We start from the raw sequence: 288358 nt of genomic DNA on the forward strand, positions 1-288358 counted from the left end.
GTCAATGTACAGAACGCAACTGAAGTCTGAGGACATTGGACGTCTGAAGCGTCTGAAAAAAACCATAAAACTTAGTGTAAGATTTTAAATTAAGAACACGAGCCACTTAATTGTTTGTGTGTCTCCATCTAAGGATATAGTAAATACCTTAATATCTAGAATTTAAAATACATATAACAGTGATCGCTGGGCACTGGGCAGAAGGACCTAGGGCTAACACTAAATCACTATTTTTTTTAAATAATATGTTTATTAGTCTCTCTGGTCGTTTGAATAAAAAAGCCCCAGGGAAATAAAATTGTTGTATATAAAAAAATGTCATACAAATTTAATCTAATAAAACACAATAATTGTATATATTATAAACAATATAATAATAGAAAATGTCGGTAATCCTTTAAACAAATTAATATAACTACAATATCGTAATATATCTATCTAGGTCCTCACACATATTATCAGACATCAGTGCTGTAATAGATGCTTTTAACAATAATTATTATTTGCAGAATAAATAGGAAATTATTATTTATTGATTATTCAATTTATTTAACTAATTATTTTAATATAACTCAGTAATTGCTTACGTACTAAATTATGGTTGGTTTTATTTAATACATTTGCTAGATTTTTGCCTACATAAATAGTTTTTATAAATAATCTGTTAGTTATGAAATAAACTACATTTGTATATTATGGATATCAAATAAAAAAAAGCATTTATTCAGTATTGGCCCTGTTTTCCGACTTCCCATAATAATATATTATTATTATTTTATTTTTCCTATTATATTGAATAATATTCTCAAATACTACGCGTGTTGCTGTGCGTGTTTTAATAAATGTTTAACGCAGTGAATTTAAATGTCCCATTGTCTGTATACTAAGCTTTTAATTTTTGTTCAAAGCACAGCTATATTCTTAGCACTTTGGCATATACAATCAAACAAAATATTATATATTTTACTGCCTATAACGGCTATAACCGGATAACCGATAAACTAGGTAGTTATATATTTATAGTTTATACATTTATATTTTATAGTAATAGTTAGTTTCATATTCGTTTATATTATATTTTTGAAAGCTGTAGTACACCTTTTGTTTCGTCTATTGTATACATTGTTCAGCGTGTTAAAAACGATAAACGATATTTTATGTGCTAAACTGCTATATATTGAACCGATTTAATTTTTAAAACATGGAAATACAGCATGAAAACTTTCGCATGTTAAGCTATATTTATATACATGGTACATATTATTACCATTTACCATTGTTTACTTATATATAGTTATATCTTATAAATTATATGCATGCCAGAGATCACAAATTAATATAATTTTGGTAACACCACTTCAGAAATGTAGGAAGTTTTTGCGGGGATATCAAAATGTAATGTACATAAAAGTACATTCAAAATTAAAATTAATGAAAACCTCATTTAATTCACCATAAAAAAAAAGGTGGATGAGTGGATGTCGCTCTGCTGTACAGTAAGTTACAAATGGGTCACTGTAATAGATGGTGTTAAATTTGAATTCAATGATATCATATCATTATTGTATAAGAAAAACGATTTTGAGCGAAAACGGTCAGTCAGCCTATGATATTACTAGGTATATTTGATAATTTTACTGTGAATAAAGTAATTTATATATTTACCTATTTACATGGAACCTTGTTTTAAATTTTCAATCCTTAGCTATAAAAGTTGAACATTTTATACATTTTTAACTACAAAATAATTATTAAATTTTGTCAAAATTCGAACTTTAAATGCTTATGAATAAATTTTTGCCTATGTATTTTTAATATTTTTTAACTGCTATTGTAACAATATATTAGGAGCCTTGCATTCAATTTTCACGCTTTTTTACCCCACAAATAAAATTTTATTGATATTTATAGAAAAAAAAACTAAAAAAATTGAGAACAGACAATGTCCGTAAACAGCTTAAAAAGGGTCAAATTATTTTAAAAATTGTATGGTTTATAGAAAATGTTAGTATAAACATTTAGTGAAATTTTGAAGTATCTACAGTCATTCGTTTTTTTAATTACAACAGAATAAGAAAATCGTTATATGAGAAATCGAACGAATATCAAATGTCAATTATCAATATCAAATATCAAATATCAATTTCAAACGCTAGTTAAAATTTAATTTGACTTTCTTCTAGAAATTTTTTTTTTGATAAAGGTAGACAAACTTATGAGAAATTTTGTGTTACATTTTAAAATCTTACATTTATAAAGAAAGTTTTTTATGAATTTCTAACTCAAAATAATTTGCAAATTTTCGTAATTTTTACGTTATTTGTCAATATTTGAACTTTAAATGCTTGTAAATAAAATTGTGACTATGGATTTTTAATTTTTTTTATCCGCCTTTGAAACAATATACTAGGAGCCTTCTATTAAATTTTCAAGCTTTTTTAACCAACAAATAAAATTTTATTGATATTTATAGAAAAAAACTAAAAAAAATAGAAACTGAAAATATCCGTATACAGCTCAAAATAAGTCAAAATATTTGGAAAATGTTATAGCGTATAGAAAATGCTAATATAAACATTCAGTTAAAATGTCATGTATCTACGGTCATCTGTTTTAGAGTTGCACCAAAAAACAAAATCGATTTTCTCAAAAACAGATTTTGCGTAAAAATTCCGGTTTCTCCTTAATTTTTCTTTTGACCCCCCGAAGTACCAACTAGATTCACTTTCCTATCAGAAAAGATACTGTTGAAGAAAATCCAAGCACTTTTACTGTCCTAAAAGGTGATGACAGACACAAAAAAAATAAAAAAAAAAACACAACATTGTAAAATCAATACATTCATCGTTCCATTCAAAATCTAAAAATGTTCTGTCTGAGAGGTAGGTGTCGAACGTTTAATATATATATCATGGTTATAAGTTCAAAGTTATTAGGTTGTTGTAATCGAATTGCGACACTGATAAATATTGTGCTATCATATATTATAATAAAGGTAGGTTAGGTACGTGTCTATGTATATATTATTGTATATAGACATATATATAGGTATTCGCAAATGAAACATAAAAACGGATAAAAGTTTAAAACATTACATTAAACTATCTCCTCGTTATACAATTTCGGATGTGTAAATTACAAATTACTTTTAAAGTCACTCAATTTTCAAACAATAGTTATAAAATATTATATTATATAATATGTATTATTATTTAGATTTTTGTATAATAATTACACCATTATAACTTGCCTGAGGGCTGAGAATAAATTTAACAAGTTGTTATTAAAGCCAATGAAAATACATTTCATTGTATTGTAATATATATAGCTAACAAATAATAACTACAAAAAATAATTTTAAAAAAAAAGAACACTTACATTTTTTGTAATTTATCATCCAACCATCCAGCGCTATAAGCACTGACAAAAGAAGTATTTATTTTGAATTACAATAGTAATAAAACCTATATTTTTGGTATCATTTAACGTTGCATGACTTGACGTGACATATTATGCGTATAGAATAAAGAATTTAGATTATAGGCCCAAGTAGTGAAACTAAGGTAAACAATTGGGACGGGGCTACACTGACTACACATTTTTTTAACTGAATATAACTAATAATGTATTTTAACTTTGTAACCTTTATTGTCCTTGAATATTGACAATGATTTCACAAAAATTTAGTATCAACAATGAAGGATTTAAAAGGACGCTACCTATGCATTTGTTGTCTCCGTCTTACACACGTATGACATCGCGAATTTTCATTCACCAGTTTCAATAGTGTGCTGTTAGTTTTGATGTTAGAGTGACCTATTATCAAACCTTTAGGTGAATATGTATCTGTGCTTAAACATTGGCGATTTTTCAATATTTTAGTTTTCAAGCGAGTTATGAGCATTTTTTATTTGTAATATTTCACATATTATTATCACATTTTTGCTTGAAAATTAAAATATTGAAAAATCACCGACTCTTAAGGCTTAAGGCTTAAGGCACATATAATATTCTTACCTAAAAGTTTGATTCAATCTAATATCAAAACTAACAGCACATAATTGAAACTAGTGAATGAAAATTTGATATGCTGTACAACAAAGACTAGGGCTAGACCAATGCATGGGTAGCGTCATCTTAAGGAAAATGGCCAGTCCAAAAATATTACTTAGGTCGAAATAAAATAATTACTCTTTGACCAGGGTTAGGGTCACATTTTCGTTTTTTAGTTTTTCGAGTTAAACTATAAAAATAAGGGGGAAAATAGATATCGCTGTACAGTAGGTATTTAGCAGATTACAAGTGGCAAGTGGGTCCACTATAATGGATGGTATTAAATTTGAATTCAGTGATATATAATATTATTGTATACGAAAAACGATTCTGAGCGGAGACGGTTTGTCAGTGTGGATATTATATATTATATTTATATTGTTATTACTTATTATTAATACGGTAGCCAGTAAGTTGAATTAATGTTATAAAATTACAAATAAATAACTAAAATCGTTATTCTTGGGTATTTAATATGTAATTTAGTCCAAATTTTATAATAATATAATAAAAATAAAAAAACTGTTTTTATATTTTTGAGATTTTTTGGTTACAGAATAACCTACATAGCTACATACTACAAAATAATTTTTAAATTATAACTTTTAACTGTCTGTATACTACTATTTTAATAATGCATTTTGTAAACTTTTCTAATTTTAAACTATTTATTGTAATATTTATTGTTCTGTTATTGTTCATATACTTTTTGTAATTGCCATTTGGCGTAAATAAAATAAAATAAAAATAAAATAAATTTTAAACTTAATAAATGTTGTCAAAAATTGAACTTTAAATGTTTATAAAAAAAAATTATGCAAATCTATTTTTAATATTTTTCAATTAGGTACTTATGTAACAATATATCAGGAGCCTTGTATTACAGTTTCACACCATGTAAAAAATAATTATACTGTAGTAATTTACTGCCTTATTAATATTTGAAAGAAGTATATTAAAATTTAAAATATTCCTTTTTTAGACATAGGTGGTACGCTAAAAAAAAGTTTGATAACCGCTGATTTAATAGTTATTATTTATTATAGTTATATAGTCCATATAATACATATAGTCGATGCACCATGCACATATCATTCTTGGAATTATTAGATTAGAATATTTTCCATTCCGTTGTTGAGATAGTTAAAAAAATAATTGTGAAGGGCCGATTCTAGGGGACCATACGGGCAAGGATCCAGTCAGCGAATGTCTATATATATTTCGCTCTGTTAAATGCATAGTTTAAGGTCTATTATGATTTATAACTATTAAAAATTAGTTTTCACCAATTTTCTGTTTTATACTTTTACTACAACTGTGCAGTAATCACTAAGCCGTAAACATTGATTATATTTATAATATGTATAATGTAAATATTACATTATATATACGCCAAATAGTTTTTTTGGGCGTTCACGGCCTCGCGAGTCGCGAGTACAGGCGTGTTCGTGTTATTGTATTTTGGTAGATAAAGTTGGACCAACTCGAAGTGGCTATAAAAAGTTCTCAAATAAAATATTTATGTATACAGTATACATATATACATATATACATAATATATATCGTCATATCGTCCAAGTGTGAATGCGCGATATACGCCGTTTATAGGACAGTATATACCTACATAATATAATCCATAAAGTAAAAAGTTTGTGTTGGGAAACTATTTATCCTTTCGAATAATATTATATAACACTATCGTTTAGTATTGGTAATAATAATAATACTACTAATAATACTAAAATACTTTGTTTAGTATTTTTATTTTATATTGACTGGTATTTTTAATAATATACAAAATATATTCTGTTCGGTTTAACATCATGATTTAAAATGTTTAAACCTTAATACAATGAAACTTCTATGTTACGAAGTCTCATGGGCAACGAAAAAAATTCGTATCATAGATAAATTCGTTAAATAGAATTAAATTATGTGGTTCATATTTGGATTGGTTCTCAAAAATATTTCGTTAAATGTAAGTTTTGCTGTATACATTTTTTTTCAGATCAGAATATATATATTTTATATATATTATATAAGTGTACTATAATATGTACATACCTATAATTGAAATAAAAGACCTACGGCGAGGTATAAGTTACAGTTGATATACGGTATCTTCGGTATGTGTAAATCATACATTTTCATGATAATAATCGTACCAAACCTATATGAAAACTACATTTGCACATCAAAAGCAATATTTTAATTCGATTAAGTAAAAATAATTGAGCGTATATTATATATGAACACATATAGATTGTTTCACTTAAGTATTAGAATGCTGAATAATCCGTATAAAGGGAAAGCAAATTTTTTTTACTATTAGTGTATTAAATAATTGTATACCTATATTTACAAAAAAATTATTATTTTTGTTAAGATTGTACTATGTTTTTGATAATATTCCAGTAAATTACCTTAATTTCACATTTACATTTTCGTTTTGTTAATAATTTATTGATAATCCACTTAGTTAATCATTATTATTCTCTAAACACTTTTATTCACCTCCATGAAAAATAAAAAAGTTTTTATGAATAAATATAGTTTAATATTCAATATGGTAAAAAAGAGTGATCATTTTGTCCCTCGTGTAACAAATTATTATTATTATTTGGTATTAGTTAATATATACATACATTACACCAAACAATTGTATCTAAATAGTAAATATACCTATACTATTTAGAACTAATCAATTAAAAATACATAGCTCACATATAGTCATATAGGCATAGTAGCTCCACAAGTGCACTATTGTATATTATTATGGGCTCTCTATATACGATATACCTAACCTAACCTATGGTCTATGCATTAGATTAGATGCATGATCGATATTATTTTTACAATAATATATTTTATTATATTTCATTCATGCATGAGTCATCGATCAGTCATGTGAAAATATTAGTCAGTCCAGAATGCATATAAATATAGGTATATTACTTATACAGTGTGCCATGTACATACGCAGACTATAATCACCTAGACATAAACAATCAATACTAATGGCATATTTAATTTTTACTTAAAATTGTATTAGATTTTAAGAGGAATGTATCGATTAATCAATTATGTGCCTTTTTTTATTGTATTTACTTACTATCACGTTTCGGAACAGAATATTATCAATCTTCATTTTTGTGGCTGGTTTCTGGTAGAAAGTTTGATCTGGTTGGTAGTTCAGAGGGTAACAAATACAAACAAAAATAGAAAATAATAACTTTTTTACTTTAGACGTTTAAAAATATACCAAGTGCTAACACACATGCGGATTACTCATCTCGGTCGAATTAGTTCAGAAATCGAGGCATACCGACGCCGATTTGTCCATAGTCCATGAACTGAGATATACTAAAACATAAATACGCCGATGTAACACGGTATTTTATATTTATTCAGTTATAATAAATTATAAATGTATAATATATCCTTAAAATTAGAGGCTAACCGCAGCTGCTGCTGACTCAGAATCGTTTTTCATATAATATGCAATGATGTACCTACCCGGGCGCCGGCTACTATATTGATTTCAAATTTAACACATCCATTACAACAGTAATATCCATAATTACATCCATTACAAGCAGGACGACTTCTCTGGTTTTTTAAAAATATTTATACGGTTGACGAAGGCTTAATCGCATGTATCTATGCTGTACCTATGTTATGATCATTAAATATATTATTATTATTACGTAATGCGTATATTATGTTATCCTTATGACATTAATTAGTCTATGTATATTTTGTATTAAAAATGTCTAAGAAAATAATTTACAGTGCACTTTTAATATTTCAGCATTTAGTTAAAGGATAATGATGCTTACGAGTTATGAACAGTTAAAGGGACTAAACGTGTGACTCATTGGTTGAACTTTTAGTTTTCATCCACGCTAGATCAATTTTCGTGAAGTCATGACTCATAATATTATAATATATATAATATATAGGTACCTATATCGTATATTATATTTCATATAATTACATGCATATATTGTGTATATTTATTTATTTATTTATTCAACTCAACAAATGTAATAAGATATTAACAAATAGAAACATGCAATATGATAAAAGAGTTGATTACCCCATCCCTTTAAGCAAGCTTGTGGTGAGAAGGCGTCTCCCTGAATAATATAATATAATCGCATATTCTAGTAGCCATCTGCCCTACCTAAGTGTAGATTTTCATTTTTATTTTATTAGAAGATGTGCAGAAACAATAGTTTTAAATTGGTTTTCCTGTTTGTTTTTTCAATACCTATCTCTATATTTTTATTATAACAATTCAAAGAAATGTCGGTAGTTCTGGTAGTTATTAGTTGAGTGTAAGCCGTACATATAGTTCTGTATTATTATGCGTATTTTATACACTCATATTAAAATGTAAATACAATTCAAAAACCCACTTAAAAACGTTTATAATATTATGTTTTTCTTTGTCCCGAGTTATACATGGCGTATACGACACGTCAACACACGTGCATCGCCTGTAATCTGTACATTATTTAACAAGCAACAACACAATGCCATTAGCCATTTATTACGTAAAAGTGCAAAATCATATATTTTTCGATCGCAATATAAGCGCAACCTACATTTAAGTATATTATTGTGTATTTGTGTCATTTCAGATTCTAAAATATTATTTATATTAAGTAAAATGCATTTGAGCTTATGTAAACATAACACAGTATCAGAATATTGTTCAATATAGGCAGTATACCCTATAATCTATATATTATGTATAGCTGTACAAATAACCCGCGGGTTCATTAATGCGTTATGAGATGTATCAATTATGGCGTGACTGTGTGAACTATATAGTATATACTCAATTTTACAATTATGTTTTTATCATAATGGATTTGATATTAAACGGTCGATACCATCAGTTATCAATCTTTTCTCCATTATACGAACTCACGTAATATATAATATATATGTTCATTGTACGTGTTATGTACATAGTATAATGGTACCATTTAATTTGTCTTTGCTTAATATCGAATACTGTTCTGTACAGTGTTCACTATAATATGGCACTCTATATATACTCGCAGTGTACCCAAAAAGTATTACCTATTCGACTAAACATATTATTATTAATATTTTAAGAGAACAATGTATTGGCATAGAATTATATAAAGAAACCAAACTGCAGTGACAAAATGTTGACCCAGTAGAATTGATTGTAGGTACCTTATACCTTATACCTATTATTAAAGTTTTCAAAAAAAAAATTGTTCAGGTTGTTATCGTAGACTGATAAAAAACAAAAACATTGAACCTATTTCACCTTGGTGTCCTTTATCGATGTTTTTGTTTATTTCGAGTCACGGTATAGGTAGGTAATTTTATAATTAATATATTCGCATTTAGCTATGCATTACGTCAAACTGGGTTAGTGCTTTCCAGTGGCGCACCCAGGATTTGTCTATAATGAGGGTTCAAACATGACCCATTTTTTCGTAGCACAACTTAATAATATGATAACATTTCAAAATAAATAACATAATGAATATTTCTTAATACAATATTGAAACGACATAACATAACTATTCCAAATAAAAAAAAAAAAAACCACTGTTAATGATTAAATTATAAAAAAGTAATATTTAATACTTAGGTGCATTGAATGCAAATTCTTTATTTTAAATACATTTTACATTTGCCTCATTAGTTATAATATATTTAAAGTGCAAAAATGCAATATTCGACCATCGTTTTTCCATTGATGGTTTTTTTAACGTCTGTAACTGGTACATTTCTATGTGGGACGTAGGTTAGTTTAGGTTAGGTATATTAGGTAATAGGTATAATAAGGAATTATAACTCATTTAATCGGTTTTATTTACTCATTTTATTTTTGCAAACAGATAATACATTCGATTATACATTAAAAGATAATAATATTGTCTGCACATCTTCATTAAGCTAATTCTTGTATTGAAATTTATACTCCGTGTGATATGTTTTAATTTGCTTCAGTGATGAAAATGATCTTTCCTTTTCATAAAATATAACTGGAAGGACTTACCTACAACTACAATGCAATTGGTCCAGACATTTGTCATGTATCTAATGCGTCCAATGCGTTACAGGATTTAATATTATTTTCATTTAAATATTGAAGCCATAAATCAACCTCTGTTATACATTTTTTCATAGATTTCAACATCATTTTTGTAATAATCAACAATATTATGAAAGTCCATTTAAGCAGAAGAATCGATCAATACGTGAAAATCAACTTTTATTTGTTTGTGATTATTGAAAAGATCATTTAGTTGTTGGACTAAATTAAATAAATTGAACAAAAAAACTTATTCTGTAATAGTCTTCTTGGTTTTCCTTAAGAATAATATTTACATTTTATGCATAGGTGTTTTTGTCATACAGAAATTCTATAAATTTTGATTTTAATATCTAACTGATTGCATCTTATAGACCAGTAACTTCATATTACAATTTATAAATGATAAAATATTCATATTAATGTTTTTTTACATTTATTTAATCCCCAATAGAGACAAAACGACCGGACTACCGGAGTCCACCGGTCGTGCCATTTGTGTTTCGAAAAAGATTCTTAATACAAAATGTACAAAATGTTATCTATATCATGTTATATGTATAATATATACATTATACATATAACATGATATAAAGATAGGTATATAATATAATAATATAGTAATTAATTACACTATTATATACATACCAAATTATTATTATAATATAAATATATTATAAGTAGGTAGGTAGTTAAAAAAACTATATATAAACTAAATTTTTAATTTCAACATCTAAGGTCTGACAATTTAATACAGGATTCCTAAATGATTTATTTTAACGGGAAATTAAACAAAAAAGTTTAATGTTAAGCAGAAAACATTTTATGAGCGATTGAAGTTCAAATTTTGACGATATTGTAAACGTTTAATATAACGAATTATCCTCTAACAATTGTTGTTATTATTTAAAAATATTAATCGCAGAATCTTGAAATATTCCACAATAAGTCAACCTATAATTTTCTAAATGCAATGAAATTTTCAAATATTTAGACCAAGTTTAAAGCATTTCAAGTTTAGAATTTTAGTTTTTTTTTAAGTGTTGATTGTTTAGGCTTGCTCAAAAAGCTTGAAAATTTAATAGGTACATCAAATTTGATGAAACCTTGTAAAATCAAATGTTTACAAAATTATGCAGCATTTAGCGATTTCCCGGTATTTCCGTTTATAATTCGAGCGAAGCAGGTATTATTGGTTTTACAATTTACAATGATTATGATATTTTATTTTCATATTTTGTTGTTTTATTATTTTATTATTGGTTGCGTGGTTTTCGTCAGCCTAAAATCTCGTAACTGTTACATTGATCAGTCGGCCATGTAGAGCAGTTGACCTCTCGGAATATGAACGAATAATACTATATAAATATATTTATCTTTTGGCTATTACCATTGATTATAATCACTAAATAATAGTATTTATAATCAATACTATATTCTATCTAAACAATATCAAATTTTCATTTAAAAACTAAAATTAATAATACCTAATAGCCATAATAGGTGATTGGGAAAAAATATATGCATACAAATGTTAATAAAGTTGCAGCAGGCATCTAATATAATTCATATATTATACTAACTGTCCCACCCTGAGTTTACAGTCGCTAGTGATAGAGTTAGTTTAGCTAGCTAAGTTTTTTTTTGAAATTAATTTGTAATAAATGTATATGTCGTATTTCTACTAATTATTATAGTAATATAATATATAACTTATGGCAACCCAATAAATAATCAAAAAAAAATTATTTTATCGTGAGCTAAAAAAAAAATCATTTATGATCGAACCCACACGGGGTTGAAAAAATACACTGTAAACACCCTATAAGTCCCAAGAAATCTATTGATATAATGTATTATTGAAAACGGTCCAGAAGTCTTTGAGTTTCTCTATAGCTAACAAAACAGACAGACTAACATCCTTTTATATAAAAATAGATTATAATATTGTGTATAATGTAATATTACTAAATACTAGGTACATATATAGGCATCTATATAATACTATTGATTATTCTTTAATAACAGAATTTTAGTAATTTTACAATAATAGTTGATTATTCATTAATCTGTAATAAATGTATGTGATTGTTAGAATAAACTACTATATTTCGGTAATCAGGTATTGAATATTTGTTTGTGTTGATCAAACATATAATTGTGCGAATATTTTTTGATATTTGGTTGACATTAATTAATTTATTCTTGTTGAATAATACGCATTATTTACGAGGGGAGGAACACGACCCCACCCAATAAATTATTTTTTCAAAATTATCTACTGAATAATTATAACTCATAAGTTATAACACAGGGACATATTTACTAAGTAAACATGGCTAAATGGCTACATAATACATATATATAGGTATATCTAATTTAATTATTCTTGGTATTATATTTTAATTTTTAACACAATATTATTTTAAATCTATATATATATTATATTCAATACGTCTATATTTTTTTATGAGTAATACGTTTCACGTAATAAAATTTTAATATCGAGAGTTTATATTATTGTTACAAATTACAATGTTATGAGGATTTGTTAAATAACTATAAATGGATGATCAGCATCAGATTCTGCTCCTAAGTTTCATCGAAGGTACGACATAAATAGCACATAGTATATTTAATGACTTATTAATGTTATTTCATATTATTGAAAGCTCGTAAAACAATTCTAACGTAGCGGAGATTATTTTTAGGTGATGCGCAGTGTTTACATTAAAAGTTATATTTTTTGAGAGATAACAAAATAACATAAATCGTTTAAGGATAAAATAGGTTATTTAAATATCGTCAAAAATTAAACTTCAATCGCTCAAAAAATAAAAAATGTAAGTACCTACTATGCTTTACACTTAACTTTGATTTTTAAGTATCGGCAGTGCAGTATGTGATCTTAAATTCTTAACCATATAGTCTATTACCAATTTTTTCAACTATTACCACAGTCATTAAAAAAAAAATCAAAGCTTATCAAATATTATTTGTAAATAAAAATTTCTCAAATGGTGATTTTCTAATTAATTAAAATAATGTAAATACTATCACTAATCGGTCGTTACACACTTTATCATTTTGTACTAGGTGCCTACGCATAACGAACTTCGTATTACGCACACTATTAGGCTAGTCGCTGGTATGCTTAGAATGATAAGTACCTTCCTACTAAATCCTACCTACTACCATTGATTATAAATACTAGTATTTATAATCAATGGTACTACACTACTGCATTTATAATTATTATAAACGTTGGCCGATATATCATAAAGGTAGGTATTTAAAAACAATCAACGACGCATGTATGACCGTTATACAATATATTAAATACAGTTCTTATATAGATTATAATATCCAATCATAATAACTATTTTATCGTCTGTAACCTGCAATAGCAGCCCCCAAAAAATATGCAATAGCATAATATAAGCAAACAAATAGGTATTCGTTTTTTTTGTGAGACAACCAATCTATGTGTGAGCACATTATTAAAATGCGAATTTTGGAAAATCCTTTCTCAGTTCGCCTTATTTTGTCTTATTCTTGTCGTATCGGTCGTCATATTCCCTTCTCTTCCAGCCTCAATTTGTATTGCCTTGTTTGAAATTTCACGAGTCAAAAAATATTTATTATTGCCTGATTTTGTGGTACCTACCTAGTGTGGTACGAATGTACAGTGAATATTTCAAGTCTCTATAGCTATCATAGTTTTACTTTTGGCTGCACCTACTTTGATTATGAACCAGTCAGTCAGGACTTTTTTTTTATATTATACTAGCTGAACCCATGCACTCCGTTGCCCGTAAAAAAAATTGTAACTCTTAAAAAAATGTATGATTGCTCAACTCCTTTTGGGTGTAACTCGCTGCAGTAAGTGCAACTCAGCCACCCTGGGAGGCATTGTTCAATAATTTGATTTGGTGCTAGCTTGTACCTGATCTGCCCAAATAACTAATGGAAACCAATAATAAATAAATACTAATTTCTACTGTAGACTGTAACCAATGGCAACTATTTATTAAATAAATACAAAATACAATTTCCAATTTCCATCGTGAACCTCAAGATCCCTGTTTGAGCACCTCTTTAAAATGCAAATTTCGGCAAATCCTTTCTTATTGCACGGTTAAAGTATTAGAGGAACCACTATTACAAATTTCAAGTTCGTACGTTGAGTAGTTTTTGAGATACAGTGATCAGTGCGTTAGTACTCAGTGGTATTTGGATTTTATATATATATAGATATACAATTTACACCTTTATTTTAATTAGTAGATAACTCAAATATTAGTTAACTTAGACAAATGCTATTGCATAGCAACCTTCTCCGTGATATCATCTTTCATTAAAAAAAAATAAGACAATCAGTCGAGTAGTTTACGATAACATTAGCATCAAAGGTTTCAATTTTTGGTTTTATATATATATATATATATATATTATAGTATTATACAGTCGTATGGATATTAATTTTAGTTAATAATTAATTATAGCTGTACAATTATATACCTCATAATAATATGTTCTATGTTATATAATTTCATGTGAATTTTATATTATTCGTACCTAATTCTATTGTATCTGTATCTCTACACAATTTTATATATATTGTTTTGTAAATGGGGTTTTTTCCGTCAATAAAGATAATAATAATAATATGATAATATAAATAAATAATATTGTAAACACGAAACTATTAATATCACAAAAAAAAACTATAAAATATCGTACAAGTATACTACCACAGTCCACAGATACATACACGCATACCTACCTATACAAACAATTATTGAGATATTAAAAATCTGTCCAATACGCGTACTATACAATGTGGTTTTTCGAATTTATGTCCTATTTATAAGTAGCCAAGTAGCCAGTAGGAAGCACGATTTAAGATAGTATTAAGTATTTAATATATTTTAGACTATTTTAAATCGTGGTAGGTAGGTATAATATATTATTTAATTCAGATTTTACAGGCATAAAATATTTGGAGGAGTGGTGTTTAGTCACGAGAGAAACATCTCTTCACTACCAGTCAAATGTACACCACCATTCAATGTTTATAATATCACAGTGTAATGATTTTTAACTGTCTAAACAATGGGAAAAAACGAAAAACACAAAAAATAACGATAAAAGTTATTGACTAATATTACAATTATCGCATCACACTATTGTAATTTATAATACAACAGGAACTAGTGTTTTTCAACATAACAATTAGATATTCGTAAATTTGTAGCTTATAAGTTACCTATATGGCTATATAGCCTATATATACCTATTACTTACCAATGTACAACAATATTAAATTATTAATTATTTTTAAGATTTATAAATCAATTAGGTATAATATAGAATACACATATAATATTATAGATTTTCATTTGAATTCGAACTACAAACATGATGCTTGTAGGACTTAAATATACTTACAGTTACCTCAATAGGTATTCACTGTCTGAAGTACCTATAAAACATTTATTTTACATTACGATTTAAAATAGTATCTTCAATCGTGTATTATATTAATAACAAAGATCTCAAAGGCCTAACGTAACAAAATATATTATTTTTTAGATTCTGACCGGAGTGAAAAAACCTATTGATTTTACAATGAAATGTGTTTTTTTTCTGTCCATCATCAACATTTGGGGTACTAAAAATGCTTTAGTTTTCAACATCAGTATTTTTTCTGGTAAAAAAGTGAATATGGTTAATACTTTTAAAAGGTCAAAATTGAAAATTCCAAGAAGTTTTATAAATTGTCAAGAAAAACAAAAAAAAAAAGTGGTAACTTTTACACAAAACAAAATTATATTAGTATTTTTCATAAATGATAATATTTTTGAAACATTTTTTTACTCTTTTTGAGTTAATCGTAGACCGTAGCCTTGAGACATTTTTCGAATTTTGTACATTTTTTAAAATTTATTCTGTATATAAACTTTTTTACTAATAAAAAAGCTTGACAATTTAATGCAAGGTTGCTTATAAGTTTCATTGATAGAAGTTCAAAAATATTTAAGTTACATAGGCTCGATTATTTTTTATATGCATTTTAAGTTCAAATATTGACAAAATTCATCAACATTTCAAAAATGTTCAAATTATATTTCAGTTAGAAATTCATAAGTTTTTATTTTCATAGCTACCTACCATTTTAATAGAAGTTTCCCCACATATTTTTCTACCTTGAGACAAAAAAAAAAATATTTACCGGAAAGTATTATTTTTATGATCGTTTGAATTTAAAATTTTTACGGTATTAGATTTTTCACCGGTAAATTAATTTTTTATGATCGTTTGAACTTCTAATTTTTACGGTATTTGATATTCAGTTGTACATTAACGAATTTTCATTAATTGATTTTTGATATTTTGTTGTATTTCCAAAATACTTCTATAAAAAAAAAAAGTTCACTAGAAAGTTATGCTATTTATAGCCATTAGATATTTTTATTTAATTTGATTATTTGTACAAGTATGCTATAGGACGACACAACGTCTCCCCTCAGAATCGTTTTTCGTATGCAATGATTTACCATTGAATTAAAATATAACATAATATATTAATATCCAAACAACATGCTCGACAGTCGAAAAAAAATTGAGCGAGCCATCGGTGACACAATAACAGATCGTAATGGTGAGTTAATATAACACCCATTATATTATGAACAGGGAAGAATAAATCCAGTGGGTAAAAACATATTTTGATAAAATTATCTATTTATAGTTATAACTCATGGGCCATGGCCTATAATATAGGTACACTACTGCACTGTATCTACCGGCTACGAATGTTATAATAAATTAGGATAATTTCAGTTTCTTAAACTGAAGCAAATTTACAGTTGCAACATGTTTTTTTTAAACCAACTGCAATTATTTATTTAAACACATTTAGATGGTATGAACTATGGCAGTGACAATAGTAATTAAATTAGTTAATTTATGTGTTGCCCATTTTTTTATTTATATTATATTTAAGCTAATTCAAATGTCAAAACAAATATTTATTAGTCTGTCTCACTAAAGAAAGGTACCGTTTCACGCATGTAGACTGAGCTATGATCAAGTGCTGGACCATAGAGCACGCTCTACACGCTCTATTTGTACCCCGATGTATCACGACTGACAACGATCAGTTCACGTCATCTCTGTTTATACACCGCTCATATTTACTTGCTACCACGACCGTCGTCGTCGGTGCAGCTAACCAATTGTTATGGTGCAGGTTTGGGGTTACGCAAGAATGACCGTATTTCGTCGAGACGTGACACCTTTCTTTCGTGAGACAGACTATAACTACAATATTAGACATTTTTGGTTAACCAATTAAATTGAGATAAAATATATAACAATAGTGATTAATATTTAAATGTACAACATACTTGTATGTAACATTAATATATTACATGGAAAATGTTTAATTCATCTATTAGTTTACAAAAATATATTCAATAACTTAAGGTGGCTTCCAGAAGCGTAAGAATAAAAAATAAGAAATAGTAAAAAAAAAATAAAACAAAATACTTCATAAGTAAGGTTTGTTACTTATAGAAATAATAATAGTAGAAAAAACAAAACAGTTCTAGCAGTAATGTAAAAACATTTACCTATTATATTAATAATTATTAAAACGTTAGACGTTTTTAAAATTAAACAACAATGTTAGTGACGTACAATTATTTTAATATAACAATATAATTTATTGTAACGAACGTTTTTCATTATTAGATGGTGTAAGAGGTATTGTCATACTAACAGCATCTGGAAACCTTTGATGATAACGCTCCAAACGTAAAAATTTTACAGTTACCAATTTTCCTGAAACAATTAAAACTCATTAGGCCCAAATATTAAACAATTCTAAAATTCTATAATGATAAACTTGTTTAAATATATAACTAAATTGGAAATATATGACATACCATCGTACCAAAACCCATGTAATTGTCTATAAGCTTTTCCTGCTTCAGTAGGAGAGGCACATTTGACATATACACATCCTTCTTGACTGCTACGATCAACTGAAAGATGTAAGACTTCTACAGACTCACACTTTTCGAGAATAGCATCTTTGACACGTAATTCACAATCAACTCCTAACATACTGTGAAATTAAACAAAACATTTGTTACTAATTATTAATTTAACTAGTTATAGAAGTATATATTATTTTTTTAAATTTTTTTACAAACATTCTACTTACGAATCTGGTCCAAACATATGACGTATTTTTAAACAAGAAGTAGGACTTGGCTGAGGAGAGTTCATACTACCATCAGTAGTTTCAAATGCTTGTCCTTGCCAAATTTTTTTTCTAAAATAAAATATTTAATTATTTTTGATAATTTTGTACTTAAAAAATTACATTCACATTATATTATTTCTTTACCATTAATAAAGAAATAACTATTTATAGTTAATTAAAAAAACGAGTGGTTTTTATGGGAGTTAAGGTTTAATGTTATTAAGTATTATTAACTGGGCTATGTAAACCCTGCGTGAGGCTAAGCAAACATTACACGCATTAAAAAAAATTTAAAGTCATCTGTGTAATGAAGTAAATGATGAACATTAATATTCACAGGCGTACTCTTAATGAGTATAAAATCTCCATTTGATAACTATATAAAACAGTTTATTTTTATTTTTGGGGGATATATCTTCACTAAGTCTCCCCTTAGTCGCCTAATTTGCTTTGTAATAATATTAATACAGAATATAACTCACGCTGTGACAGGGGACATAGGTTGAACCCATCTCCATACTTGAAAGTCTTCACCATCAATTTGTTGGATCTCAGATCTTACTCTTGATTCTGATTCAGTGAAATATTGTTCAACTTCAGCCCAAATTTTAGATTTTGCTGGAATAAATAATGCAATGGTATGTTAAAGAAAAAAAAGTAATTTTAGTTACAGTAAAACATGTTTTTATACTTTGTCTCTCATTTGGTGGAATTAATTGATCACGTATATGTATGATAGGTAAGTAACCTTCATTGGGTCGATACTGAGCGTGTTGTTTCAGTAAATCAATTATATTTTCAACTAAGCGATTAACTTCCTGTTTATGTTTTTCACTTTTGGTTGTCATATAGCATATTCCAAAATAAAGGCTTATGAGGGACAATGAAACTAAAAACAATAAAATTAAATATAATAAGAATTAGTTTTTAATTATGTTTAATAATCTAATTTATATGAAGTAAAATATTTTTAATTTATTTACCTATTCCTAGCCACAAAATAAGATAGAACATGTTTGTAAAAATATTTTTAACTGCACACAGAATTGGTAAATTTGGTTGTATATTGATATTAAACGAAGTGTCAAATCCAATTGGCGAATCAGAATAGGTTTTGGCAATACTTTTAAATAATTCAACTAATTCTTCTATTTCCCTGGATGGTAAATTTTCATGGGTTGAAATATATTCAAATATAGTTTGAGCGTCCACACTCGGTTCTATATCTGACGTTTCACATTGATTCTTGATATATTTATCTTGAACTTGGGATACCAAAGAGCTATATAATTTTTGTACTCTTTCTTGTTCTGTCTCACAGTCAAACCCTTGTAGATTTTTTTTGGCACATAAAGAGTTCAAAATACCTGCAATTTAAAAACAACTATGAGTATTGACCCGTAAAAAAATAAATGTACACCATATTTTCTCCAAAAATTTCAAACCTAAAAATAGCTAAAAAAAAAACAGGATTGAAAGAGTATAAAATATAATTTCAGAACTTATTGGTTATAGTGAATAAGTGATTCCTAAGATGTATTTTAATACATAATATGTATCTTAATTTATTATTATTAAATATGAATTACTTTACATTTAGATAGTATTCAAACGATAATAATTTTATGTTAAAATTACAAACTTTTTTTACAAATTACAAAACAAAATTGCACGAAAAGATGATTTTTTTAATTAGCAACACTGAAAATAATTATAACTTTTAAGTTTGTGTTTTTTCCTTTTTTCTTAGCTTTTTTTTAATATAAAAACCATAGTTAACAGTTTTTCTACAAAACCTTAAAATGTGTATAAATGCAGTTTAATTGTGAAATGGAATTACTAGTAAACAATTAAAAGTAATTTATGATAATAATAAAAACAATATTTGTATATTTAATTGTATTTATTATATATTTTTATATATTACCTGGAGGTAACACAACTGTACTCGATTGTATAGAAGTGAAATATAATCCAAAAATTACTACAAAAAAACCAATAAAAAGTAGTATTATATACTGAGTATTTCTTGTATAGCCATTTCCCAGATGCCTTTGCTGTGTTGGTTGAATATATCTCCTATATTATGAAAAATAATAGAATTATTATTATTGTTTTTTAAATATAATTGTTTAACAAACCTTGAATTTTGAGAATAAATTGATGAAACAGGGGATGGAAAATCAAACTGTGAAGTATTTGACACATCAATTTTATCTGCTGATTAAACATAAATAAAACACCATGAATTGATCCATTATTTTTAACATTCACTATTTCTTTATTGTATTCTTAATTTGGTTAAGATGATGTAACACTCATAAAAGTGGTCTCTAAGTTACAAATATTTAAAATAGTAAATTTGTATTCACTATTAAAGGGAAGGACTAGTCTAGTTGGCTTTTTTTTAAATAACCAAGTTAATTTCATATAATAACTAGGCTTCAGGACTTCATGCATTTTATTATAATGGTCCAAAAATTGCTACCCAAGTAAGATACGAATGTCCGTAAGTATGTTTTGAGTTGTTACAATGCTAAAAACACCAAAACCATTTACAATTTAAATTTGTTTTTATTTATAAAATAAGAAATGATATAGGTAACTTACGTGGCCTAATTAATTTATATATATGTAAATTATGAAGGTAAAGTTATTAGTAAATAAGCCATAGGCGTGTCTAGAATTTATTCACAGATGTGGCCAACAAAAATGTCATGGTAGATAATCTATGAAGTCAGTCCCGTAACCAAAACATATCGTATCCACCCAAATCCTTACTCCTTGACACCAGTTTTTTTACGTGAAGTAACCACATTCTCTTGGCAAACAAAGTATAGTCTAGTATTTGAAGTACCTAGTGATGGATAAATTCCATATAATTAAAAGTGAAGGAATATTGCTGGAATTCATAAAAAAAACACAGATAATAAGAATTTTTACTATAAATTAAAAGTAGACTGATGTCCAGCCCTAATTAAGTATGTATTCTGATGCCATGCTTTCATATATTTTTTACGGTATTTCATGGACAAAGGACAAAATATCTTTCCATCGGTATGGAAAATCTGATTCGTCACACCAATTTATAAATCTCTGTTTTACCACATTTGGGTAAACTATTTGAACTAATTGTTTACAACTGCATTAAACGGAGCCTCAATCGTATACTAATCACTGAATAACATGGATTTTGGCCCGGCAAGTCAACCACAACTTGCAGTATTTCTTTTTCTTGATATATTCCCAAGTGTGTAGTATCCGGCTTTAAATCACCATTGTGACAGACTTTTTAAAAGCTTTTGATTCTTTAGACCATAAACTGAGTTTTAAAGAAACTGATGAACTTAAGTACCGGTAACCCACTTCTATCCTGGCTCACTTCTTATTTGATCTAGGCAAATCTCAGTATTTAAAACTTCACAATAACTAACGGGTTTATCAATAGAGGCGCTCGAACTTTGATCGGATATATCGGGAATGTCATTAAAGCCTTATCTGCATAATTGTTGTGGATTGTTCAGTACCGTATGGCAAATCACCATGAACGGTTATAGTGTAGATTAACATGTGCGTATAATTAAATTTTATTACCAAAACCAGTGCTCCGTTAGAGAAACTTTCCGCACATTACGCGATTTTTATCCTCGACACAACCGTCCAGCTGAGTCGACTATTCGACGTTTGGTTGCCAAATTCGAGTCAACTGGTTCAATAAATTATCAGCCAACACCCATACGTCAATGAAATGCAAGATTCATTGAAAACATCGCTGCTGTGCGTGATAGTGTACGGGATAACCCAAGACAGTCAATTCCTCGTCGTTCACAAGAACTTGGTCTTTCTGCGACTTCAACTTGGCGAATTTTGCGTCGAGACTTGGGTCTGCACCCGTATAAAATCCAACTAACACAAGCACTTAAGGTAAACGACCATACGCAACGCCGTGTACTCGCTGATTGGGTTCTAGGGCAGTTAGCAGTTGATCCAAACTTCGCTAAAAAAATCATCTTTAGTGACGAGGCCCATTTTTGGATGAATGGATACGTCAACAAACAAAATTGTCGGATTTGGGATGATACCAATCCACACAAGATACACCAAAACAAAATGCATCCCGAAAAAGTCACTGTTTGGTGCGGGTTTTGGTCTGGCGGAATCATTGGTCCATACTTCTTCCAAAACGAAACAGGCATTACCATAACCGTCAACGGTGAGCGCTACAGATCAATGATCAACAACTTCTTTTTACCAAAACTCGATGATATGGATACTGAGGACATGTGGTTCCAGCAAGATGGTGCTACGTGTCACACAGCGTGTGCAATGATGGACATTCTGCGTGGACGATTTGAGAGCATGGTGATATCACGCAATGGTGACATAAACTGGCCTCCGAGATCGTGCGATTTAACGCCTTTAGACTTTTTTCTCTGGGGCTATCTTAAATCGCAGGTCTATGCAAATAAACCACAAACAATTGATGCCCTCAAAGTCAACATAACCAACGCCATACAGCAAATTCAACCAGATTTATGCGACAAAGTGGTAGAAAATTGGACCTCCCGAATACGTGCCACCAAGCAAAGCCGAGGCGGACATTTGAACGATGTTATATTCCATAAGTAATTGCCATATAACGTTCTTTAAAATAAAATAAAAATTAAGTACATATCTCACACACAACTTGTTTTTTTCACTATGAAACATCGAGCGTCCTTATTGAAAAACCCTTTACTCGAATCTAGTTGAAGTTTTGCCTGGAGTTCTTAAAGGTGGTACTTAAGTCCACTTTATTCTGTCTGTTTATCAATTCAATCTTAAATAAAGTAAAAATTCTATAATATGCTGTTTTTTTTATTACTAAAATCGACTTTCTTCTTGACTGCGCCAAACTAATCAGGCTGAACTTGATATTTTCAATCGATGGGAACTATATAAGCGTTGGCTTAACTTTTAATTTGAATAAATGTCTGATAATGTCTTTCTCGAGGTGTTGATCTCCTCAGATCCGTAATTCACCTCTATACTTTAAATAACAATCTGCTTCAAAGTACTTCCATTGTTCAAGACTTTGGGAAATTTTACATCTCCTCTCTTTCTTTTGAACATCATATCAACTTTACTGTTAATAGAGAGTTGAAAGTGCTTGGATTCATTAAACATAACACCAAAGGTTCAAACACCCTTTGCCTCCATTCATTATATTTTTCAGTCATTAGACCCCTTCTTGAATTAGGTGCGATTGTTTGGCACCCTTTTCTTGCGAAGACCAACTTTGCCTTGAACAAGTACAGAATAAATTTTTAGCACATGCTGCTTTCATACTCAACTTCCGATTGCACAACACGACTACTCCTACATACGTGAAGTTCTCCATGTCCAAACACTATCCTCACTTCGCCTTGAAGCTGACCAAAGAATCATTTTGTCACTTTTAAATGGGTCCCTGGATGTTTCAGTCCTTCTTGAAAAAGTCTGCTTAAGACCCTACCCGCAACCAGCTACCTTTTGTTATCCCCAGTCACACCGTCATACTAGTTAACCTAATGCTCAGAACATTTACCTCCTAACCTTCTAAATTTACTCCATATTCAATATTTTTACATTTGTATATTTTTATTTTATTCATAATTATATTTATAAGATAATTGTTTTGTTTGCACAGTTGTATTAATTAATTAGTTTAGTTTACCCCTTTGTAACTACTGTTAGGTGTATATATTGTAAAATAAATATTTATAACTTTTTTTGCCAAGGTATTTTAAAATAAATTTTTGCTTATTATGATACATATTTTAACAATTTTTAGAGCATAACCAAATAAAGTTTGTTTTTTTTTTAATTTTTTACATTCTCAGGTTTGCGTTTTAAGATTTACTAACAGTTTTTTAAAAATTATTAAATGGTTATAAATTATTTGTTATAATAAAATTGAGGGATTATTATTTATTATTAATAAACTAAAAAATAATATTTTTCAATATTTGTTAAAATGATTTTGGTTTTGTAAACAGTAAATTATATTCTTAGGTTTCGATGTTGAAAAATAAAAAAAAAACTGAAGTCTCCAGCCTTTTTTTCAATGCAATCAGTCTTGAACCATAATATTAATAGTTAAACTATATTCTGTTCAGAATAAAAACGCACCAATCAGCGGACGAAGTCTAGTTCTAGTTTGCACATCCGCCTCACTCGACAGACCATTGCCATTGACACCGCACGCTATGCGGTGCATTCTTGTTCAGAACAGAGTAAGTATAATACTTAAAACTAACAGACTAATAATTGCTTAAACTAGACTGCTCATATTTGGTAACAGTAGAGTTAATGGTAAAGTACATGGGTCAACATTAAAAATAATTATTAAGAGGGTGCTACACCTGTAAGCGTTGTCTGTCTTACAAAAACGCATAACCTAGCAAATTTTAAGTATTATATTTAAAACTGTTATGGTTAATATAGGAGCGAATTGACTTATTATCAAATTTAGAAGTATTAATACTACCTGGTGAACCTCATAGATTTTTTGTAGATTTTAATTTTAAAATGCACAAATAATTTACAATTTTAAAATATTCTTCACTTGCTTTAAAACTAAAAACACTAGGAGGTTCACTAAATAATATTCTTATTTCTAAATTTGATAATTTCCTAAATTAATCATAACAGAGTAAAATAGATTATTCAAAACGAACAATTTGCGGAGACAGCATGCGAGTAAAGCATCCTCCTAAACATATTATTTTAACTCCGCATATTGAAAAGTTTAATGTATCTTAGGAACAAATTTAAATTGATCAGGCTTAATGTATAATTTGATGAATTAGAAACCAATTGGCTTACTTTGGGATTGATTCATCATTTTTTCTTTCCACCTTTGAATAGCTTGATCAGCATAAGGTGTTTCAGTGACAGGATTCGAACGTGGACTTCGAAAGATAGGTTCTCTTGGGGTTAAACTAACATTAGAGTCATAAAGTCTTGGTTTTATTTTTTCAGTCTGTATTTCAGGTAGTTTGTTAGAAAACTTTCTTGTTTCTGCAAAGTATTAAACTATTTTAAAACTATTTTTTATTTAATTAATATTGCTACATTAGCAACAGACCTGTAAACAAATAAGAGTTTTTGTCTTCATCTTCGCTAGCAGAATGATTCCAATTTGATACATTTATCAAGGATATATCGTTTGATTTGGGCGAATCAATTTGGCTTGAATGGCGGCTCTCGAGATCCGCAAGTTTCCTAACCAACAATCTTCTGGTCGAATCGGTGACCGGAGGGACGATGGTGTTGAAGGTCAACAGACGTCGCCGCAATTCTTGATCACTGATGCTCTCACCCATTGCACGACTGTAAATCAAAAACCAATGATTGTTGGTAAATGGACTTTTATATTAGAAAATGTAAGAACCGTTCAGTAAATTTGTGTCATAAATATTGAAGTGGTAAAAATCGGACATAGAGGATGAAGTAGTTAGATTTTCTGCACAATTGTCGTACTCACGGTTTGAGATGAAGAAAGTGAACCACAACAACAACAACAACAACTGTTCTGTCGTCGTCGGCGGTGCCGACGTCGTTTGTTCGGTCAGAGGAGGTTGTTCAAAATCTTCAACGTTATTGGGGCGACCATAACAGCCGGCAGACACGGGCGTTCGATTCCTGCCGTTTGATATTTGGATCGAAATCGGCAGAACGTAGAGCGACAATCAGTTAGGAATTTGGCCGTTTTTATTTTATAACCTACAATGAGATAAATGATAATAGCGTATATTATTATTATGTTTTATTGGACACGAAAATGCCGTTATTTTAATCAGCTTGCTGCGAGTGTAACCTTGATGCGTACGCCGCCGATACCGGAATACCGGATATACAACATAATTACGACCGCATTATGGTGCATACCTGTATATATGTATAATACAATAATTTTATCATTATAGTACAATTATACACATATTGTGTGCCGTCGACGTAGTGCCGCGTGCGTATTATCCACACTGTATACCACTAGATACTATGGTTGCACAACGAGCAATAATATAACGGCGCCAAATGTTCTTATCAAGTTACATATATACATACATAGTATCCATACAAAAAAAGTCGCGTCATACAAGCGCTCCGTAGTGGCTAGGTAACCAGGTTTGGTTAACTTAACCTAGTAGTGGCTGTAGAGGGCGCTAGTAAAACGCGACTTTTTGTCAGAATTGATGAGAACATTCGGCGCCGCCCAGCGCTGTGATCCAATATGGGCCGTCGTGCAGCCATAGTTATATCCGTGCTGTATACGCACGTACAAAGTCGGAGACGCACACTTACGCAGTGTTGCAAGCGTGGATCCCGTGTCGCGCTGTCGGCCGAAGCCAGTGTAGCCATATTATGCGCCACGTCTTTCTCCGACAACACGACTTCCGAATGCGGTAAACAGTTCAGAGTTCTTGTTCAGTTTTAATATCCTAACCCTATATTTTTATTTTTTTGGTTTTTTTCCATATTACACCATACAGCACGGTCTTAGTCTCTTAGAAGATATCTATAAGGCTTATACCGCGGACTAAGATATAATCTTATATAATTATATCTTAGTCCGTGGCTTATACTAAGGTCTATGGTTTTTTCGAAGTTTTTGAAAACTTCTGGATATTTTCTATTTTCACCTCACAAAAGTACCAACTAATTAGATACAATTTGCTATCAAGAACCACTCCTAAAATTAAAAATCGAAGCATTCGACTACTTTTCGTGTATCACAGACAAAAAAAACAATGTAAAATCAAAACATTCATCGCTCGATTGCTCCGTTTAGAATCTAAAATGGGAAGGGGCAGTGGCGCAGGAACTATTTTTCATGAGGGGGGGGGGGGGGGAAACTTAAAACACCTAACTATTATTATATATTTATTTGTGATTTATAACAGAAAACTTTTCTTAATATTTTATTTTTTTAATGTTGGTATAGGTAATATATTATATTATTATAATAAAAGAATTATATAAAAGTATTGATATAATTATAGTATAAACTGGGCTACCTATATAATTTTATTAAAACTTTTTTTGCTTCTTGAAATGCACTTACCCGCAGTCTATTCCTTTCTCAATTTTTTTTTTCATTCATTAGGTAAGCTCTAGCTTCTAGTTAATTGTATTAGGTAAACTGGAAAACATTGAAATGCAGTTATCCCAGGAAGATCTTTTATTAATCATTATAAATTATAATAAACTAATTGTTGTGAGTAGCTGTAAAACTATAAACACTTTAAATTTTCAATCCTTAGCTACAAAAGTTGAACATTTTATAAATTTTTAACTACAAAATAATTATTACATTTTGAATTTGATAAATTTTGTCAAAATTCAAACTTTCAATACTTATAAATAAAAATTGTGCCTATGTATTTTTAATATTTGTCAACTGCTATTGTAACAATATATCAGGAGCCTTGCATTAAATTTTCACGCTTTTCTTCCAACAAATAACATTTTATTGATAATTATAGAAAAAAAAAACTAAGACAATTGAAAACTGACAATGTCCGTAAACAGATCAAAAAGAGTCAAATTATTTTCAAAATTTTATCGTGTATAGAAAATGCTAATAAAAACATTCAGTGAAATTTTCAAGTATCTACAGTCATTCGTTTTTTAATTACAACAAAATAAGAAAATCGTTACACGAGAAATCAAGTGAATATCAAATGTTGTAAAAATACGAATTTCTCACACTCATAAAAATTTAATTTGACTTTCTTGTAGATATTTTTTTTTTTGATAAAGTTAGACAAACTTATGGATAATCTTGTATTACATTTTTAAATTTTAGATTTAAAAAGAAAAATTTTTATGAATTCTCAACTCATAATAATTTGCTAATTTTCGTATTTTGTCAATATTTGAACTTTAAATTGGTTGTCTGTTCCAACTATAACCTAATTTTTAAGTGTTGAACAAAGTTATTTGTTATTACGGTAATATTTTCAAGGTATATAAATATTTTATTGTTTAGACCAGAGGTGACATGACGATGACCTAATATACTAATTTATTCTAAATGTAAAAAATTTAATTTCAGTTTTCTATGCATGATTATTATTAAATTTGTTATCTTGATATAAGTGATGTATTTATAATATAATTATATTATCATAAGTAATAAGACATTAGAACATATTTTTTTTTCGGTTTCTTTACAAATTTGAGACCAACCAAATGTTGTGAACATACGGAGCCGTGGAATGAAAAAGTATGAATACATCTGGTTTACACATTAGACAAAATAACAGTATATCAAATTGTACATATCATATTTTTTTTTATATATAGACACAATTATTAAGATAATTACTATAGATTATAATCTTAACAACAAGTGGAGTAAATTAACATTGTTTTGTTATGTCTGTTTATTTTATTCCAAATAAGTGATATAACAGAAAATATAATATGTTGTTTTATTTTTGTTTTGTACAAAAATATGAAGGCTATTAGTTAATATTAACATTATACATTGTTTGATCAATTAATAATAATACTTAATAATACAAATAATTTTAAGTACTTATAGTTAAAAATTTGTTCATGTAAAAACTATTTTATGTTTGATTGCTTGAACATGTTAAGATTTCTAAACATTAAGTAAAAACAAAATTGTTTATAAAAATTATGAGATATGTTAATTGTCACTTAAATTATGTCATTATTTAGCATAACTCATACTATATACCAGGTGACATAGGTTGAACCCATCTCCATACTTGAAAGTCTTCGCCGTCAATTTCTTGGACTTCAGATCTTACACTAGATTCTGATTCAGTAAAGTATTGAACTACTTCAGCCCAAATTTTAGATTTTGCTAAAAATTAAATATTAACATTGAAAAAATGTTTTTATGTTAAAAAAAAATTGGTTAATGTTACCTTGTCTCTCATTGAATGGAATCAAATGATCACGTATATGAATAATGGGTAGATAACTTTCATTTGGTTTATTTTGTGCTTGTTCTTTTAGTAAATCAATTGTATTTTCAACTAATTGGTTCACTTCTTGCTTATAGTTTTCACTTTTCGTTGAGATGTAGCATATAACAAAATAAAGACCTACAATTGACAGGGCCACTGAAAAGAATAAATATATATTTAATTTGTTCTCATAAAATATATAATATGTATTTTCATGTTTTGAAGAAGTGTTTCTTAAACTAGGGTTTGAGATTCTGGGTGGTTGTAAACACATAATGCACCTATACATAAGAAAAATTGTTTTTTTTTTGGTGTCACAAAAAATTTAATTTCTAATTTATTTGTATCATTATTTTAAAAAGGATGAGAATCAATAAACTCATTGATTAATAAACATATTATATAACTAATTATTTAATTATTATAAAGAAAAATTCAAATTTTCAGTTTCTTTTAAAAAAATAATATATTGCATAATATCTAAATTATTTTACAGTAGGAGAATATTTTCTCAGTTTACAATTTAATGGGCACATATTTTGTGTACTGTAACAATAACATTAAACCAGCTGTCAAATATAGGATATTTTTATGAAAAATAACTAAGTTTATATTTAAGTATGTTACCCATCAATTAAAAATTTCAAATGCTAATAAAATATCAAATTTCAGATTGCAAAATTATTATTAATTTTTTTTTTTTAGAATGCGTTTTAACATTGAACATAATTACATAAATATTATTAACTTTAACAAAAAGTTTTAAAGTTTGTGGTTAAGTTACAGTGGCGTGTATCATACAAAAAATTGATGTTGCTCAAATAATTTTAGGAGACCTATCCCTCATAATACATTTATACCGACCTATTTTTTCATCTATCAATACCCACCCACCCACCCATATTTAAGGTGTTGCCCGAGCAACACTTGGACCCTATGTTACACGCCACTGTTAGGTTATAACTTTAAAATGACATATAATGGCATAAACAGAATACAAAACTTGTAAGACCTTAAATAATACATATTAAGTATATATACCTATTCCTATCCATGTAAATAGATAGAACATGTTGGAACAAATATGTTTTACTGCACAGAGAACTGGTAAATTTGGTTGTACATTGACTTTAAATGAAACATCAAATCCAATTGGTGAATCAGAATAGGTTTTTGCGATGCTTTTAAAAAGTTCAACTAATTCTTCGATTTCCCTGGATGGTAAATTTTCATGAGTTGAAATATATTCAAATACAGTTTGTGGATTTACAATTGGCTCAATATCTGATTTGTCACATTGGTTCTTTATGTATTTATCTTGTACCTGTGATACTAATGAATTATACAAACGTTGTACTTTTTCTTGTTCCGTATCACAATTATCTCCTTGGAGACCTTTTTTTGCACACAATGAGCTTAATATACCTAAAAGTGATAAAATATTCGTCAATATTGATTATCACCAAGATAGGAAAATAATTTTAAAATACAAGTGTCTGTCAATCAACTAATAAACTTGATCATTTTTTACTAGAAATGTTTAGTAAAAAACAAAATGTTAACATATATTATTGAAGTTTAATTTAGGGACAATTTGTCATCTTGAAACAATCAGGATATATATTATCATCATACTATATAATTGACTTTCCAAAGCCTGGAGTATAAGATTATTTTGAGCAGCTTACTTCTGATAAGTTTTACAGTTAAAATAAACATTTTCAAATTTTGATCTATTTATAAGTTAAATGCTGAACATGAAAATATTCGTAACAATAATCATTTCTAAAGCAAATTAAAGTATAAAGTTATAAGCTTAAATATGTTTAATTACTTGGTGGCAATACAGCTGTTGTTGGTTGTACTGAAATGAAGTATAATCCAAAAATTACTACAAAAAATCCAACAAAAAGGAGAATGATATGTTGAGTGTTTTTTGTATAATTTATCAGACTCTTTTGCTGTGTAGATTGATAGTTTTTCCTAGGTAAAAATAATATTTATACGTTTTACATGGATATATTAATATTTTGTTGACATGGAAAGTTGCTTAGCAAACCTTAAGCTTCTTGAAGTTATTTTTGAAATAGGAGATGGTGAATTAAATAGCGAAGGCTTTGATAGAGTTTCTTTATCTAAAAATTAATTAATTAAACATAATATCAATGATAATATTTTGTATCTTCTATTTTATTATAATATGTACACTTTTTAGTAAGGAGATAAGTTTAAGCTAGGAAAAAAAAATAGGTATGTACTTACCCTGTGATTGGTTCATCATTTTTTCTTTCCATCTTTGTATTGCTTGGTCAGCATGTGATAGAGTTTTGGAAACAGAACTCGAGCGTAGTTGTCGACTAACTTCGTCTGGTGATGTTTTAATTACTTTAGAGTCAAAAAGTCTAGATGTTCTTTTCTCTGATGGTATTTCTCGTTTTTTTTCCGGAGAATTTTTTGTTTCTGTTGAGTTATAAACTGAGTTAAGATGTGACGAGTAAGTAGTAACTTAATCATTCAATTATAAAAATATTAAAATGAGCAAACATTTAAAAATAAAGTTAATAATATAGGTACCTGGCGACACATATGAGTTTTGATGGTCAGGTGTATTTTTCCAGTTGGATACATTCATTAAAGACGTTTCATTTGATTTAGGAGAAGAACTAGCTATGTATGGATTGGCAGGTAGTATGGACCGTCCTAGTGAGCCAGTATCGGCTTCAGAATCTGAGTTATCAAATAGATCTGGAGCCTTATACATTCGCTGTTGACGAGCGCTTTTCCTGGGACTATTCATACTGTCAAATGTCTTATGTTGCGAGTGTTTTCCATCAACAGAAGATGATATCATAATCGACTCATTGGTACCATTAGCCAAACTCCTTAACTTAGGTGGTGGCATACTACTAGTAGCAGCTGTTTTGTCTGATTGTCCACCTTCAAGACTTGCAAGCTTTTTCAACAACAAATTCCTGGTAGTACTGGTAACTGGAGGAACCACTGCATTGAATGCCGACAAACGGCGACGTAGCTCTTGGTCTGATATGATTTCACCCATTGTGTTTGTGATTCAAAAAAACTAGAAAACGACAAAAGGTTAGCAATAACAAACAAAAAAAAATGTCTGCACAGACACACGTAGGTAACGTAAAACATGTAATCAGTTGAACATTATGAGATGGACAGTGTAGTATTTGTGTGAACAGTGAACAAACGTACTTACCGGACAAAGGTTTAGACAGAGCAAATAAAATATTTAGTCAGAATGTTTAAACTATTGAATACTAATCACAAGTAAAATGTTAACGTATTCTGTACAATCATTGGAAAATTGATGAAAGTGTAGTGTTAAGTCTGCAATCACGATTCACAACTATAACTTTTAAGTCTATAGTCACTATTGAGTATTGGCAAAACAAATAACAACAACAATAAACATAAACTCGTAAACACTCATGTTAATCAGTCGACCCGGTGGACACTCAAGAATTTAGAATTTAGAATACAAGAACAAGATATATCATATTACTAGATTATTTGGAAGGAGTCATAAAATTCTACCAGTAACCACGACAAACGTGATGCCGTTATTCTTCAAATCAGCATCATTTTTGATCAGTGTAGCCAATCTCATATAATTTTTTAGTGGCAATCGGTCTTTATCATCCTAAGATCTTTGTCCCCGTAGGGGGGTTTTACGATGGTGTTTGTGTGTTTTTTTGTGTCATTACTTTTTGGGATAGTAAAATTAATGCTTTAATTTTCTTCAACACTTCAACAGTATCTTTTCAGGTAAGAAAATGAATCTTGATGTTGCTTTGGGGGGTCAAAAGTAAGAATTTTAGTAAAAGCTTTCAAAAGTGTTATAGATATCCGAACAAAAAACTAAGAAAAAACTAAGATTTTTACGCAAAACCAGTTTTTGGAAAAAAAGATTTTGTTTTTTAGTGTAGGTACCTAATTCTAAAAAAATAAGCAAATATAGATGAAATTTTCACTGAATGTTTATGTTAGCATATAAGCAATTTCCGCGCACCATAACATTTTTGAAATATTCCGACTTTTTGAGCTATTTATAGCCATAAGAAAATTTGAGTATTGTTAGGTTTTTTAACTATTGTCGATAAAAATTTTTTTGTCAGTCAAAACTTTGAAAATATAATATAACGTTCCTCAAAAGTTGATTTGGTGAAAAGTTGAGCGTAAATCCACAATAATTTTTAATGAGCGTCTGAAGTTAAATGTTGACAAAATTCATTAAAATCACGAAAATTGGCAAATTATTTTAAATTAGAAATTCATAAAAATATTCATCTTTTTAAAACAAAGCTTTGAAAATTTGATAAAGATTTCCCTTAAGTATTGCTACATTTAACAAAAAAACAAGTTATCGGGAAAATTTGAAGCTAGACATTGAATATTCACCTGTAAATGAACAAATTCTCATACAACGATTTTCGTATACGTCATGTCGTTATTTAAAAACTAATAATAGTAGATAGGTAATTGACATTTTCAATAAATGTCAATTCTATCATTTTCTATACATGAAAAAATTTTCAAAATATTTCAACTTGTTTTGAGTTATTTATATGCATTTTCAATTTTCAATTTTATAGTTTTTTATTTTATAAATGTCAGTACAATTTTATTCGTTGGGTCAAAAAGCTTAGATATTAATTACAAGGTTCTTCATAATTCATAAATAGTTATAATAGCAGTTCAGAAATATTAAAACAATTTTATAAGTATTTAAAGTTCAGATTTTGACAACATATTTAACAAAACCTCGAAAATGTTCAATTATTTTAGTTAAAAAGTTATAAAATTTTCAATTTTTATAGCTAACGTTCGAAAATTTAAAACAAGGATAAGAATTTATGAGGATAAATTGTTCATACTGTAACCGAACATTCTAAAAATTCAGTAAAAAATATATAAACACAGTTATTTTTTATAGACATTTTAAGTTCAAATTTGGACAAAATGACATTTTAAAACCAAGAATAACGATTTTACTTCGTTTTTTATAATTAAATAATATTATTCGTTGGTGTATGACACTTTTTGAGTATATTATTAAAATTTTTTATCGCCAGCACCGAAAGTTTAGTTTTTGATGATGGTTGAAGTGTGGAAAGCAACCTATTTTCGTGCAGTGGGTGGTAAAATGTAAATTCCAAAAGGTGCCAAATGGCAGGGCCATCCTTGGGGGGTGGGGGGAGGTGCGAGCAGGGTCTGAGTCTGAGTCTCGCGTTTATTGCTAAAATTTGGGGGCCTCGCGTTTGTAAAAAGTGGTAAAATTGGTATAATATTCCCGTTATTTCCGTTTACCTTAATTTTTATGTTCTGTTTCATATGTTTGTTTCTTTGTTATTTTTAAATTAGAAATTGAAAATGTTCTTAAACAGCTCAAAACAAGTCAAAATATTTTGAAAATTGTATGGTGTATAGAAAATGCTAATATTAACATTCAGTGAAAATTGCATGTACGGTCATTTGTTTTAGAGTTAGGTACACCAAAAAACCAAAATCGATTTTGTCAAAAACCGATTTTGCGTAAAAATTCACATTTTCCTTCATTTTTTTTTTGTTTTTTCCGCCGCTTTAGAAAACTACTGGGCATTTTTACCTCCTGAATGTACCTACTAGATTTATGTTCCCATCGAATAAGCTACCTACTAAAATTGAAAACCGAAGTATAATTCCGACAACTTTCGTAAATTTTTTCAAATTTCAAATTTTATAATTATTTTGTAGTGAAAAATGTATAAAATGTTCAACTTTTATAGCTAAGGATTGAAAATTTAAAACAAGGTTCCACGTAAATAGGTTATATATCAATTACTTTTTTCACAATAATATCATCAAATATACTTGGTAATATCATAGGCTGACTAACCGTCTTCGTTCAGAATCGTTTTTCTTATACAATGATATTATATCATTGAATTTAAATTTAACACCATCCATTAAAGTGATCCACTTGTAACCTACTGTACAGCAGAGCGACATCCACTTACTCACTTTTTTAGTACTTACTATATTTACACCTATTTTAGCGTAGCTTATACCCTAGATATAGGTATTAAATATTTTACAATTATATACCTATTTTACCATAGTTAATATTTTTAATTATAATATATAATAATACACTTTAATATAAATTGGTTTGTTATCAAGACTTGCAGACTGACAACGTAGTCTTTTCTGGACATTATCAAAACAGATTATAATTTAAAAAATCGCGATTGTCGTATCAGTTGCTAGACCCAGTGGCGTATCCAGGAATTTTGTATAGGGGGGAGGGGGGGCTAAGTTTTATTTTTTTATTAATCTTGATAAAATTCTATGATCAATACAGTCAATGGAGGAAGGCTTTAGCCCCCTTAGCCCCGCTGGATACGCCACTGGCTAGATAAACCCGTATATTGTGACATAAAATATGAATAAAATATGCCTGACTTCAATAATTATATTTTATAATTGGACAGGTTAAATTTGAACTCATGCATTTGTATATATTTAATTATATTTCTCAATACATATTCTCATGTATCCATATACTATGTAACCTCATACTATTAATTCGATAAAGCAACAATATAAGTATACTATATACCATTTGAACGTACCTATATCTAACCTTCCCGATTCTATAGACTTGTTTTAACTGTGGGTAAATAATATTATCTCCACGATTCTTATCCACGATAAAAAATAAGGATAGTATGTATTAAGCCCGGTAAAAATATACAGTTAAAACATGTCTGTATATAACACTGTTTATAAGACAATAATCTCCATAAACCTTTTGTTCCTTTTGTTCCTTTATACATTTTATTATTTAAAATTAAATCAATATTTTAAAATGTTATTATTTTCATTCCCTGACATATGCTTACTTGTATCTTTATTATTTGACATTTAAAATTTAGCATCGGTTGTTTTTGGTATGGTGTCTTATAACTATAAGTAATTTGCTGTATAGTATTACAATACCTACACCTACATATTTTTGTGTGAGTTCCATTTTTAAAATATAGTTAATATGTGTATTGATTTATAATAGCATGGATTAAATAAGTATATTAATTAATCAAAGATAATAGGTACCTATTATAGGCTCTATTAACTATTAAGTATTATCACCTTCTATTTAACTTCATTCAAAAGTAGCTATACGGGCTGCTATACGGCTATACTTCAGTACCTATATTTACTTACATGTTTGTTAAAGGTCAAGTTCACTTTTGTTCTATACTACCTAATACCATTTACCTATTAATGCATTATTGTATTTTTAGGGGGGGAGGGGGTCAAAAGTAAACATTTTAGCAAAAGTTTTCAAAAGTGTTATAGATAAAGCGACGTGAAAAACAAAAAAAAAAATTAAGGAAAAACGGGAATTTTTACGCAAAATCTATTTTTGAGAAAATCGATTTTGGTTTTTGTGCAACTCTAAAACAAATAACCGTAGGTACATGAAATTTGACTAAATGTTTATATTAGCATTTTCTATACACCATAACATTTTCCAAATATTTTGACTTATTTTGAGCTGTTGACGGACATTGTCAATTTCTATTTTTTTTAGTTTTTTTTTTCTATAAATATCAATTAAATTTCATTTGTTAGGTAAAAACACTTGAAAATTTAATACAAGGCTCCTACTATATAGTTACAATGACATTTGAAAAATATTAAAAATCCTTAGTCACAGTTTTTATTTATAAGCATTAAAAGTTCAAATTTTTATGAGTTGAGAATTCATAAAAATTTTTCTTTTTAAATCTAAAATTTGTAATACAAGATTATTCATAAGTTTGTCTACCTTTATCAACAAAAAAAATATCTACAAGAAAGTCAAATTAAATTTTTATGAGCGTGAGAAATTCATATTTTTACAACATTTGATATTCACTCGATTTCTCGTGTAACGATTTTCTTATTTTGTTGTAATTAAAAAATGAATGACTGTAAATACTTTAGATACTTGAAAATTTCACTGAATGTTTTTTTTAGCATTTTCTATACACGATAAAATTTTGAAAATAATTTGACACTTTTTGAGCTGTTTACGGACATTGCCAGTTCTAAATTTTTTTAGTTTTTTTTTCTATAATTATCAATAAAATTTTATTTGTTGGGTTAGGTTTGTTCTTGTGGTCCTTCTGAATCTAACTGCGTGTCTTGATAACAACCAATTTCTAATTATAAAATATTTATAATATCTCGATCTAGGATATAGATAACGCTAAAAATCCGTGTGAATTCTGATAAAACTGAGGTGTATATAAAATGTAAATATTAATAATATACTCTTGTAATAATATACTTTGCGCAAACATGTGTTGCCCGGCGCATAGTATAGGCAAAATAGTTACACGACTGCAGTGTTCAATATAATCAATATAAAGCAACATTTTGGATAGTGAGTATGCTTCGATTTTTGAGATAAGCATCTTTTCTGATAGAAAAGTTACCTAGTTGGTACTTTTGGGAGTTCAAAATTGAAAATTCCAAGTAGTTTAGAAATTGTTGAGAAAAACAAAACCAAAGCGAAAAAAAAGTGATAATTTTTATGCAAAATCAATTTTTGGGAAAACTTAAAAATTAATAACCGTAGACCATAATATTATAAATTTTATAATTTTCATAATATTTTCATTCTTTTTGGGCTAGTTATAAGCCTTGAGAAATTTTTAGAAATTCGTAATTTTTTTTAAAATTATTTTTGATAAAAACTTTTTTACTTATTAAAAAAACTTGAAAATTTAATACAAGATTCCTTATAAGTTTCATAAATGTGAGTTCAAAAAAATCAGAAATACATTGGCACGAATTTTATAAATGCAGTTTAAGTTAAAATGTTGACAAAATTCAACAATATATATATTAATATATATCGAACATTTTTCAGTTAGAAATTCATTAATGGTTTAATTTTCAAAGCTAACATTATAAATGTTGAAAGAAGACTCCTCCCAAATTTACCTACCTTATTCAAAAAAAAAAGTTTACCGAAAAACAACATTAATTTTTATGAGTGTTTGAATTTAAATTTTTACGATATTGGATTTTCATACCCACCCATCACCTACAAAAGTTATGGGATATTTACCCCAGTAGCAATACGTGTTCGGCGCCACTAAGCTAAGCCTAGGCTAACGCACTGTCTCCGCTCAGAATCGTTTTTCGTATCCAATGATTTATCATTGAATTCAAATATAACGCATCCATTACAATGACATACTCAACAATTACTGTACAGCAGAGCGGTACCCACTTGTCCACCTTTTTATATTTTAAATTAAAAAACATGCTTTAAGAATAATTTGTATGATATTTTTTGTAATGCAAAATCGTTAAAAATAATCTTTTTTAAATGGTTTAGAATTGACAATTTACATACAGACATATTGTTACTCATCTTCAATTATTCATAACTGTACAACTTTAAAACTATCTGTAGATGCTTAAAAATTCATCAAGACAAATTATAGTTTGTTAAGATAAAAATTATAACTACACCCACGTATAGTACATATATAATTACCTTATTACTATTTATTTAAATAGACTACCTATATATTATATTATGTATTCTAAAGTTAAGTATACATATATTGAATTATATTATATTATATTGAATTTTAGTGGGAGGGAGATGTTATACATTGGTTTTGTAATGATGTGTTTTTTTCGAAAAATACTTTTTGGGACTGTAAAAGTGCTCCAAAAGTTTCATATAGCCGCTCTATTGATTGAAAATCGGACACAGATGGTACTTGGGGCATGTTAGGACTGTAAAATGCTATTTCTCTTAGTTTCATGAAAATAGTAAAATTGAGCAAAAAATTATATTTCTGTCTTCTGGTATATTTCAATATACTGTCATAAAACTGTTACCAATATATAATATAATGTTCACGTCAAAAAAAAAAAAAAATTAAGGTTGAGTAAAAATAATTATGTCTTAATATACATAATAAATGTGTGAAATGTTGTGTGATTAAAAATCAATTTTATAGAGAAGTCAAACAAAAATCGTAATTATAAATAATTATAATTATACTGATATTAGATATTTTTTTATCCGTCTGACAATTCCTACATATCATATTATATTATGTGCGATAACAATATGTGATATAATAAAACCAACCTCTTTTAATATAAACGATAATTATTTTGCTTATACTCGAAATAAAGTAGAACCATATAACTAATTCGGTCACTTGCCTAAGCTTTATATACAACAGCTATCACGTGGGTGAAACATCAAGAGCCAGATAGGGGATACGTCACCGACAAAAGTCATGAATCATAGTCACTTTAGACATTTTCATCGATGAATAATTTTCCGAAGTCAAACAAATTATATATATGTATACCTATATAATATACGTTGATGGTTATTAATATCTTATTACGTAACTATTATACATTTATGCATACATATTATTGTCATATTGAATTGTGTTCTCGTATTCGTTTGTAGCTATATATTTTATGGTTTAATAATAACCGACAACCGTATTGGTACTTTTTTTATCGACAGTCAAATTGAAGTGATTACGCCATAACTTGCAAATAACACGTTACGGTTGTGAATACAAAGGATAATTACATCGTTTTAGCTATGGTACCAAACGCTAAACATATTTTGTGACTTTTAAACGAACACATTGGGTCTACCCTTATTTCCGTTGCACGTCCATTGGAACTTGGCCTCTAACATATAATATACCTTCTATATAGACGCATAATATAATGGATACAAGTCTTACGATATAATGTCGATATAGGTAATAAAAATAAAATAAAATATAACATAATTTTATGTATACCTATATGTTGTATACATAAAATTAGGAAAATAATTTCTTCAGTACAACTTAACCGGGTTCTATGTATATAATAAAGGATATAATAGATAAAATAAATGTACATGGTACATATTGCTATAGCTGCATGCATATACGGAATAACAATATAGGATTATACATTTATACCAACAATTTGGTTGCATCCGTGTTTGCCATCAACATTTGGGTTGAATGAGTCTTAAAAAAATACCTACCCATAGTTTGGAGACTAGTAGCTGTGTAGTAAACCGACGGAGTCATTTTTCTATATTTTAAATATCATAAATGTATTCTTATGATATAACAATTAACAACAACAAGACTATAAATCTTATCGATCATACCTGGAATTCCATACAATGTATGAACCATGGGTTTGACAGATTTTAAAAATCGTCCGCCAAAATAGGACGAAAACAAAACCTATAAGTCTTTAATAGTAATTGCCAATAATTCGCTTGCTCGTTTTTAGCAATAACAATATCTAGATCTGCTCCTATTTTAAACTTGATATCCACCTCCTAAACTCTACCGTGTACGTTTTTATTCACATAGATTTTATATAAATATAGAATTATATCTATAACAGAACAGAATTAGAATTAGTACAACCAACACACTTGTAAGACTTAGCTGGTTGTGGAGCTCGCCCTCCACATCGCCGCCAGTTTAGGTCTATTTACAAAATACTCGATGTAATATTATTCAACTATTATATCTTAACAAATTTAAAAAAAATAAATAATAGGTAATTATTTTTATAGACTTTTTTACGTATATGAATATGATCGAAATATGGTAGGTCACGCATTAGGATCAAAACTGTATATATATTACATTTACTTTGTGTTATTTATCTTTTAGCAAAACATATTTTATATCAGTATTGTGTTGATGTTATATAACATATTTACTCGTATCGTGTATTAGGTATGTCTCATTAGTCATTTCAATTAAAAACATACCTACTTTATGGACCAGAGGTTTTCCACAAACCACACGTTCACTTGAATACTTGATTTTCTTATTACGACTGTTATTTAGTAAAAACACATTTTCCGCTATCGTTTTAATAACAATAATGTGATATCGTATAAGCGGCTTACGAATATATTAAATTAATAAACTCGCACACCGCGCCGTAGCCTGTAGGGTCCATACTATATAATTCGGTTGCATCCAAATTATATATTCATACAATAATAACAATAATAATAATAATAATAATAATCATAATTGAGTGTGTAGAAAAAAAAACCGATATTTTCAAAATAAAGATATTTGTAATGATTGTCGACTACAGTCATCGATCATCAAAATTAAATATATCCTATAGTAATGACCATTCACCTTTTATATTTTTCAATACTTGATAACCAGTACTACTATTCAATGGGACGTATTATGGAATGTGAGAAAGCAATCGTTTATCGCATGAATAATAAATAATAATGTAGTTTCAGTTTCTCCCTAGAAAAAATTCCACCGACCAAATTCGGGAGGCTTCAATGAATAAAGAATATGCCACGTTCCGTATTTATTGTGTATTTGTGTATATTCGGTAGTTTAAACGTCAAAAGTCTTATAATGTCAACTCATAATTCTTATCACTCCGGGTAGATACGACGCGTGACGTGTCATGAAGAGTCTAGCCATTATAGCTTTTTTAGTTAGTTTAATTTTTGTCGTAGTATTCCTAAAATAATATTTCACTATAATCAATTTTTTTTATAAATTTTCAAAATAACGTTGAATATACAACAAACGAATAACAAATATAACATAATATCATACCAGATCTGTTATTCTTGTCAAATATTAAAATGTTTATGAAATTAATGATTATTAATATTATGTGTTCGTCAAAACATTTGGTACTAATCTCGCATCGAGAAAATTTAAATTTATTCTTATTACAGGATTTGAGATAATATTGAGAATCTATGAAGTATAGGTATTTAAAAAAAAAATCAGACTGAATGATGGACGAATTACACTACATTTATTTATATTAGTATGCAAAATGTACCCTAGGTAGGTAATCACAATGGTTTTTTTTTAAATTCGAACTACTGCAAAATATTTTATAGTTCAGTTCTCCCTGAAAATACTGTATTTGTGACGTACATTGCAGCTGCTGTTATATTTTAATATTACACCCAAAATCATACAATTCATGCCGCGGACACGATATAATAATAATATTATCATGTCGGGACCAGACGATGATGACGACGACACCGATATTAATTTCCAGTTATCTTTGGTTTTTTTTTATGTCATTTCTTTTTGTCGCGTCTCTCGCCGTGGCGCCTCCGCCGCCGGCTGCAAGAACCGCGGCGGCCGGGTTTTCCGACATTTTCCGCTAGGCAGAGACGGCATGCCACTACGGATACGACTACTACTACTACTACTATCAAGTATATACTATATATTATACATCTATCTATAATCTATATATATATATATATATTATATATGTTATATACATATTATATTTATGTACATATATACTACTACCGTCATACTACAATACGTATATACATATATTAAAACGATGGTTAGGTTAGGTACGAATGGCGGCGGCGGTGTAAGTACACACTATAAGTATATATCTATATACACGCACGGACGGAGCTTTTGGGGCGTCAGTGCGTCGGTGTCTGTCGATCGGCCAACACGCCCGTCGCGCCGTGATCGTCGCCGCCGCCGCCGCCGTTATCGTCGTCGTCGTCGTCGTCGTCGACGGCACACATACAAACACGCACATATTAACACACACAGACACACCTACACACACACACACTCACACTCACACGCGCAAGCGCGCGCGAACGCTCAGACACAAAATTATATAATATATATATCGCCGCCGTCGCGACCGCGCCGTAGCATCTGCCGCCGACAGTCGCGCGCGCCACCACACCGGTGCGTTGTAATAGTAGCGTATTGTACGCTTGCGCACGACGCTCGTTTCGGCGTGTCCCATTCAGAGTGAGAGAACGGCGCCGATACCGCCGCCACCACCGACAGCGATCGATACTCCGGGGGGCCCTATGACGTAAGTGAGCAACACGGTCGTATGTGAATGACAGGGAAAACTCTATCGCCTTCGCCGTGTATCCGAGTGATAGAACAACCGAGCACCATATAACGCGGCATCACTACCACCGACGCCGTCATTGTCGTCGTCACCATAACATAGCTGCAGCGACTGCAAAACAGCTCACCGCCACCGTTGTTATTGCCACGCCAGTTGACGAACTATATTGGGACGGACTGCGTCACCTTAAGAAAACAACCGTCACCGTAGTGCGATCTCTCGTCCGTCCGCCCGGCGGTCCGGCGCGGCCGCGGCACACCGGCACGCCGACCGTGTTATTCCGTATCGGGACGTACGCGCACCGTTGACCCGCAGACGCCCGCGACGCCATCCGCAGCACCGCCGCGGTGGTCGTCATGTCGGCGTCGTCGCGGGCGCCACGCAGTCGTCTCCAGCACGATGACCGCGGTATGGCCGAGCGTGACGCGTCCATGGGCTGACCATGACCGCCTTACCGGCGCACGGGACGACGCACATAGCACCGTCGTTGTGCCGGGTGGTGGCGCTTCTTAGTGCCGTGTGCTGGTATTGGGTACTGAGAATGGCTGCCGAGATGCCGGACCTGTCGCACCTGACGCCCGAGGAACGGGAGATCATCGAGTCCGTAGTGCACAGGCAAAAACAGGAGGAACAGAAGGAACAGGAAATCATGAGGTCGGTATAATAGAAGATTGCTGGTTTTCATGTGGTTGCGGTGGGAGGGTGGAATGGGGGTGGGTGTCGTGTGACGGCGGCTCGTACCACGTAATATATTATAATAATAACACCACGGCGGCACTACCATCGCTGCCGTCACCGCCGCTGCCACGCAACGATAGCGGCGGCGGCGGCAGCGGTGGCGGTGGTAGCGGTGGGGTTGAACTTTTGAACTTTACCGCGCGCGTGAACCGACCGCGCAACATAATATTATACGTGAAATACGCGCGCGTCCGATTATTATTGTCGTCATAGCCTTTTTTTGGTGGGGAGGGGTGGGGTGTGTGTGATGTGGGTTGAGTATAATAATGTTCTATGAGGTCGCGTCGACATCACTGGATTTTCTAGTGTTTTGATAGTGACGACGACGACGCACTTAGGCCGGGACACCCCGCACCAATCTTGCGAGATTACGGCCACGGGGGCGGGGATGGGTCCGGTTCTCGTGAGAAGGTTTCACCCGCAAACTTTATGTATGGCGAAAATATTTGTTGGATATTTTTTTTCTTGTATGGTAAATTATAACGATAATAACAACCACTCGAACGTCTTGCTCCCATCTTTTCACCACATCAACACCTTACATCCCTCGATGAATTTTGATTTTCTTTACCCAGGTCGAGATTTCATTGCCAATCGATAAACTACACGCTGAACCAATAATTTGTTTATTTAAGAAAACTATAGGTATCTATTAACGTTTTAACACCGAAAATCTTTGAATCGTTTTGTTCAGTATTAATAATTTTCTAACAAATACCTGTCCATCGCGAATTTTGTCCTAACATGGATACCACAACGCTTTGTTGATTTTATAATTTTTTCATCTTCGTTTTTGTTTGCATTGTTTGAGTAACAGAAAATTACGCTAGAATAACTAATATCGTTATTACTCGAACTAGTAGTAGGTACCCGTGTGAGTATTTTTTCTTATTATTGTTTTGATCTATTTTGATCAAATCGTACATCTATTTTGCACCCAGTTTGCATCTGACATTTTAATAAAAGTATAACTGATATTTGGTAATATCCATTAATATATTCATGTAATTAAAAAAAAAAACCAACATTTATTCCCAGACTAACATATAAATAGTTTTTTTTAAAAATTATATTCCACGATGGAGTAGGCCACGATCCTAAATTTATGTAACACGTTGGGAGCATAATATTTTTATTTTTACATCCCTGTTACTGCCATCTACGAGGAAGTATTTCATGTCGGTACCTATGTATTTTAATCGTCATCAATAAGTATATAATTATACAAAAATGTTGCTGTACAATATTACAATATCACAATTTAATATTTTAACATAATTAAAATTTAAAATCTTTCAGTGTTTCGCATTGGATATCCTTGTGGAATAAAAGTTTATAAACTTAAAAACAATGAGTTTATGACAATATTTTAAAATATGCTGAAAAAAAAAAAGAAAAAAAAGTTTTGAATCGAATGGTTGTTTTTAAATTTAAAAGCAGTGATGATTAGTCATTGAATTCAGAAGGTTTCTTTGAATATAAAAATCTGTTAAAAACTGCATCAGACGTTTGATTTTTAGTTATTTTTTTACAACTATTTAGGTATTTTTACTAAAGAGATATTTAAAAATAACTCTTTAAAAATACCAATTGTGTCAAATTTCAAATCTATGTGCCTATTGGAAATTAATATAGTATAGTAGGTTACGAATGAAATTGTTAAGTAATTTTACTAGGTACCACAAAAATTGTTAATTTAAGGGTCAAATTTTCTACAATTATATAAAATTTGTAAATTGAATTTTATATTTTAGTTGCCACCTCAATTATAAGACTTTTCCACTAATTTACTACCCGATACCTATTTAGGGGGGGGGGTCAATATGGTGTATTATATCGAAAAAAACGACTTTACGGGAATAACTTTCAAGCTTTGTAGAATTGTCGGATTTTTATGACATTTTTATCTGAAAGAAGAAGACTTCCTACAGCCCGTATCGATTTCTGATTTTGTATTTTATTTTTAAATAATTTTATTAAAAAGTTTGTTAAAAAATGCTTTTTATCTTGTATTTTTTTAGACATATTATAAAGTTTGAGAATAAAATATTGAAAAACAGAGATCGATGCGAGTTGTAGAATATTTCTCTCTAGCAATTAAAAAAAAAATATGAAATTTAGTTGATTCTACAAGGCGGTATTGTTATTCCCGCAGAGTGTATTTTTGAGGACAAAATGACATCGGAACCGGGCGCCTTAATGAAAATTATACATCACTATACTAACTAACAATATATAATCTCTCACAGAAGATACTGAAACGATATCAATAATTATAATTTTTTCAATTTTTATGCAGGCGAAAGCAAGAAGAAGTAATTTTATTGGAAGAGAAAATCCGGCAGCGCAGTGAACAGCAAAAAAAGGCAGGCGTCGAGTTGGACGCAACTTGTCATATATGCCTGAAGACCAAATTTGCCGACGGTGTTGGACACCTGTGCAACTATTGCGGTATCAGATGTTGTGCCAGGTGTGGTGGCAAGGTTACCCTGCGTTCGAGCAAAGTTAGTATTTCATTAGTTCCTATATATAATATGAATAAATAAAATAAAATATTTTAATACCAGTTAGCTTAATTTGTATAATGGATACGGTGATGATATGTATAGGAAAATTATATACGGCCATTAGCGGCACTGATGGAATGAGCGGATACAATGAAAATATTTTCCTACATAGTTAAAATATTATATAAAAAAAAATTCCAAACGTTATAGCTTTGATTTGAAATTATTAATGGATTGAAATCTAATACGCAATCATACTTTTTTACTACAAAAAGCCATTTGAATGTTTTTCTGGATCTTTCTTTAGTGTATAACACATAATTATATGACTAATTGTGTAACTAAAAAATATCATGTCTGGTTATAAGTACCTATACTATTTTATGTACTGAAACTTTCAAACTATATAGGATTAATTATTAAAATTAAAGCATACGAATGTATAATAGACAATAATGCCATATCCAGTGTCTATCTAGTTTTTTTATGCAATACTTCTCAAGTTCGAAATATTTCAATAAAAATAGTTCTAATTTTTTATCAATGTTATATAGATATTTAGTTATTACTTTATTATCATTATATCGTTGTTTGATGGAAAAATCACATATTTCGACAGTACCTACATTAAATAAATCAACTACCGCGTCGTCAATGTTGTGTTGAAAATATTATTTGAATACTATTTAGTTAAACTTTATAGAAACATTTTCGTATGTGGATTCAGAGCAGATATTATAATGGTAATAGGTAATAATAATATGTGTATAAATTTATACCTAATACCTATATAACATTATATTTTAAAACACAAAGTTAAAATATTAAACCAATATTACACTGTTAAAATTACTGATAATATATTATGTATTTTACTATTTTTAAAACATAATGTTACACTGTTTTGTTTTAAGTATAATATGAAATTTGTTTTGATTTCAAGTTTTTATTCACAATTTTTATTCAATATTTACCATATCCGTAATTCGATACAAAACAGTTATTTACCCTGAGAAAACATGGGCACTTGTGTTAACTGATAAATAATCTACATTCTACAGTGAGATACACTGATTTTAAATAGGGCTTTGAATCTAACTTTAAAGGTTGATTATAACTTTTTTGTACACAAAAAACGAGATATTCTTCAAGATGGTGTTACTGTGTTTTGAAATACATACCCTACAAATCTATAAACGAATAAAAGTGCAGTATGTTTGGCAACTTATCACAAAAACTGATTTTTGTGGGACTCGTAAAAAATGGCTTGAAATTCTATAGGATAATTTTTTAGATTTGTTTAAATTCCCAATCATAATCAATAAGATGAAATTGTTGTCACCTATTGAAACGTAACACTAAACATATCTATATACTATTAAGTTATGATAGTCTTATAGATGCCGGATAACCTTGAACTGGTCAGGTTATTCTTATACACAACATTGAAAATATAAATTTAAGTTACTGATTTATTTGGAAAAATAACCTTTAAAATAATTAAGCCATTAATACTACCCAAAAATGTAATAACCCACACACAATTCAGCTCGAGGAGTCAGGACAAATCATTCTACAGTGCATCAAATGCATAGACTTACCAACAAAATACAAACCTCATATTAAAAAATAAGGAATACTATCTCGGAGTTTTTCTAGACGTGGCCCAAGCATTTGATAAAGTTTGGCATGATGGTCTTCTCTAAAAATAAAATGTATTCTTTCCAGCATATTACTATCTAATAATCTGATCTTATCTCTGCAATAGAACATTTCAAGTTCGACAAGGTAACTCAACATCTTCTTACTTCTCAATATCTTCCGGCGTTCCTCAAGGAATTTACTTGTCACCCGATTAATTTAATGTATTATACACATTAAATATTTCTACAGCAGTAACCTATGCTGACAATACAACTATACTGTCATCCACCTTAGGCCTCGTTCAAGCTTCAACCGATCTCCAAAATCACCTCGATTCAATAAACACCTGGGGACACAGGTAGAAAATTCTAATAAACCCCAAAAAATCTTTCCATGTACCTACTATTTAAATTTCAAAATTATAATACCAATAAATCTAAAACTTCTCTTAACTTCAATTTTAAGGTGTTGGGAAACCTACTACGTTTTAGATAAAATATCTGGGAATTATATTATATTTTACTGGATAAACGAGTAACGACTAACACGGGGTCCTCACCAAAAGTCTGAACGAAAAATACTTAACCTAATATGCCTTCACTTATTTATTAAGATCCAAACTATCAACTAACTCTGTACAAATCTTTACTGATGCCCAATTGGACTTATGGTATGCAAATTTGGGGTGCTATCTTCCAATCCATCACTTTCCGTTTAAAAGCCTTGCACCATGGATTAATTACCATTTGAAATGTCTATAAAACTATAATTAAAACATTTTAACGTTTTTATTTTATGGTTGAATAAAATTACTTAATATCAAATAATTATATTCCAATGAATACAAAGACAAATAAATCAACTACCTATTTTATAAACAATGTAAGTACAGCAAAATATCATAACCTAGCTCAAAAAAATAAAAATAAAACCATATTAATAGTAAAATACGTATAATGTTATTTTTGTATAAAAATAATTGATTTATGAATTTAAGAAACTATAATTTAGATTCAAAGCGGAGCGATGTATACTGTATTGGTTTTACAATGATGTATTTTATTTTTGAATGTCTGCGTCACCTTTGGGAACTAAAAACTAAAAATACTTCAATGCTCAACGTTGAAGGTGATTTCTGATAAAAATTGTATCTACGTATATCGTAGTTAGTACTTTTTAGAGATAAAATGAAAAAAATTCTGAGTACTTTTCAAAATAATTGTGGGAGCGGGGGAAAAACAGGCATTTTCACCAAATATTTATACTAGCCTTTTCTAGACATGATATAGTTTCAAAATATTTTGGCTCTTTGTGCTATGTTTGTAGACATTTAAAATGTATTACTTTATACGTTTTTTTTTCAATTTGAGAAAAAGCTTGAAAATGTAATACAAGATCCCGCCTAAGTTGTTTATACAGAAATTTTATTTCAAAATATAAAAATTCATTCGCTTAATTTTTATTTAATTAGCGTTTAAAGTTCAAATTTTAACATATATCGTTAAATTATTAATTAGTTTTGTTTTAAAATTATATAAAATTTTCAATTTTAATAATTAATTTTAAATAATTTTATTGATTATTTTCAAGGTTTAATGCATTCGCTTAATTTTTATTTAATTAGCGTTTAAAGTTCAAATTTTAACATATATCGTTAAATTATTAATTAGTTTTGTTTTAAAAATATATACAATTTTCAATTTTAATTTTTAATAACTAATTTTGATTAATTTTAAGCTAGTTATTCCTGGAACTTTTCACACCGTCCTAAGGTATGTCGGTACTAGGTGTTAACTTATAAATTAATAACAGATATACAATAATATCGCAGATATGAAATAATATTATAAAACTATTACAAAATATATGCGATTTGTTTATACCGAAGATTAACTCACCTACAAGGCTACAATACTTATTGGCTATTACTAATAGAAAAATAAATTACTAATAGCTATGTAAATAAAAATAAGTAATTTAGTCGTCATTCGTTTTATTTTGAATAGGTTTTAGGTACAACATCAGATGTCGTGGGGTGTATTTATTATTTTTAGCTGTGATACGAAATTTTTTCACATGTAAAAATTTGTGATTGCGATTTATTTTTCAACCTAATATTTATGATTTATTCATACTTTTTTGATCTCTAATATTTGTGTGGATGATAAAAGCAATAACCATCTATTGAATCCTAGGCTAAATTAACTTGATTAGCTATACTCGCTATAGTATGTTAAAAAATAACAAAATTATATACCTACATCAGCTCACTTTTAGCTTGCGTCATTTTAAGACGTTTTAGTTTGTAACAAGAAACTACTTCGTACCACTACAACTATGTGTGTGTGTGTATATTAGTGATAAAGTCTGATCAAGGCTTACAAGTTTACAGAATCAGTTATCCTTTGACCTAGTTATTTGCACGTTCTCAATCTGACAATATAATGTATTATACTCACACGAATGTTACATGCAAATGAACACCGAACGGCGGAAAACGTATTTCAGATAAACGTCGGCGTTCCGCTTCCTTAAATTTATCTATTCAAATAATTTACGTGGACATGTCAAAATTCCATTTTAATCGGTTTTTCATCTGTGGGGTGTAGAAAAAACCAAACTGTTTATTTATATTATTTATGTAGTTATCATTTATTATTTATAGTTTTGTGAAGATTTAAATTTTTTTTTTAAACTAAGTTATTTGAACTCGTCGAGGAAATGTGAAAAAAATAGGCTAATAAAAGGTTTCTGATTTTAATTGAACAGACGCGTTCTAAACTTAAGCTCCATTCGGGCTTATGTCACTAACACTGCACGTGAAATCATGTGTGGTAGTATGTGTAAATGTTTGTGAGGGCGCCGTGTTTTGAAGACGAGGGGGTACTTAAATAGAGAACAGCGCTGCGTCCAATTCGTTTATTTTCGCGTGCAAAGTTATATATATTTTTTCAAAAGTTAAGAAAAAAAAACTCGTTGTTTTCTATTAATTTAAAGTTTTTTGATATCATCGCGAGTATTGCTTTTAATGTAAAAACATCGCGCCACCACAGGCACCGCTGCAGACGGCCCCAGCGAAACGCGCGCTCGTAATATAATAATATTATACTATAAAATATATAGACGTGGACAACGGTTTACGGGGTGCATTCAACTCGGTATCATCCGCCCCTTTTCGGGTGGGAGCAATGACGTCACGGATTTGCGGGACATGACGTATGTTATATTGATCGCAGCAGCGGCGGCGTAGTCTAATATATAATATGTGTGTGTGTGTGTATAGGTATATTCACAGGGAGAGAGCCGCTGCCGCCGCGCGTAGTTTACTAACTTTGCACGGATATTTGTTTTTCAATTTTCCAGACATAGGTATTATTTTAACAGTTCAATTTACTCGACAGTGGATAACGCGACTCCGCCGTAGGGATGAAACAAAAAAAAAAATAAACCATTTCTTTGCGCAAGAACATATTTTCGTGTTATTTCGGCCGGTTTACACTGCGCAGCACTGAGGAGCAGCACCTATATCTTAACGATTATAATATTATTATTATTATGTACACATCATAACGATATCGCGAGCGCGCTCGTGTGCCACATATACTATCGAGGTAGAAAATACGAAAAAAACAACAGAATAAAAACACTCACCTCGCGTCTTGTACAAATATCGTATATTTTATGAAATTGTATTCTAACGAGCTTGTAAACGCGCGTATACACATAGACACCGAATTTACTCCGTTCAGCAAATCCGACGCCACCCGAATTACACATATACGACGTGTATGTTTATCTTGTTGTGTATTTCGTATAGTTATTACGATTTATATTTACTCACATTTTTATATTGTTGTATACATACACATAACACTATTATACAGCCGTAAAATGCGTAGGTACCTTCCTTCATATTATATACATACCTACTATACAGACGGTAACAAACGACGTGTTTACTCAACGCCAATATTTTCGGTCACGTGAAAACCTATAGATGTTTGTGTGCACGCGCTCGCTCGCACGATGTCGTCGTGTGTGTACGGAAAATATTTCATTCCGATCCGAACCACTGACAAGGAAAAATATTTATCCCACCGACATGAACGATATTATTGTGTGAACTATTATATTATTATTATGGCGGTGGTTGTGTGCTCGCGGAGACTATTAGTATCGCATTTATTCGAGTGAAAATGAGGCGCATTTAACGATTAGCACTTAGCGGGACGGAAAAAAAGACTCGGTCGTAAAAATTGTTACGACCTAATAACCCCTTTGGTATTATATCAGCTATAAAATATATATTTTACGATTTTAATATTACATACTTATACTGAGTTATACACGTATATTATGTACTCGACGTTATTTTTTCACGCGACACCACGTTTCCGGTCCGAACGGAACAATGTGTCATGTGATAACTATTAGCAGATAAACTATTAGTATTTATATTTTATCAACAAGATTGCAGTGGTATAATAATAAATAATAATATAATATTATGTTACTAAACATTGCGCACATCACGTCGTAATTGCTGTTTGATGGGTACTATATGATTGCATGAACATATTATTATCGTATAATTTTTATTTTATAGGTAAAACAAAAATAATAATATATTATGTACAATATGTGACCATAGGCCATAGTTCGTAAATCGTAAATAATAACGCGATTTTACATCGAATGCGCGTTCATAATATTTTAACATCAACCACGGCTAACATTGTACGAGTAATATTAATAGGTACGATTTAAATTTGTTTCGAATACGTATATATAGTAGGTATTGGTACGCAGTGGCGTTTTCAGGATTTTTCGTTGGGGGGTGATGTACAAATTAATTACAAATTGGCAATGTTGGTACGGCAAACGCTGAAATAGTGAAATATAATATTATAATATAATAGTATGCGCCTTTGGTCTGTTAACAAATATATAATATTATAATATGTGACTTTTCCATGCACCAGGCGCCTTTTGGTGGAAGTTTATTTTTTATTTTTACATAATATGCCGCCTATCTAGGACAGATGTAGAATATAAATATGGTTATGTGCGGACGGCGGCCGGCGGTAAGGGGTTAACTGCACCGGAGCGCAAAAAGCGCCACATACTCAATACTAGCGCTTTTATAAATAAAACAATAACCTTAAATATGACTTTATCTGTAGACTATCTCTAATGTATTCCAATAAAATATATATTTTTATATTTATTCTACATATACATAAATAGGTCTCGAAGTTATATTATTAGAGTTTACACGATTTAAATATTTAATAAATATTTATAACGTGTCGTACCTACTTACTGCGAGTACCTATATAAATATATAATATTATGTACAATGTATTTTCTCATTAATAAATACATTATAAGTACAGTGCTGAACGGTTTTTTTTTTATTTATTGTTAATGGTAAAGTACTAAAATCAACCCTAATGATCAAATAGTTGATTTTACTCGCTTAAATTTCAAATGTATCAATTTATTCATTAGTTATTTTCTCATAGTTTTGATATCAAATATTAACGTAGGTTTTTATTTACCCAGTATCAAATACATCATATTAAACAGTTTAGTTTTCGTTAATGGTTATTAAGGATAGTCTTTGATCTATTTTTTTAATAATGACTTTATAGTTGTATGTTTATCTAATATCATAGGTAATAGAACATTTTGGTCTAGTAATATATTAATATAAGGTAATTAGGTAGTATATAAGGTTATAAGGTTATAAGGTAATTACTAATTAGATATTGTATCATATAATAATTATACAACTATGATAAAATAACACATAATACCTACGTTAATACGTTACACAGTGTTGGTGGGCCGAACATTTGAATGCGATGATGAACTGACTACAATGCATGGTGTGATAATGTAGTTGAAAAACAATAAAATGTTATTCTATAGTTAATGACCACTTGAGGCACCCAGTCAATGTAATTTTGTCCACAAGAATACACTCTACCGGGGAATAATGATCCTGTCCCGTAGAATCAACCAAATGTGATCATTTTTTTTTGTTTTTGTTTTAACTAATATAGGGTAATATTCTACAGGTCACATTGATCTACATTTTTCGATATTTTAACCTAAAATGTAGGCACCAGGCCTTTGAAGTTATTATTAAAAAAAAAAAATATTGTAAACACCTATAAACGTGTTATTACAGGTGATATGGGTGTGCATATTGTGCCGGAAAAAACAAGAGCTTCTCAGCAAGTCTGGGGAATGGATCAACCACGGTATGGCGGCCGCGGGCGGCGACCCGTCCCGACGTTCCGAGGTGTCGTCGCCCTGTATGATGTCGGATAAGAGGCCCAAGCTCGAGAGGGCACACAGCGCAGTGGAGAAAGAGAACGTGCCACTGTTGCAGCGGTCCAATAGCCTCCTGCGGCGCCAATACTCCCAACAGGAGCCGTCCAGCCGGAAGGAGCAGGAACATGGACTGACTGACGAATACTATCGCACAGTGCGTCTTATAATTCATCGTTATTAAATATTATATTAATTATATTACCTGTATGTTATCGTTCCCCATGACTGGCCGAGTGCTTGGTTATTTTTAGAGTGGGCAGGGAAATTGGAAGTCAGGTTAGGTTGGACTGTTGTGGAGGGTTACATTTAGTCGAAGGACTATAAGCAAATACGTGGTTATGGTATAATATATTTGCGTCGTTGTTTAAAAAAATTAAATATATATAGACAACTACATATATTGTACAATATGGTAAGGCCTGGATTTCAATGCATATTTTGCATCTTTTTTTTAAAATGCTTGACATTGTTTTTTCAAACCTATACAGAATCGCGTTTTAAAGTATGTGAAATTCTATCAAATCTTGTTTTTTATATAAATTTATAACATTTTCCGTAGTTTTTGAAAATTAAGGGGCAGCTAACCTCTTCACCAGATGTCCAGATCTATGACCATCTCACACAAAGAAAAGAAATTGTGTTTTAAGGGCAAACTGTTACGTATGACAAGATAACGATTTTCAAAATGTGCCTTAAATAAATTGTAATATTTAAAGGCCATTAGGTATCATATTTTATCGTATTGAAATTAGAGGCAATAAATGTTAATTCGTACATACAATAGATAACTATATTATGTGATACACCTCTTTATTCATTATTGTAAAATAAGTCTAATAGCTAGATAAAAACGTCGTTTGCATTAAAACAATACGTGTAGTGTTCTGAGTAGCGGAACGGTATATACAGCTGCACTGCAGAGTGCTGCAAGTGCTATTCTTGAGACGGATAAAAAATAAATAAAAAAACTGGCATACAACTATATCGACGATTATGCCACGGGCTTAAGTCTGCATCGGAATAGTTAAATGCACGTTAAATGTTAAGTGCACAAGCGACAAACCGCTATCGGTGTCGACCATGTCCTGTGCTGCTGCAGAGTAATCAATATTATATAATATACACTGTATTGGCGTATATATACGGTCAATCTAGGTAGAAAATTAATTGTTGGATTGAGATGCATTTGTATTTGGTTCGAAGAGTCCGTAGGTTTTAGAATTATACGCATTATTAACTGGCACTTATGTTCTATAAATTAGTTAAAATATTAACAGTGTTAATATTTCATAACCATTCGAATAGTTAGTTATAGGTACTATAATAATGTCTGACTTTTAGATCCAACATTCGCTCGACTATGTAATTTATTATATATGATATTATTGTACACGCCGTGCGAAGTAATTAACAGCCTAAATTTATTTTCTAAGCCAATTTTTATAATTGTGAAAATACTGCCATACATAGTTTGACAAGCGCTTTTATATTGTTAGTGTTTTACTATTTTTAAGGTTTATCATATTTTAATGACCTATATTCTTAATTTCGCACAATGGCATATTTGAGAGGGGGGATATTTTTCTAAAATATTTTATGTATAATGTTTATATGCGTGTAAATATGTTTAATCAAGCAATAGTATTTTCTTATTATATGGCAACTATAATGTCTACGCTCTTGGCCAGTTTTCTTCAATTTTAATGTTAATTGATAAAAACAATACAAATTCAATATTTATATTTTTGCATTTAAAACAAAAAGTACTTTGCTTCCTATTATAAATAAATTATTACACGAATTGTCATTAAATAAACTGAAAACGTTGAAGACGTTGATGATAAAAAATATCAAATGTTGTTGTTTAAATCGACCAGTAAAATAAAATTATCGTTGCCAGTTAAATGGATTAGCTTTTATCAGGACAAACACACTTCGGTTCTAGTGACGGCCGTCATAGGCATAACAATTTATTTTTAGGCTCTAAACAGTCTAAACTCATACATCCCTCCTCTCCCCACTTTATCGCACTCATCTATAGAGTGCCGAGCATGACCAGCAATCGCCTGTATAATAACTTAAACGTTGACCGTTTCAGGGCCATGACGATTACTATCGTGGCGGTCAGCTGGAAGGGGTGTCGCACAGGACCGGAACCGGCAACCAGTCGTCCAGGTCTTCGCACCACCAGCCCCCGCTGCACCAATTTGGTCCTGCTGTGGTGGACTGTAAACAGTCGATGATGGGGGGTCGTGGAGGTCCTGGTCCCGTGCCGGTGCGCAAGCACAAAAGGCCCGGGAACACGATGCCCCCCGAACGGCTACACCAGCAGCACCAACAGCACCAGCACCAGCATCAGCACCAACGCATCAGCTTTTCCAGCTCTGAGGAGGAAGAGCTGCGGTCCACGTCTGAGTGCACCAGCTGTGACGAGCATGAAAGCGAAAAAGGTAAGACGTTCGTCGATCGCGCAAACTCATGTGTACCAATAATCATAATGTTATGTTATAGTCACACGCGTGTTATGTATTTATATAATTATATTATATAAAGTATATGTTCTGTTTAACCAGTCACACTATAAAAACCCTTTTGTCAGTAACAAATTGTTGTGATTTTTTTATGAAAAAAATACTATTTTATATATTTTGAACTATTTAAAGTATCTGTAACACAAAAAATCTATTTTTTTATATTTTTTCTAAATGGACAATCAATATATTTTTAATCTAAAGGAGGAAACTTACGGTTCTAAAATTATAGATGTATAAATATCGAAAGAAGTTTTCGCAGAAGTGTTTATAGTTTAGATATTAATTTAGTCTGATCTTTATCGATGCAATATTACCTCCGATTATAAAATTTAAAATGTATAGGTTATTGTTAAAAAACGTATAGACCTAAAAAGTAGCAAAAATTATAATATTATTTCTGAAAAAATGTATCATTGTACAAATTTAAAAAATATTGTATTTCTTTTTTAAATAATGATTATTGACACGAATAATATTAGTGTGTCTAGTTAAATGGAACACTCTTATATAGTATTATTATAATACACACAGTGTATACCATGCATACTGACTGCCGAGTACAAAGTCGTCAGTAACGCATGCGTATAACTGCGGACACTTCTTTGGCGCGTAAATTCGTAAACGTCATAGGTTACACCAATATATTTAATATATTATGGTACGCATAATTAGGTATTTCGATGTGCGGTTTAAGTCTTTTCCAGATTTTGAATTTTTTTTTAGAAATACTCCCGTACCCATTTTTGGAAGATTAACTTTTTGAATTTTTACAATTATCGTTATTCGTTTATTCTTCGATAACCCCCACCCTCCTCCTCATCATCACGTCAATACTCTACATTTCTTCAATGCGAACAAGTTTGGAGTAGGCGGGGATGCGGTGCGAATGTAATTCGTCGCAAACACTATAGTAATGTTATTGATTGAACTGACGTACAGGTGACGCAGAGAGTAATGCGGGAGAAGACCAGACTTATAAACATTCAATGACATTATCATCGGTAGGTTTTGGCATTTGTAAAGACCATTTTTTATTTTTCATTTTTTTTTTGTATTCAATAACGATTTTTCTACATCGTTGTGTTCAATTTTTGTTTTTGTGATTTTATTACCTACTTTTATTTTTTGTTTTGGTGTTGGATGAGATTGTTTTGTTTAATTTTGTGTTTTTTTAAATTTTGATTTTTTTTCTTTATGGCGTTACCCAGCAAACATGCATGCGTCGTGACACTCTTTGACCCTCTTGACATTAAACATATTTGTGTTTTATTTATTGCGCTCTATTATTATGGTTGGGGCTCTTGAGTCTGGGCGGTTTGAGGTTAGGGATGACATTGTGTTGTCATTTAGCAATTTACCGCAAGATGGGTACCATTAATGGACCGAGGCGAAAGAAAACTGTGCGGTTCGACCACCGAAACCATCAAACAACACAACAAACATCCAAAGACTCCGGATTTGACACCGGCAGTTCGATATTCACGTCCAATGACGACCCAATATACCTCGGCGACATTAAGGTACTAAAATGCGTTAAGCATCGAATTAAAACATAAAAACAAAATAACACAATAAAGTAGAATTGTTTTTAAAGGCCAAATTGAAAAGCCTTTATTTCATAGGTACAATGTACATGTATGATATATATTATATATATTATTATAGTATAGTAATGCCGGGCTGCATAAATAATTACTAAACATTTATTTACTTAATAGTGAACTAATTAACATTAATAGCAGGCCACAATTGTTGGTCTATTATTACATTTTAGTGAACATTAAATGTTTAATATAATACATTTTTATGCAATTTGGTATAAGTCCACTTGTCGATTACTAGTTTGCTAACATTCTTAAAATGTTGAAAATCAAACTTTCACCATGTCGAAATAGTTGTATACGATTGATTTGTAACACCAATATGAACACGCTCATGAATCATGACACACAATAAAAGTTCATATCCGCTGTTCGGGAAAATCGTTTGAAATTTTAATATAGTTAAAATTATGTTTTCCGATCATTATACCACTAGGTTCTAAATTAATAGTGTAAAAACTAGTAAAAAATATTAATGTAATTCGTTATTACTGAGTGGAATTCAACTGATTTTTTTGAATATGAAATGATATTGTTTCTGTCTGTTATTACATTTATAACTAATTGAATACGATTTTTCTTCGAAATATTAAGTTGTACTTAAATATAGATTTTTAATGTATAATTAATTGAGTTAGTAAATATTATAGATTAGTATTTAATATATTTTATAAGCAATTTTAGTTATTATTATACAATTTAGTTTTATTGTTATATATTTTGTATATATTATATAATATTATAATATATTTTATAATCGGCATATGACGTGTAAGAAGTAAAAATTACATTTATATTATTTAAAATGTTAAAATAGTCCCCTAGATAGATATTATCTATACTTGTTTAAGTTATTTGTATCAGGAAAATTAAATTCTTATCTCAAAAATGTCACATAATTTCAAACGCAAATTTAAGGTTTTTAAATAATAATACAATTTACTTATCCCTTTATAAAACCAATTGTAATAAGAAGGTAAAACAGAAATGATAAGAGTATAACAGGAATTTCTTTCATAAAATTCAGTATAAAATTGTATCTATTTTTATTACAATATTACCTATATCAACTGATAATTAGTAAGTTTTATTTAAAAACATTATAATATAATATACATCAAGACAAATTATATGAAATATCGATTGAATTTTATTATATACATAGGAGCCACATACAATTTTTACACACTGCTAACTGCTTTTTTGAATGTACATTATTATTTATTATATTTTGCATGTGTATTGTGTATGTATTATTCTTTCTTTAGTTGAGCATGTTCTTTTTAAAAAAAATATTATTGGGTAGAGTAGTTTAATGATTTAAATGATAATTATACATTATAGAACTTGATGAAACATAATATCTAATTGTAACAAAACATTACTGAGGTATACTTTATATCATGGTATTAATGCTAAAGGTTTTATGGACCTATTATAATAATATTATGTATTTATGAAGTTAAAAAACAATTCAATTTTAATATTTTCCTATATTTTTAACGAATGGAACAAATATCTAAAAATAGAAATGAATACCAAATCTATTGATGTATACTTTTTCTGAACCGTGATTATTTTTTCTAGTTATTTTTGCATATAGATTACTAGTTAGTGGTTTGTCTTTCTAATCAGCCCATTAATTTGATAAATTTTCATTTAGTCGTTTTAAGGATTGGGTATTTACCTATTATTAATTTACGATTTCAACAAAATGTTGTTTAATTTCTTTGTTCTTAATATTGATACCCAATGCCATTTTAAAATACATATGTATATAATATACAATGAGCAATATTAGTTAGTAAATTGTTTTTTTAATTTATTATAAAAGACTAACAGATTCTTCCGCTCGCTATCCAGCTACTATCGTGGAAGGGTAATAACACTAACGACTGATTCGTCGCACTCCACTCATGTACGTTGCCAACGATTAACTGTTTATAAAATGATTGAACGAACAAATATTGATGGATTTACCTGTTTCTTTGACCCTCGATCGTGGGTCTTCATTTCGATTAAAATAACAGATTTTTTTTCACCAACTGGAAAAAAATTGAGGCAATTCATACTTGTTAGTTGAAGTTGGGATTTTCTTAACATAATAAACACAAATACAAGCACACACAAACACATCTAATTCACTATACCAATAAATTAAAAAAAATAAAATAATTTTACATATAAAAACAAAAAAATCAGTGCTATGTTAAGTTACGATTAGATAGGATCTTACGCATGCAGCCGACACGTCGGGGCTAATGCTGATTCTGTTTGCAGCAACCGATGTCGTGGCAACGGAGCCCCGATAACAAGTTCTTGATAGGTCACATGGTGCTTAACAAGTCTGTTTGGGAGACCCCGATCAGCCCGTCTTCCAGCGCGGCCGCCATGTTGGGCCTGAAAATCACCGGCGGCAAATTCCTGTCGGCCACCGGAAGGAGATGCGCGATTATCGATCGCGTCCGGAAAGGCAGTACAGCTGACATGGAGGGAAATTTGAAACCGGGTTAGTGGGACACACGGCGTCTGCTGTTTCTCTTCTCCATCCATTGTCGCTCCTTCTCCCGTCCCCCGTCGGTTAAAAAAGCAAACGTATAATAATAAAAATTCCATTCGCAAAAAAAAAATAAAGGCAGTTTTCAGACTTCACACGACTCATGTCAATTTTTGACAACACATTTATTATATTTTTACACCTTCAATTACTGAAGGTTATTTATACATGATATGATCGAAATTATATTCAAATTACATTTCTTTTCTCAATAGATTATACCTACATGGTGATATTAAGTTTAATGAACTTTTCCCTGTTTTAATAATTATAATATATTATAGATACATTGTTATATTATCAGCACAGTTCAACTTAAGATATGAAATAAAATTAATAATCAAGCATTAATTTGAACATTAATAAGAATAATTTTAATAACTATTTTTACATTGATCAAATCAAACATTTTCGTAGCAAATTGTTTTTAAATTATTTTATTAAAATGTTGACTAATAACTTATTGGAAATGCAAATGAGTTTTAGTTTATTCAATTTCATTTGAATACTAATAATTTATTTTCGAAATAGCTAAAAACAGTTAAGTTTAAAAGAAATGATTATTTAGAACATGGATAATATATTGATTATTGATTAATAAACACTGGTCTTAAGTACTGCAGATAATATTAATTGTTATATTTTAGAAAAATACTTATTAAAATAACAATTTATAAAAATATTTAGTGGTATAAAATATTTAAACTTGTATATATAGTTTAATTATATTAGTTAGCAGTATATTTTTAGTTTAGATTGAGTAAAATACGGTTAATTGAATTCATCAAATACATTTAATTTTATACAATGGTTTTAAATCAAGTGTTATGTTGAATATGGGTCTATACTTTAAATGTTATCATCTATTCATCTCTTACAATCAAGTGCTAAAATAACGAAAAATAAAATAAATAGTTTTATTAAATATAGTGTTATTTATTACAGATTTAGTATTGTGTGATTTATTTTAAGAAAATAATATTTTAGTTAATCGTAGTCTACAGTTATTTATATTAGACAAAAATATAAATTAAATAACAATCATAATTTAAACTATTCAATTTTTTTTAAATTTAATAAAATTTTTATATTTTATGTGTCCATAATAACAGGAGACGAGGTGTTGGAATGGAATGGATGTCTATTGCAAGGAAAAACACAAAAAGAAGTCTCAGACATTATTTCAGAATCAAAACATTTGCCACAAATCGAGCTCAAAGTGTCCAGGTCAATACTTCCGAGAAGAGCAAGTTATGGCACTCCAACTAAAGGTATATATTTTAAAAAGGTACTATTATAGTCCCTATTATAATACCTATATTGATTAATGATGCCTGTTTCATTTGCTTTCAGCTAAAACGAGTTCAATGGGTTAGCGCGATTTCAAACCGCCCTACTGATGCCCCTGACCCCCATTAGATTTATAAAAATTGAATTAAAAAGAATTATAAAATTACAATAGCACTAAATATTAATATTTTTTTCAGGCTTATATGATTTGCGTAAAGATAAACCTTATGTAATGGTTACTTCACCGGGTAGTCCTGAACATTTGGCTTCAAATCCAGCCCGGGTCTTAAGGGCTTCCAAAAGTGTTAGCGGACCTAATAGTTTACACGTCGGAGGGAAAATACAGGTAACTATAATAAATCAAATATATTCTTCAAGTACTGACCTTGTTATTATTTTGTATGGGTGCTTTAGGTCAAATTAGGTTTTGACCCGCAATCACTGAAGTTGGTCGTAACTATAATGGCCGCTTCAAATCTGTTACCACGGTCTGATGGTTCACCAAGATCAGCATACGCCAAAGTATGCCTTTTACCGGATACAAGTGAAAAATCTAAACGAAGGACTAAAACGATAATGAATTCCACTGATCCTAAATGGAATCAAAACTTTTCATTTACAACTATGAGAAGGTCGGATTTAAAGTTTAAAGTTCTTCAAATTTCGTTATGGGATTATGATAACAATCCTACAAATCAATTCCTTGGAGAGGTACTGATCGAATTGGGACTTAAAAAATTAGAAAACTTGGCTGAATGGTATCCATTGACTGCACATCAAGAAATAACTGTATGTTTTTATACATTTATTTTATTTGCAATCTATTATTGTTTAATCATTTTGAAATAATATTTACAGGGAGAAGGAGGTATTACAATAGGTGATTATGATATGGAATACTCGGGAGAACACCTGTCTCCACCATCTACATTATCTCGACAATCAGATTCAGATGCTTCGGATGTTGATGATTGCTGTAGCGGACGACGAGTTGGAGCTGATGGTGCATCCATAAGTAGCCTCGGTAGTTCTATAAGGTATAGTTTGACATTTTATAATTAAACTTTATATCATTAAATAAAAAAAAAATGAATTTTTAGCCCACCACCCGATTATGATCATTTGGATCGGAGAAAAAGTCGTAGGGATATGTCACCATTACAAAAGTCATATGTGTATGGCACTACAATTGAAAAAAAATATGGATACGAAGTCAGTTTAAAAGTAAATACCGACAGTAAAATATGGATGTTTATAAATATTAATAATATTAAATATGTAGCAGCAGTCCGTACCAATTCGATCTACAACAAGTGTTAGTCATAGATCGAGATCTGCTGCACCGACTGATTCTCCTAGCCAACATTCCAGATCACGTTCGAAAAGTCCAACCATGCTCTCCGACAGAAGAAGCTTATCTCCTCCAGACTATAGGTATCCTGGAGGTATTCAGAGCTATAGACAAGGTCCATCAAGGTTCTTAGCTAGGTCAGCAACAGCTACTCCTACATCCACTCCCAAAAAACGTCAACTTCCCCAAATTCCAGGAACTATGCCTTCTTCTTTAGATGAACGAATTCCATATGTAAGTTTTTTAAATAGGCACTGTATATATTATTAAAATGTATAAAATGTGTATTTTTCAGTATTTTGATGACCAAACGTCATCGTTTCGAAGAAGAACGAGACAAGTGCAACCTCGAAGAATTCAGAGTAGAACAGGAGGTCTTGGTAGATTACACCATTATGGTGGACTAAGTGATAGTGATATACCAATGCAACAACTTCGATCTCTGACACCTCCACACGTTAGAGGATCAATGATGTCCAGAGGAGAAACTGGAGATACTTGTGATATTGATGATAGCGATAGTGTTATCAGCAGTGCTTTATCTACGCAATCTGAACAGCCTAGATCGACGAGATTTTGGTAAAGAAAACAAGATTGTCTAAATCAGGATGTTAAGTTTACATTCCTTGTAAATAACAAAATTAAGTTAGAATGTATGTATTGTGTTAGAATCATTACTCATCTATTTTTTTATACATTTAGATTTCTGATATTTCAAAGTGGCATATTGTGCGTGTAAACGTTCCTTAAATAGAGTACATTTGTTACATCGGCTCGAAAATTTATTAGTATTTTTCACATACATATTGATGAATGAGATGATATCTGAAAATCTCACACCAATGTGTTTTGTCTTTTGCAGCTGCTGCAACGCCACCGATTACCGCTACCCATCAACGTCACATTCACCCAGCTGTAGTTTTAGTAAAAGTAGTAGCAAGCGTGATAGTATACATTTGTACCGTTATAATTCATTTCCTGCTGATTATTTTTTACTCCATCCGATAGATAATAGACCGGTTTTAACGGAAAATTCGCCGACTGAAAACCCAAAACCATTAAAAAAAACACGATTTAATTTAAATCATCTTGATAACCACGATCCTCTTTATGATTCCGATTCGGGGTTGGATATGCTAGGTTTTCAATCACCGACAGAGAGGCAAAGATCCCGTAGGAAAAGAAACCTCACTCTAGATTTAGGCGAATCAGTGTTAGACGTAGTGGGTAGCTATAGTGGCGCTGCTGTAGCGTTTAGTTATGCTTTAACCGACCCTTTAAATGCTATTGTCCATGGCAGTGATTATGGAGCGTCGCACAGTAGATCTGGATCACAACAATCTCCCGTCATGGCACCAACAACCGATAGCAAGAGGGCTCAATTTTCACGGAGCCTGTCTAATGCTGATGTACAAACAGATAACATAACCGGTACGGTTACATTAAAGTTGTAGTTTTATTTTATTGTAAAATCGGTGATATTTGTTTTTAGATTCTGGTAGTTCAGGAAAACGAAGAGGCGATTCGTCTTCCTTAACAGAAAGTGCCGGTAAAAGCTCAGCTTCTGGGACCAACTCTTCCACTTCCGGTATGGGGAAAAAAAGTGCGTCAGCTTCTCAATTATCAGCAACCGGTGAGTGGTACTCTCAAAAAAGAATCTTATACCACTCCATGACTAAATATGTTTGAGACAATTCTAGTTTTCCTTGATAAAAGTGAACAAACAGGATTCTTAATTCCTCAAATAAACCAATGAAATCATAAAGACTATATTTTGTAAAAATCGTTTTACCGGGCAATTTGCTGATCTCGGGTTATACACTTATACCTTTTGATTAATTATTATTTATTATTTCAAGTTTTCATTACAATTTATTTTGTAAAACGTGACAAAATTTAGAAAACTATTTAGACATTACTTATATTTTAGAACTATTTATCAGGTAGCTTGAATATATATATTTTTTAAACTTACGAGTTAATTTGTACTATAGCCAATCCAACGATTAATTATATTTACAATAATTTGATACTTTTCTCATTAAAATGTTTATTTTTCTTACAGTTTATTAAAATTTCCAGAACAGTAGTATTTTATACAATTTGTATTTTAATAGTTATGATCATTGCCCAATTTCATTTTTTCGTAGTAAAATTACTAATTTTGGGCTGGATTTAAAGGGCGCAAGCGTAGGTTAGGTTTTGGTTCGAAAGGAAAATCTTCGTTTACGGTGCACAGAAGTGAAGAAGTGCTGCCTGGGGCAAGTCGCCCCCTCGTCAAACAGCCGTCCAGCGTTTCTAGTGACGGTGAAGCATCCCAAGACGGCGAAAGGTTAATAATGTATGATATTTGTAATTTTTTATGACAAAAAAAAAACTTAAAAAAATTATTACTATAAAACCACGGAGATATTGATGGTATCCTGGATGAAGACCAAACATGGTAAAAGTCAAAGAAGCCTGTGTATATTGTCGTTTTGGTTTGATGATTTTCAAAAAAAAAAAAGAAGTTTGCCTTTGCATGGGGATTGGATCATCACTCGTGTACATATAATTTTTGTTGTAGAATGTTTGTGCAAACTCTGAACATATTTATGAAAAGATAACATCGTCGCTAGAAATATTCAATACAGTTATTTTCATGGAAAATAATAAACAGACGCTTGTAAATATTGCGAATTACAAACACCCCGGCTACGTCTATTGGTATTGGAACATTTTCAGTCATTGTAGACAACCAATAGTCGTATTCCGGTTAGATGATCTTTCGTATTTTTCACTTAGTCATATATCAATACTTTAGGAGTTCGTGCATAGTTGTAGAATGCTTTATTACGGTACATAATGAAGTATGGTTTTTCCACACGTACAAATTTTATTGTAAACTGTATAAACGGTGTGTATAAAAATATATGGAAAAAATATGCGCTGGTATCACCTGAATCCTATAGCATATCACTGTGATAAATCCTAATTACTAGTAAACTCCAATCTCAATTTAATTGTTTCGGATATTTTTTTATTTGATTGATTGTTGGATAGAAGGAAGGAGCTCGAAAGGGAAACGCGGTTCAGGTGGCGGAGGCGGTGGCGCCCAACCCAATTTTAAGCGGTCCCAAGAGGTGGCCCCGGGCAGACAAGCAAGCCTCACCAGTCTTTCTAGCGATTGTCCAAGCTCGTAAGTAATCCTAATTCTCTCCCAAGTCATCCAAATACATCAATTTATCTCTATTTTGGCCTGTGTGTTTATTTTTAGCTTAAAATTCTTCTCTTAATGCACGTTAATACTTTCTGTACGCAATTAATACTATAAAAACGGGTCGAATATAAAATAATAGTAAAACAAAAAAATGGAATAATAATAAATCCTGTGCTGTATTAGTTAAATTTCAAATAAATTATTTCGGTTTTTCAAATAATATATTATATTATTATACCATTTGGTGTCAAATATTAAATATTATAATGAAGTCCCGTTTTGTTATTTGGATTATAGGACAGTTATTTTGTGTTGAAACCAATATAGTAACATTAAGAAATGTTATTATTTTATATGATATTCAATTTTGTGTCTCAGTATACTTACGAGTACCTATATTTAAATATGCTAGACGTTTATGTTAAAATCTCATTGGGTACTTAGCAGCAAACTATTTTAGTTAAAAAAATATTTATCTCATTAGTGGGCTTATATTTATTTATTTAAGTATAAAAACAATTTAGTAATAATTTATGTTTTTAATATATTTCAAATTGAGTAGATTTTAAATTATTGCACCACTATTTCACTTAAATTCATAATAGTTACCAAGCTTAAGATGCTTTGACATTCTTCATTGTTTATTATCAATTAATGTATGTGTTTTGTGTTACATTAGTACTTGTACAAGTGTACAACACATTAACATATTTTTGTTTAATTTAATATATTAGTTGAAGAAAAATCTTCTATACCTATAATATATTAAATTAGAATACCTACGTAATTTACAAAGTATTGATTAATAATTTGTAGGCTCTTATTAAATAATATAGTTTATACATTACACACATCATTTGATATTTCATTGAGTAGGTTAGACTGGTTAGAGTAAAAATTATATGTTATACGATATTATCACCAAAATATATTACAAACGCGTCTAAATATTCATATTTTTGAACATGTATAACATATATTATGTACTTAAACTATTATTGATAAATAATACCATAATATATAATACCTATCCAATAAGAAAAGTAAGCATATATTTTTATTTTGCATAAGTTTCTTATTAAACACTTAAGCTTACTTTTATTAGTATAAATGATAAACTGATGTATTTCGATGTTTATAAATTTAAAACGGTTCCTATTTATATTTCAAACGCCATAGTTGGAAAACTTAAGTGTTCAATTAAATGCTCATTTTTATCAACAAATTTTATATTCCAATATTAATAATTACATAAAAATTGGTATCCAGGTTACATACTAATTTAATTGTTTGTGTTATAATTTATAATATATCAAGAAAAACTTGTTTGTGTTCTTGTGTAAATAAAATAATGTTACGGTTTGTGTTTATTTTAATATGTTTTCAAAGTACTTGATGTAATACTTTTTGACGAGACATAAAGTGAACTTTTATGTTATACTATTGACTATTGTTATATTGTCTTAACGTGTACACCATTTGATTATTAATTTGTGTTAAAAAGATTTAAATTTGGAAAATGATTTCCAATTTGAACGTTTCTTTTCAACCTTGTAAATAAACAGTTCAATAAAATATGGTGAGTAGTACATTCGTAGGAATCAACGTTTCATCATTAGTAGCACGTTTTACCATTATTTTAAGCTTTGCATTGTTAGTTATTGATTTTCATAGAAAGTTTATATTTGCACGTGCATGAACTGTAAATAAATGTTTTTCTAATTACTTTTAGCGACATAATTTAATATTACATAGAAAAATACATACAATGCTGTTCTGACAAATGAAACAAGTTTCAAGTGATAATATTAATGGGTAACAAAAATATAGCTATAGGTACGTACTTCACAATGTACAGTTTTCCAAATCACTATCACTAAAACTAATGTTTCAACCGCGGCATCTTTAGAGATATTTAACATGTAAATATTGATTGGATTACTTTAATGATACGATAAGAGTACCTACATCTTAAATCCATAACATAATTTCATATTTGGCTACAAAAAAATATAATATATGTTTAATGATGCATAGTACGCGGGAGAATGTATTAGATTTATTGAATTTTATGTACGGTTCATCCCTAAAACAATAACTATTTCATATTATTTAAAGAAAATAAATGTCGAGTCAGCCGCCAATATTGGTTTCTTGAATGCAGATGAATTCTGACTTCAATGGAATTATATTTAAAGTTGTAAATTTAAATTTAATACATTTATACTCCTTGCGTACAATAATGTATCGGTTTTCAAATATTTTTTTAAATAAAATGCAAGAATAATAATAGGCAAGGTAAGGTAAGGTAAGTTATATTCTAGGGTACAAAATGCTTTAACGGTAATTACAATAATTATATATTATTATATACTATTCTCATGTTTGGTCTTCACGTGACTATCAATTTCTTCAAGCACTATGGCAATCTATGCCAATAATCTATTTTTCTTCCAATGGTTATGAATATTGTGTAGTATTATTTTTTCTAAAGTAGTTCGATTAGATCGATATCGTTTATACTAACGGATTCCGTTGTAAAATTTAACATATTTCCATTCGTCATTTTAGCGCCGGTCAGTCCACCGAGGGCGAAGTGACCACGTTCATTGGTAAACTTGGACCAGGGCAAAAAGTTAGTCGACAAATATTGGGGACTCCATATCGAGGTGACGTTAAAATCGGATTCAATTTTTTCGTTAACTTTATGGAAGTCACTGTTTTTGAAGCCAAGGATCTAATTAATGTGAAGGAAACGAAAACAAAGCTTCCAGGTATAAAAATATGAAGTACATAATTATTTATTTTAGATTCAAAATCATTAAAAATGGATTTGAAAGATAGTCGCGTACTGATTTAATTCAAACACAAAATATATTTGAATCTTTTTTAACGTAAACATTATTGTATTATGTGTAACATTAAAAACATTTATATATTTTTACAGATACATACGTCAAAGTATACCTTGTGAAAGGCAAAAAGTGCGTGGAAAAACATCGTACAAAAACAATTAAAGAGAGCTTGCAACCTAAGTACATGGAAATGCTCAAATTTAAAAGTTCCCCAGCGGGTTGTTTAATCCAGGTAAGCATGACATTTTTTTTTTTATAATTAAATTGCTACTATTTTGGGTAATAACTAATAAATATGATTTGCTAATTATTTGAACAATTATCAAACAGTGTATACCTAACTGCTTCGATAGCCACAGAATCGATCGATCTTTCATGGCTAAATTATATAATAAAACTGTACACTATGATGATTGGTCTATTTATAGTATTTATAAACCAATTTAATTCTTAACATTTTTTAGGTAAATGTATTACAGTTATTTTTGTTAAATTGCACTCCTTTAAAAATAACCGAAATTATTTGATAGGTATGTCATAGAATTAATTTTTTTTCCATTATTTATATTATTTTTAATAAATTGGCTATAGCAGTGAATTAATTAAAAATTTTATAATTTATAAATTTTAATATATTATAATATGAAATGAAAATATTAATATTATATGCATACAAAACTTTAAAAAAAAATTGGATATGATTATTTAAATATGTATTAAATAATTGAGAAGGTAATGCGTATAGGCTATAACCTATATAAGTAATAACAATATAGGTACTACAATAAGGGTGTTGTTCCTAAAATAAATATAAATATATACTAGTTATAAGTCAATTTAAAACATTTAAAAAGACGATTGCAATCGTCTTCACCAACTGAAAGCCGGTTAGTCGACATGTTCCTGTTTTTAATCTGAGCAGAATTCGATCATTTCGCGATTTACGTAACAGTGCCAACGATGACTGTCTCCATCAGTAATATACAATATAGTACCACACTAATTGATTATAATATAAATAAAACGTATTTTCCGTATACACTATATGTATATTTCTGTATGTTGTATAAATATAAAAATTATATTTAATTGTTTCACAGGTGTCGGTGTGGGGAGATTACGGACGCGAAAAAGGAAGAAAAGTGTTTATGGGAGTGGCCGTGATTTATATGGACAGCATAACTACGAGTCCCGGATCGTCATTGACGGAGTGGTACAGGCTGTTCGGATCGTCGTCGTTGGTTAGTGTTAATGAAAGATTTCGGAATTCGTTTCCGTCATTGTATCCATGGTAGACCGTATTATCAATTTAATAGTGCCGTTTGTCACCGTAGTCGTGTAATATATTTTAAGTAAAAATTTAAAAAAAAAAAACTGTAGTCTGTATTTTTAGTGTTGTATAAAAACAATTATTGATTACACGCATTATAAACATAGTAGTCCACGAGACAAAAATATTATAATAACCATTCACTAACTTAGTAAATTAAATAATAGATAATATATTATATTTATATATAAGTTCTAGTTTTCGGTAGGAAGTGGTTTTTTTTTTTTTTAACAAATCGATATCTAGGCATCGATTTTATCGTGCCCGTCGATTATATAATATATTGTTATGTTGTAGTAATGTTTTGCATGCGTACGCTACTATATTAATTAATCATCATATTATTACAATAATATTTTATGTATATTAAAGTGGAAGTCCTCGATGGAACTATACACTTCAAGACAAGCTATATGACTATATCAGGCCCTTGTGGGTGTATATGTTTGGCGCGCATGGTATTTAATTTACCATTTTAATGGCACGTATTTTATATTAATTATTTGTTGGCATTAATATTATTGTTGTGAACTATTTAAAATTCAAATGGTACATTTTATAAATTTTTTTCTTATTTTCAAAAAATTTGAATTAAATTGTTTGATTGCTTCAAAATTTAAATCGTATTATCACGTCTAACTAAGACGCTATTAAATTTAAAATTTTTGTTTGATATTCCGCTTCACAGGGTACCTACGTCGGACTGGTTTCTATATACAATATACATACCTATAATTTTGTTCGTTATTTACTGCTCATAATATTATATAATGCTGGTTTTTTTTTAATCGTAAATAATTGCACTATTTATCTCATAATTACATTATATTATAGCTTTTAAACCATAAATATATACCTAATATATAACGCTTGAATTAGTTACGGACATAATTACATTACCTAATGTGTGATGTATGGTGTGAAGTATACATATTTGTATATTATTATAAATTATAAAGTATATAAAACAATTTAACGATTATTACAATTCGTATAGGTATTGATAATTATAGTTAACTATTAAAATTAAATAGCTTTCAAAAATTTCTAATTTTAGATCCACACCGTGAATAATAGAGTTATTAATCATTTACAATGATATTAAAAAAAAAAAACTTATTCGAGCTTTAAAAATGTCAAATTGTTATTCGATAATATAAAAATTTAACTCGTATATCAATTGATGATTTTAAAAAACGGAAAAACTGCCAGAGAAAAATGTTTGTAAAATGTTCCATCAATTTGTGTCATAAGGACTTTTTACAATATTGTTCTAACTAAAATAAACTTATTTATCTTTTTAATCGAAAAAGATTTAAATTATGAAATGATTTAAAATAGTTTTGTTAATAACTTCATATTTTTTTTATTATATAAACATAAAAAAAAAAAACAACAAATCTCAATTTAAAATAATTTTTAAAATGTAATCAATTCCAATTTTAATACGACAAAAACATACTTAAAACAATTATTGGTTGTCTAACTAGTAACTATTAACATTAAATCTTTCACATGTAAAGTGTGTATACTTTTTAACAATCTGTCAGTTTTTTAAAAAAATATTTGCACATTTATTATTTTATAAATAAATAACTATTTGATAACCATGGCTGATTTTGATTGATTATTATTGTTTAATATCTATACAACATAATATAAACCCTCCATCATCAAATAATTTAATATTTTCTTAAATAACACTACAATTCACTAAGTACAACATTTTATGAGTAGGTACGAGGTACTTAAGATTATTGAAGCTCTCAAAATAGTATATGACATTATTAAATCGTTTTATCATTTTACCCGCTGGTTTATTTATAATGACTTGTTGTTCGAATTCTTTAATATTATATTATTATATATATTGTATAAATATTAGGATGAAAATAACTCTGCTATTTGTTTCATGTTTTCCATTTTAAATAATAATCATGATAAAATTAAAATCTTGAGAAACTTAAAGTTATAAATTATTTTTAACTTTCAAATTTATCACCCTCGAAAATCTGTTAACGATGGTTGGTAAAATTATATAAAAAAACCTGATAAATATTACGTTACCTACCTACTTAATCAAATTAATTGACATATGTAGATACAATTTGGGGTTGTTTTTTTTTTTTTAAATTTGTCTGATTGTTATATAAGTAATAGTGTCTTTCAAATATATTTACTTACCTCCTACACTTGACAGTTCACAATATTGTCTTTAATAATAGCACTGGCAGCAAACATTAGGAAAAAACATAATAATAACAAAACTTTAATATTGACAATATCAAGAGGTTGATAATAATAATTAATAGCTATTGGAATATAACAACTGAAAGTAAAAAAACAAGTAGAATACAAAATAATAAAAATGATATTATCCATTTGGGAGAATTAAAATAAACAAAACAATTCAGGTGTGTTAAACAATTTGGAAATGTATTATTGCCTGTTATACATCTAGGGGTGCAAAGCACTTCGAAGCATCCCCTAAATTGCGCCTATGGTGTTATTGAAGAATGTTTTGTGTATACAAATATTTTAATTGCATTTTTGTTTCTTTTATTTTTGTTACCTGTCTTAATGTTTTTTCTTCGTTTGTGTTTAATTTATGTTTCAGTGAGTTTTGTTGCTTCATTCTATTGGGTTTCTTCTTTGGTGGTTGCATGCAGACAACATTTTTTTGTTTTTAATTCCACTTAAAAGTATTCATTGTTTAATGTCAAGTCACAGTTAAGCATTGGAGTATTTTTTAACGCAACTCTAATTTATATTCTCAATATTCTAAAAAAATTATTTGTAAATAAAAGCGAAAACAATATTACTTGTAAATAAATTATTTATTATGGAATTATGTGTTTTGTAACATTAAAACTTTCTTATTATGTCTATACATTCCTATATAGTTATAATGAAAAAACCTGTTTTTAACTGTTTAATTGATAATTAATGGAAAAACCTTAAAATAAACAGTGCATTATTTATTAAAACATTATATTTATTTAATCCTTTGTATCCTCCATGCATGAAACAGACTCAAGTGGAATAAATTTGTCGTGTTCATTCATTAATGAAGATTATGCAGGTACCACAATCTATAAAAAATTATTTATAATATTAATAAACACGAGATGAAAATATGAGTAATGTAATATTGTTATAAATACGTAAGGTACTAAAGTAGTAAACTGTAAAAAAATATACCCTCTTGTAATAATGTGTCGATTTATTATTACCGCAGAATATACCTCCTGCAGGCTTCTAAATATCACAAAAGTTTAAAAAAAATTTTCTTATATTGAACCCCAAGGTTATAAAAATATTTATATTGATAATTAAAAAATCAAAACAATATAAAAATGTTCTATCAAGAGATAATTTTTAAGTGTGGTCTCTAATAACATTCGTAGTTTAATAATGTTATAATATTATTATCATGACGTGTATGTTTACATACTTTGGGTCGGACGTTTTATCAATATGATAACACTAATGACGATTTGGGTCGCATTGCTAGTGGTTTTGTTGTATCAATATAATCACTGAAACAAAAAAAATTATATTGTTTAAATATTTAATAAATAATCACCATAAATTAATATAATATTACTAGCAATTGTGTTGTCCTACAAAGTATACCTACTCTAAGAGTTATTATCATAGTCACTTATCTATTATAATATTACTTTTTAAATGTTAGAAGTAAATAAATATTTTGTTGTTTTTTTACATTTTTATCTCACTAAAATTAATTGAATGTCACAAATCACATTAGATTTTGTGGGGTCAACTAGGTTTATTAGAACAAGGTATTTCTAATATTTGAGCAACCCAGGTCTTAATGGTTTTTCCACTATCCAAACAGCTATAATTTATAATAGACTCTATTATCTTAAAAATATATAATATAAATGTTCAAATATAATTCGTCTTACTGTCTTAGACTTTATGTATTAATTATATAGTACAAATTATAAGAATGAAACCATTTGTAAAGAAATTAGCACCATTTACTTATAGTATAAAATAAAAATAAAAATTGTATTATTTCAATATATAATGTGTAATATTTTTATATTTTTATTTTTTGTCTGTCATCAGTCATCACTCATCACCTAAAGCAAACATTTTTCAATTTTCAACTTTGAAAGAGGTTTCTGGTAGAAAGTTGAATATAGATAGTGATTAAAGTGGTCAAGTCCCAGCATTTTTCAAAATAATCGAAGATACGAATATCTCTAGGTATTCAAATTTGAATATAAAATGTCTGTAGCCGAAAAAACTGTATTTATATATTTTTTATATTATTTGGTTACTAAATTAACTGTCTTATGAGAATCCTTGTTTTAATTTTTTAGCTGTATTTTATTTTTAACTATAAAATTCAAACTTAAGTAGGTACTTAAAAAAAACCTTTTGCATAGATAATATAGATCTTAAATATTTCTCAGCTGCTACTATAAAAATTTAGGAGAACATTTTGTAATACATTTTCGTTGAGAATTCATAAAATTTTTCTTTTTAAATCTAAGATTTAAAAATGTAATTTAAGATTACTCATAAGTTTGTCTACCTTTATCAAAAAAAAAAATGTCTACAAGAAAGTCAAATTAAATTTTTATGAACGTTTGAAATTTTTACAACATTTGATATTCACTCGATTTCTCATGTAACGATTTTCTTATTTTGTTGTAATTAAAAAACGTATGACTGTAGATACTTGAAAATTTCACTGAATGTTTATATTAGCATTTTCTATACACCATAAAATTTTGAAAATATTTTGACTCTTTTTGAGCTGTTTACGGACATAGTCAGTTCTCAATTATTTTAGTTTTTTTTTATATAAATATCAATAAAATTTTATTTGTTGGGTAAAAAAGCGTGAAAATTAAATGAAAGGCTCCTGATATATTGTTACAACAGTAGTTGAAAAATATTAAAAAGACAGTCATAATTTTTTTTTTATAAACATTTAAAATGTTGACAAAATTTATCAAATTAAAAATTTAATAATTATTTTGTAGTTAAAAATTTATAAAATGTTCAAATTTTATAGGTTGCACGTAAATTTAGGTAAATATATAAATTACTTAATTCACAATAATCTTAGTATCTTATTACTTAGTAATATCATAGGCTGACTGAACGTTTTTGCTCAGAACCGTTTTTCTTATACAATGATAATATATATTTATATCATTGAATTCAAATTTCACACATCCATTACAGTGACTCACTTATAATCTACTGTACAACAGAGCGACATCCACTTACCCACTTTTTAATTTTAATATCTAAATTATAACAATTTAATACGAAATTCCTCGTAAATTAAAAATAATAAATTAAGTAAAAAGTAAAAATTATTAAAATGGATATTCCAAAAAACAACGATGTCTCTTCAAATGATATTTGTAATTTCATTGTTATCAAAAAATAAATAAATAGTAGAAAAATACCGTAAAAATGTATATCATATTATAAATATCAATCTTAACTAGGTTTTAGGAAGAGTACAGTTTTTAAAAACGGTTGCACAGAGTACAAACATAAGATTTTTTAAATGTCCATTGATTTTATTCTCTTTTTTTTGTACCTACTCTCCAGTCAGTAGTATAATAATAAACTTACTTTTCAGCATGCCATGAATTTATGCTCGAAGCGCGGACAATCATATGAAGAGGTACGTCCTTAAAGTGTTCATTTAAAGTAATTGCTTCTTGTTCCGTCCCTACGTTTAAAATAATGTAGAAGGTCTCGTGGCCTTCCAATTGTCTGAAAACATAAAAAATTCACGCTTGACTCAACTTTTATTAACAATCCAAAATAATATGTGACGGACCATAATTATCCACAGTGACACATAAGACTCATTGTTGAGCATAATAAATACAAAATATTTAACTAACGAATCGCTAATTAAGACAAACGATGCGTGGTCATGGCCTGAATTCAACGCTATACCGAATTCACTTAATGAAATACACAGAGATTAGAACCTAATCAGACGCACATTACCCAAACAAAAATGTACCCATAATAATTATTATTATTGTCAGCAACGTGATGGTTATATTCATATCGGAAATACTATTGCAATTAATGCGATACATTTTGTTTGAAGTCCAAGCAATAAGTTCCGAGCCTTTAATACAAAAACAACGACAGTAACAAAATATTTAATACTTCAGTGTACCTGGTCAAAATCAAAATCCAATCTGACACGGTGTGCATGGTGAGATTTCCTCGAGCTATTGTCGGAGATGAACGGAGTCGTAACAGCGTTTTGTACGTCTGATAGTGGCTCCTGAAGCACGCCTTTTGAAAGGCCAAGTTCAGATACCAATGGTTGCTGTTCACGGGAAGCCACGTGCGTTGGGACGTCGAAAACCCTTCGAAACGCAATCGATTCGATTTTATTCGATGCGTCCGATAAAAAAGATAAGTGTCGTTCGAGACACCCGACCTGCGCGCGCGTACTTACCGGCGTTCTGATAATCGTTCCAGTGGAATGGGGTCCTGAACGGGTCTCTCGAGTTCGCCTCGTACCTGGCCATACCGCCGTTTTTGCCGAATGGGTCGACCGTCTGATCCCACCTTATCGTGCCGTCGGCCATACCGATTTCCTCTCCGTTGTACGTGACTGCCGTGCCCGGTAACATCGTCGCCAGTGTGTTCATCGGGTCCACCATGTCCTGACCGAATCTCGAAGCCACTCGTTTGTTGTCATGGTTCCCCAGCTGTAAACGTTTTTGTTTTAAAAATTAAAAAAATTAATTCGCTTTCCACGCGCGTCCATCACGGTACAAGGTGCTAGGTACACTGCAGTAGGTATAGTGAAGGGCTGGGTGTACCACTTGAATTTTATTTTTTATTCCTTCGCTTCGTCAATCTCAGTGGTTATTGATAAAAGTCTAATGGTTGTACACCAGACTCTCAAATGTTTTACCTATACAATAATATATTGACGTACGATGACCAATGAAACACATATTATCATTTTACAGCGACAAAAATTAGAGAGGAGTGAGGCATTGGTGGTATATACTACACCGAGACTTTTCAATAACCCTGATAGTTATTAAAAAAACCAATAAGGGCTGGAGGGAGAGGGGTGACGCGTAGAATAATTTCGCAAACACTTAAATAAGTTTAAATTGTATGTACATATCTAACTATCAGCCGTTACTCACCACCCAGTTGGCCCATTGACCCGGAGGCATGTTATCCAACCACAGATTGATCGTATCCTTTATATCAACGGCCGACGACGTTTTGTTCAAGTACGTGATAAAGTTGAAATTGAACGGCATGTGAGCCCTGCGTGTCTGCTGGCTGTAGTACATCATTGTATAATTGATGGACGCGTACGCTTCCACCAACATCAGTCTAAACAATACCGAAAAGTGTATAGCCGTCCGTATACAGAACTATTATAGTATTAATACGTAACCCCAAAGTAGAACAGCTCAAAGTTAAATTCATTCAATATAGTGGTAACGATTAAAATGACGCTTTGTCAAAATAATGTTGTATTATGAGACGCGTTGTTAGGAACAATGTAAATTGTTAATTAATCAGATCCAAATTGGAATAGAATTGGCATACAATGCACTTATATATTTTGGACATCGATTATAGTATTGGAATACTACTATACACATAGTCATAATGATTATTTTGGGAATTTTTTATTTTACTCGTCAAATAAAATTGATACAACGCCACGAACAAATAATTACGAGGTAGGTGTATAGTATAGAGGCTTATTTGAAATTATATCATAGGAGATTTAAACCGAATAAAGTACCTTTGTGTTATGTTCTCAAGTCGTTAAACGTTTAACAAGTGGAGATATTTTTAATCGTATTACTTAATCAATTAAGTTTTATTATTTTTGATTTTCATTCACATGCCTAATTCATTAAATGTACCATGCATAATTAATTGACGTACCTATTAAATTCACTTGTAAGCAAATATTATTATTTTAGATTTTTCCTAGTAGCGAATCTTTATTATTTTTAATATTACTAAATTATACGTTTGTACGGAAATGTCATTTTCCCATGACGTAGATTTTTTCCGAAACTATTGAAAGTACAAGATAAATAATAATTGCATAGTGCATAAGTAGTAATTAAGAGGACGTCACACCCGCATGTGTTGTCTCCGTCTTACAAATGTACAGCATAGCAAAAACTGTTTTGCGCTTGACAACTTTTATCTCTCTGCGTTTGTAGTAGTGGCTCCAAAATTACTGAACATATAGGGTGGAAAATTATCTATGCAACAGCGTGCCCATATTTTAGATAACATAAATAGATCTGTTTAGACTTTCAAAGTGATTATTAATGCTAAAAAAAAAGAAAAACGACATAATATAAATTATATAATTATAACTGTATACTAATGCGAGGGTACTACCTTATACTATTATTAGTTTTATTGTCTGTCATCAGTCATCACCTTTTGCGAAAGTTAAAACGATTCAACCATCAACTTTTAACGTGGTTGCTGGTAGAAATTTGAACCTATTTGGTAGATTTCTTGGTTAAAAGTAAAACCCAAAATAATAGTTAGGATAGGAGTTTATAGTTATAATTTTAACAATATTCGTCAAAATCATGAAAATGTATAAATTATTTTGTAAAAAAAAAGGTAAAACATTTTAAGTTCCAATACATTAAGCTTGATCATTTCATACGAGACTCTTCATATTTTTCACTGGTATTAAAAATAAAAGTTTAGTTTAAACTTTAAAACCACATTCATTTTTATAAGCATCAGTTTAATTTTTAACGATATTGAATACTGAAACGTGTATGGGTAATAGTAATAACGATTTATCCTCGTTATTTTGTTATTATTTGAAGATTATTGATCGTAGAATCTTGAAACATCCCACAATTTATTATTATTCACTATATACTTACTATTTACTTTTAGTTATATCCATACAGAACCATACACTCAATGCAACAGAAATAATAGACAGAAAAACAGGAAAATATATTAAACCGTCATATACTTTATTAACTAGTTCTAGAAATTCTCCTAATTACACGGGGAAAACTATTTTCAACAATTTAAATAACGAAGTAAAGAGTCTAATAAAAAGTCTATGTGATATGATACCAATGATATAATTAATATAAGTAATAAAAATGAAATAAAAAAGGCAATAAATAAAATAGTCAGTGATCTTGATGATAATGTGTGTATCGATAAAATCATAAAAAGTCAATATGTCTAAACATAATATCGTATAATATTTTAATATGTAATGCTGATGTACATTTTTGTTTCTAAAATTTTTTTTATTATGTTATGTTTATTTAATTATATCATATTTTTATTTGTATAAGTATTTTACTTTAAACGAATTGTAATTTTAAACAAGAACTAGAACACAGAAGAATATAAACCAACAACAAACTGTCATCAATACCCATGAGTTAATAATTTCTTTTTCTTAATACCTTGTGTTACCGTCCCGGTTAGTGTATTCGTCCAAAACGGCTCTGAACTCTTCAACAATTTTATACGTGCCCGGTTGGTCCCTAGATAACTTGTGATCGAGCAAAACATATGTGTAATTGTCGTCGACTATATTTGGATGGATCACTGATTCGTCTTCAAACTTGATGTCTTCTATAATGTATGGCAAAGCGTCTATGCGGAATCCGTCGACGCCGATATCCAGCCAAAATCGAAGTACGTTCTACAGAGATCGAAAGTTTAGGAGGCTGAATACAACGCGTACATAATACGATGTTTCTATAAAATTTTTAATAGAGAATACCTTCATCTCTTCTAATAGAGCTGGTGAGTTGTAATTTAAATCTGGTTGTTTAGCCGCAAACTGATGCAAATAGTATTGTCCCCTTTCAGCAGACCACTCCCAAGCACTTCCGTCGAAATTGTTTCGCTTAGAGCAGATATAGTTATAATATAATAATTTTTGTATAAACTATAATTTATGGACAGTATTATAAGCAATTTAACGTTGGCCGATTAAAAAAATAAAATTAGACACGAGCACATGGCTGGATGAGTTTAAAATGTCTTGAATTCAGTACCTAGTGAGATAATACAGAAATTCGATGTCCTCGACCGTCACATTCAAAAATATTCAATGCAGTAATGAGTATACGGTATAACGAAAAAATAATTTGTTGTTAAGTTAATATTATGCTCACCCAGTTATTTGGAGGTATTTTGTTACCGTTTTCGTCTACTTTTCCGTCTAGCCACACGTAGTATTCGGTGTAAGGATCGATTTTTTTCACTGATTTTTGAAACCACTCATGTTCATCACTTGAATGGTTAGGCACAAAATCCAATAGAATACGAACGCCTGAAATCAAGACGTGTTCAAACGCGTTTCACAACTGAATGTGGTTTACGGTTATTTTTTCACAAGCCAATAAAATATACTTACCAAGCGATTTAAGTTTCCTCTGAAGCGATGAAAAGTCTTCCATTGTTCCGTAGGTGCTGTCGATGCTTACAAAATCGGAAATGTCATAACCGAAATCAGCCAGAGGAGATTTGAATATTGGCGATAGCCATATGGCTCCAATACCTGTTTCTTGAAAATGTTCAGCCATTTCTTCTATACCTATACAACAGAATAAAATATAATATTATTTTTTATAAACTGCAAAATTTTAGATTACATCTACTGTATAATTTTGATTTGCGTACCATGGAAAATAAAAATGATTTTACTGATACATCGTGTGGATATATTTAAAAACATATATCATAAGAGGTCCGTGCCTGCACATTATAGGTATTTACTCTTTTTATTTTTTGTGTTTGTCACCTTTGGGGCAATACTTCGATTTTTTACTTCAGCGTCTTTTCTGGTATAAAAATGAATCTAGTTGGGGGTACTCTGGGTGGGTCAAAAGTAAAAAATTCCTAGAAGTTTTTAAAAGCTTTTCCAAAAAAAAAAAAAATGTTTTGATATGTTATAAATCATAATAAACGTCTTTTCGAAAAATCTATATGATTTTTTTAAACATTCAATTTAGTTTATTATTTCAATACCTACGACTATTTTTAAAATATTTACGTTATGATACTGAAAAATAAAATATGTATTGTAAGAACTTAACTTCAAAAGTGTTTTTCTTAGTAAATACTTATATTAGGACTATTAGGTACATAGTACCTCACCTAATATTTGGCGGCATATTCTTCATTAATTTATTTCTAATGCTTCTTAGTGGCAAGATTTTCAAACAAGTCAAAATCGTCCATTTTGTCAATACAATTATAAAGGTACATAATATTATATTGAAACAATTCTGAATATACAATTACAACTTTTTTAAAACTAAATAATTTATGATATATATATATATATTTGATTACTCAGCTATGTATGGACTTGAGATAATATTTATTTTATTGTAGTATGTATACGAAAAACGACATTCACATATCCTACTACCATACGTTGCAATTATTATATAATTCAAGTTTTCATTGGAAATAAGAAATATCAAGTGTTTTAGCTATTTATAATCACGCTTTACAGGCATACATTAGGTATGCTTATAGTAGGTTGTAGGTATGACTCAAAGACCACACTTAATTTATAAATGTTTTCAAAAGTATAATGTATTGTATTTTATACAATTTATCCCTATAGGAAATTATAAAATAAGCCTGATATTGTATATAGTATATACTTATAGCCTTATAGGTATAGAAAAATGTATTGTACTATTTTTGTACACTTATGTACAATTACCTTTGAGGTCTCCAACGCCGTCGCCGTTGCTGTCTTTAAACGATCTTGGGTATACTTGGTAAATGACACCGGTCTGCCACCAATCCAATTTTGCAGGTTCTAGAGATGTCAACGTATTATTTACAGTTTGTTTTATACATAAAATATAAATAGATGGTACTACATTTTAAAATGAAAAAACTACGGCTTACCAGCATTTGTGTTGAACGCGATCGTTATTAAAACGACAATGTAATAAAGGTACGTCATACTGTCGGGACGATCGTCTGACGACTAGTGTGTGCATTTTTGGGTATTTGTACGGTTTAATAATTTCGTCCATGACCTTACAAGTGCGCTAAAAATATTTGGTAGGTAGGTACCTATTTAATTATTCATTGGGCTGTCATAGTGTAATGATGGACTTTGAACGACAAGAGGCGTGAGTGGTGCTTACATGAACCGTGACATCGGTCAAGAATCAAGTGTTTGTGTTCAAATAGAGAATCCAACGCGAAATAATTTCGGGTTGGCCGAACGGCAAACACGTGAAATGTTTGTTTTTCACAACCAAGTTATATAATATAATATTTACGAGCAAAAAGTACTAGTAGCTACTTGTCGTCCATAGCTGAGTTATAAAATTGCATTATTATAATATATTATGGCACGGATCGATATTCAGCCGGTTCTAAGTGAAGGTATGTTAACATTTGGATGACCGTTTACGTGTTACATGACAATAAATTATAATCGATTGAGTGTATATTTTTTATTTGGTTTCAAAAAACTGACAAGGATTCAATAATAAATTTAAATTTTAACTAACATTTTTTTGATAAATTCAAAATTGCAATTTGTGAATCTGATTATAAAATAATTTTGATGGAAAAAACATTTATCTAAGTTCAGTAGTTTTTTTTTAGAATTTTTTAATATGAATATTTTTTTGATTAAATTGATTTGGAACAAATAACTTTTTTCAAAATATTATTTTTGGGAATTTGCTAACACGTGTAGGTATATATCTTAAATTATTTACTAATCATATAATTTTAACACATTTTGTCAATCGTTTAAATAGCATCATTTTTTTTTTTTTGCGAGGTCTTCCTGTTACACCCAGACACCCTGTATATTGGTTATTACTTATTACAATACCTATTACACATACAATATAACATAATATATTCAATATTATATGACTATTATACAATGACATATTACGTCAAGTGTTGATACGTAGCTGTACGTTATTTTTCGTTAGATAGTATATCAGTAATCAGTATCCGAGACCAGCTTTCTCCGAAGCCAGTAATCAGTAATGTATTTGTTTGGACTTAAGATATTATATATTTTGTATTTTTACAGTTTTTATAGTTTTCATTTTAAAGTTCGAAGGATCTTCAGAAAAAAAATTAAAGTGGGTACGTTTAGAAAATACATACATAATACCTACATATAATTTTCATCACGTGCATATATTTTATAACAATTCAATGTAAATTGTATAAATCATTGATCTAGTATATTAGAAAATTAATGCAAGTACCTATTTATAACCGGGCTATAAGTTTCACTTTCGTGTATATAATAATTATTATGTTGAATAGTCTTCAATACAATTGAAAACGAATGTTTCTTTGATCATCCTCTATAGACTCCAAAACTACTGGACCGTTTCCAATAAAAGTTACGTTAATAGATTTCTCGATACTCAGAAAATATTTATAGCTTAATATTTTTTCAGCCTTTGTAGGTTTCTATAGGGTTTTTTTTATCTATTTAAATGGTTGCCCTTAGTTACAGACTATATTACTATTATAATTATTAGTACCTAGAAAGAGGATATATTGTAATACAATTGATATTACATTTTTCGCAAATTAATTTTTAAAAAAATAATCTTAAAATCAACTGTTCATGTACACAATCATTATAATGATTACTTTTATGATTGGCTTTCTTAATTCTGGACATAGATGATAACACACGAATACGAATACCAATCTTATCGATATTGGATATATGCCAGGTTTTAAGTATTTTTTGAATCAGCTTTTGTGTTTACATCAAAAATAAGTCCAGAACCAAGAAGTGGAAAATTCTAAAATTAATCATTGCAATTGTGTTTCTATTATATATTTAAACTGAACCAAAATGGCAAACGATAGAAAGTTAGATTAATTTCAACCAGGGCAAGTTGGGTAAAATACGGCTGGTAATTCATAGCTCCATAGGATACATTATAACGTCATAATGAAATATTTTATGTTGAAAACCAAACTTTAAGACATTATGAATAAAAAGTAACAAATTTAAAAACAATCTCTTAATGATCAACACTGTTAAACGTTTTAGGTTTTCAACATGCACGCGAGTGTGTGTTGTCAGTTGTCACCTGTTGTTAACACTTTACCAATGTCTCTTTTTGTGTTTAGCACATAGTTGTTTTCATACATTCGAAATCGTCAGCGAGACCGTTTATTGTACGGTGCATTAATTATTGTTCGTTAATACATTATTGACGACTGCTGGACAAGACTATACAATAAACAATTTTACATTGTGATTCATTCGTGCTCGGATTCATGCGAAATTATGTTTGTATTCATAAATACCCATCCTTTTTACTATTTAAAAAATAATATTTTTCTCACCAAACATTTTTAATCATAAATTAAAAATTTTATAAGATTATACTTTTATTATTAAAGAAATCACTTAAATACTATACGTTTTACATTAATAAATTATTATAGTCGTCTATTATAGTAAAAATGTATAACCCGTACACCATATTATTATATAATTTTAATTTCATATATTCTATATAGATGGTACGATGGACTGTATAGGTTTACGTATCGCAGTTTGAATTTTATATTTATGATTTAGCTTTTGATTAATAATTATAACAGTAAAAATTATTTCGTTGCATTTTAAAGATTAATTAAAAACAACGGAACTGCTGGGTAAAACAAATATTCTATTGGAAAATATTATCATCGTTATAATAATACTATGTACCTATGATCTACAGGTAATGACAGTATTAAACATAATAATATTAACTATAGAGATATTCAGTAAAACAAATGCAATGTGTTGTTTACACAGATATGTAAATGTAACTATATACAGGGTGTTCCGCGAGGATTCACCCTTTGCGATATCTCCTGAGATAATAAATATATCATAAATCTGTTTTTTTTATTAGACTCACAGAGACAAGGACTACACATAAATAATTTTTTTTGGTAAAAAAGTTATTTTTATATATTTTTATTTTTGAAACAATTGAAGATAGCCATTTTATAGAGTTTATTTTTGTGAAAATTTTGACTTTTCAACATTTTATTTTCATTAATCTCATGATTTTTAATAATATTTTTAGTTCATAGGTAAAACGGCAAAAAAACCGGTTTTTGTCAGGGCGGCGAGTCCCCCTCTGCGGCTAATGGGTATATCCTCACGGGACACTCTGTATAGGTAAACCGTAAACGTAATTTTGTTTTTCGTTTTATCTAAGGTTCAAAGTTCATTGATTAGGTAAGTTGAGACGTTCTCATTTGACGTAAACAGTTCATTTATAAACAATTATATGATACAGATCGTTATTAGTTTTATTCCAGTAAATAGTTTTAAGTTTAGTGGACGTTCGTTAACTTTTGAATTTCTATCCGATTGTAGACGATATTTACTCTGTCGGTTCGAGTGGCATATATCGTTATAGTACTTATAGATTATCGCGGGTCTTAACTATGCGTCGTGAGTGGTAAGCGTGACAGCACTGATACAATATTATCATTTTATTTACTTATTGTTCACCACATTTTATCGTAGTCATAGTAATATTACCTAAATACACGCTAGATGCATTCGAGTGACCAAATCGTCTAAAAATATTTTATTTTACACCTATTTTTTGTTTTTAGCATGATTTTATTATTGCTAAATCTTTCGGAACATTTCACCAACGCAAATAAAACCTGCGTCAAAAATGAAGAGAAAAGTTTAGAGTGGTGGCAAACTGCGGTTTACTACCAAGTCTATCCGAGATCATTTAAGGATAGCAATGGTGACGGTATAGGAGATCTTAAAGGTAACGTTATATTATTATTTCGTAAATTTCAATGTTTTATTGTGTGTTTTTGAAATTTTGTAAAGGGATTGAAGAGAAAGCCGAACACTTCAAAGACATAGGAGTGGACTGCGTTTGGTTATCACCCATTTTTAAATCACCTATGGCAGACTTTGGTTATGATATTTCGGATTACAATATGATTGATCCCGTGTATGGCACAATGAATGATTTTGTTTCGTTGCAGAAAAAATTGCAATCTTTGGGTAAGCAAAGACATTTTCAACTTGAAATAATAATAAAAATAAAAAAATAATAATATTATGTTGTTTTAATGACTTTGAGATGAATGAATTACCACCTATTTAAAATATAATTGATTGAATTATCAAAACCAAAATAGTTATGTTTATATATTACCGAAATAAATTAATAAAAATTAAAAATATAGAGAGTACCTACCTACTTATTTAAATTTAAGGTGAGTTATTTTTATTCATTTTTTCATTTATCCAAAATAGTTTATTTTAATATTTTCAATTCACAAAATTAGTTAGTACATTTTAATAGATATATTCGTAAATATTTAAATTATTGTGAATAAGTTATTATTTGTTTTGAAAAAAATTGCTTTTGCAAATGTCCATAAAAATGTTTTAAAACACCTAAAAATTATTTTATTTTTATTTTTCTTAATATTTTGTAATAATTATCCCATAAAATGAAGAATGAAGTTAAACCATTTAATATTCTTTCTATAATCTATATTGAGTATTGACTATATTAAATAGCTAATAAAAACGTAAGATAGTGTCTCTAAATTATAACACTTGATAAATCTGTAATTTTTCTAAAATATCACCCTAATTTTAAAAATACGTTTATTTATAAATTTCATGAAACCTAACTTTCAGAAAAATGTGTATATTAACAAATAGTATAATGCATTATAATATATACAGGATGATTCACCAAGCATGCTCACCTCAATTCTTTATTTTCATAATATATTTATATAATCTCTGATTTCCAGAAATTTTAAGAACCATACTTCTAAGTATTTATATTATATTATATTATACCATTTAATGAGTGTCCCGTGGCGATACATGGTTCTTTTTTTAAACTTGTAAATAGTTATAAAGATGATTTTTTTGAAAATTTTGAATTTTACCTATTGATTAAAATTTGAACGAGTAATTTCTAAATTATTAAAATATATTATATACAAAGGGTAATAGTCTTTAAAAAAGGTTTACAAAAATATAAATCAAATCTTATATTGGATATAGTATAATCGGAAATGTTTGCAATTATAAAATGTCAATACATTGATATGAATTACTAAAAATATTATATCAACATAGGCCCCATATTATGCCGAATCCATTATGTCATAAACTTATTAATTTACTAAACAATGTTATATAACTCAAAAATTACCCATTCAAATTTCAATTTAGATAGGTACATCAAAATGTTTAAAAAAAGTTAGATAAAAAATCTTAATAATTTAAAATACTGTACTTAAGTATAATAAGTACCAGGTACTTTAATAAATTCATAATTAAATTCAAAAATTTAAAAATTTAAAAAATGAGGGTATGCACATAAATAGTAATATTTAACAATGCATTTTTATTTGTCATAAAAATCTAGAGTAATAATTATTATATTTTAGGCATTAAAATTATTTTGGACTTCGTACCTAATCATTCAAGTGATGAACACGAATGGTTTAAAAAGTCTGTGGACAAAATTATGCCATACAAAGATTATTATGTATGGAGAGATGCTAAATGCAATGACAATAATTCGATAATGCCACCAAATAATTGGGTAAAGTATTTCAAGAATTCAAAATCATAATATAATATTTTGTTTGTTTTTATTTATGACGTTTAAAAAAAAATGTCTGTAACAGCGTATTCTGCGTATTGAATTTTTTTTTTTGCAATTGTTATACTTTTATATTTTATTTTAATTAGCATAATAATAAATTATAGGGGGACTGAGCGGCCACAAGTGGCATTTTTCTTCGGGCAGTCACTGTGTCCGGAGAGAGAGGCCGCCATCCCCCCATCCGGGTATGGCAGATACCTACAGGTTACCACTTGAAAATTTTGTCAAAACAAACACACACGTGTTCAAAACCTACAGTACCCTCTCCCACAATTCCACATGCTAATGACCTCAGTTTTCGAAGCCTCAACCCCCCCCCCCCCCCCAAATTAAATAAAAAAACAAATAAATAAATAATTATTTTTTAAAAATATTGTATAAACGTATAATATTATTATGTATACATTTTTTCAGCAAAGTTTATTCAGTAATTCAGCATGGACATGGAATAAAAAACGTGAACAGTATTATTTACACCAATTTGACCGTAAACAACCAGATTTAAATTACAGAAATAAAGAATTGGTTAAAGAAATGAAAGTAAGAATACATCTTAGAGAAAAAATAATAATAAAACAATACAATATAATATACTTAGATATATATTAAGATTAAAAACTATAAACTGTCAGGGCATAACGAACAATTATGATAATTAATGGTGATTCTTATGTTAGTAACAACCTATTACATAACTTGACTTTTAACGTTGTATTGACCATACATTTTCTTTGATATTTTACGTGTAATTAATAAAACTATATTTTAATTTAGTTTTAATTGTACCTAGATGTTTATTGTTTCTCAAATACTTCTGTATTCAAGGACAAACGTCTATAACATAAAATAAGGAGTCAGTCACACAACAATAAATTAGTGTATTAATTAAAATATTTAAAATTAATTGTAAATTTCTAATTATTACACAAAGTAATTGTAATCGTAAATTTAACCTTATAGAGAGTCCTTGTTTGGACACTATTTTCGGTTCACTCACCGTGCACCTTGGAACAGGATGGTGGAAGTAGTATGTTATAATATTAGATTTCAAAGTAATGATATACCAAATTCAAAAAACATGTTAAAAGTATTATCTAGTTAGAATTTATTTATTTTTAAAAAGCGTTACATAAAAGTTTTGAAGCTCTCCTTACTTTTAAAAAATAAATTACAATAAAAATAATACCAATGTAGAATTTGCATGGAATTTAATACCTGAAATATTAAGTAAAAAAATTTAATTGATTTAAAAAGAAAAATATACTTAGACATGAGTATAAGTGTAGGGTAGAAAATAGACAAGTGATTTTCCCGTACAACTCGCTAACTTTTTCCAGATAATTAAACATTATATAATACGATAATAAATTACAATATAAAATACATACCTACCTATTATTATTGTATGAGAAACTCATAACATGACGTCTTCCAAGTGTTTATACGGAAATGCTACTCTTTTTATATTAGTTATGACTAATAATTCGTTTTATGTTTAATTAATACTACTTACATACACGTAAATTATTATATTTATGGGTACTCTGGTACTCATCTGAATTCATATTAGTTTCTGAGAGGATTGGTTAATATACCTATTGGTTTTACAATGATAATATATGCATGTGTATGCACTATGCATGTGTAAAAAAAAATAATTTCTAACTTTGCTTTAACTTTTTAACTAGCTTATAATTAATACCCACTTATACTTCATAGTTACCTATTATCTTCTTTTTTTTATAGTACTACTAAACAACTAGGCTATACAGTAGAGTTACTTCCACGGTTTTTACATTTGTAATTATCTATAGTTAAATCAAAATCGTTCATATAGGTAGCTTGTAAGTTTTTAAGTTATCAAAATTTTATTTTACTGTTTTATTAGCCTTTGTATAGTATTATTAAATAAGTACTTAATATAGTTTTAAAAATCTTTACTTTTAGCATACATACCCACAATCATATTTCTTCGATTTATGTTTGAATAAACCCTTAAAGACAAATAGGACATACGCCTTATGTTTCATAATTAAATAAAAATATTTTTTTTTGTGTAGAACAACTTGAGATTTTGGTTGGATCTTGGTGTAGATGGGTACAGAGTAGATGCCGTACCGTTTTTGTTCGAGCATCCAGACTTTTTAGACGATATCAGAAAACCCGAAGAGCTTGCTAAAAAAGAGAAAAATACTTATGAACAATATTATCATCCTAATACAATGGATTTAGATGAAACGTATGATATGATTAATCAGTTTAGGGAAGTAATAGATGAATACAAACAGAAAGATGGAAAAAGCAGGTATATACTGGTATCACACTAATTATTTAACTATATAACTATTAACATTTAACATTTCACTATGGATCAATTTTTAATTTAGTATATTTTAGTATCTATCAGATAAGTACCATAAATTATATTTATTCGTAATAATAATAAACAGTATTATACAAAAATTAAACAATTTTAATGATTTCTTTGAAAATTCTCAAATTCTCAAATTTGAAATACCGTAATATTGTTACCGATTATTTTAGATCAAATGATATTATATGATAAAATATGTATATTGTGCATACATTATTCAAACATTTTAAAATTTTACTCTTATTTATTCTGTTTATAAAAACCTTAAATTACGAAACTTTAAGAGGACGTATTACCCGCATGTGTTTGCCTCTAACTTTTAAACATGCAACTTAGAAAATTTGAGTTCAGTCCAACCAATTTTGTGTTGTTACGTGAATATAAGATATATAAACTATAAAGATATAAAACTTAAAAAACTTAAAGGTAAGAATTTATATTATCTTTGAGCATTGGTTTTTATAATGTATTGATTTTTAAGTGAGTTATGAGTATGTGTAAAATGACAATTAAAACAATTAATTTTCATAAATTGCTTAAAAATTTAAATATTGTTAAAAACCAATGGACCTGCTTACAGATAATTTCGTTACTTTTAGATAAGACTGATAATAGGTCGTCACACTAATTTTTAAGCTAATAACACAAAATTGTATCGTTCAAATCTGCTTTGTTGTACTTTTGTATAAGATGAGGATAACAGAAATTCATAATATAATTATACTGGTGCGACACGTCCTCTTAAAACCTACTCCTAGAACAAATATAGTTAGTAAATATAAAATTTCAATGTTTGTCGTTGCCCTGTTAATTAAAAATATCATAATATATCCGAATAATAAATTTTATCACTGTGTTTAGAGTTATGATAACTGAAGCATACACTTCTATGGAAAACACTATGAGATATTATGGTAATGATACCAATTTGGGAGCACATATGCCATTTAATTTTGGATTGATCGATCGACTAAATGAATATTCGAACGCCACTAAATTCAACGAAGCGATAAATAATTGGTTGGAAAATATGCCTGATGGAAAAAGTGCGAACTGGGTGGTAAGTATTGTCGCGAGTTAGTCTTTATTCAGACATCTCTCTCGCTCTCTGTAATATCTATAGGTTAAATCCAAATTGTCATCAATATAGATTTTAAACATTTTGCTTACCATATTTAATATTATATAATATATATATATATTTGATTTCTAATATAATATAAAAAAGCAAAAGTAGACATGTTTGTCAATATTTTTATTCAATAATAAATTACTTATATAATTATTAATAATATGTAGTTTCTACAAATCCCATTATCTACCTTAAATATGTGTTGGATAATAATAATGGTTTTAATAAAAAACAATAAATACAACAATCACACTAAGTTATGTAATATTATATAATAATATAGTCAGTTTACACATACCTAATATATAATTTTATTTTTAAATTGTCAACACTCAACAGGCAAGAGTCCAAGTATAGAATATTAGTTAAACTTTTAAAAACTGTGTTCTGTATACTATCATATTTAGTACATATATATTTTTTAAATAACTTTATATAGGTACTACTTATCTATAAATGATGCATAGTATTAGTTAAGTTAGAAATTTACAGCTTTAAACAACACTGAAAAAGCATATGAAATTATGCCACACATTGTTTTTTTTTATTAAAATTCATTTTATGACGAACTAGTTTTGTTTTTTTTAACAGTAAAATTACGTATGTCTGTAATTATCGTAGGTTAAAGCTGGTTTAAAGTTTAAATTTTAATATTTGTACGGTATAAAAGCGAATACCTATACAAAACACAAACTTAAGTAATAAGTAAACATATGGTGACTACAGACTAATACATTTCATCAACAGCTTCTCCTGTTGGTTATCACCCATAATTTTGGGTATATTTTTTTCTATTACACTTTGACAAAACTAATTTTCACAAAATAAATGATTTTTTATTCGGGCACATCACAAAAATAAAATATACAATTTAATACGCTTTATGTGTGCAGATCGGGAACCACGACAATCCGCGCGTGGCCACCCGGTTTGGTGGCGAAATGGTGGACGCCATGAACATGCTGAACATGTTGTTGCCCGGCGCCGCGTTCACGTACATGGGCGAGGAGATCGGCATGTCGGACACGGTCATCCGCTGGGAACAGACGGTGGACCCGAGGGGTCGGAACGCGGGGCTCAGCGGTTTCCGGACATTGAGCAGGGACCCTGCCAGGTCGCCGTACCAGTGGAACGCCAGTGCCAACGCCGGGTTCACGGTATCCTCGAAACCGTGGTTGCCGGTGAACCCCAACTACTGGAAGCTGAACCTGGACGCGCAGCGCAAGCAGCACTGCAGCCACTACACCGTGTACAAGCGGTTGGCCAGGCTCCGGAAGACCCGGACGGTGCAGCGCGGTTCGTTCGACGGCAGAGAGCTGTCCCAGTGGGTGTACGCGTTTACCAGGTAGGTGGTAAGGTGGTGCACGGTGCACGCGTAATTTGACCTGCAGACCTCGGAGAATGCATTTCCATATCAAACAAATTAATTAGCTTTCCCTCGCCTCAATGGTGGTGATTCTAATAAAATAATAATCAAAAATGAAACACATACGCAATAATATAAGGAAATTAAGAAATATAATGGGTAGTGGTACTAATCATTTATAGGCATACCTGATTAATATAACTCTAGGTAATAATGAAAATATTTTAATTTCTCATTTTTTATTCTTCAATAACAGTGCAGTCACAGGTGTTAGCTAGCTGCCCAATAAAGCCCATTGCCTATATACACATTAAATGTGTCAAAAATATGAAAACAATTATTTTTGACAACCAACTTGTTGATATAGGTACCTATTTGATTTATTAATTTATCCTAACCTTGGGATTCACATGTTAACATACACCTTTTTATTACCTAGGTATTCATTTGTTCAATAATTATAATACAATAATATATCGAACAAACAATCTTTTGTGACGATAATTTATTTTTATAACATTATATTATTATCGATCGCAGTGATCGTGAGGTTAACGTGCAGAAACGCGATATTATTACTATTTGCGTGGTGATTAAGTGATTTAATCGTTTTTGAAGATCCCGCACAAGTGAAAATGGCCTGTCTACTAACTATTAAGTTTGTCCATACACTTGTGTCTGTATAACACAGAAAAATATAATGAAATATCTCCAAATAATATGTTTAAGAAACGTACATACATTTGATATCCGTGCACTCTTATTATTGACCTATGAACGGCCAACGGTACTTTATCTACGATTTTGCGTTTTGTCATTTGACTAGGTCACTGCCGTCAGCAGAAACTTACCTAGTGGTAATGAACGTGGGCTCGGAGGACGAACGTGTCGACTTGAGTAATTGGCCAACTTTGGAAAAAGACGAAACGTGGCTGGTACACACGCCAAGCGTCAATTCACAATACTCAATAGGGTGAGGAGCAATTAATTATGATATTTCATTTTAGTAATACTTGATAAGCACAACGTGGTATAAAATAAAAAAGAACCTACATGAGCAGTAGGCATCGTTAAGACATCCATAATTTATCCGCGAAAATGGTTATACGCGAGACACACATTTGTAGACAGTATTTTCAGTAACTTTACCAAATGTTCACAATGTTTGGAAATGTATACTTTATCCATGGCATAGCTTTTTTTGTATTTTGTATTTTTTTGATAATTTAAAGACAATCTAAATCATTCATTCGTAAGTTTATTTTTTATAGACTATACTAATATGTATAGTAAGTAAATAAGTAATAGTATTGATGTAAAATAAAATAAAACCGCTACGACCCAGATATTTCGTGCCATGTGAAGATTGGTAAAACTGCTGTAAAAATTGTACTCGTAAGGCTGTTTTGCATAAAACCATTTATCTATTTTATTTTAATCTCATAATTACGCGACAACCATGTAGGTGAAGACATTTAAAAATATTTTAGATTAGTTTTAAGAATAGTAATATTTTTCTTGACATTTCATTAATCTTGCCTATATAAAACGCCTTAAATAGCAGTTGTGTGGTGTCCTCAAAACAATTTATAAAATAAAATATCGCTGTATAGTAGGTACTAAGTGTCTAAATGTATTTTACAACTGTAAATTTGTTATTAATTTTGGGCAATAGTTAAATATTATGCGATTTAAAACGCATAAAAATTTAATGGGTGTATAATAATATAATTGATCTATATTGCCAATCATAATATAATTTATATACCGGATAAAATATTAAATGTAAAACAAATTACATTTCAGTTCATTTTTAAATATTATTTTTCAACTAATTAGACCGGTAAAATGCGTTAATCGTCGATTTCTAATTTTTTTAAATAGGCATACATGAGTGTATGCGTGTTTTTCCTGTGAACGGATTTTTAATGGTTTTAGGTGATTGATAAGTTAGATCATTTTACTACAACCTAAATTATGTGGTACCCGTAACCGTATGTATAAGTATACTTATATATACGATTATAATACATTTTATATGTATTATATTATATTATAAATTATAATACATATAAAATAATATATACATTGCTTATATTATCAGTCATATTGTTGTACTGTAAGTCTGTACCTAAAGGTAAATGTTTTAATGGTTTTTTTTTTTTACCATTTAGATATTCACTTAAAGCAAATGGATTCAAATTGAGACCAAAATCTGCCATGGTTTTGTGCAACAAAAGACATTCTTCGTCATCCTCGTCGACAACCCCGTCGATATCTCGATCATCGCTGGTGTTTCCAGTGGCAATGTTCGTGGTCGCCTTGGGTTTCATACTTACCAACCCGTAGTCGTCACTCATCTATGAACATTGATTATTTCTAAGAACGCTAATTTATTCGAAAAAAAACGCCACTTCTAATTTAAAATAATATAAATTAGAATACAGGTACAATACCTACATCGTTATAGTTTTGAAATGTATAATGTTCATTTCTTATAATTAATAGTTATCATTGGACTTCAAAATTGCGTTTACAATATTTTATATTTTATTGTATTGATTATTTCGAAAAAAATAAAAATTGGAGAAAAAAAATTAGGTAATCACGCGGTAAATTAGTGAATGGTGATCGATACCTTGTGGCCTAAATGTCATAATCAATACCTCTAATTTGAAACGATTATAGTTTGTCGTGCCTGTAACATAGCAACGTATTTCGTTGGTTTATATTACATACCTATTACCTAATACATACATTAGTATGCTTGGAAAACGACAACACGCCCTCGTCTTAGTATCATATTTCGCACGTAAGTACATATTGTGTGTAGATATAGTATATTTGAGAGGCTGCTTACGAGCTACGTGAGCAATATTTATTTATTTTTCGATTTTTAAGCCCGAGTTGTGTTAATCATATATTTTTAATCGTAAACATAATGTGCAATGCGCAAATAAGATATATTTTTGTCATGATATTTCATTATTTTTAGACTTTCTATTCTTGGTAATTAATAGCTAGTTATTAATTCACAAATTTTAAATTATTTTTACATTAAATAAATCACCGATATAAAACAAGTTTTATAAAAAAACTTTAAATAAAAACGTGCATTATATGTTTGCATGTGTGTTGAGTTGCCTATTTATCAATTTTCGGGCAAAACTTAATGTTATATTTTAATAAAATGAATTACTATCGCTAATGCATTTTTTTATATACTTTACTTCACCAATGTTTTTGATTTTTTTTTTAAGGACAGTAGTTTTTTAAATTTTGCAGTCGACACTAGTAGTAGTTTGGCACAACAAATACATAATTACATTTTTTTTCTTGCTCAGGCTGAAAACTGTTCACGCGTAGGGGTACTGACGGTTTATTTTAAGACTTTTATTATTTGTATATACTATATACTGATAGTTGTCAAAATTATTATTTATTAATATTTAGAAATTCAAAATAATTAACTCGGTCACAGAGGGGTTGATCTATAATACTATACTGCTTGTCTGTAATCTGCATTATAACTGTGGAACCATTGTAGGTTTATCTATAAACTCAAAATAAAACAAATAAAATATTATTATATTAATTTAGGTTTAAGAAAATTAAAATTGCATTATTTGATACTTGTGTAGTTGTGTATGTTCCTTATTGTGAATATATTAATTTAAATATTACTAATTACTAATTTGGCATATGCTTTGATATACCTAAACAATTTAAATTAATTTGGTTTTATTAATAATTTGGATATAGTTACTAATTATTTATAATATGAATAATCTATTACGATGTAATAGATAAAACTAAATGTACAATAAAAATTCAACTATTACTATTACATCGTGGTGACTATTGATAAAATTGATACACAATGACCAATTTTTACAAGCTAGTTACTTATTAAATTGTAACCTGCGCAGTTACATGTTACTCTAAAATGGTTGATACAAATACACGTTACAAAGTACAAATAAATGCTAAAAATAAAAATATCTTAGTGGCTCGGCGCGGCGCAGTGGCTAAATGTACGCGTGATTGAAAGTAAGCAACAGCCGCTGCAACAAGTTCCCGGATGGGTGCCACACATAGGTTCACGTGTTCCTTACCGACTGTACCAACCCAATATGAAATGCAAGTTACATGTTGCTATATCAGTTAATGTCCAACCCGGATTATAACTATGAACTAAGTCAGTTATTTCGAAACACTTGATACTTACCTAATACATGTGTTAATATTTTATAGTACCTACCATGCAGTAGAATACCACATTATTATAATATGATCAAGTGTCAATATAATTTCGACAGATTATAATTTGTAGATTCATTACGATACATAGTTAATAGCTAGTTCCATTGGTGCAAATAAGGGGAGGGGGGCTTGGGGGGACTTAGTCCCCCCAAATGTTGGTCAAGTCCCCCCAGTTCAAAATCTAGTAATTAGTACTAATTTTTATATTCTGTGGTACTAAGAAATATGGCCTATGGGGAGGGGGGCTTGAGTCCCCCCAAAAAATTTAGTCAATTTGTGCCTATGGGTAGTTCTACGTTATAATACCTCAAACAAATTGTCATGTTGACAAATCGGCAATTTTACGAAATTGGTATTCTGTTTAGTATAAATTTTTAATAAACTTATAAAAAAAATTGTATTTATAATTTTGATATCTGACTTGCGGTTTGCGGTCATAATATAGTATACTAGTATAGTATAACCATAATATAATAATTATATTAAAATCAAAGTTGATTATTTTTTAATACACCTATACAGTTTCCACAGTTGTTTTGGATTTGGTATATTTAAACATTTAGGATTAAGTATTAACTATTGAAAAATTGAAAAATCCGTATCCAAAACCACAGAATTATTACTTTATAACTACCTATGTATATTATATTATTTATTAATTAGTGAGAAAGCTAGACTTTATAATATAAAACATGTACCTAGTTTATTGTATTAAACAATAATAAAATATTATAATTTACGATCGATAATGTAATATTTATGTTTAAACTCAATGATTTCGTACAGTTATTCAATTTTCAGATAATTTCAGTAAACATTTTGATAACATTTAATATGTTTGGACAACTCAATGCAAACCCGGAGAACGTTCAAATGCAACAAGAAAAAGCAAGACGTAGATCAATTAAAAATAAAAATGAATGGATATTTATAATGTATTATTTGCTAATATATTAAGAAATGCCTAAAATATAAAATTTAAATTGTCTGGTTCTGGTTATTAAAAACCCAAGATGTAAATCAAATAGTTAACTTGAATAACTTACAAAGTACAAAGAAAATGTTGCTCACTTGCAAATATTATCAAAATATAATGTTTAATATTATATGTCATTAAAATTATTCATGTGCTAAAAACGGTTTACAAATTTGCTAAATAATTAAATAAAATATTTATGTTTATTTTATTCGTTAATCTAATCTGCAGTAATACAGATTAACATAAGTTTTGATTATATATTAATCTTGTTTTGTATGGTAACTATACACCTACCACATTGCAATATGTATTGCTATATGGAATAATGAATTACTTGAAATTAATGTAAAACTTTTTAATGTATCGTTCATGAAAAAAAAAACAACTAAATAAATTATATTAATAGGATGTCAGCATAGTATTTGTTTTCTCTCTCTGGCCCACGCCCAACATAGACAAAACACATTTACGAAAAATCATTTTTTCTATGTTTTTAAGTTATCTTAGAGTAACATTACTTATTATAAAAAACATGGAGAATAATATTTTTTAGGGAATGACATATCGATTTGTCGAAATATTGTACCAAAACAATTTAAACATTATTTAAATTTACAAAATTTTTTTTATTTTGAAAGTCGAATACAATGTCAAATAACAATAAAATATAAAATCGATATGTCATTTTCTCAAAAATATTATTCTTTATCTTTTTTGTAATAGGTGATTTTACTCTAAGATTACTTAAAAACATAGAAAAAATGATTCTGCTTTAATGCGTTTTGTACATGTTGCGAGTGGGCCAGAAAGAGAAAACAAATAGTGCGCTGACATCCTCTTAAGTACTTCACGTAGTATCATGTGGTACTTTTATGTGTTTATAAATATATTTGGATTTATAATCATAATATGGTATTATGTAGGATTTTTTAATTTGTTATGACGTAGTTGGAAACCTATAGATATTATGAACGTTTCACTGAAGACCATAATCAATCAATTAAATTATATTATTTTGCTTTTCACATTCATGAGTGATACCGGAATAAATTGTTAAAATTATGAATATGAACCTACAAAAGTCATGTATAATAAGTAGTGTTGTTTCGTAATTTTTCTGAAACTCTGCTGTTTGAGAAGAATATATAATTTTTGAACAGTAATACTAACTTCCTTAACAAGTAAAATAAAGCTAATTTGTCATCGTATAATTAGAAAAAACACTGAATTTAATTACAATTGCTTGAAAATAAAATGCAGCGTATATTTAGGACGAATACCAGTATGGTTATGATCTTACGGTTATATACGTACGAAAATAATATATATATTATAACGTGGGTGTATTTATAATTATTTACGTTTGCAATTTATCAACAACAATCAACTATAACAGAATTTCGTGTATATATTGTATGCAAAACAATACACGTCATTAAAACGTTGCAAATGATCGTCTGAAAATTATTACAAAGCATTGGCGGTATACCTATATTAATATTATTTCATCACTGAGTTACCGAAAAACAGCAACCATACAGTTTTCGTTACACTACTTATACGTATATAAGAATTTAGGTACACTATAATTGCGACATGCAATTTAACAATTAACATAATATTTTACTTTTGTTAAATTCATATTGAACACAATCGGTGTGCGTAGGTACGTAATAAATAATAATAATATTATAAGAACTCACAAGGACAGGTTGCTGTTATTTTGGTGACGTTTAATTGACACACGTCATTTTCATTTCGTAAATCATTCCTTATTGTGACACACATTGTATTATGAACTAAATGGTTATTTCACCGAGAAGATAATTGTTCGGATAATCGTGTATTGACACTGTGCTCGTGTTTCAAGATAATATTATTTCATTTGGCTAGAGGTTAAATCCTACAAAAAAAATTGATGGAGGGTGTTGGCGCCCGCAAGCAAATGCATTTTAGAAAACCAAAAAAAAAATTTTGAAAAAAATTAACTGTAGGAATACACATTACAAAGTACAAACTAAAATGCCCAGAATCTTAAACAGAAAAAACTATTTAAAATATTTAGTTCATTAAAGATAAGGATTATTCAAGGGTACTTAATAGTCAATGTTTAAAAAGTTTGGCTAGAGGTTAAATTCTAAAATAAAATTGAAGGAGGGTGTTGGAACCTGCAGGCAAATGCATATTAGAAAACAAAATAAAAATTTTGAAAAAAACTAATATTAACTGAAAAAACTATTTAAAATATTTATTTCATTAAACGAGGATTATTCAAGAGGTACTAAATTGTAGATAACCTAACCTAACCAAAAAAAATTTTTGAATAAATTTAACTGTAGGAATACAAATTACAAAGTACAAACTAAAATGTCCAGAATTTTAAACAGAAAAAACTATTTAAAATATTTAGTTCATTAAAGAATGATTATTCATAGGGCACCAAGTTATCAATTTTCAAGTCAATACAAAATATTCAACTAGAGTTACATTACTAAAAAAAAAAATTGAAGGAGGGTGTTGGCGCCCGCAGGCAAATGCTTTTTAGGAAACCAAAAAAAAATTTGAAATAATTTTACAGAAGAAAAATACATTAAAAGTTCAAACTAAAATGCCCAGAATATTAAACAGACAAAACTATTTAAAATATTTATTTCATTAAACAAGGATTATTCAAGAGGTACCAGATTGTCAATGTTTAAAATATTTGGCTAGAGGTTAAATCCTAAAAAAAAAATTGAAGGGGGGTGTTGGCGCCCGCAGGCAAATGCTTTTTAGGATACCAAAAAAAAATGTTAAATAAATTTAACTGTAGGAATACACATTACAAAGCACAAACTAAAATGCCCAGAATCTTAAACAGAAAAAACTATTCAAAATATTTAGTTCATAAAAGAATGATTATTCATAGGGCACCAAGTTATCAATTTTCAAGTCAATACAAAATATTCAACTAGATGTTTAATTTTAAAAAAAAATTGAAGGAGGGTATTGGTGCCCGCAGGCAAATGCATTTTAGGAAACCAAAAAAAAATTTTGAAAAAATTTAACTGTAGGAATTCACATTACAAAGTACAAACTAAAATGCCCAGAATATTAAACAGAAAAAACCATTTAATTATTTCATGAAATAAGGATTATTTAAATGGGTACGGGATTGTCAATGTTTAAAAAATTTGGCTAGAGGTTAAATTTAAAAAAAAAATTGAAGGAGGGTATTGGCGCCCGCAGGCAAATGCATTTTAGAAAACTTAAAAATAAATTTGAAAAAATTTACTGTAGGAATACATATTACAAATTTCAAACGAAAATGCCCAGAATCTTAAACAGAAAAAACTATTTAAAACATTTAGTTCATTAAAGAATGATTATTTACAGGCACCAAGTTATCAATATTCACGTCAATTCTAAATATTCAAGTAGAGTTACATTACAAAAAAAAAATATGAAGGAGGGTGTTGGCGCCGGCTTGTCAGTGTTTAAAAAATATATATAGAAAGATCTAGATAGGAATTAAATAACTGAAAAAAATTCTCTGAAGACTCACAAATTTGAAAATATTCATATTAAAAATCAATTGAATTAAATTTATGAAAAAAAACTGAAAGGGGAACGTGGGCTACCGCAGGAAAACGTATTTTAAGAAGCGGATAAAAAATTTTAAAAAAATTATATGGCACCAAGTTGTTAATGTTTTAAAAAAAGATATATATAAAAGAATAAAAAAAGTTAAATATATAAAAAAATAAATTGAATAGGGAACATGAGAGAACCTAGCCAGTTTCTTTTCAAATTATATATTATATACACAGGTACTCAGCGTACTCCCAGGTATAGCCGGTTAATCTTGAAAAATTTTTATACAAAAAAATTTACTAGAGTTCAATGAAGTGAAAAAAAAATTGTTTGAGAAATTTGGTTGAAATTACACTAAACAAAAGAATACGCTGGAAGCTAAATACTGCAATACATATTAACTACAATCCAAAAACTAGGTGTTATTTACATTATAATAATGCGAACAGTTATTATGATCAGAGGTGTATCACGGTAATATATGTATTAGAAAATGTATAAAAATGAATGTAAATTATAAAGGATGCAAAGAAATTAAATAAGAAAAGGTCCTGCACGGACTCTACTATGTGATTGTAATTTATGAAGGAATTATAATGTTTAATTTAAAATAATATTGTGTTTGCAGTGGGTCTACAGTCAATATTAAATTACAAACTATAAAGTCTAAATGCAAATAAAAACATAGTCAGATATCTGTTTTATTCTTTGTAAATATGTGCGGAAAAAAATTAGATTTAGTACAATGTAAAAAAATGTGGAAAGAAAACCCTGAGAATTCTTTGACAATAGGATATTAAAACACAAAACCATATATTAAATTAAAACTATTGATTTTATACATTTTCTATTTACAAAAACTCATGAGTATTGAAAACCTTATAAAACCCTAATAAAATAATATTTTGTTATATTGTAAAATACATTTTATAATTTTGTTGTGGGAAAAGAATCATTATTTAATGTTGGCTGTATTTAAGTTTTTAATAACTATACTGGTACAACTCTTGCTGACAGTCTTTAAGACCGTGTTAAAAACTATGATAATTAGTTAACATCTAATTTCCTGCCCTATCCTAACCTAACCTAACCTAACCAAATTAATAATATTTAAATATTTTCTTTCATTGTTTTGTTTACAATATCGAATACCTTGATAGTTAGTAGGAAAGGATCATCGCAAAGTTCACGACCGGTGATGGTAGTCGTCTATCATAACCATAGCTTCAACTAACCGTAGGTTTACCTAACTAACCTTCTTATGACTTATTAGGACACTTTGAATAAAAAGATCTTAATTTGCAGGTTGCTGAACTTAAGTGTTTGATTGCCAAGTGGATCCTTAGATTGTTGACACCTTAATCCATGCTATGGATGAAGCCCATGGATAATAAAGATATGGATAGTCCACGCCTATGTTAAATACACTTGAGGCCGCGTTCCCGCGGAAGGCAATTGAGACTCCTTTATATTGATAGTCGATACTCGATTTGGTCTCGAATTGTTCCCCTCGAAGATCAGACCGCTGATAAGACTATTATGTCCTATCCATTATGTTATATCTTTATTATCTATGATGGAGCCATACCCAGCTCACTCGTGTAAACAATTTGAAGCACATAAAAGCGATCAACGCGTCTCTATTAATGATTTATCAGCATCATTGACGCACATACGGGGGTGACAGGGGGTGCTTAGCACCCCCATCTGCTATTGTGCAAAAAATATTATTTAAACTGTAATTTTGCGTTTATCAGAATGAGTTTCCAGTTTATATTGGTATACACTAACGGGACGTAAATATTTTATACATAAATACAGTAATTGGGTAGTTGGGTTTGTGAATTGTGATGTTGGTATGAGTGTATGACGGTATATTCCCTATTTTTAATGCATGTTATCTTATCGGCTGTTTTAACACAAGTTTATTTTTAGTATTATTTTATTACTGGAAATTGGAGTACTGAATAGGATTTTGTTTTTGTATACCGGTGTTATGGTTTATTGATATGAATATAATATTATTAATTAATATTATATATACTAGCGGCTTTTAAATAATAATAAAAAAAAAAAATTAATATTATTTAGTTTGATAAATGATAATATTATAGACATTTTCAACCGTCTATTCTTAGTAGTAGTGTAGTAGGTACTATGAATCAAAGAAAGTCGATTCTACCTATTAAGTTGTTCAATCGTGTTCTCGAGTCAGTGACAAATGACTACAGTTCTGATATTGACTAATTTTATTTTATTGTTGTTTCCATTTTTCTACATAAATACCAACAATTTATTTGTGCGGTGTAAAGTAGTTTATGTGATTTATATTTAATTTGCGTACGTATATAAAATTACTTACTTAAATATGTTTAGTATATTTGAATGTAATAAAACAAACAATAAAAACGAAAATAATGAAAGTAGTGAAAATTTGGACGATCCTGACCTATTAATTAGTAAAAATTGTAGTTAATTGATTTAATATTTTGCTGGTATGTATTACTGTTTAGGGGGGTGTGGGGGGCAAAGCCCCCCTTTTGTTACTTCGTTCTAAAAAATTTTAGCACTCCCAAGTTTAAGACTGAATGTGCGCCTATGCAATCAGCATCTAAGCCCAGCCCACCTTCATATTATTCTCTATGCAAAAAGTAAATTTAAGACAAATTTGTAAATCAATGCACAGTCTCTCTATTGTACCTACTAATATTTTTGATTTCATTAACTTTCAGTATTTTGTATTATTAGATTGGGAAAACATAAGACAATATAATTTACACAAGACTGTGGCTAACACAATCATACTTTGATAAAAGTATATGATATAAGTACTTTCTATATTTGAATTAATCGTTTTTTTTCGGGTCATTTATTGGTGGACGGCACTTTAACTACGGTCCCTAAACTTACTGAGGCAACCTTGAGGCATTTCCTTTTAGGAAATTAATTAAATCCTCAAACATAACTCTTAATTCAAGAGTTTGTAACTAATACAATCATAATATAATATGAGTATAGTATATTTCGTAATATTTTTTTATAATATTTACTGTTAGTGAAATATTAAGTTTGTATTTCTAATATAATATATGTTATGATATTTATGGATGACACTTGCACCATGGCCCCTCGATATAGTAATGTGGCGACCCGGCACATCTCTTTTAGATAAATGACTAAATACTTAATCAAGTTTTCCAATTTACTAAACATTTATATTCTATAGATAATTTGAAGAAAAAATTAAAATTGTAGAGAGACTGTGTGAATTAATAAAAATTTTGGTATGAAATGTTTATTTGAACACCTGTTATAATGTATTATATTGAACTTAAGTTAATTTTTTATAATGTACTATAGTCAACATTTGAACATTTATTACAATATACGTATATTATACATAGATTTCAAGTATGATTTTTTTTAGTTTTTTTTTTGAAAGTTACCTACCTACAACAATACAAGACACTTTATTTTTAAATTTTGAAGCAATATATGTTTTGGATTATTTAGATCTATATTAACTAAATTTCAGACCCATAGTTTAGTATTTAAAGTTTGTATGATCAAAGTCGTGGAACCAAATTTTATCAGACTCTACTAGAATGTTGTAGTTAAATTAAACTATAATAAGTATGTGGAATAACAGTACCTAACCTTCTATGATAATTTGTTATGAATATAATATTTTAAGTAATAGCTCAAATTTAGCACTTTTACGGTACTTAATACAGTTTCCTAATATTTTAACAGAAATTATGGAGCTAAAAATATAGAAATACCTATATTATGTCACGGTCCATAGTTCATAGTTTTGTTTCATTTCATAATAATAATGCTTTTTAATATACTTTTTCATAAATTAATATTTATTACAGTTGGCCTTTATGATTTGTTTGAACTATTAGTACGTATTTTTTGGGGGGATGTCAGATTTTTAGCGCACCATTTATTTCCCTCTCTGACCCAATCATTTTAGTGTTTTCTTAATCGTACATTTGGTATGCTACGCGTGGGTCAAAGATGGAAAACAAATAGTGCGCTGACATCCCAACCGGCAACAAGTTTACACGAGTGAGCTGGGTATGGCTCCATCATAGATAATAAAGGTATGGATAGGACATAATGGTCTTATCAGCGGTCTTTGAGGGGAACATCTTTATTATCTATGGGCTTCATCCATAGAATGGATTAAGGTGTCAACAATCAAAGGATCAACTTGATAATCAAACACTTAAGTTCGGCAACCTGCAACTCAGGATCTTTTTATTCAAAGTGTCCTAATGAGTCATAAGAAGGTTAGTTAGGTAAACCTATGGTTAGTTGAAGCCAAAGAGTCAGTAGGGCCTTTGCAATTCAAGATCTTTTCCTACGTATTCGGCATTGTTAACATAACTATTCTACCTTTACACTTTTTCTTCCCCCGTCTCTCACAGCTATATACAGGTTCAGCCACTCTCATTCCACACCTCCATATGATCGGTATTCTGTCTATCCATCTCTTCTTCAGTCTTCTCGCCCATCATTTCTCCGTTAAATTAACTTCTATAGCCACTCTCACTATCTCTTATCATACAGTGACCGAACCACCCAACCTTTTTTCTCTTGTTTTCACTACGATATGTACACTACCCTACACTACCCTTAACTAATTAATTTCTTATTCTATCCTCTTTTGTACCTTAACACCTTACTTATTATTCTCATATCTGCTACTCTCACTCCACTTACCTACCCTAACCTTACATTTCTTTTTCATCTTTCCCTTTCATACACCAAACATTCTGAAATCCTGTTGACCCATTTCCTTATCTTCGCCATATCACACACTTCCTAATTTCTATTCACTCAGTCTCTAGTTACCTACAAGTCATCGTACTTGATTATCGGTGAAAATATTTAAATATCATTGAGCCAATTCCCTACTCGAAAGAATTGCTTAAAAAAATATCATACCTCACCAATTTTCTAATTTTGAACACGACTTAATTGATAGTCCGAATAGTTTTATACCAGTATAGTTAAAATACAAATATTGAAAATTTTCGGGCAATACATCCCCTGATCAATTAACTATAATAAAAAAAAACCTACTGAGAAATAAGAAAATACATACCCCGTGACGGAATCAAAATCTGCTACGAAACTTAGTCTTTGAAACACTGAAACGTTCACACATTTCAATCTGCTTATTCCCAGTTTGAAAATGTTCACTGACGAATACCATTTGTGAAATAACACGCATCTTATGCAGTAAAATGTTCTACAATATTCTAATGACCTATGCGTTACAGTCTACAGATATTATATAAACCTACCAATAAATACCTAATATTAATTTTTATTACACAGAGTTTGTATTTTTAAATGTTGTATTCAAGGATTTATTAGTTTTATTTTTATACCTAACAAAAATTACATTTCTTCACAAGTCAGTTATCAACTAGAACTCGACTACGAGTAAGACAGCGTTTGGATTTTCGGACTGGCGTATAATTTATTATTATTATACATTGCGCCTTTGGTAGGCAGTAGTAAACGTATATGCTTCTATGTTACTTAGTTAACAGATTTTCCGCGACAATAAATATTTAATTCAAGTCTAAAAAGTAAATGTAAGACCAAAATAATATAAAAACAAACTTACGCATAAACATCGACTCTTCCAGTGAAACCTAGCTGTACTGCAGCACACGCTGTCGTCGAATAAATAGCTATCTTCATCCGTCTACATCTCGCTCCATCTCCATCTCTCTCTACATCTCGCCAATTGAAACTTATCTACTATACAATAGTACAATACTAGTATCTTTATGATCTGTAATATATTCTGGTGTTCGATGAAAAAGATTGAAATAAGATAAAAATACATATTTTTTTGGTTTTGAATATGAAAGCTGTGAGATGATCGATATGAATTTTGTGACAAATTTAGAGGTACTAGAAAACTGAGACGAGTGTGTTGAATGAAATAAATTAAAAAATTGATTAACACAACAATCGCTTAAAAATTAATTTAATTCAAATAATGAGATGAACCTTATTAGATCATTTAAATTTTCCAGAACAAGCCCCCAGTTGTTGGTCGCATGCCAATTTTAACCATATACTAGACCACAAGTTTATAGACATTCTATAATGTATTCTGCTGCCGGTGGCCCTAGACACTGTTGGGGAAATTATATTTCTTTAGTAATTAAATTACGATACGAATTATAAGTTACGTAGGTACTTGTCCAATACTCGACTACTAGAATTTAAATTAAAGAATGTGATATACCTAGGTAACATATCGATCGATTCTAAAACAGAAACTTAACCTAGGTACAAATAATATCACAATATCAAATAGTGAAATGTGAAAATTTGAAGAAAATTTCCCATAGGTATATCCCGTAAAACCCCCAAAATAAAACGTACGTTTGAGGTGTTCTCTTAAAACCCAAATATTTAATGCCCATATCCCGTATGCATAGAAAATGTATGTTTCACATTTAACGAAAACTAAAACTATCGTGACGGAACTGAATTACGAAGAACGTATAAAACAAACATAATCGTCACCAAGTGATAGGTATAATCTGCTATGTACTTACAAATCATATTAAATAACATTAATCATTATGTATTTTCTTATTTTATTAGGTAGGTATAAAAACCTACTTTCCTACTTATAAAAGCATTACCTAATCATTAATTTAAAATTTTAAAAATTATTCTACTATAACAATAAATTAACAGTTTGTAGGCAAAGTATTATAATTTATGGTATTTTTCATAATATCCTAATTTTTGTACACCTATAACAACTGGATTTTAAAAACTACTCTACGTCTAGCAGGTATATAAGTTTGTCTGACAATAAATATTTACATTAGGTCTACCGCGTCAACAGAGTAGAAGGACCAAACTTACGTAATTATTTATTATTCCGACGAAACGCGTTCCTTTCGAGTATATAATATTGTCTAGTGTCAGAGCTGTGCGTCTCCGTCAAGGAAAATGCAGCGTGCGTCTTCATATCTCCGATCCAAAAGTTCAGTCTGGAAGTATTGAGATTAATGACATTTATAAAAATAGGCACCTAGCTTAATAACCAGAATGGAACGAAATATGTGAGTACGTATTGGAATCGCTGTTCGTCTCAAACGATTGTCATTTGCTATAGATTATTTATAATTATAACCTAACCGTCCTAACCATAGAAAATATATATATGGTTCTAACCGACGGATGATGGATATTTTAGAAATATAAGAAATATGAGAAAAAAATTACCTTTATTTAATTGTATTTAATTTTTTTCTAATAAGTTTTTATAAAATTGACTTTATCCCATATAAATGTTCGAATTTCATTTTTCAATTCGTTGATAATATATGAAACGAATTCTTTGCTTGGAAAGCAATGTTTTAGAAAATTCAGAAAATGCAGCTTATATTTAAATATTATAAATAATAATTTCTGATGTATTGATGCGGAAGAGTGAGGGGGTGGACAATCAGCCGAACCGAAATCTAACATTTTAAACACTTAATATAAACAATTTTTCACACACGCGTCATGGTATGAAAATAAAAAAATATTTATAATTCATATTTATACCGATTTTCTACCGAAAAAATAAATTACTTTAATCTCAATATTATTTATTAGTTAACGATATCTTTGCTCAGAATCGTTTTTCGTTTGTTCGTTTTGTATTTTAATAATTTATACGTGGATATATTATTATTACTAATGATTATAGTAGTTGTGTTTGTTTTATTTCGTTAATTTATTTAGTACTATACCAATAAATTATATATTAATTAATAATTTTTAAAACATTGAATTCAAAAAAATAAAAAAAAATGTGATTTTAATTAGAGTCTTGTAATGTACCTACCTATATTTAAAAAATAAATAAATATAATAATAACTGTTGAACTTTTAGGGACATAATAGGTAACACATTCGTGTATGTAGTATTACACTATTTATATACCTATACGAGTATATGAGTAGGTATATTATTCATAAGTGCGCACACGTCAGGATAGGCAGTTGACCATTCCGTGAATATACTTTTATGTGTACATGGTTATACATCCCTAATCCCTATGATATAGAATATAGATATTAGGTGAACAATAGAAGTTAAGTATGTGACACTAAATTAATAGTTACCTATAACTTATAACGTTGTATACTTGTATTTGGAAAAAAAATTATCAGTTATTAATTAAAATTGTATCTTATGACTATTATCAGTTATAAGTCATAACATATATTTCTATAAATTAAACCAAAATATTTATATATTTATATTAAGTACCCTGTATAGAGGTATGCCCCTATTAATTATAATTATTCTACAAACAGGGACTGGAAAAACGACGACGACGTTTATATCTCGCGTATTTAATACATTTCTAGTCCGGAACTAAAATATGCGCCTACAACACTTGGATAGCACATTTTTCGTGACATTAAATATTTGTTTTAAGTCTTAAAAGTAAATTTAAGCCCCAAAAGAATATAAAAACAAACTTACTTTAATTATCGACTCTTTCGGCGGAATCCGTGACGTGTGTGAACTGCGACGCCCACGAGGAAACGCTCCAGAATACAGCCAGAACTTAGAATATTGTGATTTATGAAAAATAAAATTATACGAAACGCAGTAAGTTTTTTGCTCATATCTTCTTTGCTTATTGAAATTTTAGAATTTTTAATCGACTGTGTCTTCTGCAACGACTTTGAGATTTGCCATAGATTAAATAAATGATAGATATTATACTAGGCACGTCAATATGATGAATCCACGGATATAATATAATGCAACTTTTTATATCAAAGAGTTCTGTGTTAAGGAACAATTTGTTCATTGAAATTTGATATGACAATAAACCAAAATAGTTTATAATTTTGAATTTGAATTATAATAATATGATATAGGTATTATTTAAATTATTATTTTCGTTTATCAATTTAATTATTGATTAAGGTGGTGAATAGATATCAGAAGCACAAGAATATTTTTATAAGAGCATATTGTATTTTATGAATTATTAAATAAAAATGTGATTACTGGATTTTAGAGTTAACATAAAGCCATAAACGTATACAGTAAATTCATCAAATACTATAGTACCAACTATATTTTTACAATGATGTGTGTTTTTTTTTTTTTAATATTTTTAATTATTTTTTCTTGTGGTCTGTGTAAACGATAAGTATTCGTAATAAAGATTCAATTTTCATATATAATATTATATTATAGGCACTCAGTATGTAATCATATGTTTATTTTTAGTTTAATTTAATTATAGGTATTTAGTAAATAATAATAGGTATACGAAATTGTGTTTTCGAATAGCAATTTATTGTTTGTATTAATACCTACACCATAATAGGGAACTAACATTTTGTAAATGATGTAGAAATGTATTTTTGGTGTTTTAAGGCTGCTGTAAGATCAATTTATGAGAATCCTTGCATTAAATTGTTAGGATTATTTGATATGAATAATTATTTTATTACATATATGTTTATTACATATTGGTAAGTCGATCAGAAACTATATTTACACTGAATGTTAATAGTAAAAAGCTATTAAAAAATCTATTATTTGTATTTATTTGTTAATAATTAAGACTTAAATATTAGCAGTAATCTTGTTCCTTTCACAAAATGTTTTTTAATTATTTTTAATTTAATTTACATTTATCCCAAAGTGATCTCTGATTAATCATTCAATGATGAATTTAATAGTTAAATCCTCGGTTACATTAATTGGATTATAAATTAAAATAAACTACAGTTTCCAGCTTCTACTACAACATTATTTTATATTTTATTTTATGTTTTTAATTTTTTAAACGCAGTCCACACCTTGTGTTGGTGATTTTACACGTAATATAATAAAATTGATACTAGTGATGAGTAGGTAAGTACCTTATTGTTTAATCAAATTATTTACACGATTATTAACTAAAAAAATATCTATGAAGTATAAACATCCGCATTTCCATTAACTATAAATTCATTATTGTATGAGCTATACATGTTACATATATTTTTCGAAAAAACTATTTAAAAAAACAAGAATAATTCTTATTTGATGTCACACGGGTTGATCTAGCAAATGACTGCTACGACAACTGTGCAATTTTTTTTAAGCATAATACGTTTTGAAAACGTCCAGAAAAGAGTTTGTTTTAAGACTGCCTGTCTTGATAACAACTAATTTAATTTAGAGTGTATTGTTATATTATATTATAATGAAATTAATAATTATAGTAAAATATATAATTGCAAGACATTTAATACCTATATCTATAGCCATCTAGGGTATAAACTACACTAAAAAAGGTGTAAGTATGCTAATAAAATATATGAGGTGTATAATGTATTTATGTATATAAAAATATAAAATATAAAGATTAATAACATTATATTGTTTTAAATACTTCGCGCAAACCTAAGGTGATACCCGGCGTATAGTATAACATTCAAAAAGGTGCGTATTAAACTTGGCGTGGTGAAACGAAGACGGTCTCGCGTATTTTATACATTGCGCTATTGGGATTAAACTTATAAATGCTTCTACGTCACCTAGTTAACAGATTGTCCGTGGCAATAAATATTTAATTTAAGTCTAAAAAGTAAATGTAAAATAGTAGGTAATAATATGAAAACAAACTCACTCGTAAACATCTACTCTTCCGGTGAAACGTAGCTAGAGTGCCGCCATCGCCGAAGAAACAGCTATCTTCATCCATCTTTATCTAATCATCCCACTCCGATGAGCTGAAACTTGAAAGTATCGAAATATTTTATGAAAATAACCTGATCAAACGAAATTTGCGAGTTTGTGTTACAACTTATCCGGTTTAACGAACTGTCCGTTTATATTTGTGGCCTATTATTTTTTTGTTCACTGAAATCAAAATATACAATATATTATATTTATAATACAATAGTATTCTGTATTGCTGAAATTATTAGAATTGTTAACCGTCGCCGACGAATTTCGACAATTGACGATTGCCATAGATATTATAAAATATATTATGCCATAGATATTATAAAATATATTATTTACTATGATAAATCCAAAGAACTTATATATTATTATATAAGTACTCAGTAAACCTATACGGTATATTTATAAATCGTATGTTCTTTTACAGAAATCTTTGTGATCTGCAATGTACCTATTCTGGTTTTCTATTTCAATTATAGTTCGCATGCCAAATTTAACTATACAAACTGGTTCGTAAGTTTATAGACATTCTAATACATTCTCCCGCCAGTACCAATAGACACAGTGTTTGAGAAGTTATATTTTTTTGGTACCTAATTAATTTACAATATGAATTATTATAAGTTACCTATGTAGGTACTTGTCCATAACTCGACTACCGGGAAATCATTGGTTTTTAGGGGGGTCAAAAGTAAAATTTTCCCAGTAGTTTTCAAAAGCGACGTGAAAAACAAAGGAAAAACGGGAATTTTTCCGCAAAATCTGTTTTTGAGAAAATCGATTTTGGTTTTTGGTGCAACTCTAAAACAAATGACCGTAGGTACATTAAATTTTGACTGAATGCTTATATTAGCATTTTCTATACACCATAACATTTTCCAAATATTTTGACTTATTTTGAGCTGTTTACGGATATTTTCAGTTTTCAATTTATTTAGTTTTTTTTTCTATAAATATCAATAAAATTTTATCTGTTGAGTAAAATATGATATATCGTTCTAATAGCAGTTGAAAAATATTTAAAATACATAGGCTCAATTATTATTTATAAGCATTTAAAGTTCAAATTTTGACAACATTTATCAAATTTATAATTTAATAATTATTTTGTAGTTAAAAATTTATAAAATGTTCAACTTTTATAGCTAAGGATTAAAAATTTAAAACAAGGTTCCACGTAAATAGGTTATATATAAATTACTTTATTCACTATAATATCATCAAATATACTTGGTAATATCATAGGCTGCCGGACCGTTTTCGCTCAGAATTGTTTTTCTTATACAATGATATTATATCATTGAATTCAAATTTAACACCATCCATTACAGTGACCCACTTGTAACCTACTGTACAGCAGAGCGACATCCACTTACGCACCTTTTTTTAATTGACCTCCCTTTTTATTTAATTCCTGATAAACGAGTTTTGGATAAGTACCTACCTAGAAAATAGGCACGCCTGTCCTACCTATATTAATTAAAAACTATTTTTAACACGACGTATTTACTTATTATTTTTGTCTTTTAGTTTATCTGATTTTGTATGATTAAAATAGTAGAAATTTTAATGTGCTGTGCATTAGTAAGATAGATACCGTACGTACAAGGCACTTACGAAGGCTGTTCTTTAAAAGAAAATGAACATTCATAATAATAGTTTTTTTTTAAATTGTATTTTATGTATACATGTAAATATAAAATAATTAAATAACATAGAATTAGATATGGGTATCTATAATAATAAAATAAAGTAAAATACAATTTTAAATAAATTCAATATATTATAAAAACTGCGGGGTACCATTTAAAAAAAAAAAATTATAGAATCCAAATCTGATGCTAAATAAATTTAAATTGCAAAGTCAAAAATGTTATTTTTCTTTATAGTTACAAATCCATACCCATTCAACTATTATAAATATTATAACAATACAAGTATATTGAACTATAGATATGCATTATAAATAAGTTGTAATATACAAAATACCAAATAATATATTATAAATATTTCTGATTTCATTATAATGTATGAATACATAATTCAATTAATTAAATATTTACATATAGTAAATAATGCAAAAAAGTAGCTAGTTACTTACTATAAAATAAAGGAATACAATATAGGTATTGATAAAATAAATATAATATCACTTTTTATTTATTTTTTAACAAATTTACCATAGTGTCCTTATCAATACTTTTATTAAATTAATCCCGCATTGACCTCCATTTCATATACAATGTTATTATGCATTTTACATATTTCAAAAAAATCTAAATTTTACTATTGCATAATAATATGAATTTATCTATACCACCATATGGATAAAATGTAGATACAATTGTCACAGAATAATAATACTAAAAATAAATTTGAAAAAAAATAACTTTACTTGAACTTTCAAAAAATTCTTCAAGTCCCTCGACAATATGAACTCAGTTCCGGTTCACGTTCTATTTGATATTAAACCTAAATGACCAAGTGAGTGACGTTCAAGCAGACTTAACGAGTCTTTCGTAAATCAATATGACGACGGACGCGTTCTTTCCAAACACTGTCAAGTAGTTAGTATATAAGACATATTATTTTACACTGTCTAAAATCGATTGTAATTTTGACATTTTACTAGATCGTTTACATATATTATTAGGTACAATTATGTAGCGGCGGTGGTCTATCGTATAAAACATAATGCATATACATGATACGTCTATACAGAATAACACAAGCCGCGCATCGTGTTTACACTAATGTATTCTCAGATGGTTGTGGCAGATAAGTGTAATGTTTAATTTAAACAATTAGTCTGGACAATGGTTTTGTACAAATTCGAGTGCTACCACCGCGGCAGCTGATGATAAATGATTATACGAATATTATACAATTGACACGCGGTAAAGGGTTCGGATCGATTCCTTTTGAGAACCGGTTGGACAAACGCATATAATTTAATATACACCTCTAACCCGTGTAACGAGATTTTTAAAATTCAAATATATCCACCGGCCCGATTACCGAATTGAACGTTTCAGGAATCCGATAGTCTTATTTATCGTGTACCTACGGGAATACACATTATAATAAATAATTTATAAGACGTATTATAGTAAGTCGTTATGGGTAGAATGGGTAGATATAGTATAGGTATAGGTATACAGCAGTATACGCAGACTCAATAATGCGCTCTACGACAACGCCCGTCTACCTCGCTATTATTTTTTCTCGTTTCGGGTACAATGATTGAATGGATGATCGACGGTAAACGAAACAATATTTCAACGACGACGACGACCCGACTGCGTAATAAACATATTATTATTATAATGTAGACGGGCTGGGGATATGATTTTCAGAGGGACTTTTATTTTTTAGTCGTGGGTATAGAGGGCACTGGGGCTATAGTAGGGGGCAATGATAAGAGTGTACTTATATGAATATCAATTATTTAACTGACTGCCGATTGGTACAGGGTTGATTCATAATTTGGGGGGGGGGGGTTATTCCTCTTGCCCCACCCCTGAGTCCACCCATGGAAATAAATTCCATTTGAAGATATATTTGTTTATATTCGTAGTACCTATTACTGCTGTCTGTTATCATTTATCCAGGGCACAGATATAGTAGTGGTAAAAAGATACTCGATTCGTATCATTATAACTAAATAGAAATATTCCCAGTGGAGTCATTTCAGTATTTAATAGGGGAGGGGACGTTTTGACTGGCTCAAATAACTGAAACACGACTAAACTAAACACGACTGCTATTAAATAAGGTTACTGAAAAAGTGAAAAATATTAAATATTAACGAAGGATGTTTAGAAATCTCAGATAAATTTACCACTGCAAGTTGTTAAGTTTTTAGAATTTTTACTGTGGCAGTTAATACATCATTAGCGCGCTAGAATGAATATAATAATATTTGAAAATTAAAATCATTTAGGATAAAAATATAATTTTTGTTGTACTTGTATACATGCTCACAAACAAATCTTTGTAAAATATGTGTACCTGTTTATAAGTTATAATATTATACATGTTATGATTAATGCGTATATGTCCGCGTCTTTCCGTTGATCGTTCGACAGAAGAAGAATAAACAGTATAACAGCTCACACTGAAAATAATACATAATAATATATTATATGTTTCTCCATACAACAAGCACTCACACACATCAATACACATACACACACACACACACACCATATTCACATACAAATCTTAATATCTCATATACACATGCCCACAAGTCTATTAATTCCAACTAAAAAACTACAAAAATATTAATTATTATTGTCGGTAATACTAATTTACCGGTTGCCAGTAGGTGCCCATGATATTATATATTTTTTCAAAAATTCAAAACTTTAAAAATGGTTTACATTTTTTTACAAATGCTTTTGTAACAACAGTAATTGGGCGGCTTTTAAAATCAGACAGTGGCAAATATCAGAATTACTCTCTCCCAAATTATACTACTAATAGTAGGTAATCATCATCCATATAATATGTTGGTCTTAATGGTAATGCATTGATGAGTCCCTAATATTTTTATTTCTTCGCTGTATCATAGGCAAAATATATTGTATGTAAATATTTCTACATTATCATATCATATTATAATTTAAAATACACTTACAACGTCAACAAAACGGGATAATATCGCGAGTATTCGTTTGAAGGTACCTATACGTGGGAGGCGATAAAACATTATATTTAAATATTTATTTTATAGTGCTATTTTTGCATAACGTCATACGATTTCAAACAAGTATCTAAACAACGGCCCCTTTAAAACAAATTACAAAATGTTTAACACTTATACAAACTTACAGTTCACTCAGGTGTACAATTTAAGGGTTCATCTTGAGATATTAAGTCAAAACGGTTATCATCGTTATTAAAATAAATGTACACATATTATACAAACGCATATTATTTCAGTATAGATTATTATATTCCTACTTGTTACTTACATAAACATAAATGAACTTATCCGTTAAATTACCGCCGACCAATTCAAATATTATTTTATACATATTATAGATATAGGCACCGCATCGTGTTATTTGCATTAATGTAAAAAAAAAATGTATAGGTACATTTACAATTGTTTTAGAATAAGTCGTATAGTTTAAAGCAGATTTTTTTTTGAAACCAGTTTAAGACTGATCGGCTAGGTCGATAGAAAATGTAGTCAATAAATACTAAATAGTGTACCGGGATGGGATTTCAATGAAACTAGTTAAAGAACTAACGTTTTTCAATACGATCATTATGATTAGGTATATAGGTATAATTGTATAATCTGAATAGTTTTTTTTTATCACTTTCGGAAAAGTTTTTACTCGTTGATGGTCAATATCGTAATAGTCACGTCCACCAATGTTCAACAAGACATACAAATCAGCTACTATTATTTATAAGTTGGAAAAAAATCAGATGGGGGGGGGGGAAATTGTAGGTATTTACATTTATATAATTATATAGTATTCTTTATTGAGCCTAATGTTTCTATCAGCATTTACAGTGAAAGAGATGATTATATTACTTACGATCATTCCTGCAGGTTACACGATAATTGTTATTCTATAGTGATTTTTCATTGTGCATATTAAGGTTGAAATAATAAGGCATAAATATTATTCGAACAATACACAGCGGACTACGTCTTAGCTACGATCGCGATTTGCTCATATTATTATAATATAAAAATGTATAGTTTTTCCTTTTAAAATGTGCGAATATAATATTTGAATTCTTATGCCGAACATAATAGTATAATATACAGGTACTAGTGTACTACCCTTTAATAACAGATTAGATTTTGTACAACTCTTTAAATTTTATTCTTTTCGTTTCTCCGATGAAAGCCCAACAACGCCCCTGATGTATAAGCATATTATTCTTTAAACAATATTGTGCCGACGACGTCTTTTGTGCCTCGAGAACACTAAAAAATTATGATTTTGGTTCACATGAGTGAATCATTACCCTCTCGTGCGTTGGCCGGGTACGGACGGCTTCACCGTATTTTGTTCAGTTACCTCCTAAAAATTTATTAGACTAAGGAATTAATATATTATTATTACCTCACGCGGATGTGCGTTTGATTCAAAAGGAACATTATTGTACGTGTTATACCTATTATAGGTATACGGTTGGATGTAGAACAGCTGATGTACAGCATAACATTGTACATATACACTGCACAAATGATTATTAAACAATGAACGATGAATTTTTAAAACACAAATAAAATTTATTTTCATATCACTTAAAATTTTTATTTGTATAATATATACGTATATATAAATATTCTTTTTACAATATAGGCCTTTGATACACTAATATAATACAATTTACTACGTTAAACCGAATGTGTATGTTGGTCTAACATACTCTTTCGGAGTTAAATTCTTTAGTAATACAAGATTGTACAAATACAGTGTGCCTGTAAATGAATGGAAGTTTTTTCTTTTCTTTTTTGATTGGATGGTTACAATATAATATTACAAATACATTATAATATGCAATAACATTTAGGTATACATGTTATAATGTTGATATTTAAAAAAAATCATAATTTTTAAATATTTAATTTAAAGGCACAGTAACAGAGGGGTTCAGTCGTATACGATACTATTTTATGCAATTTAAAAAAAAAAAAAAAAAACATCTGTAGTATCGTTAACGTCGTCAAGTATACACGAGAACCTTTAAATTAAAAGAAAATTAAAATAACCCATCGATAATAATTACACTAAAAAAAAAAATTATATACTAATAATATAAATCACAGGTGGCCCCCACTTCATATCGTAATGGAAAACGATAGAGAGCTGATGTTAAAACTAAAAACAATATGATATAATACATTACATATTATTTCTAATAATATTATAATAAACGATAATACATCCAAACGCGCTGCACAATGATTGAATGGCATTATCAAATTTTTACGATGATCGGTCGTCAGATAAATACAAAACGAAATGCTCATTTATCCGCAAATATAATATAATAATATACCTAATAGTAATAACTGAATATAATTATATTATTATATTATATTTTATAAATTATATTTATAGGTGTGTGTCATGTCGTCGTCTAGGCGAGAATGTACTCGCCACTGCTATGATCACCAATAACCGTTGCAATCGTCATCACCGGTGACGACGACGGTGGCGGTGTGCTACCTCCATTCGGAAGTGGCGGCTGTGGCAGCGGCGGTGTCGTAATACGAAGCGGGGGATTTGTTTCAATAAGCCGCGGTGCCGTGATGGTGATGTGCCATCAGTGACGTGTGGTGGTGCGGGTGATGGTGATGGTGATGGTGGTTTAGGTCGGTCAGATAGTGGTGACCGTGGTCGACGGACGATGGTTGAATGGACGGCGCGCCAGGTCCGGTGTTCATGTACCTGTAGAGGGTCAGAAGATCACTGTTAGACAATCGATTTAATAGAATAATGTTATTATGCACACATTAGAAAAAGCGATTTCATGTCGTCGAGTTGTATAACAGGCGCGTCTCAATCTTATTATTAATATAAAAAATATATTTCAATTATATTATAATATGAGAACGCGGAAAAGATATTATAATAAAATATAATAATAATATGTTGTTATGATAATAATATAGACGATGGTGGAAATAACGAAGTACATTATAACATAATACATCTTCTTATTCTTCACGCCGCGAATTATTTTCAGACCGACGACTTTCGTGCAATCTACTCATAGTATATTATTGTATGGTCGATTAATACGTATATCGTATTGTTGTATACCTTGTACAATGTACATGTCTTATAGTTGAATGTACAAAAATTCGAAATATATGTTTCGTTTCACGTTGTCATTTGTTGTGTATCTATTGGGACATACATAAATATATTATAATATATATTTATTATAATATAACAACAAGGTATAATAAATTGAATTGGTTGATAAGTGATAAGATGCTCTAAACTTATATCTTAAGCTTTCTATAGTTAATTTTTTTAACAAAAATATGCTATGGATACTTTTTTTTGTTTCTGGTCGAATTTTCGTAAGGTTTTAGTTGTCAAAATATATATTTTATGAATCATAGATTTTCCTTGTAGAGGAAAAATAATCAAGTAGTTTGCTATGGTTTTATTTATTGGTTCAGTTAATATTGTATTAAATGTTTTTTCGGAAATTTCCACTAGTTTCTAGATGATGAGTAGAGGATGGTTAATAATAATAATAATAATAATAATAATATTGGAAAATATGGTCAATATTGGATTGAATTATTTTGTCGGTGAAAACATTTTTTTCTCATTGGAACGTCATATTATACACGTCAGCAGTCGGCGCCCGAAAAGATTTTTCTCCATCGTATAAAGCTACTATTATAATATACAGCCCAAGAAAACTCTTATTTAAGACGTGCTTACCAATCGGACGTTGGCGGTGTGGGAAGTGGCAGTGCCGTCGGGTGTAGGACGGACGGCGTCTGTGCTCCGTGATGGTGATCCACGGGCGACACGATGCTGGGCGTCGCAGTCGTGCAACTGTCGGTCACCCTGATCGAACCACCGGACGAGCAGTTGGAGTCTTCCGAGTCGTAGTTGCCGTCGCTGTCCATCTTGCCGTTACCGTGCACCTACGGAGATAAATAAAAATTAATAAGATATTAAAACGACTGAATCGAGCGCCGCCCGGAGAATGTGTCGTAATGAGTATATTATTCGGCGGGTTGGTCTCTGGAGAGATAATAATATTATTATACGTATAATAAACCGAATGCGTACCTTCATGTGCTTCCTGAGGGAACTGGGATGAGTGTACGACTTGTCGCAGCCAGATATCCTACAGTTGTACGGCTTGTCCGAAGTGTGTACGTGCGAGTGTTTTTTCCTGTCCGAACTGTTGGCGAACCTACGGTCGCATCCTTCGTACTCGCATTTGAACGGTTTCTCGCCTATAAAAACACCAAAAATATTATGTTAATATTGTTATTGTTATTATTATCACCGTAGTTATTATTGCAACGATCAGTATTTGTGCATCACGTGGCCCATGAACAAAATCACAAAATAATACAAGCGATTCCAGTGTTACTGCAGGAGGTTAGGAAACTGTCAAATGCACACAATGCGTTCTTATACAATAATTTACAGCAAAAATTCGGTAATGTACATTATTTTTATCGTTTTCGTTTCGATAGTGTAGTAAGCCTATGCCCTATAGTAATGGAATTTTTCGGAACAAAGACATCCAGTAAATTACTTATTCAATACCTACGTATTGACGGTATAGAAGGAAAAAAAGGTCGTTTAAAAACCTTGAAGATTTTAGGTCCGAGACCCTTTTTTTTTGTTGTGCGTGGTGTGGTCAATATCGTTACTTCTGGAGTTAAGGTTCACTTGTGTTACTCGGATAGCCCATAAATCCTCTTCTAAATGGTATGGGAATATACAAAAGACCTTTATACGTAACCCGTATCGAATCGTCGATTTCTCCAAAAAAAAAGAAAGAAAGATTTTTCTGTTTTTATTGTGAGACCAAATTTTGTGTAACATTGACACTAAGATTGACGAATATGTCCTTGGTCATGATATCGTATTATCTTTTAGCGTGTAAATTGAGTTCACATCCATTGCATTGGTATAGAGTTATTTAGGGATAGAATTTTCCATTCAAAATATATTTGGTAGTACCTACATTTTTCTTGTTCAAAATGTATACAAAAAATAACAACAATAATAATATATTATTATTACGCATTTAAAATATATTGACTACAGGAGGTGAACCATGTTTCCCATCCCACCTATTATCGTCACAATATCTATTTTGACGAACATAATTTATTCCGAAGTTTTTATTAACGTGCAATTACACGATTCAGACATGATTGGAGTTTATGCGGTTGGTCACACGGTATGCCTATGACCTCTTTTACTATAACTCGTAGACCGATATTGTTATTCATTGCAAATATTTTTCATTTTCCCTCCCGTCGTCCTATCGACTCGCACTAAGGTCAGACAGTTGAAAAGGAGTTGAAAGCTTGTTATCGACAATCTGATTATGGCAATCGACATGGTAACGTTCTAGACGGATTCACACCTCCATATGGGAACCGGACTACCGGTCGTGATGACGTGTTCAGTGTTTTGTTCTTGTACAATAATGTAATATGAAAGGCCCCATTATACATGTCGTTGTATATAGGTATAGTCGTTAAATACGTATACTATATATAGGAATACGTTTTAGGGGTAGGACTCGGGCGATGATAAAGTAGTGAAGGTACGCGACGGTCGTTTAACAGACTATTAAAAATACACGAAAAAAAACAAATGTGTAATATTTTCGGCCACGACATAATAATAATAATATATCAAACGATAAAACAAAAATAATACAACCAGATTATATTATTATATTAGAGACGACGTATTTCGTTTTTACATAATTTAACCGCCTACGCGCGTCGGCTAATAAAATAATATTATATTACTATCGAACTACGGTCAATATCAATATACGACGTGGTCAGTGGAAGCGAATATTCCCCCGGCGCCTAAGTCGCGGGTCAGTTTCTTATCGGTAATAAACGATTAGCGACACGTAACGGCTATGTTTTCGTTTTTAACGACTCCGGAACGCCTGCATACAGGTACCTTATACAAACGAGCTGGAGATGAGTGTTTTAACGATTTACATATGTTATGGCATACAATGGACTGGAATGCAATAAAAATATACGTACGTGTGCGTATGCGTGTACACATATATGCATACATCGTCAAAAGATAAGTGTAATAAAAAGAATCTTCGTTTTGCTTCGTCCTCCTGCTCCTATACAGGTACCTATGCTATTCTTCTTTCATAAATTGGGTGGCATTTCCAAGGACTCTTAATTTTTAATGAGTTATTTAAAAAAAGTACAACTAAACGGGTTTATGACTTATGGGTTTGAGATACGTATAATGAAAACAACGTGGAAGTATTATATTTCGTCGTAGATGATATATACGCGTCTCCGGAATATTGTGCCCACTCACGGCTGGTACAGCTGCAGATAATATGTTGTCTACCTCTACCGGAGATTTCAATCGCAAATGGTTTGAAATGTATTTATTTTTTTTTTCTACAAATCGGAAAACGGTCTAGCGTAGGATTATAAGGAAATATGTATACTTATTAAGGAAACAAAAACAATAACAAATTCCAGCATCACGTAAGGGTAGCATGTACTGGACGCGTATTGTATTGTCATAATAATAATCTATTATTATAAACCGATGGACAATTAATATCTGACTCCCACAAGTGATGATTCTCAGATATAGCTTTTTTCCCGGTAAGTTTACGAAAGAATCAAATGTGTAATACGTTGTGTAAAGGTCAAATCAATAATATTATATAGGCATACCGGTGAAGTATTACGCAATATCAATCGATGTCGATTGTTCGTCACAAGTATAATATTATATTAAATATTATGTAATGCACCTGACGGAGTAATATATGTATACAAATCGAAACCAATAGTATCCATAGATCTAAAACGATTATTTATTTATTTTTATTGTTGTATATTTATTTTTTTATTTTGTTAAACTCTCTATTGTCATATTTTACACGTACCGTCCGTGACGTATCTAACATGCATCGGACGCGATTTATTTCACTTAGAACGCATTAACTTGTAAGCCCGGTGACGGCTCAAGAACTTATACTTGTCCAGCGCACAAGAAAATTCGAGGGTAACATCGAAAGGGAACAATAGAGTTTAGATGTAGATATCTTAGATTTGTGTTCTGAAATATGAATTCGGCGTGTACACCGACGGTCACCGACCTTACAAATAGTCCTATTGTTTTATCACGTTTGAATCAGCGATGAGTGAGCGCGATGCAATTCGACTCACGGTATAGTACTTATTATATTATTATTATTGAATTTCCAGTTTCCACCACCATTCACCGCTGCCGCCGTCGCCACCAAGAATAAATACGTCTTTAAATAATATTGAAAACGAATAAAATATCATCGGCAAAGTCAATCCATATCTGTCAGGTATATATATTTATCGTAGGTGCATAGAACGTACGCGCGTGCGTGCGTGGGTCCACCACGAGCAGCTGGACAATGGGGGTATACATCTGCCGGACGGAAGCGTCGATGACCAATGACTCCAGAGAAGAGGACCATTACAAAAGATCGCTACTTAATAAAATCTCTATTGAATATCTATACGGTATATATAGGTCCCGAAAGGACTTTAAGGTGCTGAACGAATCGACAGAAAAGAAATACCCACCCGGTGTTAAATTGTAACGGGGGCCAGCACCTTCGCGACGGGACGTCCATTGTGACCCAACGCCCGTGTATGTGCGCCTGATCATAAATATTGCACACGGGACACATTTTTTTCGCCTTCTTTTCTTCTTCAATCTTTGGTTTCCTAGAATAAACTTTTTCTAAAACGCTAGCGCGCACGTATATACACCAGTTGAGCCCTTTTTCTTTTTAGAAAACATGGACATTTAGACCACACGCAACAGATAAGCTACGCACTTAGATTGACAAAATAATATTATATTATATAACATTTCGGCCATTAAACACGATGTTGGATAACTCCTACCGTTACAGTTGCTATTATACCTACATCATCATAAATTATTATTGGTAAACATCCTCTAACCCACCACCATACACAATAATAATAATACCTAGTATGGTATGTCGATGAAAATAAAAACGTTGAATTCAAACTATCTTGACCCATATAAAAGGGTATAATGTGTAAATCCAATACTTATACTGGCATTCGGTTCTCAATACAGCGGCTACTACTGCAAACATAATAAACCTACAATATATAAGTACCTAAATATATAATGCGACCAGGCTGTCAGCCAATCGGAATGCGTGTGCGCAACACCTCTATTGTTTTGGATGCATACAAATAAACGCAAATCATTTCGTTTGTACGAGTACCTATATCGTCTACCGTACGAAGGTATCAATAATGATAATAATAATAATAATAATAATCATAACAACAATATAAAATAAAAACAATAATAACAATAATTACTGATTGATGACTCGATTCTGTTTAAACAATGTTATGCCTTAAATATTATTATTACACCGAGTTTTCTCTATTGTTTACGGTTCGGTGTACACCCGCGGGCAAACCAGCTCGCTCGACTTCGGCAACATTACAAACAACTACAGCACGTGTGTTAATGAACAACGAAATTAAATAATTTTCCAACATCTAGCGGCACGTGTAGCACGTGTATTGTATTGTAATATCATCATAACATTACAATAATAATATACCTTATAATATTATTATAATACATTATATTAATTTATGGTAAGTACGCGATATCTAAAGCACGCGACGACCATTGGGTCGTGTCCGTCACATCGTGCTGTATACGCGTGGACATGGTCATATTATTATAGTCACCTAAACACGCGATGATAAAATAACCGTAAAGTATAATAATATAATATACCTACGAGACGCGACGGTTCGTGGTATGAAGTATACTATACGCGCGTGTAATGTGAATGAAGAAAACAAATGAAATAAAAATATATAATATAAACACCGGATCACTTTTTTTTTCCTCCCGTCAACCACTTTACTATATAATACGTCCGCGTGTATTACAGTGATATTGTATATAATAATAATATATACCTGCCTACATATAGTAAGTCGACGTACACACTGCGGATGACTGTATATACGTATATATAACATAATATTATGCGTATACATAATAATTTATAGCCATCTCGATTCCGGTGGTCCGGCAACAAACGACACTACAAATCAAATTACGAGTCCACTTGCAGTTTTAATTATACGCGGACAATTAAAAGATTGTGTGTACAACCGCCGTAATGAATTTACAATATAAAATGGCTTATTATATATGAATTAAACAACGTCTGCGGTTGTTTTTTACTCGTATGAATATAATGAGTGGGTAACTCCTGAGAACCGTCTTCGGTTTATTATTATTATTTATTTTTTCATATGCATCTTTTATTTTTCAATCATCCAGCAGCAGCAGCACTTATCTCAGGATATCATTACCATATACATATATATTATACGCGTTGGTATATATTTCTGTGATTCGTATGTGCGAGGGGCGGGAGATAGAACGAACGCATGACAGGCGCAAGAACGTAATATAAAGAGACGTAATAATAATAAGGGTTATAAACACAGAATTTGTCAGCTTCACAAAAGGGTTGTACAATATAAAAGAAATCATAACAGCCTTGAGGAACGTTACCGGTTTACATGTATTTTCGTAAGGATTTATGGTTTTGTTCTACTCAGGACATTATTTTATTGTTTCGCGCGTTCGGCCAGCGCATTTTATTATTATACCATCGTTTAATAATTATTCAGAAACGTAATATGCGAATATCGTATTATTCAACCACAACTATATAATATCCAATGTACACGCGATTTTAATGTTGTTTTTTTAATAGTACTTATTGTAAATTTGTTTTCATTAATATTAAATATGAGACGAAATTCATTAACAAGTAGTCTATGACAATTATTTAAGTACGGTTAGTATAGATTCTGTGTTTTTTAAAAACCTGTTTTATAGTTTTTGTACACAACATTTGATTAAGTTTTTATGTACCAGTAGAACTTTTCTTAGTAATTCGGTACCTACCTATACAAAGGTACACAAGTGTTTAAACGCGTTTGTCAGTATATGAATCAAACATCGACCAATTTGATTCAAATTGGTGTAGTAGTTTTGATAATAGATAATTGAAAATATTTAAATAAAAAAATATCACAATATTATACACATTATTATATTCTCGGTAAATCTGCGCGTTGGCTTAGGGGAATATATGTTTTAGGGACCATTTGTCTTGCATTGTGGCGACCAATTCTGCAGCTGCTCTCTTCGTGGAAAAATGGATATCGTCCATACAACACACACATACACATACATACATATGAACCGACGACAATTTATCATACGGGGCGTGATAAAAACTTAGAATGCCTACTCGAAAATCCCCTAAACGGTTAGGGGCTTCAGTAAACAATACTGCAAAAGTGATTCAGATATATATATTTAATGCGGTGTCCAAACATTTGCATAGGAAATAGATTGGACAAATAATTCGTTTCACTTAGGGCCGAGGGGATAATGTTATTTTTACGGATGTCTACATATTATAGTAAGTCGTAAGAACTGTTGTATACGAATCATGTTTTATTACCTTTATAATTACATTAGCACACGCGGACGCGGTATAATATGATATTGCACCTGCAGTCTTATGGTGCGACGAAAGTGACTAGATAAAAAAATATTGGTTTACAGTGAACCAATTAACAATATAGGTATATCGTACACGAGCTATAAACTTTGCGTATTTTATTGTAACCCATCTGTTTTAAAAAATCCTAAATCGATTTATCGTTGAAAAATACCCTGAATCACTTTGCGTTCATCCATTATACACACCTTTTGTCGGTATATAATCCCCCCAAATCTTGATATGTCATTAATATTTTTTTTTCTATCCCACAGTATCGTTATACGAAAATCCCCTTAGCATCGAAAAACCAAAACGATCAGGCATATAATAATACGTATTCGAAACAATATAGGTAATATTTATATCCTATACAGTTATATATATACCACGTGGGCAATGGACGTTTAACATTTTATCATATTAGTTATGCAAATTTGATCACTCATTACATCGACTGTGGCATTAGTTGATATACATGTACATTATATACATATAATAATGTAATATATTATATGTATTTGATATTTAAACCTCCCAAAAGTTAATCGGACAGACCATCCGGACAACATTGATTGATGATGTTGTTATTACTGTCATAACACGATAGGGATATCGATTTAAGCCGATGATAATATGTCATGTTAATTAAACGGTTGACGTCCCGTCTGTCTGTCTGTCGGATTATTTTTAATAACAATATGTTACACGTATGGGAGCGATATCGAGAGCTGTAAAGCGCGTGTGTTTCGAAATTCATTCGGTGACGAACGTGCGCACTGGAAGAGACTTTAACGAACGTGCATAAAGCTATAGGTACTCACCGGCCGTTTTTTAATATACCTTTTATCACAGACCACATTACATTATTATTGCACACAAACGGGCGTGTGCGTGTGTGATTGACTCGTATTCTCGTATTATGTGTGAGCTACATTGAGCGAATTTTAAAATGAAAAAAATAAACGTTTTTTTTCTTCTATACACACACATACAAATATATATAACATAAAGACGTTCGGGCAGAAAAACGACAAATATTGCGGATCGATAAACATCTCGGCGTTCAACAATGGATCCTTGGTATCAATAATCATAATCTGATTGTACCGCGATTCCCCTCGTATATAATATTATATTTTTACACCGAAAATATAAATGATTATCATACACACAAACACAATAATGCTATATATTGCAGTGAAATCTAGCTAACATTCCAGGATTCATTACACCCTTGTCATACTGACAGCGAATCTGATCGAAAAATCCGGTCAATTATCCCCGTGATCGTTTTCAGTACCTTTTGACCACCGAGATCGTCAATCACCTCTTGACAACGGCAAAAGGCAAGATTGCGTTTCTACGTATTGTTACTATTACTCGAATACCATAGTTGACGATCATCGAGTATATAATAATAATATTATATTATATTGTATAGTAGCGGTATAATACCATTATGTACCTACCTATACGTATTCGTAATGCGTAAAAACTTGTACAATACGAATGATATGTCGTTTGGGTTTTTGTCAAATTATGATACAAGAGAAGCGACGATGATGGCGGGTACGATCGGACCGAGTCAATAGTGTGGTCGGAAATAAACGTCGACAAGAAAAAAAATAGTTATTCCATATCTGATTGACAGAACAATGACGGTTTCGGTTTCTTACTATTATACCTATTTCATTTTTTTTCTCGTAATAAATAACTTGTGTTAATAATATTTGTTGATGATATATGTGTAAGGGAAGTGCAGATTCGTGTGTGTAATAGGATCGTAAGACTAAATGTATCCACACAGGGTCGGATTAAAAAATGTTCTGAGGAGAAACTGCCCACGGTAGTAAGTTTTGATGGAGAGTACAATTTTACCACTATTGCACTGTTTTTTATTTATAATATTATATTTTATACTTTGATAAATAACTGGAATGGATTAAAACTATCGTGTTTGCACTATAATTTTAATATATAATTTATTAAAAGTACTTACTATTAATATTATTTTGAGAAATTTCAGACTTCTATATAATATTACCTATGTCCTATATATATTAATGTCTTAGCCGGACGTTCTGCGTAGACGCGATATTACGCAAACATATAATATATAATATTATAATATAATATAATAGACAATTAATACTGTGGGACTTATCCGTGTACACTTTACAACCGAAATCGAAAGATCCGTGGGAAAAATGACGGTATTAGTATAGTATCATACATTCGACCACGACAGGTTTTGATTCATTTAAATTTTTTATCATAACCACGTCGTTTATCCGAAATAAATAATTTTAGTCGCTCCGCAAAACTTGTTTGAACGCGTGTTGTAGTCGCCGTATAATTCAAATTTTACGATGCTCTATAATAACGTTTATATTAGATTATTATTATTATTATTATTATTATTATTAAACGTATAGAATAATAATATGTCGTGGGGGACACGTTCCGTGCGATCGGTGTAGGTAATCCGATACGCGAATTAGAAGTACGTTTCGCACGCCTGTATTTTCCGCGGGCGGTGAGCCGACAATTTCCCTCTCGATCGAATCATAATAATATCTTTGCCGGTTACGGAATCGCGGTTTATGGGTAAAACGCGGTATATTGTGATTATTATATACATAATAAATTATATCGTTCGACATATCGATCGACGTCACGATATCCGCGGGTGCCGGTGGTTCGTGCGTAAAATTGCGTAGGTAACCGCGGTATACCTCTGTTTCATAATATAAATAATACATAATACGTTATTATACACGGCACGCGCGCTTGTGTACACACTGCGATTTTGGAGTGTAAACAACTAAACGATTGAATAACTAGAACGATCGGGTCCTAAACCGTGTAATACACACTAGGCTAATATAATATATATATAAAGCATATAGATATGCATATATTATAAAGCCTAGGCATAAACTAGTTGAAAAGTTAAGTTAATTTTAATCAAATACAATTTACGATAATTTATAAATAATTAAATAATAAATGTAATACAATTATTATTGATGATACATGTTGCGTAAACATTTACTTGTTATTGTTTTAAACCATATTATTGGCTATTTTAAATTAAAAAATAATTAAATAAATAACTTAACTTAAGTTAATAAGGTAACTGTAAGTTTCCATATAACTTTTAAGTTAACTGAGTTAAAAAAAAATTAGAATAACTATCAACTACAAACTTTTGAAAATATTTTCTATCAACTCAATTATAGTAGGTACCGTTGCAACGCTACTTACTGATGATGAATCTGATAATGTTAATAAAAATGTATACCTACGGGTCCTCGCGTCATTCACCGGATTTGATAATAATAATCAAATACAATAATTATGTTCGATGATGGACGGACGGCAATCATCGCCGCGGAAAAACTATAACAAAAACTACCGTCCACCCTCCCATCAGATACCCACCAGAAACTGCACACACTCATATTTATGTATATTATGTGTGTGTGTTTATCCCGAACGATTAGAGTTTGGTTTTTAATTATGTGTGCGTATAATAATATTATATATATATATATACACACGCCCTTTGAAAAGGCCCCGCTCGTTCGCGGTACACAACTACAACAGCTCCACCGTGCGTCGGATGCGAATATTGTTATTATTACATGTGACAAGACCAGATGACGTGCGTCCCGCGAAAATACTTTTTTTTTCTTCGGAATAACGTTCGCGTGGCGATGACGTCACAAAGGTTGTTTGGAAGAGAAAAAAATAACGAAACAATAATAATAATAATAATAAAAACGATATTTGGTAAAAAAAAAATACAAATGCACGTATTATATTATATTATTGTTTAACATTTCCAGAAACTGAATGGATATTGCGCGCGCGCGCCCGCTCGTGTAAATAAATACTATATAATAATATATGTACACTATATGTATACCCATACAACAGACGCGCGTAGGCGTTCACGACGGATGTCGTTAACGACGATAATATTCGCCAACACGACGTGTGCGTGTTAGTGTGCACATTCTGGTCTCGTAAAAATAAATAAAAAACGGTCAGAGAGAACCTGTGCGCGAGGAAGACGCGCACACCGGGAAAAATGTGCTTCAGGTGAAAAAGCGCGCACACACACACACACACACACGCACACACACGCACAGACGAGGGGTTATTTACGACTGGACCATTGTGCGAATCCTCCGGCGGCGGAGTGGGCACGATAAAATTGTCAATGTCTACCGGCAGAGCTACTATACTATATAATATACTATATCGTATGTACCTATACTATTACTATACTACTATATTATATACTACTACTATACTAATATACTTCTGCTACAACACGGCCAGTGTTTATAGGTACTATATATATATATACACACAACAGTTGCAACATAATAATAGTATATTATATACATACGCAGCAAGTGTATTGAAAATTTCGAAACGCCCATAAATTACCGCGCTTGCTGCCCCACAGTGTAAATATCATAATCGTAAAAAAAAAATGAAAAGTCTCGCAGATTCGCATTTCACATATGCGCTATTATAATTTATAGTAAATTTATAGTAAACTGCAATTGAGTGTCGGGTTCTAAGGTCCTAACTCCTAATCAGTAATCCCTCAGAGCATTTCTACTTCCCACACAAATTCATATTTACCCTCCTTCATAATGAATACTCAGAGTAGATTGTTAATCATTTTGAATAGACATATAAAACAAATTGTAAATTCGAGAATCTTGGGTTTTTTGGGCTTATTAAAAAACGTTTGTCCACGATAACCGTTTATACGATGATATATCATCGATTATTTCCATGTTTATTATGGCCTGATGAGGAACTAGATGACACTAATAAAATACACTAATATCGTAGAATAAATTGAATAATGTCTCTGTAATTTATTAGATAATTTAAATAGTAAATATAAGTATACAATTGTTTTTTTTTTTAAATTTTAAAAACTATAATTTGACAGTAGACCTATATCAATGGTTTTTTTTATTCTATTTGGATTTACATTTATTGTGTGTTGATTATGTTATAATATCATTACTTTTAAAATGTAATTTTTCTGCAGATTTAGTACGTAAGATATATTATTAGCTAAGAGAAATATAAAAATGAGTATTTGGAATTTTAATGTTTGTTGATTTTTATAAGTTTATGTATGGGAAGGAGTAACGCGAAGACCCCCCCCCCTCCCTTGAATTCTGATATTGGGTCTTTAATTCCGATATGTACGCTATTGTCTGTACACATCGTAGAATATCTTTCTCGTTTTCTTTCTAAACCCTGCAAATTGAGAGAAGATCTAGACTCTTACTTATATTATAATAAACTCTTACTCTTACAAGGCACGCGATAAGTTCATTATAATATCAAAAGCTCGTTTAAGGCGAAATAATAAGCAATAGTAATGAACATTATTATTTATTAAGTACTCTCAATCGGCGGCTCCTGCGTCATTACGTTTAAGTGTACCATAACGAGCGATAGTGAAAGCTACACATACTTCACATTATTAATAACCGTCAGTAATAATATTTTTGCATTCCATAGTACGTTCATTTTGCGATAAAATCATACTACTTAATATAATATAATAATATTTTAATACGTTTTTAACGCACCAATGACGTTATAGTATAACTGTATATAAAATCGAATAATTATTATTTTACTTTTTTTTGTGTGAAATTTTTTCATTTGTATCTAATATTGTGTATTTACGTTTATACTCATTAACGTGTCTCAACAATTAAATATTATAGAAGATAGAACTATTAATGCTTATAAAACCCGTAAACGAGTTAAGTCATCTTAAATATTATATTAATATACAACGTCAAACCCCGGTCAGCTTTAAGCCGAAGTTATATATATATATATTTAGATTTTCCAAACCTTTCTTTCCGCCGTACCTATCCTTTGGTCCGTGTTCCGGACACGTCCATATACACCTATATTATATTGTCCAGAGTTTTTGTTGTACATTAATAAGGTGCAAAATATTCCTGCGGTCTAGTCATTGTTCGTCACTACCGCTCCCCTTCCAATCGCCAACCACCAACTACCCCACCAATGTAATATGCGGACACGCCTAATTGTTCATAATTATACACAACAACGAGGTATAGAATATAATATTATTATTTATGTTGCAGCGGACAGCCTTTTCGGCCGAATGTTATTTTTCTGTTCAGTCATGGTACTTCCTTTTTGGAATGCTAATTAACTTAAAAAGCAACCCCCGTGCCTTCCCGCTGTACTACTATTGTTTTCGGAATGGCCATGCAGCTACTCCGGAAACTTTTAACCCACTGTGTTCAACACCGTTTCATATAATTGTGCCGCATAATTAACTCTTAAAATACCATAATATTTGGAGCAATTAAATAAATCAGAGAAAACGTAATAATAATATAATTAATTTAATTATATTCAACAGCTTTATACAACAACTTCATATTATTTTAATGGCGTCGCTAACATTTATACATGGTATTAAAGGTATTAAAATCAAAATACTAAAATTTAGGGGGACGTTATTTAAACTTAATTACAATAAACTAATGAATCAATAGTAAACAAAAATAAAAATCCATTCATATTAATTGTTATTGTTGAAATGTTCGGAATTATGTTACAGAGTTTGTTTTTGGAAACTGCAACGCTATGCATGGGGAAAGAATCGATTTTTTGAGTTTATTTAAAGCCTTATAATATACCTATATATTTACTGTATATTGGTACCTAATAACTAATAAGAAATATCTGTAATAAGTTATTACGCGATATATTACGAGGGTGGATACAGAACGGGGGCGGATGAGCACAATTCCCTCTCATCTATACCCGGTTTGTAAAAATAAGTTCATTTCTTTGCATATTATATCTATTAATAAATTGGTTGGATTATGTTTCAGAAATTAATTAAATAGTTTTCAATAAATATTTCTTTAGATAATATTATGTTAAAAATTGGATCGTTCCTTATTCATCTACCAGTTCAATAACACCATTTACTATTTAGTCACTCAGGCTCAAGTTATGAGCAATTCCGTATTGAGTATAGGAGTTTCGGAACGAAGTATTCGAAACGATGACGCGTCTTGAACGAATTTACTATTCAGTATAAACGAATGATAATAATATTATATGTATAATAATCATAAATATACCGTATAGTCTACTTGCACTAGTCGCGCTCATGATATTAATACATTTTATCGTAACCATATAATGTTGTTCCACGATTTTTAAAATCCAAATTTGAACTGATGTGAGAAAAAAACACGATATTATACATGCGTAACTATTATAGACATTTCTTTAAAAATGTATGAGGTGTGCTCTGAGACCTAAAACTACTTAAGTACATGGATGCTTTTTTTCACACGATAATAATTCATCATAGAATTCATTTATATATCACGTATAGTAATTACTTATATAGTTATATACATTATATACATATAAATGTTTCAGTACATCTAGTTAGGTAGTACTTTAGCGTAATGATTATGATAATATTGAATAAATTGAATATTATATTATATAAGTACGACGACAGACGACAGTGATGAAGCTTGATCGATGGATAGAATGTAGATATATTATATTGCATAACATTATATTTATTATTTATACTTACGTTTACCACTCTGGTCGTGTAAAACGTATGTTTTTTTTTGTGTGCGTCGTCCAGTATATAATAATAATAATATAATAACATAATATGTGTGACTGTGTAACGATTTTAATATACAAAGTACATCATAATATAGGTAGGTTTTCGTATACACGAGGGCCGTTTAAACGTATTTAAATTAATGCAGTTTAATCGAAACAAATGTGATACGCTGTCATTCGTTTGATCAAAAACTGGGTGACGGGCGCATTAATACGGTACGTAAAACTATTTCTATTAATTTGGTAATGTTTTTCTGACACAGTTTTACTTTGAAGAGACGAGGGAAAAAAATCATTGCCGTTTAATTTATTTCAAACTAAACCGGTCTCCGACGAATATGCACCGGCTACGATGTATTTTTTTCTTATACAGAAATTATAAATAATTTTTTTCATCGCTCAACATTTATTTAATATTATTACTTTTTTTTTCCTAATGAAATATTCCGGGCAATCGAAACTCGTATCTCGAAAAAAAAAAATGAAAATATCATACATCTATATTATGTATTTATGTGTACGGAGTAGTTGTATTGTAGTTATTATTTTTTTATACAATATATAGATACGAGCTTTTTTCCCAACCTCCTCGCACTCTGTACACTTACGCGGACCCATACAACATAACATATTACGGTCTCGGCCACCGCTTATATACACGATATTATACCGTCGGAGGTGAATTACTGGCAGTGGACGACTTTAATAAATATGGCCGACCGAGGACGGGGAAAAACGTTTCGAGAAGATGATGATAATAATAATAATAATAATAGCAATAAAAACGGAATAAAACGCGACACGCAACGACAATAATGTCCGGCCATTACGTTGTCACCATTGAACCGTAACAACAAGTGCAGCGCCGTGTAAAATTATATAATATGGAAAACTCTTCGTCGTGTACGTATATATATAATATTATATATAATATTTATATATTATATTATACGTACCACGCCAGTGCAGCAGTTGGTATATCATTTTCGAGATCTCGTTTTGGCTCCTGTTACACCGTGAAATATGTTAATGCGCTGCCGGTTGACACGCGCATAATTAATATCCACTTCGTACAAGCTGGACGACGACGGTGACGGGAGAGAGAAGAAAATGATATTATTTTCTAAACGAATACTATTATTGTTAATAATAATATTGTTATTATATTATGTTTTATGGACACCACGTCGCCGAGGTGGTTTGTGAGGAATTTCATGACCGGTAACCAGCCCCGCTGGCCCTTATCGAAGTGACGACGTTCCATCGCTCATTATCTGACATTTTATCGCGCAAATAACAGTTATGTTGACCATCAGCAATATTTATATCACCCAAAACTAAGATAGTACTATTACGTACAAAATTGTCACGTAACTACCTCTAGTTTTAAAAATGTCCAATATTACAAAATTAGACACTTTTTAGGCGAGCTGATTTTCAAGGTTCGGCTGTGAACGAAAAACCGAACGAAATTGAAAATACGTATATTATGCCCCCAAAAATCCTTTATCGAAAGTATGTATTATAATATTATCATTTATAAACTATAATGATGACTGGTTCACAGGTCAGCTCAAGTACGTCGAGTTGACATTTCTCGGACTGCGGTGAATGAAAATAGTTTCACACGTTCCTCTTGTTGTTGCGGTAAGCGTAGGCGCGTGCATTGTAGTATATCATCCAGAGTTAATGCTTTATACTATTCATACACCGTAACTCGGTATCGCTCAGACAGGCCACATTTTCCGTTCAATGTACCAATGTGTCGACCCATCGACGAGATTGTTGTTATCCCGCGATTACAGTTTACTATTTATATTTCATATAAATTGGGAAGTGATAACAGTCGAGATAGTAAAGTGTCAACGACCCTCTGCTGCGATTAAAACGAGACGTTGTTCGGGACGGAGGAGGTGAAGAGGTGTTCCATATTATCTTACAATGTACATAATATAGGTAGATGGTCGAAAATATTGTAACGAACCCAATACCGATATTATAATATTATTATAATATGTCTACGAAAACAAAGGGCAATAAAAACTAGTAACGTTTATATTTTATATTATCATACGAGTCCGCCGAGTCGTCTGCGCTCGCGTGTATCTGTGTGTGTGCATACCGTAAAGTCATGATCGGCCGTATATAATATACAGTTTTATTTTCGTTTTTATTTTTTTCCTCCGATAATTAATTACGTATAGCCATCCCCCCACACCCCACCCGCGTCAAAATTCTATCGCTCGTACTTATATATACGCACACAATATATATATGTAAGTATTATTATTATATGCGCGAGCGGTGTCCGCGTATAAATCATCGTCGTGAACAGTGCCGGGCCCGATATAGTGGTGAACTGCTGCAGCAGCCCGTGTGTATCTGCCCATATATACACGAAACACGCACGCGGTATACACATATAATATTATATTATTTATTGCGTTCGCGGTCATTTCTCACATATATATCTCACACGTGTACCTCCCCCCCCCCTAACTTGTCTTGTACACCGTCGCCTGTACGTATAAGCACGCTATACGGCCGTTTCCGTAATAAGATTTCGAAATTTGGAGGGAAAAAATCGAAAAGAAATAGTATAAACAACGTTCCCATCGTAATGTGCGCGGGCGTTTATACGCTCTTTAGTAAATCGAATAATTTGAACGCAAAAGAAACGTCTCTTGGCTGGGAAATCGCGCGGTGCGTAACATTTTATAATCTGCAAAGTCATTAACGTCCAATCTCTTGTGAGCAAACAATATGGCATTGTTGCATTATACCGCGCATCACCCGGCGGCACGCTATATCGGTCCGCGGCGACGCGAAGCCGTTTGACGACGACAAAAAAGGCGATTAAGCCGCGCCAACTCGAATTTCGCGTTTGTGTTTTGTACACGACACAATATTTTGCTCTGAAAATGAATGGAATGTTTTTCAATGAAATCCTGCGACAGGAATTCGCGACCCAATTCGCGACCCGATCCGCGGGAAAGGATATACGACGAGACGTCTCGGCGGTGTCCCCGTCAAGTGCAGTTTTCAAACACAGTTACAATATAATAATAACACGACAGTATATACCTACAATTGTATATAGACGGTCGTATTTGGAAATACGACCGCTGCCGCATCGTAATATTCGTATAATATAATATTATGAAGACTGCGGTGATATAGAAATACCGTCACCGAAGTTACACCGGACGAACAATATACGACGAACTCGCGCACTCGGGCCGCGTCCCCATCATATAGCTGCTGGTGCCGCTCCTCCGGTCTCTCGGGGCGTTTTTGCGGGTAAATCGTTGGGCGTAGGTAATGTATATATGTATTTAGATGTTTCAATAGCCGCGTGTAACATAAGCTGTATAATCTACATTGTGTGCGCGCGAGTGTATAGGTTTACTGTATATATGTGCGTGTGTATTGATAGAGGGGCATGAAAAAAAAAAAAAAACGTGTAAAGAATGAGAAAAAAAACTAAGAGAGATTCCGAGCGAAAAAAACTCCACAGAGTATTTTTATTTTCGTGAATTACTCCGGTTTGATTTATTTACCTGCAGGCATTGTGTTACCCAGCAGCAGTGCACTGCAGTTTATACGAGTGTGCATATATATATATATATTATATAAACGTATGCGCGTTATTGTACTCTGCGCCGCCGACTTCCGTCGTTCACAACAGAAACGTTTTCTTCTGTTGCTATTTATTATTATTTTTTTTTCCACCGCACGAGGGTGGAATCGCGCAAGCCTCCCCACTAGTCATAATATTTCCGTCTGCTGAGATCCGAATCATACGCTAATTTTGCGGTGGAAGCAGAAAAGTCTTCACGGGTGTACCGACCGCGCATTAATTCGCCGCGACGTACAGAATATTATTACGTAACTTATATAGGTAGTTACATTATATTATTATGTTATAATAATGCTTAGGTCGGGCACACGTGCGCGAAAAATGCTGAACAGTTCAGTTCACCCGCGTACATAGATGATTTTTTTTCTCAGCTCTGCTCGTCGTATACGTATAATAATACGAAATTAAATAGGAAAATCGCTAAAAATTATAGCAAACGTTACATTGTAGGACGTCCAAATACGTTTTTTTTTCGGGCCATTTAAGTAGGTATACGAATACGAGCTAAATATATTAGTATGTAGTACAGGGAGTCGGGACGGAAGATTTACGACTACACCTCCGGTCGTTGTTTATTTAATACCACGTAGTACGTTTTATTGCAGCACCGTAATCAAGACAGTTAGTTATCAGATCTTATCCGTCTGTCAAATTGTAGTAAATTTGAATAAGTACTTTTTTTTATATTTAATCGCGAAATACCTGACTAATAAGTGTATCTATAATAATTTAGAACCACTTGAAGTTTATTATCTATGCGGCGTTTAGCATTATTGGCAAGGTTTACGAAATTAATAATATATAAAAACATTTATTAAGTGGAAACAAATTGAATAAAACATATTATGAAACGCAATGACTATATATACCTACTGTCTAATAAGCATAATCTGGCAATAACAATTATCAACTATACAACATATAGGACATAGGTAAACATATTTTATATTATGAATTAAAATACCTATATTTTAATTTGATCAGACGTTGACAAGCAGGATTTAAAATGTATATTTTTTACAAAATTGTAAATAATATATTATCTGTATTATGTTTAGAAATAATCCTTGCCCACGTAATAAAACTTATGCTATTATTTTAATTGATTAAACTTTAATCGAGGGCGCATAAATTGAAAAATAATTTTGTCTCTTGATTTTTTATTTATAGTTTTATATGGGTTTTCTATGGAATTAGACTAACTTACCTAAAAGTATGTTATATCATCAAAAAGCATATGTTTCTATTACAAGTATTTTATATTATAAAGGTAATAAAATATTTTTCTCCCCTCGGTAATATAATGATAATTGTATTTTTATTTAGAAAATTAAACAATTTAGTTTTAATACACAAATATTACCTACATAAGGGGAACCCCTTTTTATTTACAAACGAAATCAGATGGGGGGGACGAGGTGGCCGAGCGGTCTAACGCGTCGACTGCGGCGCTGGCAGTCGCGGGTTCGACTCCCGGCCACTGGGCGGCATTTTTCTTCGGGCAAGTCACGGTGTCCGGAGAACAAGTGCCGCCATCCCCCCACCCCGGGGCACGGCAGAAACCTACGGGTGCCCCATTAGAAATTCTGCCAAACACAACACACACGTGTACCAACCTACCCAATATAAAACCTACCAAAACCTACCCAATATAAAAAAAAACCTACAGTACCCTCCCCACACCCAATGGCCTATGTTGCCGCGGGTTACTCAATAAAAAAAAAAAAAAAAAAAAAAAAAGAAATCAGATGGTATCGTGAAAATTACCAAGAATAACTAAACTATTATAGCCATAAAAACGATTTTATGATGTAATAAATATAAATTTCCAACATTTACCATTTCACGTACATTTTGTACTTGAAATCGGCAACCCTTATGTAACCCTAGTTGATTAATACATTATTACATATTAAGTTATAATGTAGCGTTTGTGTGTTGTGTAAACATAAAGACATCGGAACAGATTGTTTAGAGATTGATCGATTTTGTTTCCCTCGAAAATCCTATAAACGAGCCAATAATAACCGTGTAGACCGTGTTTTCGAATTACGATTTAAATAATATGGTGTTCTGCCCCATGTATCGACGAGTTGATCGATAACAAGGGGACCGCAATGAACCACCCGCGAACTATCCGGTTCGTGTATAAGCCATACAGCAAACATCTGCTGCGACACGTCCAAAAACAGTCAACGGGTCGGAGACGAGACACGAATGTTTGTTTATCTGTGTGGCTCGTGCCACCTTCAAGAACGGCAGCTAACATAACATGTACGAGCGCATGTTTCGAATTACAAATAGAAAAACAAGAAGGAGTCATTTTCGGTGAGCAAACTCTAAATATTTCGATTCAACCCGTTTTGAGAATAATATACAGTTTGCGGTCGTGCGGGGTTGCTTACAAAAGCGTGTATTGCTCATATAATATCCCGTATTATTTACTTATTTTTACGTGTACACCTATAATATTATATATTACTGATCAACAGATATATTGTAATATTATATTAAAATATTATCAATATCCTGTATTATAATATTGTATCACAAATGCAGTGGAGAATACATACCAATAATGGCATATTTTTTAAACTCAATTTATCATGTGCAAGTGTAATAATAATGAGAACGTAATGCACGTCATGTGCCAAATACGCACGGTGTTCTATCTGTAGTAACAATACTTACAATACTCATAAACAATATTATTAAAATAATGAAAAAAAAAAGAATAATAATAATAAATAGTACTATGACGTATACATAAAACTATTCAACAACATATCCGTTGTGCATACGGGAGAAGGAGAATGAAAAAAAAATGTAATTAACACGTTTACGAATTTATTAGTTAGATCTAACGCGGTTTAAAACAAAACGCCTACCGCCTCGGGCGCATTCGGCAGCAGCACCCAGAGAAACAGAGAAGTGAAAAAAAAATATTAAAAAAATGAAGAAGCCTTATCGGGAGCACGTAATAATAACAAGTGTCGGGTGCTATATATAAATACCCTTAGGCCGTTTTACAACCATTGCATAACCCCTCTGCGGCCTGTGCACACACACATATAATAATATGATACCTATAATAATGTATATACTTATATATTATATACGTATACGCCTTCTTATTCACGTTTCGTTGTTTTCTCACAAATTAGCCTAATTGCCCGGTGATGTATCGTTTGTTCTTTGGCCGCGACTGTATACTTATTGGCCCCTAAGGGTGGACCGGTGGTGCGTTATAGTATATTATGTGTACGTATATATATATAGTAGCGAGTCGTGTCGGCGCGCGTGCACAAATTATTATATTAATAAACATACCTATTACCTATACACTAATGCTGCTGCAGACCTCTAAACGAGAAACGCCTACGGGCGGAGCTGTTGGATGAAGCGGTTTAAAAATCAATTATCGCGCGCTCATAATAATATATAATATTATACTAAATATAACGATAAAGGTACGATTCAATATCCGAACACGGTCGAAAGACGGAAATCTCTTCTCGCGAACGTATATACGAAATCCAAAAACGCGTGCCGCCGAAATCCGCGCGAACAATACGTCTATCACGCCTCCGCTGTCTTCCGACGACCGTTCGTCGTAAAACGCTGTAACGTCCGCTCTGTTAGAAAAATCACGTTCTATACAGATGTCTTCGGACTATACAAAAAAAAAAAAGAAACGACAGAAGAGTATATGCCATCATAGTCTTTCCGACATTGGACGCGTACTTATATATATAATAACGATTATTGCTGGTGATGATTATAATAATAACAATAATAATATAATATAATATTTACTACATATTTTTGATGTCCACAATATTATATTGTTTGATTCTCGGAAAGCGGCCCGCAAAAGGGTTTCGAACGGACTAACCGTCTGAAACGTACACACCGCGGCGCGATTGTCATCAACTCTTTCTCTCGCGGCGACCGAACGTCTGCAGAGACGGATAACCGACCCGGTATACCGCTGACCCGGTTACGGGGCGCGGCGGCTGACGGACGAACCTTTCTTTATATTGTTAGTGTATTATGTATTATTATTTTTTTAAACGCACCCGGCTCCGATCCGCGCTGTCCGCGGGCCCAAATGCCACAAAGAAGCCGCAGCCGCGCACAACAATATATAATGATAATAATAATAATAATAATAGCGGTAGCAGTGGTGCTGCTGTACATATATTCTGTAATACGCGAATAATATAAATATTCACCGGAATGGAAAGAAATACACTGCTGAATCGGTCACTTGGCACTTCATTGTGGCCGTACCTATATAGGTATTACCCGAGTGCGTGCCTGCCTGTGAAGGCTCTCTTGACTGGCCGCGAGTGTGTATTTTTCGTCGACAAAAGACGGATTTACCACTACTACTAACACGCGCGAGTACGTAAACACACACACACACACACACACACACACACACATGTATTCGCATTGGTGTCGGGTGAAACACTCGGGAGCTCTGTAAATATTTACAGGAAACCCCTCGACTCGATTTTTCTCCCTTCGAGGAGGTACGTCACACGGCTAATGACGGTGAATTGGTCCGGAAAGAGGTGTGTGTACGTGTGTATGTGTGTGTGGGTGGGGAGGGGTTGTCGAAGGGGGTGGTTGTTGCATTATATACCTTTGCAGTCGCCGCCTTTCGGTATGCCGTGGAATGTAGATCCGTTTACAACTTTATAATAATATAATATTATTTATTGTACTCGTCGCCAACGTCGGAGTGGGTGCGAATAAGTTCTGCGCGGTGAGACTCGAGTGTTTTCGTTTTCGTTTTTTTATTTTCCTCCCCCTTTTGCTCTTTTCGTTTTATTTATTGTGCTTTTCCGTAATTTCGAGTGCTTTTGAAAAAAAAGACAAATAAACCTATACAACGCGGTGGTTTTATTTTAATGCGCTGCCATTAATAAAATATTAAAATATTATATTACAATGGTATAGCGTAGTGGGCTTAGGTATTAGTGTCAACCTGGACTACTTTACTAATTTTATTGTAATGTAGATAATTTATATTGTACTGTAACTGTCGTCTTTCACGTGGAAATATCGTCATTTGAATTTTAATTTACAACAATTATACATAGTATATTACTTCAAGCACTTTTGTAAAAAAATGTACTATGCTAAGAAAATCTAAAAATCACTTATTTAGTTTTTACATAACTCGAATGTTACCTACTTGACGTGAAATTAAAAACGGTTTTGTTTTTGTGAAACGCACAACGGTTTTAGGCGAGATATTATATATTTTGCTGAACAATATAATACCGTTGACGACACGCGTTATTTCAGACGAAGGATTCGGTAATACATAATATTATTATATATAATATTTTATATTATATTGCAGGTTATAATTAAATTAATACTCGAATTTCAAGTTAAGCGTTTACAGGGGGCTTGTCAATTGAAATACAGTACGGCGGCACTATTAATTTAAACGAACAATAAAACACTCATTATATTCGTTAGACGTTTTCAAACAGTACTTGTCGACGTCAATACGTGAAATATAAAAGAGAGCGGTACATACATGTGCTAAGTAATATAAAGCAAGTGTTAAGCGAGCACGCGCGTTTAATGGCCTTTCAATAATATTGACGAAAAAGGAACTTATATATAAATGTCTATTTTGCGAACGCGACAGAGTCTGGCCCGGAGGCCGGGGATACCTAAAAAATCAAAATTATAAATACTATTATACTTGTATATTATAACAATGCGGATGTATCGTTCTAAAAGTACACTGTGGGTATACCATATTGTATATAATATTAAGTATGTACTATCTATATTAATATCCTATTAATGATCTAAATTATACATTTTATGAAGTAAAGTATCTATTAAGATGAACGAAATTCAAAAAAATATTCGTATTTTCACATTTATTTTCAATGGTGGTTTAATATTATTGTCATAGTTTTATATAGACAACAGTCGATAGGTCTACTATAAGTTATATAACTGTTATCAAGATACAATTACAACAATTTGAACTCGTTTAACTAGGTAATCAATAAATAATAATGTGAAATCTTTAAAATTATATACTGTTATTAAGTTAAACTAGGGCGTGTGGGGAGGATTGTTAACTCGTACACTAATAACGACCCCTAGACGCCTACCCTACGTGCAGTACGTTTTCTCTTTCGAACGTTTATACGATATGTATTATTATGTATAAATATATATATATTATATATACTATAAATTGTTTTCGCAGCGACGTTGCAGTTCAGTTTTTGTGATTCTCACGACCGTAAAATCACGGTCCATTATTATTATTATCATCGTCATCGCCTATACATAATATTATTGTCGTTCCACTGGGAGCTGTCTTGTAGTATATTATAATATATGTGTTCTGCAACAGAACATATTATTATATATAGAATACAGACAGAGAGGCGAGAACAGTGGTGTTATGACGTACGCGCGTGTGTGTGTGTGTGTGTGTATCTACTTCAGGGTATAAGCCCGATTTAATATTGAAAACTGGGATTTAAAGGCTTTTATACGGGATCAGTGAAGCTGACAAAATGCCAAGGGTGAAAAGAAAATCCTTGTTACACGGTGTACCGCGTATACAGTAGTACGCCCCCTAATTATCGCACGCAGACCATGTTGTTACATTATCATCATCTCTCCGCTCCGGCGGATTTACCAACGATCGAAAACATACATTATATTTATACCGTAATTATTATACGCGGTCATCGCGTTTTCGGAGAAATCAGAGTGACCAATCGGTGGAGGATCGAGATACCGAATACAGATCACAATTATTGTAATCATCTCCCGCGGGGGTTATACAAATACATTTTACTTTACATCCTACAAACTTTCGAATATAATATTATCATAGAAATATTAAAAAGTTCGGCCATTGCAGCGTATATGATACCTACACATGGGCTACACTGAACTACGGTAAATTGTATACAACATATTATAATATTATATAAAGAAAAACTATATGATGTATCCATGTGTGTATAGATACACATGAGAATCCTGTATCTGTTTAATATTATATACGACGACGAGAGGACCTGATTAAGTCTTAAACTGTCGTCATTCGCGTATCTGCACGAGTGTGTGTGTATATATATATATATTCGTGTACTCGCTTGGGGATGTTGTGTATGGCTGCAGACTAGTATATACCTATATATTCGGATTATCGGAGGGTCCTTTGTCCTATGCGTGTTTTTTTTCTCTCCATATACAATTTTTTCCCTCATCGCGATTATTATTACACGGTCGTCCGTATATATACGTATAGTGTAAATATATATATATATATGTATCTATATATACGGAAACGGCGACGAGTTTGTCGTCGGGTGCACGCGGTAGGGGAAGACACAAAAACACACGCACACGTATATCATATATATACATACCCATTCGAAGAGGGGAACTCGCGAACAGATCGATAAAGGGGTGGCCGCGGGGAAACAGTTACAGTGTGCAGTACAGCCAATGGATGATCTCTGCGCTAACATGGCTGCTATAATATACCATCTGTCACGGGGAATATATTAGATCAGACAAATTATCGTTGTCTGAATGAAAATACTATTTTTTTAAACACGAGTACCTCCCACTGGTAAACGCCGCCGCCGCTTAAGGGTGGCACCGCGGCCATAATAACAATATATTATAACATTGACCCACATTATATCGTATATTATTGTACTCTTATACACGTAGGAAATATGATAATTATATACACAACTTTATAATATCTGTACGTATATAGCGAGACGTTCGTTTATTACGATATAGGTACATAAAATAATAATATTATATTACGCGATTGTTATATTTCAATCAGAGTATAGACATATGATATCGTTATTATTGTTTTGTAGGTATATTATGCTTGTTTATATTATACGATGATATAATAGTACGAACCGATTACGCAAGCGTATATAATATAATATTGGCTGCAGTGCACGACCGGGCTCGAGGGCGGTTAAATCGATCGGAACTAAAGGTTAGGAAGTATATACATTCTGTCCAAAATGTACTTCGCGGTCTATTGCCTTCACCCGGCCGCGTATATTGGTAAATCTAACGCTAAACCGTGGTTGATGTTATGACCAAGCGCATTTCGTTTACGATCATCACTGAAAATCGATCGGCGATGCAGGTAATTCACATGTTTTTGACATGCGAACTACACAGCATAAATTATTTAGTAGCTAGTTAGGTATCCATAATACTGAGACTACAGCGGTAGCTGTTGAAAAAATAACCCGAAGGCGCTACGAATGTATAATATTATTATTATTGTTTTTATCGTGTACATTATAATATATGGAGACGGAATGTCGTTCATATTCCGATTTGTCAAAAAAAAAAAATACATATATAGGTACACGTACCAAAAAACCTAGTATCGTTTCGAAACACAATACATATGTGTATAATACGCGCACGATGGTGGCTCGTTAAATCTTTTAGATTTCATTTAGATTAGACTTTAAACGTTTCCCGTGACAAATACGCGTGTGTGCGGTCGCACGCGTCCAGCCGGATAATGTACCTACGCGCGTGTATATCGTTTTTTATTTTAACCACCACACACGCAAGTATATACGCTCACGTATATATGTATGATAAAATGATATAGGTATACGTCTACCTAAATGTACAAGATATCGTATACGTGGTATATATAATATATATATCCATCGACCATCGGGTCGTCCGTTCGTCCGGCCCAGCCGTCCAGTTTCAGGAGATCAGAAGTCATCAACTGTGGAATGCGGTTTTCGGGGTGGTGGCGGCGGCGGCCGTGGTATATCTCGTTTTTTAATCTACACAACGCGCTCGCGGGATTGTCTCGTATGCAAATGACGACGGCGACGACCACGAGATACCCGAGCGGTATACGCGGGTATGTATATATATATATATATATTATGAACGGTATATCCACGGTATGATTGTATAACATAATATACACACATATATGATATATATATGTATACCGTGTTATCCCAGGTCGATACCGGGTATACGGTATGATACGTATAATTTACATCGTGTACGCGGGCGCGTGCTATGTAACAGACCCAGCCGCTGTCAGATCGTCGTGCTGCTGCTCCACCGCGCCCGGTCCGCTGACGAGCTGTAATCGACGCGATCGCGACAAATTATGTACAACGATTAAACCGAGGCCGTTAATCGTTATGTATGCGCACATGAGCGCGTATGGAGGCCGACACCAGTTTTTTTAAACCCCTTTCGGGCGCCGCTACCGACGGTTATTAGTTATGTTTTTCTTTGTAATTGAGACGCGTCAAGTTCGGTGATCGTCGAGATGCCGTGTTAATTTTACACGCGTTTTGCGTACGCTTTGTGCGCGTCTAAACTATATACGTTAATATTTGAATACATTATTACGTATAGAGGCACTCATCTTGAAATGGCGTATAGCAGTGATGAACGCGAATCGAAATCCTATGTGCAATAATTAGGTACTGTCTTATAATTATGTACAAATGTACGGAGGTTATTTCTACAGTTTATATTATTATTATTATTATTTAAGAAGTAGTCGGACAAAATAATATATAAATATAGGTAAATATTATTCTATGGATATAAACATGTATATCAATATTATTTATATTATTTATAAATTATGTGTTTCCGGATGTCACGCTGAAGAGATGAGAGATACATATTCGAAATAAATCGCACAGTCTTATCTGTATGCCTTTATTTATATCTATAAATAAAAGTACCTAACCTACCTACACGCCTCAATAATATAATAAATTGCAGTAAACGATGAATAAGATTGTAGATTTTTCCTGTTTTTTGTTTTTTAGCTATTATCGTTGTACACACGGATAAAAATGTACCATTTACTATTGTATCACAATCTTCATTACTATACTATATAATATCAGTTTTAATCTCTTAAGACTTGACTTATTATGGAGACGACTTGATATTAGAATAAAACACTTTTAATTACTTTTAAAATTATAATTTTATTAAATTTGTGTTTTGTGTATCTCGACTTTATTACATTATAATGGGTTGAACACAGTGCATTATAAAATTAACTGTTCCGTGCCGGAGCGATAATTTAAAAAACATAAAATAAAAACCAGTTTCAAATTTGATACGTTTGAGAAAAACATAATTTTACAAGAACGAGAATGCATGCACATATTATATTATTATATACCCGTATATAGTGTAGGCATATTATATATATATATATATATATACACTACAATTTAAAATATGAATACACAGTGCATAACTATTAAAATATTATGTTTTATCTGTTATAAATTTGTGAATAAACGTAACTATTAAAAAAAAAATTAATAAAATCATATTTTTTGCTGTATAAATAATAATAATTTAATACCTATATACTTCGTTAATTATTATAAACATTGCTCGGGTTATAATATACCGCATAACTCGTAAGAATATCACGGTTTAACATTATTTATACATATATATAGGAATACGACACAACACTATTACACATTTACCTTACGTAAATGCCCACGTTTAGGTCCATGCGGAATATATTGTCGGTCGTGTCCCTTTTCTCTCTCGCGATAATATTATATATATAGCTGGTACCTGCGCTGGACGAAACCGTCCGTACATATATATATAAGCCGAGGGACTTATCGTGGGGAGGACGACATCGTATATATGCGTTGTATGCGGTTATCGAAATGTAATAATAATGTTCGACCGTTAATAAACGCTGAGGCGGGAGTGAGTGAGCGTGGGAGAGGTGGTGCGGAAGAGGGGAGAGAGATAGAGACCAAAAGTGAACGCATATATACTATACATAAATGTATACATATACTTTATCAATGCTTGTGTGTGTGTCGAAAGGACACAAACGAAAGCGTCGGTGGGCATTTTGCGCCATGGGGTAGTATAAGTACGATATTCGGTAGTACAGTATATGGTGGGTGCGAGACGTGTATATTATTATTATATTATTATGAATGCGCGTATAGTATAACCTATATATATTTATATGCGTACCGAGGGTCCTGCAGGCTTCAGGGGCGTAATTCGCGGTTGTTACACTCTGGTATACGTCGGTTTATACCGTGCATACCCAATATATATAGTGTATTATATACCTATGTATATAATATTATATAGGACAAACCCTCGGCGTGCAGCCGCCGCCTCGCCGCCGCCGTTTCCGTCTCATTAGTAATTCTTAATGCCCGCGCCGCCGGCCTTTTGCCGTTGCTCGCCCTGGACTTGGCCGTATACATTCACCCCGCCGCTATAAACGATAGTATTATGTATATATAATATACACATTGTCACATGCGCGCGCGCATTAAATATTATAATAATAATAATAATAATATATATTATATTGTCATTGTCTGTTCAACCCGTTAGCGAAACACGTACGTTCGTGGATGGGGCGCTATATATGCACCGCGCTTATAATATAGTACGTACATATATCTGGTCTCCGTCTATATTTTTAATACGTTCAAAAATTATCGGCCATGTTTTTTTCAAGGACTTCCCCGGCGGATTATTAAAAAAAAAAGTTTGCATCCCATATAACATCATCACGATTGGGTTTCAGCTGTGGTGGGGCGGACGGAACGCACGCTTTGGGGGTGAAGATAAAACCGAAAATATAACAATATATATTTTGTGCACACACTTGGCCTCGACTTTTTTTTTTTATACGTTTTTACACCTAATAGCAACCGCAACGGTTAACAATAAAATATGTACTGTGCCGACCACAACACGCTGTATACATATTACATACATTATAATATATAAATAATATGTATATGAGTACACCTATATTATAGTATACCTGCACTCTGCAGAGTATCTAAGGTCGAGTAATGTGTGCTATAGTCTATATAGAGTGGCTTATGTCAAAACCGCAGTACGCAAACCATACATGATATGTAACATGACTACGTACGTATAATAACCGTATAAGTTTTTAACTGCAACGCCGCGAGCCGTCGAAAAAATATCACCTTAAGCGCCGCGTATATGTATTTTATACGCACTTGTACGCATTTATATGGGTCGTCCAAATTTTAAAACGAGGAATTTTAATTAACCCCGCAGTGTACTTTTTAACGCAATAAAGTCTAACGTCGTTTCAACGTTGTTCAAACACTCGCTACGTACGATATAGTATAAGTATAATATCATCCGATACAAGTCGGTACGAGTATTTATAATATTATGTCTGAACTTTGTCGCATCATACCCTTAAAAGGGCCGCTGCAATGAATGCAACGCGATGACGTTTTGTTTTCCGCGTATACACCATCATGATGCCGTTACTTATATACACTATACACTCTATACACGCATTAAACGAACGAGACGGTCGTTTTATATAGGTACTATATATAAAATTGAAATATTTACCAAAGGAGAGAAAATTTAATGTATAACACACTCAAACGTGTACAAGTACGCGGGCGAGTATGTTATTATATAATATAATATCGTATAATATATTAAAAAATAATAACGTTATAAAGTGTTTTTTTTTTTACAACCACAAAAATGTCAAATAAAAATATGTCTAACGCGCCACAAAAATAATCGTATTTACGTATATAGGTACACGCGCGTAAATCTCGCATACACACCATCTACATAATATATTTATATACACCGATGCACATATATCATACGACTGTATCGGACATTTAAAATTTAAAAACATTTTCAACGTTTAACAGGTAAATGCCTACGTGCGTATTATTATATTTTGTAGTATTCGTTCGTGTAGGTATATTATATACGCACCCCGCGATATATAGAACTCGAATATTTCGATAAGATCTCATATTATGGTATATTATTAAAAAATAAAAATCGTTCAGTGCATACATATATAATATAAAATACTGGCTAGTGGCTATACTTGTTTTAAGCACGTGTGTATATTATAACGTTTTGATTTTTTTTTTATCCGATCACCACGACGACGCTCTGACGCGCGATGTGACGTTTTTATTGCACTTTTTTTTGGGGTCCATTCAATTTTTTAGATTCGTTATCGAATACCGGATAATTTTATTAATTAGTAAAGTGTGGATTCTGCACACTACATAATAATATATGAAGACTATTAAAAATCACGTTGGCCCACGTGTGGACGTCTTGATCGGCGGACATCATCATTTAGTATCATTATTATTATCATCGTCATCATCATCATACGTGTGCATGGATATATTATAATATAATATAATGATTGAGTGTATTACTATGTATAAATATATATATAGTGTTGCGGTTGTATGTGTTAAAACGGGCTGGAAACTTTCTGAGGCACATAAAAACACAAAATTTATGGCCACGCAGTACGGGTTATTATAATATCGGGCCATTATAATATTTTTCTACCAATCTCGGAGTAGGAGAACGGTTTTCGAAATTTATGCTTGACGAGAACCAGTTTTTTTCCATCTCTTTTTTTCCGTACCATTCATAATGCGCGAACGTGTAATTTATTTTGTTTATAGAACAACCTAAAAAAAAAAAAAACCCGTTCCAGATGTCCTCGTTCGATAAAATATTAAAATAATGACATCCCTCCCCGACACCCCCTCGCCAGCTGTCTACATTTCCTATCTATGTGCACACGTAATAACAACAATTAAGCACGCCTATGTAAATATATATAAATGTATGAATAATACTCTAAAGATGCGAATCCTGCCGAAATATTTATTGCTGCCCGAAATCAAAATCATAATATTGTAATTTCATCCAGTCATCCAGACCTCTGCATTTAAATTCAATTATATAATTTTAATGCGTTTGAGATGGGATTTACAGGTCAGCTACTAAGCTTCTATTATACTTCATTATAAGTAATATGATACATACAATGTTGCAAATATTAATATATTAATGCCTCTGTGTTTATTTTATACTTTAAAGCGTATTTCATCAAAATAATGTTGTTGTTGCGAGATTATTATTATTATTATTATTTTTGTTTATGACGATTGACAAATTAAGGTGTTTTATTTTCGAATTTAAATATTTAGTGATATTACAATTATCATTATTAATCTAATATTGTAATACTACATTGTGTTATTTTGGAATACGTGCAGATCAAAATGACACAACTCCCTTTTTAACCACCATTAAATTATTTATTTTAGATATTTTCATTAAAACAACATTATGATCAGCAAACCGTAACGTTATTATGATTTAAAATCAAAATATATATTTTAGTATTGATATAATATTATTATTTATTTATGGATACAGAATAATATAAAGAATAACCTTTTTAAAGTTAAAATATCACATACACATTTATTTTTCCTAGAAAACAGAAAACATAAACATAACAAATACGTACGAGATTTAGTAATGTCGATGCTTTTTTAATTATACATGTATTTCCTTTTTCAATAGATTACTAAAATGATTTTTTGGCATAATACCAATAGGCGTTGTAAATAATTAATATTTTTATGCCGAGAAAATATATACAAATACGACTTCTTTAGAACCAAGTCTTATTCAGTGTTTTCTAAAATAACTATTAGCAAAATGCACATTTTTAAATATAACGCATTAAAACGATCCTTAATTATTTTTAAGTGTTTATTTATCACGGTGTAAAGATATTCTTGATAAGGTGGAAAATGTTTGTTTATATATATATTTTTAATGTTATAGAGTCTAAATAGGCGTAACAAAGAATGTTGAGTGTTGGTATAATATAAATGACGTAGCAATAGAATACATTTTTATTTAATAGTGAATGATAGGTACGTAGGTATTATGTACCTATACTTAGGCGATAAAATATAATATTTACGTTTACTATTAAATAGTAGGTACATACATTTTTTGGTTAATAGTTTTTGGTACAGTTCTTATTAATAAGAACCTAATATTTTTTACATCAATGAATTGTATTTCAATATATATCATTTTGAAGCTCATTGGCGAGACAATGCATATTAATGAACGTAAAAATGTACATAAATAGGTACCTAATTTATGCGTATAATTTTTATAATATTAAATTATGATGATATAATAATATACATTCACGAAATATAAAATGATGATCAAATTAATTTTCAAGTTTTGATAATAATATAACAAGGAAGCACGACGACGTTAAGTATAAAAATACGTTTATGGAAATAGATTAACCAAAGTCCCGAGGGGGAAAACTCTGCGCAATAGTGGCGTTTACGTTTTAACGCTTATTCGAGTCAGCCTCGAGCCCGGGAGGCATCACGGTCCAGACTCTACGTGTAAGTACATACGAACGCGCTCTGAACACGACCTATGATCTTACGGTAGCATATTATAACAACACTGGTGTACAGCGACGCGTACAACTTTCATACGCGAATAGACGTGAAACCGCAGCTATACATAAATCGATTAATAATATGCGTTTCCCAACCCGATCCGAAATCATACGTAAACCGTAAGCGCCATTTTGAAACCATGCATATTTATGACTGGCATCTAACTAACCTACCTACCTACCCGAGTGCATTGTAATAATAATATGTGCACCCATAAACGTATAGGTTATAATAAATGTAGGTATGTTTAAAAAAAAAAAAAATAATAATAGTAAACGTAGTTCATTCGAATGAATTTTTTTGTGCATAAACGCGTTTGATAATGTTTAACATAATATGTATATACGGGCGGTTTCCCGAATCTGCAGCAGTGGCAATTAATTTACTCAGAGGAGTATGTCAGTTGACAGACGGTGAGGTAGTTTACGGGACAGGGTGTGATCGACATGAATTATCGATCGGTGGACGGTTGGCACTTGTCGGACCTACAAAAATGTCCATCCAAATAACATAAAATAATAATATATGTGTATAAAATAATAATGAACGCGTACCGCCAGAAATAGATAGAGAAAATGAATAGTCGTAGCCGGATCGTCGCCGACGCCGTCCGAAAAAGAAAAAGGGTGGTTCACAATAGAGGTGCTTGAGATGAAACCACCCTAACCAGTCGGTTATTATATTTTATTTACCCGTATATGCGCATTAGACAATAAAAAATGAACATTGGATTTCGTTTGTATTTTTTTTTATGATTCCAAGAGGCGTTTATGAAATATTGTCGTGTTATTACTTTGTTTCATTATGGTTTCGTAACATATACATGTCTGTTTCGGAAATTTTAGAAAATGGCAATAATTTATACAAAAAGAAACAAACAGAAAACCAATTTTATTATAAGACATAAGTTGTAACGAGCATACCATTAATTCTACTGTTTGCATGTTGTTGTTGTTATGTTTTCAATATTTAAAATAGATTTAATACTTTACTATAGGTGAACTTGCTTTTATTGTTCATTAGTGAGTACGATTTTAAATTAATCTAATATACACAACTTAAATATATACAATTGGTATAGATAATAATCAGTGTTTTTAAATTCATATAATATTGTTTATACATCTTTTATATTTTATAATCTTGCAGCACAGTTAGTCGTTAATCACTATTAAGTAAATTATTAGGTAAAATACTAGACAAAAATTTTTGACGAGAAATCCCCCCTCCTTTGAATTAGGCCTATGTTAGGTTTTTTAATTTTAAATTAGGCATATAATTTATGCTTTATTAATTTTTATATATAATAGATATGAGTAATATGACGATGATGGATTGTCATCGAAAAAATTAAATTGGATGAAATTGGATATGGGTTTAAAGCTATTTTTAGATTGTTTTTCCATTTGACGAGCATTTTTCTCCTTTCACATCAACATCAATAATAATTATTGAATAATATAAATTATAAAATATTTCGAATTTTTATATAATAATCTAGTATAAATTGGTTATTGAATTTATATTTAATACAACTGTCTAAGTTTTTGAATCTTATTCCTCCCTCACACCTTGGTGAATGATGATATCCACCACTGACATAAAACAATATAGTTATAACTTTAAAGATATTTGCCCTCGTTGAAACGATTTTATCATTATTCATTAATCATTACAAATTTATTAATGATGAATATTATTATGTGGTTTCCATAAATTTAAATAAGTAATAAAATGTGCAACCAGTAAAGCCAATAATAATTCATTTTCACTCAAACAATAAGTAAATTTGACAAACCCTCAAAGACTCGGTTAATTTACAATTCATATGATAATATAATATCGCTACAGCGTGTTTTAATTATAAAATACTAAAATTAAATGAAATAATAAATGCAATACATTTCGTAGGTACATAAATCCTACCATATTTTTTTCCAGCGCATGTCATAATTTATTAAATTTAATCATATAGAATGGTATATAATGGTTATCTCAATAACCTATTCCTATTTTTTTTAATCTAGGTAAATGTGATTATTTAAAAATAAAATAACTATGTTTAATGTGGGGTTTAATGGAACTGAATGCAAAATAGAGTATGGTTTTTATCAGTGTTAAATACATTCAAAAATAAAAATTTACAAGAAGTAAAAATATGTTGTAATAAAATAGATCATATTCTCAGATACTTAAAAAATGAAAACGACAATAATAATATGATGGTTTGTGAGTTTGGGGCAGATAATACTCGCCCGTTTAAGGTGAGGGTGAATGTAACATGAGAAAAGGAGAAAATAATGATCCACATAGGTAAAAAGTGACAGTAACACAGAACACTATGTCCTGAGACAGTGATACATTATATGGTTGATAAGCAAACCTAGTTATTGTCATATATATCTACGATTACACGGGTGATACGAGGGTGTCAATTTGCGGTATAAAATACTTAAAAATTATTACGATATATAGAGATTGCGTACCGGTATGAGTGCGTTTGTGGATTTTGAGATTCTCTGACCGGGCGAACACCTTGCCACACCCCTGGAACGGGCACGGAAACGGTTTTTCACCGGTGTGCACCCTGATGTGGTTGACCAGCTTGTACTTGGCCTTGAACGGCCGGCCCTTGCGCTCACACCCGTGCCAAAAACACGCATGCGTCGTGCACTCGGGCCCACCGACATGTTCGACAGTTATGTGCGACACGATGTCCTGCATGGACCCGAACATCTTGCCACACGTGCGCATCGGCGGCCCGGGCTTGTCGATCCACAGGCACGACATGTCTTTGAGCGCGGCGGCCGCCACCGGGCCGTGTCTCGTGTACCGGTAAAACGCGCCGCCCGGGTGACCGCCCCCGCAACCGTACGGGTCTTGGCCGCCGTAATCGTTGTGCCGGTGCACGGACGCGGATGGCTGCAGCGACGGCTGGTGCGGCGGCGGCGGGTACGCCTGTCCGTGGTGCAGCTGCAAGTCGTGGTGCACTGCCCCTGGGTACAGGCCGCTCATGTGATGATCTCCGCCGTGCTGGTGATGGTGGTGATGGTGGTGATGGCCGTGGTGGTGGTAGTCGGCCACGTCACGGCGGATGTGCAAAAAGTCCCTCGGTCCCGGGTAGCCCGGATGGTGCGCCGACGGCGGAGGAGGCGGTGGCGGCGGTGGTGGTGGCGGTGCCTGCTGCTGCCCGTAATGCATCTGATGATAGTGGTCCTGGGACGCGGCCATATAGTCTTCCTCGACCTTGACGCCCATGCCGTTGACCAGAGGCGCGTTTTCCATAAACGGGTTTAACATAACGCGGTCGTCATTTACGCGTCACACCCTCGGATGTTATATATTATGACGATACAATGCTTCCCGTATGATATATAATAGTACAATAATACCGGTATCGGGGTGGTATTTAGGCGAAGGTCGCAATGTACGGATGATGATACGGCGAAAAGACACAATAACGAATGTATAATAATATACCTAACAATATTATATAATAGTGGGTGCACGGGAGGATCGCATATCGACGCGGTGACAAAAGATACAATTATTTACAACGTCGGTCTCAGCGGCACGGCGGGCATCACTCGCGAAAAGTCGGGCACACGTAAATAAACGAGAAAAATAGTAAAAATTATCAATACGAAAAAATTAAAAACAAATAAAAATTAAAAAAAATTATCGCACACAGGTCGTCGTTATTTTATTTCACTCGAGTGCGGGCGCGCACGTCCACGGTCGGTCGGTCGGGGTATTCGCAGCGGGTTGTTGAACGCCGAGTGGCTCCACGGCGTGACTGACGCAGCGGGTAAACAGACCGGGTCGTGCGCGCCTCGCGGCCACCGTGGCTCCGCCCACCGAACGCGGGCCCGGCCAATGGGTGGACGTGCGGGGCCGGCGGTCCGAGGCGCGCGCGCGTCTCGCCGGTAGTCATCGGCGGGCCGCGGTGGCGACCGAGTTTTCACTCTCTCTCGCTCGCTCCCTCGCTCGCTTCCACTCGTTACGCGCCGTGTCCGTGGGTGCTTACTGCTTATACCTACCCGACTACCGCCGCTGGCGCATATACCGCGGTCGCGGTACAATAATAATGATATATAAATGATGATAATGCGCGCGCTCGACCGACGACGGCCTCCTACCGTATAATTAAATATAATATCGTGTAGAAAAACAGCACCACCTCGGTCGCGCGATTATCGTCGTTTTCACGCAAATATAAAATTATAATATACGACTCGCTACGACATAATATTATTATTATATTACATGTACATACCTATATTGTGATCTGTAATACTCCCACTATGCACGCTGTAATACCTATAGGTACCTACAAAATATTTATATCAACTCCGTGGCTATCTTATAATAATGAATGTATAATGTTTTATTAGAGAGCAAGTCCAATGGTATATTATGATATATTTGCAGGAATATACCTAAAAAAGTTAAGATATCGGATTGGACTGTTAACAAGGGTACCTATATATGTTTTTTTTTTAAATAAACTACCTTAGCTGTAGTTTATATTTTTGTGAATGACTCATTTCTGTAATACTCCGTGTTTTAAATACATTTTTGGCCGGCCCTTCCTAATTTTTTTTTAAATTTGGCCTAAAGGTATATTAAAATTTGTATTATTGCGGGTATTAATTATTATTATAATTGAAACACGTTCTATATATTATATATAATAATATGTACTCTGCAAAATAAAACATAATAAGGTTCCTATATATCTTTGATATTGCAGCCAATTTGTTGGCAAGTTATCCCATTAGTTTATAACTGTAGAATGTCAATACTTACAGACATCATAGTTATTATTTACGCAGCTTAAAATTAATAATACCTGCTAATACATAATAATTTTAATACCTCTGCATTTTCATTTTTTGAGATTTTCAACTACATAAAAAAAAATTAATTAAAGAGAAAAATGATAAAAATGATAAAAGTCCGCCTTGAGTATACCTACTTACTAGATATTGTACGTATAATATACCTACCGATATAATTACGATATAATTATATATTTATATAGGTATAATTTGGATGAATTTACTATATGAAATATAAACCTAATCCTTCTATCCAAAATCTATATAGCGACACGTAACGTCACCACATCGGGCAGTACCTATATGCCTATTATACTATATTATACTTACATGCACTCACAGACGTCGAGGCGACGCGAATAAACTGTTACAGGTTGCATAGAACGAGATTTGCGGTCGGATTGGTCGAAATTTTGTCGCACTGCACAACAGTATAGTAATTCAACACTTATCCCGTTTATATGCAGCAGTTAATGCGCATTGAGTTAATCCGGGAGTTGGGTGTATACAAACGCATTAAACTAATGCGCATTTATTATTTAATTCGATTCGTCAAATCGAATTAACTCTTACTCCGGGATGAAGAAATGCATGCAAACGCTTTAATGCGAGTTAATTTTTTCGCGGGAATTTCGAAAAACATTTTTAGAATTGTTTTGGTCATGGAATACAAAGTATAAAACATGGACTAAAAAACATTAGCATTAACTTAAAATTTTATTCGAAATCTAATCTTGAAATTATATGCGTTTATATGCACGCATTAACTGCTGCATATAAACGTGGTAACTGTAGGTTTAAGTCTGTACATAAACACCTATACCTGCAAGTACTCACAGGCATGATAAACGATTATATATTAAACCTATTTTTGACAAGTGACTATACGCAGAACCTATGTATATTTTTATGCTGAAATGGTACGGCACAAGACACGTAACTCAGTATACCCGCCGCAGGAGCATCGAACAAAATATAAGTTTGCATTATAACATTTGACATCGCTCATGCGGCGTGGCCCTCACAAAATTTTCCGGCAATAATATTTCAAACGATGTCTCAGCCGTCATTAAATGTACGCAACACACATTCGGGACGGTTCGATTGGCTGGGTGTTATATCATACAAACTATTGATATTTAATAGACGTGGATTTAAATATTTCAAACGATAACGCGCATATTAGTCACAAAAATATAAGCGTGAACAATAAATTGCGCATGGCTTATAAGGGTCCAGACAGACGATCGGCCGTCCAGTTGATTTTATAATATAATATATACAGGTACAGTTAGATTGTGGTAAACTACAGACAGTGCCGTTTTTCACCGGCCGGTCAGTTCACCGAGTTCCTCGGCTCCGGCATATTTTAGGGTCCAAAAAGACGATCGGATGTTGGCGGCCGGCCGCCGTGTTCCTCCGAGCGAGGAAAAAAAAAACGGCGAACCGGACGAACTGACCGGCCGGCGTATCAAACGTCACTGTCTGTTAAGCGTTTACCACAATCTGACTTTATATATTATGAAAAATACCGGTCGTCTGTCCTGCCTGTAGTAGGCCATCGGACGCTTGTTATGCCCTATAGCGCAGTATAGTGGTAAGTGCAGGTAACGATTTTCGTATTTCACACCTCACCGTGCCGCTTATATTAACCAAATACTTTTTACGTGCCATTTCAGTCCACGAACTATATTATAGTGTGTAAATGCTCCTGTAAATATAAGTATGAAATCTTGTGTAATAGATATATCATATGAGTAAATATTATATATGTAACTATTATGTAACTATAATGTGCAATACATATTATATTTTAAACTTTTACTTTCTTTAATTTTTTTAACTTTAATTTTGTGTAAAAACTAAAAACTGTATACTATTCAATTAATCTAAATTGTAATTGGGCAACCGCCCGTCTATAAATAAATATAAATATTATTTCATTTGACTTCATATGCACTTCGTTTAGTATCGATTTCACAATATCGGGAACGTGTGGGTCGCGAGCCACATCTCGTACAGTGCTTTTAACTATTATTAACTATTATATAGATCAGGGGTGACCAGCGAGAAGAGTCTCGCGAGCCACCAAATATATTAATAAATATTATGGAAGAGCCAAAATGTAAAAAAAAGGTCATAGGTATTATTATTATATAATTTTTAAGATAAGATAAGGTATCGTATTTAATAAAATGTGAAGAATACGATAACAATAATTGTACAATAATCTAAAATTAAATTTTATCTTCATAAACACATGGATAATGGATATTATGTCTTCATAGTGCTTTTTGACGTCGTGCGTGTAACAACACAACATTAATAAAATAATTATTATGTCTAAGAAACGGAAGTATGAAGAAGAACACAGAGAATTCAAATTACAATGGGAAGAAGAGTTCTTTTTCATAGAACGAAACACTATACACTGTAATTTAATAAAATATTATACTTTTTCAAATACATAAATTCATGTTTTCAAATTTTTTTAAAAAATGTTACGATAAGATGCGAGCCGCAAAAGTCTATGACGCATGCCGCGGTTTGGCCACCCCTGATATAGATCATAGGTATTATAACAACTATATAAATTATAAGTGTAAATGGTGATGGGCAATTATGTGCATATTGCTAGTATAAACTATAAGCCATTTAAATATCAAATATACTTACATTATTGATATTATATATACCTATAATTTTATTCTGCAGACATAGGCAAAATTTAGGGGGACTTGGAGAGGCTTATAGGCGCGCCGCTCCAAAAATGTGTATTTTAATTTAAGTGTTGAATACTTTGTTACTTGTCTAATCTATATAATTCACTAAACTTTGTTCGAAGAAATCATTTTCTAAATTTTATCCATTCGTGTGTTTTCCATAGTAGATATCGGATCCACCGTGCACAGAATATATAATCGTGTCCGTTCATTACCGGTAAATAGTTACGATTGTTGCGGTATTAAGATATTATTATATAATATTTATTGTCCGCAGTTACGATTGTTCGTATTAAGTTTTTATAACGGTTATCAAAGTATTCAAGTATTCAAAGTAAATTCATACTAGGTAGGTATAGCCAATATGAAACAAATAGGTATAATCAATATAAATTATGAATGGTACCGGCTAATTAATTCTTATTTAACATATATATATATATGTATATATATGTATTTATATATAATCTATATTATGATCATGTCGACTATCACCGCAGTACGGAATGCATCATCCGAAGTTGAGTTTCCCTCACCGTCCGCCGAATCGATAGCGGTGCGCCGAGTTTTCGCCGAGCTAAGAAATGGCCCGACCGCCCCAAGATCGTGTTAGCAGGTCGCGGCGATTTCGCCAGTACGACGACCAGGCGATACGCAATTCAATGCCGTACATCGGGGTGCAGACGGCTTCTGCGGGTGATGCGCATCCGTTATAGAGTCGCCGTCTGCCGCAACGACGCAGAAGTATCGTTCGATTCACCGTCTGCCGGCGACTCGATCCAAATACGGTTTCGTTCCAGTCGTCAAGTGGCCCGACCGGAATGATCGTGTCAAATTATGCCAGTCCAAAGTTCCGTTATTAAATATCGTCGGTCTACACGGCAATAATAATGACGCCTGTCGCCACCGAAGTCAAGATCGAGACGCCGCGTGTCTGTTCACCGCTGCATGTTCGGCCGGCCGAAGCGGACGTGCAGCACCGGTCAAGCAGCGACCTCGCGACACGTCGCAGTTCTAGTTTGATACCGAACATCTCACTATATCGCAGTGACATTTACTTCGGCCGACATCGAGTACGTCCCGGCGCGAGTTTCGATCGAAACGTCCGAGTTTGAATACAACCAAACTAAACCTCACGCGTGCAGACAACAGCTAAGGCACGCGAGTTTGCTACAGGAGTTTGCGTAATCCTCCGCCGGTGTGATGAGTAGGGACAGGACGTAATCGCCGTGGTCAAAACCCAACTCCCAATTAAGGTTATTCCTGTTTCACACGATCCTGAATTCCTCTTATTATACCCGTTCATATTCTACTTTAATTATTATACGATTCCGCCATCCTATATAGCTAGTCTAGACATAATTTAGTCGGAATGATGTGCTTAGACAATGTGCACCCTCGTCATCTTTGTTATTGGTTTTATGATATATTCCCAGTTCCCACTAATTTTATATATCTGTAAAAAAATTTCCTGTAGTGAGTTGAATATAAGTAACAGTTTTAATTTACAAATACAATCGACTAGGCTGAGTACCTAACTATATACATAAATATTGCAGTTATTCTTGTAGGTATAGTAGGTATACCTATAAAATGATTATAATTATAAACTAACATTTTGTTTTTAGGACATGTACATATTAATACATTAGTACATTACATTTTTAATAAAAAAATAATAGGCATATTAAAAAAAAACTATACCTAGGTATTAAAATGAACGCCACACTAATAATTTCCTATTTCAAACTACATAAATAACAGAAAAACTGTTGATACTTGATATAATATTATGTATTTTATATTATATATTATAGTAGAAATTGGTAATAAATTATCATATGTATTTTTGGAAATATCATTTCCACCTGTTCACCTGTTATAGAAGACTAGAAGAGATTCAAAACAAAACGAAGCCGAAGATACATGGTATAGCCTATATCTATATAAACTTATACTTATGTAACACTGCAGCATACTCGGGATGTGCATCATGTCCAGTGACATTAGTGGCGTCCCCATAAACTATTCCCCAGAGACAGAAGGATGGGTCCAACTCGATATTTTACTTTCATGTGTATTTTAGCATATATATCAATATATACCTCTATACTCAATTAAAAAACATCCAGTGGTAAGTTATAGTTCCAGCAACAGTTCCAGGTTCTATTAAAACATAACATAATATTTATTGTTAGATTCCAACACCTGCATCAACAATATTATATGAATATCATTGTGCAGCAATAATGATAATTTTTATATATAAATATAATACAACCGTGTGTGTACAATTAATTTAATGTTTTTTGTATACCTACATATAATTATCACTTGACATAACTTTACTGTGAAACATTGTATAATATATCTATGTGTGTTGATACAGATTATTGTTGATGAATAAATATACCAAACGGGATAATATGAGAGGATTTTGATATTAAACTTGACTGTACATTTATTTATTCCTAGTACAATATTTAAATAGGTACATAATTACAGAACCTATATTAAAATAAACTGTAAATATTATACAATATTTTACTTTACCGATGGCCTATGAAGTAACATCTAGCAATACTTATTGATGAAACGTGACTTATGTTCGGTGTATGACACACGCATAGGCTGGCGTAGCGGGCCAAAAGGTATAGTTACTAGTTATTATAAATTTAGTAATATAGTCGAAAATAATTAGATGTGGTGGTACTCTATGATAATACAGAACAAATGCGTAAGATGAATTACGCACATCCTGCAGATATATATACATATAAAATATGTAAGTATATAATGGTAAAATATAAATACAGTTATGGTGGTTCACACCCAACATAATATTATACCATATGTATATGCTGCAGCAGCCCTAAGAATTTCCATCTGTTTAAAATTTTAAATATAAAGGAGAAATCCCGCGGGACGCAACGATATTATTATAATATTTATAATATTCAATCCTACAACAGGTGGACGTCTATGGAGACTATTATAATATATTACTTAGGTAGATATAAATTACACGTATATGAGTCTTTTAGCTAGAGAAAAAACTTTGCTGTATTGATAAAATGTGTGATAATTGTATGCACTTTTTTGTTTTTGTCTTTTCTATACATCATAAAAAATAATAAGTAAGATATTATGAAGTTATTTAAATTGTTGAGGTGGGAAGTGCACACATAAATATTTAATACGTTACACAATTACGTAAGTACATCATCCTGAACCAAATATATAATGTACAACAATTATGAGAACACCTATGTACCTATATGCAGTTTTACTTATACAAAATATGTGTAACACATTTTTCATCGAAACCAGCCAATAAACTTATAAAAATAAAATATTTACACTGCTTGAACATCGATTGGTGTATTGTCCATTAAAGAAAAATGACAATATATTATTATATTAATTAATGCTGTTTTAACATATTATTTAACACAATAAAATAAATGTCTATATACCAATTTATATAAAAAAATATAAACGGTTTTTACGATTTACATAATTGCATGTATTACGATGTTTTCCTAAATCTGGTTTCAACAATATTCTGTAGCCTGTATGTCTGATAATTAGGTACCTATATACTCGTCTTATAAGTATGACGTACCTATTATAGCTGAAGATTTAAGGTATTACATTTTTTGTTATAATAAATAATCAAAAATTAACATATTACATAATGCAAGGCATCGTGCGTTAAAAGAAAAAAAAAGTCTATATAAAACTGAGTTTATTTGTGGTGTATTTCACTACTACATATATTTATATACATATATTATAGGTACCTACGAGTGTATAAAAGAAAAACAGTTAAATAAACAAATGTAACTTTTCATAAATAATATATTAATGTTCCGAACGGCCTGTTGTGTATATACATAATATTATGTATAATGTGTATATAGACGTAGACTTAATTCAAAATAATTTTGATAAGACTATCGAAATAGGAAAACGGGGAATAAATCAATGACGTTTATTTATTTTGTAATATTATTATTATAATGCGAGTATACGTTATAAATGTTAATGAGTCTGCGTCGAATATTAATTTTTGAGTTACTTTACGAGGAGATTTATTTATCGTCTAATTTGAAATCGAATAATATATTATAAATATTATAGATACATCGTTTTACATTTATTTATTATATTATGATGACTTATGGGCATATATTATTATAATAAGGTAGGTATAGACTGCAGTAGACACGCGTGGTGTATAAATATATAATCATTATATGTTTAGTTATATTGGCATTTATTATTATTATGTATAGTTTATATGAGACCAGTAAAACGGTTATACATATAGTATCACACGTAGGTGGTATTCATCGAAAAGACGCAGCAGCAACATTTTTAATATGTTCTATTGATGGGTTTAATACTTATACTTGAATGCAATAGCCAATAATAGCATAATAATAATTTATATTACACGTTCTATTTTTTAGCACGAAATGTTTGTGATTTGTAACAGTTAGCACCTACTTAATAGGAATTTAAGGACCTAAAGGCGCTGTAAATTGATATATTATATAGCCATAAGCCATCGCTCGTAGTTCCCACTGTAACCATACAGAAATGTCTCTTACTGATAATTAAAATTCTGCTTAAAACTTACATTTTTGTAAATTGGCTATGCTGCATCTGAGTCAGCACTCAGTGAGTAGAGAAAACAAGTGGGTGTTATTATAGTGCTCTGACATTTTCATAAGACGGAATCAATAATTGTACGTAGTTCTATGCCAATATAATTATGTTCTATGTGGTCTTATGTAATACTGAAACGAGTTAAAAATAAATTTATTTTTATTACATTTTTTGACAGTGAACGAAAAGCAACTAAAACATCCGTTTTAGACTAGAGTATAATATCATGCTGACATTAGGAAATATTGATGTTCTTGAACGATTATTTCGAACAATTTTCAGCGCCAAAAAATGCGGGTTTCGTGACGTATCAATACACAACACATTTTATATTTCGATCGCACACGTAACATAAGTACCTATATACCATTCATACATATACATACCTACAAATACATACACATATATATATTATATATATCATCAAATATCTGTTGCGCTTCTATAGATGGTACAGAACAATAATATAATAACACCCTCGGTGTCGTACGATATATGCGATAATATCATGGCAGAGACTACGACAACATTTTTGTGTACCACAGGTAGTAAAAGGTCGTGTGTGTGTATATATATATATTTATTATGTATATTGTGTAAATGCAGTTTGCGACACGCAGCGATCCCATAAAATCGGACCATATCTGGCTGTTGCGTTAACCGGGTCGTGGCCAAAACGTGTCGATATAATAATAATATATATAATATTATTATGTACACGATCAGCATGTATCCCGTCGGACCGTACGATAGGCCTTTGTGCGTGTCGTCCTTACGAAAATATACCCATACGTATTATATTGATTTCTTTTCTTTTTTTTTTTTTGTAATAAATTCAAGTACATTGTACCAATTGTATATAGGCACATCGTACACGATGGTATAGGTGCGTATTGTAATATACAATAATAAGTAATAGGTTTATCATAATGTTGCGCACTGCAGCGGCAGTCGTCTCCTGCAGGACGTCATACGTTACACGCAGTGTAAACCTTTATACTATTGTATATACGCTCAAATCTCATATTGTATAGATGCCTTTGGGTACCTGCGTTACACGTCCGAAACAAAAATGCGACTTATGTGTAGGTACATAATATTATATCATATTATTATAAATGTCGTACGGATGTGACGCTCCAGGTATTATGATGTAAGGTCAGCATATCCCGTATAATCCGTTTATGTGGGATAAAGGGACAACATAATATATAATGTTTTTCTACAGCTCTAACGATCTTCTTCGTGTGCAAACAATAATAATATATTATATGTATGGAAAAATTGTCTACGACTTTATTGTGCGATTCACGTTCAGCCGCACAAAAACCGATTTGGCAACAGAGACGTTATGAATGGCTGCGTGTTGGTACAATTCGGCGCCAGTACATTATATTATATTATAGAAGTTGGGAAAATTCCGAAGAATTTCCATTGTGCTCGCATCGCAATAATTGTTCACATCTTTACCATACATTACCTATTTTTTTATATATATATTTTTATAATAACATAAGTTATCGATCTACGGTCCTGACGTGTACTGTACTTATACTGACCGGAAGTCATGCATGTACTGGCGCCCTTTATAAAAATACTTATTCACACAAATAGTTTATTTTGTTTAGTTTCGATAAAAAATGGTCAACGAGACATTTATCCTGTTATACACGCTTATAGTTGTTAACCACGGTCACGTATAGTGGTACCTATTGTATAGACAAATACGAGGGATTAAAAAATAATATAGTATAAACATTTTTTTTCCATATAATGTAATCTTATTTGAAGATGTTCCAGATAATATATGATCATTTTTTGGATTTTATATCGAAGAGACGAAACTCGTATAATATATTATATTACAATAATGCTTTTTACATTCGTCTGTTGTTATTGATTTCTGTACCTACCACATAATATCATCATTTTATTGTCACGGTTCAAAAATGTAATTTTTAAAATTATACTACATTTAGGTTAGCTATAGTTCAAAATATTTTCTGCACATCCGGGTTAGGTTGATCATTAGTCACCCTTACACCGGTCAGATGTCTAGCGAAATTCTTTATATAATTTAAATGCTCAAGTTTATTGGCGCCGATATAATAATTTATCACGAATTCAACTGCACAATCGATTTTATTTGTGTAACATTTTCAGATCATACATCCGAAAAATACACAGTCGAAAAAAATTGGATTTTACCATAATGTATCGACCGAGTCTATATAGGTACATTTTCCAAAAATATTTGTTGTAAAATACCAGAAATGTTGATGTATGCATAAATTTATATACCTATACTTGTACAGTTGTACCTACCATTTAATGCAATCCTTATGCTGTATAATATTAAATTCTGTGGTAATTTTTACCGTTTTAGTGTATACCGACAGCGAATATTGACTTACGGCCATGCTATTGAATATTATTATATACAGCGCTGGTTAAGAGATACGACAAACCGCATAGCTATATCGTGTTTAAAATATTAATAGTAAAAAAAAATTCTTTAGAAAAGTATTTTGAATTTACGACGTTATTTTTTTTTTCCGCGAAAATAATCATCGGATGTTTATACGGTTGAGTACTATATATTATACATTTATACGGCAATAAGGTGCATTATACTTTTTACTATATAGGTAAGCCATAAAATGTTGATACTTAACAAGACGTGTTAATTCTTATTCGCATAGTTAAAACGTCTCCGATTAAGTGCGTAATATTTATTATATTCACCAACTAGTTCTTGAGAAAAATGAAAAAAAAAAAATGTATTGAATTTAATAATTATTTATTTTGCTGCGTGTTTCAGGAAAACGTAAAATTTATAAATAATACTATTATGCGTTAAACAAATATATAATTTATATGGAACAAATTATTTCATTTTCGTCCATATTATTTTCATTTTTAGTTTTGAAATTCTTATAATCACGTGATTATGCGTCTCTATATGAACATAATAATTTATTATGCAGTCAATACTCTGCAGTATTATACTGCTTTAATATTGTATTGCAATCTACTCATATCTGATACTTATATTTTTCCCATCTACAAAATAGTGTATACCTACACATGTGCTCCACCGTTACATTTAACGGCATAATATTTGACGTCAACATCATATTATACCAGCTGATGTGTTTTTCTCAATTGCAACAATATTTTTATAATATTTATGTTGCTGAAAAAACACGTGCGGTACCCGCATAACGTACAAGTAATTTAAATAATATATTCAAAGTTAAAATAATTGTTTATAAAACAAAAATTTTAAATCCACCTGTTCACGCGTGTCATTTTGATGGATATTTACATAATTATTTATATAAAACATGACTTTAATAACAATGAAATGCTTTTTTTTATATAATGAATGAGTACCTATTTTGTTTAAAGGCTATAATAATATTAGATCGATGTAGACTTCATGTACAGCGTTAACATTGTATAATAACTACCGTATTGACTATACATAATCTCTCTAAAGCATCTTCTTCTAAGTGGGTACATTTATTATATGGTACGAACCATTTTACATGATATTACCTATTTTGACACAGGTAAAGAAATTAGAATTAGAATTAGAATTAGAAAATCTGAATACTGAACATAATAATATAATATAGTTTTAAAATAGAAATACTGCAAAATGTTTCACGTTATGTCAGCACAAGCCATGGGACTCGCCCCAATTCCGTGAACTTATGTGTCAATAGGCGATATTGACGATAGGTAGGCAGTTCATATACCATATTAAATAATATATTATAATAATTAATAAAAGACAATGCGCGGTAAGATATTAAGTTAATGTAAACTTTTTACTCGATTCCGAACCACGTGTTTTATAATAATGATGTTACTACTATTACATATAATTATACATACTTAATATATAAAGCATACTTACTGTACAGTGCACACACACACTTTCACATTTATATATAGGTATATTATATTATATTTATGTTTCAGATTACGTGTTTGGAAATTTCCAAACGATCGTCGGCGCCTCCCGCCGAGAGCTTTGTGATGGTTTTCGCATGTTCGCAAACATTTATATAGGGTGGAGCGCTTATACTTTCTTTTCCCATTAACGCCCTCATAATATATAATACAATATAATACGAGTGCGATTCGTATAATATAATATTATATTATGGTCCCCGGACAAGACGTCAAGACCCATGTCCACAGCACTTAACGTACACTTAACTTGGTTCGCACATTTTATTTACACCTTTGTCGTGTATATTGTTATTATTATTATTTATGATAATAAGCAATAACATATTAATACGTAACATTATTATTGTTTATTAATATATTATATTGATATTAATTATTTCTATGCATTAGTGCATTATACTAAATTTATACTAAACATACTAGGTACCTATATATTATAATTGTTTATAATACATAACATTAAAATAACAATAATATATTGGACCAATGGCCAGAGCTGCCGCGGTCTTTATGTTAAAAAAAAGTAATATATATATTGACCAATAGCAATTATTAATAACATGCTGATCGATTTATTGTTGTATGGAGAAATTATCGAATTCAATAATAATTGAAATATATATTTGCATGTACAGACATTTACAGACGTCCGAAAAAATATTGTGTTTATTATTTTAGGGTGGCCATACGTACGACATATATCCTGTTTTATACAGAATTGTCCTTTATTTCAGCTTTGTGTCCTGTTGTCCTTACGAACTTCTTAGGACGCTTTTTTTCCTGTTTTTTTATGATGATTTTGTACGATACGGTTTATTTATTTATTATAAATTCTTTGGCGATTAGCCTCCCACCGGTGTATTCATGAAAAATAATAACCACAAAAATCGATATCAGTTAAAATACGTATATAATACACACGGATATACCTATATATTGTATAATTTAAGACTCCTTTAGCTCTATGTAGTACCAATCATGTATGTTTTATTATAACAGTTAAAAATTAACAAAAAAAAAAACTAATAGACATTGATTTAGAAATATAATAGAAATAATTTTATTATTTTGAAATCTGGCCAGAGGTCACCTTAGTTTCAATTAATAATGATTCATTACGCGCGTAACGCAAAACCAATATTTTCGAATTGTATAAAATTGTGTTTCGGTTTGGATGACCGTGCTTATTACTGGGAAATCTTATACCACGGATACTACTTACCACGGTAGTTATAACTTATTCTTTAATATTATAAAGAAATATCAATAGTATGGCTGATGGTGAATGGACAACGGGCGTCGAGCGATGTTTATTTTACCCAGATTATAATCTTAGATTATAGGTACTCTGAGTATAAGGTCTATGATTTTACCAGCCAGTAAATAAAAATGATTTAACTCATCATATCATAACTATTATTGTAAGTAATAAATTCTAAACTAAAAATTGTGTCACTTTAGAAAAACTTAAAAATGGTATTTAAATATTCTTATCGGGTTTTGGTTTTGGTTTTGGTTTTTGGTATGGTTTTCATCTTTTCGATAGGAAATTGTCCAAGTGTTTTTGTAAGAGATTTATTTTAATGTTATATTTTGTTATATTTTATTGATTGAGATATTTCAGTACAGTTTTACACGGACACAAACAGTACATTATAAAATAATATAAACGGTATCACAATGATGAATAGCCGGTACCATGTGTGTGGAGAATTAATAATATTTGAAAAAAAATATTATAATATATTATATTTAATAGTTATGCCCACACAAATGACTCTAAAATAATACATAATACACTTTATTGTTCATACTATAAACTCATATTAGCACGGGTCTTAAATATGTATTTAGGTACTTGTATTTTATATATATTTATAATCGATTGTATATTTTATAGTGGTTGAGTGAATATAATTATGAGCACAGGACGTGCCCCACGTTATTACGTTAAATAATAATACCAACGAATATGTGCATAAATAATAATACGTATCTTATGTATAAAATATAAATGCGAATTAATGTTAATTGTTTGGATTGTTGAAAGAATATTAAATTATAACATAATATTATACTATAATATATACGCAGCCTTGCGTGCATATGTGTATTTTATTATCCGCTCGCCCCATTCTCGGTTTACAACAAACAATATAATAACTCTGTATATTATTATCATTATAATAATAATTGTAAAAATTAGTATCGAATATTACTATGGTTTAAAAACAGATACGTATTATTTCGATATAATATGTAATATCATTACAATTTTTATTACAATATCATGTTATAATAAGTTCATCTATTATGCATGCAGGTGCAATGGTATGTCAAAATTTGGTTTGATTAGTTTGTGAACAACATATTTTATTACCAGCTACTCTCGTAGTACCTTAATGGAACGATTTCAAAATTCTTGTTTTTACGTATTATCTAAAGATATTTATGATGAATAATTATGAATTCAATAACTGTTATATATATCAATGTATTTTAATTTCGTAGAGGTAGCTGCAGCAGTTGACCAAACACGAATAAATCTACCGGTACGTACTAAATAATCAGTTTTCGTTTTTCGTTTTTAATAATTAAAAAATTATACAATATCATAGTATAAAATAAATACTATACCCGTTTTACTATAGTCCCAGTTTCCGGGTATGTTTTATTTTTATCTATTTCGAAATGTATTGGACATTGGTTATAAATTATAATATGTTATATGCTTATAGGTACTTATTATAATATATATACAAGTATATAAGCTATATGCTTATGTTTCACGTATTTGTACAGAATAAAATCTTAATCCTATTAATTACTCAACACCTGTTAGCTTGTAACCCTGCAAAATAATAACGTCATACCAACCTAAGACACATATGTAGTATATTGGTTTTTAATTTTTATGCATATTTATGATTTATTCCACTCGACCTTTTTTTAAGTTATTATTGTTACGCCTATAGTAATAAAATAAATCTAGAAGAGTTTGGTATTCCAATCATTGCATATTATATACCGTGTCTAGTATAAAATAGTGTCATCTGAAATGGATTCGCAAAGCATCAAATCGACGAACGAAGTAAATTATTTTCCAAAGCCATGCCCAAAATCAAAAAGGAAGTTGACGGACGGCAACCGCGAGGCCGTTTCCGATTGTCAAGACAGCCTGTTCGTTGCGGCGGGGGCGGAAGAACCGTCGGCTGACGTAACCTCGAACGGGGCCGCCGAGAACGTAGACATCCCGACGGTGGTGCGCCGATGGTCGCCGTGCGGTGACGGTGGAACGGCGCCGCGGCCGTCGGTTGCTAGTCCGACGCTCAATGCCGAGTCTGCCTTACCGGGTACGGCACGAGGGCAACGACGCTTGGAGAAAGGTGCCGCCGATGCCAAGGTTGACCTTATCCACAGGCTCCGCGGGGACGAAGGAGCTCGAGTTGAACGACGGGATCGGAGTCACGTCCCGTCCCGTCACTTGTACGCGACAGTGAAGGGATATGGGATGTTCGTCTGCGTTGTAAAAGGCGACGACGACAAATGGAAAAAACTGCACTCCGTCCCGTCGCCGAGCCACAAGCCGTCCGTCAAGTATGTGCTTACCCGTCTGCCTGCCGGGCCATGTTATCTCGAGGTGCGGTCGGTCGACGTTCATTCAAGACGCGGACCGTGTGCCACGGTATGCGCGGCGGCGCCCTGAAGACGTTTGACGTCAATATTTTGTCGTTTGTGCTTATATTTTGTGGTGCGAAGAAAACCCAAAACTGTTTCATAATAAATATTGTATACTATGAATACAATAAATATTGTATACTATGAATACAATAAATATTGTATACTATAAATATTGTAAACTATAAATATTATATACTATACCTACACATAAAAAAATTTATATATATTTTTTTTTGACGCAACAGCTGATGGGCATGTTCAATAAAAGTTACCAAAAAGTTAGAAAGTTTTTTCTCAGATAATACTCGATTTACTTTAGGTTTTTTTCTATAAATGTCAGTAAAAAAAAATTCGTGCAGTCAAAAAGCTTAAAAATGTAATAAATACAATAAATTCCTAATAAGTTGTTATTTTAGATAGGTATATCAAAATATTAAAGATAAGCACATTTATGCACGATTTTTTGGGCAATAATTAAAATGCAAAAATTAATTCAACCTACCTATTATAACTAATAGCAATATTTAAATAAAATATCCTACGCTGACACACCAGCTCTACCCAGAACCGTTTTTTCTGTATAATGATAAATCATTGAAATTCAAATTTCACACTGCAGTGACGCACTCGCCTATAACCAGTATTTTGGATAAAATAATATTATTTAAACAGGTGGCTCTGTAGATTTTAGGCTTATTTCTATAATTTATAGTTTTTTCCCTAGAAAAAACATCAAATAATAATATAACGAGGACAAAAAATTATGACTGTTACGCCTAATGAATTTTAGTTGGAATAGTCACATGCACCGCATACAGCAGACGATATATACATGTTTTTAGGAAACGGATGAATGCCTAATAATAGTATTATAACAAAACAACGTTTATATAATAGCAGCAGCTCTGACTTTTATAATTTGTAAATCCTTAAAAGTACAAAACATCTTTTAAGGTCCCTGCAAACGTGTCATTTTTTAGGAATTGTGCTTAGGCAATTCTTTCGTTTGTAGTGGTCACTGCTCGTCTTTGTGGGTGTAGGAAATTATCATTAGTGTGCAAATACTCTTCAACGATCACCTTCACCCACATCATACATATTACGCACCCGCATGCACATGTCAGTTACTTATTTGATAAAAATATTCAAAATCAATCTATGGGCGTGAAATAGCTATATGACTGGCAAAAATGAAAGTACCTACATCCAAAGGTCCGATTTGAATAAATAAATACTTAACCAAGATTACTTTGCATCGGTCGGAGCACTTTATAATTTCAAAAAATTCTTGACGGGAATAAACATTTTAAATGTTATCAATTTTTTATATTAAATATATTAAAAACTATTAATAATATTGAATATATGATCCGAACAATGCAAAGTAAACTTCTTTATTTTTTGGTTTCATCACTACACGGTAGCCGTAACCACCACATGAGAGCCGTAATCAAATCAACCCCTAGAAGTACTTTAATTTTTGTCAGTCGCTATAAGGTCGTTTTAATGACAAATTGATAGTTTTCGCAGGGGCCATATTTATTTAAACATCCAATATATATATATTACAAAATATGGTAACTGCTATGTTTAACTGCCTAACTATTTGTATAATCACAGATTTTTTCGAACGCATGTGGACTATATTAGTTTTGTATCTGTGTATATAAATTAAAACTTATAAATTATAAATCATTGAAATACTTGATATGAATTTTGTTGTTCATAATATCATAGTGATTTCACTAGAAAGTTTAGACGGTGAACATGCAATACAAAAGATATTCGAATGTTTTGATTATTTCATGTTTTACGAGTTACAATGGGCTCTTGGCAATTTGTAGAAATTATTGATGTATAATAATACATTTTGTCTATTAATTTTGTACTCATTAAATGTGTCCTCAATCCATTCATTTGCCACGTATATAATAGGTGTACACGATGTCACAACTAATAAATTATTATTATTTCCTTTGATAAAACATCATTAAATTTTTCCTTTTTTTTTTATATAAATTTTACTTCGGGGAGTTTATGTTTTATTATTAAGTACAACCGATGAAACGTCTCCTCTTACCACCGCCATTTAACACTCCAAACACCGCTGTATTATACAGTCTGATCTAAGTGGCTCATCGTGATTATCGCGGTTGGAGAACGTTACACGGTTTTCAAAATTATAACTTTTTTGTTGCATTATTTTTCATCTCAATAGAATATAATAGATCCCGTAGGTATAAAAAAATAAGTATAATAGAGATGCCTTTAATACCGTACAATAGGTCACAAACATTATATTATATAGGTATGTTCCTAGTAAATTACTTTGGATTTCGCTAAACGTTTCGGAGAGAACCGATACGATACATATTGTATCGATCAATAATGAAATAAATAATAATATGATACATATAATAGGTACGTGAACAACAATTCAATAATATTTATATCGGCTCCCGTCTTGGTAAACATCGCGATGAAGTCATGAAGACGTAGGTATTATCTAGTTAGTATTATATATATAATATGCGATCGGAAGATGGTAGACGAATGTTGTGCATTATTGTGGAAATACCTGTAAATCACGGTGTATATAATGTGTATATAATGTATATATTATAGTATTATTATTATTATTATGCGAAAATATACACGTATTGTCGTGTACGAAATGTCTGCAGGGAACGTTGCGTACACATATTATAATGTATATAATAATATATTTGCCAGAAAAACCACAATAAATAACCGAATCGAAAAGGCACATGCTGGGTTTGTGACCCAAAGTTTGTAAGTAGTTTATATTATGCAGAGTGGTTTGCAAATTATGCCATTTATGCCATTTATGCCAACGAAAACCACGCACACAATTGTTAATTATTATTCCGTACAACGACGTTTTAATTCTTTACGAATGTAATTTTATCATGTACCTTTATTGTATATTATAATATTTAGTAGGTATTAGCATATAAGCATATAACCAAATTTGCGTGACGATTATTTTGCTTGGAGCAAAAATAGATACGTTTACAAGATGTCCGTATAGGACAATACCTATTTCCCGTTTAAATAGTTAAACAATTTTTTACTTCATATGCACCTAAAACAGAAACGCGTGAAGATATCAAAACTATTAGACATTATTATCACACTCGTTCAAATATTTAATTCTAATTCTATAATCATTCTAAAAATTAGTAATGATAAAATTAGTTCCCCTTCCTCCAAAATAACCAACACATTTCTGGCTACAGCACTTTTATAATATACACTATAATAATATAAACTGCATGTTATTCAATTCTATACTTTATTAGCCGAGATAAGTTCCATAATATGCTATGAGCGTCAAGTACTAATTTGTTCATAAATACCTATCGGGGAATTAAATTAGTGAGTTTTATTTATTATTATATAGTACCGATATTAATTAATATTATATTCGATTATACCCGATCAGGTGTATGAATATCAATAGGTTTAAGGTGGGAATCGGATTTGATCAGATAGAAAAATAGGTAATAATAAAGACCAAAAGCTCCACCCTTATACACCAATCCTTCTGCAGTCCCCTTCATCATCGACAATAAGTCTCTGTCTTATATATACTATACTATTAGAATTATCGTTAACACAATAGAAATCACTCATACACGCACACACATATACATATATACATAATATATGTATGGTGAGCCTCTTTGAATAATGAAATTGCACAACCATAAGACACGTCAAAGGACAATGGGCTTTGGAATTCGATTATTAATGCGGCGAAAGGCTGAAAACAGAAACAGCGTGACACCCATAGTTACTTTCTAATAATTTTTTTAATTACTGGCATCAAAGAAATTTTCTTTTATTTCTATATACAATGTGTTCTTGGATTCCTGGTATAGTGATGCGTGTACCGTATTGATTTTTTAAAGGCCCAATCAGCTCTTATGTGTGCTCTTACGTTACATCCAACTGTAGCCTATATAAACAAAATATGTATATTATTGATATGTACTATAATAGTTAAGGTTTTAAATTATACTTTTGAGTATTGTTATAAAAATGTATACAACTCAAAAGTGAAACAAAAAAATTAATAGTAGAACTGATCCTTTTTTAATTTTATGTCTATTGCATATGGACTATATTTGAATTTGTAACGTATAATTGTGTTTTATTTTAATACGTCAACATAATATAATGCGAAGTACCATAGTCACCTATATAGTATTTGGTGAATGAAATGTCAATATTTGTATTATATTATATTTTAAACGTCGATAGTTATTATTTTTCTATATTTTTCTTACCGAATCTTGTGGACAAAACTTAAGAATACATGAGTATACGAACCATAACCGTAGCCAGACAAGGTGGAAATACACGTCTATAACCTTAATTTAATAAATAATCAAATAATTAAACATTCACAAGTTAAAGAAATATATAAACATATAATATTTTGTTCAATAAAACAAATAATATTACTTAAATATATATACAGGTATAATAGTAGTATACACATTACACAGATGAGATGCATCAAACCATACGCAAAAAAAGTATTTAGATGTATTATATTATAATATCGGTATCTATACAAAATCGGTAAAACTATTCATAGAATTGAATTTCATTAAATTTTAAGTCAAACCCGATTTTTGTTATAGGCACATAATATAATATTGTAATGAACCTAAATATCGTTATTGATTGATTGCAATAAGAATTAAAGTGTTCACCATTAATATAATATTAAGCGGATCGTATATCCCATTTCGTGAAGTTCTATCACAATAATAATATGCATATTACAAGTTACAACTTATTTCTATTCATTAAACTACCGTGCCCTATATAGCTGCTTTATTATAAACGGATTATGATGGATTGGGAGGTTTTATCTCGGGTTCCTTATTTTTTTTTTTTCATTCGGACGCGTATAAAATACAAAGTCAAATATAATATGTAGTTTGTACGGTGTTTTGTCGACCACCTTGTAGAAGACTACACACACACACTCGTTGTAATCGACCCCGTCGGACGAATAAAAGCGCGTGGCACATTGAAAACCGATATTTTGATACACCAATTAGATAAAGAATAGGATATAACTAGGGCGACGACCGTTCGATTTACCGGCGAAGACCGTAGAAGGCGAGTATGTTATATATATATATATATTATACGTCACTGCAGAACGACATCAGTTAGTTTAACGAATACAAAAGTGGCCACCGAGTGGAATGAAAAGATCGAAGGAGAAGTGAAAAAAAAAATTATACATTTTGTTTGACGAGTATACACTCGTTTGTTGCTATATATAGATACTATTGATTGCAAACGAAATTTGCGATAAATACAATTAAATCATTATTAATTCGTCACTACTATTCTCATGTCTATATTGTTTGTACTCGATACATGATATTTTAATATTCCAGACCAGTAATTATTTTTTTACATTTCAAGATAGATAATTTCCATTTCATGAAATAATTTAATAATAATTGTATTGTTCATCTTTACCGTGTTCAGGAGTAGTTCCAGAGACAAGGCTAGGCCATAATTTTCAGAAAAAATTTCGTTATTATAATATGTGTTTTTTTTTGTAATTTTCTTTGTAACAATTTACATTTTTTTAGAAACATGGGCTAAGGAGGGGGTCCCCTAGGCCTCACCCGGGGCCAGCCCTGATAGTGTTGGTAGGTACATCAAATTGCTCATTATATAGATACCTATTTTGTACACGTTAATATTTATAATATTTATTTTCTTAAACGCGTAAAACAGGCGAAACCCCGTAATTAAAACGCAAAAGAGACAGATTCTATTTAAAACAGACCAAGTAATTATGTTTAGGTGCCTATATATTTTCATACAATATAGTTTATATAATATATTTATACCTATACATATTACCTATATATATATTATACACACTATCGTAGGTATATACTTTATGTAAAACCACGATATATAGTCTCGTAAATATTTTGAAAGGTTAAGAGACAAAATTTCAAACAACAGCTATATATACACACACCTTGCAACGTCGCTGGCTAAGTGATATTTATCACTTTTATTAAAGGTGCACCATACTGAGATTGAAACGGCGGTAAAGGCGCTGGAAAGTAATTAAAACAGCCGTGTATAAATCAATTAGTGTTGTTCCTTTAATGTAGTTTTCATCAGCTCCGCGATGATATTAAATCGTAGGTACCTACACTAACCTAACCTATAGGTATAAACGTTATTACATTTTTCGCTTTTTTAATTATTATTATTCGGCTACGCGTATATATATGTATATATATATAGGCGTAATATGCGCGCGCGACAACCGCAAAATTCATTTACGGGCAACAACACTCGGAAACTTTATACGCATATATAATATATTATAAGACTTGCGTGGTGGTCGAAAAAAAAATTATAATCACGGTTTACCCCATAATAATACATTATTATAATATTATTATACAACGCGCTAGCTGTTTGCAGGAGTCGCTATGTGCGTTAATCGAATTACACTGAGCGCACATTTATATTATACGAACGTCGTCGTCGACGCGGAGGGTGCATATTATTGCTTTTATCCTCATCACACTGATTATTGAAATCGTAAAACCGAATGCGTATATAATAATATATTATACACACGACGGAGCGTTCAAACATAATAATATTATTATACATGTATACGCGGTGGACATTAAAAGGTTATGCAAACGGATCGCTTATATTGAACCGACTGTTGCGCAGTTGCAGCACTAGAGATTATATATTATACGCGGGGATATTATTATAATATAAAGGGGTGGATTTCATATAGCTATAATATAACTTAGAGTGTGCTGATCATAAACGGTGTCGAGCACAGGCGACAAAAAAAACATATTATCTAAACAAGATAAACATATAGTTATTCGGATTTATCTACACAGGTATCTAATCCTATAATATTATGATAGATATATTTATTAACATTATAACAATAATATTATATTTGGACATAAACCGTTAGAATGAGTTCACCTTTTGGGTATATAAATGATCTTAAAAGTGGAAAAATTACCATTTTTGCTGATATTTTGGAACATAGAGTACATTTTTTAAAATAAATTCAGGATGTCCATCAGAAGCATTAATGGATTATTATATTACTATGCAAAGTTGAACTACATTTCAATCGGTAGTATTGTATTAGAGTACCTACAATGTATCCAGCCAAACCAATGCGTGTATATTTGAGGTGAGCAAATTATTTTAAATATTTAAACTGAATTTCAATAATTCATAATTGTAATCTATTCAAATATATTTGATAAGTATTATTATTTAATAGGCTTATGTTGTATGTGGATAAATACATTTAACATTTGCAAATCAATAAATTAAATGTATACATTATCCCCGCTGAACTCTTCTATATAGTGCTAATAATACTTACCGAAGAATTTATTGTCAAACAAAATAAAACAAATAGGTAACCAATAACATATAATATCTTATTTATAAATTTTAAACAACATTGGCTTACTTAAAAACGGCACACAATCGTTTTTCTAGAATTATTGGTACTCTGATGCAATAAGGATATTTTAATTTTAGTTCTATAAATAATATATTTTATTATAGTGTGCATATATTAATTATTAATTCATTAATACTTCTGATAGACACCACGAAGCTAATCGAATATTGCACATTTTAAAACAGGGGGACAGAGTGGCCGAGCGGATCAAGGTGCCGGTTCGAACCCGGCCGCGGGTGGCATTTTTCTTCGGGCAAGTCACGGTGTCTGTATGAGAGTGCCGCCATCTCCCACCCGGACATGGCAGATACCTACTGGTGCCCACTAAAAAATCTGCCGAACCAAAAAATACACGTGTTTACAAACCTACAATTTCTCCCCTACAAACTAAAAAAACAAACAGCTAATGGCCATAGTTGCCGGGCTTCATGATCAATTAAAAAAAAAATTTAAAGCAATATAAAAATATAAAATTAGTATAATAATAATATGTTGACATCATATTTATAAAACTGTGTGGAAGGAGTCGTTTGCCACTCGACGCCACTTCCATTCACTGAAATCAACATCGATAAAAGCTCTTTCTGCGTACCACTGCGAGTCTGTCCTGTTATCTGTTTCGCATTTCAACACAAAATGTTTAATTCTTTGTCTGCCCATGTGTAAAATACTAGGATAGTTCGAAAATCACGTTAACCCTCTCTCTACCCTAAACAGATAAATGATTGAATGATGAGTTACGAATTTATTTTTTTTTCTTCTCTTGCAGGCATTACGTCGGTTAACATAATAACTAATTGACGACCGTTTAGAGTGATTCACCATAATATAGACATCTTTATATATTATGCACGGTAATATGATATAAACTTATAGAAATACGAAAGTATAATACGAGCACGTATTTTTAAATCATCATTACAATAATAATAATATTAATAATAAATCAAAAAATACGCACAGTGTTCGCAACGGAATCGTGACAACGGACCAAATAGATAACTCGTCTTATCATCGGCGAACGACAACGTTATAACTTATAAATTATAATATATATCATAATAATATGGGTGATCGTCGTCAGTGGACTGCAGCGACGACCGGTTATAAAGTCTTATTCGCGCATACCAGCAGCAGTAGAAAATATCGTTTACGTCATATACAGTATTATTTTTGTGCACATATTATGTAGGCAAGTTTTTACCATACATATTATACGATATATTGCTATTATTATTATGCATAATAAATAATATGACGTATCGTTCTGGAAGTTTCACATCAGTATTTTGTTTCCATCGTGTATATATACACTGCGTTCTCAAAACTCCCGATGGATGGCTATATATCGTAATTTATTTAGTCTATGCTATTTACATGCGAAGGTGTTATAAGTAAATCATAATATTCACAGTATACTATGTTTGCATCATTTATGTTAACTTGGTTTTATATACCTAACTAAAATAAAATATTGGGAAAAAAATGGTATATTTTTTTAAGTTATTTAACACTTTAGGTACCTAAGTATAGTCCGTTCATATAACATATGTCATATGGGAATCGTGGATATTTTCGATTTGTTCTGGTCTAAATTTATAATCATTTCTTCTTTTTGTGGCGCAATAATTTATTTGTTGATACCTTTATGTTTTATGATTAATTTCCTGGCCCAAAAGATGCCTGGTCTAAAATTGTCGACGCAATCGATAGACACCGATGTAATATACTTTAATAATAATAATTACAATAATATCATAAAATCGATAGTCCCTAGAAAACATGTTTTTCTTGACCGACGACTGTATACATACTACATTGTGCGTATATAATATCTATCCACTCTATATCCATTTATAATAAATCAATATATGTACCTCCTATTACACTTGCACTATACAGCACCGTTGCAACATATATAGGAAAATGTGTATACCAAAACAATCGGTCACATCGGTTCATTGCGCTGCTGACGTGTTTATATACCGACATGGCTAGAGCATAATATTATAATAGACGTGCCAAATATTAAATAAAAAAAAAAATTGTTTATCACATTTTTCACGTATGAACGTGTTGCGCACAAGAATTTGCGGATAAATGCACGTGACAAATGCGCAAAGGAAAAAAAAAACGGGATTATAATCGGGCTATGGGCACGCTTTTTGCAGCCGAACACCCTTATTCTCTTCAACCGGAGAGGTCCTGAGCGCCGAAACGAAATACAATTGGTTCGACTTATTAAATTACGTATATAACACCTGTTTTAGAAATTTGAAAATAAAAAATAACCAAACGCACCTCAAATGACACAGATGTACTAAGAAAAAAAAAAAAACAGAACCAGTTTTAAAAACTCATTAATTTCATTTTGTTCCGGTGCGCGCAACATATTTTTCCTCTGCCGTCGATGCAAAAAATATAATATTATTTATCACTGCCCCGAGTTGTTGTAATGATGTGATGTTGTACGGTGTTTCTTTTTCGAGTATCTTTTTTGAGATATTTTTTTGTTAGATATATTATTATTAAGTATAATAATATAACACATAATATACATACGTAGGTACCTACGCTCGACTACGGTGTACATCGATACAAAATGCATCATCGTCGAGATAGAAATCGTGCAGTTTTTTTTACGTGTACTCGTATATATTCAATATATATAATATAAATTAATAGATATGCGCACACTTGAGTGACGTCTAATTAAAATGAAACTTTAACAATTTGCCAGTTAATAATGTACCCATATAAATTAACGTAATATTGTCTTTGTCTCATTCGAATATTATAATATACCTATTGAGTTGTATAATGTTGTGCGTAACGTGGAATAAGATTTAAAACCGGGTCTGTATACGGTTTTGTAAAGAAATTCGCAACACAAAATAATAATATTATACTTCATAATATATTATTTATTACTATTATTATTATTATTATTATTATTATTCACGTCCGCGCCGTATCGATAAATCATGATCGAGCACGTCTCGTTCCTACGTCAAATTAATCCTATCGAGTTAAGTACATTATAATATTGTAAGTGGGAAAACTTGGCCTGTTTGTATTTCGATCTTCCTCTCCTCTCCCGCCATAATACCTATCGTTAGACCTGTCATTGCGGTCGTTTCGTCACGTATTCACACGTCCTTTCCGTCCGGCTAGACTCCGTCACTCATTATAATACACGAGCCCACAGTCGTCTTTATTGCTGTCATCCACACCGGATCCAAACAGCCATAATAGTACCTTTGAATATTAAAATTAAAATAACAATTACGTTTACAGTCTCGTATGACGCGTACATAATATACTAATACACTGTTATTAAATTGCCTTACTACTGGCCCGGCTATTGATTTTTTTCCACGATAATAACACACGCACTAATCGATTTCTCCTGTGATTTGATACGTTGGAATGTCCGCATGAATTAAATACATCTGTACCTACATGTACAGACAATCGAACGCGCGTATATTATTATAGTAATAATAATATGTTGTGAATTGTAATGTAAGAATATTTCAAAGAAAGGCGTAGTCGTGTAGGTATAGGTGATAATATTATTATGAACGAGTGTAAGGAAATTCATGGGAAATTATAACAATACATACAAACTTGACATACTTATTCAAAACTAACGTCAACATTATACATAATAATATATGCTGCTAAAAAGCGATACATATTATTATGATTCGTTGAATTATAGTTTCTAATTGTTTGTATAAACTTGTGTACACTCTTGTTAAATGTGAAAAGATATTGGGTACTCATTAAATTTAAATTTCTTCACAGTATATAATATATAATTTATTAAAATTAACTAGAGTCCGGATTTTTAAGTTCTTATACACATAATATTATTGTAACTTATAAGGTAGGTAGGTATGATTTTGTAATTATATTTATGCAATAAATTATGTATGATACAAATTTCCAATTTGTCAGCCAAGTTAGTGGAAAATAAAATAAATAATTGTAGGTGCCTTACTCCTATGTATAATATTATGTAGGTACACTACAAACTATAAAGCAATATGTAACCGGTTACTGTTGAAGTGAATGTTCCGAAACAAAATGGAATTATATCAGAAGAAACCATTGGTTTGGTTATAAATGTATAATAATCATCATTATTATCAATGGAAAATGGAAAGACGTATAATTATTATTTATAAACAATTTATTAAAAGGTGTAGGAAAAGTGATTCATTTTAGGTATATTTATTTATTTTTATTACATTTTCAAAATTACTAGAAACTAACATTTAAGCCTAAACCAATGTTTTATTTTTTTCTGTATTAGCTATGTATTATAGCTAAGAAGAATCCTTTTTATATTATTATTTTAATAATTGATGTATGGTTACATATTTATGATTTATAAAAAAAATAGGCCGGGGGAGTACATATATAGCTGGACATTTTGCTACGAATAGCTCATATCTTATGATTTTATTAGTACTAACTAATACCGCATATGTTATGTATTTATACCTATATTGTATATTTATAATTAATTAGGCACCAAGATTTTTTACGGTGATTTTATAAAACAAATGATATGGTCTTGACTTATAATACTAAAAGGTATTTATTTTTGTTTTAAATAAATATAAAACAAAATTAATATAGACCTTATTACAAGGTAGATTGTATAAAAATACTTTACCTGTATATAAATAAAATAAGTTCAACTCTCTAAGCTTATTAATACGTTTATATTTTCGTTTTAATTTTATTAATTTACATTTTTGTGTAACTAAATATTGTTTATGTCTACAATATTTTAATAAACGTCGCGCAATAATAATGTTAGTGTTTAAAAGAAAGCTTTCAAAAAGGTCAACATATGGGTATTTAGCTTTGTAATAAATTGTAGAGATGTAAACACCGGTTGTACGGTTTGTTCACCCTGCAAAAGAAAATAAATATATAATAATATTATTATATTTCTCGGAGAAAATAATGTAATATCTACTTATTATTAAGTACAGCGCTGAGAGAACAATTTACTCTGAAATTTATACTATAATAATGTAGGTAGGTATAACACTATAACACATTAGTATATAATAAGTATATAAGTATACATTTAATTTTATATTTATCATTACGTATAAATAACGAGTACCGATTAATCGCGTATTTATATGCAAATTCATACGCGTACGTTTATTCGAGCGTTTTAAATGTAAGTGCTGTATATTATACGAATACTTACCTACCTATGTACGCGTATGACAATAATAATAATAATATAAGTCTTGGGTACAACAACAATACTAATACAGCTGTATAAAATAGTTGCACAACAGTGTTAGGTAATATTATAAAATGTTTGCTAGGTTTGTTAATTTTATCTTAGACATTCCATATTATATCCTCTCCTCGTGATTACGCTCCTGTCACAAATCATTTTTATTTAGTCTTTTCGGCTAACCGTAGACAAAATATTTTAGGCATGAAATTTCACTATCATCTATGGTATGGTCTATCCAGTTTTTTAAAACAAAATTTAACTTAAGTTTTACAATATTGTATCCGGTCATTTATGCTTGTTCATATTCCCCAATTTAAAAGTAGTTACATGAAAAAAAGCATATTATGTACTATGAGGCGCTTATAAAGTCTACCATCAATTTGGACCACAAATTTCAAATTTAATATTTGTCTTTTTGTTAAACCCTTTTGAAATGTAGACCTGTATGATATAATCTCTTTCAAAACATTAATATCAAAGTCTGTTATAATTATCATTATTATTCCTATTATTACTATTGTATTTTCGTTCCAAGGGTTCAGCACATAAATCGTAAATAAATAAACAAATTAAGTGTAATACTATTGTGGAATTGTGGAATTTGTTCGAAATGCGCAAAATCGAATCGTTTGACCAGGCCTCGAATCACCTATACGCCCAGAGCGGTAATAATAATGATTATAATAACACGATCCTTGCTTGTCAACGGTCGTGGCGTTCTCGGATCACCTAAAATAAAGGGCGTGCGTAAAATAAATAATAATATTATATTAATCTATAACACGCATATTATGGACACACTATATTATTGTTTTAACCCCTTGATATAAATCAAAAACGTAGTCGTGACAGACAATAATATTCGGTCTTCGGGTTGTTGTTATTATTATTATATTTTCTACATATATAGGTGGGTATTATAATATACGCGCGGCTGTCTCGCACTCTCGCCGAGATCGCATTCCAAACCGATGATAAGGAGCTGCAGGAGGAGGCGCACATCCTGGATTCATGAATGAACGACGCTGCACGCGCGTCATGTTATATTGTTTTTAGGTCTGCCACGTGTATAATGTATATGTATACGTAATATATATATATATAGACACACACTTATATATCGTAGAAATAACGTACCGCTCGTACGATATTATATACATATTTTTTTGAAATTTATCGGTATACTTTATTTTCGGGGAGGAAGGAGAAGAAGAAGAAAAAAAAAAGTTACTACACATAATCGGACAGCCCGTAGTCCGTATACACAATAATAATAATAATAATAAAAAAACAACAACACGGACTACGGACGTAAGCGCGAACCGCGGTGCCAACCGAAAGCCAATCCGGTCCGATCGGTTTTACGAATGTCATTATGATATACAATTTTCGTATAGTTATATACGTATCCAAATATTTTAATTTTATTCATAATACGCATAGTACCCGCGCGTGGAGTGTCTCGGATTCGACTGCAACAGCACATTATTATTTAATACATATTATTATATTATTGTATAAGAAGTATACCTACGTTGTAATTAATATAATATATTTACATTATATTATTATTATTATTTATTATAGTACTATTCCGGGACTTGGAGATTCGATTATTTAAAGCGCTCGGTAATTTACAAACTATTGGCATTAAATATCCCGCGAGGTCTCGTTGTATTACGACGCATTTAACGAAATGATAATAATACCAACTTGAATGAATTTCTTTTTTTCCCGAAAATTGCTACGGATTAATATACTGCCGTGGCCTTATTAGGTACCAACTCAAAGAGTGTCGAGGTCTCTGGTGACACGGCGATGCACTGCGCAGTGTAAACACATAATTCGATCGTCTCGAAATTCCATAAAATATGACTTACCGTCATAATAATATTATATAACATTGGACAACACCGCCGTACAATCGGAGGACCGTTCTTAGCGCCCTTCGCCGGGACACGATGTGGTGGTCGGTGTCTGCCGGCCAGCGGAGGCGCTACGCGTACGACTCGGCATGGGGTCGCCGTGTGAAATGAGTGTGATTATTCGGACTCGTGCAGTACATAATATACCATATATAGAGGTACAGATAGATATATATATGATATTATATTATTATACACTTGTTATTATATACTGCCGTATATATAGTTGGAAGGATAATATGGAAAACCCTCTCGGGAGAAATAATGGTGGAGACACTATTTTAAAACATAATATTATTACGGTGAACAAATATAATGTGTATGTGTATAAATAAACGATATTAAAAGATAAATATTCATCGGGCCGGCCGCCGTCACCGTTGTCTCGGTCGGGTCTCGGGACTCCGCCGCCGAGTATACACTGCGCAGGATATACAATATTATTATATTATTATACATATGATGCAGGAGAGACGGCGTTCCTGCAGCAGTAGAAATTCCTCGGTATATCTAGTTTAAATATAATAATAATCGTAATCGTAATGATAATGTGGGCATTATAATATATTTGACGTTAACGCAGCGGGGGAAGTTTAGACTGGTCCTTGTTTTATGCCAACAGATGATATATCGCCATAACGATGATTGCTTCTCACCAGTCTTATTTTTCATTTATTTATTTTCTTTTCTCGTTTTTTTTTCTTTCGTTTTTTTTTTTTTTTTTATTTTCATTTTTCCCATTTATAATATATTTTATTTTCGGATGTTGTTATTATTGCAGGGGCTCGAACATAATATAATGTATTGGTGTAGGTGCTTATAATAGACGTTTGATAGGTATCCTACATAAAATAGGTAGGTACTCACTGTAGTTCGTGTCGACTGAAGCAGTTGATATAATATTTTATGCTATAATACTGTACAATACATAGTAATATTATTACTATTTATGCGCGTAAATATATTTGCATATAATAATACTGTCAGTCTGATCCACCACAATGTGCTGAAAAATTAAATAAGATAAAAATAAATACTTACAAATAACGCGTCTTGGAAAACAGAATATTATGGTACTCCTCAATAATAATAATGATAATAATAATAATAATCATAATATAATGACCGCCGCTGCATATGGGTACTGTAGCAGTTTTTGTGTTCGGCCGACCAATCATAAATTTCCTTATGGAAACATTTTTAATTGGATAAACTGATTTAAGTTCACGACTTCAGTAAAGACTAAACACCACTCGGCATTCGTAATCTTTAATGAGTTTTCCGATAATAATCGTATAATACCCGCGAATGATCAAATTGTCTTATGTATAGGTACAATACTTTAAATAGGGAACCTTGGCCACAGTTCCGAGTTTTGTGCTGTGGTTGATCATACCATTAAAACTTTTAACCCCTTAGTTTAGCTATAACGACGGTGTGGTCAGAATTATATCTCGAGTATAAGATTATATTAAATTTATAGTAATAAGGTATCATTATAATATTTTATTGTTGATTATTGATGTCCAAACGCTTCCAATACGTTTCTAATATAATTATGAAAATTATTAAAAATATTTAAAACAAATCAACATAGTTTTAGTTATTATACTTTCAAAATCATATTACTAAGGCACTAAATAAATGTAAATATTATAAAGTTGTCATTACAATTAATGTACTCGCGTCGCTGTGTACCCGTCGTCTGGGAAATGTTTGAATTTTTCTAGTAAACTGATTTTGTATCGAACTTCGAGTTCACTTGTAATTAAACGTCTGACCTGAAAACACCAAAAAGCAAAATGGCCACCACTAGTGACTTCGTAGAAGAGATTGTCATTATACATGTTGTTGAACGCGTCGGTACATGGGTTATACCAATAGAGGACGAAGAATCGCTAAACTAGAAGTCAGAGATTTAAAGCCAATATACTCGAGGACGATGAGGACGAAGAGGCTATATACTACAGGACATTATTTGGTTGTTTGGTGAACATGATACGGTTGCCGAATGCATCGCGATCGAGGAAGGCAGTGGTGACGCTGCAGTGGTTGTACCGGCTCCTTCGGCGGTAGTACCGGCGCCTTCAGCAGTATTACCGTCCCTTGGATCAGCCGACGTACTGCAGCAGTCGACAGCGTGCAGGTGGAACATGAAAAGGAAGACACGATTCCGTCTGTGGAAGTAGAGAGGGACACGACTACACTGAAATGGGAGACAGAACCGGGTACAACCACTGCAGCAGTTCCGAGCAAGACACGTGGTAGGACAAGGCGGTTTTTCGCCGCCACGTGGAAGAGCGCAAAGCACCTGCTGCTGTGTGGTTGTTGCCGGAGAGCTTGACGCCGGCAGTGTAGTCCTCCCCCCCAGACGAAGACACCTAGACAAGACGGCGGCGACGGGGGAGTGGTACGTGAAAGAGCACTTTACGGTGTCCGGTGGTAAGTCACCCTATACGTTTTCCGGCTACCCGCAGAAAGACGAGATCGCAGTTGCCAGCGTCGCACGCTCGCGGTTGCCGACACGCGAGACCATCAAGAGAATATTTGTTTAAACTTTCAATTCTTAGCTATAAAAATTGAACATTTTATAATTGTTTAGTTACAATAATTGATAATTTTCGACATTTTGATAAATTTAGTCAAAATATGAACTTTTGCACGACACGTCTCCTATTGCCCATGTACACTGTATGCACGTGCTGTGACGTGTATCAAGTTATATAATATACCTATATTGCAATTTATTAATTTTGGTTTTTACAGTATTTATGAACGGATTTTCTCAGAAAACGTCTGCTGTAGTGTGCGTATACGCATAATAAATTCAAAATAATTGTATATAGATAATAATATATTGTGTTTACTCGAGATAAAAAATTCCATATACGAGAAAAAATCTGTAGATAAATAGATTAATAATATAATAGGTTATTAGTTAATGAAACAATATATCAATAATACATTAAGTAATGTTAATTTGCAATTAAATATTGGTATGATAGTATTTAATAATAATCTGGTATACGTAGGGGTTGTAGTTGTTTAGGCGTAGTTACACTCCTCACTCTGATCACATTGACTAAAGTTAACCAAATTGTATTTAAGTCACTAGAAGGAATAAATTATGATTTGTGCATTTATATTACGTTTACGTAGTATAGTATTTAAGTCGTGCGTTTATATAAAATTATTATATTATAATACACTTATTATACAGGGAGGTAGAAAACTATGAATCATGTTTTTTTTTTTTAGGGGAGGTTAATTATTGACTTAACTCTTTGTATACGTGATTCCTTTTATAGTATATAATTATATATGCATGTATTATTCACATAGAATATGTAGGTATAAAAAAATTTTTTTTATTAAATTTTTTTTAATGGCTATTGATGAGTGTTTTTCATATAAATAAAAAAGTTATAGGTAACCTAGGTAGTCGGAAAATTTATTTTTTTTTAACTTTTACACTTCACTGCCAAGTTAGTTAATTTCCTAATTTACTAAGTTTAAGTAATCATTGTTATAATTTAGCTATCTTTGTGCTATTGTTTTCATTAAATTGCCCGCTTTTGTACAAAGTTATTGAAAAAAAAAACAGTTAAAGATAAATTTAATCCGATCGTTAGACACGACAATATGCGACATGAAACAGTATGATATATTACACCATATTACTAACCATATATATATATACACCATAATAATTGTGTTTGTATAGTGAAATATTTTTCGCTTCGATATCAACAAACACGTTGGATATAATAACACTTTACCGATTATTATTAGGTGTACCTATACCTATTTTTTATATGACGTTAAACGTCTTAAATTCATAGTATAATATTTGTTGCGTCGTCGTTGGATTTCGGGTGTAATAGCGTTATTATAATCCAGCTTGACCGCAATTTACATAATTAAATGGGGAGTTTTTTTTTATATTCGTTTAATCTGTGTGCTGCGTGTGTAATAATACTAGAGGTAGACAACAATAATCCGTTGTCGTGTATACATGAACGACTTGATAGTCCCCATATTTGTGGGATTATCTATATTATATATACGTCTGTCGTTATAGTATATTATTTTTCGAGTGGCCCATTATCCGTTTGAATTCGTATCGATTCTCCACACGTAAATACTCGGATATTATATAGCCACATCGCTGTGTCACGTTTATACATTATATTATGTATCTATATAAACGAACATTGGCAAGTATTACATTGTTCGAAAACTGACATGTTTGTATAATAACTCATGCAGCGGCCGACGGCCGTCACAGTGTCGAAAATTGTTTTTGGATATATGTATAGGTACATATAATACTTTATGAAATTGATTTTAGATTCAACAAAAAAAATCAAAATATTAATTACTAGATGTATAATAATAGTAATTGTAATATAACAGGGGACTAATACAACCGTATAACTATTGACGCATAAAATCAAAAGCTTAAATACATTAATGTAATATTTATAATATTATTTACAATTTAATGTATAAAATATAAATACTCGATAACCATCCCTCTATTACAGATTTAATACAGGGCCCGTGCTGTAGATACACATTATATTATTTTATTTTATTTCTCTCACCCTCCGATTTACAATCCATCGTTATCCTCTATTCTCTGTCGCTAACTATAACAGTACTCATCATTCGTACCTATTGTAAGCCCTTTTGACGCTTTTGTGTATAATTTTTACGAACATTTTGAAGAGCATTCTTTGGCTGTAAGTATCTATGGAAAAGAAATGATTTCTATTACATAATTCCCAAATATTATCACTTTTTCAGATTAATATAAGCTATACCTATAAAATACAAACTGTAATATATCTATGATATTTTATTTGTTTTTTTTTTAAAAAAAATTTATAAATTAGATGAAAAAACATAATGTATTTGGCTCCAAAATAATATTGTGCTTATTTTTAACGTTTTTCAATGCGTTAAATCCTGGTCAACACGTTTAGATTTAAAATTTTTATCAATACATTATTTTTATTTCCGATGTGCGCACTGTCACCCGAAGAATGCTTTGCTCCCAGATAACATATACCTATATTACAAAAGTGTCCTGCGTTGGCCGGTATAGGGTGTCGGTTACATATAATATGGCGAGATAAGATCTTCACACAACACACGACGTTCTGGACGGTTTTGGACAAGGCGTAGGGGAGGAAAAAAAATAGTCGTTTGCTCGGACTTCTGGTGTTGTTTACAACGTAACGGGGACTTCTGTTGAACAGCGCCCGCTGTTTGTAATGGTGGTGGACGATCGTACATGAACATGGTATCTTACGTGGAATTCGGGTGGAATTCTACAGCAGCAACACGGTCTAAAATTGATCAAATCTCGTATCGCAATAATCGTAAGTGACTAAATAAAGAAAATGAAAAAAATGGTTTTATATTTTGAGCTCCCTGCAGGTCTATAGAACAATTTTTTATTTTTTTTTTGATGTTTCATGAAATATAGGTAGAGATCACTGTGTTGTGTTAACAAAATCGATTGACATAGGTACATGACACTGCGTATAGTATATATTATGTATAAATACATTTTCTTAACACGCGACTTAAGAGCAATAGAAATTACTTTTCCAATAATAAAGCGATATTAAGTACATTATCAAAATTGTAAACATTGTCAACGTTTTAATATTAATAAAAACTTTATACTAATATAATATTGTCGTAAGTACCTACCTATTTATCGGATTTTCATTTTTATGGTAATAAAATGTTTAATATACTGTTAGTATAATAATATTGTGGATATTTAGTCGACGTATTTCAGGAATTATATTATGTTAAGACTCGAGTTTTTTTACTTATGATTATTTTGTACATCCAACTTACTTATCTGCCGTCTAATGGCTGCTGTATAAATGCTTCTATATGCTTTGAAAAAATACTTACCTACACTTCCGGGTGAATCCTGTTAATAATGATACTTTATACAATGAGGAATGAATAAATAGATACAATGGTTAGACAATATTCATTATAATAATATATATAAATAGCATTATTATATTAATTACAACCAAATTGTTTTCGGTATAATATAATATTAATCAAGAAAATAATCACACCCCGTTCCGCCTGTTGCAGAATTCTGACAGACGTCGAAGTCTGACTCTTGTCGTCAACTATATACGTTTCAACATAATATACATATAGGTGTATACATATTATATTTAGCGGTCTCATATAGGATTCGCTGAAATCCAAATCCAAATTCATTAAACCGCGTCCGAGAGCTGTAAACGCGTGTACGACGATTCTATATTGATTATTAGCTCTCGAAGTGTACGCTGAGGTTACAATAATATATATATATATATATAATAATCATGCATGTACGATATAGGTACTTGGGCGAGTGCAGTATAATACAATAATGCCTACTGTTTGTACGTCTGGCTGCCACTCGAACTCGACATAGCGCGCCACTGTTATCCGAATTATTATAGTGTGTAGGCTGTTTATACATATTATAGGTACATGTATACAGATAAATACCGTCGAGTGCATCATGACTTGAAGTCGTAATCGGTATACGAGTACGTATATACATAACACACACATATATATAATATATACCCAGTATAATATATACGACACGGCGATATAAGGCATAACGATTAATAATGTTTTCTCGACCTCATAAATTAGATGTATATAATATAATACGTTATAAGTATGCGCGTATTATGCGTATATAATAATATGTGGCTGCAGTATATATGGGTACGTTTTAAATAAACAATAATACGCGTTACACGGTGAACGGATATCACGTTTGTAGATTTCACAACTATTTATTAAAATGAAAAAAACAATATTTATTTTTTTTTAAATATCATCAATCATAGGTATTATATATTTTACTGTTATAATTATTATGAGATTTAAATGTTTGATGTTGTATTTAGAAAAACTAGTTTCAAAGTTGATCGCCAATATTGTAGAATTTCATAGAGTAGAAAACATTAGACCATCGGAACATAAAACGACTGTTAGAATATTAATACCTATTACGTTCAAGTGGAAATCGGATTGATAGGCCCGTTATCTAAGCAGATTATTGTTATCTATTTGTAATCTATTTGTAATATACATAATACTATACCGACGTATGAATATACGATCAGCAGTCTCGATTATCCCAACCAATAATTATTGGGATCGTACGCTGCAGGTTCGGATATCAGGACTTTTTTTTGTTACCGACCGGGAGTGAATGCAAACGTATGTTACGAAAAAACATACATAATAATATTATGTAAATCATATTATTTTGTTTTTTATGATATTTTAATATGATAATCAATGTACAAAATGTTGAACATCATTGAATAAGTCCCTACCTAGGTACATATAATATATTTAGTTATAATTATTTGCTTCATTTTTGCTTTTTTAAAACAATTTTCTTCTTTTTTTGTTATTTATTATGCTTTAAAATCCGAGCCCTAGTCATAATTAATATTTTGTTTTCTTATAGGCCAGTTTTATTGTTACGCATAACGATGAATATCGGAATATGGAACGCGAACAACAACACGTTTCTCATAAATTTAGAAATCAAAATTAAAATCCTAACAATTTAAGTCCTATTTCCAATAAACTTACTATATACAAATCAATAATTCGACCAGCTTGGACATATGGTATCCAGTTATGGGGCTCTGCAAAGCCCTCTAACACCAACACGTTTCAAGCTTTTCAATCTATCTGCCTACGATTAATAACATCTTCTCCTTGGTATTTCACAAACAAAAATCTTCACAAAGACCTAAAAATGTCTACACTCAATCAATTAGCAAAAGCCCATTGGCCATTACTCTAAATTTCACTCCAACTTAAACTCTCACAGTAATCCATTAATAAAGAAACTTTCTTCCACCTCACTTCCTGGCAATGTAATTAGAAGACTCAAAAGACAGTGGCCTAGAGACCTACTAAAAAAAAAACAAAAAAAAAAAACCACGACATCTAAAATGTACTCGGTCGGGTGGTGCTGCTGAGTGCCTGCCCAAAAATATCAAATTCTGCTACTTATACTATATTAAATATTCTATTTGCTCATTGTACATAACGTTGTATAGATTGTAAATTACTTAAATTAATAAAAAAAAAATAAATAAATAAATACAATTTAAGTGATATTTAATATTTATAAAAAAGAAAAATTAAGTTAAAATCTAATTACAAATCATAAAACAATCAAATCGATATTGCGCAACAATATAAAACCATACAATTATAAAATCCATATATCATTTTTATTTTATTTCATTATTATTATTATTATTATTGACTAAGCCTATGGCATTATTTTATCACCGACACGACACATCGTACTGCGCCACCGAAACGTCAGTTGCTGCGTATCATATAATTTATATTATAATATTATACACAAATTTACATGTACGTGCGCGATGCTCGGCACGTCGTGTTATAATAATATGGTCGTGTCCAGTGTACGTGTTACAATAATATTATATTATGTATCTTACCTATATACTCAGGGTACCCGGTTGGATTGACCTAGTCGCCCAAAACATACACTCGTCCTGCAGTACGTGTGCGTGTGTCCATAGTGCCCACGCGTAGTGCACAAAGCGAGCGAAAATAACGAGTTACGAATATCGGTATGATATAAAATATTATTATGATATTGTTTTGTGCTACGGCCGAGGAACCGATAAAAAAAAATATCCACCTGAAACTAAAAATATGTCGGTAATAAACGAGGACGAATCGTATACTTAATAATAATAATGATAATAATAAATAGTAATAGTAATAGTACCTAATAATAATAATAATAATAATAATAATGATGATACGAACAATCGTCAACTGTTGTTTAAGAACAAGGCGAAATGGCGCGATGAAAAAGACAGACAGAAATAATAATCATAAAAAGAACGTCGTAATGTACCTATTGTTGTTTATTACATTATATTTTTCAGTTTATTATAAATGGTGTGCCGTTAAGAGAAATGAATTGCTCCAACGGGACAACGGGTACCTTTTATTTTTTATTTTGTTTTTGTTTTTTTTTTTTTATTCTTCTTGAAAAGGGCAGATGACAAATGAGCGACTGTGTACGCAACAAATAACATTACAGCAGTAAGGGCCAATTGTACGGCGGACTGTGATTGGTCCGGCCGTGCAGCCCCCGCCGGCGTGTAAACCCTTTACAAAATTATGCACCTATACATTATATATATTGTTATACATTTATACACAATTACACACTATCATTACACCCTTTGCCCTGCAGTGACGACACCACCGCGATAATTATTGCTCAATATACGATCGGCCAGTCACTGTTTGAGCTCGTCGGACGGTGGTAGTATGTTATTTTGTAGATAGGTAATACATTACATTTATCAGCTACAATATTATAATATTATCTTATAATCCGATAATGGCTCGTTTAAAATTTGATACGGTCGTCTAATAATAATACAGGTAGTTTATTCTGAATCCGTTCTAAATCCGTTGCGATTAACTGCAGACGCGTTGGATGTTTTATATATTATTATTATTATTATTATTATGAGTAGTACTGCGGTAGTAGCAGTGGTATTAAAATATAATTATACATAATAATATTATGTTAATAATATAATTATACATAATAATATTATTAACGTAAATAATATTATGATTTCAGTCACATTGGCTAGAAATAAATCGCACATATTTAAAAATTACATTCTACTAAAATTCATTTTTTTCATTTGTAGAAAACAAGTTTTTTTCATAATATTTTACCGACTATTAGTTTGAGGAATAATATTGCAAAGTACAACAATGACTGGCGGAAGAACATAATATATTTGAAAGTATGTTTGCTGTTTATATTATTATTGTCACACATACCTCATCATAACAAAATCTTGTTCCTTAGTGCTTGAATTTGATATATGGTTATATAATATGGTTTTGTTGAGATATTGGAATAAAAAATATGTTCCTAACTCACAATGTCAAAGAAAAATCATAATTCGTTTCAAATCACAACAAAATAATTGATAAATAAATTTATTTTATTGAAAAAAATAATTCTATAATTTAAAAAATAATGAATATTAATTATAATATTTTTATTTATGCATTGGTACTTAGGTACACATAATATAATATATTATATTGTCGTAGGTTCCTGAACCCGACACGGTCACTGTGACATATATATATATATACATCACACAGTACGCATTGCTAAATACAGACGCGCGCACATTTTTAATTTATCAGAATAAACGATAAAATTAATTTGCAATGCACAAAATTATGATAAAACATGTTTAAATTCGTATATTAATAAATTAAAATTATTGTGGTGAAAATATATACCTAGTGTTTAATCCAAGTCGTTTACAAGAAAAATTACAGAAATACTTTTAAATTAATGAAACCATGTTATTATTATGTTAAATTAAATTTAAAAAAAAGAACTGGGTAATCTAAAAGATTAACTATTTTACTAGTGCGCTACGCTGCATAATATGTGTACTTATCAGACATATCATTAATTTACAGTCATGGGGACGCCAATATTGGGACCAAATACAAGGTTCACGCGAACACGTTTTAACAGAGCTATATAATCATTTCAGAGACTTGACATTTGTATACAATATTATACTATACTTGAGAAATTTACCAACACGTATTTTTCTAGTCACATTATTTCTTCATAATAACACGATATTATAATATTAGCAATAATGAATTTATCTATTATAATATACGTTTAAATCGTGTAATATTATATTCTCTTGAGGTAAGTGGGAGGTACAATGTTGTTAACATCTAACCTCTGTGGGGGAGCTGCGCAATTCGGAGAATTACGTTACCGTTTCGTTAGTTTTACAAACGATGTTCAAAAGTTTAAATATTCAACTCTCCGCCGTGGCCTTCGGTCTCCGGCATAGTCTTTCCCTGCACAATTAAACCATAATAATATAAACGTTCGTGTTATTATTTTTTAGAATCTCAAAATCGAATTATGTTCTATTACCTCGTTTACCGTAATTATTATTTTATGATTGCAACTGTATAGGCGCGATCTGTATATTATAATAGGTACAACTGGTACAAGAACTTATTATAATAACCTATACATAATAGTATACCCATATCAGAGTTGGCGAAAACCAAGTTTTTTTGGAAGTAACCCAACCCATATGGTAAAAAGACTAAAAAAACCTCATGTGGACTATTTTGAAATGTGGAGAGCGAGTGCAGATTTTATCGATGAAAAGTCCATTAAAAAAACTTCTAAATCTTGTGCATCTCAGATCAAGTGATAATACATGTTTACAAAATGTTAACAAACCGCGTTATCTACTTATCTATGTTACTTGTTTTTTCATTGTTGTAAACATTATATCTAACAGTTGTTAACTGCTTATAGTTTGTTTTTGTGAATAATAATAAATATTGATAAAATATTTTGTAATAACAGTAGGTACAATAGTTGTTAAATTAAGTTTTCAAAAATCTCAATTTTAAGCAAATAAATGTAATCAATTTCATAATTTATATTTAAAACTAGAAACTGTAACATTAAATTATTTTAAGGGTATATTATGTTTGATTATAAAATATAACTATTAAGATACAATTATATTTATTTTTCGGTTTTTAACCCATGATAAATGTGAGCTTAGTGTTGTCCATTGCGTGAGTAAGTGCAGTTATGCGAGTGCATTCTAAAATGTTTTTCAAATTATTTATGGTTATATCCCTTAAAATCAGTATGAGCTTTATTAAGCGTTTTTAACTAAATATCTAGTGGGGTTAGGGCGTTTAGGCAGTTGGGTTTTATTTTTAAAAAACTACGCGTGTTTAACTATTGCCTATAGAATAGCGACCCCGGTTTTATCGGGCTGTGCTTTTCTGCGCCAACCCCGGTCGATATATATATATTATTATTATTGTATATGCTTCAGGAAAACGTTTGCAACGATCAATTATAAAATATTATTGGTAATAATATGAACGAAAGGGCCAAGCCGAGATCAAACATTTTCGCCGATTTCACCCCGACTTGTCTTCACGTCAAAAACACGCACACACTTATACGCGACCCGTAGAACTCTGCGCAATTAATTACCACAAAACAGTCGTTTGTGTAGGTTACGAGCGTGCAGTATATAATATAATATATTGTATATATACGTTTGACTGTACCTACGTGTATCTTATATATTTATGAAGGTACCTATATATAGGTAGGTACACACCGCGGTACAATATATATTCGGTAGGACGCCGTCGCCAATCTCGCCGGTAAATCTCGGTCGTATAGAAATAATCGTGTGACCTCATCTCGATGTATATTACACGGCGTTCGAGGGATTGCCGTAATAAATAATTGGGCGGATCGGATCGGTAAAAAAAAAAACGGAGAAAAACAAAGGGAAAATGTAAATAATATAATTCTGTTAGCCCCCGTGTACAGGCCGCCGCGTATAGGTATAATATACATATTATACCGCGTATATATACATATAGGTATAGGGGTATACCCGCTGCAGTATATAATATATAATATATATGACGTATGGTGTACTTTATAATATTATGTGGCACCGTCACCACCACCACGCGGGTTTACGTTATTTTATATTAAATTCGAATATACATGTATGCCTAAACGCGTTTCTTACAATATTTGGTTGTCCGCGGTGGCGGCATATTATATTGTATACTACAGATACACGCCGTACCTATATATGACTATATATTATACAAAATGTTATACGTATACATAATGTATATATATGCGCCGTACAACAGCTCTCTCGTAACATTCTTGTCATGTCGAACACACCCTCACCGCGTCGCAAGCATTGTGCAGTGCGTATAATAATAATAATATGTATATGCAATACACGCACTGGGCACACAAACACACTCACGGGGGTTGTCCGTTTCGATTCCATCTAAAACGATTCCGAGGGTTTTCGTGTATTATATACATAGGTATACATTATATTATATACGTGTATAATAAATGTTTGTACGAGTGTGGACCTATATGGGTTTTCGAAGACATTACCAGAAACACATAACTTTGTCATTTCTCACACACGGTCATATAGACGCCGCGCGGGGTTTGACATGTAGTATTCCCTCTGACTCCCGTGACCCTTTTTCTTTTCTATATAATAAACGGTTTTTTTCCATCTTCTCTCGGTTTCTCGAAAAACGCATTATTATCCGATAGAAACCTCTGCGCAGGTAGGACCAACTGCAATACGCGCGCGCACACACACACACACACACATAATATATAATATACTATTTGGGCCGGCACTATACATCACTCGTGATGTTTTTTTCTCGCGCGCATTATCGACGGTATCCAATATTTATTATTATTACTATTATGAACTCTTGGAGAAAACCTGTTGCCCGGTGGATCGTCCAAGACAATTTTAATGGATATTACGCAAAGAGTAGGTATATGTTTCCCCCTTTTGAAATATTATTTCGATGTGCTTCTTAACACAATAAAATACCTCGATAATGGTACAGTGTCACGCGATTAAAATGAATTGTTGAAATATTTCAGATATATTATATCCTAAGTTCGAATAAGCGGCTGTTTACAAGGCAAGGTCTGTTTTAATTAAAACTACGGTAGAGAAAAAACCCTTCAAAAAGTATATTCTTTTATTGGGCTTTTTGATAATTATTAGTTTTGTTGGTGCCTGTATTATAATTAATTTAAATTATGTATAATATGTAAATATAACAGGAACAATATAATAAGAATTCCACTCAACGTTTTATATTCTGAAATTCATAGCAATGTAATTTATAATAAATTATTAGTACCTATATTGTTTACCTAGATGCACGTGTCTATATTTTTATAAAACTAATTATATCAACATTACGTAAACATAAACAAACAGAATTAATATTTTTTATCGTGGGAAATATTAATTTGGACTTACCGCCGAAATTGTGTAATACATTATATTATAATATAATATTTTATATGCTTAATTGGATCGAGTTGTTAAGTTAACATTTTTTTTTTAAATAACTTAAATCCTCCGCAGTTATATTGTGTTAAAATTCTGGACTAAATTTTTTTCAATAAGTATTGTGTTTAAAAGAAATCTTGTAGGTATTACTTATCTTATACACATTTTTTAATTTTATTCTTTTATGACTTGTAATTTATTTTGTAGATTAAATGTATACAATATCAAAATATGTTATGTAGCAAACGTTGTCTGCAATGTGACTGTATATTACAAAAACGAAAATGGTCTTTGAAAAAATATGTTAACGATGTTTATGAGGTAGAGGATAGCTGATACCTTATACATATTTTGTATACATATATTACATATTATCATTTGTTTTTGTATGCATAGTAAGAGGACAGTTTATTCGAGTAATTGAAAATAATAAACATTTTATCCTATATGAAAGCTAAGTTTATTTATTATACACACGCGTATTTATTTATGACGATATGTAGACATGTCTATACATTATTTAACTTATATGTTTTTACTTGAATTAAAATATTTTTATATATGGGATTTGTTTAAAAAGATGTTCAAATATTTGATAATAATATTATTACCAGTTATGTATTGCTCATATATAGTTATATACAGGTTTTTAACTTAATATTTTGATACGCGTCAAACATACCCAAGTTCTTTATTATCTATATCTTTGTTATTCATTTAAGGACATAATAGGTACCTATTATGTTTGAAATTTTGAATGTTATATGATCTTTAAAATTGTGTATAATAGTATATTATAGGTAATAAATTATTTTTGTGCAGACCAACAATTAATTATTATATAGAATACCTACACCATAATCAGTAATACAAGTAAAAATCTAAATACTATGTTTTTCAATTGTATATACTTATTACTTACCTACATTTTAATATTTTATATTCATAGTTAAAACCATAATTCCGTTCAATTGACTGTATATACCGAGCGATCAGCGCCAGTGCAATAATATTATAAACAAATATGATAGAATAGTATATTATATATACACGACTTTATAGGTATATCTACCTATAATAGTTATAGAAATAAAACATTTTATAACCTATGGGGTTATGGTTATATAATTACACCTATGTACTAGAGTGTCTATATATGAGTAACAGGAGCTGTATACATATACTTGTATTTCATGTATTTCATTTGTTTTACATAATTTAAAACACATAATATCATCACACTAACGCAATAGCTTCCGATGGGTTGTATCCACTGCAGATTTACGAGAAACAATTTAAACACACCCATTCCACAGTTAACGCCATCACAATGCATTTGTTATTTTTTTTTCAATAATAAACATCGCCGTAGGTATATGCCAGATACGCCGTCACAAAAAAACGTAAAGAATTTTTGATACCTATACACTCATCGTTGTGTTGCCGCGTATTTTTTTCTTTTAATATTTTAATGTCTGTATATTTGCTATAATATGTAGGTAGTTATATTATAACCACATACGGTATACCTACACTGGCACGTAAGGAATTCGTTTAAACGGTCTGCTGTGGGTTCATTTATTACTGTATTAATATAATATAACAACAACTATAATAGTAGTAACTTATAATAATAATAACGATGATGATAAAAAATTATAGCTTGAGCATCGATTATATCAAAATTAATTTACAACCCGTTTTCCGACACCCTGCTGCAGCGGTCGTGATGGTTGCGCCCAACGGTGGCGGTGACGGCTCATCTACGAAAGCGGTGGCGGTGGCGGTGGCGGTAAGTCACAAAGAGGACAAGGGGGAAGAAAACTTGGCCGAAACATCATTACGCCGGTCACCTTATTCGATCGGCGGCGCATTGTGTTGACGTGAAAAAAAGCCAACTGCGCCAATAGGTCATATAGGTACTTCTATACTCAATAATAATATTATATTGAGTTGAATCATTAACGAAGACTTAATCGTTTTATATTTGTGAAAAATTCTAATATACGATTCTCGTATAAATTCTCAGGTAGGTAGGTATAATAGTGGTATGGAGGTATTATTGCTTTTATATCGACAGCATTGCGACACAGTTATTTTACTGCAGACATACTAATGTATATAGTACCTATATACTAAGGTAGGTGTCTATACAGAATGTATAATTTTTATTTGTGTTTATGTTTGTCATAAGTTATTCTTTTCCTTATAATAGAGAATTATATTTATAAATACATTGAGTACTTACATTTTTAGAAAAAAAATATGGAAGTATAGCAGGAAACTTTTTTCGTACATAGGGTAGTCTAGGATTTTTTCTACGCTAAAACGTTGTGTGTAAGTATAATGTTTACCTAAGCGTCTGTCATATATGCATCACACTTTAAGAAATCTCTACAAATATAAATGGTTGAAAAATATCTTGTGAAAATAAGTGCGTAAACGTTATTAATATATAGATAATATGACTATATCTTATAGATAATTAAAATAATATTTTGTATACTATGAAAACTCGAACCGCAATAGATTTTATTTTGGAATAAATATAAATATAATAAATTTAATAAATAATAAATATTTTCCAAATATTTTAAATATTTCTGAGCTATTTATAGGAATAAGACATTTTTGATTTTTTTTTTTTAATGATTGTTGATAAATTATTTTTTGCTCATTCATAAAGTCTTATAAATTTGATACAAGTTCCTCATAAGTTTTTATTAGTGTACTTTAAAAAAAGGTTGAGCATAAACTCACAATATTTTTGTATGAGCGCCTGAAGATAGAATTTTGAATTAGAAATGTATAAAATGTATTCTTTTTATATCCAAGGTTAAAAACTGAATACAAGAATCATTAAAAGTGTTTCTACTTTGAACAAGAAGTAGTTCACATTAATTTTTAATGAGCGTTTGAAGTTCAAATTCTTGCGAAAAATACTCACAAACATAAAAAATATTTAGCCCACAATTTACGCTTATAAAAAATATACCCGTATCACAATTCACATAAAAAATTAAAAATGGGACACAACATAAGCGATCCTTTAACAGGAACCCTAACCCACTAAATCACTATTATTGCATTCTCGATCTCATTCATATTTTCAACCTTTACATGGCGAAAAACCACCTTTTCCAAGAATTTATTGGTTAGGTTATGGTGAATCATTGTAAACAAATAAACAATAAATAATAATTTATAAAAACTTGTTGGCAATAAAATTAATTCAAGTGGTTTTGCACTATTTCTTAATTGATATTATACTTCAAAACATTTTTAAGAATTTATTACTCTGTATGCAGTGGCAGAGTGAAGTCGACAAAACTAACCCAATTATAGGTACTATAAATAGGTAATATAAATATTATTATATAATAAATACATTTTATGTAATTTAGGGAACTTAGATTTAATCACTTTTAGGAAAAACCACTTTTATAAAAAAATTTTATTAATTATAGGTAAAAAACCAGCTATTTTCTACTTTTCTTATAATAGTGATATTATAGGTTTTTAAATAATTTTAATGACTTATACAATGTATACATAGGTATAGGTATTATATTATAATTTTAATTTTATAAAACAATTTTATTGTTTTAAAATATACGAGTGGTGTTATTATAAGTATATAGTAAGTAGATACTTATAAGTACTTCAATCTATATAAAAATATGTAGTGTAGTAGTAGTGGTAGGTAGCTATTGTTGGGCCTTCAGCACAGCATTGCCTTAAGAGTGGTCGGTGCATACAGAACTCTGTGCACTGCAGTTGCAATATTATTGGTGGTAGCAGGAATGGTCCTCGTACTGTGTATGACACGTGTCCGTTTCGAGCTACATAAACTGTGAGGCCGATGATGCAAAACATATGGTGAAAAGCAGCGTCTGCAGGAGGTGGTGGAAGGAATGGTACGATGAGACGTCAATCGGTGCTTGGACGAAACGCTTCTTCCATGACGTAAATTGATGAATAAATTGACCATAATAATATGGTATAACGACCTACTTCATCTTACTGTTTTAATAACTGGGTATGCTAATTTCCTTCTAGTATTGCTTGCATATAGGTTTGCGCTGGTGTTCATGCTCAGAATGTGTGTCATCTGGAACCTTATGAACGATACAAGACACCTGTTATTCAGATGGTGGTCGATGGACAAGGGATCTGATATCATTTGAGGCAATAGTAGGTGAGGACATGTCGCCGGATACGATTTACACCATCATGTAGCGAAGTCGATGAACACGCGGGATAGACCGGTACATATCATATTATATCCTGAAGGCCGGAGTCCAAGGGTGATGAGGAATAGTAGAGACAGCATCATCGATGTCATAGATAATATGATCTGGCGGGCGGGACAATGGCATGTTGTTCTGAAAAAACATTATAGTATATTGGTAAAGACAATAAGTTTTCAGGTGACATTTTCTGCAGACTTATAAGTGTGTAACGTTATTATTATTGTCGAAGGAAAACTGTAAGGTCAGTTAACTTTACTGTAGTTACACGAAACGTAGAGAGTGGAGAGCAAATTAAAGGCTGTTATCTCCCCGACTCGGAGATTAAAAAAAGGTAGCGGTATAGTAGCATAGTCAGTATGGTACTTATATATATATAGCAGAAGTATAGTATAAAGTAGTAGCAGCAGTATAGTTTCACCCGCGGCTGTCGTGTGTATATATGTGGGTATTCGCGTAAAGTGTGAGCGCGCGTCACCGTCTAGTATATAGAATAATAATAATAATAATATACATTTACCGAGGAGTCTATATAATATTATTATAACGACGTCAGTTGCAGCCGTCCGCGCGCCAAGCAACTATATACTAAATATATATTATATATATACTTTTACTAGACGGCGGCGCGGCGGCTACACACGTATTTGACCACACGCAGGGCGCGACCAATCCGATAATGGACGTACAAAGATGGCATCCTTGAATCAATTATACACCTCTTCCTTCCGCCTCGGGGTCTTACCGCCCCTACACCCCTCCCACCGCAAACAGGAGGACGGCTGAGCGGTCCGCCCGCCCGCACTAATAGTACAACAATGATATAAAATATAACGCGATAATGGTATAACAATATAAACATAATAAAAATAATAATATGTAACGACGAACGAAGTCGAAAAAATAATAATAATAGTAATAGTAATCTACCATCACGAATCGGATGGACGTTTACTCGTCTATATTATAATAAAATTATATACCTACATAATGAGAGCCGCGGAGACGAGTTTTTAAAACGTACAGTTTTTGTAGTGGGAGTGGATATACGTCTCTGCGGCTAATCTCGCTATTTCACAGCATTATTATTGTATACATATTATATTATTAATTATTATACTTTCAGAGTAGAAGTATCGTATAATAATTTTGTCGTATTACAGGTATTAATAGTTGTGTAGAACACAGTCTAACTTTGCAATGTGCACTGGCATATTATTAGGTATATGTATATTTGTACTATATATTTATATCTAAATGACATCGTACATTGCAACGATATATTTTCGTTTTCCAGCTGTTTTCTGTTGCATTTCAGTTCAACACAATGTGTTGAAAAATCGATACAAAAGTTCATCTTTTAAACCGTACAATTTTACAAATCACGATTCAGCACTATATAGGCTATACTAGCTACGGATAATATTACTACTGGGCGCATGTACGGTATTATGCTTACGCGTACCGTCAAGTTAGTAAGTTACGTAATATTATATTATATAAAACAATTATTGTCGGGTGTCGGTACTTATCCATATACCTATACAATATTATGATAGCAATAACTACCTATGATGATGTTATGTGTAATTTCGCGTGCTCACATAATATCGCCGCAGAGGTCTCCTCGGTCACGTTTTGTTTACAGTGCCCCCGTGGCGGGGTGACGCGCCGCGGCGTCGGTGGCGCTTGCACGCGGGTACGCGGGAGCGCGTGCAGCCCGACGCCGGCGGCCACCACGTGCTCCAGGCGGACCCGCGGCGAAGAAACCCCCCCCGTACGTACTCGATACCTATTATATTTACCTGTAAATAGAAATATTCAAATGTTAAATATATAATAATAATAATATATATTAATATTTTGATTATAACAATATGTATATTATATATTAATATATTATTATACATGCGGTCCTGACCAGCTGAGTATAGGTGGTAGGTACTCTCATTCATTCATACATACATGCATTATTATATTATAACTTATACGATTATCGTAGTTTCCTATCCCTATGATATGATGTATATACAATATACTGCTGCAGAGAGATCATCTCGCTTGGACCTTAAATCTCCTCACGCTTTATGTGATTTGAATATTGATTTAATGCTAAAACCGCGGAGGTATTCATGATAAACGGAAAAAAAATAATCATTAAATTGATTTTTTAATTATGTGTAAATGTTTATATAGATAACATATTATTATTATAAATATCTATAAATTTGTAACCAATGTTCATGAGCCACGGCAAATTTTTGAAATTTGAATTGGGTAAAAATATTAACAATATTAAAACCTCCATGATTAAACAACTAGTAGCTTTTTGAAATCAGGAGAAAATAATATTTAAGTGTTATCTATAGGTGCGAATTTTTGATATAGGTATATTCAACATTCCCTATACATATCGCTTGTGTTGTCACTTATAGGTACCATGAACGTAATAGATAATATACCTATAGTATACAGTAAACTCTCAATATTATTAGCGGGTGGATTATCCATATGGTCTTCTATGGGACTATAATATATACAGTACATACTTAAAATACTGTTTATTTACAACATATGTATATTTTGAAAAGAAATTAATGTGAATGTTTAAATGAAAATACGACGCGTAGGTAGGTACTTATCTAATTTTGTTTAAATACTATTTAATCTTACATATTATAATAATAGCAGTATTGTTTCAATTTGTATTCTGTGGGTTAACTGCGGAATTCACTTATTCGCGGCGGTTGCCGTGCCACCCTATTCCGTGGATCATTGTGAGATGAGAGTTGATTGTACATTATAATTTATAATATATTTTATATTCACGGTGGTGTCCCTATAATACCTATATTGTTATATAATCGAATAATAGATATCGATTCCATTCCATTACATTAGACTTGTATACAGTCCAACTTTCCTAATCATTTTATTTGCCATTAAAAATAAATAACAGGTACTTACATATTATTATAGTTCAATAGTACAAATAATTTTTTTTATACTATTCTGTTATATTTTGTAATGAGTTACAGTGGATTATGTATGTACGTATATATATATATTCTATAGTATATTACAGATATAATTTATGCGTGCAAAATTGTCTATATTATTATGTGACTATAATAAATTTATTTATAGTCTATACCTATAAGTGTAGTAATGTAATGTAGTAATGTAACTATATATAATATATATATCTGCAACAATTTGCAAAACCAATTTAAAATATTAAAAATTGTAATCGTTATAGAGACGCTAATATTAAGTACTAATTTATTGGTGCATAAATGTTTGTTTATTCGTATGTGTAAATCTGGCTACTTTATTTCTGGTTTTGATAGCCACCGCCCACCATTTAGTCATTAAAATTCACAGTGTGTTTTTGAAATTAATGGTTCATAATTCAGTTTTACATTTCGTTTTGTTTTAAAAATTATATTTAAGTGTCATATAAATTTTCCAAAATATTAAAAGATGTAGTACATGTGTATTTTGATAATTAAATCAGTTTGATACGTTAACTTATGCAAACATGTAAATCACGTCGCAGCGATTTCAGATATAATAAACACCTAAAATACAACAATAAATTCGTTTTTTTTTATACATTTCGACATACTATAATATATGGTCGTCATATGTCATATTATAAACAAAATACAGCAAACCGCATATTGATGCGTCCCAAGATAGGCAAATTATCGGTTAGATGAAACGTTTGTAATAAATCAACCTGTCTCACCCTTTTGATTTATCAAAACAGACAATCTAAAAACAAATTATGCCTGATACTTTTTGGTAAAATAATTTATAAAAAAAAAACAATTTCATGATTACTTTTGTACGTATACGTATCTGTGTTTTATTTGTGGAATTTTATTGTAGAACGATACCTAAATAAATCTGTTGTGGACGTTTAAAATTAATTCATTGTAATTATGTGTAGTGTGCACATAAGTCATAGTTTATTTCACAAAATAATGACAATACTATATTATATAACTTAAAAATATAAAAATAAAATAAAATATTAACAAAATATTTTATTTTTAAAAATCAAGAATTTTTATTATTATTATTATTACCAGAAGTTTAATCTTATATTTCTTTCATTTTTAATTATCTGCAATCATAATTATATTGCTTATAGCATAATATATTAGTACAAAATATAAACATACCACAATATTATGTTTGGTATACCTATTTATATGAATTATACCAATAGGTGATTCACATAATATTACATTACCCACACTATACCTAAAATATAATACAATAATAAATAACGATATGAACTATTTAAAGGATTCCACCAAGTCCGTGGTAGTTTGATTATTAATTTTGTCTTACATTTGAAAATGTGTTGTAACACCAGTTTTGATATAATATTTTATAAATGGGTTTTACTATATACATATATCTACGATCTATCTTAAATATTACTCGGTGATTATACAAATAAAATCGACCATATACCTACCTAAAGTCTATCAGATATATATATTTTTTCTTGTCCTTGGTCAGTTCATTCTAATTTTTCCACTTGACCGCGCTACCTGAACATTCATATACCTAGGTAGGTACCTACTAACAAATAACAATCCGTCCGTCTGACAACTGTAATAAAAAAACAAAAAAAAAAAATCACTTCCAATTTCTCTCAAACGACTATACGCATATTCTACGTCCATATCATTATTGAAGTATGATTTGTGGGAAAATTTAATTTTAATAGTGGGTTTTATTCGTTGGACGCGTACATGTTTCGAATCTGTTCGTGGTTATTTATGACGAATTATTTTTGAAATATGTCCAACGAATTTAATAAATTCAACAGCATATAATAATATCACAACTATAATAATAATAATAATAATAATATTATATGCGGCTTGTCTAAAAACGGACTCGGACGAAAACACGATTTTAAACATATTTAAAAACAATATCATCCACGAGTGGACCGTGCTTTGATTATACAATCGTTATAATATAGGATTGGTCTGCACTCTGCAGAAGAATATATTGCGCTTTAATTTATTACGCTCGATATCGATTAATTTTAACAACAATAATATACAAACACGGTTTTTTTTTTTAGTTATTTTGACATGGATTGCTGAGCATTATACTCGTTAAAAACCCAAAGAAGAAAAACCAATCGCAGTCCACTGCTCGGAAGAATTATGATCTGAGTTGATATTATGTATCTACCAGCTATAATATAATGTACGCTGTTGTGCGTATTATAGATCACTCTGACGAGTATGGAAATAATAATATAACGTTTAATACGTTTCGTTCGAGCTGTGAAAAATAGCGCAAGTTTTAAATTGGATATCGTTTTTAATGGGAAACGCACTGCTCCGTCGTATTGAAATAATGACATACCTCCATAGCTCCAGCTGCATAATCGTGAGGAATAATAATAATGTATAGTAATCGAACCTCGTGAAAAGTTATCGTTTTCGTTTTCAAAACGATTATCTATATAGCTATTATGCATATTATTTTATACGTTCGTTGCGAAGAAATCCGTTTTGCAGCCGTCTCGTCGACCCTCAAGTAGTATCCGGGCAGTAGTTGTATGACGTGGAATTTTCATCTATCAGTAGCGAAGAACTATATTTTTATTTTTATAATATTATTACAACATTATTATTTCCTGTGTGATTTTTTTTTATTTAAAACGATTTTTGTATTTCCTGAAAACTACACTCATTTCACATAGGAGGTTTGTTCTCTTCAACGACGATAATATAATTTAAAAAATGCCTTTGCTATTTTTAAGTTATTTATATCAACTAACAATGTTTTGTCAACAGCTTTGTAAGTTTCAGTTATTTTTTAATTTATGTCGATATAATAATTGTTGTTGTTTTAAATTCAAAATAGGTACTTGAAAATTTAATAGACAATTTCTCATGTTGTAGCTACTTACTGGAATAGTGAAATTTAATAAACATCAAATATAAATGAATATTATAATAATTTCTATATAATACTAGATATGCAATTTGTTTTCAGCAAAAATAAGTTGAAACTTAAACTTACCACGTATTACTAATAGAAAAATGAATTATTGATAACAATAAATAAACATAATATAATAACGTCTCTTTAGAAATGTATACGAACAACTAGGGTGTATCTGCAGATTAGAATCATTTTTCCTATGCAATGATTTGTCATTGAATTCAAATGTTAAACATTCATTACAGTGACCTACTCGATCACTATAGGTAGGCACTATGCACATTAAAAATGTAAAGCGAACTCCCCTGTTTTGTGTTTTTTATATACTATACGAAGCTTCAATATATTTGGAAGAATGTCAACAGATTATAATAATACTAGAAAAAAATTTAAAAATGTTAAAATTATTGGAATATTACTTATTAGTGGATATAACTTCTATAATGATGTCTAACTGTTTAAAACGTGTGTTAAGAAAGACGTGTCTTACAAAAAGCTAAAAAGAATGTTATTTTCTATTAATGCACAGCCCTACTCTTAAATAAAGATACAACATATTATTATAAAATCACATCTATAATAATAAAATATTATAATCACAGTTGATACTAATTGACAACCAATACGCTTTTATAATGTCCACACAAGGCTTATGGAATTACAATATACCAAAGTATCACGAGTCGTTAATGTACAAAATTGTATATATAAAAATATATAATAATAATATTAAAGGCTTTAAGGGTGATTTATCTCAGTCATCCCTTCCAATAATAATTACGCCTCTGCACCAAGGGTCGGAATGACGTTGGCATACTCCACCTTCGGGGGAAACTATATCATTACATTATAGTTAATACCGTTTATACGGCACAGCATTTTTATATTATATTATATTATTAATTTTTTTTAATTTTCCGACCAGTTTTATCCGATTATAATTGTATTATTCTTACACAGTTTTCGGGAACGTTTAACCGTGTCCGGCCGAACCGGAAATAATAATATAATAAAATGTTATAATAGTATATATATATGTACATAAATATTATTATGTACGTCGTCTCCCGCCGGGGAAACGCGCTCGTCGACCGATCTCGGTACCACGGCAATTAAGTGCGGGCCCGGTGTTCGGCTGCAATCCTACAAAGGTATACATAATATTTTAAGCATTAGGTATAACACAAAATACTGAAGCCATATTATACGAGCCCGGTCGTTTGATTTTCTGACTGTGTATCTTATACAACTGCAGCCGTGCAGTACGACATACTGAACGTATTATCATTATCTGCGTGCCGACAATTTTAGGTTCGTTTTGAAATGGTGACGAGTAGGTAATAGCGCTCTCCACCATACCGCACTGTCGTACCCAGGTTGCACTGATATAGGTCACTGATAATCGTCCTGGGTGCAGGCTGGTTCAAGGGTAGATGAAACACAAAATCGATACTATTATCACCGATGTATGGAGATAATCATATATTTGATGGGTACTGTGGTACTTATCATGATAATGATAAGGCGCACGAACTCCAGGAGCTCGTGCAACTATGACTGCACTAGGTGCAAAAAACTCGCAAAGTGCAGAAACGTGTAACATAAAATTACTAATTAAGTGCGCACTGAAATAACTGGTGAAGCATAAAAAAGTACACTAGTGCAGCTATAATGCAACGTACATATAGTGGAAAACGCTATGAGACAAAAAAAAAATAAAAACAAAACGAAAACAATACACGCGAAGATGTCCCTTATACGCCTATGTTGTTATTTAGTGGTGGAAGTGAAAATGAAACACACACATACACACACACACACACAAGTATTATGTATGTATTCCGAACGATGAATTTATGGGTTTGTGTTCACGGGGGTTCACTGCTGCCACCGACTCCTTCCGAATGTGCGTTATTTGTATCTGTCCGGAGATCCACCATAATATTCCAGTGATCTATAGTGTTCTGGCTACACTTTGGTTTTTCTGCCCGTTTAGATGACGACCATTACTACATCATCATATTGCTATCGTACCCCGCGCTTGCTCGTGAATAAGCGGTCTATCTACTAAATTTTTATGTCCCGATAATAATTATTTATTATTGCTTATCGATTTGTGTAGTAATAATGCGAGTTAAACGCAAGATATTTTTGTAGGTAAGATCGTTTTCAGGGACAGCAATTTAAATATCCTAGAATTTTTCTAAAGAGTTCTATAATACCCTTATGTGTTTCAGTTCGCATTGTATATAAGTAATTATTATTTGTATTTTACCATATTTAATCTCCCAAACTGCAGCATTTCAATTATAACAGTATATTTTCAATAATCTACTTTTTCAATAATATTTATGAAATATATCTTTAATTTATTATAGTTTGTATAATATATTTAATTTGATGCCAGCTTGGTATCAGAATGGATCACTGTGGATATAATATGAACTGAGTTACGGAGACATATTTTATAGTTCGTGATTATTATCAATTTAAATAATTAATGTATAAATGAATTTAAAAAAAGCGATTCAAGTAACGTTGTATCTTGAACATTTTTTTTTCTTAATAATATAAATTGGCAAGTATATTTACCAATTTATTGTTTAATATATTGTTTATGTCAAGTGAGAAAATCCAATACAGTTAATAATTGGGTGCAATAATAGTTCTGAAGATAACAAAGTTATAGATATAAATTAACTTGTGTTTTTGTTCATATTTTTCTTAATATAAAAACAACATATCAGCTATATTTATGAACTGAGTTAATTGTGATTAGTGAGTGTAATAATTGATAAATTTCATTGTGAACGCAAGTTGAATACTCTCATAAATAACTAAAAAAAGTTATTTAAGTTATTTAAATCGTAATACATTTTCTAGTTTTATTAATTTGTATTATTATTTATTAACTTATTCATATAATTGTGGTTATTAATATTTATGATAAGTGGCATAAAGTTTATTTTGCCATTGGTGCTATTTAAAATTTATTGAAAAATGTGAAGTCCGCTTTATTTAACATATTAAAATACGAGTATCCATCGACGTGTGTTCGGTTTGCCAAAAAATCCATATTTATCGCATAGGATAATAAATTGAACTATCAATAAACCGGATCTAATCTATTCTCCGCATTCACGGCTGCATAATTATTATTATAATATATAATATCTTGTGTAATGATAATAAACAACGCCGTAGAATAATATTAGATAAATTTAAACTTTAAACACGCGTTATTCTCGTCCCGCGTGCCTGCTGGATATCACGTATATTATAATAACGTAATCCAATAATATTATAATTATGCGTTTTACGCGTTTTATTGTTTTATTCTCTTCGCGTCGAGCGTTTATCCGCGCGAGTTTACGCCTAACACGCCGTGCAACGTCTTCGGGTGGCATTATTTCGGCGTTCACAGTAGTCCGAATCGGAAAAAAAAGGATAAAAAGCGACGTTAATCGTCGCGGTGATGTCATCCGATACAACGACGTAATAACATATTATAATATTATTAGACGACTACGCTCACGAAACGGGTCGACCCGAGATAGACATCAACTCTAGTATTATAATATGCTGTACCTTACATATTATTATTATTATTATATTCGAGCCATGCAGCACGTGCTTTCGCCTTTCGTACGCGCCGGAAAAACAACCCTCGCCGGGAAGGCATCTAACACACCGCACACCGCACACCGCACACCGCACACCGCACACCGCACACACACACACACACACACACAATAAAAGAGACCTCTTTTCGAATAGGTACGGAAAAAATAAATAAAAATGTCATTACGAGGGGAGACAAGGAAAATTAATATTGTTACGAAATCGCGTTTTTCGCGAATATCCACTCGAATAGTGATAGAAAAATTAGTGATTATTACATTAATAATTTAAATATTCTTCTTCTAACGTTGTACACATTGTATGTATAACTCGCGGCATGACCATTAATGAGAACTCCGTGGTGAACACGTCGATCGAATTTACTGTAATATGTTAATATTCCTATTCAATAAACCGTATTTATACACAACAACAACAACTGCCTCGATAATCCGACACACTCGGTAATATGACATTTTATTTTTTAGTCACCGCCGACCTGTTTGATTTAGCAATCCATATCCGTATGGCGTGCGTATAATCACGATTATTGGTTATTAACCGCCACTGTACTACCTTGAAAGGTACTTATATTATATGCAATGCAATTTAAACTTTCAATAACTGAAGTATACTGTTAGGATTTCCACCGACTTTTATATTTCTAAACGAACAACGATGATAAATATTTATTTTTTAATAAGATAGTATATCAATTCAAATTTAACACCATCCGTTACAGTGACCCACTCGTAATATACTGTACAGCAGAGCGATACTTACTTGTCAAGCTTCTTTTTTTTTGGTCTCTTAAGACTTTGAAATACCAGGTGCCACTGTATATATTATGTATTGCACTTGTGTTTAGTACAAAGTCCCTTTAGTAAATATTTCAAAACAATTTTCAAAACATCTACGTGTGCATACGCATCTAACACAAAAACGTGAACATAATATTATTGCAGCAACCGTTCGGGCGGGGGCAGATCAGCTCATATACAGAGCGTGTATTATATTGTACAAACGTCACACACACTGCTGTTTACATGTATACAAATATGTATATAGTGATAATAATGTATGATGGCTTTCATTCAGACCGATCCGATCACTGCGTTGATCCCGCGTACATACACGTGCTGCAGGGTGAAAACAGGACCCGTGCAAGAACTCCCGACTAATGAACCACCGCCTCCGCGGGATTCTATAGACGGGATCTATTTTCTATTGAAATCAATCGCGAACCGTAATTTGTCGCGAATTCACGTCACACACACACAGACACGAAATAATATCGTGTAAATAGGCACACACTTACGATGGGGTCTCGTATTGATTTTCGTTGCCGTGGGCGTATATAATAATATATAATAGTATAATATATGCTCACGAGATACCGCGATGCCATTGCTTATTATGAAGTTACAAATGAGTGGGGGGCCGTTATTCTAAAATTTTTAATTTTTAATTTTAAACTGTTTTGCAGGTATCTCGGAGTTGGTTGTTTTTTTTTTACCATGTCTCTGCATATGTCATCATTTTTTATAGTAAGCTGTTAAATCAATTCTTGAATTTGATACAAACTGAGACTGATATACGTCAACTGAAAAATATGCCTGCGCAATAACGATATCGCCTAAAATCGAAGTGAAGCCGTTATAGAATAATACAAAATATTTTTAAACATAATATTGAGATTCAAGGAGTTTTACATGCAATAACTAAAAAAAATTAATTCAAATTACATGTTATAGATATAGTTATATTATACAAGTTAGTATCACAAACAGTTCAAGTGTTTTGAGGTGATAAAATTGATTATTGTAATCAGTTTAGACTGAATTATTGTGATGAGAGTTGAGAGCTAAGAATAATATATGTACAGATGAAGGTTGAATTTTTGATTTAAAATTTTCACGAAATCTTAGTTGTCTGTGTTGTGTGCCTCTTTAACATGGACCGGCGGCAGTGCGATGTAATGTTTTGGACAATTTTAAATTATTATACTTCCTGTTATAATATATTCACCCCGTGCTCCTTTCCACCGCGCGGTTTTCAGGCTCGTGGTGCGCTCACGATATATCTAAATGGCTATATAAATACAGCTTTATTGTAGCAATATGGTCGTTGGTAGCCGTAAATCGTAACACAATATAATAATACCTACAACTGACGATGTACGCATTCAACATTATATTACTAAATAACGATATCGTACAATGTACGCATAAGCGTATGCACATTAATACTAAATAGTGAGCCACTGCAGCAGGCGTATAGTGATAATGTGTATACAGCAATGAGCAATGTATTCCGGAATATTCCGCCCACACTCGACGGCGACGATCACGATGACGGTGACGTCGGCGCGGCGGCGGAGAAAAAAAATTGAAAACAGTCCGCAATTAAAATACTTACCCATATATAATATACCGGCGGGACGAACAGAATAAGAGGGGGCGAAAAAAAAGGACGGTGCGTTAAGAAAAAAAAAAAAAAATGGGAATGAAGAAAACATAAAAAACCAAAAATATAAAATATATTATCCGTTCTCGGCGTTCGAGACCTGTTTATGATATTTCATTTCATTCCTGGCTCCACGGACGACAACCATATCGTAATTCAGTTTTATGTTTCAGACTTGCTGCAGCGCGGGCCTCATCGTGCACCGTGAACAAACTCGTATTTTACAAATACGAAAATCCGTTTTGTCTCCTATATAATAATAATAATAATAATGATAATATAATATATAAATATATGGGTACCGGGTATACAGTATATATTATTATTGTGTATAATACGAGTGTATCGGTACCTACGGGTATATGGCGCAAGTCATCGGTCTTTAGTCGGACAATATAATATTATTATAGCCGGTATTATGTACGCTCGTCGGGGGCATACTATAATAATCACGATAATACGTACAATTTGACGAAAATCACCGCACGCATACGTACTGTCGTCGCCGGCGATTACGTTGGAATTTATCACTTGACCGATTCTATAAACAAACATATTTTAATTAGTGTTGGATACGTCGAAAACGCGTATAATACCTGAGGTCAGTATCATCCGCAACTCGGTCATTTTAGAATATTTTATCACGCTGTCTCTGTATACATTCAAATAATAGTCGTTACTTATTTATTCAATGAACTGCGCTTATTCTGCACCACGAGCACAACGTATTATTATTACTGTTAAAATCGTGTGTATATGTATTGCGATATCTCGTTAAAGAATAAAATTATGTGCCTCTATACGCCCTACCTACGTAATATGACGTGTAGTTAAAATGTAAAATTACACGATACTAAAATCTCAAAACTCGAAAGCGATTCGTAGAATCAAAAAAAAAAAAACACAATTTGTGCCCTAAATATTCAATAAAAGCCTCTCGAAACAATAATGCCCGTCATCGAAAATTAATGTTATTACCTATTTGTATTTCATATATATATATATATTATATAAATTATATATTATTATATTGACAAAATGTGAAACGGTGCTTGTGCTCGTTATTGTTCTTTGATTGCACGGAACATTTCATTATTATATACTCTCGTATTATAATAATTCATCAAGGAGTATACAATAACGAATGATGCGATTGTCGTACACAAATAATAATAATTATTATTACAATATCACACGACGACGTTATATTATTATTATTATTGTATTGCGTGAAGAAATCGTTTCTTCACACGTCGATGACGCAGAAATCAAGTGGGCCAATACCGGCCGAGATGACACGCGATATTTGTCCATACCCATTTATACCTAGGTATACATCATGGTCAGCAGTACCATATACGGTACCTACCGGCCAAAATAATGTGTATTTCTATTTTTTTTTATTGTAATGTTTTCCGAGTTGAGCGCGTCCGGCGAGCAGACCGTTTCGTTCCAAACACAAATAATAATATGACACACAGTGCGCGTGTGTCAGTTTTTGTATAACATACCAAAATAATAATATGATATTGTATTATATTATAGGTACAGGTAAGTACATCGCGACAGCCGTCGTGTCATTACGACGTTACGGATTAACCGGGCCGAGAGTTTTAGGAAAAAAAAAGAAAAATAGTCACAATTTTCACAGTCTAAGATTAAAACGGTGTGTCCGCCATATATATATATATATATTTATTATTATATTACACGCTGCAGACGATGCGCTGTACGTATATTGACAGATATAATATAATAACGCGTTTTCGAATTGAATTCGAAGTTTGCGTTCTACTATTGTCGTGTTGTCGTATAATAATAATATAATGATACATATAGCTGGCAGTCGACGACGTTTTTACCCGAAAAATTAGAAACGAGAAGAAAACGTCAATTACGCGCGTATTCGACGACAACGGCTGGTAATTCACCGAGAGACTGCAGCGACAGCGGATAATAAGACGCTGCGGGTATCGTAACATACGTATACCACGGTCGTAGCTGTTAGACACTCCGAAGTCGATTATTATCGTATCATCATTGGTATAAGTATCATAGTATATAGGTACTTATAATCAATGGCATTATTGTCGTCGTTTATATATGGCAATATAGCGGTCTTATACCAGTGAGGCTGCAGGCGCTGCACCGGGGAGGGGACGGGCATCATCGGACGATTCGAAACGTTTACTCGCCGCGGATTCTGCAGTCTCCGCGATATATATAGGTACCTAGTTATACGGCGTATTAAGACGACTATAATAATATACCTGCAGCAGTTATATATATTATTATTATTATGTACCTCCGCGTGTAATCCGGTCGCGAAGCGAATCCGCTACAAAACGGCGAGCGTACAAAGAAATCCGTGTACGGATCGAGACCCAGGTGTGTGTGTGTGTGTGTGCGTGACTGTTATTGACTTACTCCCGCGGATAATTGGTGCACCGCGAGCGTACACAATATAATAATATAATATTACGTCCATCAGGGGGGGGTCCTCTCCGTGAGCTCACATCGTACGTGTGTGTACATATTATATGCTATACATATATAATATATATAATATATATATATATATATATATAGAGGTATACGTACGCACACGCTGTGCCGGACTCAGCGGGCACACACGTCCGTCGTCGGCGTTATTTGTGAATCACGGGACGAGCGCGGGGTGGGTATTTTTTTTCTCCCCGTCACAATTTTACGTTTTGTTTTTCGTTTCGTTTTGTTTTTTTTTTTTTTTGCGAAACGGTAAAAAGCCGTTACCCCGGGCCGGAGCGGTTAACTTATATACCGGCGCGCTTACGGGGTGGTTGGCACGTATTAAAATCGTACCTATATAAAATATACGCATGTCATCATACTGCAACACCACCGCTTCGCCGAGGAAAACGATTGCGAGCGCATATTGTCGGGCTGTGCGAGATAGAAAGTAATAGCTACCACCCATAAGGTACACGCGACCGTACGATATACCAGTTACCACCAAACGACTATAATATAACACCAATATGTCCTATAGGTTGAGCGGATCCGCTAAACGGAACGCAAACAAATTTTCGAAAACGAACTATTATATTGCTGATTAATATTGTGTGTATCGAAAAAATCGCATCGATTATTATCATAATGTACGAACACACGGTGGTCCGCCGTTGGATATCTTCGCAACTCGTCGGCCGATTTGTTTTGATTCCTATGGAACTAAACGATATGATATAAATACAAAATATAACACGCGTAGGCTTTATCCATCTCACAATTTGCAAACTTTGAGTAGCGTTTTGACATTTAAAAAAATTCAATTTAGCGTTTAGCTGATAATAGAGTAGGTATTTATTTTTGTGTCAGCTTTTTTGGTTTTAATAAGTCCTGCGTTGCGAAACAATGGTAAAATCCTACTCTAGCTTAAGCTCACTGATGTACTCGTCTTAATTAAAATGCACCGTTGAACTGAAACCTTATTTGGAGGACTAATCCTCATATTGCTGTTTTTTTTTTTATGGTAGGGTTCATAACTTAAGGTGAACTTAGTGCGTTTGGCACTTTTTTGAAGGGGATGATTGGTCCTCACGTGGTAAGAGTGATAGTATTTGAAACTTAAACAAAAAGTGAATTGACATTTAACACTTTTGACACTTAATAAACGTGCGGCTAAAGCAATAACCTAACGCGTCTTGTCTATTGCGTATTATACATTTATACCACTCGGATGTAATGTAATTATGTGCCGTTATACCATTAATATGATTAAGGGTGCCTACACGTACCACAATTTTTCGAGATTTTAGAAAGTGTTTATTAGATAAATAATTGTGTTTTAGAGATTTATCGATAACCAAAAACGTAATAATATTATCACATAGATAATATCCTATTGTTATATTTTGTATACTGGTACACTATAGTAATTAGTGATTGTAATAATAGTTGTTACATATTTATTTCGCAACCACCTTTATTCCGTAAGTGGAAAATGGAAAAGATAATGTGTAGATGACATTTTAGATTGCGACTAAAATATCGACATTTATATTTCGACCGTACATATAGTTTTTCACACAAGTCGTTTATGTAAGGATATTGCAAAGCAATTACGTAGAATATAACCAAAGTGTTGAAGCTATCTTGTACTGCATCATCATGATACATTTTGCCTTCTGATATTTTTAATTAATATTTTTAATGAATATAGTCACAGTAACACAACAACACAACGGTATTTGTAAATACTTTCGAAGTTTAGATTATATTGTATGCTTCTGACTAATCATCTGCGCATTTATAAAAATATTTGCTGAAATTTTAATACTTGGCACAGGTATCATTGTTAAATGTATTTAGCTTTTACTTTGGAATGTAGAAAGTTTAGAGAGTTTATTGTTATTTTAAAATAAAATAATCAATGTAATACATTAACCTTATACGTCATAAATATATTATGTAGGTACCCACCTAAATTAATTATATTTTAAATACTTACCATAATAGTATCGTAAATAATAATAGAATGTGAAAAAATATTCTTATGAAAACTAAAAAAGGGCAAAAGTTTAAAAACATGAAAATACTTCCTAGGCGTATCTTAAGTGTGTTAATGTTCCTCGTGTTTAAACAATGAACGTCGTCATGCAAATAATGTTTCTACTATTAAAATGAATAAAATAATTATTTAATACGTTTATGCGTCTGTATACTCATATATTTATACAAAAATTTGGCTTCTTATTATTTTTTTATCTTTAAAATACGGTTTTATTACAATTTCATGACATTTGAATATTTGTTAATAACATAATTTCTATGCGTTTTTGAAGAGTATAATATACAAATTTGACATGAAATCGTAGAGACTTTAACGGTTATTTTATTAACACAGAAGTTATTATTTTAGTTGATTAGTATAAAAACTCTATAAAATGAGTTTTTATTATTATAGGTACTAATTCAGTTTTTAAAACATGAATATTAAATTAAAATTGATTAAATTTTGGTAATTTAACGATGATAGTCTTATACTTATACATACTTTATAATATTATATTCGTATATCTATACTAATCCTATATAATATGTGGATTTAAATAATGCGTATAAAGTTGTCTTTCATAAAATGATGAGAAGATAAACTAATAATTGTGTTTAAATAATTATAAATAATGTTCAAATATATGGAACAACAACTATTTTAAGTAAATGCCGCAATGTTTTGCATTTTAAAAACCTACCAAATCGTTTTAAAAGATTTCTTTTATTTCTTTTAAAAGTCATTTTTTCAATTGAAATCATTTACTCTGCAATTGGTACAATATTTATAGTTTCATACTATTTCATGTTCTTTGATTAATTCTTTTAATGTATTCTTACATACCTACACATATTTATGCATAAATGTAAATATATATACCTTTAAGATATATTTTATCAGTATTGTCTACACAGTGAAAACAATTAATAATGATGCGCAATAATTTTATTATTTTTTTAACTAGCTGTCTGTAACGTTTGCTTAGTGAATTAACTCGATATTTTTTTAACTTTTATTTTTTAGTGATCCTTGTTGAGAAATTAAACAAAACTATATGCAATTCAGACAAATATTTTATTCAGATAACTTATGCAATTTATAAATTCGATCGTTTCTTATGAATACAAAGCAATTTAATTATAAAATGTAATTAGGAGTAAACTGATTTCTTACATACAAAATGGCTAGTTGTAATTTTATATTTTTAACACAAATAACAAAATTATTTAAAAAGTTTCACAAAACATACACATCTACATAATATTTAACAATTGCTGCAGGTTAGTTAAATGAATAATATTAAGCCATTTTCTACTTAAAATCAAATTTAAACTTTTTGTACTTCGTAGTTGTTCGCTTATACATACTCAATTAACTTTATAATAATGTATTGATTAAAATTAGAACATATCCATTCATCGTTTCAATCCAATGTTTTCCTATAAAGTATTTTAATATAAGGTGAGAAGACGTGATAAAACCCTATTGGCAAATTAATATAATATTTATACATAAATATAACATAACATTACTTAATTAACATGTTTTTTATTTTGATAATATATGTTTTATGATTTATATACGTGTATAATAGATTTGCAAACAGGTGGTATCATATTATTTTACTCGTATGTTGTACATTATTATGTGTACGAGTAAAAATATAAAGTAACAGCAAAACGACAAAGATGTCTAACGAACGGTCGATACATTATTTTTTTTTTTACTTTTTTAAAACGCCCACGTAACGATGACCATGATTTATACTGGCCGAGAAAAAATCCCTCTCAAGACCGGCAGCGCGTCTAAAAATAAATCGTCGAAATTAAGGTGGTTGTACACTGCGCAGGGTTAAAGTAAAAAAATAAATATCGTTTATTCATCTGTCTCACCTACCCCGCAACCACGTCACCCGCTGACGCCACTGCACTGCACAGGGTCCATTACGGGGACCGCGCGCGCGTACTTACAACTAGTGAAAACCTATAATATAATAAAAATATTAATGGAGGTCATTTTTCCCGGGCGCTAAGTGCCAGGCACGCCGTGAAGAACATCGACAGGCACTCGGCCTCTGTCCGCGGGTGGGCTTTTCCCCGATAAGAGAGAGAGAGAGAGAAAAAATAAAATAGAAAGAGAAATCTACCACCTCGACCGCCTCCGCCACACATCGTTTTGCCACGACCGACGACTGCCACGACGACGGACACGGGGCGAGAACCTTTATTCGCCGTTTTTTCGTTCATTTATCGTCCGCAAAAATAATGATTTTTTTCCCGTTCACCCGAAATCATTTTTCCGAGGAAATAACGCGTTGTTGATAAATCTCTCGCCGTAATCAATTCGCACGACCTGTTGCGATAAATTTGCCACGCTGACGAAGACGGTAAATTAACTACGCTACTTCGGAGGGGGTGCTTGCCCCGAACGCCTTCTATCGCATCGGCACACTATTTATTTTGTGCCTAACACAACGTGAGTGTACACATAGACAGATACATAATATCTATATATAGGCATACAGCTAGGTATTATAATTTATAAAATATTATGTAATATATACAAGATATATATTTATAGTATAACGAAATTCAAATCGTGTCACGCGAGGTGAAAAAGGAACAATCATTATTGATATTCGGAAATTTATAGGTTTTGGAATTTCGTAATAATCGAAATCATCGCGCACAGAGTTTATTCTTGCAGACATCATACGAAATAATAAGTTTTAAATTCTAGATATTGTCATATTTTTTTTATACATATATCATGGTTCAGCATTTATTATTGTTCATAAGTCATAACATAGAATATACATTTTATATATTATATCACTTTAATTCATGATGTTTTAATAACTTAATTTCATTATATTTGTGCACTTTCGAGTACCTCGTCGTTGATAGTATCTCCGTTTCATTATGTTGGTAATAAATTGTGAAATAATGATTTCGAAGGTCTCTACATTTTCTGATCATCTTATCGAGAAGCACATCTTTTAAAATCGAAATGAATGACACAGAGCAATAACTGAACATTACTTAAAACTATTTATTTATTCCTTCCGATGCATTGTGAAATACACTGCAATTATAATATTTTGTAAGGCATAAATAGAATACAATTCATTTTATCGGTCAGCCTAATCGTGTAATAATTAGTGTACGTACTTAATACTTATAATATGTTCTATAATATATCAACTTCTATACCGGTATCATAATGTAGATCGAACAAGTCATATTATATAGATACGTAGGTACATAATACTAAATTACAAACACCAGATTACATTAATTTGTATAGGACTTAAACGTTTTTCAAACATGCAATACATTTTATTATTATATTTACAGTGATCTCTATTTTTCAACAAAATTCATGTGACATAGGTATTTCCATGCTGTGTTTCCTGTACGTATGTACAGCACACTCAAGTACGGTATAGGCACCGACACTATATTATACAAACTCGACACCAACCGTGAAGTTCACACCACCATACAATACCTGCACAGTGCACACCCAAAGAAAAAATATATATTATTATAACAGTTCACTTTATCTAGAAAAAAAATGGCTATATATTCTGCGTTATTTTTCTCGGTTAAATTGAACTTGCGAGGGGCGTGGTCGCGTGCAATCAACCCTGTGCGACAATAATACGACATCCGTCAAAAAGGAACAAAAAACGGTTAGAACAATTTTCAAATGAAAAATATATAATAATAAACATATACGTATATAGGTGTTGCAGAGTCCGGTCATTTCGTCACGATTGACGTTCCCACGAGTCATTTTGGCGGAAGAAATCCGTAAGGCAAGACCGATGGTGGTGAAACTTAGCACGTTCCCACGAGTGGTTGTATTGTATATGTTTGAATAAATGTTCAGAATTGCACGGTGCACTATACCAGCTACTACCTTACTACACTACAACACAAGAATCCGATGAAGTCGAAAAACGCCTTCTTCCGGTAGACTTCCGCGGATTCCAGCAGTGACCTGCACCGGAAGGCCTTTGTACATCCTGTTGGCGCGTAGCTGTGGCAATTTCTGAGTGGGGGACATAATAATCATAATAATAATAGTATACTAGTAGTAATAATAATAGCAATGAATAGGATAAAAAAATCGTATTCATTGTATTCTATTATGGGGTGCATTTGTTTCGTGCGTTTTTCTCATGACTAAGCGCCGTTTATATTTACTAAATAATAGCGCATATTATACAAAAGATTTGATTTTTTGATTCGACATAATGCGAGCGTGATGACGTGCCTACCAATGCTGCGGCAGGTAATGGGTTCAAAATATAAGAAAGAAAAAAAAAACTATATAAAGAATATCGTTAAATTTGTCCGTTTGTTTGTTTGTATAATAATTTTACCTCGATCAGACGATATCACATAATATTATACCATCGAGGTATCTGACATTTGTTTTCGTTACAAAATCAATTCGTTTACTAGTGTGATAAAAATGCATAAAAAACGTGTGACGGACCAATGACGATAATTTAAGAAATAATAGCCCATGGCTACGCCGAGCAATGCGTATAATATAATATATAATAACACACGTTTTACTGTCACTGTCCCACGTTCCTTAATTGAATATTGTAATGTACCACATCAAAAAATAATAATAATAATAAAATAAAAAGTCTAGTAGTACACAGAGGGGGGGGGGGGGGAATCGTATTGTCGGTGTGGAATACTTATACCTTAAATCTTATTATACAGTTTTTATTGTATATAGTCGCATATGTACCAGCTATATCATATTATATTATTATTATATACTTCTTGTTTTGCAGCCACCGCATCATTACGGGTGTTACGGTAAAAATCATTACGGAACAGAATAATTTACTGTTATAAAAAGACGTGTAACCCAATTATAATATAATCATATACTATATGAATGATATACGCATTATAATAATATGTAGATAGGTACAAACTTTGATAATACAATAATTATTAAAGGCAGTCAATATTATTACAGTAGTTGGTTCTGATTCAGTCTGTTAATCGCGGTAAACGATATTATTGGGTTATAATATTATTTTATACTGAGATCACTCGTGTTTAGAAATCGAAAATTCGTCTTCAACTTCAGTTATTTTGGGTGCACGCATTATGTATGATATAATGTACACAACGACAACAACGGTGCATGCTTGAGTTTCAATAAAATCGCGTAAAAAATCGTCGATGTTTGCGCGTTGAAGGAAAAACAAACATTGTCGAGAGTGTAACCTACACATGTATATCGTATGTTTGTACACTAATCAAATTTTTACAAACAATTGTTTTCTCAGAACCGATTAAAAAATATACCAGGCTGTATACATATTATATACACGTTAACACTTAAATGTATTTTTCAAGTAGCGTCAGAGTTAAACTTAATAGTTATCAATATAGTGCATCGATTGAAATACAGCATAAAAACATGATGTATAATATTATGTATATGGGTACAAGATGTTTTTACAATAAATGTAATAATATTAGAATATGTACACGTTCGGTTAAATAGCCAAAAAAAATAAGATTTACGTTGACCAAAATGTAGTTCAATTGAAAAAAAAATGATTTTTTAATTTTTTTTCTTTGAGTAATGATTGCAATTAAAAAATTTAAGTATATTTCTCTGCAGTCTTCATGGGAAATGACATATCTAGCATGCGGTATCCGCAACCAAGTTTGAATCCATAATGGGTGTAATTATAGTTAAAAATGATTTGACCTGTCGTTTAATTATTCGATAGACACTTGATAGTACCTATACTGGTGAATATAACCACTGGTTTACTATTAGTATTTTCAAGTAATTAATAACTTTTTTAGGTTAGGTTTCGTATTGTGCTCGCATTATCCATATTTTTTTTTTATATATGTGTTAGAACCTTTTTTGGAGGAATCGATCATAAATAATATATAAAAAAAAAAATAATGTCCCTATAAATAAGAACTCCCCTTAATAACCAGCTCAATAGATGTAACATAATAATATATTATTGATAGGTATTAGCTGGTACGAATGATCACAAAACTATGGTAGCAACTACTGTGTATAACTAGTGTAAGTTGTAACTTTAATTACCTAAAATTGCACATATTTTTGGAAATTTCTTTTTAGGCCACTTATTCAACGCGTATAGGTACCAATAATGTCTATATTTATTCTATTTTAATGGCGAATTTCGTTGCAGAAACACCCTGTATCTAATATGGTTATTTGATGATTGAAATATACACAATTTTATCTACAAACAACAAACAAACAATATCATAAATTATTGGAATCTTGGATTAGGAGAGCACTTTCAGAAATAAAGCGAAGCTACTAAAATGTCAAAAACAATCATTTGTAAATAATATTGGTGAAAAAAAATAAAAGATAACCACAATAATTATTATTTGAACACGAATGTGAAGTAGACAAATTGTTTAAAATACAGATAAAAAAATTACATATTGTATATTATCTTCCCACTCTACTTGTTTAAACATTAAGAAACAGCAATCAGTATAGGTACAACTGTTTTCTCGGTTTTAAATTAGCGGAAGGACATTCAAATATAATATTGTGTTTTTTTGGATTATGATTAATTATGATATAATAATAGAGTTTTAAAAAATAATAAATACAAATCCGGACATGATATAGTTGAGATCAGGTATTGAGCACTCTTCTCGCTCCGCTCAGCTAGGGTAGTGCACTAGTGCAGGTGTGCTGTGATATTAAACATTTGAAAGAAATAACAAATCCTTAGTTTTTTTTTATTAAGGCTATAGAAAAACTATTGAAAATTATCTATTCAATGCACCATTTTTACTTAATTTTCATATATAATGTAAAGGTTCTTTTTATCAATCTAATAATCGACAAACATATACTGAACGTTATATTAACATTAAAAATGTAATTTCAAACACAAACAATTCTATAAGTACCTATACGAAGATACTCACGTATAACAAAAGCGTTAAGTCACGTTTAAATTTTTTGGTCTTTATATTTTTATTTTACATAATACATTTTATTATTAGGTAGTTTTAAAAAAATATATTTAATGTTGTAAATACCTATGTAGGTTTATGCATATAATTATCTATTTAATATCTGAATTTTATTTCAAGTGTAATAAGCTATAATCAAGTTATTTGGAAAATTTTTCCACAGACATTTTTACCTAGATTTGTTTTTGTCGTGACATAACACTCGTGGCTTCAGTGTTGCGATAAACTGAATTGTATCGTAATTTTTATATAATGGATTCATCATAGATAAAAATTAAAAACAATGAGTTTATGTATAAGTGAAATCCTTACATTATCAAGTAAAAAAAATAATCAATAATTTACTAAACATACGAAATTTAACGTAAAATCACTTGAAAATTACAATATAAATTACAAACTAAATTATGTGGTAATATGTCTAGTAATTACAACATATAATATATATACATATTTTCGTAAAACTTTGCAAATAAATATAATAATGTTATGATTTACTGCATTACTAACATCACAATTATATATTTATATGCAATGTAATGTACCTACATGGATTGTTGTAGAGTATAGTTTTAACTATAGATGCCTATAATATAAGTTACACTATTATCGCTATTATTATAATGGCTATATAGGTTGAAAACCCTCTTCTCTCTCGACGAGTTGCCTGACTGAAAGGTAGGTACTATACATAGATAATATAGACAATACAATTTTATCAATTATTTGGTTCACTTATACAATTATTGTATGCCTATTTGTATACTAACATGATTAAATAAATACAACATAACACATATTCGTTATAGATATTTAATAATAATTATGATAGTAGCTACTTCATATCGGTTATTGATTTTAGGAATTACATTTTAAAATTTCATACTCGTCTTATCACTAATTTCATTTTCATATAAATAATGAATATTTGTAATACAAGTGTTATTTTTCATTTTATTTTAGGTATAATTTAATTTCTTGAACATATTAATACATTATATTAAGTTGTTTTATTAATTTACTCTGGTCTTTGACCGAAATTAAAATAATTATCGACTAGCACTTTTTGATAATTTTTAGGACATATTCTATTCTTTGTAAGTATTCAATTAATACCAAATTCCAATTTTATTCCACATCGGATAATCGAAAACAAACAAAAGCTTTCTTCAATAATATAACAGTATAATATTATACTAATAAGATACAAAGATAAAGTAATAAGTTTTTAAAAAATCGGTAAAGTAACAAGTATTAACTATGAGTAGGCGTACATAATTATTAATCATATTTTTTAAGTTCTATGTCTATTCACGATTGGTGTTTCACTGTTTCCCATTTCAGTGCCCGAAACAAGAATTTATTGCGGTAGTTATGGAATCTAATTTATGAACTATACAATATTTCTTGTCAAAATTGATTTATATACCTAGTTTCATTGAACTTTTATATAAAAAAAATAAATTGTAAATATTAAAGAAGCAATAGAAGCATATTATATATTTTTAGTTTTTTCCTTATAATTTATTTAACAATATGTTTAATAATTTTCATTTGATTAACTGTTATGTTAATCATTAACTAAAAATATTATCTGTATGTCAGTTAAGACATAAGAAAGCAAAAAATAATTAAATGTATAAAACACAAGTCATTGTGGGTGTATTAATTTCTGTGTACCTGTTCTAGTTAGATAATTTATGATCACAGAAACTTGAAACTTTTAAGAAAATACAATTTAATATTTTATAATTGTTTTTGTTTATAAATGAGAAATTGTAAAATTTAATTTACAATTTTAAAATGTTGATATATTACTATCCAAGTTTTATTTTAATTTAATTTTAAAACTGTTGTAATAAGAAGTATGCTGTAATTTATAATATCTTATACTCATAACTATAAGTAATTCGATTTTAAATATTTTACACACATTTATTTATTAATAAAAAATAATTGCAATATTCATGCAAAAATATATAGTAAGTATGTAATAGTGTTAATTTTGTTACAAGTCGTGATACATTATTGAAGGTGTTACCCAATCCAGATTCAAACACACTTTACATAAATTATTGATAATATAATATGATTATTTATCCAAAAATAAAATAGTTTTCTGGTCTCAGACAACTCTTAATAATAGCAATTTTAAGAACCATTTCCTATAACTGTAATATTCCAAAAAATATATTATTTTTTATGCATCTGTATGAATTGTGGAGCTGAAAAATTATCGTAAGGTGTTTATTGTTTTAGATCAATGTTACACAAAATGACAAAATTATATTGTTGCTGGTTAATATTCTCCGTGGCATTAACGTCCGTCACCTATGCAGAAGAAGAAATACTTTTTCCAGTCATAGAGTCGAAAGGCGATTGGTGGTCAAACACAATAATATATCAAGTATTTCCAAGATCATTCAAAGACAGCGACAATGATGGAATTGGTGATTTAAAAGGTATACACTTTAATTTATTGTTAATAATATAGGTACTATTGAACATTATAAAATATAAAAATGATATAACATTATCATAATATTAAATGCGTTACTAAGGAATTACTGAAGAACTGGATCACTTTGTCGATCTTGGTATAGAAATTGTATGGATAAATCCGATATTTAAATCACCCATGTATGACATGGGGTATGATGTAGAAAACTACACGATGATTGATCCTATATTTGGTAGTATGACAGATTTCGAAGAATTAATATCGGAAATGAACAAGCGAGGTACCTATTTTAATATAAAAATACTAAATAGAAACTTAATATTGTAATGGAAATAACTATTTTTATTTTTAGGTTTAAAACTTATAATAGATTTAGTACCAAATCATTCGAGTAATCAGTGTGAATGGTTTTTAAAGTCGATTAAAAAAGAAGACAAATACGATGAATATTATGTATGGCGTGATGCCTCAAATCAAGACCAACTCAGTAATTTAACAATCACACCAAAACCTCCAAATAATTGGGTAAATAAAGATGTATTTATTATATTGGCCATTTAATTGGATACAATGGATGGTATATAAACCAAAACTAATTACAAATAATTAATTTTCATACACATAACGAGTGGAGTAGTGGTCATATACATTTCACAAGACATTCAATAAATTATAATCATGAATGCTTCCAATTAAAAATAATATTAAATTTACCTAATATGTTTATAGACAGTTTTAAAAATATTTTGCTTCAAGTTTGATGAAATTAATAATAAGTATAAGACTTCCTATAATTTCATTTTAAAATCAAAGTATAGTAGATAGTAATTTTTCTAACAAATAAGGGTAATATAACAAACTGCGATGCACGTGTCTTAAATTGAAAAAAAAAGTTAATAGTTTTCTTAATAATGGTTATTACTTATTTGTGATTAAAATCAATTTAAAAAAAATTGCACGCAATGATTTATTGGTTGGTAATTATAAGCCATAATACTTGTAAAAAAATCAGCTTACCTTTAATTCTAAGTCTTAACCTATATGATATAATAATAATAGCTAAGCAAATATGGAGGCTCCGCGTGGACATGGAATACTGAACGAAAACAATTCTATTTGCATCAATTTAGTGATAAACAGCCGGATTTAAACTTTAGGAGTCCGGAAGTTCATAAAGAAATATTGGTAAGTGTTTAATTTAATTATTTTAATCTATAGGTTATCTTATTTTTTGTATCAATTTAAAGAATATTATGGAATTTTGGATGGACAAAGGCGTAGCTGGTTTCCGATTTAACGCTGTCGGTAGATTATACGAGGACAAAGATTTTCGAGATGAACCAAAATCGGTTGGCCGAGAAGATTGGCCTATTTATTATTCTTTGGATCACATATACACACACGATCAACCTGGAGTTATAGATACGGTTATTGAATGGAGAAAATTCATGGACGATTATTCGAAAAGGAAGAATACATTTCCTAGGTAAATTATTACATGAGTTATATATAATATTATATTAATAATTTAATGCTACAATTATTCGTATAAAAACCCTTAGTAAATAATAAAACAAATTTATGTATCAATGTTATCATAAGTAGATACGATTGTTTAAATTTTAGGTGTATAAAAATAATCCAACGAGTTAGTATTTATTTTTTGTTACGCTTTTTTTTTTATACTTGTACACTATGTACAGGCTTTTAGCTGCAGAAGCACATCACCATGTCTGTGTATTTTCGTTGAGATATTATTTCGGAGATGAAAATAATCTTGGCGCCCAAATCCCATTTAATTATCATTTACTGATTCAAGTACGCAAAAAAGATTTAGTATATTCAGTGGATAGAGCAATTAAATTCTGGTTTGAAGTGATACCGGCGAACAACACACCAAACTGGGTGGTAAGAACTTTTTATATTTATATTTTATTGATTTAAAAAAATCTAATACGGAATAGGCCGCTAAAAGACTTAGATTAAATATTAAGGATTCAATTATTTTCGTTAGTATTTGTATTAAATGTGAACAGTAAAAATCATTAAAAACCGGGTTAAACGATTATTCGATTGATTTATTTTTTTAGATGGAAACCCTAGACACCGATAGGATTTCATCGAAATACGGCTCGGAAATGGTTCAAGTATTTACCGCACTAAAAATGTCACTTCCCGGTATTGATGTGACGTATTACGGGAGTGAAATAGGCATGGAAAATGTATATGTGAGACCTGACCAAATTCAAGATTCATATGATTCGGGCGGTCAGAGGAATATAGAAAGCAGAGATTTTGCTAGGAGTCCTATGCAATGGAATGGTAGATCCAATGCAGGTGCGTAAATAATAGTCATAATGACTTGCATTGTGCGAAAGTTCATTAGATCTAATATATCAAAAATAAATCATCAAACACAGAAAACCTCGTATTATGATTCCTATAATCCTATATAGTACGTGTAGGATGGGAAATAATAATAGCTAATATCGATTTACATAATATAATGTGTATTGTAATTCATTACGTTACGAAAAACATTTAATCAATACGTCTTTTCAATTAACAGACATTTCGACTAATTATTACATTATTTATTAAAAAAAAAAAAAAAATCAAACAACTACAAACAGTTATACAAAATTGAAAATTTCCGATAGTAATTAACTATAATTAAACCAATAGATATTACAAAAATATTATCGGAATTGAGTGTTGTTCTATAGTATTTATAAAACATTATAAACTCTGACATTTGAATTATGGTTGATTAATTTGTGGTAAAAGTTATAATAATGGTTTTGTAATATTAAATGGAAGTAGATACAATCACGTCTAAAACTAAAAACGAAAATAATAAATACACTTTTTCTAAAAATTCATTCAATAATTTGTTAATAATTCAAAAATGTTTGATTTTAGTTTATAAGACTTGTGAATTAATTTGATAATAACACTTAATTTGTTGGATGTCTTTAAGGATTTACTGAAGCAAAAAAGTCGTGGTTACCTATAAATCCAAATTATTACAAAATAAACGTCGAAGAACAGAAAAAAATACCTACCAGCAATTACAATTTTTACAAAAAAATGTCTCAACTTCGAAGAACTGATACTTTGAAATATGGCGATCTTGAATCGTACAATATACCTGATTCGGTATACATAATCAAAAGGTTATTTTCGTGTCAAATAAAATAATCCCATCGGTATAATTTCAACTATTCTCAAACTATATTGGTTCTTTAGATCGTTACCCGGACACGAAACGTATCTGGTAGTAATGAACTTTGGAAGTGAAACCGAGACGGTCATCTTATCTACAGTTATAAGGAACCTAAAAAAAAAACTGCACGTCTATTTGGGCAGCGAAAATTCAGCATATAGCCGAAGGTATTCGTTTTAATGTGTTATTAAAGCTTATACGATATACTACCTAATCTGTAATATTTATCAATACATTTCATTCAAAATAATATTGTTTTAACATTGCAGTCAAAACGCGCATTTTGTAATGATAAAATATTATGTAATATTGGATCTTATTTGATTTATTTCAGCGATACCGTGTCCACGATTTCCATAGTTGACAAACCGTTGCACCTTCGACCACAATCGGTCGTCGTGTTGACCGATAATTTAATAAATGTCAATGAGTTCAAGAATAATGCTTTCAGTTACAGGCAATACAACTCTTCATACATAAGTCTTCTGTGTGTCATACTACTGACAGGATATTATGTTGGATTACGTAATTAGTCGAATTCACTAATAACTTAAACAACAAAATTCTTTTTTTTTTCAATTATATTTGTAAAAATAAATGTTATCTACTGACTAACGTTTATATTTGTTTTAATTTGATTATATTTCAAAATTTCAAAAATTCAAAAATTCTAGTGTGCTAGTATCATTGAGTTAAATAATTTATCTATGTGTTATCAATTCAATATACCTACACGTCCTACAGACTCGTATTCAGTGAAATAATAGGTTAGGTCTTACTCGTCTCAGGTGGGTACGCTGTTATATTAGCCGTCGGGTAATATGTATTTTACCGTAAACCTGTATTTTATTTATTCATACAATATAATAATTACACATATATACTTTAGTCTATGGACAATTTGACAACAATTAATACAATAAACTTTGTGTCTTCTAGCTCAAATAGGTATCTATTAAATAAAAAAATTAAGAATTGAAGATTGTAAGCTTTATTCTAAATTTCATCAAGAATATTTTACTCTAAAAACTTAATTTTAGTATAATCACTACGTTGAAAAAGCGTTATAATATGTCAAATAAATTAAATTGAAACACTTATTAAATATTTAATTTATTGAAGTTTATACTCTAATAAAGATTAAACTATACATTATTTTTATTATACATTAAAAAATAACGTTTTGTAATTAAATCACTGTAATCAGATTTAAACCTGGTCAGGTTTATTATTTATTACAATTAATTATATATGTATACTATTTAGAATGTAAGTGCCTAGGTACTTAGAACATATACCAGGTATAAGTAATGAGAAAAAACGAGGGAAAAAATAAATAAAAAAAGGTAGAAGTAGGTACCAATTTAATATATTTTTTAGAATAAAACTTTAAAACCATATAGACATAATATAGCATGGTTAAATAAAAGAAAATATTTTTGATAATAAAAGAAAAAAGAGAATACAACAACGTTGTTTATTACTAAAATAAAACTAATAATAATTCATTCCAAAAAACGTAATCAGAACGTTCTGGTTAGTGTATTGTTGTAAATACATACTATATAATAATACATACTATATAATAAAAAATTGTATGCTCAATGCTCATATGAAATTAAATATTACTGAAATCCTTAAAAGAATCCATTTTATTCTATTATTATTAAAATTAGAGATAATTTATCTATTGCAAAATGTAAAGGTATGATTATTCTCTGGGGCATCTTATATTATGCGAGCATTTTAAAATTATCATAATTTATGCTTAAAAATTAAAATATCAATAAAATCTTCCGAGATGCCCTATGGATAATAAATAATTATTTTACCTCTAATCGATTCACTATAACCTAGTAAAATGGATTATTGTAACCGTAAAATTTGCTATATCGTACGGTTTAAGACGGAGAAAACATGCGGATATGTCGTCCTATTAATGTAAAATCATTATACGATTAATACATCTGTACGCACAAGAGGCTTGATATAATGTAATATTACAATTTTTTTTTTAAATGATACGTTTGTATCATTAGGTAACGTAGGTACATGTAGGTATTAGGTACGTATATACATATATAAAATACTTTTGAATTTAAAAATACTAATTACCTACAAATACAATTTTAATTATGTATAGATTAGATGTCATTTAGGTACAAAATTTATGAGATTTTATGTATTTAAAAAATACTTTAAAAACATAAATGTATTATTTTAGTATTAGATAATAAATATGTATTATAATAATAATATACCATAAATGTTATTAGTTTGATTTTAACAATAATATACTAATAATAGGTAGTTAAAAAAAAATCGTTTCAACAAATTACAACGGAATTTACATAGGTATTAGTTCAAATTATTGTTGATTCTAATAATATTTGATGTATTATTATAATAATAAATTATTTCTGAGAACTAAATTTCACTACAAAAAATGTGTTTGAAACGTGGCAAATTTCGTGGTAGAGAATCGTGATTTATAAACGTTGGTTGAATTGTTTTGGTACCAATACTGTATATAGTTAGTTAAGTTTTAGCTTTAGTTAGTTTTTATTCTGTTTGATAGGTATACGGATCCTCATTATCTACACGTTAGGTACACTATTTATATTAGACTGTTTAGTATTCGAACGTAATGTAAATCTACTTGTTGAAAATCAGTGTTCAACATTATTATGTTTTGATAATCCGTCAAGTAGTTTGATTTGTTTATTTAATATGAAACGGCTTGCGGAACAAGTCTACGACTGTTATATCTTTATCGATTCGATGTGCAAATCTCAAGGACGTGACAAAATATCCGCACGATTCATACGTGTCTATAATATTATGCACTCTGTTTTCACAGTCACTAAATTTCACTTTTATAATTCATTTTAAAAAAAAAACCAATAATATTATGGGGTCGTACAGATGAGTTTCTTTGAAATTTAATTCCTACAATATTTAAAATATTTAATGTAGACTTATAATGTATGTATTATAGAGGCGACACCCAGCTCTAGAATAGAAGTAAGGGCAGGTACAGATAAGACACACAAAATAATACAGGACTTTTTGGTCGAGTGGTTCGAGAATGTTCTTCGAAACTAATCCGTACAGTTGATGATAATGAATTTTATTTCGATCTGAAGAATAGGAGCAAAATAATAATAATTACAACAATTTGATCGTCGCAGACGAAGAAACTTTTTTTTTTTTATATATAACGAATTTTAATTTTAAATTAAGAGAATTGCTCAATAAAACGACATATTGAGTGTGCGTGTGCGTATATATGTGCAATAAACAGATGTGAGTGAACTGTGACGGTATTAAATTAATTTTTAACACCCATCGCAGTGTTTTTAATGAAAGGTAAAGACGTAATGTAATAATAGCATAATAAAATATATAAAATCGTTTTGGATACTCCATTGTTGTTTTATTCTATAGGTTAATTTAACTGCACAGTATTGAGTTTTTTTTTCCAAATGGGTCACGGACAAGAATTTAGAGATGCGATAGGGGCGATAACAAGTTTCCATTTGACACATGTCTCGTCGGTATATTATATTATAATGTATACGAATTACGAAAAATTATTATTTTCAACATACAAGCATACCGTATACAATAATTGTTAAGTTTTAGTACTGTACAATTTTTTTGATCGAATAATAATTGCAATTCGACATTGTGTGGGATGGTCTATTTATTTTAACCGCTATTGTACATTTGTACCAACATACTACGATATAAATAATGATACGAGTTTATGTTGTATCATTGGTTTATATTTTTATTTAAATTAAAACCGTTTTGTACCACGAAAACTTTTTGGTAGTGCTTATATGAAAAGCTAATAATATAAAATCACCGTCGATACACTTATAGTGTGCGAAGAAATTATAATCGGTTTCACAATATTATCTCGTTGACCTCCTGTTTAAAGTCACGAATGAAGAAGTTTGTGCAAAATTGAAAAACATAAAATGATCGAAAGGTATTGTCACACAGAACTTACAGTATACAGGGTGATTCACAATAATGGTTTTGTATAAAATATGAAATATATGTAATATATTATAGCCTAATATTTATTATACTCAAAAAATATTTACAAATTATAAAATATTATTATTTATTATTAAATATGTTACTTACATATTACTTTTAAATTTGGCTATGTACTTTATACACATTATATTTACTATATTTATCATGTTATCATTTACCGTCAGGTGTTAATTACAAAAAGTAAGTAAATATCTTAATTACTATAAAAGGTATAACTTAAACAAATAATCATAGCCCATATTAGCCACCATAATAATTATAATAGGTTTAAATGTATTATAATATATTACATATTATCATGATAGTTATTATCACTTCATAAAGTTTAATAATTCACAAACCACTAATTCGATTTGCATACGTATCAGTATTTCAAATAAAATCATTGGTTTAACAAATTACAGTAAAAAAAAAAAAAAAAATGTACTTTTCATTTGAAAAAAATATGTTTGTATCACCGCAGGAAAGGCATTACATATATTAGTATTCGGAAATACGTTCTTAGAGTAAGCTTATTCCTAAAAATCATAATAATTTGAATAAATGTATCAGGTGCCTGTAATAGGCAATAAAGGATAAAACCTGGGGATAAGCATGCCTGCATATGATTCACCCTGTATACGATCTCTGTATAGCTTGATCGTCGATCGAACTTCTCAAATCAAAAACCCACACCGAGCAGATATTATAGTGAAACGCTATTATTGTAATAGTTTTAAAAACTTGCATTTTTTTTTTACACAAGAAAATATACATGTGGTCATAATTGCATGCGCCGCGGGCTGCGCACTGCAGTAGGTACAATGCGTAATACGTCGGTTCGTTATTAATGGCTTATAAAAAATGTCACTACAAAGTATTATGCAGTAGCCGTGTACGATTATTCAAAATCCAATCCGGGAAGTCGCCGATGGACTCGGAATAATAATATCATATCCGTACAACTTCTTACGACGAACTTCGTACTATCTCGTTATATTTTAATATTTCGTACGTTTCATATGGTCTACTCGCACTTCATGTGCCGACGAGGGACATATTATTGTAATGCAATATCTCAGCTGTGCACGCGTCCGTGTGTTAAGCTCGGCGGCGGCGTACGCCGATTTAGGAGTGTCCGAAGGTATTTTCACATCCAAGAGTAACAATAGAGGTTATGTTATTACGATATTATTGTTGTTTAATAATTATCGCGGAACCCAAATTGTTTGACCCCGTTTTCTATGTCTTTATTTTATTTTTTTTTTTATCTTTTGTTGCATTGTGCGGCGGCGCGCGCTCAAGACGAGCATTGTTTATCGGAATAAGAGACGATGATGGTTCGAGAAGAGTCGGCGGCGGTGGCGGCGTAGACCGCGGCAAAGGAAGTGGTGGGGGAGGATGTGGAGAAAAAAAATTGTAATTAACTCGTGTATCATTCGGCCTTTTGTTTTATCGCGTTTAATTACTTCTCATTGTTGTAACTATATATATAATATATTTTTATATTGTTGCCGCGTAGTTGTTGCTGTCGTCGTCGTCGTCGTCGTCTGTTACCAAAGTCATCTTGATTCTACATACCACTATGCGATGTACATAGACACACAGTTCATATACCAATATATACCTGAACGCACACAATACACGAAACACGATCAAAGATTTGCTCAAATTCGATACACACATTACATTATACCTAATTCATAACTCGTCTCATCCAACAATGGTTTCTATTAATATATGACCTACGAGTCATTTGAAAAAGTTTAAACTGCAACAAGATAAACTCTGCGATATACATACCACTATCGTATGTGTCGATGGTCGATGCGTACCTACCACTCTTGTAGGTACCTACAACAAGGTATAATAATAATAATATGCATATATTATGTCCGTATGCGTCCTACCTATGCACTATATATATTTACAACTTGCGTTATTATATATTACGTGTTTTCCACCGTCCTGACCTTAATATAAGGTAAAGGATTCGTTAATATAACTTTGACATTAACTACTATAGATTAAAGTTCTACAAAATTAAAGTTGATCATTTAATAATAATAATAATAATGATTTATAATATAGGTACGATATTATATAACATTAATACAAACACTTTACTAGAGCTGTGTCTATTGTATTTAATATTATTTTTCTGAGCAGTTTGCTGCAGAGTAAATTATGATTATATTGGCTATAAAATTATGTGATTTTATTTTAATGCTTTATTTTTCAACTAACACATTACAATTGAACATTTTAAAAATATCCATTCACCACTTGCATTGCATCTCACGGCTAGATCCTTACGATCAAAAACATTTACAAAGGTATCTTAAAATTAAATACTTCTCCGTACTTATTGCATATTATATAGTAGAAAAAAACTTCATTCTATGTTAAACCTATGAGAAATCCGCAAAAAAGCATTAAATAAAAAAAAAATATAAAATTAATTTTCTAAACAAATATATAATATAATATAATATAGTACCTATTATAATATTTTGTCCCTATTGTGAGACCAAAAAAATAAAACTTGTTGATGAAGAATATCATCGCATCGCTTTCATCCATTCTGAGGGCAGAGGCGCTATAATTATATAATACCGACAAAACGATAAGACCATATTATAAATAACGTCTTTAGAGCACCTATACATCGTCGTACACTGAGCTGGCTCTTGTATTGTTCGGTGCTTTAACGTTTCTACTAAGACCCTTTTGTGGGCGCACGTCGAGTTTACTTTGCAAGACTCGAAACTCGAAAAAGTAATATAGGTACTTATTATACATATATCCAGTGCTGTTCTTCTTCTCCCGATTCTCACACAATAAATAACAACAATATATTACGCTTGTATCATTGTTATTGTAATCAAGTATTATGTTTTGTGATAAAAAAAAAAACATAAATAGTGTATATATACGCGTACCGTACGGTGGGGTGGCTATGTGAGCCCGCGATCATATAATGAACACTTGCTTTGGCGTGCGGCGCATCATCAATTTATCGTCCTGTCGTCTCCTTATAATCCAATGTTATAATAACGTATTAATACTATGTACATTTTTTTTTATTCTCTACGGTTTTCCAATACTTATTGTCTGAGTTCATTGTTGTACGATAATAAAAATAATAATAATAATAATCATACCGCGATCGAAACGCCGTTATTATTACTATTATTGTTAATGTTAATCTCTATCCATCTCCATGCATAATAATATAATATTATATATTATGGTCCTATACGAATATTATTACTATTATTATTATAATACAGTGGTGCGCGCGGTTTATGATAGAGTCTGTGTTGCGGTGAAAATCACAACTAGTAGAAAATAGTCACACACACACACACACACACCCCGACACCGACATCATGAAGTCGACTTCTCGGTTCTGTGGCTCTGTGCATACCATATTTGTTATAAAATTACTTCTAATGTATCGTCAATATTTTTTTTAAGTATATTGGAAACAATTTTCGAACAGTGTGGTCGTGTTGGTGATCCGTCCACAAAATATGGAAATAGAACAGAACGAAATTTCATATGCACATTGATTGCATATTCCATGCATATTCCATGCTATCATACTAATTGAATGGTGTTAACGAAATATAACGATATAATATATGATTTACAACCATCAAAACGGAGGTAAAATTGCGTACGGAATTAACTTCACGAATCGTCGCCGCGTAATCGCGTAATCGTCCGGAAAAACGACGGACGTGATGATGACGTTGTTAAGAGTGGCGTGTGCGAGAGAGAGAGAGAGGGAGAGAGAGAGAGAGGGAGAGGGAGGAAAATTTAAAATTGTATTAAAGAAAAAATATAACCGTCCCACCCGTTGCCACGCTGTGCTGTGGACGAGTGCAGTGCGTATAATATACATTACATATTATTATTATTTTTATTATTATTATATACGTCTTGTACTCGAAAGACGGCGGGCGGTGCGGCAGTGCAGACTCGTGCGCCGCGCGTATAATCGACGAAATAAAAGGAAAAATCGAGCGGGGGAGGAGTGGAGGAGAGTGAAAAAAAACCGACACCTGGCCCACACGCACTCGGCGGCGGCGGATCATCGCGTTCGGTCTGGCGGACGTTCGATTTTTCGGAATTTTTCGACATTGTTTTTGCTCAACGCGAAAAACCGCACCAGTGTGCCCGCGGGACATCGGACTGCCCACCGAGCGAGTGCACGCGTGCGTACACTACACTATGCGATGTGACTGTGATTATTATTATTATTACTATGAGCACGCGTTATGGCCGCGCTTAGGATTGCGCCGGGCTTCCGCGAGCATTATTATTGTAGTGTTTTAGTTGATGGGTTTCGAGCGATTTTCGATTGTTTTTTTTTTTTTCCACTTTCCGTGCGATTTCAGCGCGCGCTTTTTCATACTACATGTGTAGACGGATTTTTTTTTTTAAACCCAAAATCACCGCCAAGACCACAATGACATTACACATAGATGGCTGAGCTTGAGGCCACCTCGTCGTTGCAGGCGTTCGATCGGGTGGGAGGTTTCGATTAAAACCCTCGTCGCCGTCGAGTAGCTATACCTATAGGTATAGGCAGACTATAGGGCGGCGCGTGTGGCTTATGCCGAAAACAATAATGCACTATACATTAATATTATATTATACATACACGACGATACACACGCAGAACGGACGTTATTTCATATTATTATAGTACAAAAATAATCTGGGACTTTTTTCGATTTTTCCGAAAGTTTTGCAATATTATTTTATTTTTTTTTAAATAATTTAATTTTAAAACTCTAACTATAATGGTAAAAATACAAATTATTAACAATACTTTATTAGCGATAGTAATAATCCGGTCTCGGAGTTGTAGCTATTTGCACATTTTCACTGGTTGATGGTAGGCCAAGTGAGAACAAATATTAAGTTTCACGAAGGTGTAATTAAAAATACAAATTTATTTAGATCATATTCCGTCTATGGATATTATATTTCAACATTTTACAATTTTTACTTTTTAGATCAGATTTTGCCATTTTACGGTTATGACCTAACAATTTACTCGTATTTCGATATCTGTTCTTTTTATGTCATATTTTTTTTTAACTTAAGCTAAAGCTTTATAGACGGTGAAAACTTTTAGATAGAATTTCAAGAAAATAAATATTAAGATTTTAATAAAGATTGCCAATAGTTCTTGTGGGAGAAGAAAAAATATAAATGAAAGTAGTATATCTCGTATTATCAAATTGTCATTTCAATAATATTGTCTTGTTTAATTTTTGGGAATTATAATTACATGATAATAAACTAACAAATAATCATTGTTGTTACTTGTTTTATATTAATTTAAAACAAAATTCATACATTTTTTAAATATCGTTATTACAAACATATTTTCCGTATATTCAAATACTTTTTGGCGCATTTAAATTTAAGCTCTAGTATAGTATTATTGTACATTTGTACGGTTATACAACACAAAACCATCAAGTGCGTTTACATTATAATATTATATAATGCGGTTTTATAGATATTATACGTTTATAGTTTGTCTTATGTTATCAGGTAGGCTGACAGACGAGTAGAAATCAGCTGTGCTCGAATCGGATCAAAGTATTTCAGTGTTTGACGTATATCAAATATTAATGTTTAAAAAAAGATATTAATTTTCTAACCAATATCGACTTTGTACCAACGATGTTTCTTCACGAAACCATTAATCGTTCTAAATTTTCCAACGAACCAATAAATACTCCAAGTATACGCATTGGGTTGTAAATAATTTATTTTAATAAGACTTTCTAGTAAATATACGGCCGTAGACCCCGTATAATAGTTAAGTCGTACGGTTCTAGACGCCACACAATCATGACACGGTATTAATGATAATATATCGTGCTGTAGCAGAGTCTTTTTGGAATGTACGCGAATCTTAACGAGTGAACATCACCCCGATCGAAGTAAAGTAATTCCGAACTCTCGTCGAGCATAGTACTATATATATTACCATGTTAGAAACTTATTAGGTACATAATATTATATAGTACGCCGATAGGAGGCGACGAGTATCCATATAACACTACAGCGGACAGGATTGTGTAAAACGATAATTATTTTATTGCTATATACTCGTACGTAATATGTAATACATATATACCTATTATATATTATGTAAGATTACATTCCGAAAGTATGACCGTATAGCGCGTGCACTCTGTGTACTCGGCACAGTATAATATAATTACGGGTCATATATATTATGTGTGTGTGTTACACCGGAAATAATGATATTGGACGAATTATTGGATTAAGTCGCGCGGTCGAAATAACACAAGTGGTTCGCTGTAATGCGGTTTCATGACCACTGAAAGTGTTGGGCGTTTTCACTTCATATTGTTCGTCTGTAAGTACCTACACAGACACGATGTGAAGATAGCTCTCCGTGAAGGGCGGCACAAACTATATCTATGTATATTCAATGCAATAACGTTCGATGACGTACATGGTAATTAAATGAACACGTACGATACGTGTGTTATGTGTATAGAAACACGATGCTCTCGCACACACACGCAGTCCCATTATACACGTGTATATTATTGTTATACTTAATAGATTGCATATGGAGGGCTCGTCATCCCTCGCGCACGATAGCCGGCCCGTTTCATTAGCGGTCCATTGAAATCGAGACCTATGTCCTATATAATAATATATATAATACTCATATTATCTCCCCTCCCCCGCGAGACGAGTTTCCGAATATCGTTTTTCTCCTTTTCGTTCATCCGATAACCCGCGGGCTTACCTATATACTATAGTATTATTATCATCGCCGTGTATGCGCTATAGGTTATAGGTGCACATATATATTATTATTATTATTAGTAGTAGTAGTAGTAGTAGTAGTGGTATTGTGGCTGTATGGACGTCGAGAACAATTACCGGTAATTATTATAAACACCATACCGACGATAGATCCATATCTGTACTCGTTGAGGGGTGATCTTCTCTTCGTAATGTAGAGTTATAGGTACACGTTTTATACACGTATAATAATATACCGCTATTGTAGCAGACGATAGTGTTTTGAATTATAATATATTATACTATTATCACCGACATGTATACTATCGAGTGGATATCGATATCAGAAAAAGATTACCATCCCTTGTGACTTGTCGTGGCTCCTATAGCTGCATTTTTTCTAGGATGTCATTATTTATTTCAAGCGAAATGATTATTATACTTGATATAATATATATATATTCAAATATACAAATTTACTTCAGGTTCTAATAATCGCGGGAACTGAAACACAAATACAATATTTATTTCGGAAAATAATAATCAACGAAAGGTTTCAAATAATTATTCTTTGTCGCGAGCTAAACAAAACCAAAGCGGAAAGTAGCTAGGTCACCGCTCTGCTGTACAGGAGGTACCGAGTGTACTTGTCATCGAGGAAGTCACTGTAATGTATATGTACAATTTTAATTCAATGATAAATTCTGATCGACGACGATCTGACAGAGTATATCACTAAGTGTAGTGTATTTCACGAAATATGTTTTTCGATATTGCTATTAACAAGTAATTTACTTCACTATTAGAATTACACGGTATCAACTGTTTTAGTATATTTTACCGAAAACATTGCACTATATGATAACGAAATAATTAATATTGTAACTCACACTGTATCATTTCCACACGCAAGTCTGCTTTGATCGACTCTATAATTTTTTCTGACCGTTCTTAATCCGCTATAACAAAATAAAATATACATTATACAAGCTGCACCTGCAATGTGCGAGTTATTAACAATTTATTGAACCCAACCGCAACTATACGCCTACGCTATAACTCGCACTATATTATAATATTATGATACGACGGTCGATGACATAATATGAGTGTATAATATTATAATAATATATAACGCGTAATAGCCTGGTGATCGTAATTATAGTGTATAATATGTACACATTATTGTTATAGCGCGTGCACGCTAAAAGGTCCGGATGTGAACGAGGAGAAAAAAATGAAAAAAAATTGCGGCTAACGGTCGGTGGTCCTGTATAATACATGCCTACCTCTAATCGTAACGATGACGATTGGACAATATATGCCCATATAGGTATATTATATAAATATGAATAACAATAATTGACAGAAAATCGGGTCTATTCACTTGTGAATGGAAATGATTTCTCTTTTTGTTGTTTTTTTTTTTTTTTTGTTTATCCGACAAAAAGTCAGTTAGACCCACTGGGATACTCGATGGGAGGTTTGTTTTGTGAACGGAGACCACACTGGGTGCAACGGGAACGCTAGTTCAAAGGCAAAACGAATAAAAATAATAATAATAATAATATATAAGCTCATATACATACATAAAAAGTATACTAACTATAATAGTTGGCAATTTTTATTCATACATATTATTACGCGGGAATGGTTAATGAGGAAATTTATATTACATTTAAAAGTGAAATATACCGAATATTAACGTATTATTACTTATTAGTTATTACGTATTATGACACACGTATATTATCGCAAACGTCATTGAGGCCGATTATCTGGATTAAACATTATACTATTATTTAAGAATATAATTATGAGTGCATTATAATAGGTACTATATTACATGTAGAGTTAATACTTGAAAAAACAATAATTTATCTCATCACCGTGTAATTTATTTTTCGAAAAATATTTTATAGTTACGTAATTACATTGTAAAATGTAGTCTTAAAGACATTTATTTTATTTTTTTGATACAATAAATTTGTAATAATTTTTATTTGTCTACACGCGTTATTATTTGATAAACCTATATATTTTAATAGTACCTACCTACAAGGCCAGATTTTGATGGCCCAGGCCTAATAAGGTTGAGGGCCCTAGATTTTATAAAATTTTTTTCACTGTCCCCTCAAATTGTCTATACTAAAATTCAACATTTCACATCGATTGTTTACAAATAAATAAAAATACGGCAAATAATGATCATTATTCATTCATAATGTTTATATTAATTTAAGTCAGAAATTCTAAAAGCATATATGGACAATTATATTTTATCGTTCAATTGTTTATTATTGTTTATAATTATTAAAATACTAAACAAAGTCTCACCAACACAGGTATATCAAAATATAGTAAAATTATCAACAGTACGTATGTCAAAATTGTTATAGCTATATTTTTTTTAGCAAAATCGTAGGAACGAGAATGTATAAGATAAAATGTTAAAGATGGAATGATTCATTGATTCATACTGAAACTCGATGATAAGAAAATGGATATTCGAGAATATATTACATTCATTAGTATGAAAAATATATTTAGTGTCATATATAGGGACATCAGTAGCGGTCAAACGGTGAAAGTGATGAGGATGATAGATTTCTGCCCCCACCATAACCTTTTTTTCAATATTTATAATAATAACTTATATATAGATGTAAAACTGTAACAAAAAATTATATTTCTAATGATTAAATAGTGTATGTTAAAGAAGTGTGAGCCGCCCCCCCTCCCATGACAAAATCATTTGAACGCCAGTAGGTATATTCTGTAGGTAAAGGTACAGTTTACAGATTACAGACGTACATTATTATTAATTATATTATATAATATGTACCTATTTTGTATAGTATCCTAAAAACAGTAAAAATTAAATTTTATTTATTTCAAATTATTGACTATTTACTATTAGGTAATCGAAATTCGGCAATGCTTCAAATATGAATTATATTACCTTTCATTTTTTAAGTTATGTAATTTACCGAAAAAATTATTAAAATAGTTATTCAATTCAGATAGTATTGGACTCATTAACATATATTATATGTCAAAGAACACTTAGTAATTATTTTACTATTATAATATAACAATCATGAGTCAAGCTAATATTGACATTTGGTAATACAATGTTATATTGGTACCTGTCATAAAGCAGGGTAATATAATACAACGGTATCTATCTAGTATAATTTAATATTATGTTATTTAGACCAATAAAGATAAATATGGTTTAGACATAAAATCGGTAATCATCTATTATAATAATTATAAGCTTAAAACACATATATATATGCGCACGACTCCTATTTGGATTAGCTATTCCATTTGTGGCTGCCCACACTCGTCGTCACACCGTTAACGATTGTAATTCGTTTTAATGTCAAAATGTTAAAAATAATTATTTTTGTTTCTTTGTTCATCGCCCATACATTTGTGTCCGCAGAGTACATATTCAAAGGATATGACGATAAATTCAAACCGGATTGGTGGCAATCGGAAATTATCTATCAAATTTACGTTCGTTCTTTCAAAGACAGTAACGGCGATGGAATCGGAGATTTCAATGGTACGTACAGTGTATTATTTTGTACTTGACGATGTAATAACATTTTCGTACACAGGTTTTCGAGTATTTAAAAAATAAAAATATAAAAACAGTTCTTAAAATGTTAATAAATCCAATTAAATTGTTTCTATATTTTCTACTTTAATTTGTTTGCCAAGTTTCAGTGGTATTATTAAAACTAAGGTTGTCACGATTTTTACACGAAAATTTGAATTAATCTAAAGAAAATAGCAATACTGTTTGGTAATTTTTTATTTTATTCATTTTTAATCGAGTGGGTAAGTATGATAATTGGAATGAAAATCTAAAATTTTAAAACTTCAAAAGTTTGTGGTAAATAGAAAAAAAGAAAAACGTAACTCAGTAATAATAAATTGGTGGGTAATTAAGTTAGGTACATTAACGAGATAGATATACCCAAGTGGTATAATGATTTTAAGCCAGTAAAAAGTCGATGTGGTCTAACCAAAAAACTCTATTTTTTAACTTTTTTTTTGAACTACGAGAGCCAGAAAGTTGATTGATAGTTCGTTAAATAAAAGCTCGTAAAGTAGATACAAAAGGTGAAATTTAAAAACTAAATAACTTTTTAATTATTAAAAAAATTAGTCAATTTTAGCTAGATTTTTCTATATCAATGCAGATCTCTGGAATTGGAAAACGGATTTTGTTGTTCAATGTCTTGTTAGAATCATATTGGCTAGGATAAGTACAGTGAACATTTCCACTATTCTATCTTTAATAACTTTATAAAAAATACAGACCTTTAAAAGTTTAAAGTTGTACAACATATAACACACATACACACATTTGTGTATATAAAAATGAAATATCAAAGGCGAACATTTGTTTACAATTTTAAGAGCACTAAAAAGTACGAGGTGAGTTCCATAAGAGTCGTACAACAAAAACAATTAAAAAAGGTTATGTGTTTAGCATTTTAGAAACGGACCACTAAGATTTTGTATATCTACTCGAAAGAAAAAATGCGTTCAGGTTCAGACAATTTCCCATTTCGTTTACTCTTTAAAGTAAAATTTGGTTTAATCCTATTGTAATAAAATATTTTCATAATATAGATAATAAAAACCAAAAATTATAAACTCAAGAAAGTGTTCTTACATTTCGACCCCGACTTGGAAATCGTTTTTTCCTAGTGAATGTTAAAACAAATAATTTCTGAATATTTTATTATTCAAGCCTTTATTGTTAACCTTAAGTAGGCAGGAATATCTACCATTTTCATTTGCATCCATGTTGTAACAGAATATTTTGAAATTTAATCGGTAACTATAGTATATTTTTTATAGGTATTACGGAAAAAGTGGATTATTTTAAAAGTATAAATGTTGGAGCGGTTTGGTTATCTCCCATATTTGAATCTCCACAAGATGATTTTGGTTATGACATATCAAACTATAAGCAGGTGGACCCATTATTCGGTACTATGGCAGACTTTGACCGGCTGAGAGATGCATTCCATCAAAGAGGTACGTTTATGATTGGTGTCTATAATAACGGTTGATGTCTGAACAAGACCTAATATTAACTTGATTGATTAAAAGGTATAAAAGTAATATTGGACTTTGTGCCAAACCACACAAGTGACGAACATCCGTGGTTCACAAAATCTGTAGAGCGTAAAGAACCTTACACGAATTACTATGTGTGGAAAGACCCAATTATCGATGCAAGTGGTAACAGAACACCTCCGAATAACTGGGTAAGTAATGAAAATCTATTTGACAATAATTCTAGCGCCACGCCGGTATAAAAGGTAACAGAAAACCCTGTCAAAAAAAAAAAATGTTGCTTTATAGGTTAGGTTACACATATGACAAACATTATGAAAAAATTATATTAATAAAAAATAATTTAAGAATTATACTAATGTCAGGAAATTTTAGTAAGAATATTTTGAAAAAATACGTTATTACGTTCCAAATTAATTTACGTACTTACTCAAAAAAAAAAAATTGATATTAAAAAAATAAACAACTTGACTTAAATAAAAATGTTTGCCATCAAAATATGTCTAAAGATTATAATAATTATAAATAGGATATTTTGAATTTTTCCAAAAAAAATGTTAAAATTAAAAAAATGTAATTTTTGGTAAAAAAAACTGTTAAGATACTGATTATGATATAAGTTAATTCATTCGTCATGTCTTTCTGTTACACCCTGTATAATATTGACTCGGTCTTTACAGTACGATTGGCATTTTTTATAAAATCGTCGTATATTAAACATATTGTTCTTTTCACTTTTGTCATTATTGCAGTTGGGAGTTTTCAATACTGGGTCTGCCTGGGAGTGGAACGAGAAACGTCAACAATACTATTTCCACGCTTTTCAAGTAAAACAACCAGACTTGAACTATAGATGTCCAATGGTCGTGGAAGAAATCAAGGTATTTATTCTCACTTATTCTCAATTTAAATAGTGTAGTATAATATTATACACATAATACTATATATTAGTAACGATTATACATAATATTATTATGTATGATCACTATGATAATAGCTGTAGTCGCATAAAATATATTAATTATGATTAAAATATTAATATACCGTAAACATGTCTCTAGAACATCATACTATTTTGGCTGGGACGTGGTGTAGATGGATTCAGATTTGACGCTGTCAATTATCTATACGAAAGAGAGGATTTAGAGGATGAAGAAAAATCTTACAAAGTCGGCGTACTGGACACTGATTACGACGCGTTGATACATAGCAACACATTAGATCAACCGGAAACATACGAAATGGTGCGCGTTTGGAGGGAACTGTTAGACGACTATTCGTCATCCGAAAAAATGACCAAGTGAGAAAAAAAAGTTTTACTTTCCTGTTATACGAGACTACCTTGTTTTTTGACAACATCACTACCCTGGCATCTAATACTACCAAAATGGTACTCTTATACGAGACTATGGCTATTGTAGCGACTACCACCCAAGACTATCTCCGTTATCACGACTACCACAATAGCTGACCGATATCATTTTTTTTTCATATAATAAATTCGAATGTGGCCATCTCCACAATACCTACACATCAACAAAAAAAATATCAAAGAATTAAATATGATTAATACAAAATTTAATAAGGTAGTCCGTGGACCGTGATACCTAATAGGAAAGTGCGCGAGTTTTGGTAGCCTTAGATAACAGGATTGTGATGTTTTACGAAACAAGCGCGGTAGTCGTGATAACGGAGTAGTCTCGTATAACAGGAAATCACCAAAAAAAAAAAATCCAACTCACCATCCGTCGAGGTTCATATTGGTTATTTTAAACGTTTCGAATAATAATATAATAGCAACGTATAAAATATATTCTGTAAATTCTCTTCGTATGGTTATTATATTATTCGTGCACGTAACTGTTATAATATTAATAATATCAACTCGTTTACGACAGCTTCTTCATGGTGGAATGTTACTCGCCATTGCCCAACACTATGAAGTACTACGGCAACTCGACATCTCCCGGAGCTCATTTTCCGTTCAACTTTTTGCTCATAAATACTTTCAATCAGCAATCCGACGCTAACGATGTCAACGACGTTATTAAATCCTGGATACTGAACATGCCTGAAGGCAAGTGGGCCAACTGGGTGGTAAGTATGTGATACTAAATGATCGGTTTTCACGGTTGACGTGACATTGTGCACAGGGCGATTATTTTACGAAACGACAATTTTCTTGGTAAATTCGTATAGAACATTTTGAGGGTATCCGTTCATCTAAACCTAAGTTTAGTAACACTTATTATTTATGGCTTATTAACATCTGGTTCGATAGTTGATTTTTATATATTCTCAGAAAAATATTCTGTTTTTGAAATATGAAATCAAAATATACGTTATTATTTAAAAAAAAATTATACCCATAATAAAAACGGTAAAAAATACGAGTTTATTGAAAATGTTTTGATGTACCTATAGGTTAGGTGCCTAGTTAATAACTTAGAAACATGTAAGAAAAATATTTTCAAAATCACTTATATTTTACTAGTAAACAACACTCTTTCGCTTCGTCAGATTAAACCGGTATCATAATAATGTCGTGTAATGCGTAAAATATATAATATATATAAAAAATACTTGTGGCTTGGTTGGCATGGTGGCTACAATCAATCACGCAACGTGGTTGAGAGTAAGTAACGTTCGCTGCCACTAGTTCCCGGATGGGTGACCACACATACACGTGATGCTAACCAATCTACCTAATCAACCGTCCCAACTCTACCGTATCAACCCTGTCAACCTCACAAGCTTAATTAAGTCGTCAAAAACTTAATATAGTAAAAAAGTATATAAAAAGATACTTATGCGGAGAAAACTGTATTTTGTTCGTTTGGGTGATTTAGCTCGGCAATCATGACAATTCACGATTAGCGTCTAGGACGAACCCGTTGTTGGTAGACGGCCTACACATGACGCAACTCCTACTTCCGGGAACCCCAATCACGTACTACGGTGACGAGATGGGTGTCCAAGACACGTATATTCGATGGAGCCAGACCGTGGACCCGGCCGGACGTAACGTCGGCATAACGCGGTACACGAAATTCAGTCGAGATCCCGCCAGAAGCCCGTTTCCCTGGGATAACTCTGTAAACGCCGGTATAATATTATTATATTCGTCATTTTCACCAATGCGGCAACAATAGATTATTATTGAATTCGCCGCGACGATCGATACCTAAAAGTGATAATATAATAGAACGTTTCCATCACAGGTTTCACCAACGGAACGAATGGAACGTGGCTTCCTATCAACCCGAACTATTGGCAAGAAAACTTGATTCAGTTGTCCAAGTTCAAGAGTCACCTTAAGACGTACAGACAGTTGGCGCGTTTGAGACAGAACCCCACAATCATTAAAGGAGACTTGCACGTATACGTACTCTCTAAATGGGTGTTCGGTTTTTCGAGGTAAGTTAGATTGATATGGGCCCAAGCTCGAATTAAAATAATTTTGGACCAGGGGCCAAAAAAATATAATTGGGATAGTCGAATATTGCACTTATTACCTAAAAAGAAATGGTCGAATTGCACTTGGGTTCAAAAAAAATAATGGTCAAACTGTACTCGTTCAAAAAAAGGAGTTAAAATTTCGGGTTACTATGGACGTTCACATATATTATTATAATAATATTTGACGATTTAAAAAAAAGAATAAAAAATTATATATATATAATTACTAAAAAAATTATCAAAATTAGATAAAAAAAAAAAAAAAGTTATAATAATATTAGATGATTTAATATATGTTTATTGTGAGAAATAAAGGTGTAACAACCCCCGGGGGAATGGTCTTATACTCCCCGTCACACAGTGGTTTACAATATGTTTATTGTATATATAATTTTTTTTTTTTTTTAATTGATCTTGAGCCCGGCAACTAAGGTCATTAGCTATTTTTGTTTTGTAGGTTTTTATGTCGGTAAGGGGAGGAACACGTGTGTGTTAGTTTTGGCAGAATTTTTGATTTGGGCACCCGTAGGTATCTGCCATGCCCGTGTGGGGGATGGCGGCACTTGCTCTCCGGACACCGTGACTTGCCCAAAGAAAAATGCCGCCCGCGACCAAGGTATCGAACTGGGGTCGGCCACTCCGTCCCCCTGTATATATAATATTATATATTTATATTAACATAATGGACAATGGTATGCATAAAACAATCATTTTTAACTACGTCAATAATTAAAATCATTGTCAGTCGTAAGCCTGTAAGTGGGAAGAGAAATGAGTGTATTATAACGTTTAACCCCTTCAAATCCATGATATTTTTGTTAGAATACTTTTTTTGAGCCCAAGTGCAGTTCGACCGGTAATTTATGGGCCAGATAGAAATACTCACCCGCGATTCGATCACCAAAGGAATATGGAGAAACTACGATAATTTGATAATCGAATTGTTTTAATTTCATATTACGTCATAAAGCTATAATATAATTTTATAAGTATAAACGATATAATTAACACTACGAATAGCTTATAAACGAATAATCTGAAGAGCATATTATTTGTATACGTTAATTATATTTTATCACTCATACAAACCTTTCAGTAAAATTGTGTTTTGATAAGACTTCTGATAGCTTTCTAGTAAGTCATTAGTGATTACACTAAATTAAATTTACTAAAGTTAACATTTTTTCTTTTCTAAAAGATTTATCAATAATTATATCCATTTGTAGTTGGTACTCGTAAAAACATTACAACGTACTCAAAAATTAAATAAGTAAAACCAAGTGTCATAAATACACGTTTGCGTTTGCTTATGCTTAAAATTATATTTTACAACAGTTTCATAACCATATTATTATACAAAGATACATAAATATATAAAACATTTTTTTGCTTTAACTTAGCATTATTATAGAAAAAAACATCACTATAATCGTTTGTGACAATGTTTAAAAATTTCTGGACCCTTCAAATTTTAAATATTTTAGCTTGAAAGTAGGAAACATTATTTTTATACCCGATAGCCTGAAGTCATCAATGAACGTAATTTTATCATCAAGTGTTATGTATATATTAACGGTTACGATTGTCACAACTATGCAACTAAAATTATATTATGTCAAGTCAATTTGAGTACCTATAATAGATACCCGATTAGTGATTACAGTAATAAATTGTCAACACAAAAATACCATATAGGTAGGTACAATAAAACAATCCATTGAATTAGTGAACCTAAAAATGTTAATTTTTGAAAAAAATAAGACAGAACTTGATTAATGGACAGTTGATGAATTACCTATGCCTTACATTATAGCATATTATACTTTACATATTATATTCTGTATAAGTTACACGTTGGTGATTTATTCATTTTAGGAGTTTTTTTGATCATCCAACTTTCTTCGTCGTCATTAACTTCGGCAGTGAATTTGAAACAGTTAATATAAAAGAAGCTAGACAAACGTTACCAAAAATATTAAAAGTTAAAGTTTCAAGTATAAACTCAGGTTATGTTACTGGGTAAGTTTAAAACATTTCAAATATAATAGTTTTCTGTGAACAATATTCAAAATGACAACAGACCCATTTTGTATACAATTATTGATGTAATTATTATTTTGTTTATAGTAATATAGTACAATCATGTTGCATAAATTTGAGACCAAAAGCAGCTATTGTACTCTCAACAGCAAAACCTAATGAAGACAGTTAAAAATGACTCATTAATATATAGAAGAAAGTATACAAGTTTAAGTACAAATTAAAATATAACTGGTTTTGAAACTTAATGCATAGTTTTTTTTATATTCTATTTGTATACATATTTTATTAATTTCATACCGTATATACAACAAGAATAGTGGTATTGGTCAACATTAATTTATTGCTGAACAACAAAAATTCAAAAGTGTTCAAGATTTGCTTAAACGCTTTATTATAAGCTTACTGATGTTAACAATGTTTCAGAATAAAATTATATACGGCAGTGCATTCAGGTTAATTTTTGTAATGTTATAGTAATTTGTAAAAATAAATTGAAGCGTATTAAATTTTAAAATCTTTTTGTTATTTTTGTGTAATAAACAAAACTCATCCAGAGTGCAAGTCCCTACATATCATAGGCAATTTTGATGCAATATACTAATATAGTTATAGATATCTACGTATAATAATTCTATGATTGAACAAAATATGTAATTTATTTTAAACATTAGAAGAAAATAGCATTCATTAGATGAGAGCAGGTAGGTACATTTTTAATAAATTCAAACATTATAACTATAGTTGTTATTTATTAAAAAATACAAATACAATGCAATAAAAAGTCACTCATTAGATACTAATTAAAATGCTCATTAAATGTTATACATTTCTAAAGAATACGTTCTTATACGAATTTCAAAGTCGTTTTACAAAAAAAAAAAACGACAGTTACGAGGCGTTTATTTTGTGTTGATTTTATAACCTTAAATAGCATGATCCCATACGAGGGAGATGTCTATCTTTTAAAGGTTTCGGAAATATTGAGGAAATTTTTATTTAAAAATAAATGATAATATGTATCACTTCATTATAATATACAATTAATAAATAATTTTAATTCGATTTTTATTTCATAATAGAACTTAAAACATATCGGATGTCTTAATAACTAACCCTGCATAGTAAAATTAATAATAGGTCTTGAAAAACGATAGATAAACGTGTATTGTTCATATAATGTTACATTATATACTTAAACTCTTAATATGTTCATTCATAACAATACAATCTCATATTAACTTGTAATTTTTATATTCCGATTCGAGTTCATTACAAATATATTATAGATAAGATTTTTTTAACTGTATAAAAATACTTGATAACAATAATTTTTAATTACATGCAAATGACACTACAATAAATTTTCATTGATGTCATACGTATAATGTATGTCATAAAATCAACCAACACAATTATTTTGAATTATTAAAAGCAAATATAATTTAATTTTTTTGTAGGCTGGTTCAATTTTTAAAAAGTAGTTTTCGTAATTTTGTTTAAAAAAAATATTTAGATAAAAACAAATTTTGACTACCTAACGGTTGACAAGTAAGTACATTGCTTTTTGAAGGTATACCAAACAAACGATAAATAATGAACAACACTATCAATCTATACCTACTCTGTAAAATATAATGAATACTAAATATTTTTGATTAATACCTATTGCGAATAAAAGAAGTACCTAAAATCGGTCTGTTTACGCTGTTTGTTTTAGAAATTTCCAAATGTTTGTCATAAATTGATAAGTACATTATATATTATTATTGTATTATAAATTAATTTATTAAATTAAAATATATTAACAATTAATACAATACGAATCTTAATGTTTATAAGAAAAACTCGTATTCAAATATGATGCAATATTAAGTAAAAAATAATAACTTTTATATTTATTCAGTTAAATATTACATGTAATAATATTATGATATATTATTCTCGTATCCAATTTTTTTATTTCATAACTTAAATACAATTTTACTTATCTGAACTAGATGATATAGACATTGGTATCTTTATACATTATGCATTTGTGCGGTTTTCGTAGTAGTTATGTTTTAATTTTTTTAGGGCACTATTGCGTCATTGAAAATGTGCGATAGGTAGGTATAATATTATTCATAAGTCACAATACATCTAATATTTACTTTTAAAGACAATAGTCGATAAGGATGTCGTAACATACGAATTTAATGGTTATTTTGTTTTAGTAAAAATTATAAAAAGCATATACCTATATTATTGAACATAAAACATAATATATATATATATATATATATATATATATATATATATATATATATATATAAAAAACATTTCAAGTATATTGAACACTCTAATTATTTTAGTGTTCGATGTGAACAAATTAGTAATTAATGAAATCATGTTTACTAGTTATCCACTTACTTGAAACATAATATTTTTACATTATTTTTATCAATACAACATTTAATTTAAAGATCAAAAATGTATTATTAAAATGAATTAAGTTATGGACATGATGCTATTTTACAGATCCTTGATTTTTATACTAATTTTGCTTCATTCACCTCAACGCAAACCATTATATTTTATATTGTAATTTTAAATAAAAAATAAAGAGTTGAAGATGATTAGTTGCGTTCCCATCAACGATTTCGAAAATAGCTTTTTTAGCATTTAATTCGTTACACAGTCATAAAGTATTATTTAATTGACCATGTTTTTAATAATAATATCCAAAATTTATTATAAATAATCAAAATCGAAACGTTTAAATTTTCCTATACATAGCTTAAAATACAATTTCAATATTATCATGTATTACGTATACGTCACTATTTTAAAATTGTCAATTGTTTTTTTATTAACGCTATTGGTGATTTCAAATTTATAAAACTAATCTATCATGTACTTATGACATTTTTAAAAAAAATATTTATGTTCTTTCATACACCAACGTGTATAATACATACAATTAGTTATTTTTTTCGTTCAAATATTTAATATTTGTTTTCTTTTATTATGCATAGATTTAAATGTAACTATAATAATATTATTTTTATATAAAACTGATAACTGATAAGTATAGTTATATAAAGTGATTGAGCCATGTATTTAATCGGGGGTTTTAAATAGGCAATTTTAAGACAGAGCTAACAATTATTATTGAAATTAATTTACAAAAAATGTATAATTTTTCTAATATCAGTGCATCGTAAGGTAATATACAATTACTAAATTATGTATACAAATTATTTTGAAAAATTTAAAGTTATATTCAATAATTGATATTGATACTAAAATAATCACATTATTACTATAAATAAACGATGACTGCAGTTCTGTCGTTTGAATAACTTAACTCAATATTTGTACCTATATAATATTACGATCGACCACATCACTTCATAATTTATTATTTTTATTGATAATCTAATCTATATAATAATTGTATGGAGTTTTTTTAGAATTTGTCAATATCAATATAATATAAAATAAACGATTTTTGTTACGTAATTATATTAATGCAAACAACACAATAGGTACATAGGATTATAGGTAACTTTATTACTCGTAAACAAAACATGTAATACAGTTCGAAAATATATGCAAGATAATATTATAACCACTAAGTATCGTCTTATTCATAGGAAACAACTTCAATGAACAGTCGCTATAGTGCCTCAACAATTTTTAAGTATAATAGTAATTTTTTTTTAATAATAATAATAAAAATATCAATATAAAAATCACGTTTTTTTCGTTCGCCAGGCTATGAAAATCAAACCGTTACTTTGTTTACTTTTTTAATACACCTGTTTTACGGATTAAACTGCGTAATGCGATCAACTCTCGAGTGCGCTGATTATGCGTTACCTAAAAGATAGGACCTCGGCCACTTACAAAAAATTACGTGCAGATAAATCCGTAAAAATCATATCAAAGTGCATAAATAGGCCACGATTGACTGTGGGTTCAACATTACGGGTGTGTTGTACACTCGGCACGCAACACGACCACTCAGCCAACATGTTTAAGGCGATCACGGTGTGCATGTGGCTATTCGCCTTCAAAAGTCTTAATGTGTCGTCCGAGTATGTTTATGAAGGTTTGAGCGATTCGGTCGAACCAGACTGGTGGCAGACGGAAATTATCTATCAAATATACGTAAGATCGTTCAAAGACAGCGATGGCGACGGGATCGGAGACCTGAACGGTGAGTACCTACGTCTTAACAATTCAGACACAATCATTGACTGGTATAATATTCATTATTTTTTTTTTTTTTTTGTAATTCTTCACATATAAAAATTATTATAGCCCAAATACCTATGCAACGACTATTACTAAGGTTAAACTAAAAGCTATTAGTTATAGTTTGTACTAAACTATACTATATCGATTTAATTTATTTATAGTGACATTGATTTACTTTTAAAATCAAATACCTCATTAATAGATTGAATATGAAACTGAAAAACTAAAAAAAGAACAACATTTTACATTTTACATAAAGAACGATTAATTATGAACTAGATGTCCCCGAAAAATGTAAAATTATAAATAATTCGACTATTAAAATGTAATGCACTAATACATTTAAAAATATCCCAAAAATTGTATTCACATCAATAAATAAACATTTTTGTGTAATTATTTGAATGTAAAATATTATTAATTTATTATAATATTATAGTTTGAAATAGATTGTTATTTTTTTCTTATAATGAATTTATTCCTATTTTATTATCATCCCTAACAAACGATAATGATTAAATATAATATTTACACTGTTAAAGAACTTTAGAAGTGATCTCGATGATATTCTAAGTACCAAAACGAGAAATCATTTGATATTGAATTGAATCAACAAAGTCAGAACCATAGGAGGGTACTTAATAAGTAATTGCATGTAAAAAATAAAGGCAACTGCCAGGTTTGAAAAGTGCTTGAGTATAAGTATTCAAATACTTTTTAAGTACTCAAATCCATATTTTAAATATTTTTGAAAAAATTACTTGAACACATTTATTTTTAGTTCTTTCTCAAAGTATCTATATTTATAAATACTAATTTTTGAATAGTTTTTTTTTTTATAAATTAATACATTATTTTCTATGATCAATTATTTAGATCAGTGGTTCTCAAACTTTTTTTTCACGTTCCATTTAAGTATATTATCAATCAGTCGCGTACCACTGATGATTAAAAAATAGAACAATACAAACTTTACATAGTTAAATACATTTATTTTAAATAAAAATGCGGTAAAATATTACAATATGATAATAAATTTTATTATACATTTATTAATACAAATTTATTAGAATCTAATTTATTAGATATCAGATATCTTGTTTATTGACGTATTTCCCGTGAAATCTGAGTATTAAAAAAACTCACATGACAATGTATAAAGTATAACATAGCTATTTTTTCGATCAACCAATAAAAATATGACATTGCATACAAAGGACTGTCCTACATATTACCTCTATCATCCCATGCCCTATTATTACATTGTTGATTTAACAATTGTTTTAGTGGAATAACATTAATAATTTATCATTAGGGGGACGGAGTGGCCGACCCGAGTTCGATGCATTTTTCTTCGGGCAAGTCACGGTGTCCGGAGAACAAGTGCCGCCATCCCCCACCCGGGCATGGCAGATACCTACGGGTGCCCAAATTAAAAATTCTGCCAAAAACAAATCACGAGTAAACAAATCTACAGTACCCCCCCCCCCTACAGTACCACAGGCTAATGACCTAAGTAGTCGAAGCCTTAACCCAAAAAAAATAAAAAAAAAAAATTATCATTACTCATACGCATTCAACGTACACGTTATGACATTTTATTTTGTCTTTTATAGGTATAACAGAAAAAGTCCCATATTTTAAAACTATAGATGTTGGCGCCGTTTGGTTATCACCAATATTCCTCTCGCCACAAAATGATTTCGGATACGATATATCCGACTACAAAGAGATTGATCCTATTTATGGCTCAATGGCAGACTTTGAACGGATGAGGGATGAGTTTCACAAGCATGGTATGTGGTCTTATTATTGAAGATTTTTTTAAAAATGGTGTACTATATTGTTGAATCTTACACAAAGGCATAAAGATCTTATTGGACTTTGTGCCGAATCACACGAGTGACGAACACGAATGGTTCCAAAAATCAGTTAAGAAAATAGAGCCTTTTTCTGACTATTACGTATGGAAAGATCCGATCCGTGATTCACATGGAAACAACACGCCTCCGAGTAATTGGGTTAGTAATACAGATATTTTACATTTTTACTTATTATATGGTATAAATTTACAGGTAGCACTGATTCACTATTATAATATTATGTGTCATATTCACAGAATATATGAACGGATTTCCTTCTAAATATTGAACTTTAGTTTCAATACAGTGCTTTTAAGGGTTCTCTTATATAAAAAATCATTATATTTCCTCCAATGTTCTTGATTCAAGGCATAAACTCTTCCACCACATTATGAATAGTTTCATTAATGTTCACAAATGACAAATCTCTAACCTTTGTACGTAAATAAGTCAACACACATGAGTTTAATTTTTTTCGATTATTAAAATATTTTACCGTAATTTATTGTAAGTACCATCTTTTTATAGGATGTCCCTAATTTATTTGTCGAAACAAGTTGTCTTTACTCATTAGACAAGAACTAATTGATGATTAAACTTCATTGCTTAGGTATTTTCTAAAAAATAAAAGATATCTTTATCAATTTTATTTAAAAGCCTCTGAAATCTCAATTGTTTTTACCAATTATGAAACAACATTTAACACACGAAAAATGTTCGTAAAATTGAGGTTTTGTACATTGTACAATATGCCTAACTTTGAACGCGCACTGTAAGCCTGTAAATGTATGGTTTGAGTTGATTGAAAATTATATATTATTTATATTGATGTAACTAGATCTTCCTTCATTAAATGTACGTCTCATTGAACGTTGTATATTTTCGTACAGGTGGATTGTAAATGTTTTTATTTAAAAAAAAAAAAGTATAATGTTTATCATAATCAAAACTAAGTAGTAAATTTATGTTTTGCAAATCAGTTTTAAACCAAAGGTATTTTTTAGTGCTAAATTTATAAAATGATATCTTGTTGCATATTAAATATTGAGTGAGTATTTCATTTTAAAATTGGTCACATAGTGTTAATTATGTCAGAACTTTATATACGCAAAGTTTATTATAGGCACTAAACTAACTTTGAAATACTTACCAGAATCTAAGTATATAGGTATTCACTATGGAGTTCAATTAAAACTTAAAACTGATTTTATAACTGAAGTATATGTCAAGAACAATAAAATGTAATCTTTGAATATATAAGTAGGTATTGAAAAGAATATTGTACTTATATAAATGTATATTATATAATATGTTATATACGGTTTGTTAAACAGTATTTATAGTATTTTATACACATATCGTTTCATTATAATAAAATAGTAATTAGTAAATAATAGAGTAAATTTAAAATGACATTTTACTAATATTATTCACTCATGAAATAAAACGAAAAATGTGTTGTAGTGTTGTACACTTGTACCTATATTGATGATATAATAATGAGATGTTTAAATTATTAAGATCACACAATGCCAGGACACAATATTAAATACGTCATAAGCCACTATACCTCGAAATTATTATTAAGCTCATCCTAGATCCCGTAAACTTGTAAATGAAAAGAAAAGAAAAGTTCCTTCAATATATAAAACTACTAGAAAAAGTATAATAATATTTTAACTGTAAATAACTGAATAATTGTATTGGTCACCAGTTAAATGTTTTTCATTATTACTGATGTCTTTTTTTTAATTGCAAAAGCTAATGGATACATACGTCGAAAAAAAAATAATAATACAATTTTGAAAAACAATTATGAAATAAAATAATAATGACTACTTATTTTAATATCCGTACGTTCAAACACGATTATTATACAAGGTTTTGTTGATTTCCAGTTGGGTGTGTTCAACAGTGGATCTGCGTGGGAATGGAATGAAGAACGTCAACAATATTATTTACATCAGTTCCAAGTGAAACAGCCCGACTTGAACTACAGAAATCCGTCGGTTAGAGAAGAAATAAAGGTACCTAGTACACCAGTGATGTTTAAAAAAACAATCATTCCGTTGTTGATTAATATTTCAAACGAATAATTTTATTTCCCAAGAACACGCTATTATATTGGTTGGGACGTGGCGTCGACGGGTTCAGATTCGATGCGGTGAACTATCTATTCGAAAGAGAAGATCTAGCTGACGAACCTAAGTCTAATAAAATTGGCTATTTGGACACCGATTACGATTCTTTAACGCATACGAGCACACTTGATCAACCTGAAACGTATACCATCGTTCGTCAATGGAGGCAGATGCTGGACAGTTACAGGACTAGGGAAAAGAAAACCAAGTAATTAAAAAGTAGAAACATAAATATTTATGTAAAGGTGTGTAACCACGTCATGGTAGTGTTGGCAGTCACCACTCACCACAAATTGTTGATACTAGGTATTAGGTACTATAATAGTATATAATATACGGACATACACTGGTGTTTGTTGACATGTAGGCACAATGACTAATAAGTATTTGAGGAATGTTAAAAAATCGTTATTTTTTGATTATATATTTATTTATTAAATATTTGATACTGTCAGAATATAATTAAAATTGTGACTGTAACACAAAGTTAGAGATTATAGTATTTTTATTTATAAAAGTTACTTTAGTTAAGTTTACTCTAAGTTTACGTCTACATCTGACGGAGACATATAAAACATACCATTGTGAAATCAAGACATTAATCGGTCCAGTCAGAATCTAAACACGTAATAATATTATAGTACCTAATATTTTTTATTGATTTACATTTAATTATAATATACTTTTAATAATTACACCTTGAAATTTCATAATGTTCCAATAGTAAGACACGCATTATTTATTAGATTTCGATATACCAATTTTATTATTTATTTAATATTATATTTATTGATTATATTATATTTTACACTGGTATATTGAATGTTTATTTACGGTTCATCAACACGGTGTTTTTTAGGTTTATGATGGTGGAATGTTACTCACCAATTGATAAAACTTTGTTGTACTACGGTAGTAATTCAGAGCCTGGCGCTCATTTTCCATTTAACTTTTTATTCATCGGAACGTTCGATCAACAGTCTGATGCTGCTAAGGTCCATACAATGATAAAATCATGGATTCGTGGTATGCCCACCGGCATGTGGCCTAACTGGGTGGTGAGTAGAACAGTTGAGAGAACAACTTTCTATAATTAGTACTTATTTGAACAGTAATATTATCGATGGAAAATTATTATGACGTTCAGTTAGGTAACCATGATAACGCGAGAGTGGCTTCGAGGAGCAATCCAATGTTAGTTGATGGACTACACATGATCCAACACCTGTTGCCCGGCACCTCGGTGACTTATTACGGAGACGAACTAGGTCTAATCGATACAAACGTTCGTTGGGACCAAACAGTTGATCCAGCGGGGCTTAATGTAGGCCCCTATAGGTTCTTGAAATTCAGCAGAGATCCCGTGAGGACTCCATTCCCATGGGACAGTTCGTATAACGCAGGTGAATAATTAAGTGAATAATGTGTATAATACTGCTGCAGTAGATATAGCTTTATAAAATAATAATATGAGTTACCTATTCTATATCAGAAAAATTCATTGTTACCTTAATCCCTCGTTATCACATGCAGGTTTTTCTAATTCGTCTTCGTTGTGGCTTCCTCTCAACTCTGATTATTGGAAAAAAAATATGGCAGAAGAATCAAGGTTTAAAAGTAACCTGAGGTCATACAGGCAATTGGCTCGGTTAAGGAAGAGTCTGACATTTGTCAAAGGCGATTTGCATTTATACACACTGTCCAAATGGGTGTTTGGATTTTCACGGTAAGATTTTCAATAACTGTCGTATACTTGTATTATTGTATCATTTAAGTATAAGATGTTTCACTATTATTGTTATGAAAATTATATTATTTATTATATTATATATATTATATTAGGTACATACCTACTCTATATACTAGGTGGAAATACTTACATTTATATTTAAAAATAATTATTTTAAATCCAGTGTAATTATACATTTTTAATAATTATCTTTATCTCATAAACTTTAACATAAAACTAAAATTCTTTTTTTTTCTTGCTAACTCTATAAGTATTATAATTTATTTTCCATTTTTACTCTTATTGGAATACTAACATACTACCTGAATAACATATTGTACTTGTATAAAAAATAATAGTTTAATATTAATTGTTATTTGAATTTCCATTAGTTAATTAAATATTAATATTTAATTTAGATACATTTAAAGACGAAATGTAAATTAATTGAAAAATGATTACATGATACAAGTGTATAACACATTTGTTTTAAATTTATAGGTCTTCTAAAATTATTTAACTTGTCAAGATTTTACAAAAACGAATAAGACTAATTTATTGATTTGTTTAGGAGTTTTTATGATCACCCGACTTACTTCGTCGTAGTTAACTTCGGAAGTGAAATAGAAACTGTTAACTTATTAGAAGCTAGAGGTACTTTACCAATAACTTTGAAAGTTAAGGTCTCTAGTATTAACTCTGGTTTTGTTACCGGGTAAGTAACAACATATTTTACTATTTATAATTAATTTTAAATAATAATTTTAAACTACCTACCTACTATATGCAATTAAACATATAAATGTTTATACTTTTACGAACAATTTAATTTAATTTATTTAAATAATAAGTTATTTATTTGTTATTTTGTTATTGTTCTAGAAATATATTACGTACTGATAAAGTGTTACTGCGCCCAAAAGCAGCTCTTGTACTTACAACCTCAAGAATCAACGAAGATTCATAATCTAATTTAAACAATATTTAATATATAATTTGTACAAGATGTATATAAGTTACATTGTTATAACTTATAAAAATGATTGATTATACTATATAACAATGTTTATATAATTGTAATCAGTTCTCAATAAAAATATTTGAAAGTTTCTACTGATATATCATATATATATACCTATAATTTAAACTGTATAAGAAATTAGGTAAGACTATTATCATTAATTTAATATTATTATTAATGTGAGTTTTTCGTCTTTCGATAAAAACTAAGAATTTACTATGGGCAACCGTTTAAACAGTAATTATAATCAAGGCTGGGCGAGTTAATGATTTTTTTTAACTAAGTTAAGTTAAGTTAATATGCACCAATAACAAAAAGTTAATTTAACTATAAGTTAACTCAGTTAAGTTAAAAGTTAATACACACTTTTTGTTAACTTTTTATCAAGTTAAAATAAGTTAATTTGTTTATACAACGCTATCGTACTTAATTTTTTTCCAACCCAAAACTAAATTATAGGATATAGTGTTAATACTTCATACAGTATTTCCATATAAGTTAGATTCGAATGATATACATTTTTAACTTTAAACAATTTACGATACATATTTTTTGACATGAAAACGAAATAGACTGAAATAGTGAAATATTATAAAATTAAAAACAAAATAAATTAACTTAACTTACTTCTTAAAATGAAAAATTAACTTGTTAATTTCACGTTAATTTAGAAAGAAATTTAGTAAGTTAACAGTTAAGTTAATGAAAAGCCAAAAGTAACTAGTTAAGTTAAAAAGTTAAAATAAAATTGACTTTTTAACTTAACTTTAACTTTTTAACTCGTTAATGCCCAGCCTTGATTATAATAAACCTACAAGTGATAAGATATCAATATAATATTTTAGATTCTGAATGGAGCGTAAGAATGTATTGATTATACAATGATGTGTGTTTTTTTCTGTTTGTCACCAACATTAATTTGATAGAAAAAATGCTCTGATTTTCGAGGTCAGCATCTTTTCTGATAGAAAAGTGAATCTTTGGTACTTTTTAGATGTCAAAATTTAAAAATAGTTTTAGAAAGCATCAAGAAAAAAATAATAAAAAAAATTTTAAAAAGTAGTAATTTTCACGCAAAACCAATTTTTGAAAAAATTTATTTGTTTTTTTTTGGTGTAACTCAAAAAAAAATTAACCGTAGCCCCTTGAAATTTTCACCAATTATTTATATTAGTATTTTCCATAAATGGTAACATTTTCGAAATATTTTGACTTTTTTTTGAGCTGAATTTAAAAATCTTCAAACTATTTTTCAGTTAGAAAATCATAAAAGTGTTTCCTTTCATAACTAAGATTAGAAGTTTTGATAGAAGTTTCCCAATACATTTTCCTACCTTCAACAGAAAAAAAAAATTACCAGAAAGTAACATTAATTTTTATAAGCGTTTGAATTTAACATTTTTACGATATCGGATTTTCATCGGTAAATTAACGTATTTTCATCTATACATTTTTAATATTTTGTTGTAATTCATAAACTAATAACTGTTGACAATTGAAATTTTTACCAAATGTTAAAATTACTATTTTCAAGCAATTTTGACTCTTTTTGAGCTATATAATAGCCATAAGAATTTTTAAATATTGTAAATTATTTTTTGTCACGTCTGCACCGATAGTTTAGCTTACAATGACGGTTGAAGCGTTGGAAAGCGACTTTTTTTCCGTCTTGAGGGTGGTAAAGTGAGAATCCTCATATTGCCGGGTCTATACCACGGTCCTTACAAAACATATATACTTATGGTTACATCTTATATTCATTATTCATATTATAACCTCCACGCATGCGTGTTTAAAATAAAAAAAATCAAATCGTTCCTTTCATGAAATTTTTTTTGTAGAATAGTCTGGTTGTTGTATAGATCCCTTTTCCGTGATCGATGAACGCAGAGGCAAGTCAACAAATAGAATGTGTGGCTCGAACGGGAAGGCCATTTCAGTCTTGGACGAAATGCGGCCCTCGCCTGCGACTGAAATAGCTCACTTCCCGCCCTTGTCACACGACAATATATACTATAATTCATTACAATTTTATCGATATTAAGTGTTACCATATAAATTGCAGGTAGATTATCTAATTAATTATTTGTTACGATGATTGTGTTACTGTTGGAGAAGAATTATAGAGAATGTGACATGTGAGAATACTCAATCATGCACAGGGAGATCGCATAATTTTTTAGTGTTGTTATTGTGTTTTTTTTTTTGGTATAAAAGAGTCAAATGCAAAATGTAAATGAAACGAGCCTACCCATTTTATATTGATTTGTATGTTCCTTGTAAAACTGGAGACCAATATTTTGATATTTGTATCAAACTAAAACGTAATTTTTTTTTAATTATTATGGGGTTGTTTATTAAGTCATGCTACGACATTAACCTAATCATTACATTTGAATTATACTAGGTACTAGCTGAATTAATGTACCGTTCTTTATCTTTATGCTATGGAACATAATCAAAACTATAACTTACAAATATGTAACCTATGTACCTGTTTATAAATTATAACTTAAAATTGAAATCAATCTTTTTCATAATTTAGTAAAATGTAGTGCCGTTCTTCATGATTTCATTGAAAATACATTACCAACAAAAAAAGTATGTGAATAATTCACCACTGGTTTGTTATTTCCAACTGTGTAGTTGTCAGTTGGACGGGCTGGTTTGACAATATTCTAATACAATTACAAGTTTACCAAAATAAAGTGTTAAAACTGACTTTAAATACAAATCTAATAGACATCCAACAGAAACACTGTACAATAATCTAAAGGTATATTGCCTGTTAAAAAATTATACTATTAAAGTATTGCTATATTTCTAAAAAAAAACTTAATATGTTAAATCATTTATCACATAGGTAATATCATATGTCATCAATACTATTTACTAAGTATACTAAAAACAATTTTCTAGTGAATTTTCCGAATAAGACAATATCAAGAAGACATATTCAAATAGTTGAGACAAAACTAATTAATAAAATACCTATTGTTATTATAAACCTTTAACTTGGATTATTTAGAGTTTAAGAAGTGGTACATCCACGAGCATTAAATTTGCAACGAGCAACGCCTGGCGGGATTAGTTAGTGATATAATATTATAAAAGTGATACATTTTTGAACTTTATAGATACCTATATTATGTTTCTGATTATATTTCTTTATTTTATTTTTCAGTTACTGTTTCTATTACTTAATGTTATCATAGGTTTTTGGTTACCTACCTATTGGATTTTTCGCTATTATTTATTATTGATAAGTTTATATTTTTGTTATATCTAATATCTTAGCTATTACATTTTTATAAGATGAATATATAATATATATAACATATTATGGATATATGTAGTCTATAACAGTGTAAAAACTTCTGGGCCCGCACACGGGTTCTCATAGTGGGGCCCAGTATTAAATGTATGAAAGACAAACTCTATAAATAAATAAATATATAAACTTAATTAGTTATAAGTTGAGAAAGAAATTATCATTTTTAAATATTTTAAAATTGGAATTTTCCTCAACCTTAAAATATTGAACGATAGGTACCTATATTTTTTTGTATTTTCGTGTATGAGTACGAATCAATAAATGTGTTACTAATGAATAATGATTCTATATATTTCGATAATATAGGTTAATAATTTTATACTAGGATATACATGGTTGTGGAATATATTAGGGTAGGCATTTATTTTTTGTGTTAGTATATAGAGGTTAGGTTAGGTAAGGTACCTATCACCATATAAATTTAATTTTAATTTTTTCGAAAATATGGAATTTTAAAAATTGAAATGATAAATTCTCAACTAAATATTTAAAATGATTTTATTATTCATTATTATATATATTTTTATAACTATTACGAAATCTATACATTTAATTATTTTGTATTTACTATAATGATCAACAATTTAAATTATGTAGCACATATTACTTGATTAGTTTGATCTTAGACACGAGTTTGATATTTTATAACTGTAATAATAATTTGACTTTTACATAACACAAAAAAGTGTTAAAAATATTGACATAAGATAATACATAGCGATTAATACCAGCCATAAATTAGGATATAGTTATGAAGTGGTAGTTAGGTAGGTATAATGCTTACATATGATATTATTGAGATAAATAAATACAATTTACCTGTTTGGGATATACCTATGTCCTATATAATACAAATACGTTCACAATTGTATGCCTAGGTATCGCTGTACATTATAATTTATAATAAAAGTACATAATTAGTGAGAGTATAAAGGGCTCTAGAGTCTAAACTGTAGACGACTTTGTATATAAGGATTTTGAGTGCTGAGTGTACTGCTAGTTCCTAACCTTTAACCGGGTAGGTAGGGAATTCGCATACATAGTAATATCATACTTTTATGCGAAAATTACACAACGAAAAACCATGCAAAAAGATTTTAACAACTAGATAGATTATAATTTATAATAATTGGTATAAATAAAATAACTAAGTAGAACAAACATTTTTAATTTGTGGAAAACTAATAAATTACAAGTTATGATAGTCAACAGATTTCCGTATTTTAATATTAGTGTAAAATGTATTACCTAACTACAATATTTATACTCATTAATTGTAGTTGGCCTATAATTGTTTAATTAATACTATTATATCTCACATCATGTCTCATATGATATCAACCTTTTAATTTACCGACGATCTTCAACCTAATCGCTTAATACTATTTATGTATTTTTACTATCATTAATACACACCTTCCTACCAAATCTTCACGAATAATTATGTCACGACCAACACGATTCTATAACGTTCGTAGAGATTTTTCATTGAATATTTGAGAGAAAAAATAAGGTGCCTCTACATCTAATCGCTGCCAGTCGTCGTGGTGTGCGCGTCTCTTTCGGCGACGTGTTTTCTATTGTAAAGTTGTACACGGTGGGCGTGACCAAAGTGGCAGTAGGCACTACCGCTACCGTGTTCACGTTGAGAAAAAAACGTAAAAGAGGGTCGACGTTGTGGGGTCGACCCACCCTAAATACAATAATTATCGGTTTCCCTTGAGTGTGTATGTGACAGGACAGATCGGCCGATGACGTGCGTGTAGTTATCGTGGAAAAAACACACGCCTTATTCGACGTTACCGAGGTTTACGTTTACATTTCTTTTTCGTCGCATAATATGTACTTGTATGTAATTATATACTTACGTTTTATTTTGAATGTTACAGCAGACGGCTAGTATATATATAGTAGTATATATATACTAGTACACACATGGGCACAATATTATAATACGAACACTATAAAACTTATGTATATCACATAATATACACATTCCCACAGTATAGGGTGTGGATATTAATATAATATATATTATATTATATATTATTGTGATTGCATACCGATATGCAACTAAAATCCGTTAAGAGGGCACATTAGGCACATATCAGTAAAAAAAAATCTATGTATATATATTTAATTTATAATGTATAAATGCTTTTAATGCTATCATATTGCGGGTTTTCAAATCATATTCGGTATGCTGTATAACTAATAAAGAACAATTTACGAATGGGACTTTTCGTACCTGTGTATAAGAAACAGTAATATTGAAAATAAAGTGTTCCTTAAGTTTACTGAGATTTTCAGAATAACGGTTGTTTGACTAGCGAGGATTAACTGCAGCTTGAGATAGTAACTATAAATTGCAATAATGTAGATGATTACAAAATTGTCATGAACTAATTTTAACTACGAATAGGCATTACTGACTTTCGCAATAATGGTAGGGATTTAAGATAAAATAGATAGTTAAAATCACGTATTCATATAGTACGCACTACAGTTGCCTATACCTGAGTATACCTATAATAAATATCAAGGCTGGGCAGGTTCATGATTTTTTTTAACTCGTTAAGTTAAGTTATTTTTAAGTAATTAAGTCAAGTTAAAAATTACTCGTATTTTGTTCTGTTAACTCGTTAAGTTAAAAGCTAACTTTGAAAAAAAAGTAACTTAACTTAGTGTAAAGTTAAAATTTGCTAATTTACAAAAATAAAAAATTCCAGACACATAATATGGTTTATTAGATAGATTTTCTTTACGTTCAAGAAAATGACTGGGGAAATTTAGAATGATACATCAAAGTAAAAACACATTAAAAAATTTGAATTATTCTTTGGACGAAAATTAACTTAATTTAGATATTTTTGAAATAAAATTAACTTGAAGTTAACACGTTAATCTTGAAAAAAAATAGCATATTAAGTTAAAAGTTAATTTGAAAAAAAAAGTAACGAGTTAACTAACTTCATTAAAATTACCTTAACGTTTTAACTTAATTTTAACTTTTAACTCGACAATGTCCAGCATTGATAAATGTGTTGTTTCCATGTAGATTTGACTCTCCAAAACAGGCAGCAGCTGATATGTGGTAATTGATATCATAGATTAAAGCTTATAAGTTATAGGTAGCCAAGTAGGTACACAGCTTTTAGCTATTATTTATACTTTGTATAAGGTATGAAACTTATATAATATTGTATCATCAACATATATTATATAATTTATTTTACGACACTTTTAAGTATCATGTTAGGGATTACCTCTAGAAGTATAATTATTATTACTATTATTACCTCTAAAGGTACTCCTCTTGAAGTGCTACATTATAAGAATTTCCCTAAAGCAGATACTAGCAGATTCAGCATAACGATCATCCCATCATAGTTGAGTTCGCCTGCAGAAGTATAAATCAAGGGAGGGGGGACGAAATCAAATAAAAACACCACATACATTGTGTTAAATTTTACTATTTTTATTGAATTTTACTAAATAATGTGGCATTTATTGTATACATTTGCTTATAGGTTTTTGCCTACATAAAGCAATGTTTATTAGTAATCTATTAGCTATAAATTAACCTTGCATGTGGTGACCAAATAAACAAATTAATTAGGTATTGAGTTAGTACCCACCTCCCTCCACCTGATACAACGAAAAATAAGTACAAATTGTCAATAATGTTAATCAACAGCGATCAGAAACATATTACTGTGCTTATCACATGAAACCGAGTAAAAAATAAACACATATTATTATTATTATTATTATTATTAAATTTATCTTTCTTCGGTGGGTAAAGGAGGGGGAATAAATTATATTCTTATTATTTTTTTTATGTGATAGTTTATGATACTTGTACGTTTCGACACACGCTCTATAATGACTTTACAATATCGCGTCTACCATTGTTCGGTCTGGAAGAATCCCCGTGGGTGTTAAACGCCAGTCCGCCGTGACAAATACGCAAATCACATGCACATTAACTGCGTTCAGCGCCCCCAATGCATTTTATGATCTGCACAACATTTACCGACAAGGGGAGTGTATTGTACGCAAACGGTTTTCTCCGCAGAAACTTCGTATACTATACAATTATTTTGCTTAATACAATAACAAGCGAATTTTTTCACTCCCACGCAATTCGTCCGGTCGAAACGTGCACGCCTAAAGAATGGAAAACATTTATTATGATAGCAGACAGTACGACTGTGGGTAAGAGCAGGGATCTTTTCAGGTGCTGAATACTATATTATAATAGGAGACGAATAAAACAAATCATCAGCGTCGTTTCGTTTATAATATTATAATGACGATGATGGAAATATTATGTTTTTGAAATAAAAACTATGTTATTTTTTACGAAGGAACAAAACAATTCATCGGCTTATAGTGTGCACATTTTTTGTAAATAAAAAGTGGTGAAATGTCTACTTTAATCCAGGAAATGTTTAATAAAATAAGTGTACATTATAAAATTAAAGAAATTAAAAATTATGGTGATAATTGTATTCATTATTTATTATTATTTTTTTTTTTATTATAATATAATATGTATTACATTATGTTGTACGATATACATAATATGTAACCGGAGTGACACCGTCAAATTTTTGAACCTTATTCTCAAGTGGTACAAGTCATGTATTAGGGAACTATTCATCAATTATCACATGCAAGGAGAATAAATAGATTTTGGAATATTCATAATGACTTCACAAATAAAGTTAAACTTATAAGAACTAGGAAAAATGAAAAGAAAATTGCTTTTCTTTTTTCCAAAGTTATGGAAAAATTAGAGATTTAGCGATTTATTAAAACGGCGTAGCAAAATGTAGCAAAATGTTTTGAGGTTGTAGCATTACTATACTAACTATTGCCGTTACTGACTTGACAGATACCTATGGAAAACCCCATATTGTATTCCCGATCGAAAATTGACTATTCAACAAAAACGAAATGATGCACTGCATAGTTCACTATAGACAATAATAATGCCTTTATACTCGTATGCTATATCGGTACGTATATTTGAAGTTGCCTATTTTATTTTGTTTAAATGTTCAAGGGTGTCTATACATTTTAAAAATACGAAAATATCTTTCTTAAAGTCATCATCGATAACTATGACGGATATTTTATTTTTTACCATGTGAGAATTGTTTGTCTTCAATACCTACACACTTTATGCCTATAACGCGCAATCATATTAATATCCGTATTAAAATACGAATATATAACGATGAAATTATATAGGAGGCTATAGTCCTACATAACATATTATATACGCCGTACACGTTTGATTTAAACAAAGACTTGTCACTGAATATAACTGAAAGGGGATTATAATACTTAGGTTATATTATCATACAATTAGTGTATAATGTTCATCTCCATAATCAATTTATTATCGTCTGTAATAATATGCATTGACTATAGCTGTAATAGGTATATTATACACGACATCTGCCTTAATAACAGACATAACGATGGTTGTAACCTAATATGTCTTATTATCATTTCCAGCGGTATACTTAACCTAACCTGCAGTATTATGAAATAGAAAACGAGCACACACACGCACAAGCACGCGTCTGTAACGGAGTTGTATGACCGAACGGTGGGCCAGAAATGAGAGTGAGGTAAGTTTTTTTGGAGCGCGGGGAGCGACTACCTGTCATAAACACTGCCCTTATATCCTTGTGTAACCCCAGTGAGAGCCGTTCCTTTTGATCCCCCCTACCTCTTGCACAAATTTAGACAACCGTTTTATTAAAATCGTTATTATTATATTTTATAAACGATATTATTAATTATTATCATGATTTTTATTATTATTATTAGCACATGCATCTAGTAAGTTTCTGTAAATCAACATTTAATAGATAAAAAGTGATTTAATGTATTCTATAGATGAATTGAAACAAAACATCAAGTTTGAAAAAGTGTCTATAGCTAAGAGTTAAACAATACTACTTATTCATGTTAAAATTAATAAAATACCTATCTTATACCCATTAATATTAATATTAATATACTGAGTTTAAATATTCTTAATGAAAATATTATGTTTCTTAAAGCACACAATAAATATACTGAAATATTTAAAATTATAAGTTTAATACTATTATTTTAAAATCATATATTTGATCGTATTAATTTATTGAATGTGTACATAACCAATGGCTCACTCAGGATTTTAGTACCTACCTATCCCAAGAGAGGCCACTGTGTAACATCAAACAATTAATATATTTTATTAAAAAGCTGATGTCTTCACTCGCGATTTACTTAGTTTATTCCATACTACGTTATTTAACTAATTTTCCATACAAATAAAAGTAAATTGTAAAAATATAGGTAAATATCGAAATATTGAAAATTTTATTATTCTATCGTTTAGTATGCTGTTTATACGAATTTGTGGTACAGAATTACTAATGTCGGGGGCTGGCGTGTAAGGTTTTTGATATATGTGAGCCCCTATGGTCTTACAAATTATATACCAGTACTTACAAGTTTGTACAAACAGCATACTAAAAGATAGAAGAATACAATTTCAATATTTCAAAAATGGGATGGGGTTTCACACTTGCTGCGTAGGTAACTAGTTTAATTTTAATATTCAGCATTCTCATATTTTCTTAGGAACAATAACATTCGTCTTCTTAGCGAGTCAATTTTTATTACAATTGAACGTCAATATTTTCCATCCTCACCCTAATCATCAATTCCTAGTTTATGTTTTTCATTACCCATTTAAAAATTATCAGAATATTAAAGGCTAGTAATGTACTGAAAAAATTACTAGTTACCTCAGTCAGTATTAGTATTCAACGTCGTTTAAGTCAATACAGTATTGTAAATTAAAACCCCAAAGGGGGTGTAGTAATCATAATAAACCTTGAAAATGCAAGAAATAAAAACCAAATACATTAACGTATATACCTAATGATAACACTTTTCTACGTTTCTACGTTTCTATTTGTTTTTAATCGTATGAAATAATTGTTGATATATTGTGCAATGAGTAAAAATAGAAATGTAGTAATAAGATCTGTCCACTTATCTGACAAGGTTAAATATCGATCATATACATTTTCAAATTATAATTACCGACCTACTCCAGTAGGAAGTATAATATCTTGCATATGTAATGAGTAATGGATAAATTAAGAAATGTTATCATAGAACAATAAATATTCGAGGAAGTAGCTCCATTTTAAGTGTTCCTTGTCATTGAGTAGATGACTGTAATGGATGTATTTTATTTGAACTCAATGATAAATCATTGCATATAATCAATAGACGATTCTAAGCGTAGACGGTGTTATCTTCTATTTTAAAAGATATTTTATCATTTATTTATATTATAGATGGTAATTTATTTTTCTATTGCTAATATAAAAGGTTGAACTAATGTTTTCCAATAAAAAGTATGTACTCATTATTATATTATATGAACAATATGATATATAATTTATTAACTTATAAGTATATACCACGTACCGTAAAACGGCAAATAAATACATATCAAATTACAATATTTTCTTTTCAAATGTTTATAAAGTTTTCAACAAGAGCTGGAACACGATTGCGAGGTGAGTTAAAAGAGGAACTTGGTCTGGGCATCACGTATATATTTTATTCTATATGAATATAATATAATATCCTACCTACCTATAAAGTATAAACTATAAATAGTTTAAACTTGCATGTACTTACGATAGTGAGTATAATGTACATTGTACATATTAATAAATTTATATCGGCAAAAGATACTTTGCATAACACAATTATTATGATCATGCGGTTTCTCGGTGTAATTGTGATAGAAATTGAATCCACTATCTGCACTATAGTATAGTGTTATACACCTCGCCTTCGTCCAGACTTAAAAATAAATTAAATTCATCGAAATTATTGAAGATATATCAACAAATCATTAACTAGAAACATTTTCGGTAAAACACTCGGTTGATCTCCGCGAGCTGTTATCATGGAATATGAAAAAAAAAAGGCGCAGTATTGATGGAAAAACGCAAAAATTGGATAAAAACCGAAACGATATAGAATTAAATTAATATTGGACTTATTGTTTACATAATAATATTACTATGCCAATCAGACATTTCAACATTCGAATAAGGAAGTGACATCGTATTCGAAAAAATTCGAAACATATTACGTCGTTCGGTCGTCGCCCGCGCGAACAACGGATGAAAAGGGTTTGACGTATGCACGCACCCCCTCCGCCGCCGCCGCTCCGTCAGAAAAAAAGGGTCGTAAATTATCGATAAATTAATAACGACGACGACGACGACGACGACGACGACGCGGCTGGGACGGGGGCGGGCCGCGGCGGCGTACGACAACATCATCTCGCACGCACAAAGGTCGCGCGGCGCAGATAGGCCTCTTTTTAATTTATAACCGCGTAATAATTTTTTTATTATTTCGTTTTCCGTCGCAAAAGCCACCGCCGCCGTCCCACCGGCACACCGGTCGCGGCGACAAAGGGCGGCGGCCACGCGCCTATAAACCGTTTAACAGGACCCCGGCGGAGTCAATGACTCGGAATCAAGTGCGCCGCCGCCGCTGGCAATAAATAATCTCTTCGCGTCCGCCTTTGCCCGCTCCCCTGAAAAATCTTCACCCTCCGCTCCCGCCGCCGCAGAGACACACTCTTCGCCGGGCCGGGCCGGCGGTGAACAAACAGCGTTTGCCGGAACTGGCTACAGTGAATATGTTTCCTTCGGCATTGCGCACGGACGCGGGGTCGTTGATTTTGAAAAGGTCGCTAACGAGGTTATATTATTATTATCCTCGTCGTACCATTATTATTTATTTATCGTTGCGTACAATAATAACGTAATACATATGATATGTCGTTTTATTTATATCACACCAAAAACACTTCGTTATAACTCCGTAGTGTAAAAAAAAAACCAAGTAAAAAAAAAAAATTTAGTAATGATGAAATCTTTAAAAGACGTGATATAATATGGAAATTAAGTAAAATGACATTTTATAATATTACAAATTTACAAATACCTATGATGACAAATAAGATCAATTGTAATGTTAAATACTTAGTCAACATATTATTACGTTTAACTATTTGGCAGGACGTAGAAGTATACTTAAATAAATACAATTAAGTAACCACTACATTATTTACAGTAATTAATAATGTATCAACAATATGTTGACTAAGTATTTAACATTACAATTGATCTTATTTGTCATCATAGGTATTTGTAATATTATAAAATGTCATTTTACTTAATTTCCATATTATATCACGTCTTTTAAAGATTTAATCATTACTAAATTTTTTTTTTTAACTTAGCTTTTTTTTTACACGGAGTTATAACGAAGTGTTTTTGGTGTGATATCAACTATTTTGTTGATGTGTTAACTATCTGGTATTTTAAAGTATAAACACGTCGCGAACAATCGAGTGCAAGTCACGAAATGGTTTATTTTTGCAATTGTCAGTGGTCACCATAGAGTAATAATATCGTCCGTGCGTCGTCGTAGTACATCGTCGCTGCCGCCACCGCAGCCGCGATGAGAGTAGTGGGAATTGATAAGCGGCGGGTCAGGGGCATAGATAATATATTAAGAATCTTATATTATCTATGGTCAGGGGATCTTTACGATATTTTCGTTCCCCGACCCACCGCTTATCAATCCCCACTGTTCCGTACGCAAAATAGGTCTTAACAGTACTTGAACATTTTTGCTTAGAACTTACAAACTATCTAACCAATCTGCTAGCGAATTCCTCTATTCCCACCTGCACAATATTTCTGATCGATTGATACATCATACTACTTTATATGTTATATGTTATATATTTATAGCCGTTTGCCTTGTAGAGCTTGGCAAATAATTGACATAAATTAGGACAATTTTTCAATGTTAAAACTCGGTGTCCTGTTATTTATACGTTAGTGGCTACTCCACTATTTTTTTTTTACTTAGCTTCGCGCCACTACCGTCGCGCTGGATCAGTCGTACGTAATAATTAATGATTATAGTAATAATAATAATAATAATAATAATAACAATAATACAATAATTTTATATTTCAATACTGAACGAAAATTCATTAAAAATCCAATAATGCTTAATTTTTATATATTAACAAAATATAGTAATATGTTAAAATAAGAATTATTATTTTAATTTGAAAAATATATTATTGAGTTAAGAAAATGTATAGGTAAAATCAACAAATACTATCAGTATAATTAATTATACACATAAACATTAATTTAAGAAAGAAATACATCGAATTAATAGACAGGTCATTCAATTTATAAAAAGCATTTTTAAATCAATAGGGTTTTTGTTAATTTTTACCAAAAAGTTTAATAAATTTATTAAATATTAGGTACATTTTACAAATTACAAAAAAATTTTAACCATACTAATATTTATTATTAGCAATATTAATGTTAAATTCAACATAATATTATTAAAAATAAATCCTATACAATATTTTGATACCCGTATTTTTGCAGTGTACCTTCTAGTGTACCTAGACAACTTTTTTTTTTCTGTTATGTGATAAACATGGAATTTAAACAAGTGGAATAGTTTATTGTTTTATTTATAATTTACCTATTAATATTTAAGGTGATTGGTGAAATGGAGAATATAAATATATTAATGTTACTTATTATTTACGACTATCAAACTTCAAAAGGTAAGTACTGAGTAGGTAAGTATAATAGTTTATCAATAATATGTTTTGTATTTTTCGTCGTAACATAGATGAATATTCTAAGTATACAACTTAATATATTATAATATATTGTAAATATTATTATTGATTAATTGGAATTTAATATTTAATCACTTTTTGCTTCTATTTACTGCAGTAGTTCTTGTTTTTAGAATTTCACTACGTATTCTAATTAATTGATTGTGGAAATCATAATGATTTCCTAAGAATATTTTCCATAGGTACCTGCAGGTACTTATGGACTTAAGATAAATATCAAGAAATATCAGTAATATTATTATTGGAAAAACTGTAAAATACTCGGAGATTCTGTTGATACTTGGAATCCAAGGGCTACGATCGTTTATTGTGTTCTTTAACTAATAATATTAGGAATATTATAATTTTTAGGCCTATTTTTCTTCTTCATATTTTGGAACTTTCCTTCTTGATTTTGACGAGGAATCAACTTTCCTCAATCTCTACCGAGTGTATTATTCACTATTCACTGTTTCACCGTTTTAAATCATGTACGTACAGACGTTTCAGACTTTCCTGTAGTATAACTTGCATTATTTATCTATTGCCTGCAGTTAATTAACTATTCATTTGTGAATATATTGTTTTACCCATTAGCTGCTTGTAATTCGTAAGCCCCTCCCATAACTTATGTATTTATTTTTATTTATGTATATTTTAAAGCTTCCCTAATATTATCATATACAATTATTTCTAATAATATAATATAGCGTACCTATTTACTTTTATCTTATTTTGTTATATTTATTTAATGTATTATTATATATTATAATTTTTCTATCTTTAATAGATATATATAGGAACCCTGTTTGATTTGTATATAATTATTTTTATTATTAAAATGCCCCCCCCCCCCCCATTATCTAATATTATATAACAATTTACCTACAAATTGTTATTTATTTAATTTATGTATCTTTAATTATATTTATATAGATACCTATTATAATTATTATTTTTATAAATAAATTTGACTATGTAAATTATTAATAAACATATTCATTACAATAGAATAATATACTTGGTTATTTTTTCACTATAACAGAAAAATGGTATGTTTGTATGTTAGCGAGTTCTGATTATATATAATTTGTGTTTATACATACTTGCGAGTAAATAGAATATCTACAGACTATACAGGTATTTTATTGTATTTAGGTAGGTATCTATGAAATATAAATTTATATAAATATGCAATTAATTTCATTTTTTAATCCAATAATATAAAATTATAAAATTAGTTGATTGTTTATTAAATTGATTATACTTACTTTTTTAAAATCATAAATATTCTATTGGTTCAATTATTTAACATTATTAAACTAAGTATATTTTACTTAAATTCAATAATAACCATTTTGATAAAATTAACAAAACTCTGAGTTATTTTAACAAAATGTCGATCAATTATATTATTGACACTAAGATGAAATATTAGTTAAACTAAACAAAAAAAAATATTAAATCAAATAATTTGTTAATTCTTACTTTAACAAATTTTTCATCTCAGTATCAATAAGCATATTTGTGATTGAATATTAACAATGATATTATTAATTTAATCTATATTTTTGTTAAAATGACTGGTATTTTTCGTTCAGTGAAGTGCGTACTTTAATGTATGACGCGTTGTATAAGTATAGGTATTGTGTAATATTATATTATATAAAATGTTTATTTTTGGGTATTTCGTACATCAAAAACCGATAAGTGTTATTCATTGTACATTATATTATGATATTTTGACTCAGATATTCAGAATACATTATAACATATTCACGTATTCACGCAATCAGCACTTATTTATTAATTATTGCTTTTTTTTTTTAATAAAGTTTTTAATAATATTATTTAGATTCTCCAGCGTAAATCCGGCTGTGAGTCATATTGTAAACGGCACTAATAAAAACACATTCCCCTTACCTAAACTCTTCTCGTTTACCCTCAGAGGGTGAACGTGTTATTAAATTGCTTGTCTTATTTATATTTTGGCAGAAATAAAAACCCATCGCCGACGACCGCCGTTTTTAAGCCCGTGCTGCACACACGGGCCATTATAATATGACGGAATATAGTAGCCACATTTATATAATATAATAATAATAACAGTAATCCGTTGTCAGCAAATGATTCATTTGGGTTCGATAGGGATTACTAATATGAGGAGGGCGGCCGACCAAGAGTTGACTTTCGCCAATATCACGACACTGCGGTTCGCGGCACATTAATCGTCACGTTGCCCGGTCGAAACGTTGTTATTAAACGAGTCCTGAAGCATAATTATTATTGTATCGTCTGAATATATGAAACTGAAAAAAACTGTAACATTAAACCACTATATGGTTACAAATAATCACATCAGACAGTAGCAGGTCACATCTCTACGACGAATATTTATTTATTTTTATATATTTGCAACGTTTAAATACACTTTTAATATAACATGGATTCAACATAATATAATTGACATTTATATGATTTAACAATAAAATGAATTTACTAAATAAGATACTTAGGAATAATAGGTTTTGGCCCAAACGCCAAAATGTATCATTTTGAGTTTTAACAGAATGGCGATTGTACAAAATATATACAGTTATAATAATGATGCTTAAACTCTTGAAGGATCGTGAAGCAAGAAAAGATTACGGGAACTGAATAATTATGGAACGCTAATGGAAGTTCACTCTTAGAGAGCAAGACTGAGCAGTGTATGTGATAATATTTGAATTAAATCGTTGCAATATTGCATACAAAAAACCATTCTGAACGAAGATAAAATATTATCAGCCAATAGCATTATAAGTAAACATGCACATAAAAAAACAAACACATAATGGAAATCCTGAGTTAAAAAAAATTGAATGGTAAGTAATTATGTCATTCTTGCGTCATGCCCATAACGAAATAATAATATTGTATTGATAAATAATCGATGTGAACTTGCCGACTTCAGGTGTTGATCGGGGAGACGGCCGATCGTTATGCAGATGGTTGGGTTGGTTTCAGCCATTGTCAGGAAGCTCAATATACTTATCCCCGTTCTTCCCTGTGATGTATTCGGCATGGTGGGAGAGTCGACCTAGTCTCGCTGTTTTGTGTCCCGTAGTGGATTGAGGCGACTTAGACGAGCTACTATACAGTATACAGTGCTTAAAATTTTAACCTGTTAAATTCTGAATTTTCATCAGCCGATTTTTTACAATATCATTTAATTATTTCAAATCATTTGGTATTGGTTGCTGAAGCACTAAAGTCAGTTAATTTTTTAACCTAACCGTCAGTAGCTCCTAGGCTATTTTTAAATATAACATACCGCGATTATTGACCAACACCCCTGGCGCAATTTGGACAACTGATTTGGGGGGGGGGGCTAAATTTATAAAATCAATACAGACCCGCATAATTTGTTTATTAGGTGGGTTTAAGAATGAATATATTTAAATACTAAGGGGGGCTAAGCCCCCCCCCCTAGACCCCCCAAATTGCGCCTATGCCAACACCCAATGTCATAAATTCATAATATATACAATATCAAATAATATTATATTTGAATTGTGTTTATAATACAATAATTATTGTAAATTTGTGAATAAAATTATACAGGGGAAACCTGGGTAAGACGTAAAATGGGACAATCCCATTATGTCCATAATTGTATTTTGTAATGCAATTACTTTTCTGGTATTTTTAATCTCAAGTTTCCCTCGTTACATTTTCTTTCTACTCTATTTTAAAATATTCAACAAAAAGTGTAATAGATTAATAAAATTGACTTAATAATTGTAATTGTATTTAATTTATCTCACTTTTTATGTCCATAGCTATTATAAATATTATGATAAGTGATAACGTCATAACGAGAAACTTACACTTATTACTATATTCTATATTATCTATATGGACAATAAAATACAATTTGTGTAACAATCTG

General features: G+C 30.7%; 10 protein-coding genes across 21 annotated transcripts in view; 6 read left to right on the forward strand and 4 right to left on the reverse strand.

The window, feature by feature from the left end:
* Positions 1-17529: 17529 nt before the first annotated feature.
* LOC132941337 (inner nuclear membrane protein Man1) lies at positions 17530-26289 on the reverse strand. Of its 2 annotated transcripts, none has more exons than XM_061009352.1 (11): positions 25924-26289; positions 25525-25769; positions 25263-25457; positions 20558-20633; positions 20344-20495; positions 19400-19783; positions 19108-19305; positions 18899-19034; positions 18375-18485; positions 18094-18275; positions 17530-17989 (listed from the first exon to the last, which is right to left on the reverse strand). In XM_061009352.1, exons 2-11 carry the CDS (start codon positions 25760-25762, stop codon positions 17871-17873), a joined length of 1791 nt encoding a protein of 596 aa, XP_060865335.1. In that variant the 5' UTR covers positions 25763-25769; positions 25924-26289; the 3' UTR covers positions 17530-17870. The 2 variants fall into 2 exon arrangements, with proteins under 2 accessions (XP_060865335.1, XP_060865334.1); XM_061009351.1 differs by having other exon boundaries at positions 20558-20636.
* A 2573-nt stretch (positions 26290-28862) lies between these two features.
* LOC132941632 (uncharacterized) lies at positions 28863-32944 on the reverse strand. Its single transcript, XM_061009773.1, has 8 exons — positions 32607-32944; positions 31958-32462; positions 31646-31843; positions 31443-31518; positions 31218-31366; positions 30425-30808; positions 29342-29539; positions 28863-29277 (listed from the first exon to the last, which is right to left on the reverse strand). Exons 2-8 carry the CDS (start codon positions 32439-32441, stop codon positions 29141-29143), a joined length of 1626 nt encoding a protein of 541 aa, XP_060865756.1. The 5' UTR covers positions 32442-32462; positions 32607-32944; the 3' UTR covers positions 28863-29140.
* A 9973-nt stretch (positions 32945-42917) lies between these two features.
* On the forward strand, positions 42918-74295 carry LOC132940817 (regulating synaptic membrane exocytosis protein 2). 11 transcript variants are annotated; one of them, XM_061008595.1, is made up of 21 exons: positions 42918-44014; positions 46398-46602; positions 54446-54745; positions 56690-57041; positions 58065-58126; positions 61007-61235; positions 62396-62554; positions 62637-62654; positions 62771-62919; positions 62988-63362; positions 63432-63610; positions 63674-63797; positions 63856-64158; positions 64220-64503; positions 65225-65355; positions 65417-65557; positions 66106-66265; positions 69695-69897; positions 70071-70210; positions 71079-71219; positions 73926-74295. In XM_061008595.1, the coding sequence occupies exons 1-21, from the start codon at positions 43803-43805 to the stop codon at positions 73926-73928; spliced, it is 3870 nt and encodes a 1289-aa protein (XP_060864578.1). In that variant the 5' UTR covers positions 42918-43802; the 3' UTR covers positions 73929-74295. The 11 variants fall into 11 exon arrangements, with proteins under 11 accessions (XP_060864578.1, XP_060864569.1, XP_060864570.1 ...); XM_061008586.1 differs by lacking the exon at positions 58065-58126 and adding an exon at positions 58476-58645 and having other exon boundaries at positions 64787-65355; XM_061008587.1 differs by lacking the exon at positions 58065-58126 and adding an exon at positions 58476-58645.
* Positions 74127-83366, reverse strand: LOC132940820 (maltase 2-like). Its single transcript, XM_061008598.1, has 12 exons — positions 83267-83366; positions 83076-83174; positions 81753-81932; positions 81511-81668; positions 81114-81239; positions 80791-81032; positions 78502-78697; positions 77793-78048; positions 77505-77700; positions 76940-77083; positions 74763-74847; positions 74127-74400 (listed from the first exon to the last, which is right to left on the reverse strand). The coding sequence occupies exons 1-11, from the start codon at positions 83322-83324 to the stop codon at positions 74781-74783; spliced, it is 1722 nt and encodes a 573-aa protein (XP_060864581.1). The 5' UTR covers positions 83325-83366; the 3' UTR covers positions 74127-74400; positions 74763-74780.
* Positions 83367-86644: 3278 nt separating this feature from the next.
* Positions 86645-96517, forward strand: LOC132940818 (maltase A1-like). The gene is made up of 10 exons (XM_061008597.1): positions 86645-86832; positions 86993-87159; positions 87225-87404; positions 88820-88977; positions 89455-89580; positions 91101-91345; positions 92276-92474; positions 93440-93891; positions 94739-94885; positions 96087-96517. The coding sequence occupies exons 1-10, from the start codon at positions 86819-86821 to the stop codon at positions 96259-96261; spliced, it is 1863 nt and encodes a 620-aa protein (XP_060864580.1). The 5' UTR covers positions 86645-86818; the 3' UTR covers positions 96262-96517.
* A 23208-nt stretch (positions 96518-119725) lies between these two features.
* LOC132941110 (zinc finger protein ZIC 4-like) lies at positions 119726-159452 on the reverse strand. The gene is made up of 4 exons (XM_061009011.1): positions 158051-159452; positions 122279-122448; positions 121922-122130; positions 119726-120907 (listed from the first exon to the last, which is right to left on the reverse strand). Exons 1-4 carry the CDS (start codon positions 158862-158864, stop codon positions 120748-120750), a joined length of 1353 nt encoding a protein of 450 aa, XP_060864994.1. The 5' UTR covers positions 158865-159452; the 3' UTR covers positions 119726-120747.
* Positions 159453-233096: 73644 nt separating this feature from the next.
* LOC132940940 (maltase A3-like) lies at positions 233097-238465 on the forward strand. The gene is made up of 11 exons (XM_061008748.1): positions 233097-233254; positions 234417-234619; positions 234719-234898; positions 234971-235143; positions 235678-235803; positions 235866-236104; positions 236322-236526; positions 236709-236955; positions 237599-237794; positions 237868-238011; positions 238179-238465. Exons 2-11 carry the CDS (start codon positions 234421-234423, stop codon positions 238375-238377), a joined length of 1908 nt encoding a protein of 635 aa, XP_060864731.1. The 5' UTR covers positions 233097-233254; positions 234417-234420; the 3' UTR covers positions 238378-238465.
* Positions 238466-252020: 13555 nt separating this feature from the next.
* On the forward strand, positions 252021-259832 carry LOC132940942 (maltase 2-like). Its single transcript, XM_061008749.1, has 10 exons — positions 252021-252284; positions 253595-253774; positions 253850-254007; positions 254569-254697; positions 254878-255116; positions 255715-255913; positions 256666-256921; positions 257038-257233; positions 259151-259294; positions 259403-259832. The coding sequence occupies exons 1-10, from the start codon at positions 252104-252106 to the stop codon at positions 259485-259487; spliced, it is 1767 nt and encodes a 588-aa protein (XP_060864732.1). The 5' UTR covers positions 252021-252103; the 3' UTR covers positions 259488-259832.
* A 3435-nt stretch (positions 259833-263267) lies between these two features.
* LOC132941601 (maltase A1-like) lies at positions 263268-270403 on the forward strand. The gene is made up of 10 exons (XM_061009727.1): positions 263268-263519; positions 265177-265356; positions 265424-265581; positions 267321-267449; positions 267533-267771; positions 268423-268621; positions 268711-268966; positions 269097-269289; positions 269864-270007; positions 270175-270403. Exons 1-10 carry the CDS (start codon positions 263333-263335, stop codon positions 270257-270259), a joined length of 1770 nt encoding a protein of 589 aa, XP_060865710.1. The 5' UTR covers positions 263268-263332; the 3' UTR covers positions 270260-270403.
* A 13166-nt stretch (positions 270404-283569) lies between these two features.
* Positions 283570-288358, forward strand: part of LOC132941567 (maltase A3-like) — a 12482-nt gene continuing 7693 nt past the window's right edge. The window contains exon 1 of the mRNA XM_061009676.1: positions 283570-283672. The gene's annotated coding sequence lies outside the window, so the exon portion shown is untranslated. The remainder of the gene's footprint in view (positions 283673-288358) is intronic.

The sequence above is a fragment of the Metopolophium dirhodum genome, chromosome 3 (genome assembly GCF_019925205.1).
Source record: "Metopolophium dirhodum isolate CAU chromosome 3, ASM1992520v1, whole genome shotgun sequence".
Lineage (NCBI taxonomy): Eukaryota > Metazoa > Arthropoda > Insecta > Hemiptera > Aphididae > Metopolophium > Metopolophium dirhodum.

Bases quoted from the DNA above. Each gene is read 5' to 3' on its own strand.
- LOC132941337 (XM_061009351.1), bottom strand. From the start codon at position 25,762: ATGGGTGAGAGCATCAGTGATCAAGAATTGCGGCGACGTCTGTTGACC. The intron at 19,784-20,343 runs GTAATATATAAA...TTTAAATTGCAG, and splicing joins TACAGTTGTGTTACCTCCAG to GTATTTTGAACTCTTTATGT. The intron at 18,486-18,898 runs GTGAGTTATATT...ATTTTATTTTAG, and splicing joins CCTATGTCCCCTGTCACAGC to AAAAAAAATTTGGCAAGGAC.
- LOC132941632 (XM_061009773.1), bottom strand. From the start codon at position 32,441: ATGGGTGAAATCATATCAGACCAAGAGCTACGTCGCCGTTTGTCGGCA. The intron at 31,367-31,442 runs GTTTGCTAAGCA...ATTTTTACCTAG, and splicing joins ATAACTTCAAGAAGCTTAAG to GAAAAACTATCAATCTACAC. The intron at 29,540-30,424 runs GTATATATACTT...TATTCTTTTCAG, and splicing joins ATTTACATGGATAGGAATAG to TGGCCCTGTCAATTGTAGGT.
- LOC132940817 (XM_061008586.1), top strand. From the start codon at position 43,803: ATGACCGCCTTACCGGCGCACGGGACGACGCACATAGCACCGTCGTTG. The intron at 46,603-54,445 runs GTTAGTATTTCA...GTGTTATTACAG, and splicing joins TTACCCTGCGTTCGAGCAAA to GTGATATGGGTGTGCATATT. The intron at 61,236-62,395 runs GTTAGTGGGACA...CCATAATAACAG, and splicing joins GGAGGGAAATTTGAAACCGG to GAGACGAGGTGTTGGAATGG.
- LOC132940820 (XM_061008598.1), bottom strand. From the start codon at position 83,324: ATGACGTACCTTTATTACATTGTCGTTTTAATAACGATCGCGTTCAAC. The intron at 83,175-83,266 runs GTAAGCCGTAGT...TGACATCTCTAG, and splicing joins CGCGTTCAACACAAATGCTG to AACCTGCAAAATTGGATTGG. The intron at 78,049-78,501 runs GTGAGTAACGGC...AAACGTTTACAG, and splicing joins GTCAATGGGCCAACTGGGTG to CTGGGGAACCATGACAACAA.
- LOC132940818 (XM_061008597.1), top strand. The intron at 87,405-88,819 runs GTAAGCAAAGAC...ATTATATTTTAG, and splicing joins GAAAAAATTGCAATCTTTGG to GCATTAAAATTATTTTGGAC. The intron at 94,886-96,086 runs GTGAGGAGCAAT...TTTACCATTTAG, and splicing joins AATTCACAATACTCAATAGG to ATATTCACTTAAAGCAAATG.
- LOC132941110 (XM_061009011.1), bottom strand. From the start codon at position 158,864: ATGTTAAACCCGTTTATGGAAAACGCGCCTCTGGTCAACGGCATGGGC. The intron at 122,131-122,278 runs GTACGCATTCGG...TTATCTCCGTAG, and splicing joins CCCTCAGGAAGCACATGAAG to GTGCACGGTAACGGCAAGAT. The intron at 120,908-121,921 runs GTAAGCACGTCT...GACCCTCTACAG, and splicing joins ACACCGCCAACGTCCGATTG to GTACATGAACACCGGACCTG.
- LOC132940940 (XM_061008748.1), top strand. From the start codon at position 234,421: ATGTTACACAAAATGACAAAATTATATTGTTGCTGGTTAATATTCTCC. The intron at 234,899-234,970 runs GTACCTATTTTA...TTTTATTTTTAG, and splicing joins ATCGGAAATGAACAAGCGAG to GTTTAAAACTTATAATAGAT. The intron at 235,804-235,865 runs GTAAGTGTTTAA...ATCAATTTAAAG, and splicing joins AAGTTCATAAAGAAATATTG to AATATTATGGAATTTTGGAT.
- LOC132940942 (XM_061008749.1), top strand. From the start codon at position 252,104: ATGTTAAAAATAATTATTTTTGTTTCTTTGTTCATCGCCCATACATTT. The intron at 255,914-256,665 runs GTAAGTATGTGA...TGGGTGATTTAG, and splicing joins GCAAGTGGGCCAACTGGGTG to CTCGGCAATCATGACAATTC. The intron at 259,295-259,402 runs GTAAGTTTAAAA...TTTTGTTTATAG, and splicing joins AACTCAGGTTATGTTACTGG to TAATATAGTACAATCATGTT.
- LOC132941601 (XM_061009727.1), top strand. From the start codon at position 263,333: ATGTTTAAGGCGATCACGGTGTGCATGTGGCTATTCGCCTTCAAAAGT. The intron at 268,622-268,710 runs GTGAGTAGAACA...TATGACGTTCAG, and splicing joins GCATGTGGCCTAACTGGGTG to TTAGGTAACCATGATAACGC. The intron at 270,008-270,174 runs GTAAGTAACAAC...TTATTGTTCTAG, and splicing joins AACTCTGGTTTTGTTACCGG to AAATATATTACGTACTGATA.